The sequence below is a fragment of the Pleurodeles waltl genome, chromosome 10 (genome assembly GCF_031143425.1).
Source record: "Pleurodeles waltl isolate 20211129_DDA chromosome 10, aPleWal1.hap1.20221129, whole genome shotgun sequence".
NCBI classification, from domain to species: Eukaryota; Metazoa; Chordata; class Amphibia; order Caudata; family Salamandridae; genus Pleurodeles; species Pleurodeles waltl.
The window spans coordinates 543807813-544096170 of record NC_090449.1 but is presented as its reverse complement, the minus strand read 5'-3'; positions in this window follow the sequence as shown (position 1 = coordinate 544096170).

Below are 288358 nucleotides of genomic sequence, written 5' to 3'. Positions count from 1 at the left end.
CCTAGTAAAGTGCACTAGAGGTGCCCAGGGCCTGTAAATCAAATGTTACTAGTGGGCCTGCAGCACTGGTTGGGCCACCCACACAAGTAACCCTGTAATCATGTCTCAGACCTGCCACTGCTGTGTCTGTGTGTTTAAATGTGCACTGTAAATTCGACTTGGCAAGTGTACCCACTTGCCAGGACTAAACCTTCCCTTTTCTTACATGTAAGGCACCCCTAAGGTAGTCCCTTGGGCTTCCCCAAGGGCAGGGTGCAGTGTATGGTTAAGGTAGGACATATATGGAGTCATTCTGACCCTGGCGGTCCAACACGAATGACGGAAGCACCGCCAACAGGCTGGCGGCGCTTCAAATGCCATTCTGACCGCGGCGGTAAAGCCGCGGTCGGCCCGCCGGGGCCGGTGGTTTTCCGCCGTTTTTGCCCCGGCTGGGAGAATCTGCCAGGGCAGCGCTGCCCTGGGGATTCTGACCCCCGTACCGCCAGCCTGTTTCTGGCGGTTTTCACCGCCAGGAAGAGGCTGGCGGTAAGGGGTGTCCTGGGGCCCCTGGGGACCCCTGCACAGCCCATGCCACTGGCATGGGCAGTGCAGGGGCCCCCTAACAGGGCCCCGGCCAGCTTTTCACTGTCTGCCTAGCAGACAGTGAAAAGCACGACGGGTGCAACTGCACCCGTCGCACGGCCGCAACACCGCCGGCTCCATTCGGAGCCGGCTCCTGTGTTGTGGCCCTCATTCCCGCTGGGCCGGCGGGCGCTCACTTGGTTAGCGCCCGCCGGCCCAGCGGGAATGTCAGAATGGGGGCCGCGGAATTTTGGCCGCATGGTGGCCAAATGGCGGTTTCCGCCTGGCGGGCGGCAGACTACAAGACCACAGAGTAAATTTATACATAATGAAGTGTCAGTAAAAACAAGAAAAACAGACAACATGTGGTCTTTTTGTAGGCAAAAGAATGCTGTGACCTTGCTTGTGGGTTAGCCTGATGGGCTGAACTTGAAGTGTGAGACAGAGCTAAACCTAACATGGCTTGGGGAGGTTTGTTTACAGAGCTGGCGTAGGTGTCAGTGGGAAAGCCTTGGTGCAGAGCTGAAATAGTAATGCGAAGGAGGGGCAACCACTTTGTGAATTAGAGGGGAGCACATGAGCAAGCAGCTTGGTCTAGGACATGAATAGATACCTTAGTGGGATTCAGATAATATCGGAGAGAATTGGAACTTAAGCATGATATCTATGTGGTACCTACATATGGATATATATTGTTTCTCAACAAGTACCCCTTCCAAGACAGCTGAAGCCTACATAAATGTAATTGTGAAATCAAACACACCAGCTGCCATATCACTGGAGCAAATTGCCACTGCCACGAGTCAAGATAGTGACATGTTAAAACTGAAAGGCATTATCACACATCAGTCTTGGAACCAGTGCACTGAAGTTCTTGCCAGTGACAGTGAATACCAGAAATCTACAAATGCCAAAGATGAACTGTCCATAACTCAAGGAGGCTTTATCCTGAGGGGTTGGAGAATTGTTGTACCGGAGAGTCTGTGACACCAAATAATTGAAGTGAAGTGGTCTATGAAGAATATTGCGGAATCCTTGCCATAAAACAAACTCTCCAAGATCGAGTCTGGTTTTCTCATGAGGATGAAAGAGTTGGAAGAGAGTTGGGGGCCTGTCTTAAGTGTGTCAGTGTTGCCCAAGTAGGTATGAGAAAGAATTACTTTTGCCTTTGTTGGTCCTCTTGAAAATGAACATGATGATGATGATTGTTGATGAATACTCCTGTTTTCCATTGATAGATCTCTCATCTATCACTCAACAGAGAGCCATCAAGAGATTAGACAGCATATTTGTGACATGGGGTATTCCTGCTATTTTAGATCTGACAACGGCCCATCTTTCAACAGTCGAGAATTTAGAGACTTCTCAGTCATCTTAATGTGAACCATCAAAAGAGCACACCATCAGAAGAGCACTCCTCTTTGGCCAGGTGGAACATTTTATGAGTAAGTACTTTGAAGAAAGCTGTTCAGCCTGCTGTGTTGGAAAAGCTTGAGCTTAAAACTATCTACCCTGTGAGATTACCGTTTGACCCCTCACTCGACCACAGGTGAAAGCCCTGCAACTTTGATGTTCAGGAGAGCCACAAAGATCAAGTACTGAGGAAGAAACCCTTACCAAAGACTTAGATCATAAAAGTAAAATGAAGGCCTATGCAGACAAGTGACAACTTGCAACATACATTGTTTTCCCTTGAGGAGATCGAGTGGTTCTCTGCCAGTCAAGAAAACGTAAGTCTGATGCTCGATTCAATGGTGAGCCATTCCATGTCGTAACCAGAAAAGGGCACATGGTGACTGCCCAATGTCCTGGGAAGTCCATTACGCAAGATTCCTCACATTTACGACATGTAGCTCACCACTCATCAGATAGCGCTGTCAACGCAGAGGCTGGTTCTGAAAGGACAATTGAAAAAAAAACCTGACTGCAGTAACTGCTGCACTGCCAACGCAGAACATTGACACTTCCATTGCCAGTTTCCCGGTTTCCGAAGACACAATCAGGACGAGTAATCAAAGTACCAAGAAGGCTCATAGAAGACCTATGATCATGTATATATTTTTAAAAAAAATTGTTTTTTATTTAATGGAGAGGGAGATGTAGTGTTGTGTGATTCATTAACGACAGAACCCTCTTGCCTCCTCATAGACTCCTTAGAACTGTGATGTAAGTGTTAGAGCATGTTGAAGTGAATGCAAATTTAGAATGTTGAGTTTGTAGTTACACTCAGTTGAATAAAGACATGCAATTCCCAGCTCCATGTGTGGCATAGTCATTGACGGGTACCCAGGCTGATCATCATAAAAATCATAAAAATATTATATGAATACTATACATATCACACCTCATTCAGATTCTCTGCAGCCCTTACAAATGTATTTGGCAGCCAAACAATCATCTTTTACGTGTAAGACAATGGCACCCTTCTCAATCAGCATAATTAAAAGTATTGGATTCCGGGTTGCTAAAGGTGTACAGGAATGGAACAATGAATTCTGTAGTCTTTTTGTGTTTCCATTCAGTGAGGCCTTCAAGAGAGATCATATTGATTGTACCTCAGCAATTGTGAGCCCCAGTTGGGCAAGCAAAGATACTTCCTAGAACTGACTACTGTAACTTTTCCTAGGTGTCCTGCACAAACTGATCAAAAACTTTCAGGCCACCGGGACCCCGGCAGTTAGGCTGGCATACACTGTGTGTTTGATGACATTCCTGAGGCTTGTCAAATCCTGCACAGGCTATTGATGGCTCAGCAAATCCATTTTAATGTACCATATTATATCTGTAAATATTCCTATGACATGGATACAGACCCATCCTTGCTATATGCCGTACCCAGCTATTTACACTACAATTGTTGAGGCGATTTTATAAAATCAGTTAAATAATGGCAACCATATTTAATTGTATTAGGCCTAAATAATTAAAGCAACCTCGCATAACAAGCTGACGTGACTAGGGGGCAGAAGTTTAAACAAGGGCAGGAGTCCACGCTCAATTTTTTACAAATGTTTGCTGAGTTTTGTGGCTCCTCTGCAAATTTGCGACAGTAATTTAAAAAAAATACTTTTGGGCCCCATTGGGCTTGATGAATCAGATATGTTAATTACAATTACTAATGAGGGTTTATGTAGTTTGAACAACAAAATAATAATGTAGAATCAATATAACATAGAGAATTAATGTGCACATTTGAAAATGTATCCACGGAGAATGGACACCAAGATTCACAAATAATATTGAGTGACTAAAAATATGTGAAATGTTGAAAATGCTTATCAGTGAAGTAGTTATATGTCATACTGAGATATATAACATATGTTTTGCATTATATTGTAGAGCTAACTTAGCCAAAGTTGTGGCCTAGTTCTGCCAGGCCTCATGCAGAAGCTGAATAGTAATGCAATGATGAGAAGCTAATGTGTTGAAATGACCATGAACTGCTAGTTGTTCAATAAAGTCTGCTTAGTTAGGATTTTTCGTCAGGAACTGACGGACAGGGGATGATGGATAGGGAGAGGGGAGCAGATTTTATTGAATTTGCAGTGGCGACTCAAGATTCTGTCATTGGGCTCGACTCTCTGTCTGAGAGCCTGATGTGATGCTGATTGAATTATGACCTGAGGACGAAGGCTGACTCTGTTGCTGACCCAAACCGAGGATAGGTAGATATGACAATGTGACTATATGCATTGCTTTTTCTTATCTAGGTACCAACTGCGCTGTCTAAATAGCCTACTTAGTGAGATGTTTTCTTCAAATTTGTGTTCTAAATAGTTTTCGCATGACGCCCCACATGCTAATGCTGATCTGGTTTAGTTAAGGTTACTCCACATGACGGTACTTGACATGACTTTTTTGACAATTGATTGACAGACGAATACCGCTGATCTTATGCCTTTGACTGGGTTGTTGGGATTGATGTTCATGCTGATTTGTGCTAATGCTATAGAATGTATCTTCTTGCAAGCGTTGATTAGATTATGGCCCTCATTACAACCCTGGTTAAAACGGTGATAATACCGTCAACAGGCCGGCGGTAAAAAAATGGAATCACAACCATGGCGGAAACCGCCAACACAGACAGCCACTTTAACACTCCGACCGCCACAGCGGTAGAAACGGCAGGAACCGCCAACAGACAGGCGGAGGACAAAGTACCGCACACCCTATCACAACAGGCCTATCCGCCACCTTTTCCGGGACAGAACCAACGCTCTAAAAAGCATGGCGGAAACAGTACACAGAAGGGAAACCACTCACCTCTCGACACCCAACGAGGAACCAGGACGCCATGGAGCCCGAACTACACGTCCTGCCTATGCTGCTCTTCCTCCTGCTCTATCAGGAGCAGGACTGACTTCGTCGATGACCACGGTGAGTATTGCACCTACAACACAGGGGATGGGGGAGGGAAAAGAGAGTGACACACACATGCAACATGCAATACCCCCACCCTCACCCACAACAACATAAACACAAATACATGCAGCAACATTACATATACACCCCCCCACGCCCCCAGAAGAACGCAAGGACAAAATGAAATGATTGTAACAATTGTAATCATGAAAAATCTGATAGTCAAAGTTCAAAATTCGGTATATACAAATATGTACACCAACTACACAAGTCTGGATAGTGTACCAATCATTGTCCGTGGACCACTGGTCCCAAAATGCGTGGGCAAAGCCCACACAAGATACCTGACTGGCAAAGCCACAGCCTCTCAAGCCTGTCCAGTGGGTGGTTTGCCCAATGCTTTATCCTGAGGAGTGTAAAGCCACCGTCTCTCAAGTGGATAACAGTCTCCACTGGTTCTGGAGGGGGCCTGGTGCCCAGAGTACTTCATCCTGCCAAGGACTGAGGTAGTGGGTGTCATTCTCCACTGGTTCTGGAGGGGGCCTGGTGCCCAGAGTGCTTCATCCTGCCAAGGACTGAGGTAGTGGATGTCCTTCTCCACTGGTTCTGGAGGGGGCATGGTGCCCAGAGTGCTCCACGTGCAGTGTGGCCGGTACTATTCCCTCACCTGGGTGTGTGTGCCATGAGATTGTTGAGGAACAGGTAGCATGATACCCCATGGAGGCAGCGACATACCCCACCCTGCCGCGGCTTCGCCTGCAGGTGCAAAACAGTGATGTAAGTCATGCCTCATGGAAGCTGGCCAGGGTCCAGGAAGTCTTCTCTAGCCTTGGACGACTGACCACTGGGATGGTAGACCTGTCAGCGGTGGTGCCACTGTCCGAGCACGTCACGGGGCTGTTGGCGGTGCTTGCGGCAGTGTCTGTGGTGGCGGTGCTGGCGGTGGTGCATGGGTCAGCACCTGTTGAGGGACACAGCAGGATGTCTCCTGCAGCCTCGGATGGCTGCCCACTGGGGAAGATGCTGGGGACTGTCGCTGAGGCTGCAGACGTGCCGGTGGCTGTGCAGGTGGCGGTGCAGGTGGCAGTTCAGGTGGCGGTGTATGTGGCGGTGCTGGTGCAGCTTGCGGTGTTCGCCGCCGTTCAGGTTGTTTTTGTCGGGGACAGAAGGGGTGACACTGGTCCCTCAGTCAGTGCCACCGTGCCCTGTCCTGACCTGCTCTTCTGCTTTTGTCCCTTCCCCACCTTTGATGGTGCCACTATCCCCTTTTGTTTTTGCGGAGCCCTTGATGGCTGGTAGATGCGGCTTCTCCCTCCGGGATGTGGGCACCTTCTTCACCTTGGCAGGTGGCGGAATGTCCTTGCCCTCGCTACGTGGCACACTGGCAGCCCTGATGGGTGGCACACTCGATGACCCTGCAGTTGCTGGCACCACCGTGCCTGGGGATTTGGTGGCTGAGGTGCTGGACTGGGACCTGGAAAGCCTGGCCCTAGGGGAAGGACGGTGGGGGAGGGAAAGGGAAGAGGTCAAGGTTTGCCAGGAAAAGTTTTTTAGGCACACTGGGACGGGAAGATGGAGGTGGTTTGGGAGTGGAGGGAGAGGTAGTGGTTGTAGGAGGTGTACATTTGCTGAATTTGGGTGAAGGTGCATGGGCCGGAGGCTGTTGTGAGGTGGATGGCTGTTGGGTGTGTGTGTGCCTGCGTTTGTGTACTTTGGGAGGAGGGTTCACAGACACACTGGGAGAGGACACAGGAGATGTGTGCATGGTAGTGGTGAGTGCACATGAGCGGTGTGTGGTGATGGGAGTGCTGGTGATGGAGGCAGTGGATGAAGATGTAGTGCATGCAGGTGTGAGTGGAGACGAGTGGAGGCAGTGGATGTTGGTGTGTCTGCATGGGGATGGTGCTTGTGTGAGTGCTTGAGGGATGTGTGGTGCTTATGTTTGCCATGCCAACTCTTGTGTGTTGATGAGTGTGCATGCTAGTATGATGGTGTGCTTGGGATAGGCTGAGGTACAGGTGATTGGGTCTGGGTGGAGGAAGTTGGAGGGGGGAGGCTGGACACAGGGATAATGGCTGCCATCAGTGCTGAGGCCAGAGCCTGAAATGCTCTCTGTTGGGCCGCCTGCCCAGAATGAATGACCTCCAGGTATGCATTTGTTTGTTGCAAATGCCTCTCAACCCCCTGGATGGCATTCAAAATGGTAGATTGCCCAACAGAGAGGGATCTCAGGAGGTCAATAGCCTCCTCACTGAGGGCAGCAGGGCTGACTGGGGAAGAGTCTGAGATGCCTGGGGCGAAGGAGATGCCCACCCTCCTGGGTGAGTGGGCACGGGGAACACGCTGAGGGGCTGCGGGGAGGGCGGTGCTGGTAGGTGGGGTGGCGGCTGTACCTGTTGATGCAGTGGGCACAGAGGTGCCCGCCACCGCAAGGAAGCTCCCATCAGAGGAGGAGTCACTGTCACTGGTGTATGCTCCTGTCCCTGTCTTGGAGCTCCCCTCGCCCTCCGTCCCACTGGTGGCTTCAGACTCCGTTGCTTCACCCTCCAGGGACAAGTGGGTTGCAACTCCCTCCTGCTCCGGTGCCACTGCTCCTCCGCCTGATGACGCTATTGCACACAAGAACAGGGAGACAACAAAAAGGGGGGGAAGACAGAAGAAAAACATGTTCAGTGCATGCAACACCACTACCGTTGGCGGACACAACACACAGGGAGCAGCCCTCAGCACTACGCCACGCACTAACAGTTCCTAGAAAATTCACATGTCCACAGGGTATGAGGCCTAAGCCCAATTGCTGCACACCTGGAAGTCACAGGAGCCTGACTAGGTGTAGATGGCTCTTACCACTAGTGGGTTTGGGGTGCCACAGAGCCTACCTCACAAGGGACCTTGCCTACCAAGTTTGACCAGGCCTAGGGGAACCCACTGCCCACATCCCCCACCCATGTACCTCGTAATGCGCGCAGAGTCAGCTGAATTAGAGTGTACTCACCCCCTTGTGGCTGCTGTGATGCCCTCAAGCACCCATACCACTCCGGATAGGCCACCGCCAGGATCCGGTACATCAGGGGGGTCAGGGAGCGACGGGCACCCCTTCCACGTTGGGAGGCCATCCCCAGCTGGGCCTCTGCCGTCTTCTTGCTCCAGCAGCGCAGGTCCTCCCATCTTTTACGGCAGTGGGTGCTCCGTCTGTCGTAGACCCCCAGGGTCTAGACGTCCTTGGCGATGGCACACCAAATACCCTTCTTCTGGTGGGCACTGACCTAGAGGAATGGTACTGGGGGAAAGGAAATTACTCAACCGTCTGGACCGTCATAGTCATTTCCCACCAGTTCCCACCCATGCCCTGACGCACATACAGTCACCATCTGCACATGCAGGCCTTAGCCCCCCCATGTACCTTCCATCCACACCACTCAAAACAGGCACTGCCCACTCAGCATGCTCACAGTGTACTCACCTGTTTGTCTGGCGGACCTTACAGTTGCGTGTACGGAGGAAGGACCCGAACCACTAGTTTCTCCAACTCCTCCGATGTGAAGGCAGGGCCCTTTCCCCAGACACTGTACCCATCATCGCTTCCAGACACAGGTCACAGCAGCACTTGCAGTGTAGGTCCTCGCCTGTTGAAGGTCAGGTATCAAGTGAGTGAACAGACAGAAAATGGCGGTCATGTCCGCAGTGGTGCATACCGTCACCGCCGGCGTACATCGTCATTGGCTCCTGGGACCCATAGGGCCCAATGTTAACCAATGCAGAATTGCGCCGTGGTCTTCGACCACCCACTGCGACGGTGTACAACGCCAGTGCAGTTACCTCATTTCCCCTTGTCCCACCTTACAGGTCAGGCAGCCGCCATTTCAGGGGGCCACATGGGATGGATTAAAAACTGCGTCACACCTATCTAGGCTGGGAATACAGACAGATAGCGGCACATTGCGAATTACAAACGTTTCTGCAAATAACACATTGTGATACCTCAGTGTAGGATGACTCTCTGCTCGCTGTTCTCCTCCATAGGGCACGTCTGCTGGGGCAGGTGATGAGATGGCGACATCCTCCGGTGTACAGACCCCTGGTGGACCTGTCGACAATGGAAGAGAGACACATCATAATCACATACAGGCTTGATCATGTAACAATCCTGGAACTGTGTTCCCAGTTGGAGCCAGACCTGATGTCAGCTATCCGCCATCCCATAGGAATCCCCCCTCTAGTGCAGGTCCTGTCTGTACTCCATTTACTGGCCAGTGGGTCTTTTCAAACTACAGTGGCCATGGCATCAGGGATGTCCCAGACAATGTTCTCTAACGTGTTGTCCAGAGTGTTATCTGCCCTGCTGAAACACATGCGCAGCTACATCATTTTCCCTCAAGTGGAGGATTTGCCGACAGTGAAAGGTGACTTCTGTGCCCTGGGACATATCCCCAACATCACTGGTGCCATTGATGGAACACATGTGGCATTTGTACCCCCCCCCGCAGGAGTGAACAGGTGTACAAAACCACAAAAGCTACCATTCGATGAATGTGCAGATGGTGTGTTTGGCAGACCAGTACATCTCCCATGTCAATGCCAAGTATCCTGGCTCTGTGCATGATACTTACATTTTGAGGAATAGCAGCATCCCTTATGTGATGGGACAACCCCAGAGGCACTGTGTGTCGCTAATAGGTGAGGTCAAGGTCCCAATACAGTTGACGTAGGTGTCTGGGTCTGGGGTTGTCCCTAAGGGTTGGTGAGTGTCTAACAGTTGTCCCTCGACATTTGCAGGTGACTCTGGTTAACCCAACCTGTCATGGCTTCTGACCCCAGTGAGGAATCCCAGGACAAGGGCAGAGGAACGCTACAATGAGGCACATGGGCGAACTAGGAGGATTATAGAACGCACCTTCGGCCTCCTGAAGGCCAGATTCCGGGGCCTCCATCTGACAGGTGGATCCCTATGCTACTCACCGAAGAATGTGTGCCAGATAATCGTGGCCTGCTGTATGCTGCACAACCTGGCTTTGCAATGGCAGGTGCCTTTTCTGGAGGAGGATGGACCAGATGGTGGTCTTGTGGCAGCTGTGGAGGCTGTGGACAGTGAAGAACAGGAGGCAGAAGAAGAGGATGTCGACAACCGAAACAACATCATCATGCAATACTTCCAGTGAGACACAGGTAAAAAAATGTAACTGCTTCCCACATCTCATACTATTGTTGGAGCTAGCATAAGTCTGTCATTTTCACTAAGTGTATGGACACTGACTTGTCACTTTGACTTTCCATTTCACAGATCTGGGTCCCACTTTGTGCCCTCTACTATGCTTACTGCTGGCCTACAGCTGTGTTATATGGTATGTTAACAAGTACATTGACATTGCTATATTCCATAGATATTTCAATTACACATTTGTGAAAGCACAGACTGACTCCAGATTTTTTTGTGGATGAAGTGTGTTTATTTATGTGCAAATAAGTGGAGGGGGTTGTAAAATGGGCTGGGGTGATGGTGGAGGAATGTCCATGGCAGAGTCCAGTCTATTTGTTTCACAGGTGCATTGTCCAAAGGGGCATAGGAAGCGGAGCAGTGGCAGTTTAAGATGGACAGGGTGACAAAGTGGGACAAAAGGGTGACATTCAGGGTCTTATTTCCTGGTGGGGGTATTGGCAATGTTCTCTGTCTTGTTCCTGGATCTCAGGGACCGTTTGAAGGGTGGTTCTCCATCTGCAGGGGGTGAGGTGCTGGTGGCCAGTTGGTCCTGTGGCGGTGCCTCCTGTCCACTAGCACCAGCAGAGGTGGAGGGCTGTTCATCGTCCAGGCCAGTGTCAGGGGCCCGTTGGTGTGCCACTGTGTCCCTCCTAGTGTTGAGAAGGTCTGCCAGCACCCCTGCAATGGTGACCAGGGTGGTGTTGATGGACTTCAAGTCCTCCCTGATCCCCAGGTAGTGTTCCTCCTGCAGCCTCTGGGTCTCCTGAAACTTGGCCAGTACTGTGCCCATGGGCTCCTGGGAATGGTGGGAAGCTCACATGATGTTGGAGAGTGCCTCGTGGAGTGTCGGTTCCCTGGGCCTGTCCTCACCCTGTCGCACAGCAGTCCTCTCAGTTTCCCTGTTATCCTGTGCCTCTGTCTCCTGAACCGTGTGCCCACTGCCACTGTCCCCAGGTCCTTTATCGTCCTGTGTTAGTGGGGTTGCCTGGGTTCCCTGTAGTGGTGAACACACTGCTGATTGACATGTCCTGGGGACAGAGGGATGGGCCTGTTGGGTGGTGCTGTGGTGGTGTTTCCTGAGGGGGGAGGTTCAGTGGTGGTTTGTGACTGTGTCAGGGGAACCGACTGTCCCGAGGTCCCTGATGGGCCGGGCTGGTCATCTTTATCCAGGCGTGCAGAGCTGCTGCCGTCATTGTGGGCCTCTTCTGTGGGGGGACTGGATATGTCTGGCACCTCCTGTCTGGTGACGTTGGGTAGGCGTCCTGTTGGGGTGTAAATGCATAGTTATTGTATCTGTGTGTGCCATCTTGTGCAATGGGTGAGTGACCCTCTACTCCTGTGCTTGCATTATTGCCGTGGCCCTTGTGTGATTTGTGATTTTGGGACATGAGTGAGTATCTCTACTGGACATGCTTTGGTGATGGATGTCCTTGCATTGTTGTTACATGCAAGGCTTGGTTTTGGGATGTGTGGGTTGTGTTAGTGGGGTATCTGTGGGTTGTTGGGGTGATGGGTGAGAGGGTAAGGGTGGCGGTATGCGATGGCATGCAGGTGGGGTGGGGGGGATAAAGTAGTTAAGGTATGACTTACCAGAGTCTAGTCCTCCTGCTTCTCCTGCGAGGCCCTCAGGATGCATGATCGCCAAGACTTGCTCCTCCCATGTTGTTAGTTGTGGGGGAGGAGGTGGGGGCCCACCGCCAGTCCTCTGTACAGCAATCTGGTGTCTGGATACCACAAAACATCCCTCCCCCGTAGGTCGTTCCACCTCTTTCTGATGTCATCTCATGTTCTTGGATTCTGTCCAACTGCGTTAACCCTGTTGACAATTCTGCGCCATAGCTCCATCTTCCTTGCAATGGATGTTTGCTGCACCTGTGATCCGGATAGCTGTGGCTCTACCCGGATGATTTCCTCCACCATGACCCTGAGCTCCTCCTCAGAGAACCTGGGGTGTCTTTTAGGTGCCATGATGTGGTGTGGGTGATGTGTGAGGTGCTGTCTGTTGTGATGTGTGAGGGGATGTGTTGGTGTGTGTTGTTTGAGGTGCGTGGATGTTGTATAAGCGATGGTGTTGTGTGTCTGTGTCTGCTTCTTCCCAAAAAAATTGTTGTAAGGGGTTGTGGGTAATGTGGGTGTGTGTTTTATAGTGGTGTGAGTGTGTGGGTGTGGTGTGTGTATGTGTATAAGGTGTGTGTATTTGGAATTGTCCAATGTGGTTGTGTTTTGTAAGTGTGTGTGTATTTTGAGCGTGGTGGTGTGTACTGCCAATGGTTTACCACGGTTGAAAGACCGCTGCGTTGATTCGTGGGTCGTGATAGTGTGGGCGTATTCCTGTTGGCGTGATGGTGTAGGTTGTGGCATCGGCAGTTTATCACTGACCTTTGGTGTGGCAGACTTGTGTGGGTGTCTGTATTGTGGTGAATTCCGAGATGTGGGTCGTAATACCTGTAGCGGAATTCTGCACCCACAGCGGTATGTTGGCGGTCTTCTGCACGGCGGAAAGCGGGATTTACCACCAGTGTTGTAATGAGGGCCTATGTTCATAGCATCTTTTGATTGATTAAGTTGTGTTTTATTAAGTTGAAAAAAAAGTTTTAATTAACCTCATGCGTTAGTAATGTAATCAAAGGGCAATAAAACTACCAAACGAATATTTGAGGTGTGGTTATTCATGACTACAAGGTCAGGGTACGTCAATTAATTGGTCTTCTTGATTAAATTGCTAATGTTTTGACTAATGATATTGAACTGTGCATTAATATTTGTGTACACTTGTCACTGTATGGCTAGGATAATCCATGCGAATCAAAAGGTCCATCGACCTATACGCGTCACCTTGTAAGTTTCCTTAAGGACCGACACACTAACAGGTTCCCTGGGTGACCCTACCACCAGGCCTAGGGGTTCAGAGTATTCCTACCGTGCCCCTCCTCTTTTTTTTAAAACTTTTTTTTCAGGACTCAGGTGAGTTTGGTGTAATTCGATTCAGTGGTGCAGGCTGTAGTCATGTTCAAAATCCTTATGGAAAATTGCATCTGGAAAGCAAGATTTGAGACCCCCGTTTTTCTCTGCCCCTGCCTGACAAATCACTCCAAAACTTTCAATACAGCAGCCTAAGCGAGTGGGAACTATTGTTGGAAATTTGTGAAGATTCATCAAACGGCGCAACATATATTGGCAAAACAAAAAATGCTTCTTCTCTAGGTATTAGGTCCTAACTATCACTACCTACTGGTGATTGCAAGTAGGATATATATATAAATATACACAGACACATATACACATATACACACACATACACATATATATGGGCCTGATGTATACTTACCTTGTGTTGTGAAGGTATATTTATGGAAAAGGCTTTCTTTGTAAAGGTAATACATGGTAAAGGCATTGTGTGGTAACAGATGCATGGAAAAGGCATGTGTGATAAATGCATGCGTTGGTAAGTCATACAACACTCAGAGAATGTTTGAAGTAGGTTGGATGGAAGGGGTATAGCAGATGATTGGAGAGAGGGTAAATCAAGAGATAGCTACAATTAATTGTCAAAGATAAGGATCAAGATTGTATAGGAAGAACTGAGAAAACTCAAGACAGCTGGTCTAAGGGAGCAAGGGATGGTGGTGATAATGAGAGAGGTGGAGTTGGGGGGGAAATGAGAAATTGTAGGTGAACGTGACATATGGAGAGAGAAATAGGAGCAAATTACTGTGATGAAGTTGGAAGTAACAGACAAACTCTGAGCCCAAATTAGAGTGAAAGGTGTGCAGAGAAAGGAGAGAGAAGAGAGAGAGAGCCTGTCTAGTACAGAGGTTAAATAACAGTTAAATAGATAAACAGTTAAAACAATCTAGCCTGACAAGCTGACATGACTGGAAAATGCAAAATGTATATGAAATGTGTATTTCCTGACCTTCCCATCGACTAATTTTTCATAATAGTGGTAGCTGCATAACTGTTTTCATTTAACTCAGCAAATGTTTTTCTATAAAGTAAGAACACTGTTAACTAATGAATAGAGACTTGTCATTTAGGGGGGTAATGGAGAAGTTCAAACATACAGATGCAACATTTTGAAAGGCAATGAATGGTGTGAAATGTTAAGGAAAATAACACTGTAGTTGATAACGAAGGTTTAATTTAAAATTGCTGTCTGTGGACTATTGTATTCTCAGACGAGGAGTGATCCTGTTCCAATGAAGGCATTGAAAGATGTTTGGCTGGCTGGAGAAAGGTGTAACAATGAACCACTACATTGAAAGAGTGTGTTGTTTATCATAGAGTGTGTTCCAAGAGTAGGTTACCATTCTTACCACTTTGGGCCTCTTTCCTGCATAGGGCACACTGCTTTTGCAGAGATTCTACTAGGTTTCTTGAACATCTCTTTAAGGGACGTTCTGCTTTGATTGATTAATGAATTATTGAGCTGATATTCTGATGCTAAAGTTGTATGCTTATGATTTCACTCTCTCAAGCTTGAAACTCTTTATAAGTTTCTAACTGACACCTTCTCATCCTCATTCCTAGAATAGGGATTCTTTCCATCATGGAAAATGCTTAATATATTTACTTGATTTATCGATTATTGGCAAAACTAATGATTGATTGATGAACATATATACTGATTCTAATAAAGATAAATTACTAAAGATTTGAATAATAAAACTTTTGAGCTCATACTTAACTGTCATTATTGACTAAAAGTAGAAAATAAATTGTGATGTCATTTTAATGTGAAGTACAGCTCCTGATTAATCTCACTCAACGTCAAAGATCCAGAGACCTGCTGGAGAATAAGCAAGGATTTGATGGGGTAGTAAGCTTGCTCATAAACTGATAATTTAACTGAGATCCCTACTACAGCATTACACTCAGATGAACACCCTTATTTGTTGTCTTGTGAGTTAAACAATGTCACCTCGGAGGCAAGGCCTTGTCATTGGTGGTGCAGCCACTATTGAATCACCTGCCAGGAGCACTGCATCACATTGGTAACCATGCCCATCTTCAATAAGCAATATAGTCTCTTCTTTTCTGTTCATAAGGACTCAAAATTAGGATTCTGGTCCCTGGCTTATTATCATTATTATTGTGGAAGACTCTAATGATCTCAAAGCATTCTTAAATATCTCAACCTTTATCTAAAAATAACTGCTCAGGGATCCAAGATGGCAGCAGTGTGATCACCAAAGTACTCCTCTCTCCACTGCATCAGACTACAAGCACCTTATCTCTGTTTTAGGATGGCTTCATATTTTCTATAATCAATTCTGGTGGTGTAAGGAACTCTGGCATGTCAACACTGCGGCATCTCCTGTTCAGATACACACTTCAGCGGTCCTCCTTCACTTGGTTTAGTGTTTGGAGATGGGACACTGGTATGCCACCCAAACGGCCCAGGCAGCCCAAGCTGGCCAACCAACCCAATCTTCCCAAGCATCACTGTGTAGGTAGCGGCTCAACATGACCAATGATTGGGGATAATACAGTGGTCAACACAACAGATTCATTAGATGGAAAGGTGATAACTTCATGGGCTAAATGTGAGGATTTGAAGGAGACCACTGTGAAGTCTAAGGTAGCCCCGATTACCAACTTTTTCACTGGGCCTGCAGGTACTATGCGGAAGGGTGCCTTTGCAGAAAGTACTGCTGAATGGGTAATGATTGAGTCAGGGAGCAATGCTAAATAGGCTGTATGTGTTGAAGCTGCTTTTCACAGAACAAATGATTCTACTGCTACACCAGATAATGTTGCAAGTTCACCCTGCCCTTCCAGGCTAGGGGCTGGGTTGGGCAAGGAATGAATTGATTTGGGTGCTAGGGTTCAATAAGTACTGATTGTGCAATTAAAAAGGTGATCTCTGAAGGTAGCAAGCAGATTATGGGCATAGCTCTAACTGATCAATCTCCACAGGCACAAAGTGATATATCACAGGTGCCCCTACCACCAAGGTCTCCAAAATTATTATGAGAGGGGAGAGCAGACAGTTCCAATCCAAGATTGAAGAATCTACACTGTGACACTCCAGTTCTGACTTGGCTGTATCAAGAAGGCTACAGGTCAGATACGCTTCAAGCTGAAGGTAAAGTCAGGCTGGAAGCGGGTCCGCAAGGTAAAAATGCAGAACGTTGAAGGGGGACTGTCACTCACTGTTTGCGTACGGTGGTAACAGAACAGGTTTTTGATGAGTAATTCGGTTCCCTTCCTGATTTCCCTACAGACCAGTCCGACTGTAATACAAATGCACACAGCAATATAGATATGTCAGATGTAGAGGGATGGGCCTCTAGTTGACATCATGGGCAGGTAATGGTGGGGCTCTGCAGACGGTTAAAAAATCAGTCTCTAGTACAGGCCGTAGAAGGGAACTGGCCAGTGCTTTGATGTGGGATTAAACCTGTCCTCAAGCACTGACAAATGACACTGCTGCTATAGCACCCAGTTATCTTCAGGTGGGGCTTGTGGTGGGAGATGTCCAACTATAGAGACATCAGGCATCATGGCTCACAGAGGAGTGACTAAAATAGACAGTATTAAAGCTCACACAGCAACAAGGAAACTTGAAAGTTCAGTTTGAAAGTTAGTGCCCTGGCTCCCCACTCACCTAGACTGATCTTCCAACCAGTCAAAAACTTTTCGGACCCAGCTACAAGCCGTTTATCTCCCTCTGAAATTTCTGTCTGTTGTTGTTTGCCCTGGTGCGTCCTGTATCCTCTTTTGTCACTTTTTAACTTTCGCACTTTGCATGCACTTTGCTTTTCTACATCCTATCTACCTTTTGTCTTTCCTTTCCTTTTCTTTCACTCTTTGTCACACTCCCACTTACCATTTGTTTTGCCTTTTTGCCATTTTCTCCTTCACACTCTCACTTGTCACTTCTTTTGCGTTTTTGCTATTTTCTCTTTGCTCGCACTCTTACCTGCCATTTCTTTGCCTTTTTGTTGTTTTCTCATTGCAGCCACTCTCACTTGCCATATCTTTTGCCTTTTTGCCATTTTGTGCTTACTCTCTTTCTGCTGCCCTTTTACCTCAGCCTCCCCAGCACCTTTCTCCCTTCCCCCATCCCATCTCACCCACTCCTTACCTGCTCACTTGTGTGCTTCTTCTGCTCCTCTTTCCTACCTCGGCTCACCCCACCCAACTCACTTGCTGCACCCCTCCCACCACCAAGGACCAAGTTAATGGTGGCCACAGCTCGATTGCACAGCAGGCACGCCAAAGGCATGTCAAAGGCAAGCCCATCTACACCCATCTGTAACTGGACCGCGTCCAGCACCCAAGACACTGGCTCTGCTCCCTCCCACAGCTACTCCGCCACTAAACTCAGCGTTTTAAACAGGCAGGACACCAGCACTTTGCCCCTGTGCTTCCCCATGCTTCAAAGAATGCCCTTTCTCCTGCACTCACTGCAAATTCACATGCCTCAGCACAGCCACCAGCCCACTGGACCATGGAGAGATCTCACCATAGCAGCACAGCACTATTTTTTATTTGTCACTTTGAATTACATGAATTAATCAACAAGACAAGTAACAAGAACATTGATTAAAAGGAAAGTATATAAAACTGCAAGACTGATAAAAGAAAAAAAATAGCAAAACACATTACCAAAACATTTTATCAGAAGCAATTCTTCCTTCAATTCATAACAAACATCAATTTCCAAATTTGGAATACGTTGACCAATAAGGGCAATGGATAAAAACTATACATCAGATAAAGTGACTGTGCAAATAATAAAAGTGATCAGGAACAATAAATATTTAAATAATTCAACTATTCCCTAGATCCGGTCAATAGATTGCGTCTGCATCATTGTGCAAGATTCATAGCAATTTGGATACAATAGGAACTTAGCAGATTGCATAGTACAAAAACAAAAATTACATTACTTTTTCCAATACATTTTGATCTTATGATTTACGCAGCAATGAAGAATCTGGAGAAAAGGAGCACAATCATTGGATTTGTATCAGATTTACAAATTCTCAAGGCCTCCCAAAAGGATCTAGTCCCCAGGTTTAAGCAGAGTGATTTAAACCATTTAGTTTGAGGATTCTTGTACGGAGAGCAGAAAAAGAGAACATACTCAGCGTTTTCGCATTTGAGGTTACACACAGAAAATGTGCCATTATTTAGCACATGGTTAGACCAGGTGCTTGTAAAAGACGTCAATGGAAGAGTGCCCATTTTTAGCTGGATATAAAGCTTCCTTGAGAGTGGGGCTTTAAAAAGATCTATAAATTCCTCAAAACAGTAGTCTACTTTAAGATTTAAAAATAAGTCTGTTAGACTCCCAAGGGAAGATGCACCTCTGCTTATCTTATGTGTAACTTGCCACAAAGTATTTTTGACTGTCAAGACTGCGCTCTAGGTGATTGTTGTTGTTTCGGATTTGAAATTATCCAGTCCACAACTGAATAGCGACCCCCTGATATATTGTAGCCAGGGGATATTTAGAACCTGAGATCTACTTATCATGTCGCTTGGAGCTGCTCTATGAAGAGACAGCTCTTTGGTCAACCAGAGCCTAATCTAATATAGGATTGGTTTTAGTTGAATGCAATCACTTTTCTTGCGCAGGGCTAAGTCCAGGCTCAAGAGTAAAAGCTGGGAGCTCTGTGGTTGTTTCAGCAGGGTTCTTATAAAGGAATTCTTGGGTAGAAGTAGATCATTAACTTCACAAGGACCCCGCAATCCAACTCCATGGAGTGCCGCACTGATGGCCTGTGCTTTGTAGACCTGTACAGCAGGAGAAATGGTGAAGTTATTGAAGCCCCTAAAAAACTTGATGGAACTTGCTAAATGTTTTAGACAAACCTTGCACCAGTTGCTTTCTGGCAGTTTGATACCTAGATAATCAAACTCTTTAACTCTCTCCAGGGGATTAGAATCTATAGTGATCACACATCTATTTGACCTCTTAACGCTGAAAATCATAAATTTCGTTTTGGTTGCATTAATTTCAAATCCATTGTTTTTGAGAACTGGCTGAATTTATCAATCAGAGTGTGTAGGCCTTTGAGTGTTTAGGAAAGCAGGAGAGTGTTGTCTCCAAAAAGTAATGTTGGAAATTTCTTTCCTGCCATGGTGGGGGAGTCAATATAAGAGTTAAGTATAGATTCTACACACCCGTTAGTGAACAGAAGGAATAATGTGGAAGCCAACACACACTGATGAATCCATCTATTTATTTCAATTTTGCCCTTAAGCTCACTTCCCAGGCCACAGCAGGCTCTAGCATAATTATTTGTTCATAAACGTGTAATGATGAATAGCACATCAGAGGGAATGCCCATTTCAGATAGAGTTTGCCAAAGCTTGGCCCTCAGGAACAGATTGAACCCAGCTTGTAAATCCACAAAAATGACATAAAGGCTGCCCTTGCCCAGGTCCACTGTTTGCCACCTGATTAGCTGGAATGTGAAAAATTGAGTGCTAGAATATAATTTTCGGACATCCAGGCCATGATTCTGTAAAAAATGTGTTTGGTGATTATTCTATGCAAGTTATCTAAAAAGCTGCTGGGTTGGTAGTTACCTTGGTCATTACATGATCCCTTCTTGTGGATGTGAACCAACTCGGCCCCCTTCCACGTATCTAGGATTGGGCCTCCATGAAGGATTGCATTAACCAATAAGTTATTATGTGGCAGTCATTAATCAATGTTAGAGCAATAGAGGCTGGCTGGTATTTTGTTACAGCGGGAAAGCCAGAATGGCCGCCGCGGTCTTGTGACCGCGGTGCGGTCATTTGGCGGTAACCGCATGGCGGGCGGCGACCGCCGCCCGCCGCGGTTAGAATCACCGCCTCTGTGTCTTCAAACATTTTTTGTGTCTTGCGTAACTTGGGAACATTTATTATGAAAATAATACTGCTATCCCAAATAGGAGTGGAAGAAGGTGGCACCCTACATCCTACATGGCTCACAATGAAATTGCCTAGAGAAGTGAGGCAATATACTATAATTATCAGAGATTTCGCTAACATAACTCTATCACTGGAGCCTATCATGCCTCTTGAAGCACTCATGAGTGAAAATATCTTTTGGGCATGTTGAAGTGAGAAATGGAAAAGTTAGGATAATGTGAAGGAGGTGCAAGGGATAGCGGACTGACAGATATTCTAGTACTATCATCAGGGAGAAAACTTGGCTTGGGATGAGTGCAAATAGATCTACATGGGGTGTGATAATCCCCTGCGTTTAGGTAGCACCTGATAAGTAGTGCAACTTGCCATCACTTAAGCACATCACCACATCCAGTAATTTGGTAACCACAGTCTTAAGTTCATTTATCTTTGCCTGCAATTGGTGCAATGAGGCATCCTTGGAGCCTAAAGTAGGAGCAAAGTCAAGATAAACTACAGGCTCAGTTTCTGATTGCAAGTCTCTCAGGTGAGGTGTGACTGTGGGACACGGCAGATGATCTATTGATTCAAGTGGTGCATATCTGCTGCTACATCGGACCTGTGGAAATATTGGCAGGATTTGTCTGGTAGCATTGGCAGAATTAGAGTTGTCACAAACAAAGTTGATAGTGAGATTATTTCCTCAGTGGACTGGCTGTGTTGTTTTCTTTCTTTAAAAATATTAGCTTTTTCTCTCTGGCCGACAGTGCTCCTTCAGAGTGGAGGATGGTCTGTCCCCCAACAATAATACCACCTCCTCTGTCAGGTTATCTGTGTCAGCTACAACACAGTTCTGCGCTGAGTGTTTTGCTGCACTCATATATGCCTTTGCCCCTCGTTGAATAAGTGCGACTTTTCACTTTCCCATTCAGCTGTAAATAAGTTGTGGAAGCTCTTTCATATGCTAGAGAAGTTCCAACACCCTTTGAACAATACAGGGGACCACAGTAAAGTCACCAAAATTGCAAGTGCAGCTAGGTATTCATCAAAGGTTTCATAGCATGTAGAAAGGTCAAGGCTCTTACCTGCTCTAAGATAAAATAGATCACTGGATCACAGAGTAGTTCATGGGGGAGGCAAAACCAATGGGCCAAAAGGGGTGGCCCATCCCAGCCTCTTTCGGCTGATGACTGACTGAGATTGCCCAGGCACATTCTCAGGGGCATCCCATGCACGTCCCTTACTGCAGGGAGCTCAAAATCCTTATATGTGCCTGCCTGGCACAGATGTAGAACATCTGCAGCCTCCCTGCTCCACTTCCTTCAGAGCAATGTATTCACTCGGCCCCCACAGGCTGGAAGAACATCCCCCAACCACAGCACTCACCTGCCCAATGCCATCACAGCACCCCACCAGCAGCTCACATGCATCCCCTCAACATACTCTTGCAGTGCAAACATACCACCAAGATATGGGACCATATGCAGCCTAGCATCCAAGGTAGCCTTCCTCACCAAAACATGGCTCAAACCTTTATCCACACCAACATTGTCACAGCAGTACTGGAATGATACAAACTCATCCACAGGGACCACACCAACAACATTGGAGGAGGTGTTGCCATCTTCCACAAAGAAACCATCCAATGCTTCACCATCACAGATGTTCTCACCCCGACCATGGACCACTTAAATTACAGACTCCAGCCCAATGACAAATTGACCATCAGAGGCTCCCTCACCAACCAGCCTGGGATCCACACCTCAGCTTCTGCAATCGCATATATCATTGCTCTCCTTGCCATTGACTCCAACAACTACATCTTCCTCGAGGATCTCATTTTCTACCTCGAAGATGACATCAACCCCAATACCACCAACCTCTTCAACTGCCTGTGCAGCTTAGGACTCATCCAACTTGTCGACGTCCCCACACACACCACAGGACATACAGTGGACCCCATATTCACACCCAACAACTGAGTCATGTTCAGCCACACAACTAAAATCACCTGGACCGACCATTTCATCATCCATTTCAACATCACCAGCACACTGACCACAGCCCACATCCACGCGAGTGGCCCCCACCACAGAAGGGGTAATATAATCAAAATACAATGGACCAATGCTATAAAATGCTCAAATCCTGACCTCACTACCTTCCTCAACAAGTGAGTCAAGAACTTCTATGCATGGATCACATACTGTGCATGCAACGTTGCACCCATCAAAAGGAAGCACCACAGAAGATCCAGTTGATACTATGAAGAACTTAGGACAGCCAAACATGCTTGCAAACAGCAGGAAAGAAGATGGCGCACATCTAAGGACACAACCAACAGAGCTGCCTGGAAGAACTCACGTAACCTCTATCGTTGGCTTCTAAGAAAAAAGAAGTGAGAGGCAATAATACTCCATATTGACTCCAGCTCCAAACACACCAACTCTTCCTCATGATTAGGGAGTTCTCCATCCCTGTGGCCAGGAACAACAGCATCATACCCTCACAGGAGCGCTGCAACAACCTCACAGCCTATTTCCACGATAAGAGCGCCACCATCTACAAGAAGTGTGAACCCCAACCTGTGCCCACCAACATCCTCAAGTCGTATAGCCCCATCAACACCACCACAGAACCTCGATTAACCACTTGGAGCACACTCACCACCCAGGAAACTGCCACCCTCATGGACTCCCTCCACTCTGGGTCACCAAATGACCCATGCCGGTGCCACATCTTCAACCTTGGAAAAGACAAAATCAGGCAAGGACTCCCCTCTCTGCTCAACCCCTCCATAACCACGATCTCATTACCAGAAGACTGGAATTACACTGAGATCAAACCCTTACTCAAGAAACCATCAGCTGACTCCATTGAACTCAAGAACTACTGACCCATGTCTCTGCTCCCCTTACCGGCCAAAGTACTGGAAAAAGCAATCAACGAACAGCTCACCACCCATCTCGAGCTACACCACCTACTCAACTCCTCCCAGTCTGGATGCCACAGTGACCACAACACTGACTCCTCTCTCATTGCAACTACAGGTGACTTCCAAACCCTCCTCGATCAAGTAGAAATATCGTCCCTGAACTCTCTGCAGTGTTCAACACAGTTTCCCACTACACTTTGACATCAGACTTCACATTATCAGGATCCTCAGATGGATCGCATCTTTCCTTCCTGGAACAACCCAGCATGTCCACCTACTGCCTCACACCTCCAAACCTAAGGACAACAGTTGTGGGGTTTCCCAGGGCTTATCCCTCAGCCCTACCCTCTTCAACACCTACATGACACCCCTGGCCAACATGATCTCAACATCATCTCTAATGCAGATGATAGATTCAACAGCTGCATTACAAGTGTTGCCGACTGGACGAGAGAGAACTGCCTAAAGCGTAGCACCAATGAAACAGAAGTCTTGATCTTCTGCAAAAATTAAACTCCTTGGAATGTCTCCTGGTGGTGTATGGAAAAAGACCTGCACCCTCCCTGTACAATCATCCCTCGGCATTATCCTCAACAGCAAGCTGACTATGAGAGCCTAGGTCAGTGCAGTTTCCTCAGCCTGCTTCTTCACGTTGTGCATACTTCAGAAGATCTTCAAGTGGCTCTCCACCAGCATCAGACCTACCATCACTCGAGCCCTTATAACAAGCAGACTTGACTATGGCAGCACCCTCTACCACAGTATCTTTACACATCTCCTCAGCAGACTACAGGCCATTCAGAACACTGCAGCGAGACTCATCCTCAACTCTCCACGTTAGACTCACATCTCCCCCACCTCAACGAACACCACTAGCTCCCTGTGAAGAAGCTACTGACACACCATACATAAAGCACTCCACAACCAGAGCCCAGCCTACATCAACAATCACCTGAATTTTCACCAACCTGCCAGACAGCCCCACTAAGCCTCCCTATCAACTGCCCACACCCCTGCATTTACAGAAGCACCAGCATAGGACGCTCCTTGTCTTACCTCGTAACAAAGGCACTGAACTTCCCCCCTCTAAAGCTCCATACCACCCTGTCTCTACCGGAGTTCTGGAAAGCATTTAAGAACTGGCTTTTCGACTGAGCCTACTGCACACTGCAAGTGCATGGATACCCTCCCAGGTAATTAGCAGCACTGTATAAATCGACTCACTGAGTGATTGAAAGCCTGCAATGATATATTGGAACACTTGACTGTAATTGAGAAGCAGACTGCATCTGAAGAGTTAGTCAGTGCTGGTATGGAAGCTCAGGTTTAGGGCCACCACTCTTAACTGGTTGGCGAACAGTGGAAACTTAAAGATGTAGCAACTCATCATTGTCGTAATAACTTATGTGTGCTTGGTATTAGGAAAGGTTCAAAAGAAAATGATGTACAAGGTTTAATTACACAACTTTTAAAGTGGGCTTTCCCTGATGTTGGTGAATGCAACTGGGAGGCACAAATTCAAAGAGCACACATAGTTCCATTATCCATGAAAAATTCATCAGTCCAGAGACCAGGCCCGAAAAGTTTTTTTTATGGAAACGTATTAGTGAAACGGAAAATATATGAGAAGGCACAACCCAACTTTAAAAAGAGAATCTAAGAGCCATACCTGTTTTTACCACACCGGCTTTTTGCCATGCACAGTCAAAAGGAGGTAAAGACTTCATCAAATGATTAATCCCTTTCAGGAGAAGGATTGAGTCATGCTAGATTGAAAGTTATCAAAGATGAGAAAGTTTGCTTCTTTGAGTCAGAGATCAAGGCAAAATAATTTTTAGAGACAGTTCAATGATGTCATATGAGTAGCTCAGATGAGACTTGATGTAAATGTGTTATGAATTTCTCAGTTTCTGGTTGGTTTCTGATCAGATTTCTGTTTAGGAGCACTTGGAGAGTCTAAAGGGGGGGCTAAATGTGACTGACTGTCCTAAGGATTTGAGGATTTGTGTGCACATGAATACATGGCCTGCTGGGCAGGGAGGTGAGAATGCTTATCGCAGACACAACCAAGAATGGCTTGTCAGAATAGGATTCCCAATATGAAGGGGATAGGGGCATAGAGGTGGGTGGGCAGAGCAGGGAGGAGCCAGAATAAGCAAGGAGGGACAGAAAGTCAGGATGTCAAGGGGGAGGAGAGTGGTGATGAAGGTTGGGTGTGGGCTTTGGGGGGGTGGAGTTCGAGGGAGTGATGTAAAGTCTGGAGGAGGGGGTGAGAATAAAAGAGTAGCTCCTAAAGAAAGAGGTCAAGGCACCACTTTTATTTGTGACCGGGTCCTGTTACAGAATGGTAACATCAAAAGTGATGGTTAGGTTCAAGTGTCAAGGAATAATTGTGGAAGGGCAGCTGGCTTCTTATTTTTAATTCTTTTACAATGGGTGTTGGTCAAAGTTTCAAGTGGTAACTATGAATGGAACAGGACTGAATAGTGCAAAAAATAGAGGTGTTGTAGGAGAGGAATTATGATATTTCAATGCTGACCTGATCTTTATCCAGGAAACTCATATTCAGCAAATCAAGAAACATTTACTTATTCATGGGATAAAGACCTGTTAGTCAGTACCACGCAAGAATCCTTTACGAGAGGTGTGGCCACATTAGCCAAAAGAAACATGTGTAAAGCGTAAGTCCTCAGAAAACTTTGAGTGGTGTGCAAGGGCTATTGTTGAGGTGCAGGTTGCAAAAACTGCGGGGTTTCATTTGAAGGCCCAGCACAACTGGAGCATCACTCTCAGCGACGCTCCGGTGGCGCTGTGCCCTTTTCCACATTTACAAGGTGGCACTAAGCCACCTTTTAAATATGAGTGCCCCAATGCAGATTTCTGCAGCATAGGGGGGTGCAATGGGTGTTGCTGTGAGTATTTCTAACACAACACCTATTGCTTTTGACACTGCCCCATATTTATGAGAAATCATAAACCTGAGGCAGTGCCAAAAACGAACGCCACCCAGGGTGACAAGTTATTCTCAGGATCACAAGTATACAGGAGCGTGTTATTTGTGTATGCAGATATGATCAAATTGTAGTGCAGGAACCTGGGTCCCCTACGCTTGTGGTACTCTTGAAGCATGCAAGTCAGTGGTTCAGCAACTAGAGAGTAGATACAGCAACAGTGACAGAGGGCATCCCTGTCTGGTGTCCCTGGAGTCAGCAATGGCATCTGTGACTATCCTGTTAATTCAGATGCGTGCCGTTGGCTGCATGTACAGCACCTTGAACAATTGTAAGAAGGCATCCCATACAGCGATGCATTGCAATACCATAAGCATAAACCCCATTCCACACAGTCAAATGCTTTTTCAGAGTCTGAAAATGCCGCTGCAGCCCAAACCTCAGGATCAATGTGCATGACTGCACCAAACAGTGTTCTGAGATTGTATGAGAGGGACTGGCCTGGCATGAATCCAGCTTCCTCTGGGCCCATTACACCCGGTAGTAACAGAGCCAACCGGTTGGCAAAGATTTCTACTAATAATTTTTGTCCACATTGAACAGGGACAGAGGTATGTAGGATGGACAGCTATTGGCCAGGTAACCTGCTTCAACAGGGTAACTAGAATGGCTTCCGCATCAAGGGCAACATGCAGCCCTCCATCATCATGTCCTCATAGAGAGTGACCAGATGGGGAACAAGTAGATCCTGGTAGGCCTTATAAAAGGCTACCTTTAACCCATCAGTGCTAGGTGATTTACCGCAAGACATGACCTCAGTGCACAAGTATTTCTGCCGGGTGTAGCGGGGCCATAAGATGTTCCCTATGCTCTTCAGTGAGTCATGTCATGGCTATATGTGCTAGGTAGTCTAATGTGGCATGATTGTCCTGGCAAAGGCATGACACATATAAATCTGCATAATATCAGAGAAACCATTCCAAGACCTGCTCTGCGGAACACAATAGCAGCCCTTAATTCATTACGCTCCTCTAGAATGGTATCCTTTTCTCCTCTAGAACACAAGAGGGCATTCAGATGCTTTCCCTCTCCTTATGTCTGCGCAGTTGCATATTTACTTAAGTGGTTGTCCTCTCTCTGTGCCATCTTTTGATACTCCTCAAATGTCAAATCTGAGTTGAAACTCTCTCATCGAGCTCTGCTGTCTCCTATGCTTCTGTTCTAGATCTGTGATGTCTGCTTCCAGCTGCACCAGCCTACCGAGCAGTTATCAGAGCACTTCAGCACGTTTGCAAATCATGAACCCCTGGATATAGAACTTAAAGGCCTCCCAGAATGTTGCAAAAGTTGCGACCAGGCCGGTATTAATGTGAAAAAAGTATTCTATAGCTTACAAAATATCCTCCTTGAATTCAGCGTCTGAAAGAGAGTAAATGCGGGAGGTCACAGACTGTGCAGTTCCAGCACCATTAAAACCGATGAGTGGTCTGAGTAGGTTCGAGGCAATGGATCACAGTCTCACCCACAACACTAGGCTACGTGACAGTAACCAATGATCAACGCACATGTGCATGTCATGTACAGTGGAATAGTAGGTATATCCCGCTCTCAGGGAGAAGTTATGGTGCTAGACATCTATTAAGCCACGCTGTGTTGCAATCTCATTGCGGGCACGGGCTGTGGCCAAGGGCACCCAGGGAGGACCTCTAGAGTGATCTTGATTAGGACACTACACAATTTAAGTGTCCAACCTATCTGGGGCATATCCCTTTAAGGGGCCAGATGGGTGCGCAATACGTAATAAAATTGCAGGTCATCGTAGTTAGCCCGTAAACCCCCAACAGTAGGACCACCATATCATCTTTGAAACAGTGTGCCACCACATACTCGTCACCTGGATCCACACACACCTCCTGCTGTTTAACACCTGAGCCTCTCCGTGCCAGGATCAGCCTGCCCCCAGTGTGGGAGATAATGCATGCAAAGCAGCAGCGGCCCTGCCTAAGATGCTGTGTCAGCACACAGCTATCAAGCATGATGTGCATCTCCTATATAATATCGCTCTCTACATGATAGTGCTGTTATTATGTAACCATCTTGCATTTCTTCTGGTAGTCATTTCGCCCCCAGGTATTCCAGGTTAAGAATTTTAACAGTGGGCGGCTCCAGGTTGCAGTTGCAGTCCTCAATTCTAGTCCTCGTAGTTTTAATCAGGGTCACCCAAAGCCACCCTGGAGCTGCACTTTAGCAGCCACCACATGCCTGAACTCTAGCATGTGCACCAGCCTTCTCTGACAGCAGTGGGTCAGGTGACCAGCACCAGACTTCCCACGATTCCCATACTTGCCTCCAATGTCCAAACCCAGGCACGCTCACACGACTAACGGGGCCATTTTGACTCCATGGGCCCCAAAGGTTCTCTGCCAACACACTCCAATGTTTTTCCTCACCCCTGCAGGCCAGGCGGGGCTACACAGGAACAACTAAATGTATGGGCCGGCAGAGGCCCCCGAAGTGCAGTTTTCAGCATACATTCTTGCTTCAGCAAATATGGATAGCAAGCAACCAAACGTTTCTCAGAGTAGCAGGATGATGAAGGACTTTTGCAGGGCCGAAGGAGCTTGCCTAGATGGTGCCCATCTTTAGGCCCAGCAAGCTGTAGACCCACAAAGGGGGATTTGTTAAATGGACAAGATGAAATCATTTGGGTGTTTCAAGAGTATTTTTAAGCTCGTATTTGGAGGATAATAATGCTACAGTAGGTTTGGTTGGCAGTTTTCTGGATGAGGTATACCTTGAGCGATTGTCTAACAGAGAAATAACAGATTTGGAAGTGCGTTTGATTCTCCCAGAAATTACAGCGGGTATTAAAAATCTACCTGCCTGGAAAGCTGTAGGGTCAGACGGAATACCATTAGAACTTTACTCATGCTACAATCCTTTAGTTCTGCCCATGACCCTTGAGTTATTTAATGCAGTGCAGCAGAGCCAAGTACCACCAGTGTCATGATCCATATTAGACATTGTGGGTTTTCTCAAGAAAGTTAAACCTTCAAGTAGCACTGGGTCATAAAGGCCCATCATTTTGATAAACAATGCTGATAAAATGTACTCTAAAATTATGGCCACACATATGAGCAGGCTTATTGAGGGATTAGTATTGCCATGCCTTCATGGACTTGTTCCCAGGGGAGGTACAGTGAACCACAGTAGCTGCTGTATTGCTCTTTTCAATGTTGCAGAATTGCATGGTACCCCACTAGCAATAATCCTGCTCAACACAGGAAAAGCCTTTGATACAGTGTCCTAGGATTATCTATGGACACTCATGGTCAGAATGGGATTTGGTCCAAGGCTTGTCAGTTCTATCCAGATTCTTTATAGGAACCCCAGAGCTCGGCTGCAGCTAATGAGGCAAGAGTCAAAAGAAATTATGATTTCACAAGGTATGTGGCAGGGATTTCCATGTCCTACCCTTTTATTTTGTTCTGTATATCAAGCCTTGCTTGCAGAACTATTAAAATCAAACTCCCTACATTGGCCGGATACTCATTTAAAGCACTGGCATATGCAGACGATGTTGCAGTCGTTTGCACAGATGTACCAATTAATGAGTCTGAGAAAGCAGCGACACAGTTTGGGATAGTATCAGGCAATCGGTTGGACTGTTGTAAAACACAGATAATTTACAATAACAGCTCACAGACTACTGATGAGCGACAGTCTGCGGTCGCTACTTATCTTAGCATCAAAATTACGGCTAATGTGGTTCAAGTCCTTTCTCAGAATTATGTGATACTGAATAAGATAGCGATAGACTTGAAACACTAAGACAATCTTAAACTTACGATCTTTGAGTGTTGTAATGCTATCAAGGGGTCTATATGTGCTATATTTGTTCAGAGCCATACCATTAGAAGAAGCTAGACTTTGTCTGTGATAGGACAGAGACGGATTAGCCTTTCCTAACTTTAGGTATCACTATGTGGCCACAATAACTGAACACATACGGTATTTAGTAGTAGGACCTTATATTAAGGAAGATAATACTGATGCTGCCATTGATGTATGTGTATAGTCTAGGGTAAAATGCACCTGGCTTTTTATTAAAGTTCACAGAGCAGAGTCATTATAAAAAAGTCAAATTTAAGGCATTTATGACAGCTTTCACAATGTGGCAGAAAGTAGCCTCCATGATGAATGTCACAAAATACAACTGTGACAACCCTTTAGGTAACTTTAGCTGTTTCCATCAGTATTTCATTATTTTAGCTGTAAGGGATGGAAATAAGCTTGTATCAAACAAAGTTTGGGACACAGTCAAAGATGACTACTTTTGTTCATTCCAAACCCTTCAAGACAATTTCAGTATAGGGAGACAGGATTTTTGAAAAATACCTTCAGTTTAGACACTTCTTGCAGACGATCAACAAGGAAGAGTTAAATGGGGTTGAAGTTCCCAAGGAGCATGTAATGTTATCGAATAAGTGATCTACTTCTAGAAATTATACTCTCAAATCTCTGAACTCGAGATAGATGATGTGAAGCACAGATAATAACGTGGGCAGGTAAAGTAAATAACAGCGATAAGGTAGCCAATTTCTAAGAGTCCTTAAATATGGGCCAAACGTCTACCAGGCTAAAAACACAACATTTAAAAAACAATATGTGAGCTATATTTTACCGGAGCAAATGGACAGATCGCTCTAGCTTTGAGAGGTCTAAGGTGTGACAACCTTGAGGTAGACGATATACATACGTTCGTTGTCTGCACCGGGCTGACACTATTCTGGACAAAGATTGTGGAATTCATATCTGCTATCACAGGCACATGAATGAGGCAGACCCTCTTGTTAGTATTACTAGGTCTGGATAGCCAGACAGCTTCAAATTCGGCTATAAGCTTCCCACGTTTATGGCAACGGTTATTGTTAGAAACTGTAGAGCAAGGGAAAGGGTAAATCCAGATCCTCCACTTTTTAATCAATGGGTGGCACAATATCGTGCATGCTATCACACCGAAATACGTCTGTTCGAGTAAAAATGTAGAAAGGTTAGGATGTAGGGCTTTAAAATTTAGGGGCATATTTATACTCCGTTTGCGCCGAAATTGCGTCGTTTTTTTGACGCAATTTCGACGCAAAACTAACTCCATATTTATACTTTGGCGTTAGACGCGTCTAGCGCCAAAGTCCATGGAGTTAGCGTCATTTTTTAGCGTGGACACCTACTTTGCGTTAATTATATGCAAGGTAGGCGTTCCTGTCTAAAAAATCGACTCCGAGGCATGTGTGTGGGATTTATACTCCCGGGCAAAAATCACGCTCGGGAGTGGGCGGGTCAAAAAAAATGACGTACGGCCGCTTTTGCGCCGTTTTTTAGCGCCTGCAAAAGGCAGGCGTTAAGGGACCTGTGGGCTCTGAAGGAGCCCACAGGTGCCCCCCCATGCCCCCAGGGACACCCCCTGTCACCCATGCCCACCCCAGGAGGACACCCAAGGCTGGAGGGACCCATCCCAGGGACATTAAGGTAAGTTCAGGTAAGTGTTTTTTTATTATTTTTTTTGTGGCATGGGGGGCCTGATTTGTGCCCCCCTACATGCCACTATGCCCAATGACCATGCCCAGGGGACAGAAGTCCCCTGGGCATGGCCATTGGGCAAGGGGGCATGACTCCTGTCTTTGCTAAGACAGGAGTCATTTCTATGGGGGTTGGGAGTGAAAAAAAATGGTGCAAATCGGATTGAGGCGAAAAAATTGCCTCAACCTGACTTGCCCCATTTCTTGACGCCCAAGCTCCATATCCCCCTACGCCGGCGCTGCCTGGTGTACGTTGTTTTTTTTAACGCACACCAGACGGCGACGGCGGCTAACGCCGGCTAACGTCATTCAATAAATACGGGGCCGCATAGCGCTTCAGAATGGCGTTAGCCGGCGCAAATTTGTTAGGCGCAAAACTGCGTTGGCGCAGTTATTCCGTCAAAAAGTATAAATATGGGCCTTAGAATCTCTTCTTGCAAACTGGTTCGTGAAAAAAGGGGCAGATAATCCAAGTTAACTTCTCGTTTAAAAAGGTGTCAGAGGTTACATTATTTGGATCGAATGATAATGATTTTACGTAGTTTTCGCTGAATTTGAAGGCTGGCGGAGCAAACAATTTATTTTCTCTGCTATGATTGTTCGAAATTTTTTAATTAATGATAAAACTTTTGGTTGGCTGTGATGTAGTTGTTTTACCTCCTTCGGGTAAATAAAAGTAAAAAATTGAAATAACTGCTCACATCATGCCTAAAAGAAGTTACTCTACTTTTTAGTAGACACGCAGAGGTGTGAAATCAAACCCCTGCGTTTTGTGCAAAAAGCTTAGCATTCCTTGTCTCCATGATGTTTGTATAAGCTGATGCATCCATCTGACACCATTAACTGTCTACAGTGAATCTCTACTCTAAGAGGGTCATTCTGACCCTGGCGGCCGGTGGCCGCCAGGGCCACCGACCACGGGAGCACCGCCAACAGGCTGGCGGTGCTCCAATGAGCATTCTGACCGCGGCGGTTCAGCCGCGGTTAGAAGCGGAAAGTCAGCGGTCTCCCGCTGACTTTCCGCTGCTCTTTGGAATCCTCCATGGCTGCGGAGCGCGCTCCGCAGCCATGAGGATTCTGACCCCCCCTACCGCCATCCAGTTCATGGCGGGAAAGCCGCCATGAACAGGATGGCGGTAGGGGGGGTCGCGGGGCCCCTGGGGGCCCCTGCCGTGCCCATGCCAATGGCATGGGCACGGCAGGGGCCCCCGTAAGAGGGCCCCGAAAAGTATTTCAGTGTCTGCCTTGCAGACACTGAAATACGCGACGGGTGCCACTGCACCCGTCGCACCTTCCCACTCCGCCGGCTCGATTACGAGCCGGCATCCTCGTGGGAAGGTCGTTTTCCCCTGGGCTGGCGGGCGGTTTTACTGGAACCGCCCGCCAGCCCAGGGGAAAACTCGTAATACCCGCCGCGGTCTTTTGACCGCGGCGCGGTAATTTGGAGGGCGGGATCCTGGCGGGCGGCCTCCGCCGCCCGCCAGGGTCATACTGAGGCCCATACTGTCTCTGGCTAACTCATATGGGAAGCAAAATTTTGGGAGAACCCCGAATTCGAAGGGTGTAAAAAAATGGAAATTCTAGGCATATTTACAAGAAACTGATGCATCAGTGCAGATGCGCCCGTTTTCTTGCGTCACCCCTTCCCCACATAATGACACCATGTGTGCACCGTATTTACAATACCGCGCACCATTGTGGTCGTTAGGCCACCAGAGTCTACATTTTTTATGCTTTTGTGGCGCTTTGCTGCACTAGCATCAACAACTTTGATGCTAGTGCAGAAAAGTGCAAGGAGGCCCATAGGTTTCTAAAGTTGTGTCATTTGAACGCCTGCTTTGAGCAGGTGTTAAAAATGATGCCAAAAATGGAACAGTGAAATCTTGTAAATTTCACTGTGCCATTTTTGCAGAACTCCTGGTGCTGGAACGCCCCCTTGCATAAATTATGCCTGACACAAGCATAATGTGCCTCAAGGGAGTGCAAAGTGCTGCAATGAGAGCATTGTGCCACTTTGTAAATATGAAGTGGCAAAAAGCCTTCTAGCTCCACATTAGCATTAAAAAAAATGACGCTAATGTGATGCAGGAAGGCACTGGGGCTTTCAAATAGGCCCCTTACTCCCTAAACCTTTACTTTAAAATAAACTTCAACAGGTCTTTTAAAAGCATGCAAAGTCATCGGTAGCCATCCAATGGACAAAGCATGTGGCTAAGACTTTGCTTCAAAGCTCGTGGCTCTCTTTCTCATGCTTTCATTATGCCCAGCTGAAATGTAATTTGTACATGTGTAGCTCGCATCACTTTGGGAATTACGCATTTTGCATCTTCTACAAAATTAACTAAACTACGTCATTGCTCCACTTCACGTAATTACTCACTATTCTCTGTAAAATGTACCTTGAACGCCGCCATTTGTGGTAAAAAATTACCTCGAACACACAGAAACAATAGAACGTGATCGGCTGTTGATTGCGGCGCTTTTGTTTTAATGCATCCTTGTCCTAAAAATGGTAATCAGGACACATTTCACACTATAATGAAGCATGAAATAAAGGGTGTTCATTTTGCTTGATTTTGCATAATTTCTCTGTAATCTACCGCATTTACGCAAAACAAAATGAAGCAAATTTCGAACACTTGCAACCTACCCAAACTTTCCTAATGCAATTAGAGAAAATTGAAATCACAGTACCGGAACAAAACCACTCCAACTGACATGTCTGTGAAGTTTTTCAAATGTGATGTTCAGAAGTCTAGTTCCAAATGATTTAGGAAATTTAAATTGGAGTAAGTTCAATATAAACACCATAAAAGTTTCCAGGTACTAGGCCATGCACTATGCATGACAAATTGCCAAAACTTGGAAACCTTTCTGATAAAACAAGATAAATGTATTTCAGCGGAAAAATTCTTAATATCTTTGATGCGGAAATAGCATGAGATTGATAACCATACAACAAAGAAGACTAGCTGTGTTAGCTAACTACTAAATATAGTTATAGCTTCTAATGAAGATTATTTATGAAGAAAAATTACATTAGAGACAGGGACTTTTATCGCTATCACTAATGCTGCTTGCATTTTTGACACAAATGAGTGCAATTTATCCTTATTTCAGAAGGAAATCACTATAGATTACATTAAATAGCATTTGAAAGCACTGGGGAATCCTTCTTGTGATAAGTGATTATTTATTTTCCAATTAATCATAGTCTAGTCATCTTTTCTGTCTGCTGATTTTTTCCTTGACACCCATACTTAGCACGCTCTGGGCTATATTACCAACCCCTCCCTTAAAAAGTCAGACATTTACTCCCTTTGGTTTCGTCCAGTGATTGGAGCTGATGCCAGACTTTTTAGAGATCCCGAAATATTTTCAGTGTTAGGCTTACATAACTATGACAGTCAATGATTTTGTGACCAATACTCATACAAATATTTACAGCAGGTCACTTGATGGAAAAGCTGCACCAGTTAGTCTTTTATCATCTTATTTTTCACCACAGGCAATATATTTTGTATTGTGAAATGTAGGTTCTTTCTCCCCCGTCCAGGGTTAGGAAAACACTGAATCCAACCTTTTGTTAGTAGAAAACAAACACCTGTTTCAAGGGTGGGAAGCACTCTATAAAATGCTACAGAAGACCACAACGATATGAGTTCTTTGCATGGCCACCTTCATGACACTCCTCTTATTTGCTTCTAACCATAATCTTGCAACATGGAAAACATGCCAGACTGTCAGAATTCTTTTATACACAAATTGGCCTTTTTATTCATAGATTCCACTCTTTATATTTAAAAATGAGTTTCATTTTTAGTCCAAGAGTGTTGTACTGGGACGCAGAATTAGCATCAAACTTAGTGAATATCTTCATGGACAAGAATGAACACACACATATACACTGATTCCAATCCTTCAAAGGTCCCGATGAAGACCTCTTGTTGATACATTATTGACAGAGTTATTTAGCAGGTTGAAACATTGATGACATTTCCTGCCTGTATCCTTGTGACATTTTGTTGGGTATTGATTTGGTGAACATTATATCACTGAATGGGTTCTGGGTAAACTCTGACAGTGTCTACTCCAACAAAATCACCCACTGACCAATGCATTATAGTTTATCAGAAACATCGCTGTTGTTTTTCCTTGCAAGGAGATGGAAAAGCCCCTCTGTGTGTTGTTTGAAGGCTTGGGTCACTGGTTATGGGCTTGCAATGAGGATCACATTATGCTCTCAGGGAAATGTCTAAGATTGAGTATGCCCTACAAATTATTTATGTTTGTGGAGTAGTGGGAACTGAAGGCCTGACTAAGAAGTAAATGTCCATGATTAGGTCCTTCGTACTCACTGAATGCCTAATTATCCAGTGAGGGCAAGATGGGGGGGCAAGATAGAGGGCTGAGCGGGCGGAGTGTGTGCTGATGGCTTATACCTGGTCAAAGCATATACACCAATGGCCCAGACCTGATGGCCAGAACATATATTGAGGGTAGTACCTGGAGGGCAGAATGTGCATTGAGGCATAGGTCCCAAATTGGAGTTTGGCAGTCAGACTCCCAGACCGCCAATACAGCTGTCGGGAGGATGCTGCCAAGCCGGCGGCCTCCCGACTGCTCTATTATGAAACTACTGCTGAGCTGGAGGTAGTGTCTGTGGCAGTGTCACTGCGCTGGCATGCTTCAGCTCAGAAACTGAGCCTGAAGCACATGCTGCCACATTGCAGCACAAGATGAACCGTGGGCGCACTGTTGCTATGCACATTGCTGGGCATGGCAACAGTGTGCACCAACAGTGCAGGCATCGGGGGCACAACATGTGCCCCCAACCACAATGCCCAATGGGCAAAATTGCCCTGGGGCCTGTTTGGAGACCCTTCCCTACCTTTCTGCTGAGCTTTTCATGGCGGGGTCTCCGCCATGAAATGCTCGGCTGAAAGGCAGGTTGTGATCAGCACCACTCCGATTGACCATGGCTTTCCCTACCACTCCACCACAGGATCGAAGCAGTTTTGGCAGTCTTGTGGTGTCCAATCCTCGTAATCAGGTGGTCAGACCGTCACCACGGGTACGGCGGTCCTAGGGCCATAGTGCCTATGAGGTCTTTGGCTGGAATGTTCACTGAGCCGTAGATCCTGAAGGTGTAGGGTTTTAGTCAGGAGGCCATTATGTGCAGTGATGACCTTAGCCTAAATGTGGAATGTTCAATGAGGGTGGTTTTCAGCTTTCATGTTAAGCATCAAATAGCCCTTGCCTTTGGACAAGTTGTACAATGGGGCATGGTCAGTGTGAGGATTTGGGTGTTTTGTATGATATGGCTGGGAGGTCTTATTTTGCAGAACACTCGCAAGTACTGTATTGGGTCCAGTCAGGTATGTTTACTTAACCTTAAACTCAATCCTGGGTAGCTGTGGCTGCAAGCAGCAAGGTTCAGCGAAGTAACACTGTGTAAAGCATTTAACAGCACCAAACAACAGAATAAGAAAGTTGCATTACAGGAAAGAAACAAGACACCAATATAAATTAGATTTCTATATAGTTTTAGAGACCTTAATCCTCAAAATCCACCTGAAGGTTCCATAGATACAGATTTAGAAGTGATAACTAATTTTTATATAAATCGCAAACAAGCATTGACCAACAAAAAGTTTGGAAACTTTTGGAAAGTTTGTAAAAGTTAGTTCGACAACTCTTGCCCGAGTTGGCAATCAAGTCCCACAGGACAGAGGTCTAGGGAGCCAGAAAGGATACTTTGGAGAGTAAATTGGCCACAAGAGCATTTTTAAGGCAAGACCTAAACTTTACAGGATGACTGCCATAGATATCAATGGAGTGGTCCTCATGCTTAGAGATGTACGCAAAAATGTGCTCAGAGGGTGCCCCTGTTGTGGTGCAGTTGATGGGGTGCCTTTGAAGTGATTCCTTGGTCCATGGGTGAAGTGGAGCAAACTTAGGCACAGAAGTTGGGGTCCCCCGAAGATCTCTACTTTGCAGTAACCAGCCAGCTAATGCGGGGCTACTGGACAGTCTGCACTGTAGTTGGAGTAAAATCCATTGGTGGGGGCTAGTGTCCCTTTAGTATCACAAATCTGGTCCTAGATAGCACTTCCAAGCTCAGCAGATACGGCTCCAGGTGAACGTCTGTGGTGGCACCCAACTTTGCAACTTGGGCAACTTCAGCTCTTGTGTCCTTGGAGCTGGATCCAAGAGATAAGCCGGCTGATCCTTGTATTCACTGCTGTTATTTGATGTTGGAAATCAACTTTTCCCCGAGCCAGGAGATGTAGATACAGTGTCCAATCTTTGCTAGGCCAAAGTGTAGCAGGTGCATTCCTCCCCAGCATGCAGCCTCCCTTTGTGCTGATCCAAGGGCAGTTGAGCAGCCCTTCTTCTGTCTTCTCTGCGATTATAGCATGATCAGAGGTTCTGGGTGCATGGGGTGCCATATTGATCCCAGGAAGGAAAGTGCTTTGAGGGGACAACACAATTAATAGTCTATGGGCTACTGGGTCCCCCTCCTACCTAGTGATGAAGTTCCTGTGATGTGTGGCATCTGGCTGTCCCAGAATGCCACATGTTTGACCCATTCTAGATGGCACAACCCATCCTCAGGTCGTCAGAAACTTGGTAGCTCACCCTAGAGGTGTAGCTATTTGAGAGCTATGTGCCCTCGTTAAAACCGGTTGAGGGGCAAGTTTCCCCACTCTGGCACTGTCTCCATCCTGTCTATGGGAACAAAAGGCATCCTGCTGATGGGTGTTGGGCTGGGCGGACCATCAAAGACAGCTTCCCTTTTGAAGCTCCCTCTAGGCTAAACACCAAGTGGCTATCCAGGCAGAAAAACTGACACCTTACGGCTGTGGCACTGCCTTTATTCCTGAGCCTGGGAGTCATTCACACGTCTCCTCAGATGGTCTGTATGCGTGTGCCTTTGTGAGGCTACTAGAAGAGCAGAACACAGAGTGGCAACATTCTAAAAGTTGCCTACCTTTAACAGTGACATTAATTTCAACCTGACCATTAGGTTGCATTTAATACCACAATTATTTTGATACCTTACATGACCTAGTTTGGTAGTCCGAGTCAAAATATAGCCAGGCGGGGATGTCACCTGCTAACCATGTGTTAGCCAATGGGGCTATCAACTTTCCCCACAGCAAAACAACAATTTGGAATTCCAATTCAACAGGTACTTTGTATGGGGTTAAAACAATGGCACTGAGGTCTGGTTAGCAGGTCTCAGTGCACTCTCAGAGTCGAAAAACCAGCAGCATCAGTCCAAAATTGTTGGGGTGAACAGGCAAAAAGAGTAATTATCTTAGACACTGTGACAAGGGCTTGAAGTGTGGCATGGGGGTAAGATATAAGTGAAGTCAGGAGTTTTGAACATTCCTGCTCTTACAGATCCAAATGACTGAATGGTGTAAAGAAATGTGAGGGACATCTCAGGGAAGACATACTGTCATTACTCATGGTGCCTTTCATTGAGTCCATTTTTTTCTAACAGTGATTCTGCACTTTTCTCTCCTTGCCACTACTTCCTAACTCAGAGCACAACTTAGATCCTGGAGGTGTGACTGTTAAGCTGCATCAACGGCGGACCCGAGAAGACAATCAAGTCGACGGTGTTCCGCCCGCCGTATTAAGATGATACAGCTCTGCAAGCAGAGGACTGATGATGGATTGGTCCTGGAGGGAGAAGCTGGCGGGCCCCATTTAACCTCCTACAATGGCAGGGGCTACAGAATAGAGGTAAGGGCCACACATACAATGTCCCTCATCCATATATGTTCCCCGTGCAATACATAATACGCAACACACCACGTACACACCATCATCCATTACAATTCCAACACATCACAACCTGTACATGCCGAAACACACGTTGATATACATCCATGACACATGCACCCAATATGACACAACCACGCACATCAAGACAGTGCCCGCCACACAACAGCAACACTCACCTGAATGTGTCACACAACAACACAACATACACAACAACATTGGTTTCACATGCAAGTGACACCCACAAGACACAACCACATCATCCACTCCAGCTCCATTCACCTCAACCAGCCAACCCACACACACACACACACATACTGACTCATATACACAACAGATGGCACAAACCTACCAGTACAAGTCCCCTTGCAATGCACACACATGGACACCACTGTCCAGAGTGAGTGCACCGTCATTGTGGTGCCAGCATTCGCTTTGCAATAAATGATGACACCACAATGATGTATGATGTAATAATGTTTATGATGTATGTGTACAATATGCTTGTTGTGCCAGTGTGTCCCCAGCCATGTTTAACACAATTGTGTATCTCACACATGAATGACACAGTAATTTAAAAAAATGACTGTTACATGTATATGCCTACAGTGGTCCCGACCTCCCTTGCAGTGCCCACCCAACTTACCTTGGCAATGCCGTGTCCCTACTTTCGAGTCTGGTGACTGGGGGTGTTTTCTCCATGGGTCGGTGGCAGCAGTGATGGCAGGTGATGTCCAGTCGTGTCGAGTCAAAGACAGGAGTGGAATGGGCAAAAATGGTGAGTTTTCACCCCCCAATCCATCCAACACAGATATGGAAGTTGGACCTTTGTTTTTTGCTTGGTGGTAAGGCACATCCAAATCTGCACATCTAGGAAAGTAGCTGGGGTCCCACCAGCATCCACTTTTCCCTCTCCCGCCATCAACATGGGTGGTATATCTTGGCAGAGATGGTGGCTCAATTGTGGACTTTCATCTATGGGACTGACAACATTTAAATAAGTTGGGCAGACCATCACAGTGCTGGATGGGTTTTCCGTTGAAAAGCAGACGGCTGGACCGATATTGCCAAGATCTTAAATCAGGCCCTTACTCTTTATTCTCCTGCATTCTCATTGCTTCACTCACACACTCCAATTCTGATTTACTCCAGTTCACTCTTGTTGCTTCTCTCCTCACACAGCAGACTCTTTATTCTTACACTGTCCTTCCTGAGGCACGCTCACTTCCCTGTCTCACACACTGCACTTACCCACTCTTCACTTGCCCCACATCCTATTCACTCAAAGTACATGGTCACGCCTTCTTCATCACCTCCCCGTCTGTCTCCTCTTACTCACTTTCCTCCCTGCCATCATACACTTCCACTTGCACTCTTTTCACTGCCCAGTCATTCGGACCCATGTTGTTGTTTATACTTCACCTGTTTCCTCTTGTCACCTTCTCACTTGTATTCTTTCCTGAGCCTCATGGTTAACACATTGCGGTTACTCTTTTGTCTGACACCTCCTAAGAACAATGGGGTTTTGAATTTTCTGACCCTTCCACCTCCCGCCAAATGTGTCTCCTTTCCCCTTCTGTTTAACACAAGGTGCATGTGAATATTCTGCTCAGTATGGGAAGAGGTAATGAATTAGCTGGATGAATAAGTAAATGATTACATTATTTTTCAAAATTAGGCAAAGAACAGAATAAAATGGAAAATTATAGTTAATCATGAGCTTTGGGAAGGAAAGTCACAATAGCTGCCAAAAAGTTTAGCTGTGCTGAGAAAGCAAGAGAAGTGCATGAGAGAGAGCATAGCGTCATAGCTGCTGACAACACTGCAAAGATTCACAGGTATAAGGAGAGTGAGCATCAAAAGTGGGTTGCTGGAGGGGGCGCAACTTCAGAGAAGAGGACTGTTATGTCACAGATGGAAATAGCAGTTTGAGAGGAGTATAAGAGTGATACTATCCATTCAGGAGTGCAGAGGATAATGACAATATTCAGCGGGTACAGGAGAGGGCACAGATTCAGGGGTGCAGGACAGGCAGGACAGATCTTCTTGTTGGCACAACTTGTGATAACTCCTGTCCATGTTTGATCATCTCCCATGGCGACCCATGCCAGAGTTAGTACTCCATCCACTGCCATATTATTTCTATTCTTAATTCCCATACTTGTGTGTGTCCTCTCCTGTTGGCCATCTACAGATATACTTCCTACTGATAGCCCTGGTTAGATACTCTCATCCTGATACACCTACTTGAGTATGCCCCTCGTGATGCCCTTGCCCCTTCTAATACATTAACCACACAGATATCCACTCCACAGGTTTACTCTGCTCTGTATGCTACTTCACAAGATGAGAGACAAAGCTAAAAATGAAAACACTTAAACACACCATGTTCCCAAGCTCTCACTTAATCAGATCACTTGCAGGCAGGGGTATCAATAGCATTGATGCAGCGGGCAGTGCCATCCACAGCAATGTGGGTGCCTACCATTCCAGTGGGTGGAGGTCACCAAGTAATGTTTACTTACCTGTAGAAAGTAAGCACTGATCTGATCCCTTGGCCATGCAACACAATGGAAAGAAACTTTAGAGGCTTTGTCAAACCTGAATAACAGCACTGTTTGATCACAGGGCTTGCAAGCGTTAGGCAAGAACAGTATTTTCTTACAAATGATTGAAAATACTGAAAAACAACATTCTTGGACAATTAGTTTATTCTATGACAAATTGCTGTAACATTCTAGAACACGTCTGGCATAGGAGTGGGATATCCTGAGTCACTTTAGCAACAGCTGCATTATTTGAAGTATTGTCTTTCTACAATTGCCTCACAAATGAATGCCCACATATACCCAAATACTGCACCCTGGAGTATAATCACTGTGGCATGGGTCACCCTCTGATTAAGTAGATGTCATATTCTATTTTAATGACTGAATATCCAGACACAGTTATGCCAGAAGAAGTGAACATTCTAATGCTATAAATCAGTTTTCTTAACCCGGTGCACGCCCACTTAGGGAGTCCATGATTGTTTACAAAATGACATAACCCCATCAGAAAATTAATTTTTATATACATAAAAAAGCAAAGTGTAAAATTAAAAATTAAAAAAAATTACATTGCTTTATAAATGTGAAGGAATTTGAAACTGGGCTAACATTAAGTTGATATCGTGCACTTGATTTGTGGGATCAGCTGAAGTACAGAAACTAGCACCATGGATGATCGGTGATCTCAATTGAAACACTGGCATGCACCAACAGAGACCATACAGTAGCACCAAAAAAGATGAAGTGGTATGCTACATGCCAGCTTATAAGTTTATCTTTTGGAAATAAAACAGAGGGGCATCTTTACAAGTCCCTAACTTAACTTTGCCCCACCATAGCGTCATATCTTATATTGCTGAGCCGGCCGTAAGGTGACTTTTCCACCGCGCCGTATTTGCAAAGTGGCACAATGCTTGCATTGCGCCACTTTGCAACCCCTTTTGCCGCATTATGCCTGCGTCAGTCATAACTTATGCAAAGGGGGCCTTCTGACGCATGGAGGCCCGACAAAATGGCGCAGTGAAATTTACAACATTTCAGTGCACCGTTTTTTCCAGTCATTTTTAATGCCTGCTCGGAGCAGGCATTAAAATGATACAACCATTTTAATCAATGGGCCTCGATGTGCTTTGCTGCACTAGTGTCAACAATTTTGATGCTAGTGCAGCAAAATGCCACAATAATGTTAAAAATGTTGATATTATTGTCCTAATTAAAGCCATGGTGCGCCTTATTGTAAATACAGCACAACCATGGTGTTGTTAGGTCGGGCAGGGGCAACGCAAGAAAAGTGGCGCATTGGGATTGATGCACCACTTTCTTGTAAATATGCCCTCAAATTTGAAAAAGCTCCAACAGACCCATATTTAATAATTTGATTATTTGTTTAATGTAGACTTGTTTCCGTAGATTTGTTTATTGTTTTGACATTTAAATTATCCTGCTTTGCCCAGGCCAGGCCCCAGACACACACCAGGGGGTTGGAGACTGCATTGTGTGAGGGCAGGCACAGCCCTTTCAGGTGTGAGTGACCACTCCTCCCTCCCAGCACAGATGGCTCATCAGGCTATGCAGGCTACACCCCAGGTCCCTGTCACTGTCTAGAGAAGAGGTGCAAACAGTCCAACTGTCAAACTGACCCAGAAAGAGAATCCATAAACAGGCAGAGTCACATAATGGTTTAAGCAAGAAAATGCCCACTTTCTAAAAGTGGCATTTTCAAACTTACAATCTGAAAACCAACTTTACCAAACGGTGTATTTTGAAATTGTAAGTTCAGAGGCCCCAAACTCCAAATCTCTATCTGCTCCCAATGGGAGATTACTCTTACAAGATATTTAAAAGCAATACTCATGTTACCCATTGGGAGAGATAGGCCTTGCAATAGGGAAACCCGAATTTGGCAGTATTTCACTATCAGGACATGTAAAAAACATCAGTTCTTCAACCCAAAGGGCATGATCCATAACTGGTCGTGCCCTTCTGACATTGAGAATGCAGACCTCTCTTTCGCCCCCTTGGTTAAGGCAATCTGCTAGCACCCAGACATCAGATCAGGAGCCTGATTTATGAAACATTTGATATAATTATGTTTTGTAAGTTTGCACCGCTTTTTCGTCAAACAATGACACAAAGACGGCATTAACTTTTCATAAATAGGCCCCAAATGTGCTGAGGGACTTGGCAGCTCCCAACCGGCCAATGAGCTCATCAGCTCTGGGGATGGGGTGTGCGTCAGTCCTGGTGATGCCATTGATTCCCCATTAGTCAACACAGAACCTGAGTACAGGTGTGACCTCGGGTGGGGCAGCCCTTGGGACCAGAACCACCTGGGTTGACCAAGGACTGGTGCTCATCCACCCCTAACTCCACCATCTTAGAGACTTCCTCCTTGATGCTGTTTCTCACCTTGTCAGTCAACCTGTAACATTTGTGCTTAACCGACAGGCTGTCCCCAGTATCAATGTCATGGGTGCACCATTGGGTGACCCCAGGGGTATGTGAGAATAGGGAGGCAAACTGTCCCAGCAACTGGTGACAGTCCCTCTGCTGATCTTGGGTCAGAGTAGGGGAGAGGTTCACACCCTCCACTGACTCATATGCCTTGAGGGCTTGCAATTGTTCCTATTTGTAAATGTAGTTACAATGAACATTCTACTCTACCGGCCGAACTTTCATTGCAAATAAAGCTATTTACAGGTGAACATTCACTCTTTATAAATCACTTATGTGATTGTGCGTTCCTAAATAATGGTACTTGTGCACCTATCACAACTGCAACTTACACACTACATTGTGGAATGGCTTTAATTTCACCTCCGAGTAGATACTAATACCGTTGCAACTGTTCTTTCCCCAAGACAAAACTCCAGTGGGATTTCAAATTTTAACAGTTTAATGGGGAATAGCAATAATATTCAGTGATTGACTTTGACATTTTTCACCCACTCAGGGATTTTTCCTTGAACACATTTTGGTAAATTTCACCAAACCGAAATGTGTGTTGGTGAATAACAAATAGGAATCTAGGGCCAGATGTAGCAAACGTTTGCGACTCGCAAACGGGCCGAATCGCAATTTGCGACAGTGCAAAATCGGAAATGGGATGCAAAAAAACCATTTCCGACTCGCAAAAAGTGATGGGACCCGTTTGCGAGTCGCATCCGTTGCGACCCCCTTTTGCGACCCGCAATCTGCGAGTCGCAATTTGCGAGTCGCAACCCATATGCAATTGCAACTCGCAAATTGCGACTAGTCGCAAAAAAAACAGTTTGCAAGTCGCATTTACCACTAACTCAGAGCAGGTGGTAACCATTACCAAAGTATAAAAGGAGACCCAGAAGGCATCTGGGTTACTCAAGATGGCGGACATATACCTGAGAGCAGTGAGGAGGAGAGTCTACGCAGCCCAGCAGAGGAGGAGGAGGGGCCACAGACAGGAGAAGATATATAGAACAAGGCAGACCCTTTTCCAGCAAACTGAAGAGGTGAGCTATGATAAATACCGCCTTAGCAGCGCTGCCATTCTAGAATTGATAGAATTACTAAAACCACATCTAGAACACAAGACTCTGCGTGGCTGCGCCATCCCTACGCATGTGCAAGTACTATGCGCACTGCACCTCTTGGCCTCAGGGAGCTATCAGGGGGTCATTGCCGTGGCAGGTGGGGTATCCCAAAGTGCAGTGTCAAGGTTCCTCAGGGCATTCCTAGATGCCTTAGTCACGCACATGTCTCACTTCATATACTTACCAAGGAATGAGGCAGAAATTAACAGCACCAAGCTGGACTTTTACCGCATTGCCCACTTTCCTCATGTCATAGGGTGTGTAGATGGGACACACATTCAAATATGCCCCCCTGCTAATCTGGAACACATTTTCCGCAACAGGAAGTGTACCCACTCACTCAACATACAGGTTGTTTGTGATGCCCATTATGTCATCACGGACATCGTAGCTAAGTTTCCTGGCAGTACCCATGACTCATACATTTTTAGGCATAGTGGGATACATCAACGCCTGGAACGTGGGGAATTTGGAGACGGTTACCTCCTAGGTAGAGCCACAGACACTTGCAGACATACACACAGGTCACTGTGCACGACTATCTGGACTTCCTAACAGTGTACTTTTGTGCCCAACAGGTGACAGTGCATATGCTCTCAGGCCTTGGATCATGACTCCGTTTTTAACACCCAGAACTGAATCAGAGAGGCAATACAACAGTGCGCATAAGAGGACCAGGAACCTGATCGAGCGCACCTTCGGACTGCTGAAGGCAAGATTCAGATGCCTCCACCGCAGTGGAGGCGCCCTCCAATACACCCCCATTACCGCTTTCAAAATTGTAGTCGCATGCGCCATCCTCCACAACATAGCCACCTGACGTGGGCTACCTCTCACCCCTGCAGACCCAGATCCTGATGATGAAGAGCAAGAACAACCACATCGCCATCATGGGGATAGGAGTCTAGCTAATCAAGGCAGACTGAGACGGGACCACATTGCAACGCAATATTTTGGACGGTACGTGTCAACTCCCACCATACTCACCTATTAACCATTTGTTAAGTAGAACAAAAATAACTGTTTTATTAATGTCATGAAGAAACTATATACAAGTTGAAATTGTCCATGGGCAGGAAAATGCCAACCAGTCATGTGGCACATTAACGCCATGTGCCACATTAATCTGTCCTGGCTGTTATCTATGATCTCCTGCCCCTCCTGCCAGCCTGGCTGGTCCCTGCTGCGTCCATGGTGCTGTGCCTACCACTCCACAGCACCCTACTGTGAGTGGCAGAGACACTGCTCACTGTTGAGCCCTCCTCCCAGGTGTATTTGTTAACTTCCTGGCTGTGATGCCATCATCATGTGCCAGGAAGTGTTTCCAGAGGGTTCTGGTATGCTTTCTGGAGTGTTCTGCTGCATCTGCAAGCAATTTTGAAGGTATTCGCAATTTGCGACACCCACTCGCTAATTGCGAGTTCGTTTTTGCACACTCGCAAACAGCGACCTCGCAAACTGCGGACTCGCACACAGCGTTGCGAGTCCGGCTGCGAGTCGCAAAATCGGATCGCTTTTTTTTCTGCCATTCCAATTTGCGACTCGCATTTTGCGAGTCGCATCAACTCGCAAAATGCGAGTCGCAATTTTTATTTTTGCTACATCTGGCCCCCGGTGTTACCAAACCAGTCCACCTGGGACGAACAGGCCTGTAGGACAATCTGACATTACCCAAAGGACTGGTCTCACAGATCAGTATATTGGATATTTTTGGGCTGTTTGTGGGCTTGTTTTCTGGTTGGTGAGCCAGTTTTTACTGATGATTGCTGTGATAATACCACAAACATTGCCTTCAGCAAGCACAAATGCATGCAGTCCCAAGCACAAATGCATGCAATTTCCCCAAATGTGCAAACCATGCATACAGGTTGTTTATACAAGTTTAAAACGAAGTAGAACTATTTTTGTGATAAAAATAATTGCAGCTCAAAATCTGCTTTTTTTAATCGGATCCAAGGGTTCCATATTGGGCAAACATAATATGCAATTAAAAGTTGTAAGGGTTAACTCATTTATTGTAAATGAGTACATCTAGGCCCAGAATATCAAACTTTCATGCAACACAGCACGGCATCGTACTTAACATTATATGGCTCATTTCTGTCTTCTCCTTGCGCTGGCGCACACCCTTGTGCTGCCTTGCACCCATGCAAAAACCTTCGCTACTTGGTGCAAAAGGGCCTGCATTGTAGGCAGGATTGTTTTTGTGCAGGAAGGGACATCTTTCCACACAAAGCAACCCTCCGGGGCTTTTTCTTCTTTCTATGTCTGCTGCAAAATGCAGCAGACATAGAAAGGGGGGAAAACGAGCTGAAATTAACATTTTGTTACACCTCCACTGGGAATGCATAGCATTTTGAAGCACTTCCAGGTGTATCGCTTATGCTACATCTGGGAATGCGCCAAAATCCCTAGTTGGATGGGTGGGAACAGCCATGCTTCATCCATGGAACACCTCCCTGAGCAAAGTAACCCAAGGCAGTGACTTGCACTTTCTTCCATTACTCCAGATTTGGCAAGCACCACAAGATCATGCAAGGTGGTTGTGCATTGCTTGGTAAATCTAACTTTAGTGTTGCATTGCCCTTGCTTTACTTTGCATGATGCAAGGGCAACACAACACTATGAAAAATCTGCCCCTTAATCTTTAAATACACCTTCCCTTTCTGTACGTAAATAGCTTGGGAAAAGTTCAGGGAATTTCCTGCCAGATATTTTCATCTCTCAATTAATTAATGTCTTGCTATTGGGATCTCAATTTGTTCTGAAGATATGAACCTCTGCAGGGCAGACGCAAACTTTCATCCTTTGGAGTTCGCTTAAATGAACACCCCTTAGTATTAAGCAAGCACAATTTGATTGTGAAACGTTTTCTATATAATGTTTTCCTGATAACAAGGTGTATAAATCACAGCTTTTAATTTTTGGCCTTATTCCAGTACCTTTTTGCGTTTTCCCCTTCTACATTTCACATGAATGTCATGCTACTGGAAAAAAAAGAATTAATTGGAGTGGCTGAATTCAAGCGATATATTCAAGCATCTGGTCTGGTGCCCTTATATTTTGAGGCAAGCATAGCAGTGCGCAAGCGCTGCTTTTCCGACATATTAGTATCTATCTGAACTTTTAACCACACTCATCACTTTCACACATGTGTGGGGTTGCCTTGTCAAAAATTATTTGTTATCATTGGTAACTGCTTTACGTTTGTCCCTCCTTGGGGCAGTTTTGTTACCGCCTTGGCCATCGACCTTTTTACATGGATAATTGCACTTTTGCCGATACATTTGACGGCGAGCGAACTTCTGTTTCCTTTTGTGTCTCTCCTTCACACTCATGGCAGCCATAGTGTTTGGAATCGGCTCACTTATATATACTGTTTTACTTTACATTTTCAATTTAAAAATCCAGTTAGGAACTTACAACGATAATAGCTCTAACTCGAGCAAACGTGACACCCATTGTATTGCAAATGCTTGTTGATTACTCTGATGAACTATGTTGCATTTAAGCTATCCTGTGAAAGCAAATGAAGCTTAAATATGTACTCCGTCATCAGACAGTATCGCTCTCAGATGAAACCAAAAATCGAAACACATAGGAGCAGTGTTGTATGTTTAGGCGACACCTCAGACGTCTGCTAGATTCCCACAGGAGCGTATCTTCCCAGTGGTGCAGCAGGTGCAATGGCACCGGTGCTAGGTGCTTGAGGTGCCCATCAAATCCTGATTGCTACCGTATTTTACCATTTAAACAGTAGCCAATCGATCCAATTGCTTCCTTACACTATGATCCAGGGCACACTGGCTACGCTGCGGAATACCCACACACGCACGAATCTATGGGGTCCCTTTTAAGCTACCAGACATGCGGCCGCTGCCAAGCTTGCTCTTTCCTATTAACACGGGACTATTATTACCCACTTACAGAACGCTTCCTGTTGCCGTTCAGCCAGGAAAAAGCTCCTGTAGTCCAAGATAACAGCCGCCCAGAACAAAGTTTGGATTAGGCCGGGTCTGAGAGCCAGTCTCTTTCTTGAAGAGGGTGTGTGCTTGGAAGTACTTTGAAGTTTCCGTTCCCTTCTAAAGGGTGTGGTTAGAAGGGCGACTCTGCTCTGCCTGCTATCAGCTGAAGCGACATCGCCGAGCATGTGTCATATTAAGCACGTGAAGACTCCTCTGCGTGCCTGAGGTATATTTTGAGCCATTTGCTGGGAACTCTCAGAACTGGAGCTGACTCTAATTTGAATGCTTGGGTAAACGGACCTTTGTTGGAGCGCAGGTCGAGCCCAACATTCACGCAACAATATATTTTAGTTATAAATTAAGTAACAGCGAAATGAGATTCACTTCCCAATAACTGTTTAATTTAAAGGAGCATTCACTGTCCACGATATGGTGAACCGGCTGTATATCTTTGAAGCGTTTCATACGTTCAGATTATTTTGTCGCTCTGACATTTTATATGGAATTACACTTTCCTTATTTTTAAGTTATTTGCACTATGCTGTTCCACGACTAATTATTTTCGTTATTGTGTAACTCCCCAATAGTCTTGATTTTAAATGAAATAAATATACATATATGCTTAAATATGCCTATTGATTTTACACTTCTATATATATGGTATTGGTATTTGAGAACCTCTAAATATATTACATACATGGCATATTATTCATGTTGCAGCAATTAATCAGAAGCCATTGGGATGAATGCAGCTAACATTAGGCATTTAGGGGCCAGATGCACAAAGAAATCTGTTTGCAATTTACTAATTGCAAATTTTTGCGATTTGCAATTAGGAAATCGCAAACAGTGAAGCACTAATGTGTCTCAGGCACATTTAGAAAATTCCCAGTGGTTCGCAAATGAACCTACCTCATTAACATTCATAAGATAGGTTACAATTTTCGACCCATTGGGAACAGCCAAAACTTACAGGGATGGTGGCCTGCTGGGGTCAGCAGACCACCATGTTTGTGATTTTTTTTAAATAAAGCAATTTTTCTTAATGCATCCTATTTTCCTTAAAGGCAACCAGGATGCGTTTCAAAAAGAAGACTGGAAATTTTTCTTTTCATTTTCAGGAATTGGCAGTGGGCCATACCCCCTCACCACAAGGTTTTGTAGGGCCCTCTGCATTGCAGTATAATAAGGCACTAAAGCCCTCCACCGGTCATGTCTTCTATCCTAACCCTGAGGGAAAAAAAGACAAAGAATGCAAATACACAATTATGCAATCAATTTTTCAATATTATTAATGGTGCAGTTATTTTGAAAACCTTTTGAAATTGTTTGTCACCAAGATCCAATTGTGATATTGCACTGACCAGGGCAATCAGGTACTTTACTCCCCACCACCACCTGCCATGAGAGACACAGCAAAGGTAGAGGAAAGAGGCAGTAAATAAGTCAGTGTCCACACTGATAACTGAACTCCATCTTGATACAACATTTCATCATCCTTGATCAATGTATGTGGCACATACCTAAGACAAACCTAACCAGCAGCCAATTTTCACCATCTCTGTATTAAAGCATCTAACAATAGCATCATTACTCCTTTGGGATATTCATACCCAATTTTGTTTTCAGGCTCATATGTGGCTAGAGTATGATTGTATCTGGGAAGATTTTAGCTATCAAAGAGAATTTAGTAAGAATGCATTCACACAATCCTTTCTAGTACAGTGACGCCAAATAATTGCTACCAACAAGGAGGATGAAAAACTATGGGGCCGGAGCCCCATCTGACCTCCTGCCTTGATATTCTTCTCTGGAAGTGGGGTACAACACAACCTTCCATGCCAAACATATATCAAACAAGACAGGGTTGATGACTTCATACTCCTGCAGTGTCGGATCTTAGGTGCCACCCACCTGTTAAATGAGTGCCTTACTATTGACACACTCTTGGACACCGAAAAACCATAAAAAAATGGTATGAGCAAAAGCAAAGTCAGACAATTAAAAACAGCTATGGCTTGATGTAATGTTTATTACATCTTGGTGATGAACATTCTAATTTCTTCACTTGATCTGGACTAAAATTTGCACCCGCTGTAGCCATCACTAAGCTGATTTGGAAGGAGTCCAAATTTTAATTTCTTCAACTAATAATGTGGTGAAAAAACCTCAGAAAGCTAGGACCACGATACAGCAGACCTATCCTTGTGCATCAGTAAGCAGTCAATAATGAAGGTGGAGGGAAAAATTTACTTTTTTTAGATAATCAACTTTTATTGATTTTTGCGCACACCGACAACCAAACCCAACCAAGACCACAGTCTACCTTTGCACAACACAGTACATTATAAGGCACAATCGAGTCTTAGACACTCCCTGTAGGGGATAGGCCCACCATATCTTCTCATGTTTCCAGGGGCAGCCCTGGGCTTCATAGTTAGGCTGTTCTTGTTGAGCACACCAATCCACCCCATTCGCCATTCTGCCAAACAGGTTGGAATTGCCGATCTCCATTTGTGGACAATATCCTACTTGGCAACCAGCTTTGCAACCCAATAAAGATACATTCAGTTCTCCACCTGCCCACTTCCTCCAGCAGCTCCAGCAAAGCTATCCAGGGAGTAATGTACAAGTGTCAGCTCAACAGTGATGTGAACTCTCTAGCTGTCCTATCCCAGTACAGCCCCAGACTCAGGCAGGACCCGACCACGAGGACATAATCTGCATCTAGGCAAGAGCACAGAAAATAGTCAACCTGAGGGATCTTACCATCTCAGTGAAGCCGTAAGCTGGTCATATAAGTAATGTGTAGTTAATTTAGTTGGACCAGCCAAAGGCGTATGGAGATAGTTATCTCCTGGGGGCACTTCTAGTCTCATGCCACTCGGCATCCTCGGGCTTCCCCATCCAAGCCTCCCACCTCTGTCTCAGCCTAGGGAAATGGTCTGGGGCATTGACAACTAAGGATCGATACAGCTGTGAAATGGCTACATCTCTGCAGCTTTCCCATCAACAGTTTAGCCTCAAAGGGACTGAACTACAGGACCTTAGTGTGGTGGGGAAAATTAGTAGACAGTGCATGTGGCAACTGCAGGTATTTGTGGAACCGAGTAGGAGAAAGTTGAAACTGCTCCTGCAGGTCCCCAAAGGCCAGTACATGAGTAACCGACCAAACATCTTGAAGGTAAGTTATGTGTATTGTATCCCACTTTACAAAGTCCTCATCCCTGCAGTGTAATGCAACCATGTGCCTTGCCAGTGGGGAGTCATCCCCCCAAGCCAATGATCACAAACCACAAAGCGGAGCGCCCCACCGTCAGCAAAACAGCACTACCCAAGTGGCCTCTGGAAGGGATCTACGAATCGGGCCCCATAGAGCAGGTCCAGAAGCCCACTAAAGCCAAGCAAAGTCCATTTCACACAGTAGATCAGATGTCCCACCCACCATTAAACCAAACATTAGTCACCATATCTGCAAGGTGAGTTTTGCCAGCAGTAAACAAAGGCCACGTGGGGGAAACCATGCACCCAAAAGGAAAGTACAGATTATAGAAGTGAGGGATTGAAACCAGCACTCGGGGATTGAGTAGGGGAAGTTCCCAAAGACATGAAGACAATGGAGAAAAATTAGCATTTAAAAAAAAGCCATCCTCCCGAAGACATGGAGTAGGAGGAGCCTCCACTTCTGAAGTTCTCTCCTCATTCTTGTGACCAGAGTGGTCAAGTTAAGGCTCCACACCAGGTCCGATAGGCATGAGATATAGGTACCCAGGTATTGAAAGGATAAATGGTGGACACGAATTGTAGAGAGCCAAGCACAGACGAATCACCTGAATGGGTTACAGGTATTTTAATGTATTCAGTTGGAGACTTCCAGATTCTCTAAGAAAAGCAAAATGTCATCCTCTTACAGTGCAATGTGCTCCTCAGGGCCATTGTCCTACCCCTGCACACAAGCATCACACCAAATGAGGCGTGTCAAGGGCTCAATGGCCAGTGCAAATAAAAGATGGGGAAGGGGAGATCCTTGCTGGGTGCCTCTGGAGATAGGGAAGGGGGAGGAGAGAACTCTGTTGAGCCGAACATTGGCAATTGAGAGGGCATACAGAAAGCCAACAATTGTAAACGGACCCCCAACCCAGCCTTCTCCAGAAGAGCGCTCAAGAAAGACCAATAAACCACATCAAAGGCTTTCTCAAAATCCACTAGGGTAGAGCTGAAGGGCACCGAAGACACTGTGCCTGGGATGGGGCCACATGGACCCTCCATATGCAATGCCAAGTACGGTGGACTGTCATAAAGCCACATTGATCCGGATGGATCAAATAGGGCAAAGAGCAGTGTAGCCAAGTAGCCAATACCTTGGCAAATACATTAACTTCCGAGTTAATAAGAAAAATTGCCAATAAGAGGTGCCGCAATCCAACATCTGGGATCACCACACTCATGGATAAATCAAACCTGAGGAGACAACCACTAACACCATAAACCTCATTGTACTTTGCCAACAGATGGGGGGGAGGTATGAGAATCCAGAATTTCTGATAATATTTCAGGGGGAATCCATCAGGGACTGGAGTCTTGCCCAGGGACATATCTAATTGTGCATCCCCATCTCCTAGATGGGAAGCAGTTGCTCAAGACCTTTGGCCAATGACATGTGAGCAGGGGGAGTGGAATGTGCCTCAATGCATGGTGAGCAACCTCACAGGGAGGCCTCGGTCAACGGTCATATAGGGTGAGGAATAGTCCAGAAAGACTTGTGCAAGGTCAAGGGCCCACTCAAACACGTGCCCCATTAGGCCCATATTAAAACTTTTTTAGTGCAGCATTTGTGCCACTTTTTGACACAAAAGTGGCACAAACTTACAAAATACAATTGTACAATTGTACAATTGTATTTTGTAAGTTTGTGCCGCTTCTGCATGAAAAAGCGGCGCAAATGTGGCGCTAAAAAAGTATAAATATCGGCCTTAGTTTCCCTGATCAAGGGACCACCATGGAGGCAACCTCCTTGGTGGCCAGCCAATAAAGCAGTTTTTCCAACCTGTCCTAATACTCATAAACCCTCTGGGTTGTTGCCTTTCAACACTGTTGGGCTTCATTCAAAATGATTTGCCACATGCAAGTTCACGCTAACATCAACCGACAATCATGTTTGGCAGAGGGCTGCTGCCACTTCCACCATTCTAGAGTGAGGGTCTGAGCCCCACAGTGTCATAATCTGCTTCAGTTTCTATTTCTCCCTGCCCTGAATATAACCCTTAACCAAACTCCTAAGCATAGGTTTGCTGGCCGCCTTAGGGTGCAATCAGATTCCACACTGCCCCAATTGATCTCAAAATAGAAGTGCATCTCTGAATAAGTGTAATCACAACAACTAAGATCAGTGACATGCCAAGCATTGACACGCCACATAGGACGTGTGGCAGTGATTGGACTGCTAATGTGGAGTAGAAAAGGAGAATGTTTCGAAATCACTCTGCGCAAGGTCTCAATCCCTTACACACAGAAGACTTCACAGCCACCAGTCAAAGCAGGTCAATCTTATTCCTAGTTTTATAAGCCACTGAAGTGTGATTATAGGCACCTGGATGCCCCTTTTTCGATGCATCACACAGACCTAAGGAATTCACCTGAGCTGACAGCTGATGGGAGCGTGCCTGCCGCCCTGGTCACTGTGAACCAGAGGCATCTATCTCTTGACTAGGGACAGTATTGAAATACCCTCCCACCACAATGACGCTCTGGGGAAGACCCAACAGAAGGGACTCAAGGGAGCTGACATAACTGGGACATAAACCAACAGAAAGTTGCAAAACTTACCCTCCAGCTGACCCTCAAACCTTACATAACTCCTCTAGGAGTCCATGTAGGAGGCAGTTCTACAAACGGAAACCCCTTATGAAGTAAAGTAGCCACCCCAGAGACCCCTCGGGTAAACACTGCACAGTAGACTCTGTAATAACCATAAAGACAAGGAAAAGGCAGTTAGTGCCAAGTAAAGTTGTTCCCTGGAACATAAGGACTGCCTGCTGTAATTGCAGGACATGGCAAAGAACATCAGATTGTGATTCAGCAAGCTGTTCATGTTTCAAGATAATAGCATAACTGCTACCATAGAGAGGGAGGCAGGTGGCCATGAGCCAGGTACTGGGTCTGGCTTAAGTACCCAATGAACAGGACAGGAGTATTCCACTTGAAAGGAGTGTGTTTGGGAGTGACTAACAGTATCAGTGAGCTGCATGGTCAACCCAACATAAAAAAGCAGAGTACATCTCAGCCTGCCAACAATTCCCACCCCATACTTCTACACCAGAATCATCTGTCACCCTAATCCTAAACATAACATTAGCTAACAATGCCCAAGGCTGACAGACCCAAGGACTCCCTATCATGTGTTGTCTGACAGTTTTGTGCATGCTAAATTAGTGCAATAGGAGCAACAGCAAGAACAATCTCATTACAACCAAAACTCCAAACAAAACAGAAACACAATCCAACCCCATGCATCAATCAGCAGATCACCAAATTGGACCTGCAGGCCAGCAGAGGTCCTCATGGGGGGCCATGGGGTGCCAGGGACTTCACCCTGGGTTTCAAAAATATCCAGCATGTCCGTGTTAACATGTCATCCTGATCAGCCCCACCAACCACTATGCTACCCCCATCTGAATCAAAGGAACCCTGGCAGCCACAGTGGCAGGAAAGAGTCTTATGGAAGCAAGCTCGCTTTTGCTGGGGTGGCTTGAGGGGGAGATGGGGGCACCGCCCCACTGCCTGGAGTCCTGGTTCCCCAACCCATCTGTCCGTTGGGGCACCCTCATCTCCACCGCCCATTCTTAAGCCTGTCTGTGATGTCAAACAAATCGTTGTCAGAGTTGAAGTTCACTTTATACAAACATCTACACTGCTGGACCGCTCGTGTATAGTCCAGAATAATCATAATATTCGAATTCTGAAAAGTACCATCCTGGTGAGCCCTGGCCTGCCTAAGACTAGCATCTCTGTTTCGTTGGTTGAGAAGCTGCACAACCATCAAATGAGCTGGGGCCCTAGGAGCAGGATGGCGGGCCAAGGACCACTGCACCTGCTCCTGCACAAACCATGGAAACAGCTTGCCAGCAGTAACCCAGGGCCTCAGCCACTCCTCCAGAAAATGCTCCACGTCAGAGTATCCTACAAACTGGATGATGTTCCTAAGGGACCTGTTTTTAGCATCTTTGGATCGCTCCTCGAGCAGTGTTGTTGTCAAGAGTAATTTGGAAACCTGAAGTTTGAGTGTGGCAAACTTGTCCTCCACCAAGACATCTGGATCTCCACCTCAGTCACCTATCACGAGAAATTCAGGAGGTCCTGGAGCAGCAAGGAGACATTCTTATGAACCTCACTCACCCCAGTCTCTACCACTTCTCTCAAGTCCTGTATCACCTTGAGTATAGTGGCAAGGTTGCAATGTGCGGGAGGCCTCTGTGTTATCATGGAGTACCACTGGCACCTGTGGCACTCGAGGCCAGCATGGTTAACTGGTCCATCATAGTTAGAGAGTGCATAAGTAGCTGCAGAAGTTTTCTTCATATACATTTGTGTAAATGGTAAGGATGTTAAATAGCTTTTGAAAATCAAGCGGTTTGCTGGAACCTTGCTTCTTCCCCACCAGCCTTGTCCACCCAGCTAGAGCTTTTCTCACGAGAAAACTTGCTAATTAAGCTACCAACCAGACAGGTGAGCGAAAAACCTTTGCCCATGGAGCTCTTCATTAAATAAGACCACTCATTCTAGGGAGAGTAATGTCACCCCGTTCCTTCATGAGCAAACATGTCTTCTATTCTGAGAAGGTCCTCCGGTAACTGCTGCACATTTTAAATGATAATGACACAGTGATTCACACTACCATTGGTGGGGCTACAGGCTTCTATTGCTTGCCCAGGAAGTCATTCACAAACTGTGCCTCATGTGGATATTGTCTACTGAATTCCTACGTTTTACAATGAGATAAAGCTTCTGCAGTATTACTCTACAAGTGGGAATAATTTAAATAATATATAACACCACAAGCACCATTCACCCTGCAAAAAACCCATAAAAGTAAAGCGCTAAGATTTCCCAGAAGAACTGAGCTTTTCAAAGTACATGTGGTAACACACACTTTTGGTCATACCATCATTTGTTATAGAAGTAACATAATAATGTAATGGACAATACATATATTGTGTGCATTAATGTTACTAATGTAAAGTGGAGCATCAAAATTGTATTACTGAAGGTGCATTCACAGTAGTGAATTAGAGGTTCATATATATGTGTGTTCTAATGTTTGATTTTACCATGCTGAAATGTAGTACGCATGCACATTTATATTTGTGTACTCTGATTATGATATCATGATGCAACCACATTTATAATCATATTTCATTTATAATCCTGTCTTGTTTTTATAATTACAAGACACACTTATACTCAGGTATTTCAAATGTGCATCAAATGCCATATTAAGTTAGCATAACATAAGGCCTGAAACCTTGTGTCTAACCTTCAATGTGAAGTTTTGCATGTGTTGCAATATTCCTACTTTGCCAGTGTCTGTGCGAGTCTACTGATAATGAAAGGCATATTGCGTATTGAGGATAGTAGGGTATGAGAGGACACTTTGGCAAGGACATAGGGACAATAATGAACTGATAAGAAAAGACTCCCGTTTGTGAACCAGATACTAAAATGTCTTCAAGGTTGTCTTGATGTTAGATTTGTGGAATGAGAAACCTGAGGGAAGTTGGCAACTTCAACTGTGCAAGGAAAATGGAAAACTGCTGGCGTGGGTGACAGCTTTCTCAAAGGTTCTGTAGGTGTAATTGGTATTCAATTAGTTAGACGAAGGCAGATTTGGATATTGCTTAAGTAATGACAACACACCCCCTACTCAAGGACATGCTTTTGTTGGTTCTTCATCTTTATTTTTTGACTCTGTAGAACACCTTGTCTCTGGATGGGATGCAAGACAACAGAAAGGAAAACAGAGTTTAAGCTTGCTAGTACCTGGAGGCCCACTACATGTTTTCTGTTACATTTCCAACATGTGCCTTTTATGCCCCACTCCCCTCAGTGATACAACAAAAAGAATGTTGCCTGCAGGAGGAATTCCTACCAGATACCAAATCCAGTCAAAATGTGAACTCAGTATGATCTCAAGAGATATCCCTAATATCCACTTTTGCCATTCTACAATCATGAACATAATTAAGCCATGATATGCCTTCCAAGCCCAATATGCTTTTAATATCTTTTTCCCATAATATACTAGTTCAGTTGCTATTCTGGCCAGAGACAGCTCCTCCGTTAAGTCAGAGAAGCATTGCTCCACTCACTAAATTGCCCCCAGAGATGAAAAGTAAAATGGTAATAAAGTTAATGTACTACCATTTTATTTTTCCATAACTCCGTCCTGAGATGAGTGTCAGGACAGGGGTGGAGCCGCTGCTGACTGGGAGCAGCAGAGAGTAGTAATGGGTAGGGCCCTTTAAGTTTAAAGTTAGCATGTCTGTTTGGCTGACTGTCTTGCAACAGCCAGCCAGACATGTGCATTTTAAACCTCTCTAATTTAGCTGTCTTAGACAGCTGGATTAGAAAAAGCAAGGCCCTAGTTCTCTCAGGAGTGCTGAGAGAGGCCACTCTATCCAATCCTGACGATGTTCTCATGCTTGTTAGCAGCATGAGAGCAGAACCCAGATTGGTTAAGGGAGTTGGCTAGAGCCGAGAGGAGAGAAGAGGAGAGGAGAAGAGGACTGGAGCAGGAGGATGTGTCATCCTGCAGGCTGCAGCAAGCAAGGTAAGTTACTTTTTATTTTATTTCCTAGGTGCCTTGCATCAAGCGCTTGTGAATGTTCCCACCCCTCACTCATTTGCCCGCCCCACCTCTCTCAGAGTTCCCAGCCGCCACTGACTCAGGTGCATTTTCAAGAAAGACCAGAAAAGGCAACAGTGCTGAACAAGTCCAAAACTGTGCACGATACTGATGGCGTAGCAGGAGCAAGGGGGCATAAGGATAAGAGCAAAGGAGCACAAGAGACGTCTGGTTGAAGTTCCACAGCTCATCTTATCAAATAAAGCCTTACACTGGCCTCTTGCAGTCTCTTACGAGTAATCACTTTTTGTACTAAACAGAGCATATGACTACTATTACTTTATGATATTACATCAATTTGAGTTGCTTGAAGGTTATTCTTTCAAGTGGGTTTCACATGAATGGTAACAGTCTACAGAAATTGAAAACATTTCAAGAGTCCCTCTAGCAACAGGTGCATTATATTATCAGCTCAAGATATTAATGGTGCAATATCTTTATCTTGCTAGAGCCACAGGAGTAGAATCATTGTGATACCGGTCCTGTTCATACACAGTAGTTAAAGCTCCACTTTAACTGGTAATTGGGGGGTTTCACAACTAGGTATTACATATGTATAATTCACTGTCTTGGACTGCATCAGTCCTTTCATTCCAGCGCAGACAAAATCCATGTAGCAATGCTTGGGGTAATGGGTAGAAGCACTGGCCAATACTGCCCAGGACCAGAGCAGGATGGGAGTAGGGGTCAGCACCTGCGGCAAGCCATGATTTTGTTGAGGCTGTTGAAGATGCGAGTTGTTTTTGTCCTGCCAACAATTAAGCCCTTGGTAAAATCATGCATTAATTGTTGCGTGACTTGTGGAAGTCAAGTAAGTTTAGCCTGAAAAATAGTTAATGTGTTCTGTGTTATTGGTGCTAACTGTATGCTCAAGATTGGTTCCCAAAGTGCAATAAAAATGAAAAGTCCCTCCACAGAGAGGAATGATTTACTATATCAGTGCAAACCTCCTGACCGGCATAACGTCTGCCACCCACAATGAAGACTGCTACTGCTGTGGACACAATCACTTCATCAGCATTGTTCCCAGGAATATGACTTATAAACAGCACACTCCTTTGACTGTTAGCAAGTCTTTCTCCACCTTTTGGATATCCACAGTATATTTATTTTGCTGGCTAGATTCACAGAGCTGATTTCCCCTCACTGCTTATCAACCCACATCCTCCTGTCCTATTCATGATTCCTCCACCATAGTGGATGACCCATGTAAATGTTTATTTTGCTATACATATTCAGAGGCTGGCTACTCTGGCTCTTCCTAGGTAGAATAAAAACACTGCTAGAAGTGATGCCAGAAGGCCATGGGCAATTTACCACAAGGCACTCAGTCTTACTGTCTGAACTCAATTCAGTCCCTTCTTCCTCATACAATGCATCTCCAAGGTTTGCAAAAACTAGCCCTAGCAACTGTGTAATGTTGGAGATGGATCCTATCCTCTTGCGATGCCTCTTAGCCATGAGAAGTTAAATAAATTCAACATTATGTGACTTAAATTTTAAAGCACCAGAATTCACACAAAAAATAAGAACATTAAGTAACAAATAAACAAGTATTTTACTATGAGATAATTTGTAATGCAATATTTCTAATCAATGTCTTTAAAAACATGCCCAGGTGGATGCTTCAAAAAATCCTTCAACTGAACCTCTTTATTTGGACAACAGATTGTCACCCCACTTAAAGTTCCCATTCACCTCCACACAATTCTTCTGTTGAAATTGTGCCACATTCAAGCCATACAATCAAGGGGAAGTGGTAGATTACTTGGTCTGCCTGGTCTGCCCTTCTCTATCATTGGCTGCATAAGAATTTTGACAGAAGCAAGGTGCGGAAAAGAAGCCCACTCAAGCCATACATCCAAGTGAGAGGGGCAGCGGAATTTCCCTGGATGCTCCCCATCCCAGCAGCTCTACCACATAATCAAATGTGGCATCAAGGAGCAATGGTAGGTCACGCTGTAGAGAAGTGAGGTATGCCAACAGAGAAGTGATCAGTTGACCAAACAACAACAGGAGGTTGTCCATGTCTCAGTTGTGTTAGGTTCAGGTTGGACTGCAGGAGAAAAAGAAGTCTGAGGTCAAGTCTTCTCAACCTTAGATATATGTATTCTTCAGCTACATCCCTGCCATGGCATCACCAAGCACTGGAAGAACGTTTGCACCCAGGCTGTCTTCATGTAAGCCAAGTGGCCACCAAAGTAGAGCCAGAGCCATCCATTAACCTTCAGGAAGGGGTGGATGTAAGACCCATGCCCCCCTTGGGTCTCTTAGGTAGTAAAGAGGGAAATAATCACCAGTCTAAGCTTGTGGCTACTCCCCAAGTTGGGGAGTACATCCTCCTTGTTGCACATTCTCAATATTGCCTACCATCAACAGTAATCAACAATTGTTTCTGTTGTTTTTTGGCATTTGCTTGTGTGAGAATAGTAGAGTTTGTGTAGGTTAGTATAACTGGAAAATGAGTTGGATATTAGATAATATTAGTAGTATTCTATTAGTATGAATAGGCATAAAAAAGGTATTTCATTTTTTGTGGATTTGGCTGTTGATTGCCCACTTTTTAGACAGAGTGAATAGATTTCCATACATGCTTGGAAAACAATGTAGGTGATAAAGATGGAATGTTGTGTACATGACTGTGTGGTATTTATGCTGGTTTTATTGGAGTGGTTCAAGAGTTTACATTGTTATGGTGTGACATGCTCTTGGTAGTAGGAGAGTGTAATGGTTCTGTCTAGTGCAAGCTGTTTGAGGAAGATCATTGAAAGGTTTGCCGGGAGCAAGGTTGTGGTGATATTGCTGAGTACAGATGTTTGATGAATTTCTAACAAGTTTTAGAATACAACACCGAACATCAACAATGTGTTTGGTACTTGTAAGCAAGATGAATAATGATTGATAAAGTAGATGTGTGTTGTTCTTGGTTTTGAGTCATATGTGCACCCAAAAATAGCTGTCCTCTGCACCAGGGAGGCTGTATGAGCGTGTGTGATGTTTGGCACAGGCTCTTGAAGAGCGAATAGTTAGTACTGCAGAAGAGAAGCAAAGTAACCGTGACAGATGAACTCAGTGCAACTTTGCAGTTTTTGAACCATTGCAAACATGCTTGAATAGACACAGCAACCATCATCAATAGAACCTGATTAAGAAATAACAATGCATTATCTAATGAGTAAAGTTGATGTGACATGAACACTATGACCTTCTGGGAGTAGGCCTGTTCTGTTAGAGGAAAGCACAAGTAGAGACACTGGAAGCCAAAAAGTTATAGTTAAACAGGTCAAACAACTACCATCTGGATAGGCTGAAAATAAGAATGAAACCTGAAAAATTGATTGCAAATCCTGGCAATGGTTGGCCTCCATCTGACCATGGTGTTTGTGCAGTAAGGAAGTTCAACATGCAGAACCAACTTGCAAGATAGTGGTGCCCAAGGCCCTGCTCTCCAGAACAATTGCTCCTCTGCTGCTCATGGTCTCATTCATAGCTTGCATGGCATCGCTGAGTGTTCAGTAAGACTGGTAGTCAAAGATCCAAAACAAAATTCTGCATGCAAGAAGTGTGGCGAATTGGGTTCCTGGTATGTCAAAGGTCCAAAAGGGCGTGACAGAAGTGGCAATAGGTTGTCACACATTTCCAGAAACCTGGGAGCGGAGATTCCTACCAAGCTGAGATAGCTGATGTTCATTATATATAGTCTGAATGCACAGTCAATTGTTAGGTAGGATCAAGGCACAGTGGGAGCAAGAATCAAAGTGGGGGTAGAAGGAATGAAATAGCAGAGACGAGGTAGCAATTCCTGGAGGTAAGCATTAGACCAGACTATCTATGTCTTTAAAAGACAGTCTAAGTAATGGAACAAGGTCACAGATGCCCTACCACATCGACAGATGGGCAACACTCTCTGCTAGCAAACCAGGCTACACCCCTCCACAGCCAGGCTGAGCACTACAATGTTGTGTCCCTACATTGCCCATCACATCCATCAAATATAACAGAAAAAAGAAGGAAGAATTGTTGTTAGAAAGTATTCTCTTCTTGCAGTTAACTGAGTTTAACCTTTTAAGTGCTCATTTGATCAATTACAATATCCTTTATTCTAGGTACTATTGCTGCTCTGTGTAAATCATCAGTTTTTTTAAATTTGGGTACTTTTCTTTCCACCCTTTTACAAGTAATGTATTTTCACATGAAACATTTGAATATGTGTACTACACTTAAGAACAATAGGTCGATCCTGAGCAGGAGTGTGAACAATGATTCCTATTCATCCAGTGCAAATGCTTCCAAGTTCACACGGTCTGTCTGGGAATGCAAAATCCACTAGATGTTATGAATCCCTTAAAGTTGATGGGTGAGTTTAGAGATTTGTAATTCTATTCTTATAAACCTTCACAGATCTCAGTGCAATGAATTGGCACCAATAAAATTATCTTAATTCTTTCTCGAGTCAGATTAACACCCGGACAAAAAATTACATTTTAAAGAGAATAATCTTTATTGGGCCAAGGAGGATTGATTATTACTCTTCTTCTATTCATCAAGACTAAAATGAGTCCCACACATGCATGAAAGTGATCCAATATCTGTCTCTGAGTGGAATGACTAGCCCAAGAAAAACGATTTTTAACCACTGCAAACAACTATTCTCTTAAGCCTACAGTATTAATAGTACAGTAATACCAATGAGGAAATTTTGTGCCTCGAATTACTGCTACCACAGCTATTGATCATTCCACGGTGCAGGATTTGCATGGAATTACAAGTAGTCCCAGGTGTGACCAAAATGGAATGGGGAATAAAGAACAAATTGGTGTTAATATGACCATTTTTACCTGTCAATACTGGAATCGAGCCATTTTAGCATAGACAATTACTTCAAGTGTATACTGTAGAATTTGTCTCCACTGTTGGTAATTTTCTGTGTGTTAATAGCAGTTATTAATATTACTCCATACGTTGTAATGCAAATTGGAATGGGCACTCAGATTTCCATTCACATTGGTATTAAGATGCCACTACTTACCAGGAACCGGGGTCTAAGACATTGTAAGAGATTGGCTTCTGTGCCTTTGATTTTGCTTCTGAAAACTCCTGCCCCCACAAACGCAAGTGATCAAAGGAATGTCTTGGCATAATGTTTTAAACTCTGGTTCCTATGCTAAAGTATTATCTTAAATTATTTTCCCTGATTGATCTCTAGGTACAGTGGCTGGAGACATCTTGATTTTTATAGAAAGAGAAGCAACTAACTATCTAACTATACCAAGGCTGAGCGAAAACACCTTGCGGATTAAACATTGTTGTGAGAAATTTAAGTATATCACTTTTTATTCAATTTGCACCTAGGCTGATGTACTATTCTTGCCTTAATTGAAAATTTGGATACATTCCCTTGAATTATATATAGAAATCACACTTAATAATCTTCTGATGTAAGTACCTGTGAATCACAAAAACAAAGATGATTTTGAAAGCAGAGAGTGTTAAATTTCTTGACAGTGAACTTTAACATGAGGAGAAGCAAAGCAAATTAAACGAGCACTGACAAAGTCAATAATTTTGGCATTTGCATAACGAAAGGCTTTTGGTTATGGTCCATTGATGCTTTATGGGAGGCCGTGAACAGTACAATGAATTATCACTTATGGATAGTTTAAGGAATGGCATTGTCTAGCAATAAGAGATATGGTTATGCAATGTGAGACGAATGGAACTGGTAATCAGTGTAAGAAGTGATGATTATGGCTGCTAGGCATTGGTACTGGTACGCACCACCAGCAGTAGCTAGTATTGTGAGTCAGAATAGGGCATGGGCCCTTTTGGGCAATGTGACAAGGAGGCATTGGGGTGTTCCGGTCAAGAGATCAATGTCATCAGCATAGAGTAACAATAACATTGTTATAACACCCATTGTGAAACATCAATCGCTATGCCTTGCAAAAGAGCCAACGGACAACGTGTATATCTAAGTTAAAAATGAAAGAAGCATCACTAAGCCCTGTAAATCATGACATACTACCTCAATGGTCTATATGAAATTATCTAACTTCCCACACCAGGCCCTCACTCTATGAGCCATGTATAGACATCCAAGTGCTGACACTAGGTGTGGGTCTACCCTCAGTGGTGCTACACATTCCCTGTGCATGGTCTGCCTATTTAAACATAGGCCTCCTTAGGGTCTGTAAGCACAATGATTCAGGGTACTCCCACAATGTATGTTGTTCTTATTACATCAAGTATGATGCATACCATAATTGTGTCTACTCTTTCTTGGAACTATGCATCTTCATCCTCAAAAATGGCCCTCACAATCATTTACTTTTGGAAATTATTCCCAAGGGCTGCCTAGGAGGAATATACAAAATACCAACTGCAAACTACACCCAGTCATGTGGCCCAGAAGCAGGCTTCAAGCACTAAATAGCTAAGGCAGGATAATGCCAACTTTATATAAGTGGCATTTCCAAAATTGTAATTGGAAATCCAACTTTACCATAAAAATCATTTTTCATTACAATTCGAAAGACACCAAACATGAACTGTTTACCTGGTCTAACCTGGAAGTTATCCTTATTAAATGTAATAAGGTAATCCAATGTTATCCTATAGGAGAGGTTGGTCTTGCAATAGTGAAAAACTAATAAGAGTTTTTCAATATCAGGTTATGCAAAACTTAAAAGTACATATCCTACTTTTTAAATACATTGCTCCCTGCCCTATGCGCTGTTTATGCCTACTCTAGGGGTGACATATGTATTTAAAAGGACGATCAACATGGCAGTTCAAAACAGCACACACAGCTTGCAATGGCAGGCCTGGGCATGTTTAATTTGTTACCTAAGCAGGTGGCACAATCAGTGCTGCAGGCCCACTTGTAGCATTTAATTTACATGCCCTGGACACAGGTAGTTTCACTTTAAGAGGGACTTACAAGTAAACCAAATATGAAATTCGGGAAAAACAATATAACTGTGTTTTAAGAAGTGAGCACACATGTTTTATCATTGGTTAGCAGTGGTAAAGTGCACAGAGTCCTAAGGCCAACAAAAACAAGATCAGGAAAAACTATGGCGGAGTAAGCCACAACGTTTGGGGGGAATCATCCTTAGGCTGACTGGTCTAACAATGCTTGGATATTGATTCTGCTACTTATTGCCCAGAATAGTTTACTAATTTCTGCACCATCTTTACTTTTAAGAGAGGGCAGAGAAGCCTCTATCCTCTATCCTCTTATCTGCTATGAAGACCCGTTACTGTTGCTTCAATTTGGAGGTCCTCCTTCCGAACCGTCTAGGGAGATTCTTTAGCTACTTATCCAGCATCTTCTTCCTCACCTTTACCTCTTGGCCAATTCACATTTTAGCCTTCAGGGAACCTTTGGTGAGAACTTCCAGCACAGCAGACAGCACAAGGGTTTGTGGCCTAACTGTATAATCTCTATGGCATTTACAGCAGTTATTTTTAATATTCTACTGGATATGCCATAAAAACCTCCTGTGATCACAAGAGAGCTAGATATGTGTTGACGCTAGGTAATAACTCTGAATTTTCACATAAAATATGTTGCTCTAGCCCTTACTCAGTAATGTGGACATTTCTCAACCATAGCGATGCTCGGCTTGGTCATTTCAACTAGGCACAAATATATTTCTGTCACTAGTAATTACCACCTTAAACGTTCCACCCTACTAGTGGAATTTAATCACCTTGGGACTGCTCCCTCATGCTCTTCATTGTCTCACATCCCATTTCATTATAAGTGAATGATGTGCAGATATTATGTCAAAATAAATGAATACCCATGAAATTGTGTCACAAGTTATCAAATTAACTCATTGGGTGACCTTTTTGGAATATTTGCAGGTCGTGTGGACATCATCAATTATTGGTTTAAAGTTGAGGAAGAAGATAGAGTAGTGATATGACACAATCACCAGCTAAGTAATACCAGTGCACTCAATTCATAAGCATGAGCATCTGCCCCATTGGATTGGGGAAAATGACAAAATTCAGGAAATGAACCATCTTAGAATAGGAGCGTCTAATCCTATCAAAGATATGCTTTATGCATGACAGTACTATGCTTCACAGTGTTATAAGCATGTTCTCCATTTCAAACACTTTTGGAACTGACCTATGGCGGCACCTCTATCAATTGACATAATATTGTTCCTATGACTACCCTTCAGCATTTTGGCCCATAGCTATACTTTTTTTGCACCACCCTTGCATCATTTTTTACGCTAAAGCGGCGCAAACTTAGAAAATACAATTATATTTACTTAATTTGTGGTGCTTAAAAAAAAAAAAAAAATACACAAATGCAGTGCAAACAAAGTATAAATATGGGCCTTTATCTTCCTAAACCAATAAAGAGAGTCCTGTTTGTGGGTCTGCAATAGCCTCTCCCATTTCTGGCTTACATTTTCTAAGTATGAGTTATTAAGTCCAATGCCTGGAGTGGAAGTTTCAACTGATAGGTAGCGGAAACAGCACTACCAGATATTGGCTACATCCTGCAAACCTCTCCTCTGGAAGGATGTGCCCCAGTGACAGGAGCCAAGAGGGGGTTAAAATTTGGCCCAGGTTGTTATATAATGGCGTGGGGTCCAGATAAATTAAACATTACAGACATTGGTTGTTCCACATTTTCACCAACATCGTTAAATTTAACATCTTCGAATTTCTGGAGTTCTTATACCAGAGTGTTTGTTCACTATACCAGAGGAGAACTACCTTAACTAAAGATGCAACTGCCTCCATGATCAACCTAGGAATGTCCTCTAATTGGCCCTACCAGAGGCAAAGTCCCCTGATCTGTATTCTCCTGGGTATATTTTATATAATGAAGAATGGAGTTTTCTTATGCACATTTGCATTTCCAGAGAGAACATTGCAATGTAAGTCACACATTCTTGTAGGATTCTCGTTGCATAGCTGATGAAAAGGAGTGAATGACATTTGTTGAAATACATTGATGCATTGACTTGGTCTTTTAATCAGACAAATTCATTTAGGTATCTTCCGAGGAAATATGCGTCTTTAATATCAGATAAAACTGCAACTACACCTAGCAGGAAAATCACAACCACCGAATAAAACGTGAGGCTCAGGCTAGAGCGTTTTGTACCTTTTTTAAGGATATAAATAATCTGGAATGTCTGCACTATCAGTAAAAATGAATATTTAAGGAGAAAATAATTGCCGGTACAGTCCAAGTTAAAACACATGAATGTTAAATATGTTGCTAGAGTGTACTTGGTATAATAGGATGAACCCATAAAAAAAGCAAAAACAACTGCAATGGCCTCAAGTAATTTCTATTCCCAATCTGAGGATACTGTTCGAGGTATCTCATCACACCGGTGGCCACTGGAAGCTTCCTTATATGCTTGCACGAAGAAACCTGGTTCTCTCAGAGATGACATGGTTGAGTCTTCGCTGATAGGCATGGTATGCTGGAATCTTCACTAATTGGCAGGTTATGCCTGGCAGTTCCGGCCAGACTGTTCCCATGGGGAACAGGGTCAAGACTCATTTGCAGATGGCTGGGTCCAAACTGGGGTGGCATGGTGAGCAAAAGAACAATGGATTAAACACAGATCCGTGACTGGGAGTGAGTGTTTGCATTGTTTAGCACTCCGTCCATCATCCTTTTGTGTTGCTAAAGTTGCCCTAAGTGGGAAGGGTATGCCCAGACGTGAGTCCCTTGCTCACTGTGCCACTGGATTCAAGCTAGCCTGGCTGATGAAGGGTGATACCCTGAAACTGGTCTCAGGATGCTTGTTTCCAGTCCATGGAAGACCTGGCCTGGCAGTTCGCGCTGGACTGTTCCCATGGGGAACAGGGTCAAGACTGATTTGCAAATGGCTGGGTCCAAACTGGGGTGGCATGGTGAGCAAAAGAATGATGGATTAAACCCAGATATGTGACTTGCGGTGAGTGTTTGCATTGTTCAGCACTCTGTCCATCATTCTTTTGTGTTGCTAAAGTTGCCCTAAGTGGGAAGGATATGCCCAGACTTGCCCTAAGTAGGAAGGGCCTGCCCAGATGTGGGTCCCTTGCTCACTGTGCCACTGGATTCAAGCTAGCCTGGCTGATGAAGGGTGATACCCTGAAACCGGTCCCAGGATGCTTGTTTCTGGTCCAGGGAGGACCTGGCAGTTCGGGCTCGCCTGTTCCCATGGGGAACAGGGTCAAGACAAATTTGCATATGGCTGGGTCCAAACTGGGGTGGCATGGTGAGCAAAGGAACAATGGATTAATCCCCGATTTGTGTTGCTCAAATCTTCACTGATAGGCAGGATAAGCTTGGCTCTCTTTTGTAAAAAAAGGAATCCTTCAGCGGATTTAGCACATCCCTCATTAAAAAGCAACAATATAGATGGACTGGCTGAAGCCCGAGTTTTGCTGGAAGAACATCTGAATGTGTAATGCCCAGCAACGTTTTAATGTATGGGCCTTCGGGACTGAACCCAGTGCTGAAATAAATGGCTTCCATGAGTTAACCTGTCAGGCTCTCTACAGTATATCACGCGTTCAGATGTTTTGTTGACAGCGTTGTAACATTCTTCTGTGTTTTCCTATGTTCAACAGACCGTACAATCCTCATTAATGCAACTGGGACCCTTCAAGTTATTCAGCAACTCAGCACTGCTGTGGACTGTACGTGAAACACGATAACATATTCCCTGTGGTTCAGGCTGTTGTGGCTATTAACACGTAACAGCATTCTATAAATCTACAGGGCATTTCCGCCGTTCGTCCATCTTATGCTAATTTAGCAAATAAACACCTTCATTTAATATAGCACGTGAACTCGGACAGCACAAAGGGCTGTGTCTTTTACCTTCTCTCTCCAAAGTCACCAGATCCCTCTCCTTGGATGCAGAATGAGTTATAGCTTCAACTACTTATGAGCTAATGTAGTAAAACCCCCATCTCCCATGGCCCCTAAAAATGCTTGATCTCTCTGAAAGCTCATGGGGGAGCAGTTGCTAAACGGCAGGCATTTCTGTTTTTTCCTGCTCTTTTAGTTTATAATTTTGCCTCTCCTTGCTTCCCTTCCAGTTTTTTTTCCAATTTTATTTCCTCTGCCGTCTCCTTTTACTTTCATATCTCCACCAAGTCTTTAAGGTTCTTCCCCTCTAGAACTTTCAAATGTTTGCTACCTACCTTTCATATTTTGTGATCTATATTAGTATTGAGACCAGCCAATCCCAAAAAGTCACATTTATATTTTCGAAAAGCACTTACAAGGGCAGGGATTACACACATGAATGCATATTTTGTTATTATCAAAGAAAGACACCATAAAGTAAATAGTGGGTGACATCCAGTCTGCACAGTAGAGATCACACATCAACAGGTTACAGAAAAGATGTAAAAAATCTTTTAAATTTTCTTAAATGACAGACGTTTGGAAAGTTTAAAAGGTAAGCAAATGGCAGAAACCGTCTTCCACGAACTAAAGGGAAAAACTTTACAAACTGCATAGAGTGAAGAGTGGCTACTTTGGCCAACGGTTGAAAAAAAAAAAGAAGCTAACGGACGTGGAGACAGAATCCATCTCAAAATCAATCTTTCTAATTCCTAGACTTTCTTATACATCTCACTCCTCACCACATCTAACTAAGGTTGGTCATCTTTAGCACCTACCCTGTGCGGCGTTCAACACTCCTGATTGCAGTCCATGAGCACTGCAAGCTATGGCCCATATTTATAAATTTTTTGCGCTGCATTTGCATAATTTTTTTTTTACACAAAGGTGGCGCAAACTTAACTCCACATTTATATTTTGACATTAGACACATCTAACGTCAAAAAATTGGAGTTTGCACCATTTTTTTCAATACCAAAAAAATCCCTGTTGTCTAGTGGCTACCTGCAGCACGATGTAATGCACAGAAAGACATGAAAAGGAAAGGAAAAGCCTTTCCTTGCCTTTTCATGCTTCTCTGACTCCCCTGCCCCCTGTACCGAGGAGAAACTAATACGTTTCTCCTCGGTCGCGCTGGAAGCATGGCTTCCAGCGTGATGGGAGTTGACCTCTGATGAGGTCAGCACGCGTTGGCGCGCTGACATCATCAGACGTCACTGGAGGGTTGGGGGGAGGCCCTCGGGGGGAGCGCCAGCGCTTCCCATGAGGGCCTCTACCAGGATGTGATGGTTACGTGAGTGGCGTCTCAGCGCCGCTCCACCGGGCATAACCATTACGTCCGTGGCGGGGAAGGGGTTAGAAGGAAGCACACCATTGTTTACAATGGGCCTCAATGGGCTTTGCAGGATTAGCATAATTTTTTATGCTAATCCTGCAAAGCTCCGAACTAGCATCAAAAAAGTTCACGCTAGTTCCCTAACTACCACCATGGTGCACCATATCTTAGATACGGTGCACACATGGTGGCATTAGGGGCCACAAAGGGGGTGCAAGAAAAATGGCATTGGACTGGCTGCATCGCCACTTTTCTTAAATCTGGCCCTTTATGTCATCAAATAGGAAATGGGAAATAGTGTGAAATACAGCAAAATGCTAATCTAGTTCATCTACCAACTCCATTGTCTATAATCAGGATCGATGGGTTGCAGGGGTGGACTTTGAAGGGCCTCGTCCATTTATTTTATTATTGTATTTGCTTGCTTACTTTCATGCATTTCTAAGTTAGTGGAGTAACTGCACAGCCCAGTAGGAAACAAGCATCGGCAAAGCTAATAGGTTTGATAGGTCTGCCCTTAGCACGCTGGCTCAATGTTTACTTTTAAAAAAAAGAAAATTCAATCAAAAGCCCCAAAATAAAAAAGGTAGGATGACCATGCAACCACTTAAATCTGGTTACCATAAGCTTGCAGTGAAACATTTATATTTAAGAAACTTTCACTGATGTGGATGTTTTACGATTAATTATTTTTAAAAAGCAAAACTTTCAGTTGTGGCATGCATTTTACTATTATTTTTTTGTACAGATGACAAGGATAAATAATAACCCAACCAAGGCTGGTACAATGCCTTGCAAACACTTTATAGCACCAGTTTTTAAAATAAGACAGGGTGTTAATCACCAGGAAACTATGTACCTGAAGCACAGGCAAAGTGACATTGAAGGGTAAAGAAATATTATTAAGTGAAACTGGACAAGGTGCACAATCTTTGCAAAGTCACTCACAGTGAAGGGTGCCAATGGTTAAGTAGATTGGTCCATTGCTGCATGTTCTTCTCGTTGTTGTATGAAAGTAAAATGTGTATGCAGTTCAACAGACCAATGGATGAAGCCTGCTGACCAACACCCCCTTTAGTTGTGTATATAATGTATTATTTTGTTGGAAAACTTAAGTCTAGTCAGACAGCCAAAGCTGTCACAACAACCAGACTTAAAAACATAATTGCAAAATGGAAGTGTCTACCTTTCAGTCTATGTTGAAATGTAAGCTTGAAAACAAAAACTAGACAATAAAGACTTAAAAACGTTGTAATATTAAAGAACATTTGTTATCTGATACAATTGGCTGAGGACCGATAATAGTCAATGTCTGTCTATTTGGCATTGCTCAGTCTCTGTTTCTCACAACGTCAGACTTCTGTCAAAATTGTCGGTTTTAAAAGCTACATATAAAGATATCTGTTTAAAAGGTCATATGCAGAGTAAATAAACAGCTCGAATGAGATGCGTGTGTTACACATCCTGTGTAAGGTTTTACCCCAGTCTCTGTCATTTGTATTGATGTCTGACTGGTGGGCTGTATAGTATGATTGCAAATTCCTCAAAAGAAATTGAATTCAATTTGCTTTTTACTGCAGCTGGTAGATTGCTTTTATTGCTGATTGAAGGTGTGGGTCAAATCAACACCTCATGCTGCACTTCCTGTCCTCTGCCATTCAACGAGTTGCTAAGGTCCATGTATAACACATTACAATAGTTAAACCATGCCATGGCCAGTGTTCTGACTAGTTCCACACAATGTTCTGGTTCAAACAATGGAACGACTTGCTTTGTTGGATAATTCATTATTGCCTTATGTTACGATTGAAGTTATTTGAAGGATCATGTGCAGATTGGGGAAACTATTACACTTTGATTTTAAGTCATTGTACATTGTATCTGTGATAGATGAGAAATAAATGCATTTTAAACAGATTATTTTGTTATTTGTGCCTTCCAAGGCCAGAATTTGAGTTTTGGTATCATACGACATAGAAACGTTTTCTTCTTCCAGTAATACATATCGTTCAGGCATTGTGTGACTCAAGGCTTTACCAACCATATAGATGTGAATTGGATGTTTTCTGCACCATTTTAAAATGTTATGTGTGGTGTTCAATAACTTGATTTCATGGTTTCATGTGCATGCAAAAATGTAGCGGTGGTAGGACTTGCTTCTGGTTAGCAAAAAGCCATTAAAGGGGTATCGAGTGAACAATGTCATACAAAGGCCTTCATTACTAGTTGGCTGTTAAATTTTGATATGTGTTGTAACTTCTGGCACTTGTTGGGCCTACGAGTGCTGTGTTAAAATTGCATCATTTGGATAAATGTTGGCCAGTCAAATTAGAAAAAAGTTATTGGAGAAAATACCTAGTATACAGCAGGACATGTGGAATTTGGAGCAACAGGCATCAAAATCTGTTGGTTACTCCCCATTATTGGGTGAGCACTTTTAAATGGGTGGTATTTATCACAACAAATACATTCTATCTCAACAGAGTTGGATTTTATTGGGTGCAATAAATATCACATCAATTACCGGCCAACCTATAATGAGGACCTATGTTGATGATTGCTATTAATGTAGGACTGAGTAAAGAGAACCGAGTCTTTTTTTCTGTACATTTGATGACTCATTTAAATTTAACCAACATTTGTTAAACAACTCATTCATTTAAAAGAATACAACAATTATCTAATTTGTTTTCCATGTGTGTGTGTGTAAAAATACGTAGGGATCTGTTAAACATCTTTGCCAATTTTGTATTCTTCATGCTTCCATTTTACCATGAGTTTCTTGGCCTACAAATTAAGTTTTGGAGCATTGTTTCTTCTGCTGAACAGTCAAAAGAAGTGACTGAAAGAATCATCACTAGGTCGCTGGGCGACATGCAAAAGATCAGAGCACATTGAATATTGTGGTAGCCACATAATATCTATTTCTGATCGCTATTTGGTATAAATAGCCAAGTTGCAAAATAGCTTAGGACGTAAACCTACAATATAAAAGTACTCTGTCATCATTTATGGGCTTTGTTTTAATCACAAATTGACTTCTTGGTTGAAGTTCCATCCTGATGATTACTCCAAGCTTGTACTCCCTCCATCACAGGATGACCAAACCCAATTTGATTGGCTATCCATCATGAAAATGTAATGTTTGAACTCAGACTCCCGGTGCACTCTAGGAGACTAGTGGACAACTCACCTGGGTGCCAACCAATGACCACACTATACACAGTACACACAGATCTGTCAATAACAGGTCTTTATTCTTCTGCATGTATCACTGCTATGGAGTTCATTTGGAACCAAAAAGATTCCTTCATAAAACTTGCAAGACACTACATCTCCCACTCTGTTAAATACAAATTTTAAAGATTTTACAAAATAAGTAGACATACACAAATAGAATACAAACATGTACAATCATTTCTCTTCAATCAATCTTCTTGGTGCTTTTATCATTTGACCCAATCTAATTACTGGAAGCTGTACAATGTAATCTTCAGTGTCAGAGATTGCTAGAGAAGTTGAGGAGGTAGCAGCAGTTATTGAGTTTTCAGGGTTAGTCTTTCTCTCACTATTTGAGTGAAAGACTGATGAATTGCAGGGCTAAAGTTAGAAAAGTCCCTGGTAACATTCTTCCCAGTGTGCTGCACAGTTTTCATGTGCGCCTTGGTAGACACCATTTGGAAAAGTTCAGCATCATATGGAGCACCAGATTTTCTTTTGACCATCTGTCGCGCAATCACCAAATTACCTCTTGTGAACGTGATGTCTTATGCATGTCACCTCTTGTCTACGTCAGCTTTCACTTTCTGCTTGTTAACCAAGTCCCTTGTCCAAATCATGTTCTCGTCTTTGTCTCTGTTGGTGATACATTGAGGTATATTTTTGTCATTTCTCTGCTAAACATTAAAGTCATAGAACCTTTGTGTTCTAGTGGGGTGTTGAATGATGAGCTCTCAGAGTAGACTTTAGTAGTTTTCAAACTGAGCTTCTTAAGAGTTTCATGTGTTATTGCTTTCCTAAGCATAGTCATAAAACTCTCAAGAAGTCCGCTGGCCTGCAGCCACAAAGGTGTTTGGTATGACAGCACCTATTGCGCTTTTCAGTGCCTGTAAATCAGGCATTGAAAAGTGCGACGGGGCTGCCCATGGGGCTCCCTGTACTCTGTCTCTTCCAGCCTTTGCATGGCAGTGGAACCGCCATGCAAAAGCTGGCAAACACGGAGGTCGTAATCCCCAGCAGCGCTGCTCTGCCAGATTCAGACCGTCGGCACTGCCAAGATGTCAGCTGGTGCAAATGTGCCAGTGCCAGTGCCATGGCACTTTCACCACAGTCGTAATGTGGAGGCCAGACCACCACATTGGCAGCGGTCCGACCACCACCGCGAGTCTGGTGGTCATAGGACCACCAGACTCGGAATGAGGGCCTCAGTCTCAGAAAGGTCTTTTTGTGGCACTGATACCACAATGTCCTTCATAAGCCACTTCAATTACTTTTTCTCCCAGACACTCTAAATTAGCATTCAAGACCCTCGCAGGATAACTCCTTCCTGAGTTATGGACAACTCATCTTTGACATTTTTGTACTTTTGATATTGACTCTCATTGGTGAGAAGTTGAATGTGTTGAATTCATGAAGGATGTCTAATTTTGTCTTTTAACTTCAGCATGTCACTAACATGACTTGTGGCAGTGCAGTGGTAATCTGGGCTAACAAGATAGCAGCTTATGTATTTGACTTGAGAATTAAATTAATGTAGGCTTCAGCCATTGTGGGTGGAGTACAGTGACTTTGTATAGGCACTTTCGAAAAGTAGTCAGAAGGATTCTAATCCTTTCCTGGGCAATCCACAATTGTATATTCGTATTCTTGCAATGGAAGTACCCATCTTCAATGCTAGGTGGCATCTTGGCTTTTGGATTGTCAAAGATGGTCACTAAAGCTTGATGATCAGTTACCAGTGTAAAAGGCTTTCCGTACAGGAATTAATGGAAATTTTCACAAGCCCATACCACAGGTAAACTTCCTTTCTCAGGTAGTGAGTAAGCATGCTCTGTTTAGGACAAACTTCTACTAGGATAGGCCACAACATGCCATTGAGCATTTTGACATCCACTGTGTTGTGCAAGAATAGTGCCTAACTAATCGGGCTAAGGTCAACAACAACCTATGTATGAAGTTTTGGATTGAGGTATGCCATTTCAGTAGCATTTGCAGTTGCGTGTTTGATTCTCTTGAAACTATTCTTACATTCTTGTGACCATAGAAAGGAAACATTTTTCTTCATCAATTCTTGTAATGGAGCACTAACAGTGGCAAAGTCTTGTATGTACCTTGAACAGTAGCCGGCCATGCCCAGAAAGGAATTTAAAATTGAAACATCTTCTAGGAATCAGCATTTGAGAAAGTTTGTACTTTTGCAGGTTTCACACTCCCATCAGAAAAGATATGGCTAAATGATTTTATTTTTGTCTTTCTTAACTCACACTTGTCATTCAAAGTCAAACCTGCATCACTGATTAAACAACATACTTGCGTGTGGGCTCTATTGTGCTCCTTTTGTGTAGCTCTGAAAACTAACATGCCATTGCATAGAATTGAAACCATTAACAACATGGCTGTATATTACATCAAATCACATCTTGGAAATGTCTTCTCTGTAGAAATAAACCAATATGTGCGGAAAAGGTTGTAATGTACCTGCAACATTCTTCGAGTTCCAACTGATGATAACCTTTATTTAAATAAAGGAGTGGCAAGACCTTTGCACCATTCAATTGCATTATCATGCCAGGAATGTGTGGACCTGGATGTTGATTTCCCTAAAATTGCCTTGTTTACCTGATGCATGTCAACACAGATGCATACAGTTCCTTCACTGTCTATTTTTGGGCACTTCTACTATGGAAGAAACCCAAGATTTTGGACATGTGAAACGCTCAATAATGTCATGCTTAAATAACAATTCCATTTCTTTTCAATAGTCTCTTGAATAAAAAGCAATTCATCTACATTTCTGAGCAACAGGATGGACATCCTCATTAATATGCAGTTTTACTTTCAAAGTTATAAGCTTTCTTAAACCACAAAACAACAATGGGAATTTATTTACTGTTTCATGATGAGCATTCATGTTGTAATTCACAGAGATCAGTCCAATATAATCAGCTTTATTGAAGCCGAGTAAACAGGCACTTGATGCTGTACCTGAAGCACACGGATTGGTGGTTGTACCTTCAATTTTTTGTGTTTCACTCTTGCTACAAATGAACCTTGATTCTTTATGGGCGTCGATAAAGCCAATGTAAAAACTTTGGTTTTTGATGGTGTAAGCCGCAGTAATTAAGATAATTCATTGTATTTCTATTCAGGCATTATGTTTATCGATGACCCGCTGTTGATAATGAAAGGTATCAAACAGCCATTTATTTTCAATGTAATCTTTGGACAGTGTTTGTATGATTTTGTTGCTTTGGCATGTCGATTTTTCTTTGACTGACATTTTTCTTCAGATGTGTCCAGCCCAACATGTGCACATTTCTGTGAGGTAAACATTGACATGGCACAACCACTTTCTTCACTTGATCCTGAGACAGAGGAACTGTTTGACAATGACTGAGATGAAAGTCAGCTTTGTTTAGTATCAATTTGCCCCAACCTGATGTTGCTTGGCCTTGTTGGCATATGCTGAGCATTGCTTCTTGTACATTCTGGTGGCCATTTTGTTTTTGTGCAGTGACACACTTACTTTTTTCTTCGCTTTACACATCATCACAAAATGGTTCTGGTTCTCCCCAGTCTGGGTACCCACCAATGACTATGCTACACAGGGAGCTGTGAATCGCACAGCTTTATACTTCTCTGTATATCTGTGAACTCCAACATTCTAAACCAACATTTCACCCCATACTATTCTAGGAACTATGTCACACTGCTACAGAGTCCGTTTTGAACCAAAAAGGTTCCTTCATAAAACTTGCAAGACACTGCAATACAGATAACAGCAATGGTAGTGGGGGAAGGAATGCCCATGAATAGCTGCGTGAGTACAGATCTCAAAATTAAGAATAGGTTTAATTTTTAGAAATTACGTTGACCTTCTTTTCTTTTTATGTGGCTAACAGTTCTGTTTCTTGGAAATTATCATCATTGCCTTACAAACTAAAATATATGCTTTGTTAATCAGTCAACATCCTTTTCCCTCAAAATGTGATCTCAATTTGAAAGGCACATAAAGAAATGAATCAATGTCAAATTTGGGTTCTATAGAATTAATTCTACAATGACTTAATCAAAATCAAATGATTGTCTGTTTTCCTTAACTAGAAATACAATATCATTATCATATACACGTGTTCTCAGAACCAACTGGGCAAGGCTAATACAATATATTTTGATGTTTTAATATTAGTTTTGTAAAATGGGAAAGCTAACTGTGTTTTGGTTCAATTATCTATCACCAGGTCATTTTTCTGAGAGCCCAGGGCATGGTTTTGGTTCAATTGCGATGTGGGCCTCTAAATATTTGGGCTTCATCAATCAATATTATGTTTCTGAATATTTGGAAACACATTCTGTAATAATTATTATATTGTTGGCAGACTGATCATTATTGTAATGTGCTTAGAAAGGGTTCATGATTTGTGTATGTGTAGCGCTGGTGTTGGACAAAAGTGCTGGTGTTTTTTCTTTGAAAGAATTGATCCCATTTGTTTGTCCCCCATATTACCTTCTTATGTTACACTGCACTATGGGGTCTGAGCAACATGATCACTAATTTCTTCTCACCTTAGTATTTAACCTAAAAGATGGCTTGCCCAGATCCAAAGGATAAGTGAATTACGTAAGTATCCATAATGACAGAACCACTGCAACATTTGTTCATCTGACCCATCTGGACAATCATGACTGATGGTAACTTTTGAAAAAAATGTTTTTGCAGAACATCTGCCTTTGGCTATTTATATAAATATGGAAAGAAGACAAGGGCTGAAGAATACAATTCTTTTCACGTTTAGCCCTGTTATCAGAAAGGACAAACATCTAGACTTATTTGTTTCAATACCATGTGCATCAAGACCAATGCCCAGATTCTCAAAGGTGTCATGGAAAGCAGTGCAGCACCCAAAGATGCTGCGCTGCATTGCATGACAGGGAGAGAACAGGAGACCGCCATATTCACAAAGATATGGCTCTCTCCTCCCCTCTTCCTAGCGCTGGTGCTGATTTCTGCTGCCAAGCACCACGCACACACCTTAGCCCCATAGTGCTAGGGTGTGTGCGTGAGTCCAGCATAGGTTTTGTGCAGGAAGGTGTTGTGGTTTGCACAAGATCACTTGGCTGGAATGCGGTGACAATCACTTTGAGGTCACAGCATTCCAGGCAGTGTGAAGCTTCTGGGGGAGATTTGAATGTGGTCAGTTAAGATCTGTTCGCTGCTTGAGGAGCTTGGATAACCATGCTACGGACCTTATAAAGGTTTATGAAGAACCTTTGAAGTGAAAAACATATTAGCATAGAGAAGTTTAAAAGCTGTTCCTACATTGTGTGTGCTGTTCAGTGCATTACACATTCAATGTCAGAAAAGGCATGGCATGGCAAGGCCTATTCTCCATTTAATAGGGACGAGACCGATGAACAGCTGACAGGACTGCAGGGTATACACACGCCTTAGACTTAAGACATAAAATAGTTCTCTTCATATATAAACGGAATATAGGACCTGACATTATGGCATCCACAAATTCAGCAAGAAGCCATGAAAAAGCCTCTACCTCACAGGCATTGTCTGCGGTGAAACATGTGTTGGCTCATGTATGTTCAGAACCTCAAGAACAGTAACCAGGAATTCATGTTCCATAAATATGTGATTTATGGAATGGCTAACTCTTGATGCTCATATTTGTTCAAAATATTTCAAGAACTAAAGTCTTGAAATTCATAATCTACAAAGATGTGTTTTGTGGAAACCACATGGAATGACTCACCATTAAATATAAAGGGAATTATAACTCTGGAACTCACAATATACAAAGACAGTATTTGTGGAAACCTTTGTGAAACCAAAAGAATAAATATAATAATTTAAACCATGTTCACGATATGCACACTATATAAGCCACAGCATTTTTCTCTTCAGAAGAAACTCTGTGCCTATGGATCTTCCCAAGAATAGATATTGGTACCTTTCTTCCTAGGTCAAAGCCTCATGGTTTCTTTTGTAGAACAGGACACCCATCACCATCTCTTCGTTATGGAATTGACTGTGGGACTGGGCTCTCTAAACCAGTGCTTAATTTGTAAAAAGATAAGTGCCAGGGCCCTTGTCAGGGTGCTGCTGCAGCTTGCACCACCCATTGCCCCTGCTAACCCTGCTAATGACAGTACCAAAATAACTAATAACCATCATACTCCTACAAGTATAACAATTCAGACTTTTAACATGCATTGAAAAGGACTAATACCTTCCACCCAAGCTATTCTTATATCATAGGGAAGCAGTGTTAGTCATTGTAATGTATATAGAATTTTTAAGTAACTGTTATTGTGCTCATCACAAAATTATCCAAACAATACCACCATGTGCCAGCCACTCAGAAGTTCCAGTGTTGACAATAAAGTGCCGGTGGTGAGCGCTGGAAACCACAAGTTCAAATTAAGCACTGCTCTAAACATGAACCATAGGCAGGTGGATGGATTACTAGATTTTGTGAAAGGCATCAACACCCTTTTGGTGCTCAATCCCTGCAGCCCTAGATTGTGAAGTGAAAATGTGGCTTTGGGAGGTTGGAGGACTCACTGATTCACCGAAATAGTCTGTCTGTGACCCATGTTCCATCCACATTTCCCATGGAGTTGCCAAGTATCCCAAGTCCTGGACGCCAAGAAAAATTACTTGGTGATTGTTGATAGAAAAGCTATGTGTAGTTAAGTAAAGATTTAGATTCCTCATCTAGTTTTCAGCTAGAGTTGCTACCTTTGGATTTGAGGGCCCACGTTCAAATCCTGGCTTTGGCACTTGACTCAACATTTTGTGATTCTGGGCAAATCACCTGTTAGAAATGGGGTCTTTGGTTGACAGTCAGGTTACCCCCTGTTCAAGCAAGGACCCTCACTCTAGTCAGGGTAAAAGAGAATCACCCTCAGCTAACACCTGCTTACCCCATTGGTAGCTTGGCAGAGCAGTAGGCTTAACTTCAGAGTGCTAGGTGTAAAGTATTTGTACCAACACACACAGTAACTTAATGAAAACACTACAAAATGACACAACACCAGTTTAGAAAAATAGGAAATATTTATCTAAACAAAACAAGACCAAAACGACAAACATCCGACACACACAAGTCAAATTATGAATTTTTAAAGATTAAACTCAAAAATAGCGCTTAGAAACAAAAATGCTTCGATGAGATGTTAACACAGCGTCGAGACGGAGTCGTTCCCAACAAGCTGACACCAGCGGCGCCGGACACGGAGTCGTGTAGACCCCCAAGTACAGTACCTTTGGTGAAGAGTGAAAACAAGCCGATGCGCGAAGTCGGGAATCGCGGCGTCTGTGCGAAACGTTGAATCCGTGCACTTCGAGCGTCGTCGGTCCCGACGTAGTGCGGCGACTTCCACGGAGTCGCGGACTTCAGCGGGGCTGCTGCGGCGTCGGGCCTGCGAAGAGCGTCGTGTTCCAGCGAAGGTCATGGCGTCAGGTGCAGGCGGCTTTACCGGATTCAGCAGCGGCGTCGGTCCGAAGTCGTCCGAAGTCGATTTCCTTGGATTCCACCAGCTTTCCTTTCAAGGGCCCAGGGACTGGATAGGGCACCACTTGTTGGGGCAGGAGTCTCTCCAGAGACTCCAGGTGCTGGCAGAGAGAAGTCTTTGCTGTCCCTGAGACTTCAAACAACAGGAGGCAAGCTCTAACTCAAGCCCTTGGAGATTTCTTCACAAGATGGAAGGCACACAAAGTCCAGTCTTTGCCCTCTTACTCTGGCAGAAGCAGCACTGCAGGAAAGCTCCACAAAGCACAGTCACAGGCAGGGCAGCACTTCTTCCTCAGCTCTTCTCCAGGCAGAGGTTCCTCTTGGTTCCAAAAGGGTTTCTAAAGTCTGTAGATTTGGGTGCCCTTCTTATACCCATTTTAGTCTTTGAAGTCACCTTTCTTCAAAGGGGACTCACACCTACTTATGAAATCCTGCCTTGCCCAGGCAAGGCATCAGACACACAGCAGGGGGTTGGAGCCGGCATTGTCAGAGGCAGGCACAGTCCTTTCAGATGAGAGTGACCACTCCACCCCTCCCTCCTAGCAGAGATGGCTAATCAGGAAATGCAGGTTACACCCCAGCCCCCTTTGTGTCACTGTCTAGTGCAAGGTGAAAAACAACCCAACTGTCAAACTGACCCAGACAGGGAATCCACAAACAAGGCAGAGTCACACAATGGTTTAAGCAAGAAAATGCTCACTTTCTAAAAGTGGCATTTTCAAACGCACGATCTTAAAATCAACTTTACTAAAAGATGTATTTTTAAATTGTAAGTTCAGGGACCCCAAACTCCACATGTCCATCTACTCTCTAGGGGGATCTACACTTTAATCATATTTAAAGGTAGCCCCCATGTTATCCTATGAGAGAGACAGGCCTTGCAACAGTGAAAAACGAAATTGGCAGTATTTCATTGTCAGGACATGTAAACCACATTACTATGGCCCTCATTCTGACCTTGGCGGGCGGCGGAGGCCGCCCGCCAAAGTCCCGCCATCAGGTTACCGTTCCGCGGTCGAAAGACCGGGGCGGTAATTCTGACTTTCCCGCTGGGCTGGCGGGAGGTCGCCTTCAGACCGCCAGCCAGCCCAGCGGGAAAGAGGCTTCCACGATGAAGCCGGCTCGGAATCGAGCCGGCGGAGTGGAAGCTGTGCGACGGGTGCAGTTGCACCCGTCGCGTATTTCACTGTCTGCGCAGCAGACAGTGAAATACATGTAGGGGCCCTCTTACGGGGGCCCCTGCAATGCCCATGCCAGTGGCATGGGCACTGCAGGGGCCCCCAGGGGCCCCGCGACCCCCCCTACCGCCATCCGGATCTCAGCGGTCCGACCGCCGGGATCTGGATGGCGGTAGGGGGGGTCAGAATCCCCGCGGCGGTGCAGCAAGCTGCGCCGCCGCGGAGGATTCAATGGGGCCGCGGTACACTGGCGGGACCCCGCCAGTGGTGCCGGTCCGACCGCGGCTTTACCGCCGTGGTCGGAATCCCCATTGGAGCACCGCCGGCCTGTCGGCGGTGCTCCCGCGGTCCTCCGCCCTGGCGGTCAAAGACCGCCAGGGTCAGAATGACCCCCTATATGTCCCACCTTATCCATACACTGCACCCTGCCCTTGGGGCTACCTAGGGCCTACTTTAGGGGTGCCTTACATGTAAGAAAAGGGAAGGTTTAGGCCTGACAAGTGGGTACACTTGCCAAGTCGAATTTACAGTGTAAAAATACACTTACAGACACTGCAGTGGCAGGTCTGAGACACGATTACAGGGTTACTTGTGTGGGTGGCACAACCAGTGCTGCAGGCCTACTAGTAACATTTGATTTACAGGCCCAGGGCACCTCTAGTGCACTTTACTAGGGACTTAACAGTAAAACAAATATGCCAATCATGGAGAACCAATTGCGTACACATTTTACACAGAGAGCATAGGCACTTTACCACTGGTTAGCAGTAGTAAAGTGCTCAGAGTTGAAAAGCTAACAGCAACAGGTCAGAAACAAATAGGAGGCAGGAGGCAAAAAGACTGGGGATGACCCTGCATAAGCAGAAGTCCAACATCACCTAATCTCCCTCTGTCTAAAAAATTTGAAATGTAGTGTTTGTGATATATGTGTGTGTATTCACCACTTGGTATATGATCTTGTGGATCGTGTCCCACACTTTTGCCCCCATTAAATGTACGTTGCTTCATAGTTCGGTATGCACTATGTAAATACCAATACATACGTACATGAGTTCAAATGCAACTTACACCTCCATAGTTGCTGTAGCTGGGCACTTGCTTAAAAGAGGTGTTGCGAGCCTTTCCTACATTTTACCTCCAATAATGGTGGCTGTCTGAAATTCATTAATGGCTCAGTAACAGGAAAGGCAGAGTAGATAATTTTGTTGAATTTCCATAAATATTTTCTGCCAAAAAATCCCAAATAAATAGAAACGTTTAGACTTTCCTTGAAAAAAATGATTCTCTATGCTAGCAGAAGCATACTGAATCGAGACTTCTTTGTGTCTAAAACATACTGTGGAGTTTTCAGCAATTTCAAAGAATTTAACCGAAGTATATATTGCAAGATTCTTTCTGGAACTCCCAGGCTGAGACTAGGTGTAACGCCCAGACTGACAAGAGCATAGTGTCACACCATGTAATACGAATAAAAGTTCAGTGCCGATGAAAAAAAACATGAAAAGGTAAGAAAGTGAAAGGGATAGATTGCAAATGCTAAAACTGTAGTGATAAATAGCCCCTAAAATTTTATTTTTTAATTCTCGAACCTAAATTGCATTTGTATAATTACTCAAAATTCAGCAAAATGTATGTGCAATATTTTAGCTCAGTGCTTTATTTTTGCAATATTTCGCTATATTTGAATGCCATATTTTAGCCCAAAATTCATCTTCGCATTCATTTTGGATGTGAGGATGCATTTCGAAATAGAATATTTCAAAAACCACAAGTATCGCAAAAACACCTGCTCGCATTCTAGTCGGTGGTCTTGTTCCTCTGCTCCCAATCTAAAATGTTTGCGTGACCGTAACATACATACACCTTTTGGCATAATGATGACATTTCAGGCTTTTCTCATAGTGACCATAGGCGAAGCTCCAAAATTTATTTGAGATTATGCTGGCATAAAGAAAATTTGACCCAGACTTAAGAATTATCAATAATTCTCCTGTTCATATGTTCCCGCAGCAGCCACATCTCCGCACACCTGAGACACCTGCATTGGCTCCCAGTCAGCAAAAGGATCACCTTCCGACTTCTCACCCACGCACACAAAGCCCTCCACGACAAGGGACCGAAATACCTCAACAGACGCCTCAACTTCTACGTCCCCACCCGCCCCCTCCGCTCCTCTGGCCTCGCACTCGCCGCCGTCCCTCGCATCCGACGCTCCACGGCGGGTGGGAGATCTTTCTCCTTCCTGGCGGCCAAGACCTGGAACTCCCTCCCCACCAGCCTCAGGACCACCCAGGACCACTCCGCTTTCCGGAGACTCCTAAAGACCTGGCTGTTCGAGCAGCGATAACCACCCCCTTTGTCCCTAGCGCCTTGAGACCCGCACGGGTGAGTAGCGCGCTTTATAAATGCTAATGATTTGATTTGATTTAATGATTTGATATGTAAGTTTAGCAAATTGTGACCACTTTCAGAAAAGGTCAACAACTTATACATGTATTTCTGCAATATTACCCTCAGATGGAAAGTCCACATTCAGTGCAGTTCACCCTCGCGCTATTCAGCACTTCCGGTTTGTTCTTCGGTTTGTGATAAAGTGTAAGCGGGAAAGCATGATCTTGGCACTGTCTTTAGCTCCTATTTTATCTGCGTGCAAAATGCTGTCAAACTCCGCTCTTCACATTGGTTAAAGTTGCTTTGGGAGTTTTCATTCATAAAAATGTCAATTTTTATGTGCTACAAGTAGATCTGGCAAAGGTTGTGCAACAAAATGTACCACTAAAGGATGAATTCGAACAGCCATCCCTCTAATGGGTGTGACATGGTATCCAGAAAATGGCTCAAAAGCTTAAAGACTGGGTTTTAAAGTGAAATCTGGTGCTTGGCATGACTGCGAGTGCACTGTTGAACTTGCTTTTGGGATTTTCTCCAGCAATTGGATACATCCCACATCCACATGTGACCTGCTGCAAGTTAACAGTGAGATCAGAGACATTGGGATATATTTACAAGTCCCTTGAGCTACCTTAGCGCCGCCATAGCGTCATGTTTTTGACGCTAAGGTGGCTTTTCTTCCTTACCACTTTGTGACCCTTTGCACCGCATCATGCCTGCTGCAGGGATAATGGATGCAAGGGGGGGGGGGGTTCCCACACAGAGAGGCCAGAAAATATGGTGCAGTGAAATTTACATTTCACTGTGCCATTTTTTCCATCAATTTTAACGCCTACTCAGAGCAGGCATTTAAATGACGCACCCATTATATTCCTTGGGTCTCCCTGTGCTTTGCTGCACTAGCACCAACATTTTTGGTGCTGGTGTAGCAAAGTGCCACAATAGCACCAAAAATGTTGACAATATTGTGCCAAAGACTGCCATGGTACGCAGTATTATAAATTTGGCGCAACCATGCTGTCGTTAGGTGCTGGTAAGGGACAGGGGTAGTTAACTAGAAACGTTGATGAAGATTTACTTTCACATTTAAAGTTTGTAGTTGATCGAGAATTTAAATTGAAGGAAATCAACAATGCATTGTGAATTCCTTCAAAAAGAGGTAATTTCTTGCAGGATTGATATACTCCACTCTGCATGAGGTGCCATTTGATGAAATTTGTTTTCAAAGCATGAACAAACTGCAAAGGCTTCCTTAGAAACAATGTCTGTCCAAAAGACAACCAGAGCAGCATGTACTCGTACTAATGGTTTTCTATCAAGCAATGTGTCATCAAAAGATGGAGAACTGGGATGTAAGTGGCAAGGTGACAGTATACATTTCAACTGATTGTCCATTTATATCGTTTCAACAATAGTGAACTTGACCTGCATGTGATCATTGTTAGGCTCAAGTAAGATTTTTTTTTCTTGAGCTTATTGTGCCTAAATTCCAAATATTGGGTTTCACGTATTGTGCATATTTTTGTTTATTCATTTCTAACATTTTCAGTTGTTGCAGGGTGGAGACTTTTTTTGAGTGGAAAATATCAGGCAAATGAACGTCCAACACACTGAGGAAGTACTTCATGTGACTCTTGTACACGAACACATACTTTATGTACAATTTACATGCAGACAACTGACCAACTGTAATTCGCATATTTTTTGTGTGGAAAGAATAAGGTACACCAACCTCTAGTCATTATATTCAAGGGCTTTCAGGTCATGTTGCCAAAATGCAAACAATGCTCCAAAGTTCTTAGCAATGGACATTTAACTCTCTTCAACTTCACTTCAACATACTGAGTAAAGTATCAGTAAAAAATAACTGTATCAACTAAAAATAAAATAGCTATATCAGACTAAGGAATGTCACACTTATATTCCAGGTGTTAGACTTGCCATCCTTAGCATTATTTTCCCTAACATTTTGCCATATGACCTCCTGTTGTCGGACTTCATTTTTGCTGTTTTTTTTTAATTCTGGCCCCTTTACCACTGCTGACAAGAGGTAAGGTGCAGGTACTTTGTAATCTAAACATAGTTATATTGGCTTGTGCACAATTGGCATATTTAATTTGCTTGTAAGTCCCTAGTAAAGTGCCATGTAGGTGACCAGGGCTTGTAAATGAAAAATGCTACTAATGGGCCTGCAGCACTGGTTGTGCCACTCACTACAGTAGCATTTCAAACATCTCAGGCCTGCCACTGCAGAGCCTGTGGGGGTCATTCTGACCCTGGCGGTCGGTGATAAAGCGGCGGCCAACCCGCAAACAGGCCGGCGGTCAAAAAAATGGAATTCTAACCCTGGCGGGAACCGCCAACACAGGCTGCCACTTTAACACTCCGACCGCCACGGCGGGACCGACAAACAGCGCGGCGGTCACCGCCAACAGGCAGGTGGCAGACAATGTACCGCCCACCCTATCACAACTCACCAATCCGCCACCTTTTCCGGGGCGGGAGCCCCGCCGCTAAAAACACGGCAGAAACAGACTACGAACGGGAAAACGCTCACCTATACACACTCCACGAGGAAGGAGGACAGCATGGAACCCGAATTACACATCCTACCAGCTATTGTCTACCTGCTCATCTACCAGGAGTACGAACGCCGGCGCAGACGACAACGGTGAGTACTGCACCTACAACACAGGCGAGGGGGGAGGAGGAAAGCTTACGGCCACACACATGCGCCATACAGCCACCCCCCCACCACAAATACCTACACCCCAATGCCGAGCAACAAGTCAGAGTGACACCACACAAACCCCCCGGAATAATGCAAAGACACAATTTAAATGATCTATAAAATATATGTATAAATAGCTCCATTGAAGGAATGGCAAATATGCCATATAAAAGATACAAAAATAAGGAATGAACATAGTCAACAATATATACATAGGCAAAAAGTCCTGCACATTCCGTCAAAGTTCCATAGTCCGTGGGCCAATGTGCACAAACACATGGGCAAAGCCCACACAGGAGACCAGATACCATTGGAGAGAACACTGCAGGGGCATCAGATGATAAAACTACAGGCACCTCAGGGGGAAGGGAAGGGGTGGCACCTCAGCCACATGAGTCCACGACGCCAGATCCACGAGGGGCCTCCATGCCCACTGTCCCATCCTGGGGAGTGCAAAGCCACAGTCTCACAAGTCCCTACAGTGGGTGGCTTGCCCACTGTACCATCCTGGGGAGTGCAAAACCACAGTCTCTCAAGTCTCTACAGTGGGTGGCTTGCCCACTGGACCATCCTGGGAAGTGCCAAGCCACAGTCCATCAGATGGATTACCGACTCCACTGTTATTGGAGGAGGCATGGTGCCCAGAGTGCTTCCTGAAGCCCTGCTCGACACAGAACAGGCACTGTCAATGGGCCAGCGGTGCTTGAGATGAAGGGCCCAGCGGAGCGGTGCTTGAGATAAAGGGCCCAGCGGTGCGGTGCTTGACAGGAAGGGCCCAGCGGAGCGGTGCTTGAGACGGCGGGGCCCAGCGGAGCGGTGCTTGAGATGAAGGGCCCAGCGGAGCGGTGCTTGACAGGAAGGGCCCAGTGGAGCGGTGCTTGAGACGGCGGGGCCCAGTAGAGCGGTGCTTGAGATGAAGGGCCCAGCGGAGCGGTGCTTGACAGGAAGGGCCCAGCGGAGCGGTGCTTGAGACGGCGGGGCCCAGCAGAGCGGTGCTTGAGATGAAGGGCCCAACGGAGCGGTGCTTGACAGGAAGGGCCCAGCGGAGCGGTGCTTGAGACGGCGGGGCCCAGCGGAGCGGTGCTTGAGACGGCGGGGCCCAGCGGAGCGGTGCTTGAGATGAAGGGCCCAGCGGAGCGGTGCTTGACAGGAAGGGCCCAGCGGAGCGGTGGTTGAGACGGTGGGGCCCAGCGGAGCGGTGCTTGAGATGAAGGGCCCAGCGGAGCGGTGCTTGACAGGAAGGGCCCAGCTGAGCGGTGCTTGACAGGAAGGGCCCAGCGGTGCGGTGCTTGACAGGAAGGGCCCAGCGGAGTGGTGCTTGACAGGAAGGGCCCAGCGGAGCGGTGCTTGAGACGGCGGGGCCCAGCGGAGCGGTGCTTGAGATGAAGGGCCCAGCGGAGCGGTGCTTGACAGGAAGGGCCCAGCGGAGCAGTGCTTGAGACGGCGGGGCCCAGCGGAGCGGTGCTTGAGATGAAGGGCCCAGCGGAGCGGTGCTTGAGATGAAGGGCCCAGCGGAGCGGTGCTTGTCCCGGCGGGGCCCTGTTCAGCGGTGCTCCTCCCGGCGGGGCCCGTTCAGCGGTTCTTGTCCCGGCGGGGCCCTGTTCAGCGGTGCTAATCCCGGCGGGCCCTGTTCAGCGGTGCTCCTCACGGCGAGGCCCTGTTCAGCGGTGCTCCTCCCGGCGGGGACCTGTTCAGCGGTGCTCCTCCCGGCGGGGCCCTGTTCAGCGGTGCTCCTCCCGGCGGGGCCCTGTTTAGCGGTTCTTGTCCCGGCGGGGCCCGTCCAGCGGTTCTTGTCCCGGCGGGGCCCGTCCAGCGGTTCTTGTCCCGGCGGGGACCTGTTCAGCGGTGCTCCTCCCGGCAGGGCCCGTTCAGCGGTTCTTGTCCCGGCGGGGCCCTGTTCAGCGATGCTCCTCCCGGCGGGGCCCGTTCAGCGGTGCTTGTCCTGTGTGTCTAGGGAGCCAGACCTGGGCAAGACTTCCCGCTCATTCACCATCCGAACTTGCGGTCGCGGCGCCCTCCTGTGATGGAGTCCTGGGCCCGTGGGTGTTGTCCGTCACACCCGGAATGGGGCTGGTGGGGCCCTCCTGGGCAGCTCACCTGCTGCCTGACTTCTCCGCCCTGCTGCCCCTGCCCTCCTTCGCTGAAGCTCTGTGGCCCTTGCCTCCCTTGGATGATGTGGCAGGTGACGGGGCAAGGCTACTGTCCTTGGTGGCAGCCGTCTCAGGCTTGTCGCGCCGGGCCTTTTTTCTTTTTTGTCCTCCTCCCGGGGGGGGGGCTGGCTGTCCCCTTGCTGCTGGCCGATGTTCCTGCCCTAGGATCTGGTGGACTCCAATAGCCCTGCACTATGGTCACAGTAGATGCAGGGCTGGTGGTGGCTGAGGTGCTTTTTTTACTCTTACCAGATGGAGGGGGTGGGTCAGTGATTGGAACGAGCTCAAGGTTGGAAAGGAAAAGGACTTTGGAAGGACAGGGACGGGTAGGTGTAGTGGGTTTGGGAGTGGAGGAAGAGGATGTGGTTGTAGGAGAGTCAAGTGTGCTGTCTTTGGGTGCAGGTGCTTGTGACGGAGGCTGTTGTGAGGTGGATGGCTGTTGGGTGGGTGGCTGCCTGCGTTTGTGTGCTTTGGAAGAGGGGGTGACAGACACACTGGGAGAGGACACAGGGGACGTGTAAATGGCAGTGGGGGTGGTGACTGCACGTGTGCGGACTGTAATGGAGGGTGTGCTGGTGATGGAAGTACTGGCTGATGGTGGTGTGCATGCAGGTGTGAGTGGAGACGTCACAGGGAGGGAGGAGGGAGATGAGGAGGTGGGGGACACAGAGGTGGTAGTGACTGTTGGCATGTCTGCATCTGGATGTTGCTTGGGTGAATGCTTGTGGGATCTGTGGTGCTTATGTCTGGATGAGCTGCCCTTGGGTGTAGAGGTGTGTGCAGGCTGGTCTGATGGTGTGGATGGGATAGGCAGAGGAACAGGAGACTGGTACTGGGTGGAGGGAGTCAGAAGAGGGAGGCTGGAGACAGGGACAATGGCTGCCATCAGTGCTGAGGCCAGAGCGTTGAACGATCGCTGATGGGCAGCCTGACCCGAATGAATGCCCTCCAGGTATGCATTGCTCCGATGCACCTCCCTTTCTACACCCTGGATGGCATTCAAAAGGGTAGACAGCCCAACAATGAGTGTCCTGAGGAGGCCAATGACCTCCTCACTGAGGGCAGCAGGGGTAACTGGGGCAGGGCCTGAGGTGCCTGGGGCGAAGGAGATGCCCGCCTTCCTGGGCGAGCAGGGATGTAGCGAAGGCTGAGGGGCTGCTGGGAGGGCGGGGCTGGTGCGCTGGGTGGCGGCTGTACCTGTTGTGGCGGTGGGCACGGATGTTGCCGCCACCGCTAGGGAGCTCCCTTCCGAGGACGTGTCGGTGTCGCTGACGTCTCCACGGGTCCCCGTTGTGGAGCTCCACTCGCCCTCCGTCTCACTGGTGTACTCGGAGTCTGTTGTATGGCCCTCCGGGGCCATGTGAGATGCAGCTCCCTCGTGCGCCGATGCCACTTCTCCTCCACCTGATGATGCTAATGCACACATGAACAGGAAGACAAAGAAAATGGGGGGGGGGGAGAGAAATGAAGACAGGTCGAGTGCATGCATTGGCAACACCGTTGTCGGAGAGGACAGACACAGAAGCCCCCTGAACTAGGCCACGCAATGGGGGTACACTACTCAGTTATTGTGACTAGGCCTACGGGTCTATGGACGACAAATGCACACATGGGTGAGGCCGGACCATGGATAGCTGTACTTGGCACCCTACAGAGGTGGGGGACGGGGGCACAGGGCAGTGTCTAACGGAGGGGCCTAGCCTACAGAATGCGCCCTGGCCTGGAGATAGCCACAGCCCTCCTCCCCCACCCAGACACCTTCACTGCGCGCAAAGATAGCAGAATGTGCTGATACTCACCCCCTTGTGTCTGCTGTGATGTCCTCACGCGCCCATCCAAATCGGGGTAGGCCACCGCCAGGATCCGGGACATCAGGGGGGTCAATTGGCGGCTGGCACCCCTCCTACGTTGGGAGGCCATCCCCAGCAGAGACTCGGCGGTCTTTCTGGTCCCACGGCGGATGTCCTCCCACCTCTTTCGGCAGTGGGTGCCCCGTCTGTTGTGGACCCCCAGGGCCCGGACGTCCTTGGCGATGGCACGCCAAATGTCGATCTTCTGATGGGCGCTGACCTATGTGACATGTACAGGGTGGTAAAGGAAATCGCATCAGTTTTCTGCCTGGTCAATGTGAGTGGCCCCCCCCTCCCCAACCTTGCCATGTGGCACATGCTCTCATCTTTCGTGCGTTGCACTCCTCATTCGCTCCCCTCCCCACCATCTTACATACACCCCACTCAACACAGGCATAGCCCATTCAACGTGCACCCTGTGTACTAACCTGTTGGTCTGGAGGACCGTAGAGTAGCGCATACTGGGGGAGGACCCCATCAACAAGTTTCTCCAATTCTTCGGCAGTGAAGGCAGGGGCCCTTTCCCCAGTCGGCGCAGCCATTGTATCTCCCAGACCGAGGTCACAGCAGCACTTGCAGTATAGGTCCTCTCCTGTGGATGATCAGGTCTCGAGTGATTAATCAGATAGAAAATGGCGGCCACACCCGCGGTGGTGCGTACCGCGGCGGTGCGTACCGCAACCGCCGGCGCACATCGTCATTGGCTCCTGAGACCCATAGGGTTCAATGTTAACCAATGCTGCTTTGCGCCGCGGTCTTCGACCGCCTACCGCCACGGTGTGCCACGCCAGCGCAGTGACCTCACATCCCACTGTCACACTTCACAGGTCAGGCAGCCGCCATTTTAAGGGCCCACATGGCATGATTTCTACTGCGTCACACAGGCCTATGCCTTGCATTGCCACTCATACAAGCCGTTCAATGCATAGTGATTCGTGTACTGTGCAAGCTGTGTGAACGAACCTGTGGGTTGCTTGACTCTGTGCTCCATGTTGTCCTTCCTAGGCACCGTCCGCTGGGACTTGCAAGGAGAAGGATGAATCCTCCTGTGTACCGACCGCTGGTGGACCTGTCGACAATGGAAGAACGACATATCATACTTACATACCGGCTTGACAGAGCAACTATACATGAACTATGTGCCCAGCTGGAGCCAGACCTGATGTCCCCCATCCGCCAACCCACAGGGATTCCCCCTCTGGTGCAGGTTCTGTCAGTACTCCATTTTTTGGCAAGTGGGTCTTTTCAGACAACAGTGGCCATATCATCTGGGATGTCTCAGCCTATGTTTTCTAAGGTTTTGTCCAGAGTGTTGTCTGCCCTGATGAAATACATGCGGAGCTACATTATTTTCCCTGAGGTGAGCGAATTGGCTACAGTGAAGGGTGATTTCTATGCCCTTGGACATATCCCCAAGATCATTGGTGCCATTGATGGAACCCATGTGGCTTTGGTTCCCCCCAAAGAAAGTGAGCAGGTGTACAGAAACAGAAAAAGTTATCATTCGATGAATGTCCAGGTGGTCTGTTTGGCTGACCAGTACATCTCCCATGTAAATGCCAAGTTCCCTGGGTCAGTGCATGACGCGTATGTCATGCGAAATAGCAGCACCCCTTATGTGATGGAACAGCTACAGAGACACCGTGTGTGGCTAATTGGTGACTCTGGTTACCCCAACCTGTTGTGGCTACTGACCCCAGTGAGGAATCCCCGGACCAGGGCAGAGGAACGGTAAAATGAGGCACATGGGCGAACTAGGAGGATCATAGAAAGGACCTTCGGGGTCCTGAAGGCCAGGTTTAGGTGCCTGCATATGACAGGGGGATCCCTCATGTACTCACCAAAGAAGGTGTGCCAGATCATCGTGGCCTGCTGTATGCTTCACAATCTTGCATTGCGACGCCAGGTGCCTTTTCTGCAGGAGGATGGTCCAGATGGTGGTGTTGTTGCAGCTGTGGAGCCTGTGGAGAGTGAAGAGGAGGAAGACGACGGGGACGACACGGACAACAGGGATACAGTCATACAACAATACTTTCAGTAGCACACAGGTAAGAATCAGCCACCCCAATTTACATTTACTTAAGGCCTCATGCGTCTCCACTGTCTGTGTTTCCCCCCAGTTCCTGTTAACTGATTTGTGACTTTCCCTTCCCTTTTCAGAGCTGTATGACCCACTGCCAGACTTCAGCTTTGTTTGCCCATGGACTAAAGCTTATTGAAATTGGTATGTTGTCATCACAAAGTAACTGGACATTATTGCACCGTTATGTGTAATACATTTGTTAAGAATACAAGCAGACTCCTGTTTTTTTAAGTGGAATACGTGATTTATTTTAAGTGCTACATATAGGTACATGATTGGGAAGCGGTGATGGGTGGGGGTGGAGTAATGTCCATGGCAGAGTCCAGTTCTCAGTCGCACAGGTGCATTGTCCATATGCCTGGAGAAGGATGGAGCAGGGGCAGTTCAAGGTTGGACAGGGTGACAATGTGGGACAGTGGGATGACATCAGGGGGTATCTTAGGCTGGCGGGGGTCTTGCAATCCTACTCTGTCTTCTTGTGAGATCTCAGGTTCCGCTTGCGGGGTGGTTCTTCTTCTGCAGGAGGTGGGGTTCTGGTGGCCTGTCGTTGTGTGGGGGCCTCCTGTCCACTAGCGCCGGCGGAGGTGGTAGGCTGTTCCTGGCCTGGGCTAGTGACAGGGGCCCTTTGGGGTGCCACATGGTCCCGCAATGTGGTGACGATCTGGGTAAGGGCCACGACGATGGTCCCCATTGCGGAACCGATGTTCCTCAGTTCCTCCCTGAACCCCATGTACTGTTCCTCCTGCAGTTCCTGGATCTCCTGGAACCGGGCCAGTACCGTCGCCATCGTCTCCTGGGAGCGGTGGTATGCTCCCATGATGGAGGAGAGGGCCTCTTGGAGAGTAGGTTCCCCGGGCCTGTCCCCCCCTGTCGCAGAACAGCCCTCCCAGTTCCCCTGTGTTCCTGGGCCTCTGTCCCCTGGACGGTGTGCCCACTACCACTGCCCCCAGGTCCCTGTTGTTGTTGGGGTGGTGGGTCAACCTGGGTGCCCTGTAGTGGTGGACACACCGCTGATTTATGTGTCCTGGAGACAGAGGCATGGGCCCGCTGGGTGGGAGCTGTGCTGGTGTTCCCAGAGGGGGTTGGGTCTGGTGTAGCCTGTGGCTGTCTGTGGGGAACCGACTGTCCAGAGGTCCCCGATGGGCCGGGCTGGTCGTCTGGCTCCAGGGAGACAGAGCTGCTGTCATCGCTGGGGGCCTCTTCTGGGGGTGGGATGGACATCTCTGGACCCTCCGTGGCGGTGTGGTGGCGTTCGGGTCCTGCAGGGGTATAAAGGTATGGTTATTGCTTCTGTGTGTGGCATTTCGTGTGATGGGTGGGTGTCCGTGTACCCATGTGCAGGCATTTCCTTGTGGGGGCTTTTGTGAGGGAGGCTTGTGGGGGTGATGTGTGTGTGCAGTGGGCATGCTTTGGTGATGGGTGTCCATGCTTTGTGGTCGCATGCAGGGCTTGGTGTTGGGATGGGTGGGTTGTGATGGTGAGCCTTTTGCTAGGGGTTGGTGTGATGGGGGAGGGGGTGAGGGTGGGGGTATGATTTGGCATGCAGGTGGGGTGGGGTTGGGAAGCAGTAGTGAAGATTTGCCTTACCAGAGTCCATTCCTCCGCCTACTCCTGCGAGGCCCTCAGGATGCAGGATGTGCAAGACTTCCTCCTCCCACGCTGTAAATTCGGGGGGAGTAGGTGGGGGTCCGCCGCCAGTCTTCTGCACAGCAATGTTGTGCCTTGATACCATGGAACACACCTTCCCCCGTAGGTCGTTCCATCTCTTCCTGATGTCCTCCCGATTGCGTGGATGCTGTCCCACCGCGTTAACCCTGTCCACTATCCTTTGCCATAGCTCCATCTTCCTGGCAATTGTGGTGTGCTGCACCTGTGCCCCGAAGAGCTGGGGCTCTACACGGACTATTTCCTCCACCATGACCCTGAGTTCGGCGTCACTGAACCTGGGGTGTCTTTGGGGTGCCATGGGGTGGTGTGGTTGAGGTGTGGGGTGGCGTTTGTGGTGATGAGTGTGGTGCGTGTGGTGGTGTGTGGTGTTTGGTGCGTGGATTCTGTGTGGGTGATGGTGTTGTGTGCCTCTGTGTTGTGGGATTGTCTATTCTGTGCTCTCTCTCTAGCCTTCGTCAATGATTTCGGGTCGTAGGGGCTTGTGGGTGATGTGGGTGTGTGTTTTATATTGTGTTGGGTGTGTGGGAGTGGTGTTAGTATGTGTATCAGGTGTGTGTATTTCGAACTGACCAATGTGGCTGAGTTTTCTATGTGTGTGTGTATTTTGACCGCGGCGGTGTGTACCGCCAATGGAATACCGCGTTTGAAAGACCGCCGCTTGGATTTGTGGGTCGGAATGGTATGGGCGTATTTCTGTTGGCGTGATGGTGGAGGTTTGGTCAGCGCCATTTTTTCGCTGACCTTTGGTGTGGTGGACTTTTGTGGATGTCGGGTTTTTGGCGGTTTGCCAGTTGCGGGTCAGAATGACCGTGGCGGTTTACCGCGGCCGCGGCGGTGTTATGGCGGTCTTCTGACCGGCGGGAAGCGCCTTTTACCGCCGAAGTCAGAATGACCCCCTGTGTGTGCATTTTAAACAGCTATTTCGACCTGCCAACCAGTCACAAACCTTCCTTTTTTATTACTTGTAAGTCACCCCTAAGGTAGGCCCTAGTTGACCCTTAGGGAAGGGTTCAGTGTATTTAAAAAGTCGGACATGTACTTTTAAGTTCAACATGTCCAGCTAGTGAAAAACTCTTTATTAGAAATGAAATAAAATTTAATAAGCACAAGGTGAGATATCACTTTTGCAAGATGAAAAAGAGTCTTAAATCTTAGAAATCAACAGTTGTCACTTGTTTGCACAAAGTACCTGGTTTGCATAAAAAATAACACGCACGGAGACTGCAGAGGAGGAGAGGTGTGGAAAAATAGGGTGTGCTTCAGAAGTTCTGGCACGGCACAGACGATGCGTTGCTTTTTTCCACACTGCAAGGGCTTTGCATCGATTTCTGCATGCACAATTGGTTCCTCACTGCGATGAAGTGATCTTTTTGATGCCCAGGAACAATGAGTGGAAATCCTAGGTGTGTGGGATGAAGTCACAGGCGTTTCATCCATCCGGTATGGCGATGCATTGAATTTTCTGTCGCACGGCAGACACTACGTCCATTCTTCACTCGGGAAGTCAGGTTGTGTCGTTCCGGTTCGGATGTGTGTCGATCGGATAGAGCTGTGCATTGAATTTCCAGTCGCAAGGCAGGTGCTCTGCCGATTCTTCACTCGGGAAGTCGGGCTGCATTTTTCTAGTTGGCTATGCAGCGATTTTCTCATCACAAGGCAGGCTGCGCATCCATTTTCAGCGCACAAAGAGGTTCTTGAAGAGATGACGTTTGTTTTGCCCTGAGACTTCAGAAAACAGGAAGAAAGCTCAATCTAAGCCCTTGGAAAGCACTTCTCTGCAACATCAGAGGGTAGCAGGGTAGCAGTCCTTCTCAGCAACGAAGACCAGATGAGTCCTTTGGGCACCCAGGCAGTTCCGCTTGACAGGTTGTAGGTTCAGGTCCAGAAGTGTCTGAGTTGGTGGGGTCAGGGAACCAGTTTATAAACCCCAAAATGCCTTTGAAGAGAGGGAGACTTCAAAGATTGGTTTTGGAGTGCACAAATTCCCCTTTCAGTAAAGCTCTGTCTGCCAGGGTCCCAGTAGGGGGTTTGGCAGTCCATGGTGTGAGGGCAGGCCACTAGCATTTGAAATGTAAGTGTCAGGCCCTTCACCCTTCCAGCCCAGGAAGACCCATTCAGTTTGCAGATGAGTGCAGGTGTGACTAAGTGTTCTGTGTTTGTGTTTGTCTGGGTGGAATGCACAAGGGAGCTGTCAACCAGCCCATCCCAGACATGGATTGGAGACAGGCTGTAAGGCACAAATGGATTTTAGGTGCAGAGAAATGCTCACTTTCTAAAAGTGCAATTTCTAAAATAGTAATATCAAATCCAACTTCACCACTAAGCAGGATTTTCTATTACCAATCTAACCATACTAAACATGACCTATTTACCCCTTTCTGATCAGAATATACCACTCAAGCAGTATATGAGGGTAGCCCTAATGCTATTCTATGAAAGGAGCAGGCCTCACAGTAGTTGAAAACCAATTTAGGAGTTTCCTACTACCAGGACTGATAGTACCCACATGTACATGTCCTGCCCTTTACTTGCATAGCACCCTGCCTGATGGGTTACCTGGGCACTACCTTAGGGGTGAATTGTATGTAGAAAAAGGTGAGTTTAAGGCTTGTTAACTATTTTTAGATGCCAAGTCAAAGTGGCAGCGAAACTGCCCACACAGGCCTTGCAATGGCAGGCTTGAGACATGGGTAAGGGGCTACTTATGGGGATGGCACAACCAGTGCTGCAGGCCCACTAGTAGCATTTAATTTACAGGCCCTGGGTATAGAGACACCACTGTACAAGGGACTTGCGCCACCCACTGAAGTAGCCTTTCAAACCTGTCTCAGGCCTGCTAGCGCAGGGCATGTGTGCACAGTTTTCTGCCACAGGGACCTGGCATCTAAATTTACTTGCCAGGCCCAGAACTCCCCTTTTACTACATGTAAGTCATCCCTAAGGTAGGCCCTGGCTAGCCCTTTTTGCAGGGTGCCATGTATGTAGAAGGCAGGACATGTGCCAGGTTGCAAAGCCTGTCCTGGTAGTGACAAACAGCCTAACTTTGTGTCTCACTGCTATGAGTGCTGCCTTCTCATAGGATTGCATTGGAAATGCCCTGCTTTATATGTAGGGGGTATTGTCTGATTTATGAGGGGTAGCGAAAGCATGTTTGGTATGGTTGCAATGGTGATAAGAAATGCTGCTTACTGGTGTAGGTGTATTTTTTTATTACTATTACAGAAATGCCACTTCTAGAAAGTGAGCATTTCTCTGTGCTTATAACTCTGGTGTTTTGCAGCTTGACTCCAATCCACGTCTGGGCAGAGTGACACTTGGGCTTTGTGCATACTTTTCAGACACCCTGTACACAGGGAGGGTGAAGGTGTCACAGAGGTGCATCTGCATACCAAATAGTCTTCCTGGGCTGAGAGAAGGGAGAGGCACGGCACACCTACATTTGTAATGGCTGTATCCTGGCCTCACACAATAGGGTTGTTTACCCCTAACTGATGTTTGGAGCCTGTGCTGGAGGCGAGAGGGGGCACACCCAGAACCAGTTGCAACTGGTTGGAACTTCCTCTCCTCTTCCATTGTAAGACACTGTAGAGACTGAGTATAAGTACAGGGGAGTTTTCCCCACAATTTGGAGACTCTTTGAGACATCTTGGAACTGGACACAGAAATGCTGGAAGGACTCACCAAGGACTGCCATGGACTGCTGCTGCTGTGCTGATCTGTGACCTGTTTGGTCACTGTAAGGACTTGCCACTTGCCTGCATCCTCTTTGTGCTGGCCTGTTGCTGGGCCCCTCCACCTGTGGGTCTTTTTACCTTTGGGCCTTTTTCCCTGAACTCTGCTCCCCAGGGGCAGGGTGCTGTGGCCCCTGACCCCTGCAACCCTGTGAAGCACGAAGAGTGCTTCACATCATGATAAAACTAGCACTTTGGAAAGCGTTTCATCTTTTCATTAAAGTGCTTTGAGAGCGACCCATAGACACCACCGAGACCCGGGCTCCTCAAAAAGAGTAAGGCGCTTTGTGAAGCACTTGTTGTGCCATGAAAAAAATCACAGTCGCAGCCCGAGTTGGCTGTTTATCGCAGGCGCGAGGACGCGCTGCTCTTTGTGCTCCCGGGGCACGAGAAAGCCGAAGATTAAGAACTTGGAGTAAGCGTGCTCCTAGCGGTGCCCCTGGGGTGGGGTTTGTTCTGAGGAGCACCCCTGGGGCACCAGGAGGCCCTTACTTGGGCCTAACACCGCCGCAAGCGGGAGGAGAAACGAGGACACTCGCGCACCAGACTGGGTGCAGGCGGGTGCATACAGGCAGCCCCCGGAGGAAGGAAGACCTCATCGGAGGTCTCCCTTTGAAACCCAGGGCCGCCCTGAAAGCAGGACACAGTGGGCGAGGGAGAATCCCTCTCCTATGCCCTGCGAAAGGACCGTGATTGCTCTGGTGACCCGAAGGAGTTGGTGAGGACCGCGGGCACGGCAGAAGCCTCACCAGAGACCCCCGGGTCGCTGCTCCCATTTCTGTGGCCCCTTGTGGGCCAGTTCCTTTGCGTCGCCCCCCGTTGGAGGGCCAGTGAAGGCCTGGGGGGCCCCTCAGAGATCACGGGCCCCAGACGGCGCCCGCCATTAAAGTGGAGGGGGTGCGTGGTTCCCCTCTCCTTTCTGAATCAATTGCTGACCTTGGCCCCCCTTGTGAGGACCGGTGGAGGCCCAGGGGGGGGGGGCAGCAATAACAGGCCCCAGGAGGGGCCTGTCATTAATACAGAGGGGGTGCGTGCCGCCTCCCTGTACCCCAGAACTTTCAGGAGGCCCCCGTTTAGCGCAGAGGAGTGGCGGCCCCATTTTTCATTCTACAGGCACTGGAGGTGCCTTCATCTCAAACAGGTACTTTCTACAGGATTTACATATGGCATACGTTCTTGTTAGAGACTTTATTGATCTATATGTTGACTACCTGTTTCATGATGTTTTCATAGATGAATGCAAGTGTTCCTTTTATGGGCATAATATGCTAGTATGTTTTTCTGACTTGCCATACATTTTATAATGTTTCTAATATGGGTGTTTATGATATCCTTATGACTTCTTTAGTGTAATAATGTGTTTCCTGACTACCTCTTAGGTTGCAGAATACTGAATAACCTGTGTGTTATATGTGACTACTGTTAGTTTTGCAGAGTAACTAATGTGTAATGTTCTGACTACTGCTAAAGTAGCAGGATACTACTACTTACATGTGATGTTTGGGCTAATAATTATGTTGTGTACAATACAGTATATTTTTATATAACTTGGTGTTGTGTTTCCTTTGTGGTGGGAATAGTGCATCACGTGTGTTGTGGGTGTTGTGCAAACACTTTATACATTGCCTCCCAGTTAGGCCTAACTGCTCGTGCCAAGCTACCAAGGGGGTTATCTTGGACGTGTAACTCCTTTGCCCTGACTAGAGTGGGTGAGTTCTGCCTGCCCTAGCCAACCAGAAACCCCATTTCTAACATTAACCATTCTGTGTCTCTGTCTGTCTCTGAATACATGTCTGAGGTTGTTGACAGCTGGGCTTTGTACATTCCCTGTAAAAATTCACACACAAAGGGAGCTTGGTTGTGACATTTGCATCCTGAAGGCCCATCACCAGGCTGATGGGCCTTCCTGGGCCAGATGGGCGGGAGGAGCTGACACACCTGAATAGGGCTGCACATCTCCTCACACAAAGAGCTGCATAACCCCCTGTCGAATGTCTAAAGCCAGGAAAGGGCAGGGACCTTGTGATCTTCAAAGGTCCGCCCATTTCAAAGGCACATTTGGGTATAACTTCAGGACCCCAAACCCCGGCAGAACAAATGTCTACTGGAACCATGGACACTCTGCTAGGATGTATTGCTACTTTGCAACTGCCTTGCTGTGTTGGTCTACTGCTTGCTGTGCTGTGGGAGGGACTACCACTTTTTTACTTGCCCTGCTGCTTCTTTCTGCAGAGAAAAAGTCTGGAATCGCTCAATACATCTTTGAGCCCAAGAATCTCCAAGGGTTTGTTGGCTTGCCTCCTGCTCTTCTGCAGTCTAATAGACATCAAAGACTGCTTGCAACTGCCCTGGTGGTGCTGGACTCTGCCATCTGTGAGTCATACTCTTGCCTGAGGTGCCTCAATCCTTCCCCGGTCCTCAGAAGAGGGCCCTGCAGCTAAAACCTGCAAAAAGCAATATATCACCCAGAGTGTGGGAGAAAATGTGGTGCATAGCTCATCAACAGCAATGCACCAGCTGCCTGATAACAACAGATTCACAGACTGCGCTGCCCAATGTCGATTCTCTGCACTGCCCAACGACAATGCATTGCATTCACTTCCACGATGCCCCACAATGACCGAGTGCCCTAAGTGCTGTAAAAATATTGACACATTGGTGGTCATTACAACCCTGGCGGATGGTGTTAAAGCTGCGGTAATACCGCAAACAGGCCGGCGGACAAAAAAATGGAATTACGACCCTGGCGGAAACCGCCAACAAAGACAGCCACTTTAACACATCGCCCGCCAGGGCGGTACAGACAAACAGCGCGGCGGTCACCGCCAACAGACAGGCGGAAGACAATGTACCGCCCACACTATCACAACACACCAATCCGCCACCTTTTCCGGGGCAGATTCATCGTGGATAAAAACACGGCGGAAACAGCTTTTGCAATGGGAAAACGCTCACCTCAACACATCCCACGAGGAACGAGGACTCCATGGACCCGGAACTACAAATCTTACCTGCCCTTGCATTCCTGCTCATCTACGACCAACAGCGACGTAGGCGCAGAACATACCGGTGATTACTGCACCTACGACGGGGGAGGGGGGAGGCAAAAGTTACGGGGACACCCACCAAACACCCCCACCCCCACCCTCGCATATTACAACATACACACCAATGCAGTCACAAAAATCACAGTAACAACCCACAACCCCCCTGGAAGAATGCAATGACAAAGCGAATAGCGCCCAAACTTTGTATTTAGCCAATATACAACTCATTCAAAAATATACGGATATATATCACCAAATCTGTCAAAAATAAATATACAAAACAAGAAGTAGTGCAGATATGTACACAACAATGTCCGTGCACCAACAGTCCAAAAATGCATGGGCGACGCCCACAATAGATACCTGACCAAAATCCGAGAGAACACTGCCGGGGCATCAGATAGAAACACTACAGGCACCTCAGGGGGAAGGGAAGGGGGGGCACCTCAGCCACATGAATGCGAAGCCAGATCCACGATGGGGCTCCATGCCCATTGATGTATCCTGGGGAGTGCAAAGCCACAGTCTCTCAAGTCTCTACAGTGGGTGGGTTGCCCACTGTGCCATCCTGGGGAGTGCAAAGCCACAGTCTCTCAAGTCACTACAGTGGGTGGTTTGCCCACTGTGCCATCCTGGGGAGTGCAAAGCCACAGTCTCTCAAGTCTCTACAGTGGGAGGGTTGCCCACTGTGCCATCCTGGGGAGTGCAAAGCCACAGTCTCTCAGGTAGATGCAGGTCTCCACTGGTTCTGGAGGGGGACTGGTGCCCAGACTGGGTGAGTCTCCCCGTGGAAGTACCTGTCCTGTCACTGTCCCAGCTGCACATGGGAGAACGATGCCTGGTGTGCCGGACTATTCATACCCACACGGTCTTTGCCCTGTTCAGAGGTCTTGACTATGGCGGTCTTGGCCTTGTTCAGCGGTGCTTTGCCATGGCTGCCTATGGACTGTTCAGCGGTGCTTTGCCATGGCGGTCTTTGCCCTGTTCAGTGGTCTTCACCATGGCGGTCTTGGCCTTGTTCAGCAGTGCTTTGCCATGGCTGCCTATGGACTGTTCAGCGGTGCTTTGCCATGGCGGTCTTTGCCCTGTTCAGCGGTCTTCACCATGACGGTCTTGGCCTTGTTCAGCAGTGCTTTGCCATGGCTGCCTATGGACTGTTCAGCGGTGCTTTGCCATGGCTGCCTATGGACTGTTCAGCGGTAGTCTAAGATGGCGGTTCAGATACTGACATTGGTGTGTGGCATGACGTTCCATTATTGCCCAGCGGGGCTGTGAGATTCTGGACCCTCCTGGGCTGTGACTCCGGCAGTTGCGGTGGTCTCCTGACCAGTAACGATACTTGAGCCCTCCTGGGCTATGACTCTGGCGGTGGTCTCCTGACCAGTAACGATACTTGAGCCCTCCTGGGCTATGACTCTGGCGGTGGTCTCCTGGCCAGTAATGATACTTGAGCCCTCCTGGGCTATGACTCTGGTGGGCTATGACTCTGGCGGTGGTCTCCTGACCAGTAACGATACTTGAGCCCTCCGGGCTATGACTCTGGCGGTGGTCTCCTGACCAGTAACGATACTTGAGCCCTCCTGGGCTATGACTCTGGCGGTGGTCTCCTGACCAGTAACGATACTTGAGCCCTCCTGGGCTATGACTCTAGCGGTGGTCTCTTGACCAGTAACAATACTTGAGCCCTCCTGGGCTATGACTCTGGCGGTGGTCTCCTGACCAGTAACGATACTTGAGCCCTCCGGGGCTATGACTCTGGCGGTGGTCTCCTGACCAGTAACAATACTTGAGCCCTCCTGGGCTATGACTCTGGCGGTGGTCTCCTGACCAGTAACGACGGTGCTGGCGGTTGTGTCTGGACCGCCGGAAATGATGGCGCACTTCTCCGCCGTGACACTCACAACAGGTTGGGGAGACTTCCTCGGGACCTTCCCCACCTTCTTTTGAGTTACAGATGACTCACCAATCGCCTTGGATCCCATTTCACTGTTTGTACCACCAGGAGTCTTGACACGGTCCGGTCGTCCAATCTCCAATTTCGGAGCCTTCACAGGGGGTGGGCTGACAGTGCCTTGGCTCCGGGTCCTACTGCCTGCCCTGGTGGACGGGGCACTCCAAAAACCTGGAACACGCACCACTGGTATTGGAGGCATTTTGGCTGAGGCGCTACGACGGGACTGATGAATTGGAGGGGGGGTGGGGGCAAAAAGGTCAATTTGACATAGGGACAGTTTCTGACGTACACTGGGATGGGTAGTTGGAGGGGCTCTGGGAGTGGAGGAAGAGGAGGTGGTTGTCGGAGGTGTCACTTTAGGTGTTTTGGGTGTAGGTGCAGGTGCAGGTACTGGAGGCTGTCGTGAGGTGGATGGATGTTGGGTGAGTGATTGCCGGCGTTTGTGTACTTTGGGAGGGGGCGTCACAGACACACTGGGAGAGGACACAGGGGACGTGTATATGGCAGTGGAGGTGGTGACTGCAGGTGAGCGGCTTGTGGTGCTGGGTGTCCTGGTGCGAGTCCTAGTGCCTGTAGATGTGGTGCATGCAGGTGTGTGTGTAGATGAGACTGGGAGGGAGGAGGGAGAAGAGGAGGAGGGGGACACAGTGGAGACAGTGGATGTTGCTGTGTCTGTATGGGTCTGATGCTTGTGTGAGTGCTTGTGGTGAGTGTGGTGCCTATGCTTGAGCTACTTTTGGGTGTTGACTTGTGTGCATGCTGGTCTGTAGGTGTGCTTGGGATGGGCTGGGGTACGGGGGATTGGGTCTGGGTGGAGGAAGTTGGAGGGGGGAGGCTGGACACAGGGACAATGGCTGCCATCAGTGCTGAGGCCAGAGATTGCAGGGTTCGCTGAAGGACAGCCTGACCAGAATGAATGCCTTCCAGGAATGCATTACCGTGTTTCAACTCTCGTTCTACACCCTGGATGGCATTCACAATGGTAGACTGCCCAACAGTGAGTGACCTGAGGAGGTCAATGGCCTCCTCACTGAGGGCAGCAGGGGTGACAGGGGCAGGGCCTGAGGTGTCTGGGGCGAAGGTGATGCCCACCCTCCTGGGTGAGCGGGCACGGGCGAACGCTGAGGGGCTGCTGGGAGGGCGGTGCTGGTAGGGGAGGTGGCGGCTGTACCTGTAGAAGTGGGGCGCACAGATGGTGCCGCCACCACAGGGGAGCCCCCATCGGGGGAAGGAGTCCGTATCGCTGTTTGGTGATCCTGTGGCCGACGTGAAGCTCCCCTCACCCTCCGTCCCACTGGTGAAATCAGAGTCTTTGGTGTGGCCCTCCATGGCCATGTGGGATGCAGCCCCCTCGTGCTCCGGTGCCACTGTACCTCCGCCTGATGATGCTGATGTACAGAAGGACAGGGAGAGCAGAAAAAGGGTAGAGACAGAAGAAAGAGAGTTTTAGTGCATGTCATACCGCTACCGTTGGCGGACAAGACAAACGCAGCAGCCCCCTGCATTACGCCGTGCTCCTGCCCTCTGCACATGCAATTCCTGGGAAATGGCCTACATGGCAATGGTAGACATCTGCCCACATGGATGGCAAAGGGGCAACTATACATCAATTTGCCTTTTTTTTGAGCTGGGGTAGAGTGCCACATGGCCTACATAATGGAGGGGCCTTGCCTACCTAACTCGCCCTGGCCTAGGGACACCCACCACCCCCACCCAGACAGCTCCACAGCACGCAAAGTCCATTGCATGAGGTTGAACTCACCCCCTTGTGTCTGCTGTGATGTCCTTAAGCACCCATCCAACTCCGGGTAGGCCACCGCCAGGATCCGGAACATCAGGGGGGTCATGGTGCGACGGGCACCCCTCCCACGTTGGGAGGTCATCCCCAGCTGAGTCTCCGCCATCTTCTTGCTGCAGCGGCGAATGTCCTCCCATCTCTTACGGCAGTGGGTGCCCCGTCTCTGGTGGGCCCCCAGGGTCCGGACCTCCTTGGCGATGGCATGCCAAATGTCCCTCTTCTGGTGGGCGCTGACCTACATGACATGCACAAGGAAAGAGGAACAGTCATTACCTACTGCACCGTCGTTGTAATTGGTCCCCTCCCAACTCTATCCCTGTGGCCCATTCATCCCCATGCATGACTGTTCTATGTACTCTGCCCCCTTCCCTCATCCACCCAGCCCTCTCCACCCAGGCCTAGCCCATACAACGTGCTCCCTGTGTACTAACCTGTTGGTCTGGAGGACCGTAGAGTAGCGTGTACTGGGGGAGGACCCCATCCACAAGTTTCTCCAACTCCTGTGCAGTGAAGGCAGGGGCCCTTTCCCCAGACGCAGCAGCCATTGTCGCTTCCAGACTGAGGTCACAGCAGCACTAGCAGTGTGGGTCCTCTCCTGTCGAAGGTCAGGTATCTAGTGATTGAACAGATAGAAAATGGTTGTGACGTCCGCGGCGGTGACGTCTGCGGCGGTGCGCATCATCACCGCCAGCGCACCTGTTCATTGGCTCCTGGGACCCATAGGGTCCAATGTTAACCAATGCAGCATTGCGCCGCGCTCTACGACCGCCTACCGCGACGGTGTGCAACGCCAGCGCAGTTACCCCACAATTCCATTGTCCCATTTTAGAGGTCAGGCAGCTGCCATTTCAGGGTCCCAAATGGCTTAATTTACTATTGCGTCACACATACCGAGGCCTACACTCAAAACCTTTCCCGGATGGGTTAATTGTCTGGTGTAGTCTTGTGTATGACTGTGGGTACATACTGGGAGGAATGCTGACAGTTTTTTCGCTGTTGTCCTTCTCAGGCACCGTCAGTTGGGACATATTGGAAGATGGCGGAATCCGCTGGTGTACCGACCGCTGGTGGACCTGTTGACAATGGAAGAGCGACATGCCATCGTGACCTACCGGTTTGACCGTGCCACAATCCGGGAACTATGTACCCAGTTGGAGTCTGACCTGATGGCACCAATCCGCCATCCGACTGGAATCCCCCCTGACGCGCAGGTGCTGTCAGTGCTCCATTTCTTAGCAAGTGGGTCTTTTCAGACAACAGTGGCAATGGCATCAGGGATGTCCCAGCCTATGTTTTCCAACGTCTTGTCCAGAGTGTTGGCTGCCCTGCTGAAACACGTAAGGAGATACATCATTTTCCCTGAGGTGGCGGATTTGCCTACAGTGAAAGGTGACTTCTATGCCCTTGGACATATCCCCAACGTCATAGGTGCCATTGATGGGACCCATGTAGCTCTGGTCCCCCCGCAGGAATGAACAGGTGTACAGGAACCGGAAGAGTTATCATTCGATGAATGTCCAGATGGTCTGTTTGTCAGACCAGTACATCTCCCAGGTAAATGCTATGTTCCCTGGCTCAGTGCATGACGCCTACATCCTGCGGAATAGCAGCATCCTTGATATGATGGGGGAACTCCAGAGGCACCGTATATGGCTATTAGGGGACTCTGGTTACCCCAACCTGTCCTGGCTACTGACCCCAGTGAGGAATCCCAGGACCAGGGCAGAGGAACGCTACAATGAGGCCCATGGGCGGACTAGGAGGGTAATCGAGCGGACCTTCGGCCTCCTGAAGGCCAGGTTCAGGTGCCTCCATATGACAGGTGGGTCCCTATTGTACTCACTGAAGAAGGTGTGCAACATCATCATCGCCTGCTCCATGCTCCATAACTTGGCATTGCGACGCCAGGTGCCTTTTCTGCAGGAGGATGATCCAGATGACGGTGTTGTTGCAGCGGGGGAGCCTGGGGAGCCTGTGGACAGTGATGAGGATGAAGCTGATGAAGATGAAAACGACAACAGGGAGTCAGTCATACAGCAATATTTTCAATGAGACACAGGTGAGTACAATTTCATGTTTCACATTATATTACATCTCACACGTCTACCTCTATCCTGTACCTACATTTCACTCCCTATTTGTTAACTGAGTTGTCCCCTTCCATTTCAGTTTCACTAATGTGTTGACCTACGTGTCAACAGCTTGCACCCTTTGAAAGGCTTGTGATGTGTGACATAGGTATGTTGACCTTCCAATGGCTAACCTTTTTTAACACTGTAATTGACAATACAAAGTTCACAATCATTGACTAACTCCAATATTATTGAGGTTTCAATGGTGTTTATTGAAGTGCATAAAAATGTAGGGGGGTTGTGAAATGGGGAGAGGTCATGGTGGAATAATTTCCATGGCAGAGTCCAGTCTATTAGTCTCACAGGTACATTGCACATCTGGCCATTGGAAGTGGAGCTGGGGCAGTTCCAATCTGGACAGGGTAACAAAGTGGGACAGTGGGGGGACAATCAAGGTAGTCTTATTTCCTGGCGGGGGTCTTGCCATCTTGCTCTGTCCTGTTCCTGGATCTCAGGGCCCGCTTGCGTGGTGGTTGTCCGTCTGCAGGGGGTGGGGTGCTGGTGTGGTGGTCCAGTGACCGGGCCTCCTGTCCACTAGCGCCGGCGGAGGTGGTGGGCAGTTCGTCGTCCTGGCTAGTGTCAGGGGCCCCTTGGAGTGCCACGGTGTCCCTCAAAGTCTTTTGAATGTCTGTCAGCACCCCTACAATGGTGCCCAGGGCGGAGCCGATGGTCCTGAGCTCCTCCCTGAACCCCAAATATTGCTCCTCCTGCAGGCGCAGGTTCTCCTGCAACTTGTCCAGGACCGTTGCCATCGTCTCCTGGGAGTGGTGCTATGCTCCCATGATGGAGGATAGGGCTTCGTGGAGAGTGGGTTCCCTTGGCCTGTCCTTCCTCTGTCACACATCAGCCCTCCCAGTTCCCCTGTGTTCCTGTGCCTCCGTCCCCTGGACTGTGTGCCCACTACCACTGCCCCCAGGTCCCTGTTGTTGTTGGGGTGGTGGGTTAGCCTGGGTGCCCTGTAGTGGTGGACACACCGCTGATTGACCTGTCCTGGGTAGGGAGGTATGGGTCCGCTGGGTGGGTGCTGTGCTGATGTTCCCAGAGGGTGGCAGTTCGGTGTTGGCCTGTGGCTTTGCAAGGGGAACCGACTGTCCTGAGGCCCATGATGGTCCGGGCTGGTCATCAAGATCCAGTAGGGCAGAGCTGCTGTCGTCACTGTGGGCCCCTTCTGGGGGTGGAGTGGTGTTGTCTGGACCCTCTGGTGTGGTGACGGTCCTTCGGGTTCCTGCAGGGGTATGAGAACATGATTATTGCATGTGTGTGTTTCATGGTGTGCTATGGATGGGTGTGTGTGAACTCCAGTGCAGGCATTCCTGTGTGGGGGCTTGTGTGGTGATGGTTGGGGGGTGTTGTGGGTCTGTGCAGTGGGCATGCTTTAGTGATCGGTGTCCATGCTTAGTTGTGTCATGCAGGTCTTGGGGTTGGGATGGGTGGTTGGTGTTATGGGTAGATTAGTGAGGAGTTAGGGTGATAGGGGAGGGTGTGAGGGTTGGGGTGTGTGATAGCATGCAGGTAGGGTGGGGGAGATGATAGTGAAGATCAGACTTACCAGTGTCCGTTCCTCCGACGACTCCTCCGAGGCCCTAAGGATGCAAGATGGACAAGACTTGCTCCTCCCATGTAGTTAGTTGTGGGGGAGGAGGTGGGGGTCCGCCGCCAGTCCGCTGTACCGCGATGTGGTGCCTGGATACCGTTGAACGCACCTTCCCCCGTAGGTCGTTCCACCTCTTCCTGATGTCCTCCCTATTTCTTGGGTGCTGTCCCACAGCGTTGACCCTGTCGACTATTCTTTGCCATAGCTCCATCTTCCTCGCTATGGATGTGTACTGTACCTGTGCGCCAAATAGCTGTGGCTCTACCCTGATGATTTCCTCCACCATGACCCTGAGCTCCTCCTCGGAGAAGCGGGGGTGTCTTTGGCGTGACATGGGGTGGTGTGTGTGATGTGTGGGGTGGTGTATGTGTTGATGAGTGTGGTGGGTGTAGTGGTATGTGGTGTTTTGTGCATGGATGTTGTGTGGGTGATGGTGTAGTGTGCCTCTGTGTGATGGTGTTATCTATTCTGTGCTGTCTCTCTCTGGCCTTCGTCTCTAATTTGAGGTCGTAGGGGTTTGTGGGTGATGTGAGTGTGTGTTTTATATTGTATTGGATGTGTGGGAGTGGTGTTTGTATGTGTATCAGGTGTGTGTATTTTGAATTGTCCTATGTGGCGGTGTTTTGGAGAGGTGTGTGTATTTTGAGCGCGGCGGTGTGTACCGCCAATGGAATACCGCGGTTGAAAGACCGCCGCGTGGCTTCGTGGGTCGTAATAGCAAGGGCGTGTTTCTGTTGGCGTGGAGGTGGAGGATTTGTTTCCGCATATTTATCGCTGACCTTTGGTGTGGCGGACCTGTGTGGGTGTCTGAATTTCGGCGGATTCTGTGATGTGTGTCATAATAGCTGTGGCGGTCTCCCGCGGCGGCGGCGGTGTATTGGCGGTCTTCGGCACGGCGGTAAGCTCCTTTTACTGCCAATGTTGTAATGAGGGCCAATGTGTCTTCGCTGTCAACCCATTGCTCCATCAAAGGTCCTGTTTCACAAGACCCTGCATTCGTACTGTAGCTAGCCTACTCTCCATCACAGTCAGCCTGGATTTTACATTTGTATCTGTCCCTCGTGACTTCAAGTAACCTTTTGACCGCTATTGACTTCTAAGTACTGTTTTTACATTTAATCTTTAAAAATTCATATCCGTACTTCTATTGATTGAATTTTTGACATTTTGGTCTTGTTTTACTCAGGTAAATATTCGCTATTTGTCTAAACTGGTGCAGAATCATTTTGTGGTGTTTCCATTGAGTTACTGTGTTTTAAGTGTGTTGCACAAATGATTTACACGTTTCCTCTTAAGTTAAGCCTGCCTGCTCTGTGCCAAGCTACCAGAGGGTGAGCGCAGGTTAATGTAGGGAGTGTATCTGACTTACCATGACTAGGATTGTGGTCCCTACTTGGAAAGAGTGAATACCTCTGCCATCTAGAGACCCACTTTTTAACACAGGTTTACAGTAATTATGCAACAGGGTTGACTATATTATGCAGCAAGAAAAGACAAATTATACAACCTAACGCAACACATTTCTTGATGGTATTCATACTTTTGCCATTTTTTCATATGTTAACACTGTCTGGTAAAGGTTACACCCCATTAGTACCTGTTTAAAATCTAAAAACACTAAAAAGCAATTGAGAGGTGACCAGTCACCTTTTACACAGTGCCTTTCTTTGTGAGGCAACACCAGTTGCCCCAATTTTAGTACTCTTCAATCCATTTGAGCTAGCAACCTTTTTTTTTCAAATCTGCAGGTTATGCAGTAGATGATGGCTAATGTAGAAAATGTAGCATTTCCATAATTATGGAGAAAATGCTGTGGCATCAAAATTTCATAATTGCATAATTGTAGTGGCCCTGTCTATTGGAGAAGGGATAAATGACGAAGCACAATGTCTGGGGTATCTGGCTGTCTATTAGCAGGTCATTTCAGGATTGTAAGAAAATGTTGTTCCAGGAAAGCAGTGGTTACATTAAGTTGAGCCACTGGGAAAGGTCATAAAAAATGTACCTACATTTACCTCATCCATAAATGCATTCACTCACACATACTAACACTCATGCATACACGCATTCACTCACACATACTGACGCACATTCAGGCACGCATCCACACAAACATACTCACATGCATACTCACACACATACACACTGACATGCAGACAGGCACTCACTGCAACATTCATACATGCATTCACTCACACGCATACACCACAACACTCACACACAACACCTCCCACCCCCTCCCCTGATAGACGCCCTACTTACCTTGACCAGCGAGGAGGTCGCCCAGCAGGGAACGGGAAGGGGCGCTGCTGCTGCCGGCAGTGCCCCACCAACAGTACACCGCCAGGCTGTATTAATGGTCTTAATACAGCTGGCGGCATTCTTCTGGCAGGGCGGTGTAGATGGAAGCACTGCCAAGGCACCTCCAACCGCAAGCATGGATAGTGCCGGATTTCCGCCCACAAAGTGGCGGAAATCTGTCAGTACCCATTTTTATATGGCGGGTGGAAGACACTGGCGGTCTCCTGGTGCCCGTGGCTTCATGGCCTTAAGAAAAGGGGGCCTTAGTCTTTATTAGGAAAAACGTGTTGATTAGAATATTTGCATAAATATAAACTTCAGGCAAGAATTGGTGAATATGTGCTGAAAACTACTTTTAGAAATGGGGGTTCTGATTGGCTACGGTATGCACCTCAGCCAGGCAGAACCTACCCACTCTAGTCAGGGCTTGGGAGTTACACGTCCAAGATAACCCCTGCTCACCCCCTCGGTAGCTTGCACGAGTAGTCATGCTTAACCTGGAAGCAATGTGTAAAGCGTTTGCACAACACACAACACACAACACACGTGACGCAAAATGTACACCACAAAGTAAGCACAACACTGACCTATGTAAAAATAATCTGTATTGCACAAAAACATAATTAGACCAACATTACACGTAAGTAATACCCTGCTACCTTAGCAGTTGTCAGAGGGTTACACAAGTTACTAATACTCTGCAAGAATATGCAGTTGTCACATTAGAACACGTAAGTACTCAGGATTCTGCAACATAAGCAGTAGTCAGGAATTAGAGTAAAAGATATATGCACTTGTAATGAACAATTCCTAAATACCCATCAAAGGAACATTAGAGGATCTACCACAAGTCATATAAATACATATCAGCTAGACATGCCCAGGAAGGAACATTAGCACATATATGTAGGTACAGTCAACAGGTAGGAAATCTAAACAACCAAAAGTCTGTACTAGGCTCCTAGAGCCTAGATTCCCTAGAAAGTACCTGTTTTCTGGCTGAAGAGGAACTTCCAGTGCCTAAAGGTGAGTGTAGGGGGCCCCCGGCGCTCTGGCATGCAAAACAGGGGCCACGCGATGTTTTGGGGGGAGAGGGGCGGTCTGCAACCTCTCTACCGTGAACGGGCCCCTCCGGGGGCCTCCGTTCTGGGTGGCGGCAGGCCTCGGCCTCCTCACACCCTGTCCGTGGGGTGGGGGCCGGGCGTGGCAAAACAAACAATGCTGGAGAAAAAGGTGGGAAGGGACCTCCGTCGAGGTCTCCCTTCCCGATTTCAGCTAGGTCCAAAGATGCCCAATAACAGGAGCGTCCCGCTCTTTATGCAGCGACCAGGGAAGGGGGGGCGCTCCCCGCGCCTTCCCCAAGTCCTTCCTCAATGGGGAAAGAAAGCTCGGACCCCTCCGGGGGACCGAGGGAAAAACAATTGACCGCACCCAATGTGGTGCGCGAGTGAAGGAAGCTGCTCCCGAGCCACCGGGAGGCTTCCTGTTGACCGAAGGCGGCTGGTGCCCCGGGGGCGCTCCCAGAAATGGGAGGTGCCTCGGGGGCACCGAGAGGAGCCCGCTGGCTCCAGTTCCTTTGTTGCAGTGCCCCGGGGGCACTGAGAGGAGCACGATCTCCGCGCTCCGAGTGAATTAACCAACCCTGCTGCGGCGGTGATCCGGGCTCTCACTAAAGCGCTTTACACAGCGCTATGTCAAATCTGCAGCCTGGGCTGTGGTGGTGATTTTTCTTTGGCAACAAAGAGAGCGCCCTTTGGAAAGCGCTGTGGGCAAGGTTTGTAGAAAGGTTTGCAGAGGTGAGGGGCCACAGCACCCTGCCCCTGGGAGCAACCAAAACAAGAAGGAGCACAGGGCTGGTGGTCCCAGCTACAGGCCAGCACAAGGGGTGCAGATGGTGGCAGTTCCTCCTAGTGACCAGGCAGGTCACAAGTCAGCACAGCAGTAGCAGTCCAAGGGGGTTTCCTGGTGAGTCCATTCATCAGCGTTCTGTGTCCAGTTTCAAGTTCCAAGAATGTTCAAATTGTGGGGAAAATTCCCCTGTACTTATAGTCAGTTCTTACAGTGTTTTTCAATGGTAGGGAGAGGAGGTTCCAGCCAGTTACAACTGGTTCTGGGAGGGCCCCCTCTCTCCTTTCAGCACAGGCTCCAAACATCAGTGGGGGGTTAACGACCCTATTGTGTGAGGCCAGGGCACAGTCTTTACAAATGCAGGTGTGCCCGCCTCTCCCTTCTCTCAGCCCAGGAAGGCTTTACAATATGTAGATGCACCTCTGTGTCACCTCCACCCTCCCTGTGTTCAGGCTGTCTGAGAAGTATGCACAAAGCCCCAACTGTCAGTCTGCCCAGACGGTGATTGGAGACAAGCTGAAAAACACCAAAGTCATAAGCACAGATAAATGCGCACTTTCTAAAAGTAGCATTTATGTGATAGTAATAAAAAATACACCTACACTAGTAAGCAGCATTTCTTACCACTGTCACAACCATACCAAACATGCCTACGCTGCCCCTCATAAATCAGACAATACCCCTTACACCTAAGGCAGGGCATTTCCAATACAATCCTATGAGAGGGCAGCACTCACAGCAGTGAAACACCAAGTTAGGCTGTTTGTCACTACCAGGACAGGCCACGCAACATGGCACATGTCCTGCCTTCTACATACATGGCACCCTGCCCAAAGGGCTAGCTAGGGCGTAACTTAGGGGTGACTTACATGTAGTAAAAGGGGAGTTCTGGGCCTGGCAACTAAATTTAGATGCCAGGTGTTAGAAATTGGGTTTTTGGTTGGCAGTCAGGTTATCCTCTGTCCAAGCAAGAACCCTCACTCTAGTCAGGGTAAGTCACACACAGTCCAGATTATCCTGTGCCCACCCTCTGTAGCTTGGCACGAGCAGTCAGGCTTAACTTAGAAGGCAATGTGTAAAGTATTTGTGCAATAAATCATTCAATAACACCATATAGCACCACAAAAATACACCACACATTGTTTAGAAAAATATAGAATATTTATCTTGATATTTGTAAATCAACACAATAAAAGATGCAAAAGAATTTGTAGAAATATCACTGAAAAGTGATATAAAGTGTCTTAAGTATTTAAAAAGCAAACAAAGGGGGTCATTCCTACCCTGGCGGTCCGAGACCACCAGGGTAGGGGACGGAGGAAGCACCGCCAACAGGCTGGCGGTGCTTCTGGGGCTATTCTGACTGCCGCGGTCAGAAAAGGGAAGCCGGCGGTTTCCCGCCGGTTTCCCGCTGCCCCTGTGAATCCTCCACGGCGGCGCTGCAAGCAGCGCCGCCATGGGGATTCCGACCCCCTTCCCGCCAGCCTGGTTCTGGCGGTTTTCACCGCCAGAACCAGGCTGGCGGGAACGGGTGTCGTGGGGCCCCTGGGGGCCCCTGCAGTGCCCATGCCACTGGCCACTGGCATGGGCACTGCAGGGGCCCCCTAACAGGGCCCCACATTGATTTTCAGTGTCTGCTTGGCAGACACTGAAAATATCGACGGGTGCAACTGCACCCGTCGCACACCAGCAACTCGGCCGGCTCCATTCGGAGCCGGCTTCCTCGTTGCTGGTGCTTTCCCGCTGGGCGGGCGGGCGGCCTTTTGGCGGTCGCCCGCCAGCCCAGCGGGAAAGTCAGAATGACCGCCACGGTCTTTTGACCGCGGTACGGTCTTCTGGCGGTTCCCGCTTGGCGGGCAGCGACCGCCGCTCGCCAAATGTAGGAATGAGGGCCAAAGTCTCTTTCAAGCACAAAGTACCTGGTTTGGAGTGGAAAATCTGCGCAGAGGGCCGCAGAGGAGGAGATGCGTGGAAAAATGGTGTGTGCGTCGGTTTCGCCCCTTCACACACGGACTTGCGTCGTTATTTTTCACACGCGGAGACGTGCGTCATTCTGCGGGAAGAAAAATGGTGTGTGCATCGGTTTCGCCCGTTCACACACAGACTTGCGTAGTTATTTTTCACTCGGGGAAGACGTGCGTCATTTTCCGGCACGCGGGCCGACTCCTCCTATGGTTCGCGGGATTACCAGATGTCCCAGGGTCTGTGCGTGGATTCCTTGGCTTGTTATCCGGCTGCGCGTCGTTCCGGGAGGCTGTGCATGGAATTTTCTTTCTCACGGCAGGCGTTGCAACAATGTCCTCTCTGGAAGTCGGGCAGCGTTGTCCATGGGAGGCCGTACGTCGAAGTTCCGGTCGCCCCATAGGCGTTGCGTCGAGCAGCGTTGGCATGCGGCGATTTTCTCACCGCAAAGCAAGCTGGGCGTCGAATTTTTCGGCGCACGAGGAGTCCAAATGAAAAAGAAAAGTCTTTTTGATCTTGAGACTGCAGGGAACAGGAGGCAAGTTCTATCCAAGCCCTTGGAGAGCACTTTTGCAGCCAGACAAGAGTTCAGCAAGGCAGCAGGCCAACAGCAAGGCAGCAGTCCTTTGTAGAAAGCAGACAGGTGAGTCCTTTGATCAGCCAGGCGGTTCTTCTTGGCAGGATGCAGGTTCTGGTTCAGGTTTCTTCTCCAGCAACTGTCTGAGGTGGTAGGGCAGAGGCCCTGTTTTATACCCAAATGTGCCTTTGAAGTGGGGGAGACTTCAAAGATTGGCTTAGAAGTGCACCAGGTCCCCTTTCAGTTCAATCCTGTCTGCCAGGGTCCCAGTAGGGGGTGTGGCAGTCCTTTGTGTCAGAGCAGGCCCTCCACCCTCCCAGCCCAGGAAGACCCATTCAAAATGCAGATGTATGCAAGTGAGGCTGAGTACCCTGTGTTTGGAGTGTGTCTGAGTGAATGCACAAGGAGCTGTCAACTAAACCTAGCCAGACGTGGATTGTAAGGCACAGAAAGATTTAAGTGAAGAGAAATGCTCACTTTCTAAAATAGTAATATTAAATCCAACTTCACCAGTCAGCAGGATTTTGTATTACCATTCTGGCCATACTAAATATGACCTTCCTACTCCATTCAGATCAGCAGCTGCCACTTCAACAATGTGTGAGGGCAGCCCCAATGTTAGCCTATGAAGGGAGCAGGCCTCACAGTAGTGTAAAAACAAATTTAGGAGTTTTACCCTACCAGGACATGGAAACTACACAGGTACATGTCCTGCCTTTTACCCACACAGCACCCTGCTCTAGGGGTTACGTAGGGCACACATTAGAGGTGACTTATGTGTAGAAAAAGGGGAGCTTTAGGCTTGGCAAGTACTTTTAAATGCCAAGTCGAAGTGGCAGTGAAACTGCCCACACAGGCCTTGCAATGGCAGGCCTGGGACAAGGTAAAGGGGCTACTTGAGTGGGTGGCACAACCAGTGCTGCAGGCCCACTAGTAGCATTTAATTTACAGGCCCTAGGCACATACAGTGCACATTACTAGGGACTTATAAGTATATTGAATAGTCCAATTGGGTATGATCCAAAGTTACCATGTTTAAAGAGAGAGAGCATATGCACTTTAGTACTGGTTAGCAGTTGTAAAGTGCGCAGAGTCTAAAAGCCAGCAAAAACTTCGTCCAAAAAGTGGAGGGAGGCAGGCAAAAAGTTAGGGGTGACAACCCTGAGGCATGTCAGGTCTAACATGTGTCCCCCCCAGCTGAAAGTGGGGAGAGATACCCGACCTCCTGGGAGCTCTCATCGCTAAGACGGAAGTATCTGGAGAGACCATCAGCGTTGGCGTGGTCAACCCCTGGGTGATGCTCCACCGTAAAGTCCATCCCCTGTAGGGAAATGGACCACCTCAAGAGTTTTGGATTCTCACCCCTCATCTGCATGAGCCATCTGAGGGGCCTGCGGTCTGTCTGAACCCGGAAGTAAGTCCCAAACAGGTAGGGTCTTAGCTTCTTCAGTGCCCAGACCACAGCAAATGCTTCTCTCTCAATAGCACTCCACCTTTGTTCCAGTGGTAATAGTCTTCTGCTAATAAAGACTACCGGTTGGTCTGAGCCCTCCTCATTTAGCTGTGCTAGAACAGCCCCTATGCCATGCTCTGAAGCGTCTGTCTGCACAATAAATTCCTGGGAGTAGTCAGGGGCCTTGAGCACAGGGGCCGTGCACATGGCTTCCTTCAGAGAATCAAAGGCTTTCTGACAAGCCTCTGTCCAATTCACCAACTTAGGTTGTTTCTTGGAAGTGAGTTCTGTCAAGGGGGATACAATGGTACCATAGCCCTTGACGAATCTGCGGTAGTATCCAGTGAGGCCCAAAAAGGCTCTCACCTCAGTCTGTGTTCTAGGTGGTTGCCAGGCCTTGATAGTCTCAATCTTGGCCTGGAGTGGCTGCACCTTGCCACCACCTACTAGGTGTCCCAAGTACACCACGGAACACTGCCCAAGCTGGTACTTACTAGCCTTGATGGTCAGGCCTGCCTGTTGCAGAGCCTGAAGCACCTCCTTGAGGTGGAGCAGGTGTTCCTCCCAGCTGGAACTGTAGACAGCTATGTCGTCCAGGTAAGCTGCACAGTAGGCATCTTTACCAGCTAGGACCCCGTTAACCAACCGTTGGAAGGTAGCGGGGCATTTTTCAGCCCAAATGGCATCACCCGGAATTGGTAATGGCCATCAGGGGTGGAAAATGCTGATCTTTCTTTAGCCTCCTCAGTCAGGCCGATCTGCCAGTACCCTGAAGTAAGATTGAACGTACTCAGGAACTTGGCAGCGCCTAGTCTGTCCACGAGCTCATCAGCTCGGGGGATGGGGTGAGCATCAGTCGGGGTGACTGAGTTGAGACTCCGGTAGTCCACACAGAACCGGAGTTCTGGCTTCGCACCTGGGGCAGTAGCATTAGGAACCAATAGCACAGGGCTGGCCCAGGCACTACTGGATTTCCCAATAACCCCTAAAGTCAACATCTTGGAGACCTCCTCCTTGATGGGGGCCTTCACCTTATCCAACAACCTGTAAATTTTGTTCTTCACAGGGGGACTGTCACCTGTGTCAATGTCATGAACACAGAGGTGGGTTAGTCCAGGAGTAAGGGAGAGCAGGGGGAGAACTGCTCTAACAGCTCATAGCAGTCTCCTCTCTGGGTTAGAGTCAGGGAGTCAGAGAGAATGACACCCCCCACTGACCCATCCCCTTCTTTGACCGCGAGGAGGTCGGGGAGAGGTTCACTCTCCTCTTCCATGCCCTCATCTGTGACCAGGAGCATACTGACCTCAGACCTCTCAAAGTGAGGTTTGATCTGGTTGTGATGGAGGACCCTTAGGGGGTGCCTAGGGGTCTTGAGGTCCACTAGGTAAGTGGCCTCCCCTTTAAGCTCCTTGATCTCAAAGGGGCCAGTCCAGCAGTCCTGGAGAGCCCTGGGCTCTACTGGCTCCATCACCCAAACTTTGTCTCCAGGTGAGAACTCAACCAGAGTGGCCTTCTGGTCATACCACTCCTTCATCACCTCTTGAATGGCCTCGAGGTTACTCTGGGCCTGCTTCCAGAAGTGTTGGGTTTGGTTGTGGAGGGCCAGCATGTAGCTGACCACATCCTGGGAGGTGACTTGGGAGCTTTCTCCCAGCGCTCCTTAACAATGCTTAGGGGTCCCCTGACAGGGTGACCATAGAGAGGCTCAAAGGGGCTGAACCCCACCCCTTTCTGGGGCACCTCTCGGTAAGCAAACAACAGGCAGGGTAAGAGGACGTCCCACTTATGCCTCATGGCATCAGTCAGGCCACCAATCATGCCTTTCAGGGTCTGGTTGAATCTCTCAACAAGCCCATTGGATTGAGGATGATAAGGGGTGGTAAACTGGTAGGTCACCCCACACTCATCCCACATGGACTTTATGTATGCAGACATGAAGTTTGTGCCCCTGTCAGACACGACCTCCTTAGGGAATCCCACACGGGTAAATATTCCCAACAGGGCTCTGGTCACCACCAGTGCAGCCACTGTTCTCAGAGGATTGCCTCTGGATAGCGGGTGGCATGGTCCACCAAAACCAGGATAAACCTGTTGCCCAAGGCAGTTTTGGGGTCCAAGGGACCAACAATGTCGATGCCCACCCTTTCAAAGGGGGTGCCAACGAGTGGGAGCAGGGGAGCTTTAAGCCGTTTCCCTGCCTTCCCACTAGCCTGGCAGGTGGGGCAAGCTCTGCAGAAGTTATCTGAGGCTGTCCTCATTCTGGGCCAATAGAAGTGGGTGTCAAGCCTGTTAAAGGTCTTGTCTTGGCCCAGGTGTCCTGCCAGGGGGATGTCGTGAGCCAGGCCCAGTAGGAGGTTCCGGTAACACTGGGGGACCACCAGCACACGGGGTGCCCCAGGACCTGGAACCATACGCTCACTGTAAGGGAGATCATTCTCCCAGTAAATATGGTGAGTGCCAGAGGAGTCACCTGCTGCTTGGGCTGTGGCCTGTTGCCTCAGACCCACAAGGGCGAGGCACTCCTTCTGCGCCTTGCAGAATGCTGTCCTGGTTGGCCCCCCCTCTACTTGCCAGCCAGCAAGTTCAGGTAGGTTACCCAGGTCAGCTATGTCCTCCCCAGTTGGCTCAGGGGCCTCCTCCTCCTCAGGGGCCATAGACTGTGTGGTCATGCAGACCCACTCAGGTAACCCTAACATCTCAAGGTGAGATCTGAGCTCTACTTCTTTCCAAGCAGTATGCTCAAGATCTTTGCCTAACAGACAATCTACAGGCATGGCAGGACTCACAACTACTTTCAGAGTACCAGAGACCCCTCCCCCACTCAAAGGGAACCAGAGCCACAGGTAGGAGACTCTCACGATTGTCAGCGACTATGACCTGGTGGAATGTATTAGGGATTATCTGCTCTGTTGACACCAGCTGACTCTTGATAGTAGTCATACTGGCTCCTGTGTCACGCAGAGCCTCCACCTTTTGCCCATCAGTGGTGACCCACTGCCTGTAATTGGAAGTATTTTGGGGCATGTGGGCTTTGGGCACCATTTCTCTTTCTCCCAGGGAAACTAGGGAAATCTCTACCTGCTCCCGAAAGCTATCTGGGTCCATCTCCCCCGAGCGCTACACTAGTCAACCCAGGTGTCTGTCCGGTAGTGGACGGTGCCCTCTTGGAGCACTGGGGGTCGCCTTTATAGTGACCATACTGGTAGCACTCCAGGCATTTGGGGTTGGATTTCCCTGATTTATCAGACGACTCTGGCTTTTTCCCAAATCTGGAAAAGGAATGGTTGCTACCCCCTCCCTGGGAATTCTTTTGGGGGCCTTTTGAGAGTTCCTTATCTGTAAGTTTATCTCCCCCCTCTTTCTTCTGTTGGGAACCCTGACCACCTTTGAAGGGTGTCCCCCCCAGGTACCTTTTTGGACACTCTGGTGCTAACCCAGAGGTCCGCCTCCTCAGCAAGCTTCCTGGGATTAGTCAGCTTACTATCTACCAAGTGCTGGCGCAACCCTGTAAAAGTAGTATTGAGCATATGCTCTCTCAGAATCAAGTCATATAACCCTTTATAATCATCTACTTTGGTGCCCCGCACCCATCCATTCAGTGCCTTACTGGAAAAGTCAAAGAAATCTACCCATGTTTGTGTGGATTGTTGGGTGCTGTCCCTGAACCTCTGACGGTATCCCTCAGGGGTCAGCCCAAACTTGGCAAGTAAAGTGGCTTTCTGAAGTGGGTATGTGTTTTGATCAGGTTGATCCAATGTGAGAAGTGTGTCCCTCCCCAATGGTGGCACATAACCCCGCATAACTGTACCCCATTGCCCTTCAGGAATCTCATGAGCCCTTAGTGCAACTTCATAAGCAGCTAACCATTTATCTATGTCATCTCCCACCACAAAACTGGGCACCACATTTTTGGGTATACAAACCTTCTTTTCTCCAGCAGATCCTGTCTGCATGCTGCCACCATTACTGCTGGATTCAGACTGTCTCGCCTTTATCTCCAGCTCCTTGAGACTCAGTTTGTGAGCCAACAATAGTTTCTTTTCAGCCAAAGCTCTCTCAGCTGCAGCCTCAGCTCTCTCAGCTTCTTCCTGTTGGGCCTCAATTTTCAGTTTTGCCATTTGCAATTGGAACTCCCTTTCTTCTCTCCTTTCCTCTGCGGTCAGGCTTTGCTCAGAGACACTGCTCCGTGGTCTGGAAGGGGGCATAATTGCAGTGGTAACATTACCCACTGATGGCAATAAATCCTCTGAGAGGCCATTTTCTGGCTCCTCTTCCTCATCATCCTCCTCTAAATGGGCTTCTGCCCAGGCCCTCAGCGCCACTTGAAAGCCCTCCTTTTTGGAGGCCCCTTGGGTGGGTTCTCTCATCACCCTGCAGAACCCTTTTAGCTGTTTGACAGTATATGTCTCCAACAGGGCTAGTTCCAAATCTACTTGAGACCCAGCCAGAGACATATTGAGTGAGGATTTAGTTTTTGAAAATTGTCAGGAAAAACGAATTTGCAAAAAGAGATAAACATCAAGTTGACCTTCAACTGTGGGTAGATAGTGAAATACTTAGCTACTGTATGTCACTGCACAAACACAAGTCCTATCCTCACCGCTGATCACCAATGTTAGAAATGGGGTTTTTGGTTTGCAGTCAGGTTACCCTCTGTCCAAGCAAGAACCCTCACTCTAGTCAGAGTAAGTCACACACAGTCCAAATGATCCTGTGCCCACCCTCTGGTAGCTTGGCACGAGCAGTCAGGCTTAACTTAGAAGGCAATGTGTAAAGTATTTGTGCAATAAATCATACAAGAACACCATATAGCACCACAAAAATACACCACACAGTGTTTAGAAAAATAGAGAATATTTATCTGGATATTGATATTTGTAGATCAACACAATAAAAGATGCAATAAGAATTTGTAGAAATATCACTGAAAAGTGATATAAAGGGCGCTGCCCGCCAAAGTTACCCCATCGGAAGACCGCTCCGCGGTCAAAAGACCGCGGGGGTCATTTCGACTTTCCCGCTGGGCCGGCGGGCGACCGCCAAGAGATCGCCCGCCGGCCCAGCTGGAAAGGCCCTGCAACAATGAAGCCGGCTCCGAATGGAGCAGGCGGAGTTGCAGGGGTGCGACGGGTGCAGTTGTACCCGTCGCGATTTTCACTGTCTGCAATGCAGGCAGTGAAAATCCTTGTGGGGCCCTGTAAGGGGGCCCCTGCACTGGGCCCCCAGGGGCCCCACGACACCCGTTCCCGCCATCCTGTTCCTGGCGGTAAAACCCGCCAGAAACAGGATGGCGGGAAGGGGGTCGGAATCTCCATGGCGGGGCTGCAAGCAGTGCCGCCATGGAGATTCAGCCCAGCCAGGGGTATTCCGGCGCGAAACCGCCGGATCCCCTTTTCTGACCGCGGATTTACCGCCGCGGTCAGAATGGGCTCTGAAGCACCGCCAGCCTGTTGGCGGTGCTTCCGCGTCCCTCCACCCTGGCGGTCGTAGACCGCCAGGGTTGGAATGAGGCCCAAAGTGTCTTAAGTCTTTAAAAAGCAAACAAAGTCTCTTTCAAGCACAAAGTACCTGTTTTGGAGTGGAAAATCTCCGCAGAGGGCCGCAGAGGAGGAGATGCGTGGAAAAATGGTGTGTGCGTCAGTTTCGCCCCTTCACACACTGACTTGCGTCATTATTTTTCACGCGGGGAGACGTGCGTAGTTCTGCGGGAAGAAAAATGGTGTGTGCGTCGGTTTCGCCCCTTCACACACGGACTTGCGTAGTTATTTTTCACTCGGGGAAGACGTGCATCGTTTTCCGGCATGCGGGCCAACTCCTCCTATGGTTCGCGGGATTACCAGATGTCCCAGGGTCTGTGCGTGGATTCCTCGGCTTGTTATCCGGCTGCGCGTTGTTCCGGGAGGCTGTGCATGGAATTTTCTTTCTCACGCCAGGCGTCGCGTCGATTTCCTCTCTGGAAGTTGGGCGGCGTTGTCCATGCGAGGCCGTGCGTCGAAGTTCTAGTCGCCCCGTAGGCGTCGCGTCGAGCAGTGTAGGCGTGCAGCGATTTTCTCACCGCGGAGCAAGCTGTGCATCTAATTTTTCGGCGCACAAGGGGTCCAAATGAAAAAGAGAAGTCTTTTTGGTCCTGAGACTTCAGGGAACAGGAGGCAAGCTCTATCCAAGCCCTTGGAGAGCACTTTTGCAGCCTGACAAGAGTTGAGAAAGGCAGCAGGCCAACAGCAAGGCAGCAGTCCTTTGTAGAAAGCAGACAGGTGAGTCCTTTGAGCAGCCAGGCAGTTCTTCTTGGCAGGATGCAGGTTCTGGTTCAGGTTTCTTCTCCAGCAAGTGTCTGAGGTGGTAGGGCAGAGGCCCTGTTTTATACCCAAATGTGCCTTTGAAGTGGGGGAGACTTCAAAGAGTAGCTTACAAGTGCACCAGGTCCCCTTTCAGTTCAATCCTGTCTGCCAGGGTCCCAGTTGGGGGTGTGGCAGTCCTTTGTGTCAGAGCAGGCCCTCCCACCTCCCAGCCCAGGAAGACCCATTCAAAATGCAGATGCATGCAAGTGAGGCTGAGTACCCTGTGTTTGGGGTGTGTCTGAGTGAATGCACAAGTAGCTGTCAACTAAACCTAGCCAGACGTGGATTGTAAGGCACAGAAAGATTTAAGTGCAGAGAAATGCTCACTTTCTAAAAGTGGCATTTCTAAAATAGTAATGATGAAGCAGAAAATGAAGGTTTCGAGTTATTAACGCATAAACGTAGTGTGAAATAATCACGTGTGACTTTAACCGAACTAATAAAGAATGTACGGGGACAAAATGTGCCCTTAGAGTAGTTTGCCAACATTTATACGCGTGCTTTATATAACGTGGTGTATTAGAATTGCACTAATCCGACATAATCATAAACGTGTGCTACGATTTGCTTGTTTGAAATGCTTTAGCTTAGCATTACTTTAGCGGAGGCTTTGGCCTAGTGGCCTGGTCTCACGGTTTAGATGCTCGTATTTTTCCAATGTGCTATTAAACGTGTATTTCTGCTTGAAGCTGTACTTTTCCACAAAAACTGTTCACATGCTTATCTTAAAGTTTCGTGCCAGCCTGGCATATTTTCCCTTTACTTCAAGGTCGACTTGCAGGTGCGGACAATGGAGGCTCTGAAAGTGAGCTAATTGGTAGACAATGTTGCAACTTGCGTACCCATCTCCAAGGATAATGTATGCTTAAGTAAAAGCTTGAGAACTGTCGTTTTTGATTGGACAATTTGAAGCTAACCTATGAACCCTCCAATGGAGACCCTACTGGATTCGAACTGTTGTCTATAAAACCCAGGTGCACGAGAGATCAGGGCGGCCATTACCCGGACACTACGCCATTTTGTAGACTTCGTAGCTATTATGGCCCACTATGCTGCGATGCCATTTTGAGAGACTTTGATGCTTTCTCTAATCGAGAGAAAGAGACTTTAAATGATTCTGGCCCTAGAGACTTTAACTTTGATTTGTCCCTTTGCATGAAGTAGTAGTTTTACTTTGCCGCCGTGAGGAAATTGCCCCGTCCACCCTGCCCCTTTGTCCCGTCCCATGCTGATCGAGAAACGGTACCTGTGAGACGAAGACTTCCTTGATTGCTGATCGTAATTGGTAAATATGAAAGGAAATTGTAAAATTGCATTGTGTTTCTTTTAGGTAACCAACTGCTGATTTTGATAAGAGCCCTAGCTAGGAGTTTTCTAAATTTATGTTGATAAATTGTTTTTGCATGAAGTCCCACATGCCGATGCTAATTTGAGGTTAGATGAGGATTCCATATGTCGCACGATGCAATTTGAGATCTTGTTATGCTGACTAAATGTATGCAATTAATTCATTACAGATTATCGTATTAGTGCTTTGCATTGCCATTATCGAATGCCTTGTGATTCAAATGCTACATAGATTACACTTGTTTCGCCGTTATGGACAGCTATTAATGTTCATTTATGTTTATCATTTGGTGTTGAGACACATATACATTGTGCTAGCTTTGTTAATATAGGGAAATAAATTCACTAACTTTGCAATAAACTGGTGTGGTTATTCCTGACTGAAAGGTCAGGGTTCGCCGAAATGTATTCTGGACTAATTGTTAAGTGTTATGTTGATCAAGGTATTGCTTATGTTCGTTATTGATTATTGAAAGAGGAAATTGATTGATTAAGAGTACAGAGAGTTCCCACTTAGTCAAAAGATTCATCGGCCTAAAGAGCGTCCGAACACAGGTAAATTATTACTACGGACCGCTCTATCAGTAGATGGAAGCAGAATATGTTGAGACAATGGATGCGAAAGATTGTTATGTGTGTACCCAGATACCAACATCAGTGAAGGAAGGGGTGACATATCACCACATGCCTCTTACATACGGGATTACATGTAGTATAGTAATGTCTAGATTTTATGGTCAAACTAACATACAGTATTTTTACTCAAATTATGATGTTACCTTTGCTTATGTTCCTATAATAGCGCAGCTAAGCCAGACTGCAAAAGATTGGGATGCAAAAATTATGAGGGAATTTTTCGAGCCAATGCAACCTTTTGAAACGGCTCACGCTCATAGGGAAAATCTTACCTGCTCGCTCTCTGCAGTAGAAATAAGCTTTTTAGATCGCACAGATGATAGAAGGGCTCAAATGAAGGCGAAATTAGAAAAGGAGTTACATAAGAGGACTTCAGTAGATAATTATGATTTTGCTGCAATAAAGACACAAGGGAAAATTGCTTTAGATGCTTGGCATGTAGGGAAGTTTTGTATATATCGAGGTGAATCTTATTATGACAACATTTTTGTAGGAGCGAGTGAGTGTAAACACACGTTTATCTTTAAGGCCAAATGGACATTCATGATGGACGGACTTGACCCTGTCATTCCAGGTGTATATTACATTTGTGGGTATAATGCCTATTATCGTCTTCCAAAGGGATGGTGGGGAAGATGTTATTTGGGTATAGTGTTCCCAAAGGTTTATCAGCTGGATGACCTATCGATGATTCAAAAGACATCTGGATCCCATCGTATCCAGAAAAGAGAGACCGCAGCTGCTGTGGTAGGTGATATATTTGGAGCCATGATTCCTTCATTGGGAGTTGTGCTGAATTCCATCAAAATAAGAAAGTTGTCTACTATAGTGGATAACATGCTGACAAAGTTTTCAGGTGCTATAATCCTGATAGATGCTGAACTTGCAGCGGAAAGAGCTATGACTCTTCAAAATAGGCTTGCTTTAGACATTCTTTTAGCAAAGGATGGTGGTGTTTGCAAAATGCTTGGTGCACGACACTGTTGTACCTATATACCTGACAATAGTGTGAAAATTAAAACTATGCTTGCTAATCTAACAAAAGAAAGTGCAGATTTGAAGGAACTGAAAGAACCAGGAGTGTGGGAGAAGGTTGGAAAAGGACTTGCTTCAGTGGGACATTGGATTGGGGGAATTTGGAATGGAATATTGTTAAAAATAATAGAGGGAATTTTATTAGTGATAATTTGTGTATTTGGAATTTGGGGAATAAAAAGGGGAATAATAATGATTATGGAAAGAATTAAAAGAAGAAAGGAGGAGAAAATTATGAAAAGAATGGCAGAAGAATACAAAGCGCAAACTAGGGGAACTAAAAGGAAAAGAGAACTGACAGAATTTTAATGGAATAAAATTTGTGGGGTTAATTTGTGTGATGACAAGTAGTCATCAGAGGAGGGATTGATGAAGCAGAAAATGAAGGTTTCGAGTTATTAACGCATAAACGTAGTGTGAAATAATCACGTGTGACTTTAACCTAACCGAACTAATAAAGAATGTACGGGGACAAAATGTGCCCTTAGAGTAGTTTGCCAACATTTATACGCGTGCTTTATATAACGTGGTGTATTAGAATTGCACTAATCCGACATAATCATAAACGTGTGCTACGATTTGCTTGTTTGAAATGCTTTAGCTTAGCATTACTTTAGCGGAGGCTTTGGCCTAGTGGCCTGGTCTCACGGTTTAGATGCTCGTATTTTTCCAATGTGCTATTAAACGTGTATTTCTGCTTGAAGCTGTACTTTTCCACAGAAACTGTTCACATGCTTATCTTAAAGTTTCGTGCCAGCCTGGCATATTTTCCCTTTACTTCAAGGTCGACTTGCAGGTGCGGACAATGGAGGCTCTGAAAGTGAGCTAATTGGTAGACAATGTTGCAACTTGCGTACCCATCTCCAAGGATAATGTATGCTTAAGTAAAAGCTTGAGAACTGTCGTTTTTGATTGGACAATTTGAAGCTAACCTATGAACCCTCCAATGGAGACCCTACTGGATTCGAACTGTTGTCTATAAAACCCAGGTGCACGAGAGATCAGGGCGGCCATTACCCGGACATTACGCCATTTTGTAGACTTCGTAGCTATTATGGCCCACTATGCTGCGACGCCATTTTGAGAGACTTTGATGCTTTCTCTAATCGAGAGAAAGAGACTTTAAATGATTCTGGCCCTAGAGACTTTAACTTTGATTTGTCCCTTTGCATGAAGTAGTAGTTTTACTTTGCCGCCGTGAGGAAATTGCCCCGTCCACCCTGCCCCTTTGTCCCGTCCCATGCTGATCGAGAAACGGTACCTGTGAGACGAAGACTTCCTTGATTGCTGATCGTAATTGGTAAATATGAAAGGAAATTGTAAAATTGCATTGTGTTTCTTTTAGGTAACCAACTGCTGATTTTGATAAGAGCCCTAGCTAGGAGTTTTCTAAATTTATGTTGATAAATTGTTTTTGCATGAAGTCCCACATGCCGATGCTAATTTGAGGTTAGATGAGGATTCCATATGTCGCACGATGCAATTTGAGATCTTGTTATGCTGACTAAATGTATGCAATTAGTTCATTACAGATTATCGTATTAGTGCTTTGCATTGCCATTATCGAATGCCTTGTGATTCAAATGCTACATAGATTACACTTGTTTCGCCGTTATGGACAGCTATTAATGTTCATTTATGTTTATCATTTGGTGTTGAGACACATATACATTGTGCTAGCTTTGTTAATATAGGGAAATAAATTCACTAACTTTGCAATAAACTGGTGTGGTTATTCCTGACTGAAAGGTCAGGGTTCGCCGAAATGTATTCTGGACTAATTGTTAAGTGTTATGTTGATCAAGGTATTGCTTATGTTCGTTATTGATTATTGAAAGAGGAAATTGATTGATTAAGAGTACAGAGAGTTCCCACTTAGTCAAAAGATTCATCGGCCTAAAGAGCGTCCGAACACAGGTAAATTATTACTACGGACCGCTCTATCAGTAATATTAGATCCAATTTCACCAGTCAGCAGGATTTTGTATTACCATTCTGGCCATGCTACATATGACCTTCCTACTCCATTCAGATCAGCAGCTGCCACTTCAACAATGTGTGAGAGCAGCCCCAATGTTAGCCTATTAAGGGAGCAGGCCTCACAGTAGTGTAAAAACGAATTTAGGAGTTTTACCCTACCATGACATGGAAACTACACAGGTACATGTCCTGCCTTTTACCCACACAGCACCCTGCTCTAGGGGTTACCTAGGGCACACATTAGAGGTGACTTATGTGTAGAAAAAGGGGAGCTTTAGGCTTGGCAAGTACTTTTAAATGCCAAGTCGAAGTGGCAGTGAAACTGCACACACAGGCCTTGCAATGGCAGGCCTGGGACAAGGTAAAGGGGCTACTTGAGTGGGTGGCACAACCAGTGCTGCAGGCCCACTAGTAGCATTTAATCTACAGGCCCTAGGCACATACAGTGCACATTACTAGGGACTTATAAGTATATTAAATAGTCCAATTGGGTATGATCCAAAGTTACCATGTTTAAAGGGAGAGAGCATATGCACTTTAGCACTGGTTAGCAGTGGTAAAGTGCGCAGAGTCTAAAAGCCAGTAAAAACAGAGTCCAAAAAGTGGAGGGAGGAATGCAAAAAGTTAGGGGTGACCACTCTAAGTCATGTCAGGTCTAACACCAGGTCCCTGTGGCAGAAAACTGCGCACACAGGCTCTGCGCTAGCAGGCCTTAGATAGGTTTGACAGGCTACTTCAGTGGGTGGCGCAAGCAGCGCTGCAGGCCCACTAGTAGCATTTAATTTACAGGCCCTGGGTATAGGGGTACCACTTTACAAGGGACTCATAGGTAAATTAAAAATGCCAATTAGGTATAATCCAATCATACCAAATTTGTTAGAGAGAGCACATGCACTTTAGCACTGGTTAGCAGTGAAAAGGTGCTCAGAGTCAAAACGTCAGCCAACAAAGGTCAGAAAAATAAGGAGGCAAAAGCAAAAAGTCTGGGGAATGACCCTGTAAAAGGGCCAGGTCCAACAACTACCATAAGACATTTGCTGCTTCTGATTAAGGTATGTCAAATTCCATGTCATCGCAACTCTAGTGTGGAAAGTTGAACAAAAACGCTGAGGCATATGAATGTGTACACATTTATCAATACATTGTTTTAAACACCCACATTTGCATTACCTTAAAAAAAATGTATAAAGCAAGTGTTAAACTGCAAAACAATTATATACCCTTTAATGAAGAATTCCAGTTTATTTTTAGTCTAGAAATCAGTTCCATAGCTTTGGCTATCATGCACGTTTTAAGTTATTTTATTGAAAAACAACATTTTATGAGTCATGGCCTTTTATTTTATGATGAATTTAACACACTTTTATTGTAGATCTGTGATCAACTGGTCTTTTTAGTTTTTGTGTTTGAGGGCAAATCACCAGACTTCAAGATCTGTAGAATCAGTAGGTATTTTGTGTAATAATTATGACAAATCACACAATAAATCTTGAACTGAGCACTCACGACTTCTTTATTCAGAAGAATGATTTTAGTCACGATTATCTAACCAACACATAAGACGGCCGTATTCATGTCTGGTGCTTACCAAAAATGAGAAACTTCCATGCAATTAATTTCAGTTGGACTGACTGACAAACATTTCTTGACCTAAAAATCTGGCCATTCTGGACCAGTACCAAACACCCTTGATCTTGTCCACTCACCACATTTTGCACCTGCTAACCAACGAGATATAAAGCCCTCCCTGGTTCAATAATAGAGTCATTTGCCCAGAAATGTGTATTTAGAGCAAAGTAAATACATGTTTCAATTATTTCCAAAATGTAGAAATTTCAAGTAAATATATTTCCTTAAGGTGCCCATCTGCTGCAAAACTGGGGGATCAATAAACATAACGATTTTATAAAAAATATATCCCTTTTCTCTCTAAATTAGAGGAGGAAACTCTCACACACGAAAGCATTAGCCACTGAAAACCCGTCTTTGTATGCAGCGGGCAACAGCAAATTGTGGGCCCACGACGATAGGCTGTGTGAAGAGTATAAAAGTTTGAAAAAATAGATGAGGTGAATTGCATTCTAAAAAAAAAAAAAAACAAGTGCAAAACACAAAAGTGGGAAAATAACCTCATTAGAAGCAGGAAAGAAGAACTGCATTCTTAATATAGTGAGTACCTTCACTTACGGATGTCTTGCTGTTTCCGACCCCTAACAGTACATTTGCGACCCTTGGCCTGAAAGTGCACAAAGACAGCGGCAGGAGCTGAAAGAATACAGGCTCGTATGAGTACTTTTTACCTTTTTTTTGCTCATGCAATACCATGGACATCAATTAGGGGTCGCCAAGGGTCATAGTCGCAACCCCTAACTTGCTTCTTGTGACTCCTGGTACTGCCGTGGCCTCAGAAGTCGCAAATTCAGTGCCAAAAACACAGGGACTGCTCCACATTTCTTAATTTCAGCACGTTTTCCTTCAAACTAATAATGAATAAAATTAGTTGATAGTCTATTATTCACTATCAGTCTAATAGAAAATGGAGCATGCTTATCTGGAACGGGACCTTTGGTGGCACTTATGGTAAGTAAAAATGTTTTTAAATGTATGTTGTGTGTTCTTGCGGGTGAGGGAGTGTTTACACGAGATAAGTCTGTATGTATAAGCATGTGTGTATGAGCAAAAATGAGGGAGAGTCATTGGCAGGTAGTGAGTGGGATTGTGTAAGGCTGAGACCCAAATTCACTATTCTTTGATGGAAGGCAACACTGCACCAGAGATGCTGTGCTGACTTGCTTCAAATGGAAAGAGAAAAAACGGACCATATTTGGTAGCCACACACCACCGCACACACAGTTGCACCATAGTGCAAGGGTTTGCATGTTTTCTGAAGCATAGCTTTTATAATGGAAGGAGAACCTTCCGGTACAACAACTATTCCTTAAGGCTTTTCCAACTTTGCTGTATATGTGCTGTACAATACAGCACACATGCAAAGTTGGAAAAACGAGGAGAAATGACAAATGTTTCCCTCGTTATATCTGCCTCGAGGACTCTAAATATTTTGGTGCACATTCTTCTCTACCAATGTTTTTAGATATGGATTTTGTCAAAACCTATGAGTGGTTGCACTGGAACACCCATGGAATGCCCGCTTGTGGCAAAGTAACGTGTAGCAGTGTACAGCACAATTTGGTATTACTTTGGAATACTATCCAACGTGACTCAGTATTTTCATTGGATAATAAATCCCACCCTAATATTTTGCACCAGGTTTGTGTCACAAAAGTGATGCAAACACTTAGCAAAGCATTAGTAAAACTGGGTCTGAGTGGCAGTAAGTTTACATGAGTTTAAGTGAGATTAAGTGTTAATGCAAGTGTGTCAGTGTGATTAAACAAGAATGAGTGTAAGGAGGTGTAAGAGAGTAGGAGTGGGATGTCAGTATCATGTGACATGCCTTCTTGGAACAAATCTGGGTCAACGGCCATATGATGACATTAAGGTCAAAGGGTATGTGATGTCACTTCCGCCACCCCTGGCATTTTGGTGAATCGAAACCCATGTTCAAAACATGGATGTTTTAATTCATTTCTTTGTATCCTTAGTGTTTCTAGGAGAGATTTTTAAGGGGCACACAAGAAGACATGGATAATAACTGGCAGGACCACCTGCATAATGTAATCATGAGGATCGTGTGCACATGTGTGTTATACACTTGTATTATATATATGTGTGTGTGTGTTACAAAATAGATTTTTATCTGGTTTACTTTGCATTATTCTTGCCCTTAATGTTTAATCTTTCATTTATTGTTGCTTCTGCTGGGCCATTACCTAAATGTCGTTATGTCAAAGGTCATGTGGCAACACTTTTTCTAACACCATCGGAGTTAAAAAGTAAAGTGATGTAACTTCCTGTGATATCAATAGCAGCTGAATGTTTGAATGATGTCACTTCCGCAACCCCTATCATTTTGGTGAATCAACACCAATGCCTTTACAACAAGATATACAACACTATTTAGAAATCTTAACCTGGGTCATTTATTTTCTTTAGTCAAATTGGACATTTAAAGTAAAACATAAAAATATTGAAAAATCGAATTCTAAATGTATGATACCTAAACGGATTACATAATCTCTTATACTGTTTAACAGAATTGTATTTGTTCAATTAGGTAGGAATAACCTTTTGAGTTATTGGCACACACATGTGATGAATACCAAGGTCAGCTTGTTAATGGCTACATTCTTTGCAAGGTTCCCATCATTTAATTGTGGGTGTGTGAAGGTTTTCAGACAAAGGCCCACATACAAATACGTTCATGAAAGGTTGCCTTTTGCGTTTTTTTCAATTAATGTGTCTTTTCATCGTCCTTTATACTTGTAATTGCTACTCACTTTCTACCATGGTTTTGTGAACCTATCTTGACTTACTTGAAAGATATTTTAAACGAACAGATCTTCAGAACATAAGACACAAGCTGGTTCCTGAGAGCCTGACGATTGATAATCCACTTGATTACCTCAAAGAGGTGTCCCCCAACAGAACTGCATGAGATTTAAAAAGTATGCACTTTTTGTTGATGTTACATTTTGTGAACTTTGCACAACTTCCGACGTCATTGATGATTTCAGCCAAATAATCTAGTAGTTTTTTTCAGGGTTTTTTTTAGAATGTATTACCTCACCAGATTTTCATATACATTGTTCACAAACTTTGCAAAACGTGAATAAAATACTTGTGAGCTCTAGATGGAAAGTCACACAAATACACATACTCCAACGCATAATTAGCCACAACATTACGATTTTTCTGGAAGGAAATCTTGCATTTAATATAGATAAACTTGGGTTTGAATTTTATTAGAACACAGCATAGTCAAAACTATTGAAGACACCCCCAAAACTGATTTAAATTTTTGAGTAAATGAATGAATAAAGTAGCATTCTTTCCATCTCGTCTGTCTTTCGGCAAGCCCTCCCATACGTCTGGTCTACTCCCTCCATATTATGCATTGTCATAGTTCATACTTCATCTTTTATCGATGTGTGTCCACCACAGCCGATGCCTATTACCTCCTTTGTTAATGCTATTAATTAATTTTAATGCCTTTCGGCTACTTTGGCACTATTTAATTATGGTTACATTACAATTGAAAAAATAAGGATTAGTGGCTTTATTTATACTTTTTGGTGCAAAACTGCACTAAAGCAGTTTTGCACCAAAAAGTTTTGCACCGGCCTGCACCATTTTTAGTTCCAGCTGGGCACCATATTTATGGAATGGTGCAAGCCGGTGCAAAGGGTAGGCTAGCGTAAAAAAAAAATGACGTTAGGCAGGTTAAAGTCAAAATGAATGACTCTAACCAGATTAGCATCATTTTTTGACACTAAGGGGGATATTTATACTCTGTTTGCACTGAATTAGCGTCTTTTTTTTACTCTAAATCGGTGCAAAACTAACTCCATATTTATACTTTGGTGCTAGACCCGTCTAGCACCAAATTTATGGAGTTAAAGTCATTTTATGGAAGTGAAACTTACCTTGCCTTAATGAGATGCAAGGTAGGCGTTCCCGTGCAAAAAATGACTGAATGGCCTTAACGCCATATTTATACTCCCATGCAAAAATGGTTCAAGGGAGGGAGGAGGGGTCAAAAAATGGTGCAAAGCTTGCTTTGCACCATTTTTTAAAGCCTGGGTCAGAGCAGGCGTTAGGGGACCTGTGGGCCTATTTCCATGGTGGAACACCATGGAAAAAGCCCACAGGTGCCCTCCCCAGGCCCCAGGGGCACCCCCACCCACACCAGAGGGACTGCGGAGGATGGGGGACTCCATCCCAGGTAAGTACAGGTAAGATTGCATTTTATTTTCGAAAGTGCCATGGGGGCCCTAAAATGGGCCCTCATACATGGCACAGGGTGCAATGGCTATGCCTAAGGGACCCTTGTCCTCTGTGCTGGCCATTGGGGTGGTGGGCATGACTCCTGCCTTTTCTAAGGCAGGAGTCATGTGATATTGTAGGTTTATCTCCATAAAATGACACTAATCTGGTTAGTCATTTTTTTTTCTCTTATCTGCCTAAAGGCATTTTTTGGTGCTAAACCCTCTTCTTCTATACCACCAGCCCCACCCGACTAAAGTCTTTTTTTTTTACTCTAGCCTACCCTTTGCACCGGCTTGCACCATTCCATAAATATGGTGCCCGGCTGGTGAACAGAAATGGTGCAAGCCGGTGCTAAACGTTTTGGTGCAAAACTGAGTTAGTGCAGTTTTTCAGCAAAAAGTATAAATAAGGGCCAATATTTTGTAAGTTTGCGCCACTTTTGCGTCAAAAAATGATGTTAATGAAGATCAAAAAAATTATAAATCAGGGCCTTGGTGCTAGACCGGTCTAGCACCAAAGTATAAATATGGAGTTAGTTTTGCACCAAATTAGAGTAAAAAATGATGCTAATTCGGTGCAAACAGAGTATAAATATGCCCCACAGTATAAATATACCTCTAAATATGGCGTTAAGGCCATAGAGTCATTTTATGCACGGGAACGCCTACCATGCATCTCATTAAGGCAAGGTAGGTCTCCACTTCTAAAAAATGACTTTAACTCCATAAATTTGGCTCTAGACGTGTCTAGCACCAAAGTATAAATATGGACTTAGTTTTGCACCGAATTAGAGTAAAAATAAAATTATGCTAATTCAGTGTAAACAGAGTATAAATATGCCCTGAGGTGTATTTAAAATTAGTAAAAGAATATGAAGTTTTGGATTTCTTCTTCTGAAGGAGAGGTTGTTCGCCTCAGTATGGATGCTCACCAGGGAAATATTTAGAGTACATTAGGACGGATTATATATGGCATAAAGCCCTGCCATACATTGCAAGAATATTGCAAGTCACCAAGGAGTTCCTTGACCACATAAAGGAACGAGAACGAATGCTGAGTTTCTTCATAAAGGTCATAGAATTTCAAGGTGACTTACAATGTCCTTATAATATGCATCATTGGCAGTTTTTTCCTTATAAAACATGGTCACTATAACCACCCTTCTCACAAACAACTTAAAACCTTGGTGTGTTTCTCGTTCATATGAAAAAGAGGATGCCTGTAAACATGAACAATAACATAACTGTAAACACACTCAAAAGTAATTGTATATTTGTTATAAAAGCATATTAGAATCAGTTTAATAAAGGACAGATTTATTGGAGCCGTGGATATGAGAGTTTGTTAGTTAGACTGACTGGAGTAATGGAGGGGTGGAGGAGGAAATAATCCAGAAATGTTAATTGGGAGTTTATGGTAATAAGATTTAGGCTTGGGATGAGTAAAGGGAGGATAGAGGAGGGAAGAGTCTTTGGAAGGGGATAGGGAGATCATAGTAGCAGGGTGAGATAAATGAGGGAGAATATGGTAGGGTTGTTTGGGAGATCATGGTAGTAAAGTGAGGTTTGGGTGAGTTAGATGTGGAACCAGAGGGAAGAGCTAAGGCAGAGTTATTTAGGAGATTAAAGTAGTAGAATGGATTTGGGATAAGTATATGTACATACATATACATATTTAAACCATGAGTAAATATACTTAGTTAAACAGGTTTAAAGAGTGTGTGTGTAGTTTATTGTTATGACATAGTAGCGATACAAATTTTCTAACGAACTATATATAACTAGAATATACACAATCAGAAAAAATATTTATCAACATAGGCATATGCAGTCCATAGTTGTTTGAATATGGTGGTTATGAAGGAAAGAGCCAACTCTTGAGTAGTTTTCTGAAGATAAGATAGTTTTCTGTGGCTCTTATAGTTGGTGGTAATGAATTCCATAATTTGGCTGCTTGAACGGAGAAGGACGTACCACCTATAGTCTTTTTCTTGTATTGTGGTGTTCTAAGGCGGGGTGCCAATCTTGAGCAGAGGTTTCTTTGTTGAATGTATTTGGTTATTTTGTTTCTGATAAAAAGCAGTCCTGTTCCATGTATAGCTTTGTGGGTGATACAAAGCAGCTTGAAAGTGCATCTTCTGGCAATGGGTAACCAGTGTAGTGCTCTCAAGGCAGGGGAGATGTGGGCTTGTGGCTTTACATGTAATAGTAGCCTGGCTGCGGAGTTCTGAATCCATTGTAGTTTTTTCATAATAGATAGAGATGATCCATGGTAGAGGTCATTGGCATAATCCAGTTTGGATAGTACAAGCGAGATAGTAGCTTGCACCTTGTGTGGAAATCCGAGGTGGGGGAAGATGCGTCGTGGAGTCTTTAAGGTGATGAAGCTTGTTTGTGCTAATTTGTCCACTTGGGCATTCATAGTTAACTTGGAGTCCACGGTGATTCCAAGTTTTTTAACTTCCTTGGATAATTGAGGAGGTGGTCCGAGATCGTCAGGCCAGGTGCACAGTGGGTCATAACGTTTCCAGTCACCACATATGAGTATTTCTGTTTTGGAGGCATTTAGTTCCAGTTTGGAAGTCTGAAAGTATAGAATTGTCTTCAATGAAATGGGTCATCTGGATGAATGCTGCTCTTTCTATCAGTTTGCCCAGGAAAGGTCCATTTGTGATTGGTCTGTAGTTGTTGGGGTCCTGCGGGTCTAGGTTTGTTTTCTTTAACAACGGTCGTATGTATGCCTTTTTCAGGTCTACAGGAAACGTTCCTGTAGTTAAGGAGTTGTTGATGATTCTTCTTACAGGTGTGGCAGCAGACATAGATAAAAGAATGTTCCTGAAGATTTATGGTGGACAAGGGTCAGAAGGACAACCAGAAGGTCTGCTTGCTTTGACCAAATCCATAAATTCACCTCAGGATATTTGTTTGAAGGGCTTTAGGGGCTGGGTTGGTTTATTTTTAGAGGGTATTTTAGGAAAGTGGTTTGTGCTGATGGTTTTCTTCTGTTTTAAATAAGAGTCCAATGTGTCTGCCTTGGTTGTGTAATGAGTTGCCAGTTTGTTTGTGAAATCTTGAGTATTGGGATGACTTCCTTCCATGCATGTAGGTTTTCAAAATTCATTGAGAATTTTATAAAATTCTTTGGTTGTAGATTTAGCATTTTGAATTCTGTCTGAGTAGTACCTTATTTTAGCTTTTTTGATTGATGATTTGTATTTTCTGTTAAGTTTGTGTAGCTGCAATTTGTCTTGACTGTTGTTTGTTTTGAGCCAGGTCCGCTGCAACTTTCTGATTTGTTGCTTTATCTTTTTAAGTTCTGTGTTTCTCCAAGGTGTTGGTTTTCTTTTGTCGTGTTTAGTTTTTCTGAGTGGTATTAGGATATCGAAAGCTCCTTGTAGCCACTCATAAAGTTTTGGAACAGAATTAATTGTATCTAGATCTGTGTTGGCTGTTAGTTGTGTTTCTAAGTCATCAAAATTTAGTTTGCTCCAAGGTCGATAGGTGCATGTATGAAAGTAGTTGTGGGGTGTGTTGATTTGTGGAGTTTTATGTCGGAAAGTTATCAAATGGTGGTCTGACCATGTGATTGGCGTGATGCCATGAACGGTAACTAGTTCAGGCTTAGCAAAAATGACATCTGGGATATGTCCAGCGATGTGTGTGGGATTGTGTACAATCTGATGTAGGTTCAATGCGACTAGACCAGTGGTGATAGCTTTTGGATGGGGCATATTGGGTTTGTCAAACCAAATGTTTAGGTCCCCAAGAATGCATAGGTTTGAGTATAATATAACAAGGTTTGAGACTGTATCTAGAAAAGCATCTGGGAATGTTGAGTTGTTAGGTGGAGGTCTGTAAAGGAGGAGAAAGTTACAGGAGGAAGTTGGGGTAGGTTGGCATCTGGTGAGGAGGGCTTCACAACCTTGTATGGAAATGTTGTCTGTTTTACTGAGATTTATTGCATGTTTGAATATAATAGCTAGTCCACCTCCTCTCTTGCCTATACAGTTTTGTGTGATGGTTTGATAGCCCGAAGGAAGGGCTTCGTGCAACACTGGGGCAATGTCATCTCCCAACCATGATTCTGTTATGAATAGTAGGTCAGGTTGTGTGTCTGTGAGCAGGTCGTAGTTGTGGTGCTTGTTTTTTTGAGAGTGGCCGAGCATTTATGTGCTGGCAGTTTAGAAAAGGTGTGTTAGTGGCAGTGTTGTTTTGTTTAGGAGAAGCGTAAGCAGTATAATTTGAGCTTGAAGCAGGTGTGTTGTTAGTTGTGATAACTGTGTGAGGGTCACAATAGTCTTGTTTTTCAATATAGTGTTCCTCTTCCAGCAGGTTTAGGAGGCAGTTTGTTGGGTCTATATGTGTGGGTGTTTGACTTGGTGGCTGAGAGAGACATGAAGAGTGTACTGTTTTTTTAGGGTAGCCTTATTATGTAATAGACAAGGGGATGCGAAGTTGTTAAGAGTGGCATGTTGTTTATTTTGTTTGAGTCTGTTTAGTGTGGCTAGAGTATGGGTTAGGGGTGGTGGAGGAGCATGTGGATCATGATGTAAGGCTCTAAATTGTGCAATGGAGGAGAGGCGAGTGAAAGAAAGTTGCTGCGTTGGGGTGCTTGTGGTAGGTGTTTGTGAAGAGTGAGAATGTAGGGGTAAAGATAGGACGGGACTTGTATTCTTTGTGTAGTCATGAGGGTAGGAGTGGGTGTGATGATAAGTATAATGAAAGTTTGTGTTGATTTGACGTGCTGATGTGTGTGGTCTGTATTGTTTTTGTGGAATAGTGAGAGGGGATATTGATGTAGTTGTTTTCGGTGAGGGATTTGTAAGTGAGTTAGTGCTGGTGAGTGGAATTAGGATATTACAGGGGGTGTTGATGTGTTTTGGAGATGAATGTATGAGGTGTGTAAGAGGGGATGGATGTGTGTCAGGGGAGTTTGTGTTAGTTGTGATGACTGGAAGAGGTAATATATGTGGTGGAGTGGAGTGTGAGGATTGTATGGTTGTGTGTAATTGGTGAAGAGAGGGGAATTGGTTTTGTAGATGGTGTGTTGGAAGGCTGGGTTTGGGTATTGTTATGATGAAAGGTGGTCTGTGTGGAGCAAACAAAGGATAGTGTTGTTGGTTTGTATGAACAGGGAGTTTGTATCTGGAAGGCTGAAAGTAATGTATAGTGTGGTTTTGTGTTGTGTGGGTGATGGCAGGTTGTGTTAGTGGGAGTGGACAGAGTAGTGTTTGCCGTGAGAATGCAGGGGTTTGACTGTTGTAGTTGTGGAGGATATGTTCATATGTGCTGTATAAGGGGTATTGTGTTGGATGATGGGACATTGCAATCTGTTTGCGGTCAGTTTGTGATGCATGAGTTGGATGTCTTTGCAGATAATGTGTTTGCATGTTGATGGATATGTAGGGAGTAAAGTCCTTTCTGGTCTATAGAGAATTGGGCAGCATTTCTGGCCCTAGGCCCGACCAGTCCTGAACAGGCCCAAACAGGCAACTGCCCTTGTCCTCTTCGCCTTTAGTCATGACGCCTGGGCTGAGACGCCCTGAGTCCTATGCTTGAATAGCCCTACTGTCCAATAGAGACCCAGGCCCTCATTACAACCCTGGCGGATGGTGTTAAATCGGCGGTAAGACCGCCAACAGGCCGGCTGTAAAAAAATTGCAATTACGACCACGGCGGAACCCGCCAACAAAGACAGCCACTTTAACACTCCAACCGCCACGGCGGTACAGACAGCGCGGCGGTCACCGCCAACAGACAGGCGGGAGACAATGTACCGCCCACACTATTATGACAGGCCAATCCGCCACCTTTTCTGGGGCGGATTCACCGCGGATAAAAACACGGCGGAAACTGGAATTTTGAAGGGAAAACGCTCACCTCTACACACTCCACGAGGAACGAGGACACCATGGAATCGGAACTCCAAATTGTCCCTGCAATAGTCTTCCTGCTCGTCTACCAGGAGCACCAGCGCCGGCGGCGAAGACCACGGTGAGTACTGCACCTATGACACAGGGGAGGGGGAGGGAAAAAACAGGGACACACACACAAACAACACGCAACACCCCCACCCCCACCCTCACCCACTACAACACACACACTAATACATCATGATACATTACAGTTACACCCCCCAACCCACCCCAGAAGAATGCAAAGACCAAAGAAAATGAGTGTAACCATCGGAATATATTAAAAACAAGTAGGCAGACATATATATGTACACAATGTACAAAATAAATACCAGGCATAGTAGTCCAGGTACTGCACAAAGAAAGTCCGGGGAACACTGGGACCACACAGTATGGGCGGAGAGAACACTGCAGGGGCATCAGAGAGCAAGAAAACAGGCCCCTCAGGGGGAGGCAAAGGGGGGGCAACTCAGCCGGTTGAGTGCACGACGCCAAATCCACCAGGGGGCCACATGCCCACTGTTCAATCCTGGGGAGTGCAAAGCCACAGTCTCTCAAGTCTCTACAGTGAGTGGTTTGCCCACTGTTCAATCCTGGGGAGTGCAAAGCCACAGTCTCTCAAGTCTCTACAGTGGGTGGGTTGCCCACTGTTCAATCCTGTGGAGTGCAAAACCACAGTCTCACAAGTCTCTACAGTGGGTGGGTTGCCCACTGTTCAATCCTGGGGAGTGCAAAGCCACAGTCTCTCAAGTCTCTACAGTGGGTGGTTTGCCCACTGTTCAATCCTGGGGAGTGCAAAGCCACCGTCTCACAAGTGGATGACAGTCTCCACTAGTTCTGGAGGGGGCATGGTGCCCAGAGTGCTTCCTCCTGTTAAGGACAGAGGTAGTGGATGGATCTCTCCACTGGTTCTGGAGGGGGACTGGTGCCCAGAGTGCATCATTCAATCCGTGACGGACCCAGTTGCGTCAGTGCCCCTGCCGCTTATGGGCTAGCGGTGCTTCAGATGGCGGTGCCCTGTTCTGCGGTGCTTCAGATGGGGTGCCCTGTTCAGCGGTGCTTCAGATGGCGGTGCCCTGTTCAGCGGTGCTTCAGATGGCAATGCCCTGTTCGCGGTGCTTCAGATGGCGGTGCCCTGTTCAGCGGTGCTTCAGCTGGCGGTGCCCTGTTCAGCGGTGCTTCAGATGGCGGTCTACATTGCAGGGTCTCAGCTGCTGGCGGTCCTTCATGGCCCAGCAGGGCTGGGCTGGCGGTGGCCTCCTGGGCAGCTAGGCTGGCGGTGGCCTCCTGGGCAGCTGGGCTGGGGCTGGCGGTGGCCTCCTGGGCAGCTGGGCTGGGGCTGGCGGTGGCCTCCTGGGCAGCTGGGCTGAGGCTGGCGGTGGCCTCCTGGCCAGCTGGGATAGGGCTGGCGGTGGCCTCCTGGGCAGCGGGGATGATGGCGGTCTTCTCCGCCGTGCTGCTCTTCCCACACTTGCCGGGTTTCTTGTGGCCCTTCCCCACCTTGGAAGGTGTCACAGCTGACTCCACACTCCCAACAGGACCCCTGGGAGCGGCTTTGGTGGCTGGAGTCTTCCCCCTCTCCCGCCGGGCACTGGCCAACTTCTGATGCTTCACAGGTGGGGGACTGTCTGTGCTGTGGCTCTGTGCCACACTGGCTGTCCTGGTGGCCGGTACACTCCACATTCCGGTGACTACAGGCACCACTGGTCCCGGAGATGTTGTGGCTGAGGTGCTACTTCGGGACCTATGAGATGGACGGGGTGGGGGAGGTGTGGGAAAGAGGTCAAGGGTGGACAGGAAAAGTTTTTTGGACACACTGGGAAGGGTAGCTGGAGGGGGTTTGGGAGTGGAGGAAGAGGTGGTGGCTGTAGGAGGTGTACGTTTGGTGACTTTGGGTGAAGGTGCTGGAGGCTGTCGTGAGGTGGATGGCTGTTGGGTGGGTGTGTGCCTGTGGTTGTGTATCTTTGGAGGGGGGCGTCACAGACACACTGGGAGAGGACACAGGAGACGTGTGAATGGTAGTGGGGGTGGTGACTGTACGTGAGCGGGGTGTGGTGGTGGGTGTGCTGGAGAGGGACGTAAATGTAGTGCATGCAGGTGTGAGTGTAGACGAGACTGGGAGGGAGGAGGGAGACGAGGAGGAGGGGGACACAGTGGAGGCAGTGGATGTTGGTGTGTCTGCATGTGTGTGATGCTTGCGTGAGTGCCAGTGGGATGTGTGGTGCTTATGTTTGCCAGAGCTTCCCTTGTGTGTTGACGTGTTTGCAGGCTGGTCTGTAGGTGTGCTTGGGATAGGCAGAGGTGCAGGGGTGGTGACTGTACGTGAGCGGGGTGTGGTGGTGGGTGTGCTGGAGAGGGACGTAGTGGCTGTAGATGTAGTGCATGCAGGTGTGAGTGTAGACGAGACTGGGAGGGAGGAGGGAGATGAGGAGGAGGGGGACACAGTGGAGGCAGTGGATGTTGGTATGTCTGCATGTGTGTGATGCTTGCGTGAGTGTCTGTGGGATGTGTGGTGCTTATGTTTGCCTGAGCTTCCCTTGTGTGTTGATGTGTGTGCAGGCTGGTCTGTAGGTGTGCTTGGGATAGGCAGAGGTACAGGGGATTGGGTCGGGGTGGAGGAAGTTGGAGGGGGATGCTAGAGACGGGACAATGGCTGCCATCAGTGCTGAGGCCAGAGTCTGAAAAGCTTGGTGAAGGGCCGCCTGACCAGAATGAATGCCCTCCAGGAATGCATTTGTTTGTTGCAACTGCCTCTTTACACCCTGGATGGCATTCAAAATGGTAGACTGCCCAACAGTGAGGGACCTCCTCACTGAGGGCAGCAGGGGTGACTGAGGAAGGGCCTGAGGGGCCTGGGGCGAAGGTGATGCCCACCCTCCTGGGTGAGCGGGCACGGGCATAGGCTGAGGGGCTGCTGGGAGGGCGGTGCTGGTAGGGGGGGTGGTAGGGGGGGTACCTGTAGATGCGGGGGGCACAGATGTTGCCGCCACCACAAGGGAGCTTGCATCAGAGGATGAGTCCATGTCGCTGGTCTCAGCTCCTGTCCCCGCCGTGGAGCTCCCCTCGCCCTCCGTCCCACTGGTGAATTCTGACTCCATAGTGTCGCCCTCCAGGGCTATATGGGATGCAGCTCCCTCGTGCTCCAGTGCCACTGCTCCTCCGCCTGATGATGCTAATGCACACAAGAACAGGGAGACCAAAAAAAGGGGGGGGGAGACAGAAGAAAGACATGTTGAGTGCATTACCGCTACCATTGGCGGACACGACAGACATAGAAGCCCCCTGCACTACGCCGCGCTCTTGGGCTCCACTGTTCAATTCCTGGGAAATGGCCTACAAGGCTATGGACGACATCTGTACACATAGATGACACAGGGGCATAAATAGCTGTACTTGGCACTCTACAGAGGCGGGGGGGTGCCACATGGCCTGCCTTACGGAGGGGCCTTGCCTACGGAACTCGCCCTGGCCTAGGGAAACCCACAGCCCACATCCCCCACCCAGACACCTCGTAATGCGCGCAAAGTCAGCTGAATGAGAGTGTACTCACCCCCTTGTGTCTGCTGTAATGCTCTCAAGCGCCCATCCAACTCCGGGTAGGCCACCGCCAGGATCCTGAACATCAGGGGGGTCATGGTGCGACGGGCACCCCTCCCACGTTGGGAGGCCATCCCCAGCTGAGCCTCCGTCGTCTTCTTGCTCCAACGGCGAATGTCCTCCCATCTTTTACGGCATTGGGTGCTCCGTCTGTGGTAGACCCCCAGGGTCCGGACGTCCTTTGCGATGGCACGCCAAATATCTTTCTTCTGGTGGGCGCTGACCTACATGAAATGTACAGGGGAAAAAGAGAAGTTATTACCTACTGCACGGTCTAACTGATTGGCCCCCATCCCTACCCTTGCCATGTGGCACATGCATTCACCGTCTTTCATGCACGCAGCACTCTGCCCCCTTCCTTCTTACATCCAGCCCTCTCCACACAGGCATAGCCCATACAACATGCTCCCTGTGTACTTACCTGTTTGTCTGGAGGACCGTAGAGTAGCTTGTACTGGGGGAGGACCCCATCAACGAGTTTCTCCAACTCCTCCGATGTGAAGGCAGGGGCCCTTTCCCTAGACACTCGAGCCATTGTCTCTTCCAGACTGAGGTCACAGCAGCACTTGCAGTGTAGGTACTCTCCTGTCGAAGATCAGGTATCGAGTGATTGAACAGATAGAAAATGGCAGTCACATCCGCGGCGGTGCGTACCGTCACCACCGGCGTACATCGCCATTGGCTCCTGGGACCCATAGGGTACAATGTTAACCAATGCAGCATAGCGCCGCGGTCTTCGACCGCTACCGCGACGGTGTACAACGCCAGTGCAGTTACCTCACATCCCATTGTCCCACTTTAGAGGTCAGGCAGCCGCCATTTCAGGGGCCCACATGGCTTCATTTCCAACTGCGTCACACAGACCTAGGCCTAGACTCAACACACATACAGGCCACCTTTTGTGTATGAATGGTGTTCTGTGTAAACTGTGGGTACGTGCCTCTGAGTTGTTTGACTCTGTGCTCGCTGTTGTCCTTCATAGGCACTGTCCGCTGGGACATGTGAGGAGATGGCGGAATCCTCCGGTGTACCAACCGTTGGTGGACCTGTCGACAATGGAGGAACGACATTTGATTATCACATAGAGGCTTGACCGTGCCACAATCCAGGAACTGTGTACCCAGTTGGAGCCAGACCTGATGTCAGCAATCCGCCATCCCACAGGAATCCCCCCTCAAGTGCAGGTGCTGTCAGTGCTCCATTTCCTTGCAAGTGGGTCTTTTCAAACAGTGGCCATAGCATCAGCGATGTCCCAGCCTCTGTTTTCCAACCTATTGTCCAGAGTGTTGTCTGCCCTTCTGAAACACATGCGGAGCTACATCGTTTTCCCTCAGGTGGAGGATTTGCCTACAGTGAAAGGGGATTTCTATGCCCTGGGACACATCCCCAACATCATAGGTGCAATTGATGGGACCGATGTGGCTTTGGTCCCCCCCCACAGGAGTGAACAGGTGTACAGAAACCGGAAAAGTTATCATTCTATGAATGTACAGATGTTATGTTTGGCAGACCAGTACATCTCCCATGTGAATGTCAAGTTCCCTGGCTCAGTGCATTATGCCTACATCCTGCGGAATAGCAGCATCCCTTCTGTGATGGGTCAACTCCAGAGGCACCGTGTGTAGCTATTAGGTGAGCACCTGGAGGCAAGTAATTGGGAATGATTGTCTGGGTCTGGTGATATCCCTCCAGGTTAGTGCGTGTCTAACAGTTGTCCCTCACCATTTGCAGGTGACTCTGGTTACCCCAACCTGTCATGGCTACTGACCCCAGTGAGGAATCCCAGGACAAGGGCAGAGGAACGCTACAATGAGGCCCATGGGCGAACTAGGAGGTGATCGAGCGGACCTTCGGGTTCCTGAAGGCCAGGTTCAGGTGCCTCCATATGACAGGTGGAACCCTATTCTACTCACCAAAGAAGGTGTGCCAGATCATCGTGGCCTGCTGTATGCTTCACAACTTGGCTTTGCAACGACAGGTGCCTTTTCTGCAGGAGGAGGGTCCAGATGGCAGTGTTGTGGCAGCTGTGGAGCCTGTGGACAGTGAAGACGAGGAAACAGAGGAAGAAGACATGCACAACAGGGACTCAGTGATCCTGCAATATTTCCAGTGAGACACAGGTAAGAATACAAACCTGCCTACTACATGTACTTTAACACTACTACCTCTCTACTGTCTGTCATTTTCACCCAGTGTATGGTCACTGAGTTGTCACTTTCCCTTACGATTTCACAGACGTGGGTCCCACTGTGTGACATCTGCTTAGATTCCTCATGGACTAGAGCTGTGTGACATAGGTATGTTGACATTACTATTTAAAAAGCATTTTGTCACAGTAATTGCCAATACACTATTTCAAAATCACAGACAGACTCCAGATCGTTTTGTGCTTTAGGTGTGTTTATTTAAGTGCTCAATATTGGAGGGGGTAGTGAAATGGTGAGGGGTGATGGTGGAGGAATGTCCATGGCAGAGTCCAGTCTATTAGTCTCGCAGGTGCATTGCCCATATGGGCATAGGAAGTGGAGCTGGGGCAGTTAAAGTATGGACAGGGTGACAAAGTGGGACAGTAGGATGACAATCAGGGTGGTCTCATTTCTTGGCGGGGGTATTGGCATCGTGCTCTGTCTTTGTCCTGGATCTCAGGGACTGTTTGCGGGGTGGTTCTCCCTCTGCAGGGGGTGGGGTGCTGGTGTGGTGGTCCTGTTGCGGGGTGTCCTGTCCACTAGCGCCGGCAGAGGTGGTGGGCAGTTCATCGTCCATGCTAGTGTCAGGGGCCCCTTGTAGTGCCACAGTGTCCCTCCTGGTGTTCACAAGTTCCTTCAGCACCCCTACAATGGTGCCCAGGGTGGAGCTGATGGTTCTGAGTTCCTCCCTGAAGCCCATATACTGTTCCTCCTGCAGGCGCTGGGTCTCCTGAAACTTGGCCAGTACCGTTGCCATCGTCTCCTGGGAGTGGTGATAGGCTCCCATGATGGAGGAGAGGGCCTAGTGGAGAGTGGGTTCCCTTGGCCTGTCCGCCCCCTGTCGCACAGCAGCCCTCCCAGTTCCCCTGTGTTCCTGGGCCTCCGTCCCCTGGACCGTGTGCCCACTACCACTGCCCCTAGGTCCCTGTTGTTGGTGGGGTGGTGGGTTATCCTGGGTTCCCTGTAGTGGTGGACACACAGCTGATTGACATGTCCTGGGGACGGAGGTATGGGCCCGCTGGGTGGGTGCTATGCTGGTGTTTCCAGAGGGTGGAAGGTCTGTAGTGGCCTGTGCCTGTGTGATGGGAACCGACTACCCCGAGGTCCCCGTTGGGCCGGGCTGGTCATCTAGATCCAGTTGGACAGAGGTGCTGTCATCACTGTGGGCCTCTTCTGTTGGTGGTGTGGACATGTGTGGACCCTCCTGTCCGGTGACATTGGGTAGGGGCCCTGCAGGGGTATAAAAGGATGGTTATTACATCTGTGTGTGTAATGGTGTGCAATGGGTGGGTGACCGTGTACCCCAGTGCTTGCATTCCTGTGTGGGAGCTTGTGTGATGATGGTTTAGGGGGTTGTATGGGTATGTGCAGTGGGCATGCTTTAGTGATGGGTGTCCATGCTTTGTTGTTGCCTGCAGGGCTTGGTGTTGGGATGGGTGGTTTGTGATGTTGGGACATATGTGAGGAGTTGGGGTGCTGGGGGTGAGGGTGGGGGTATGTGATAGCATGCAGGTAGGGTGGGGTGTAATACTTGAGATTTGACTTACCAGAGTCCATTCCTCCAGCTACTCCTGCGAGGCCCTCAGGATGCAGAATCGCCAAGATCTGCTCCTCCCATGTTGTTAGTTGTGGGGGAGGAGGTGGGGGTCCGCCGCCAGTCCACTGAACCGCCTGGTGGTGTCTTGAGACCACGGAACGCACCTTCCCCCGTAGGTCGTTCCATCTCTTCCTGATGTCCTCCCGATTTCTTGGGTGCTGTCCCACTGCGTTAACCCTGTCCACTATTCTTTGCCATAGCTCCATCTTCCTTGCAATGGAGGTGTGCTGCACCTGTGATCCGAATAGCTGTGGCTCTACCCGGACGATTTACTCCACCATGACCCTGAGCTCCTCCTCCGAGAACCTGGGGTGTCTTTGCCTTGCCATGGGGTGGTGTAGGTGATGTGTGGGGTGGAGTGTGTGGTGATAAGTGTGGTGATATGTAGTGGTGTGTTGTGTGAGGTGCGTTGAAGTTGTGTGGGTGATGGTGTTGTGTGCCTGTGGATGCTAGTTTGTTGATGGTGGTGTCTCTCTCTGGCCTTCTCTCGGTGATTCTGATTGTGGGGGTTTGTGGGTGATGTGGGTGTGTGTTTTATATTGTATTGGGTGTGTGGGAGTGGTGTGTGTATGTGTATCAGGTGTGTGTATTTGGAATTGTCCAATGTGGTGGTGTTTTGTATATGTGTGTGTATTTTGAGCACGGCGGTGTGTACCGCCAATGGAATACCACGGTTGAAAGACCGCCCCGTGGATTCGTGTGTCGTGATAGTGTGGGCATATTTCTGTTGGCGTGACGGTGGAGGATTTGTTTTCGCCAGTTTATCAATGACCTTTGGTGTGGCGGACTTGTGTGGGTGTCTGAATTTTGGCGGATTCCGAAATGTGGGTCATAAAAGCTGTGGCGGAATTCCGCGGCCGCGGCGGTGTGTTGGCGGTCTTCTGAACGGCGGTAATGTTGTAATGACCACCCTAGTCCTAACCCTAACCAATCAGATTTGTAACCCTGATTCAAACAACCAATGGGAGACCCAGCCCTAATCACCAATCATATCCCTTAACCTGACAACCTATGACAACACCAGCCTTAGAACCAGGAACCAATCAGAAACTCAGCCCTATCCACCAATCACAACCTCTGCCCTAGAACCAGGAACCAATCAGATTCTCAGCCCTATCCACCAATCACAACCACAGCCCTAGAGCCAGGAACTAATCAGATTCTCAGCCCTATCCACCAATCACAACCCCAGCCCTAGAACCAGGAACCAAACAGATTCTCAGCCCTATCCACCAACCACAACCCCAATCCTAGAACCAGGAACCAATCAGATTCTCAGCCCTATCCACTAATCACAACCCCAGCCCAAGAAGCAGAAACAAATAGAAAAACCAGCCCGAACAACCTATCACAACACCATATGCAACAACCAATAGGAACTTATATAAGAGGCAAGTTAACTGAAGTCCAGTCCCTGTGGGCAGGGAGGAGGCAGCTGCTGCTCTATTCAGAATCTCCTTGGATACAGACAGGCTGAATCCACACTTCAAATCTAGCAGAGTGTACTTTCCAGGTAAGGGAGAGATTCTTTAAAAACAACACTGAAATACCGCTTGTCGCGCACTCTGAAATGTGGCTTTTTTAAGGCAAAAAACAGGGGATGCAGACAGTTTTTAAACACAAGTTAACTCACAGAAACAGATTAAGCAGTCTCCTAAACACACTCTGCAAGATGTATGTAGCCTTTTTACTTAGAAAAGGAGGGGTGGGGGTGTAAGGGGGCTTTTATGCAGTCTTGTGCCACAAACTAGAAGGGAAATTCACACAGTCATGGCTAACAAAACACCACTTTAAAAGGTCAAGCTGCCTGAAACACAGAGAGTCTACAGTAAAACAGGAACGGGTAGCAGTAAAAACACTTTCTAAGCAAATAATACTATTTCCCAGTAAACTCTGGGGCTCCTTACCTAGGTCTTTTAGGAATCCTTGAACGCTGGGCTGTATTATGGCACAGGGAAAATGCTGGGCTCACAAAATGGAGGTGGTGCTGTGATACACAGGTCTCTTATTCATTTGTGTGAATGTAGGCTTGCTGCATTCTGACAATGTATTATTACAGAAAATCCTAGATCCTTCATAATAGACATGATAGCAATTATAATGCCGGAAGCCATTATCTTTTGTAACTTATGATTTCCACTCGTACCTTTCTGTCCTTTGGTATTTTGAGTATACATTTTAAGATAATTTCAGAGCAGTTTTAATAAGATATTGCTTGTAAAGTGATTACAATTCTGTAACTAAAATCAGATCAAGAAGTGCAGTTTTGAGGATTTTTCGGGAAGGAAACCACATATGTCCAAGCATACGTCTTGGAAGGAACTTCAAGGGAGGCCTTGCATTTCTAGAAGAAGTGTTGCATTATTCTACCATTCCACCTCTTCTTCCACTGATGCTTTCCAGGGATAGAGCAGAATTCCAGTTTCCTCCTCCGTTTCGATGATTGTGTTGTTTTGAAGCCTGCAGCTATAGGGTGCCTACAATGCCTAGAGTCCTAAACTTGTTAATGGACAACAGTTAGGAGGCTATGGGTACCAACAGCAATTCTTGACATTGACTCCGAACCCTGGTCTCAGGGTGATCACGTAGGAAGCAGCAGGAAATCAAAGTGTAAGGGCCCGCTTTGCTTTTCATAAATTCCCCTTATTGTCTTTTCCATAGTTCTTCTGCAGTAAATAGAATGCTGTTGAAAGACCAAGAGGGAGAAAAAGTGAGTGGTTGCCTCCTTCGCCTCAGGTATTTTGGCCAATTGATATCAATAATGTTGCCTTCACTGCTACAGGATATAGGCTGACTGTTCAGGGCCATTTCCCACTGCTGGAGAATTTATGTTGGGGCCATCAAGTCTGGATGGCATTGGGCTTGAGTGGCCCTCCGTTTGCTAAATTTGAAAGCAGGGCCAGAAGGCCCATAAACAGATGATACTAGTACCATTTCAGAGATTTAGTGCAGGAGCTAGAGGGGCAATACGGCTCTAATGTGGCTAGCCACACCTGCACCCCAGCATACCACAGATAGCAAGACCATGCAGAACCCTACAAGACACAGTCATGTGGGACTTATTTACTGGTCTGAGTTGAGTTTTCTGCCTGCAACAGGGTTTGCTGCTGCTTTTCAGATAAAGGCTGAGCTGGGCTGTGCAGATATTGACAACTGGAATCAGGCAGGTCCAGTTAAATCCAAGCTACACAGTTATTGTATAGGCCTATCCATGAACATCTATATTCTCTTGACACATAGATTAAATAAGCCTATCATGCTAACTCTTATTACAAGAGGCTACCTCAGTTGAAGAAAACTGGGAAAGCAGCACTGGAGAGCTGCTGAAATCTCAGTGGTGTAAGAGCACCATCTGGACATCATTATCAATAATGCTGCTAGGCCTTAGCCCTAGACAGCATTGAAGTTCATTTTCCAGACAGGCATTGGACCAGCATTCGTGAACTGGTTGTGCAGAGTACACTCCCAGTAGTATTATTGCAAAAAATGGCCCTGCGAGCTTTTGTACATTGTTGGAAGCCTGGGCAAAATTAGCAAGGATCACACATTTTGCAAAATGAACATTTATTAAATTTCCCAAAATATTGCATTGTATAATTTAATTACATTTTTGCCAACCAGGAGACTGGTTTGCACTAAAAATGTCTCCCTTCAGAACATTTTCTATTCGATCTAAGCTTCAAGTTGGCATCTCTTGTGACTTTTTCACAAGAGGTATGTCCTCACTTAAAACAAAATCATACGAAGCACCACCATGCCACAGTTCTTGCTACATGAGTAATTTCAATTTTTTTGATACATTTTACAAACAAATATTACACGATTTCACACAACCCTAATATACCTGTCTAACCCATCTTCCTTGTAGCATGTGCAGCAATTCACTATTTTTGTTTCTTTGAGATGTATTTTATTTGACAGAAACGTTTTTAGTTAAGTTGCCCTACCTTATTTGTAAACTTGTGATATGCTATGTTGTTCTAAGTATGATAACCAGGCATTTTCTTCTCCTTTACCGATTTTCTCCCCAAATGTCTTCCAGTTTGCTGATGGAGCACACTTTTCCAATCCAATAAGTCACATCTTAGGATGGCGATACCTAAACACAAGAAGCGGCGTAGAAAGGGAGCCAAGGCATTGGGTGCAAGCAAGTAAAATGTGCCATTTTACCTGCTGCACTGTTGATAGCTACGCCTCTGCATTCAAAGTCCTTTAATGGCATCTTTACCTTTCACATCTTACCCCAGGCCCACAAACTCACGTTACCTAAACTTCTCTTAGCAAGCCGCCCCATGACGTATTGTGAATGTGATTTCTGTCACAGCAGAAACATCAATTACCTGCTGCCAAGCATCTTCCTCTAGGCATTACTTAATCACTAAATTAATCACAACTTAATTTGCCTTAAGATGAGCAGAATGAAAATACAGTCAACTCTAACCAGAATTAAATCGTTTTTGGAGACGAGGTATGTTCTGAAAAATATTGTAACTCTTTTCTGTGATTTCTACTTCAATCTCAAAATATACCCAACGCGCAGATATAACTTACTTTCCTTTGTACGGTGAGACAACATATGCAAATATTCATGTTTTGCATCAGTGGGCAAACAAAGAAAATGAAGTATGAGGAGAGGCAACACCCACTTTTGACGATAGAGGAGGAGAAGCAATGGATAATGTAAACAACTTAAATTCTACATGGTATATACTGTGTAAGAAGGACCATCTCCGGAAGAGTCATTACACACTCATGTAAATAATGTATGGAAGGCCTTTTCATACTTGGGGTGTATAACTGTGGAAGATAAACGCATTACTTATGGCGCATCTAGAGGCAGATTCCATACTTAACTGGTGTTTTTATTAAAACCTGATATATTTTAAGGGTATATATTGAGTATCTAAATTCTCCATATTGAAAAAGAAAGTGGACCCACTTCTCTCTTTTTTTATAATGTAAACGGAAGATCAGTTTTCCACATGCCATCCATTATGAAACCATTCCAATTTAGTAGGTACTGTAGCTTTTCTCAGCTTAGCCACTTATTCTTTTCTGAAAACTATCACCGTTCCAGGAATCAGCGTGGTGATGAGGAAGGCTGAGTCCCACCATATTGTCACAATAGTGTATTTTATATCCCTACCTAAACTACTAAGTTCCTACATGACAGCAAATAGCAGCAGTAGCCCTAATTCGCCCATCTAGCCCCGGGAAGGGAGCAAAATCCCCTTACCTGTGTTCAGAGTTAAAGAAGAGGTCTGTTAGTCTGCTGGGAGTCCACCCACGTGGATGAAGAGGAAGTGCAGAGTTTCAGAAGAAACTGGAACGATGTGCAGCATGAGACGACAGGCTGGCTGGAATGTCCCCCCTATGTTGGTGGGGGCAGCATGTCGTTCTATAATAAACATCTTGTTTTTCTGAGAACTGTCCTGACGTGACAACACATTTTTGTGTGTGTAGGGTAGACATTGTACTCTCTGGACCGGCAATATCCGGTAAACTATTGTGTGCAGCCTTGGAGTGAGCACAGGCTGAAATGTTGTGCAAAGCAATGGCAAACAGATTCTTCATGGAAGGGCAATTGATAAAATTAATTATACATTGCTACTAAAATGAAACTTTGCTAAAATATTAGGAGGAATAAAATGACAAGTGACTAGGAGAGAGGGCGCAGGCCTCTGACCTACGCTAAAATAAATGTGCTACATTAATGCTAAAATAACGTGACCACATCCTCCTCATTGTCGGTTCAAGAGTGCTAAGGGTTATACATATATGTATAACCTACTGCTGACATCACTATGTCTACAACAATTCTTAATTAAAACAAGCTACAAATGAACCAGAACGGAGGTAAAAATGTCCATGTTGACAAGCAGGTCAGACAAAAATCGAGCCAAATTTAAAAGGTCAGTTTAAAACTTTTATAAAAACATTCCATCAAATTAAGGCCAAATGATAACAATAATCATGATTCTTTAAAAAAAAAATGCCAATATCATCAATTGGTATTGAATTCAGGAAAGATTCCACTTCGACAAGTGACAAATCAATCAGGTTGTTGACAAGGAAAGCAAGGGAGCACTCATGTTCTGTGGCCTCAGCCATAACTCTGGCCGAGACAACAGAATCCAGTGCAGTGCCAGGTGTTGTAGCACCAGGAGCCACTTGATCCACAAAGGGTGGCTCATAGGAAGCTTCTCATAGCAACCGTAATCTCAGTGTGCAAGTCTGGTAATGAGCACTCATCGAGAATATCAATAGACCAGCGTCCAAAGAAGGTATGTGCTGCATAGCAAGACACATTTCCAGTGCATGTTCGAATGGGCACCATAAATGTTTAAAGGTGAGCTGCACGCAATTCAGAACCAGTCTGAATGACAAAGACCATTTGGGCTCCAGTTCTTTCAGGAGTGGTGCTCCGAGGTACTGCATCATGTGTTCACAACACAGTTGGACTGGTGGAAGCATTATCAGTCCTCCGTGTTGAGATGGGGCAGCCATTGTGAAGACAAAATAACAGCTGTAAGATACCACCAATTAATGCCAAAGTTATAGGAAATGCCCCAAAAACACTTGAGAAATATTGAGTCTATGGCTGAAGGTATTTTGCTAAATATAGATTGGAAAGTGCTGACAAAACCAGAATCTACAGCCTTAAAGAATTTAAAATCCCAGCAGTGTTAGATACCCTGAAAATGCAACATATTAATTCACTGAACTGTTATGGAAAGTTGGTGTTTAAAAGGAACTGTATCTCTGCATTTGACCTTGCTACCAGGAGATCATAGGTCTCTTCCATGCAGATGTAAGCGCTGCATGTGTTTGAAACAAAAAATCTCTCAGTCGGCTCAGCTTGTGAAAATTTACATTCGAAGTAGCAATATGAGGCCACATTTCTGCTACTTTTATCTCTTGTGAGGGGGGGAGAAAGCAAATTTCTGCATCAAGTCACAATTTGGGAGACCAAAACTACGTAGGCAATTCTGTCTCCCATTTCACAACAGCTTTCTCCATTCAGCATCTAATAACTCCCATTCAAGAGCACCTGGAACACTGGAAGAATCAAAGGGACCTGAACACCCTTCAGATAACAAGCTAAATTTGAGATGAAGCATTACATGCTCCGTATAAAGACATCTGTTTACAAATCATTAAGGGGGTCATTCTGACCCTGGCGGCCGGTGACCGCCAGGGTCACCGACCACGGGAGCACCGCCAACAGGCTGGCGGTGCTCCCGAGGGCATTCTGACCGCGGCGGTTCAGCCGCTGCCAGAAAGGGTAAACCGGCGGTCTCCCGCCGGTTTACCACTGCCCTTGTGAATCCTCCATGGCTGCGGAGCGCGCTCCGCAGCCATGGAGATTCTGACACCCCCTACCGCCATCCTGTTCCTGGCGGGTCTCCCGCCAGGAACAGGATGGCGGTAGGGGGTGCCGCCGGGCCCCGGGGGGCCCCTGCAGTGCCCATGCCCATGGCATGGGCACTGCAGGGGCCCCCGTAAGAGGGCCCCGCAAAGTATTTCAGCGTCTGCTAAGCAGACACTGAAATACGCGACGGGTGCAACTGCACCCGTCGCACCCCTGCAACTACGCCGGCTCAATTCTGAGCCGGCGTCCTCGTTGCAGGGGCATTTCCTCTGGGCCGGCGGGCGCTCTTTTGGAGAGCGCCCGCCGGCCCAGAGGAAATGTCTGAATGGCCGCCGCGGTCTTTTGACCGCGGTGCGGTCATTCAGCGGCGGTACCTTGGCGGACGGCCTCTGCCGTCCGCCAAGGTCAGAATGACCCCCTAAATGTCTTACAAAAGTCTCACATTGGCTTCCGCTGAGAAGGACCTCTTTTATGCCACTGAAACATTTCTATGTAAAAGGCAGCTCCCACACCTCATTAATGAAACTATCTCCTAGTTTTTCAAATCTTCCTACAGGAATGTGCTTCTAATCTGTGGTGAACTGAAGTGTTGAAATGGGCAGAACAATAAGCCTGTGTTTTAACCAAAACTTTTTTTTGTTAGCCTTTATTTGTTGCTTTTGCATCAAGTTAAATGCAGAAAACAGGTCCCTGGAGCTGACATGTTGCCAGGGTACGTGACCACTCTTCAGAACTTGTAACCTCCAACTTAACTGCATAGTGGACCGAAGTTGACTCTGTCCATGGTGTAAAAATGACATATCATTTTGTATGATATCAATTGCAGATGAAACAATATTGTTTAGGGTATAATTTGGTTGGACAAAGTGTTCATATCATTATCTACAACAGCTAAAGCTTTCTGGAGGCTTTTCTGATCTATTTGCCTCAACCGGGCGGCAGCTTCTTTTTGTGAAAGTCTCCACATTTCGTTATATATTGCATGTAAGATGCACTTTTTGCGTGGTTTTCTAGGACCTAACAAGAAGACTTTTAAGTTTGTGTGTTTGGACAGGAGACTAAGGTGTACATTAACAGCTGCTAGTGTGAAAGATTTCAACCACTGCTGACATACTTTGCCCACGCTGTATATAATAATGATACCAGAGCATTGTTGTGAGATATAACGAGGGTCAAGCCTACTCACTCTAAACCCCACTGTGGAGTTTATAAAATGCAAATGACAACCATTTGTGTCTACTGGCCACAATAAGCGTTGAGCTGTTCTTCAGTGACGTTTAAAATTGTTTGCCATTTGTCAAGTTTAGCTGGTGACAGGACACTGGGCGCATTTAATTTGTTAATCTTTGCCTAACCTAAACAACTTGTTTGTTATATTGTTTTATTTAAAAAGATAATTTTCAACAGAATAAGACGTGCTCTAAACAAAGTTTCCCATCCCTGTATTTGCCAGTTTCTTGTTCCCGACACGCTCTTTAAGTCAATCAACTTAAACCAAAACTCATAGCCAACTTGGAAACAAAAGAATCATAATAAATTAATTTGGTGTCTTCAATTTCATAGGAGGCTGTTTAAAATAGTAAGGCTCAGCATTTTAAACATCATGTTTAGTAAAATATACAAACTTTTCTACATATGTTTCAGAACTCCCCACTGGTGGAGTTGGACAATGTTTCCATTGTGCATAATTGTAAACAGTTCTTGGGGTGCTGACTTTATGTATAAAATGATGTCTGAAATGATGGTAACAGAGCATTTCCCCATAATTTGCTGCTGTTTGGTACACATCTTTACTTTCAAACACAGTATAGTATACAAGCTCAGAAAGCAAAGAATCCACTGATTTTACATCCCAATCATCAGAAACCACCCCAGGTGTTATTATATCATTCATTGACCCTTTAAATATATAAGGATGTTGAATCATATCAAAAGGAACTTTATCCAAAACAATCCCACCAGGAATTGGAGTAGCTGAAATGTTTGCTAGGGACAAGTCTTTTCAGACCTTATGTGAAGATAAGTAAGGTTTCAAATCCTCATTCACCAGTTCAACAGCAGAGCATTCAGGAAGATAGTGTCCATGTATCAGCAGAAAGAAAACAATGATAAATCCAATTCAAAGAAAGAAGGCAAGCAGTGTTAACAGGGCCTATTGATAACTCCATGGACAAACCAGATAATGAGTTTTAAGCCAATTGAATAGGTTACATGCTCTTGATACAGATGCAGCTCAAGTGTTCTAAAAAGAATTATAGATGTAGTCAAAATATACAGAAGCAGTTCAAGTAAACCCTGGAGCCAGGGTCAGAGAGAGAGAACCGGTAGATGTATCCCTTGGTGGTGGGTAGTAAACATTTCCATACTTTTTTGTAGAATTCGAGAAAAATAACTCAGAACTTTGGACATCTCTTGTCAATGTTGTAGAAACAGGCCCTATTGAAAGTTAAATTTCCATCCTCTCCAAGCTCAGGGTAGTCTCATCATTGTTGGGTAAATTTTGAAGAAGTACATTCTGACTGGCAGAGTGGTTCAGGAACTACCCAGGAGTCCCTGTGGGATACTGTGTAGGACTGGCAACATGATGTAATGTGACATTGTTAATTAATACAAAGCAGTTTTCTTAGGAACTAGGCAGCAGTGGTAGAATGACAATTCTGATATGGTACATTCCCAGGACTGGAACTGGTGCTCGATACGCAGGGCTAAATTCCTTTTTTACAGCAATCCTTTCACACACTAGATACCCAAATTCTGGAATCCAGCTGGTGGATGTTGTTAGTGAATCCCTAACTCCTAAGGTGGCAACACATGCAGGTGAGTTCTCATCATGGAACTGTTGTAATTCCTGCAAGAAAGTGACACATTCATTTATGTCAAATGATGTGTCTACCACTACTGTGCCAGGGCTATCAAGATCTGGGACATACATAGGTATGCCGAACAGAACCTCTTAAGGGGTACGCCCTCCCAAGGACCTTCTGGTCAGATTATTTAGTGCTCTCCTTATGGTGGTTAAGCCAACTACAATCCGTAGCTAGTACCCTTGCAGTTAAGGATCACTGTAAGTCTCAGTTTTTCTGTCCCACCACTGCATTTCCTTCCGAATGATAGGGAGACATGGTGCTCCCACTGCATGGGGGAAACTGCTGAAACCATTTGTGTTAGAACTCCAGGCACTAGCCTGCTCTGGGTCAGCCTGCTCAAATCGTCCTACATCAGTGCCTGGAGGCTCTTTTTAGATTTAAAGTTTTCAGTGCTCCCGCTGCACAAAATAAATTGCTGACGCCGCTTGTGTGAGAATTCCAGACACCAGTCTACTCTGGGGCAGCCCGCCAACATTGTCCTACATCAGGCGCCTGGAGGTGCTTTTAGAATTTAAAGGTTGTGACACTCCTGCTGCACGGGGGAAATTGCTGACACCACTTGTGCGAGGACTCCAGGTACCAGCCTGCTCTGGGCACCCCGCCCACATTGTCCTACATCATGCACCTGGAGGTGCTTTTAGGATATAAAAGTTGCAGCGTTCCCACTGCATGGGGGAAATTGCTGATGACACTTGTGCAAGGGCTCCAGGCACCAGCATGCTCTGGGTCAGATCTTCCAACGTCACGCACCTGGAGGTGCTTTTTGAATGTAAAGGTTGCTTGCTCCCTCTGTGCCAGGAGAAACTTCAGACACTACTTGTGCAAGGACTTCAGGCACCAGCCCACTCTCAGGGCAGCCTTTCCACATCGTACTACATCAGGCACCTGGAGGTGCTTTCTGGATTTAAAGGTCATGGTGCTGCCATTGCGTGGGGGAAATTGCTGACACCTCATGTGTGAGGAATCCAGGCACCAGCCTGCTCTGAGGCAGCCTGTCCACATCATCACGGGCCTGGGGTGCTTTTGGGATTTTAAGGTCACAACGCCCCGCTGCACGGGATGTGCCCGGGTGCATGCCCAGGCGAAGACCGTCTGCTTCTGTCTGCAGCCAGATGAGGCCGGGTTGAGCCCTCTCTCTTTCCTTTCCCATCCTACTTGTCCTTGTCTGTGCATGGGGGAAAGAACCTTAACTGGTGAATGGTTACCTGGCCTTATTGTTCTCTGCTGTTAGTATGGGAAAGAGGAAGGTTGTAGGTCAAAATGTGGCCTTGGCTGTTGATACAGTGACACACCTAAAAACTACTATAGATAATTGCTACTAAAATTGCATTAGCAGAAAAAAGGTATTCACTCAGCAAGGACATAAGACCTGACTGTGAAGCTGAGGAATATGCTAATTTGATCATTAGCTCTGTGAGCCCACAGTCATTTTGTGACTGCAATAAGGCGGCTGGTGCTTTGTAATTATGTGTATCACATGAGCTAACTTCTGGGCCTGAGAGTGTGAACCCGACTGTGGGCAGTGCATCTGAGCCTGATTTGCGTAGTACTCCTTTTTTGCAGCTATCTGCCCGGGCTCAGTCTGGTCCAGCTACAAAAAGGAAGAAAATTGCGAGAAAAAAGGTCCATCCAGTGACATTAACAAAGTCATCAATCAATTGTCCCTTCCTCAGTAAATTTCTAAGGTACCGTGGACATCAGCGCGATCCTCAGGGGTGGCTACACCGGAATCTCAAATTGCTTTGTGCCAGGATGTTTCTTTGCAAGCTCCTTTAAGTTATGATGATATGCGGAAGCAGCTGTGCCTTGTTATAGACAAGAACTACAGCCACTGTCATATTGCGAGCCAGTTAACAAGCGTTTGCTCTGCAGCTCAAATTAATACCAATGGCCATGGTATAGAAATTGTAGGCTCAAACATTGAGAACTCTTTGAATCTTGAGAATTGGTCTAACCCTGGTGTAACTGTGGTGAATAATAACCCCACTATAGTCCGAACGGTCTAAACAGAGTGTTCTTTACCTTCCATCGGACCTGGTCCACTTATTCCCCAACAGACAGAAGTTAATGCCCCTCCCCAGGTTCTAAAACGTTGAATGCAGTTGCTTTATTAAGGCCTACCAGTATGCGAATTATGGCTCCAGCACACAATAGCGAACCCTAATAAGGATGTTTTGAATCTACCACCAGCAGCATCCCCCTGGGAGCAGTTGCATAATAAAATCAGGCACTGGTTTAGCCGGAACTACTGTAACTTAAACAGCCATACCAACATCATTAGTGCCCGAAGGGTCAAATGGGTGGGGCTCTCTGAGAAGAGTTGCGAGGAGACTGTTTTGTGGTTAACTTTCAAAACCACCACCTGCTGTGCAGGATACTGGCCATTAAGGAGCTGAGTGGCTTTTATCGCTCAAACATTTCCATTCTCCCACTTGGGTATTTTTATAAGCCATCTTATATGTGCTACCAGTGCCCACATAAGCCTATAACAGGTGATCGTTCAACCATAGTCCCCTTTGAGAATTGGTTTAACGTCTTTAGTAATTTGGAAGGCGTGGAAGGACTAGCCATTAAGTCAGCTGTCTCTACTATGTTATATGTTGACTATCAGGCACCACCCTCAACAACAGGCGCTTCTCCTATTGCCTGCATTACACAATTACCTTGTGGACAATTGCTGAAACTATTAAACTGGAATATAGCAGGGCTACGCTCCAAATTACATCTTCCAGAATGGTTGTAATTCATCAAGAATTATGATATCACTATGTTTCAAGAGACTTGGAATGTGTCCCTTCCTTCCTTAAATGGCTACCAGTGTTTTCACACTCCTGCAGTTCCTTCCCGTAATGGTTGTGCATCGGGGTGCTTAGTGATTTGGATTAATGTATTTAATGGAGGCCATGTCTGTTTTTTTGAATCGCCCCACTGTGACTTCCAATTTGTTCTAGTGAAGACACACATTTATTTATATATACTTTGTAAATTTTTATGATAATGACTTTGTAAATGTTCCTAATTTTAAACTGGTTACATTGTTTATGCATATCAATAATTTAATTGAGAGGGAAGTATTTTCTGAACTAATTATTTATTTGTGCCTGGTGAGTGATTTTAGTATTAAGCTGTCACTGCTGAGTGAGGTTCTTCCTGATAGTGTTCCCAAACTATGCCAACTTGAGTGGGGGATGGATCCTGTTCTTGTTCATTTCCAGGCCTATCTACATATCGATATGAAGGTGAGAGTATGGATCAGTAATCAGGGGGAGGTTTCTGGGGACAAGTGTGTTGCTCGTGGTGTCCGGCAGGGATGTTTACTAGCGCCCTTGTGTTTTGTGCTGTATATTAATGGGCTTCATCCACACTTGATTAGTGTTACGCAGGACGTACCCACGACTAAAGCAACGTTGCTACCTTCTCTTCTGTACGCGGACAATGCTGTGCTTATGCGCAGGCTCCTTGTGCATCGCGTCTCCTGGTGAACGGGTTGGTGGAGTTTCTAGCCACTTGAGATTTGTGCACTAATTTCTCCAAACTTTTATTACGGCATGGTTAGCCCAAAGACAGGCAGTCTACCGGCCTTTCGATAAGGTCTGTTAAGTTATTAAGCACTAATACCTTCTCATATTTAGGGGTTATGTTCTCATAGACTGGGTCCTGGGTCCCCAGCATTGTGCATCGTAAAGCTAAACTTTCGAATTACATAGGCTTCCTGTGTAGTCTTCCCCAAAGGGGGTGAGTGGTGTGCTGGTACCTTTTATTTAAATGTATAAATCCCAATGTATCCGGATTGCCTGTATGGGGCGGAAATATGGGGTATAGCAGACTGTGAGATCAAACAGCGGGAGGAAAATTGGTTTTGTAGATGGGTACTGGCTGCACCTAATACTTCCTCTAGTTACATTTGTCAGAAGGAGCTTGGTCTGAAATTCTCGGAGGATCTCATTAGTGTGCAACAAGCTCTGGTGTGGCTATTTACATGGAAGAAAAATCATGCAAGTCTGACCCGTGATAATATTACTGACTGCTTAGCCTGTGAGAAAGGTATGCTTATCCCGTGGCTGATGTCAAATCATTCTTTGATAAGATTGATATGCCAAAAGGCTTTTCTGGAGCTGGATCATTGTGTCACTGCTAGCAAGAAGAAGGTTAGTTGTGCATTCTCTTTTAATGTCTGCCAGCAGCGAACCTCTAGGAAAGCCAATAAGACTCGTGTGAAGAGGTACTTAAGATACGCCCCCTCTCTGATGAGTTTAACTATTTGCAGTACGCACAAGGGTGCTGGGAGCAATCCCTGCTGTTTCGTTTCAGGGCTTACACGGTAACGTGATGTGTTTTTCCTTAGGGTTTTCGTTTCACTTGGGTGATGTTCATTGTCCGTGTGATGACACGTCGTGACAGACAACCTTGCACTTCGTTTTTTTTGTACTTTTTATAATACATACATTTTATAATAAATCCCACTTTGGAGGAAGAGAGATGTGGAAATGTGGCAATGCTAAACAGGTGGAGCTTGCACATACAGTTTTATTGCAGCTTTCAGATAGTGAAACTGTGCTGCATGTGGGCATGTTTTTCGGAACCTCAGTGAAAGTGCATAGAACAATGGTAAACTGATGGAAGTAAACTGGTGCTTTTTTAGCATATTTTTATATATACACGCATACATTTTAAATATTTAATGAGTTTTACTGTCTATATGCATTGTTTACTTTTATGATTACTTTTTGCTACCAAATAAAGTTTATAATGATGATGAATGATGATAGGGAGACAAGAAATGGAGTTGGGCACAGCATCGCCATGCTGTCCCTGAATGCCGTTGAGGCAAAAGCAGGGCCTTGGTCCGAATGGAATGCCACAACTGCATATGTCCCGATGAAGACTTACAAATCTTTAATAACAGTTTGAGCATCAGCTGATCTTTGTGGTCATACATATAGGAATCAGGAGCAAGAATCAACAGTGACTACGGTGTATTTGTATTTGTGCCTTCTTTAATCACTGCACTGAGCGCAGTCCTTGTGCCTGTTTGGTTGTTAAAGCACACTGATCCTTTGAAGTAATGTCAGGGGAACTCAAGATGGCTGTTTAGAGATAAAAAGCCCCCTCCAACCATGTACTTGGGAGACACTGACTGCTGCATGCCCGCCCCACGAGTGCCAGTGAATGTAGTGTGAGCCATTTGGGACACCACACAAAGGATTATGTATAATTAATAAGATGCAAAGTAGTTTTATGTGTCCAGTAGATGTGTAAACATAGAGCCCTGATGAAGACATCCGTAAACATGTGGTTCTCAATATGGTAGAGGTTGAAATACGTCAGCAGCAACAGACTGATGTGAGAGAGGGGGAGGGCCCCCTATCGTCCACTTTAATAAACTTGAGCCTTAATATAACAGTCCTGAGGTAAACAATGGGCATTTAATCAAAAGGAAAGAGGTCCCTGCATAACAATGACTGGCCTCACATTGATTTGGGACATCAACCCTAAGATCGTTATGAGGGTAGCATTGTTTCTTTGCTTGATGCATTAGGCACCCTTTTATTTTAAATGTGTGTGTATGTATTTTTGTTTTTTTGTGATTTTGTTGTGAATATCATAATGCTATGATATATTTGAATTGATTGTTGATGTTTGTTGGAATTATGCTTTCTGTACCCTGTGGTCGTTTTTTGCATATTAACTATTACAATTTGAAGAAAATAATCTTTAATACAGATGATAGCACACACAGGATTCATGTGCTGCTTTGTGTATGTGTATATAAAACAATAGGTAATTGATAGAGAGTGGGGATCTCTGTAATATAATATAAGATGCATTTGCCTGCACCATCATGTGTTATATGACAACAGTGGTCCAGGTACACACATTGTAGTGGTTTGTTGGAAATCAGGAGGGGTGTCTGCAGTAGGTGTTTTGCTGTGGACGATCACCCATCCCAGGTATGGTTACGAATGCAATGGTTTGAACGCCTACATGGTAGGAATATTTGAGGGGGATACCCCTTTGACAAGAGCTTGCTATCAGCTGAAGCTTTTACAGCAGCCAGTGTTGCATTATATAGCCTCATCATAGAATGAGTAATCACAGTAACAGAAGCTGTTGCTGCTGACTTGGCTGCTTCATCAGCCAAAGTGTTTCCTGCAATATGTACTCCAACACGTTAATTGCCCGTTTTATGAACTACATGTGTATTTGGTAGCTTCTCCCTTAGATCAGCTACCTTTCCCCACAAAAGTCTGTGTTTGATGGTGTTCCCTTTTGAATATCTGAACCCTTTCTTGCGCTAGTAATACAGGTATTCGTTAAAGAACTGGACACAATAATACAAATCACACAAAGTGAGTGTTAGAAATTCACGATCCATATGTTCCAGTGCTAATAATAGGGACTTAAGCTTTGTCAATTGTGCAGTTCAGTCCCCTAAGCTCTGCATGTATGTGTTCTGGGGGTGGAACTTGCCATCTCTCATGAATCTGCTCACAGCAGCGTGAGCGGCAGAGTATTGTTGTTTAGTGCCTACTGCTGATTGTGCTGAACCATCAGTGTAAATAATTATTTGATATTGATCAAGAGGCAAAACATTTGTAGGTGTTGGGTATTCAAGTTCATATTGAAGGAATTCTTGGGTCTGACGTTTTCGATCAAAAACATAATCAACATCAGTGGCAGTCAGTGAGGTTGCCCATTGGATCCAACAGGGATGTCATGCTTTTGTGTTTGGAACGCTGGCTTTTGACACAGCCTGAAAGGCTGGTATTGGGGTCATTACAACAATGCTTTTCCCCTGGCCCATTGGTCTCTCTCTTATGACAGCCATCTGAACCGCAGTTACAATTTCCTCAATGAGGGCAAAGCATTGTTCAGCTGTTGAATACAAATGTGATTTGTATGCTTTGAGGTTGGTATCACCTTGTTTGAATGTTACATAGGTGAACCCAATGGCACCAGATATTACTCTGATGATCAAGTGCGTTTTGTTATCTTGTGTATGAAGATGATTTGCTTCAAGCTTGTCCTGCTGTAATACAACATGTCTGTTCAATAGTCCCACATGTACATGAAAAGTCTGGACAAATCAAGGCATAAAGTGTTTTTTTGTGCTGTGCATAATGTGGGATGTATGTCCTGCCAAAATTGAAAAAGCCCACAATGATTATAGCTTTTTGATAGCATTCGGTGGTTGTAATTGTTTTTGTTTTCTTGAAATTAAATTTGTAGCCTATTTTAGTGAAACCCACCACAATGCCGTCCACCCTTCTTAGGTGAGTAACCAGGTTGTCACCTATCAGGTGGATGTGATCTACATAGGACAACGCCCCAGGGTCAATGTCTATAGTATGGATGTTACACATGCTGAGAACAGTCCAGGACTGTTTATATACCCTTGTGGGAGTCTGCAATATTTTCTTTGTAAGCCTAGTGCACTGAAGCCAGTCAGATCCCTGCTTTCAGGTGCTATATTTTGGCAGAAAATAATGTTGGAAATATCCAAGGTTGCTTTGTATATTTTGCCCACTAAGTTGTTGATAGGTGCTGTGCTGTGTGCATTTTGTATGGCAAATGTGCACGTGTGACTGTTTAAATGTCTATAATCTAGGACTATTCTATATGAATGGTCTAGCTTAGTTACAGGGAACAAAGGGTTGGTCATTGGTGATATGCAGGGTTCTATTAAACCCTGGTACTCGAGTTGTGTGAGTATTTCTCTTACTGGAGTTTTCGCTTCATGTTAATTGGGGTACTAGGGTTGTGGTAGTGGTGTAAATTTTGCCGGTATTATGTGGTAGGGGGAGTCTTTGTCCCATCATACATGGTTGTGATACAGAGCAGGGGTATGTGTCATTGCACGATCCACTGTGTAAACAAGGACCTATAAAGATGGCAAAATGGCATTTTCCCCAAGTGGGAGTTTATGGACAAATTCTGGTGACCAATCTTTTTCTGCTAATAGGATGACATAACATAATGTTAGTTTTTCCCAGAATATAGGTTTAGTCATGTGCCCTATTGTCTCCCTCAATTTGTATTTTCACTTTGTAAACTCTATCTGGGGGAAGACTCGCATTTCCGCATTTTCGACTTCTAAACAATTCATTAGTTGCTGTCACATCCAGATGCTCTTGAAGATTCCAGCAAACCATTGTGGCCTCTGCCACTCTGTCTAGCAGAGACAGTGCCCATGTCCTGTTCTTCAGTAAAGTTCTCATTATGTGTTACATTTCTAGCTGAAATTGCTGCCACTTTTTTCTGTTTAAATTGTGCTTTCTGTCGGGAGGTTTCTCTTCCTTTTTCATGGAAGGTTCAGATGAGCGTCATGAATCTTTTCTTGGTTTCAAATACTTGCTTGGATGTTCATAACGCCCGCCTCTCTCACTGTGTTTATCCAGTGAGTCTTGAAAGAAAAGAGGTCGGCGTCTATCAATATATTGATGTCTATCAGGCGTCTTTACAGTATTTCTATTTCTAAGATTGTAATGTTCCTATGAGGTCTCCGACCACCAAGATTCTTCTCTTTGTTTTTCATTATCTTTAATTTGTTTTTGTTTATCCCAGTGTTTTGTTAGAACCCTCAGCTGCTTGCTTGTAGAATCCTTATTGAATTTACCTTGTAATTGGGGTTTACCTGGTCTGGCTCCCAGACTATCCCGATCTATACTGCCATAAGTCTTGGTGATATCTTTGACAGCTCATGTTCTTGATGCTGTGCAGGAACATCCCAGAGCCACTGGCTTATTGCCATTGCTTCCCCTTTAAAGTTACTTAATATTATCAAAGATACCTTTGCAAAGTCGCCTATTCATTGCATCCCCAGATCGAGAGCCGGGGCAGCCCCATATTCACCCTGGATTTGTTTGAACACTTCTGGAAGATTCACAAGTATTGGTGTAGTACAGAAAACACTGCACCCTAGGTGGCGCAGTTGTCCACTGAGGGAACCATCCCAAATGGCAAGCATATTGTGAGAATTATGTGTTTATACTGAGTCCCATATAGGAAAACATTTCTTCCAAAGTGCTAATTTTTGTGCTAATCATAATGGAATCTCTTCACTTTTGGTGAGTACCTTACCCATGGTTGAGTGCACTGTTGTGGGATTGACACCTGCAGTGGCCACATATGGTTGGAGCCACCCTTGCTGGGGCGGTGTTCAAAGTCTGCATCACAAATTGTATTAATCATCTATAAATTTCCTACTAAATTAGTGAATAGGCAACATAGTCTGCTACCGTCTGTTACCGCCTTTGTACCCATATTAGGGTGCAGTGTATAGGTAGCCAATTCTGGCCATGTAGATTTGTCATTACTTGAAGGACCTAGTCTAACATTCTGTGAAACGTGTGATAGGGCGCCATCTAGCCAATTTTGGTGTTCTTGATAAGATAGTAGTATTTTTAAATAAGCGTATGGTATATATTTTGCGGGCGCATTTGCTGGAGTGTAATGATAAAATGTATGTGTGTTCCCATCTGCTGCTGGAAAAGTGACCCAAGAGTAAATAAATTGTGTTCTGTGTGTGTTGTGAGCCTCAACAACTAATGTAATCTCTCCTCTCTCTTCTGTGAGCCTGTTATTTCGTAAATGTGTTGTGAGGGGGGAGTCTCATGTTTGCTGCAATTGTGACCCGGTTTTGGTCCAACATTTTTTAAAATAGAATTGAATTGTTTAGAGATAGAAACACCAATTGGAGAGATGATTTTAAACACATCTCAAGATGGGAGTACCTATACCCAAGTAGTGGCGTAAAAAGGGGGCCAAGACACTTGGTGCAAGCAATTAAAATGTGCCATTGTACCTGCTGCAAAGTTAATAGCTAAGCCTCTGCATTCAAAGTCCCTCAATGACATCTTTACCTTTCAAATCTTATCCCAGGTCCCCAAACTCAAGTTACTTAAACTTTTCTTGGCCAGTCGCCCCATTGAGCATTGTGAAAGCAATTTCTATCACAGCGGATATAATAAATACCTGCTGCAAAGCATCTTCCTCTAGGCATTACTTAATCACTGAACTAATCACCATTTCATTTGTATAAAGGTGACCAGACTGTGAACACAGACAAACTCTAATCCGATTGAAATCGTTTTTTAAGAGGACAGATGTTCGTAAAAATAGTGTAACTCTTTTCTGTGATTTATACTTAAATCTCAAATTATACCCAAATCACATATTTTCTTACATTCTTTTGTACATGGAGAAAACATTTGCAAATATTCATGTATTGCATCAGTGAGCAAAGAAAGGAAAGGAAGTATGAGAAGAGGAAACACCCACTTTTGCCAATAGAGGAAGAAAAGCAATGAATAATGTAATCCCTTTAAATGTTACATGATATATACTGTGTAAAAAGGGCTAACTTGGAAAGAGTAATTACATACTCATGTAAAGAATGTATAGAATGCCTTTTCATACTTGGGTGTATATATGTGGGAGATAAAAACATTACTTATGGTGCATCTAGAGGCATATTCCATACTTCACTAATGCTTTTAAAAAAACAAACTCATATTTTAAGGATATATATTGAGTATCTAATTTCCCCATATTGAAAAAGAAAGTGGAGCCACCTCACAAAAACATCTCTCTCTTTTCGTAACGTAAATGGAAGATCAGTTTTCCACGTGTCATCCTTTATGTAACCATTCCATTATATTGTCTACTACAGCTTTTCTCACCTTAGCCACTTATTCTTTTCTGAAAACTATGACCATTCAGGAATCAGAGTGGTGCTAAGAAGGCTGATGTTTGGGGCCCATTAGGAGTGGGCCTGAAAACTGACGGATAACCCCTCTGACCCCCAAACCCTCCAAAAAGGTACTGATAACTGTGACCAGTGGTAACTTTGGCAGCAGAATTACATCTCATTATAATTTTTTAGGGTATACCATGCAGGTAAGAGTGTTTCAGCATCATTTCCTGCAGGGGCCTGGGTGAAAAACGCCATAACTGCAGTGTTGCTGCAGGTATTGTATTCCTGATGGGCCTGTAACTCTCATTACCAGCTTTCTTAAAAATGTGGCCCTATGGTTAGCCAATTCCAAATTATCCCACAATATTTCCAAATTAGGCTGGGGTGAATTTCTTACTGCGATGGCATAAATTTGTGAAATATCATGTTATACTTATCATGAGAAATTCTTGAAATTATGCAGTCATAAAACTCCTGTTGAAGTATTAAGAGTGCTGGATTTTGGGCAGCAGCTGTGTGCAGCTAGCATTCACCTCACCAGTACCAAAGGTAAAAGTGTTTTGTGGCAGCCTATCACATGACACTTTAAGACCCCGCAGGGAAGTTGTGATAGAGCAGATCGTACCCCTTTCTCTCAGTTATACACATCTCATACATGCAAAAACAAATAGAAGCATGTTTTTGGTTCTATAGGTTTTATTAAAACAACTGATTTCTAGGTAAAAAGGCAAGATTTGCGATTATGAGGATAATGAAACACAAAACTATTCCAGCAGTGACCAGGAAAGTGAAACACAGGAATAGTCCCACCATATTATCATTATAGTGTATCTAATATCCCTACCTACACTACCAAGGGCCAGATGTATCAAGTTCCTGGTTTGCATTTCTTAAATAGCGAATTTTAAGAAATCGCTATTTTAGAAATGCAAAATGGGATGCATCAAAATTGCGAGTCGGTATTTGCGTTTTCTTAAAATTCGCAAATGCAATTTGCGATTAGCAAATACCGAATCGCAAAGCATTTGTGATTTGGTATCTGAAAATCGCAAATTGTGAAAACGGCAACCCGGAACAGCCTGATGACATCACAACCAGGAAGTGAGTCAGCCCATGCTGTTTCCAGAAGCCACACCCACAGGAGCAGGTGGGGAAACACAGCCCAGCACCAGGGAGCCAGCTGTGTGAACCAGCCAGGACCAAATTGCAATATGGCCACTGATGGGAAGGTGAAGGACAAGGGAGACAGGAAGCGCAAGCTCAAATTCAGTGAGCAGGAATTGGAGGTGCTCACTGAGGAGGTTTATCAGGAACCATGACAAACTCTTTGGGAAGAACTCACTACAGGTCCCTGAAAGTGAGAAAATGAAACTCTGGTTGGAAATCCAGACAAAAATCTGTGCAGTGCGTGTTGCGCAGCGCTCTGTGGAGGAAATTCGCAAGAGATGGTATGACCTGCGTTTCTGTGCCAAAGAAAGGGTAGCCACCAAGCTAAAGGAGGCAAGGAGCACCAGAGGAGGACCACCCATCCAGACACGGTCCGCACCAATGGAAGACATAGTGGAGCCCACACTGCTTCCGGAAGCCTTCAGTTGTGTCACTGACATTGACACCTCAGGGACACCCCGCACCAGCAAAGGTAAGGCCAGCAATGATACGTATCCCCATATGTGCATGTACAAATGTCCCCTAGAAATAGCTATTAGCTTGATGCAGTGTGATAAGTAGTCCATGCCACATCTTACATACAACACAACAATGCCTTATGGGAGTGATAGGCCACAATCCTAAGGTCAATAAACCACATTAAAAACAACTTGGTTTTTAGCCACATAGAGAAACAACACACACAAGTCACAGTGATATAATGTCAGAGCAGAAAATGTACTACTGTGCTACTTATTGTGAGATATAAAGAAATGACATGCTGCACATTGTCGTTGCAGATGTCCCGGGCCCTGCTGCAGAAGAAAGTGGAAATGTGGGGATGTTGAAACACAGCCACAGTCTGACTCCAACAGAAGTGAGTCTCTCAGTATTGCACCAACCAGACGCAGGGCAAGAGTGTTACCTCTCCCAGAGTACAACCTGGACTCAGATGAGATGCCGGATGAACTCCCCACACCACCCCAACAGGATAGATCCACAGGAACACAGCAGTCCCTGCTCCAGCGTTAGTCAACTCCCCCAGGAGGCGTCACAATGCAGGCAGACAGTGCACAGAGGAAAGAGAGGGCCCATCAATCTTTGGCAGACTTGAAGCTTCCATGCTGAAAGTGCAGCACCTGCAATGCAAACACATGAGGTCAATGCACAGGCAGTTGGTGTCATTCAAACATGGGTGCAATGAACAAGTATTTGGAGTCACTGCATGAGGGACAGCAAACAGCAGCCAAAAACACAAAGGGGTTGACAAATGCCATTAGGGACCTCTGCACTGAGATTCAGCAGGAGCTTGTCAGCCACCGTAGGTGCCATCACTAATTTATGAGAAGGTTTGATGGGTTCTGCAGATTGGTCAATCGGCTTTCTAGCTCAACTGCCATGATTTCACGACGTGCTGAGGGCATACAGGTGGAGATGGCACACTGCAGTCCGGACGTTGCACGGGGCTTGGTGCAAATAACCAATGTCCTGGATGCAATGCAGACAGCCCGAAGTGCTACAAACAGCAAACTGGGTGGTAGAGATAGTGAGGAGTTCTCTAGCCTCAGCAGTCTTACTGCCCCTTTGATGGATCCTAGGCGTCGCAGTACCAGACACAGTACTACCAGTGAACCCGCTACAAGAGGTGCCAGTGAGGCCAATGAGCACTCAAGTGGAGTGCGTGGATGTAGGAAGTAATGTTAAAGCCTACAGGGGACTACCATAACATGTAGCTGTACAGATATACTACGATGCTAATAGTGTGACACTGTTATTTGCACATCGTAACCTATGGTTCATGGCTATGTCCTATTGACACATACGTTACCTGAAGTCAAGGTAATAAAGTTGCTAACTACAAAAGACATAAAATTGCAGTGGTGTTGTCATTACTTATATTAGAAATGGTTGCGCGTGATGTCAGCACATCTTTGCCTGCCCTCTGCTGCACTGGTCCAGTCTACTGGATGATACGGAAGTAAGGGATCCCCATCTTCTTCTGAGTCCGGCTCCATTGGTTCAACACGTATGCCCCTTCTCATTGCTATGCTGTGCAACATTGCACATGCGGCCACTATTTTACATGTCATCTCTGGGCTGTACTGTAGTGCCCCCCCACTCTTATGGATGCACCTGAAGCGGCTCTTCAGGAGACCGAAAGTCTGCTCCACCATACTGCGGGTTGCCCTGTGTGCAGCATTGTACCTCCTCTCTGCAGGCGTTGCAGGGTTCAGGTAGGGCATCAGAATGTAGGTGCGCACTGCGTATGCACTGTCTCCTGGAATGAGCAGAGGGCAAAATGAGTACTGTTGGAATCTGACGTCACTATAACTTCAATGCAACATAGTCATCTATTACTTTACCCAGTAGGTATCCTTCTCCAAACTCCCCAGCTACAAGTCTTGTATGAATCCCGCTGTGGCGAAAGATGTAGGAGTCATGTGTGCTACCTGGGTATCTGGCCACAAGATCTGTGATGATGTTAGAGGCATTGCTAATTACCTGTATGTTCATGGAATTATGTTTTTTACAGTTCCGATAAATAATACTCAGTGGCCAATGGTGGACAGATAGCTACATGTGTCCCATCGATGGCACCTATGACATGAGGGAATTGTGCAATCTGATAAAAAATTATTTTCGTTTGTTGTCTTTCTTGTGGGGTGCTAAGAATCTTATGTGCTCTTGTATTTTTGTTAGGGTTTGTACACAGCAAAGAGCATGTCCCCTCTCACTGCACTAGTGGGTTCTGTAATAGCTCCCTTTTAAACTTACTATTGAAAGCCTTTCTTGTTATCTCACCTTCCCCCCCCCTAGGCTTCTGTGTATGTTGTTTAATGTGCTGTTTTGTTTACACATTGGGCCTTGCTTTTACCAAGGCTTCTTTAAAACACTCCTCCCTAGGCCATGTGTTAATCCAACTCATTTGCATAATAACTGAAACTCTGCACACCTTTCAAGAACATGTGCAGCATGTGAGGACCACACCCAGCTCTTCAAACCACACCCAGCTCTGCACACCTTCCAAGAACATGTGCAGCATGTGAGGACCACACCCAGCCCTTCAAACCACACCCAGCCCTGTCTATAAAAGGCATCCCCCGAGCCTCACCCAGTGCTTGTGCTCGTCTACCTCCCGCTTACCTGAGAACAGATCCCTCGGCGCTGGCACTCCTGCTCTTTACAGACTTTCATTGACTTCAATGGGCGCAGCTTCTGGCTCTTCCTTCTTCCGGTTTCCGGTTCCTCCTTGCTTCAGCCTCTCTCCTATGAGTAACCTGCAAAAGAGAAAGAAGACAAGGTTAGACTGATCAGTATCTCTTGCCAGCAACAAGTAAGTGCAAAACCTTTTATTACCTGAAAGAACTTTGACAACAATTTCTGGATTCGTGTATAGACAATTTGAAACGAAATACCTTCCACGAACATTGTGATTCAAACTCTTTGTTACAAGAATATTTTGCAGAACTTTGTGAAGCAAACATTGTTTTTTCTCATGGAACTTTTAAGAATCGAACAGTGGAAACCATTAACAGCAAGGCAAACAGTAAATCAAGGACTTGCACAAATTACATGCTGTATTTTGATGTAAAAGTACAGTATTTGTTTTATAAAAGATTCTGGAAATATGGGAAAAAAGTTTTACAGTAATAGAAAACACATCCCAGAGCAGTAACACATTCCAAACCTGGAAACTAGAGACCAGGATCCAAGAGGTACTTTTAGAAGAGAATTTCTAATAAATAAAGGGATAGTCAGGAACCCATTTAGGAATAGGTTGCACTTATCTGTTCTTTGTTTATGTTTCATTAGGCACCAGTTTCTACAGAAGTCAGAAAGGGCCGCAGATTTGTGCAGCACTTCAACAGTGGAAACGCAAGAACGGTGTTGTCTCTCTTTTTTTTATTTTATCCACTTCCCCCCTTCCCTTGAGCTTCTGTTCTTAGTGCACTGTTTTAAAAACTAGTGTGCCCATCTTTTCACCTCTACTTTTAATTGAGCCAGTGGCGGAGGAAGTTCGCTCAGCAGAGGTCTTCTATTTGTGTTGTAATTTTAATGATGAGATATGTTATATCTCGTTTTGTCCAAAGGAAAGGTGTCAAAGCTGCCAGAACCTCCATTTCAGCTTTGGGCAGTCAGATTCAGCATGTAAGATTTAGTCAGGGTGATTTTGGAGCCCGTGACATCTTCAAAGAGACACAATGCCTCTTGAAGTAAGGCAAGTGAGGGGCCCGGATCAGACAGTGTCAGAAGCACATCGTCTGCGATTAAGGAAATCTTATGTTCCATTGAGCCTAATGGATTCCAATGAATGGTGGCTGAGGATTCAATCCTTGCAGCTAGGGGCTCTATACTGAGTGCAAATAGAAGGGGAGATGGGGCAACCCTGTTGCCGCCCTCATGCTAATCAGAAGGGATTTGAGTTTACCTTGTTTACTAATATCCTAGACATGGTGCGGCATGATCAGATCTGTGTCACGGTGATGAAGTGGTCACAAAATCCATCACACTTGAGGGTGTGACATAAGTAGGACCAGTCCAATCGGCTGAACACCTTTTCGTCATCTGAGCTTAACAGATTAGTAGGTATCTTTTTTGTTGGCTTTCTCAATGAGGTGCACTACCCTTCCTAAATTATCATGCAGCAGTCGACCTTTGATAAAGCCTGATTTGCCAGGATAGATCAAATCAGTCATTAAGTCATCCAACCTGACAGCTAGTATCTCTGAGTAAAGCTTTGTGTCTAGGTTTAGGAGCTCTCTAGGTCTATAGTAGCCACAGGCTTGCAGACCTTTCACTGTTTCGGGGATAATGGTGATTAGTGCCTCACTGGTGGATGGGGTGACCGCCCCTGAGGTGCCAACATGATTAGAGAGGTCAGGTGTGGAACCAGGTCAGAGCTGAACGTTTTGTAAAACTAGGCTGTAGGGCATCTGGGCCCAGTACTTTGTGTGCTAGCTACACCTCCTCTTCATCAATGTGTTCACTTAGGAATTAATTCTGGGTGAGAGTCACCCTGGGAGATCAACACCCTCCAAAAAGTCAAGTTGGGATTGAATTGCTGTGTGTTCCACTGTAATTAATTCCAGATAGAACTCCACAACTATTTTCGCTTTCTCTGTGTCTGAATCAGTGAGTTCAGTTGGAGGTTGTCTTATATCTTCTATGTACTACTCCCATTTACCTCTGAGGTGCCTCGCCAAATGGGTGTCCATTTTGTTCCCCTGTTCGAAAGATGTACATTTTAGGTGCAGTAGGATGAGTTCTGCCCAGTTGGTGTATATGGCATTTAGGTAGCCTGTCAACACTTTAACCTTATATTGTAGAGACATGTGGGGTGTTCCATGTGTGTCCGTTCTAATGCCTGCAGCACCACTCCAGGGCTAGGCGATCTTTCACCCTTTGTTTATTCAGTGCTGCCATCAGGGAGATGCATTTCCTCTAGTAACACCGTTTTGAACGTGTTCCAATTGATATAAGGATTAGTGTCAGTCGAGATGTTGAGTTGAAAGTATTCCCCAATAGTTTGTCGCAGTTCATCTCAGGAGAGTCGATCGCTAAAAAGGGAGTGTGGGAAAAACCAATGGGGGTGTCTCGGCGCAGCATTCCCCAATTGCAGTGTAACAGCCACCAGGACATGATCAGAAAAAGTTATCTTGGACATTTGACTGGATAAGAAAGACATAATCGAGTCTAGAGTACCTATGATGGGAATGAGAGCAGAAAGTATGGTCTCTGAGATCTGGAAGAAGTGATCTCCAGGCATTGACTAGGTCCAACTCTTTTATCGCATGTTTCACTGTTTCGGAAAAGTTGCCTGTGGGTGATCGGTGAGGGTGTGTGCTGTAAGTACCAGCGTGCCAAGTAAGATTGATGTCTCCCATCAGGAGAATTTCTCCTTCCGCAAATTCCCCCAGCAGTGTTAGGAAAGAATGTAAAAACTGTTCCTGGTTGGTGTTGTGGGCATAGATAGACGCAGAAGTGGTGGGTCGACCCCAAATAAGTCCTTTAACTATAATGACCCTTCCGTCTTTGTTTGTTTTGTGCCCCGTTGGTTGAAATTTCAGTAATCAGTTAAACATAAGCATCACTACATTGTGTTTAGAGTTGGTGGAGGTTTTAAAAAGTAGTGGGCATGTTTTGTATTCCAGTCTATGGTCTACCTCATGCTTAAGGTGTGTCTCTTGTAATGCTACCACATCATAATGTCAATCCAGTAGGTAATTCCAAATTTTGTGATGTTTAGCAGGGGAGTTTACACCCTTAACATTCCAGGTAATTGTTGTTACTACCATGTCTGAAGATTAAGGGTCAGATGTATCAAGCTCCTGGTTTGCATTTCGTAAATAGCAAATTTTAAGAAATCGCTATTTTAGAAATGCAAAATGGAATGTATGAAAATTGCGAGTCGGTTATAGCGATTTCTTAAAATTCGCAATCGCAATTTGCGAGTTGCAAATACATAATCGCAAAAAATAGCGATTCAGTATTTGCAAATCGCAAATTGCGAAAACGGCAACCTGGACCAGCCTGATGACATCACAACCAGGAAGTGAATCAGTCCATGCTGTTTCCAGAAGCCACACCCACAGGAGCAGGCAGAGAGACCCTCCAAACACCAGGGAGGCAGTCTTGAGAGCCAGCCAGAACTATAACAGGATTATGGCTACTGATGGGAATGTGAAGGAGAAAGGAGACAGGAAGCGCAAACTCAAATTCAGTGAGCAGGAATCGCAGGTGCTCATCGAGGTCAGGAACCATGACAAACTTTTTGGAAAAAACCCACTTCAGGTACCTGAAAGTGAGAAGAGGAAACTGATGTCAGACATCCAGACCAAAATATGCGCAGTGGGTGTTGCACAGTGCTCCGGTGAGGAGATACGCAAGTGCTGGTGCGACTTGCGTTCACGTGCCAAAGAGAGGGTAGCAAGCAGGCTGAAGGAGGCAAGGAGCACCGGAGGAGGACCACCCACCCAGACATCGTCGACACCAATGGAAGACATGGTGGAGTCGGCACTGCTTCCTCAAGCTGTCAGTGGTGTCACTGACATTGACACATCAGGCACACCCAGCACCAACAAAGGTAAGGGCAGTAATGATGTGTTTTCCCATATGTGCATGTACAAATGCCCCTTAGAAAATAGCAATGGCACTATGCAGTGTGATAAGTAGCCCATGCCACATCTTACATAGAACACAACAATGCCTTATGGGAGTGGTAGTCCACACTCCTAAAGTGCAAGTACCACATAAATAGCAAGATAGTGTAAAACCAAACAGAGAAACAACAGAAAAGGTTCTCAGTGATACTATGCCAGTGTAAATTTAATACTATTACGCAACTATTTGAGTACTAAAGCAAGAATGACATGCTGCACATTGTTGTTGCAGATGTTCCAGGCCCTGACGCAGCAGAAGGTGGAAATGTGGGGAATAGCGAAACTCAGCCACAGTCCAACTCAAACACCAGTGAGTACTTCATACAAGTACCAACTAGACGCAGAGAAAGAGTGCTACCTCTCCCTGAGTATAACCTGGACTCTGATGAAATGGCATAAGAAGTACCCACACCACTCACAGAGGCTAAAAGCACTGACAGACAGCAGTCACTGCCCCAGATTCAGTCCACTCCCCTCAGGAGATGTTGAGAAGTAGGCAGACAGTGCACAGAGGAAGGTGAGGGCACATCGCTGTTTGGTGGCCTTGAGGCTTCCATGCTAAAAGTGCAGCGCCTTCAGTGTAAACACATGAGGTCAATGCACAGGCAGTTGGTGTCAATCGATCATAACATGGGTGCAATGCACAGACAGTTTGAGTCTCACAATGACAACATGAGATCAATGCACAAGCAGGTGGATGTACTCAATAAAAACGTGGGATCAATACACAAGCAGTTCGAGTCTCTCAATGAAAACATGGGATCAATGCACAAGCAGTTTGAGTCTCTCAATGAAAACATGTGCAAGCTGAATGAGGGACAGCAAAAAGCAGCAGAAAATGCAAAGGAGATGACAAACGCCATTAGGGAACTCTGCACTGTGATGCAGCAGAAGCATGTCAGCCACCGTAGGCTCTAGGACTAATTGACGGGCTGTTTGGATGGGTTCTGAAGATCTGTCAATCGGCTAATGACCACAACTGCTCTGGTATCACGACCTGCTGTGGGCATACAAGTGGATATGGCACATTGCAGTCGGGAATGTTGCACAAGGATCAGTGCAAATCACCAATTTTTTGGAGACATTGCAGACAGCACGGAGTGCTACAAACAGCGCACTGGGTGGTGGGGATAGTGAGGAGCTCTCTAGTCTCAGCAGTCTCACAGTCCCTGGATCCTACGCGTCACAGTACCAAACACAGTACTGTCTTGGAACCCGCAACAAGAGGTGCCACCGAGACCACTGAGCACTCAAGTGGAGTGCGTGGAAGTAGAAAGTAATGTTGAGAGGTACAGGGGACTTGCATATCATGTAGCAAAGCAGTGATACTATGATGCTAATAGTGTGACACTGTAACTAGCACCTGTTTGTGTATAGTGCATACCTATGTCCTAATTACACATATATTGCCTGAAGTCAAGGCAATAAAGATGCTACCTACAGCAATACATTAAATTAGATGTGGTGGTGTAATTACTTACACCAGAAATAGTTGTGCGTGATCTCAGCATGTCTATGTCTGCCCTCTGCTGCACTGCTTCTGTCTGCTGGCTGAAGGGGTGGCAAGGGATCGTCATCCTCATCTGAGTCAGGCTCGATGGGTTCCACTGGTATGGCCCTCGTTGTTGCAATGTTGTGCAACATGGCACAAGTAGCCACGATTTTGCAAGTGCTTACAGGGCTGTATTGTAGTGCACCACCACTCTTGTGTAGGCATCTGAAACGGCTCTTCAGCAGGCCAAAGGTCCTCTCTACAGCTCTGCGTGTCATCCTGTGAACAGCATTATACCTCCTTTCGGCTGGTGTGGCAGGATTCAGCTAGGGTGTCAGTATGAATGACCTCATGGCATAGGCACTGTCTCCTAGAATGACAGGAGAGTAATATGAGTATTTGTCGTCCGTAACATCACATATACATCAAGGTGACATTGTCAACTATAACATTACCAAGTAGGTATCTTTCGCCAAACTCCCCAGCAAGTAGTCTTGTATATATTCCACTGTGCTGGAAGATGTAGGAGTCATGTGTGCTACCTGGATATCTGGCCACGAGATCCATTATAATGTTGGAGACATTGTTTATTACTTGTATGTTCATAGAATGTGTACTTTTTTGGTTCTGATAAACATACTTTGTGGGCGATGGTGGACAGATAGCTACATGTGTCCCGTCGATGGAGCCTATTACATGTGGGAATTGGGCAATCTGGTAGAAATTGAATTTTGATTGTAGTAATTCCTGTGGGGTGTTGGGGAATCTTATGTGTTGTTGAATATTGCTAAGCATGGTATTTAGAAATGCATTGAAGAAGCATGAAAGAGCACTCTGTAAGACCCCTTCAGCTGCTGCTATGACCCCTTGATAGCTCCATGAGATAATAGGTGCAGGGAGCATAATACCTGCACATTGGTGAGTATGCTATTGGTCCTGTGTGTGTTGCGCTGCAGTAGCGGTTGAAGATCAGCTATCAGGTCTAGTATCATGGCTGACTTTAACAAATACTTATCATATATCTCCTCCTCTGTCTGGCCAAAAAGGCTAATGCGCACTCTGAAAATGCGCTCCTGTCTCCTACTCCCTCTCCTCAAACCTGCCAGGATCCTTATTCTCCTCGCCATCACGTAGAGTACAGCCATTGTGGAAAAGAGGCTGAGTCATTCTGGCCCTCTTTATATAGGTTGCACCTATTTACCACCTGATTTCACTTCATGGTAATTTGCACGTGCGAAAAGCCATTCTGAGAGTAATCTCAAATTGTGACTTTTTGATGCATTGCATTGCAATACGGAATTTGCGAATTGAAGATTGTGATTCGCAAATTTATGTCGCTATTTGCGATTCGCATACTGCGATTCGCAAATTCACATCTGTATTTTTGAATTGCAGTAAGTGATTCTCATTTACTTGTCGCAGTTGCAAGGAATCGCCATTTAGCAATTCCTTATAATTGAACAGCGAATTCCTTTCATACATTGTGAAAGGCGATTTTGCATTCGTAAACTGCGGAATTTACCGATTCGCACCGTTTGCGACTTCAAAATCCTTTGATACATCTGGCCCTAATTGTATAACTGCTCAAGACCTATCCCAGAGAGGTGTTTATGACCCTCTCCCCCACTGTGGAATGTGAACAACTCATCTCTCATGCCAGTGCCCAGGGCTCCCCTTGCCCTGTCCCGCCCACCCACAATTGAAGGTAATATATTTCACAAAGGCCCTTTTATCTCCCCTAACAAGGAAAAAAGGAGGGACAATAGGTCACAATCTTAGTATAGGAACTATTAGTGTGTGCATCCCATTGGGTTGTGGCCTGATACTGCTAAAGTGTCTTTTTGTGAAGCTTGTATAGTTAGGAAATTGAGAACAACTGAATCACAAAACAAATGAAAAAAGAGGGAATCTATGCTTGCCAAGACACCAATCGGTCATGCTGATAGATAGCATGTCCGTGGAGTTTCTTCTCACTGCAGTGGTCATTTCCCCCAGGGAGAGAGTCAATGCCATCTCTTGGCAACCTTACCCTTGAGGCTACAAGTTTGGTACCTCAGAATTAGACTGACTCATTCTAGGATTCGAGAGACTCCCCGTCTGGATCAGCATTTTTTATGATGGCATAGATGACATTGGAAAGCCAGGCCCCCGTGGTTGGGGGATGGATCACGCTCTTTCATGGGGACTCAGCACTCCTTTCTCTGTGTGAGCTTCTGGGACAGGGAGGCTAAATAGTGTCATTGCTTCTGGCAGTTCAGTCACATTATGGGTCTTATTTTGCAGGTCAAAGGCAGGACCAAATGGAAATGTCCACTGGTACCTGATGTGATCGTGTTTTAGTTTGTTTGTCGCTGGCCTCAATTGTTGGCACCTGGCTAATGTGTCTGGGGCGATGCCCTGAAACAGTGTGTCTATGATTCTCCCTGGAAGGTGATCGTCTCAGATTTATGAGCCAATTGGAGGATGGCCTCCTTGGTTTTAACAGAGTGTAGCTTCACCAATACATCATGTGGTAGTCTCGTGTCACCTGAGAATCTTAAGCCAACTCTATGAACTATGTCTAGTTTCACCTTGAGGTTTGATCCCCGAAGGAGCTCTGAAAACAGACCCACCACAAGTGCCTCTAGGTCGGGACCTTCTGCCACCCCTCCACCAGGTCCCGGATTCTTATATTGTCATGTCAAGATCTATTCTCTAGGTCTTCTTATTTGGGTAGTGATGCCATAGTAACTGTGTCAAATCTTCTAAGTGGTTCCTGCAATTATCTAATTCAGAGGATTTCACCTCCAGCTCTAACACCCTGTCCCTACTGAGTCCACGTCTTGTTGCAATGTGGCTAGTTTAACATTGATATCTGCCTAAGTGTGTCTAGTGAGGAGTCCAGATCCACTTTCAAATCTTCACGTCGCTCCTTTTTGAAGAGGGACGAAAGCAAGTCATCCCATGTGAGTGACAAGCTGGTGTCTCCAAGTGGTGCTGGCGATGCTATCCTTGCTTCTATGGAGGTGAAATAGCTGGAGACCCTGTTAGTTTGTTGTTTTTTGGGTGACATGTGGCAGAGTGGTCCCCACCGGAAGGAAAATGCTGATACTTTCCTTGTTCCTTAGTTTACGGTACTTCACCAGCCACGTCCCCGCACAGTAAGAAAGTCTCAGTGGTACTGACTGCTCATGAATGTCACAGTCTCATCACCTGCCATGGGAGTTACCCGGGATACTCCCAGTCCTCCTCATCACCATCTTGACTCCACAATCAGCCTCTCGAAGTTTGCTGTAGTCAGTTTTCCTAACTGGTGCAGAATGACAGGTTCTGTGCTCTGATCTGGGTTCACTTATGATGGTGGGCTGGACCTGTAGGGGGACATCAGCCTAATGCACCACCATTCAAAGTTTCTCCCCCTGGGACCGTTTACCCAGCCAAGATCCCCACAGTTCATAAATGTCTCCATTCAGATCCTCCGTGCATGGTTTTCCCCAGTGTCCCCGTCAGCGGAAATAGGCCTGGGGTTATACTTGCCGTACCTGGATGTTGTTCTTGGATGCTTCCCAAATAACTCACTCCTTCATCAGGGGGTCTAGCATTGAACGAGGTTTGCTTTGGAAGTCTTGCCAGAAGGTGATCCTCTCCTCAGAGCCTTCTCCCCCTTCACTGCAGCAGCAGGTGGGCGCTAAGGCCATAACGGCAGCATATAGGGGTAATTCCCTCCCCAGTCTCCACAGCGTAACTTATTTTCTCCAGGGACTCCTCACACACTCCTGTCGATTGTAACAAGTCTCCTATGGCAATCACACAGATCACAGCGCAGACCACATGCCATCTTAAAGCCAGACATTCAGCAGTAACAGTATCAGTGCTGGGGGGTGGCTATACAGTTTCTCCAGCTGTCCCAAGGGTGGTCAATGGCACCTGGGGTTGCCTGGTGTCAACCTTCACCTTGACAATTCCACTGTAGCTGGGTAAGTCCTCTGTCTCCTCGGCCCGTCATGGGAGGCCCCTGCCGCTCAGGGGGTGCCCACGGGTCACGCACACGTCCCAGCCCCGAGGCCACCACACTCATCGGTGAGTTCCCTGGTGACAGACGGTCACCACTGTTGCTGCGTTCAGTCTGGTCAGAGCTGCTGTGTCATGCGGCCGGCAGAGCACCCCAAGCAAGCCGCAGGCAGGTCTGCACCTCTGAAGCCCCAGCATGAGCCTCCAAATCACTCACCATAAACTGTCGAAGCCTCTCACAAATGGCTTATCGGGGCACCACCGTCATCCTCTTAGTTCAGGGGTATGGAGAGGGTGGGCTTGTGCATATCGCCATGGTCGTTACCCTAACTTTACTACTGAAGACAGCTGAGGCAAAACAGATCACGTCCTTTCGTCCATCTTAGCAGGGTACACCCCTGAGGTTGTACATTTTTGTCCTTTATTTTTCTCAACATATTTGATTCTTTGGGCCTTGTTTAGAGTTTGGCAGACAGTATATTCCAACACAAATGTTGCAGAGAGCCCTGGCTGCGAAGCTGATGGTTGCCCGCTATATTTATAGTCTGTCAGACTTTCATATTTTTCCCACCAGCAGTGTGCCCGCTGGCTCCGCTAGCAGAAACCTTACACCTACAGCCAATTGGACTTGGAACCTTCTGTGTAAGTACATCAGACTGTCCACCATATTTAAAGCAGATATTCTTATGTTCTCTTTTTATTGTTGTGGATTGTCAGGAAAAGCCTAGATTTCCAGAACAGAAAAGAAATGACTGCCACACCATGGGAAAAAACTCCCAGGGTGTCAGGGTCATTTGTTTCTTGTTTCAAATTCAAACATTTAGAGTTTTTGTAAAACAAAAACATCTCCTGAATAGTCGCTCAAAACATATTTAAGTAAAGTTCTCATTAGCCAATGGAAATTAAATTTTCTTTGCCATTCAAAAAGTTTACCTTGCTTCTCTCAGAGCTACACATCATGCTGTAGCAGGTCCCATTTACGAAAGAGACAACTCTCTTCTAATGCTCCATAAAAGCAGCCCTGCACGCTGTGTATTCTGAAGGAATGGCTCTTCCCAAATCAGTGACCAGAACTCTGTAGAATTGATTAAGAACACTGCGCTTATAAGCACATCTGTGCATTTTAGTTATTTAGTTATTTTAACACACTGTAGCCTTTCTCACCGTTTTTATTCTCTGCGTTTGATTTGCTCACTGCCTGCCTGTGTTTAGAGACATTTGCAGTTAGCCATTTCTACTCTGCTACATCAGCACTTTGGCGGCCGCCATTTTGGGTGGGAGATCTAGTTGTCAGGGGCTCTTCTAATGCTCCATGAAAGCAGCCCTGCGCACCACTGGTGCGCCAAAGGCAAGCCTGTCTGCACCCATCCGCGCCTGGCAGAGACCAGAGATCAGTCCCACAATGGGCCTCAAGGTTAAAAAGTTAGTCTACTCCCGTCAGAAGCTGATGGCTTATAATTCACCCCCATGACACCAAAACATTCTACCTAATATTTCCCCCCCCTGGGGAGTGGCCCTTGCCCAAGGGGCCGCTCCCCTTATGCGCAAGTATATAAAAAAAAAATCCGTGGAGTCAAGTGGTTTTTTGGCCTAATCAAAATAGGCTGATCTGCCCGAAATGGCCTAAATACAATTTGCCTCCCAGGGTAGCGACCCTTGCCTAAGGGGTCGGTCCCCATTCATAAAAACATAAAGTAAATTAAAAATAAATATATCCCTGGTGTCTAGAGGCTTCTGCCCCCCCGGGGGCAGATCGGCCTAATTATAATATACCGATCTGCCCCCAAGGGGGGCAGAAATGTCCTAAAATAAATTTGTCCCCAGGGGAATGACCCTTGCCTAAGGGGTCGCTTCCCTTGCATGAAATTGATGCAAAAAAATACAAATCTCTGCTGTCTAGTGGTTTCTGCCTAGATTTGCCTAACAAAGATAGGCCGATCTGCCTCCGAGGGGGGCAGAAATGGCCTAAATACAATTTTCCCCCCAGGGGAGCAACCCTTGCCTAAGGGGTCGCTCCCCATACATAAAAACATAAAGTAAATTAAAAAAATATATATCCCTGGTGTCTAGAGGTTTCTGCCTTCCTGGGGGCAGATCGGCCTAATTATAATAGGCCGATCTGGCCCAGGGCGGCAGAAAAGGCCTAAAAATATTTTGTCCCCCTGGGGAGCGGCCCTTCCCTAAGGGGCCACTCCCTTTATGCGTAAGTATAAAAAAAAACAATTCCCTGGTGTCTAGTGGTTTCTGCCACCCCTGGACGCAGATATGGCCTAAAAATAATTTCACATCCCCCCACCCGGGAAGCGACCCTTGTCTAAGGGATTGCTCCCCACATATATAAAAAAAAGAAACAAAAAAAAATGTATTCCTGGTGACTAGGGGTTTTCCCCGGGGGGGCAGAAATGGCCTAAAAATATCTCCCCACCTCCCCTGGGGAGCAGCCCTTCCCTAAGGGGCTGCTCCCCTTATGCGTAAGTATATTAAAAAAAAAAAACCCTGGTGTCTTGTGGTTTCTGCCTTATTAGGCCGATCTGACCCCAGCGGGAAAAGTGATTCCCCTTCCAGCCCTGCCATGGGGGAGTGGTGGGTTGGCCCTCGGGGGAGCACTAGCGCTTCCTCCAAGGGCCGGTACCAGGTCATAATGGTTACGTCCTTGGCGCCTCAGTGCTGCAGCCACAGTCGTAACCATTACATTCATGGCGGGGAAGGGGTTAAAGAAGATGCTTGGACAACAGTAACTCAAAGAGCCACTACTCTGGCAAAGCATAAGGTCCCAGAGCAAGTGCTGAACCAAAGGTCTGCTACTTCTGCCATTACCACAGGAAAAAAAGGCAGAAAACAATAGGCACTGACCTTATAAGTCTCTAAAGTCAAGAAGCATATAGAGCTCTCACAGCCCAATGACCCCAGCAAGCTTCAATAGAATGGGGACACCAATATGAGGTTCAGTATTACAGACAGTTCTGGGGCTATGGTGGTGGATGTTTGAGGTGTGTGGGCTTTGGGTCAGTTGTGCCCTTGGTCCTGGGAACCAAACTATCACTGGGGGCCTTGGAGATCATGGGGTTTAGAGTGTAACTAGTGATTAGACCCACAAAAGCCATGACACCAAGAACCTGGAGATCTCAAGAGGATATTTGTTGTCTTCACAACTCTGGCATTCTTTTACTTGAAACACTTGTATTTAATAAAATACATATTTTGAACCAGGCAATATTTGGCTGGACCTTGTACCTCCATCATTATATCTTTATCTTCATTCATAAAAGACAAAAAACAGTTTCCTAAGTTGTCACGCCCTTCCCTTTTTCCTCTACCACCTTGTGTTCTGCTTTAAGACTTGGAATTTAGCATTTAATAGGTGATGTTTCAAGGTCCTTATTGGAGTGCACATGTATTTTTACCACTGTATTGCACAATGTGATTTACATACCTTTAGTACTATTTAGGTTCCCGGTTTTGTATGGGCCTGGCCTTCTTTGTTTACACAATTTTAGACTTGCACTGTAGATATTTGTACTTAGACTTTGGACCTCCATGTAGTTTACATCATTCCTTATGTACCCCTATACCTTTTAAAGCAATCTCTGTAAACCTCTTTGAGGCTCTTGTGACTTATATGCACTTTATAAAAAAACTAAAATAACAATTAAATGCTAAGTTGCAATGAGCTTAGTCACGTTTGGAGATTTGTGGTGTCATTCAGTAGCTGGCACAACATTCTGGAGGCATTCTACTGATTATGAACCCACCTTAAATAAGATGGCAGTGGTTGTGTAACAATTACAGCATTTGCTGCCCTTACCATCATAATTGGAAGATAGTTATTACTTTTGAGGACACACTGTACCAGTGATGTTATTGGACTCAGTTGGGCTTCTTGACTCTTGCAAACTCTTTCTTCCAGGAAACGTTTTAATCTTACTAGAGGGATGTAGACATATAAAGCAGTACAGCATATAATATTGGCCTTTAGTAATACTGGTATGTTCCACATGTTCCTCAGCCGAATAACAGATTTAAAATGCATTTTGCCAGCTTCCACTGTTTAAACACACAAATGTCTGTCAATGAATTTATGGGAGAAGATACTCTTGTGTTTAATATAAGTTATTGCAGGCCACCCAGGATTTGCGTAACCATTTAGAGAAACAAGGCTGAATGCCGATTTCTTACATAAAGTCATGGAACTCTGAGGTGACTTTCAAAATCCTTATAGTGTTTAGCAGGTGGTACTTTAATCCCTAATATACATGGTAATACCATAACCTTTCCACAAACCACTTAAATCCTTAGTGCCGTGCTCTTTATGTGCAAGAGATATGAAATTTGTCAACATGAACAAAAAAATTAGAATATCTAGTACTAAATTAAAAAAAACTGTTAATAGTTGTAGGAAAATGAAATTTGAATCAGTACAACACAAGTCAGAGAAACATGACCAGAACGGGTAGAAACATGCAGAGATTCTATTCTTCCTGTAATTAAAGTGATTAAAAAATAAACATGTTGCCTTAAATCTTGCCTTAACATGTTGCTTGTTTCTTCATCTAGAAAAGAAAAGACAGAGCAGAAGGGCAAGCCACATTTCCTTTTCGTTTATGAAACTTTGACCTGCGTTTTTCGTTGCTGCTCTTGCAGCAAGCATCGTGGTGTCAGAACTCAACTGTAATAAGTCAGTACAATTGACTGGCTACGTCATTTCTTTAACAGGCGACTATGGACATCACAGGAGGACTGAAACAAGGAAATGAAAGACGACTTCTATAAAGGGAATGCTCTCTCGTGAATTATATCTTTATTATGATCTAGGCTGCAGTTCAAGTGGGGATAGCAATGGAAGAAAGAAGCCAAGCTGAACAAGTATGACATATTATGGATGTGTCTTCATTCTCAGAAAGATCACTTTATGATAAAACGTTAAAGCCAAGACATACTTGAGCAAAAACACATTTTGCACCGGTTGGAAATGTGTTGTCATGGTAACACTCGTCATCAGAAATGAAGCATGCGTGATGAACTTGAAAACAAATCATGGATTCTTGTTTGACAAACCTGGCGAATGGGGTAAAATCAAACGAAGCAGATGAGAAACAAGTACATCAACTCAGAAAACCTAGCCATCTGACCTAAAGTGTATCCTCAGCTTTTGTTTTTCTAAATCAGTCCATTTGGCCCCCAAAGAGAAACGAAAACAATGGCACTGCAAAGACGAAAATCACAGCACGTTCTAATATCTTCTTTATTGCACAAATGGCAATGAAAAGTTACTTCAGCTGAGGATCAAACCTGTCAAATTCGTAGTTTTTCTAAAGATTTCTGTAGTTTTACCACAATTCAGAGATACTGTGTGAGAAAACAAACCTAATTTTAAGCAGTCAAAATGTACATAGGATTAAAATAAACGAGAGGAGCCGGCACGTTCTATGTGCAAGACGTTAAGGTTAGGTTTCAGGCATCTTGGCTGCAGTACCTACCTAAACAACTCTATGCAATGCTCTGCAGACATTTTATGTCAAGACCCGAGGCTCCTATTATGCGTTTCTTTTCTTACTTTAATCAATAGCAGCAGTCAAGAACAGACTACAAATCCCATGAGGCCAACCAAGAACAGCCAATGGGATTAAAAACGTAGTTCCAAATAATGAACCAATAGGGATACACATATAGTATTATGACATCACTTGACTGCGAACAGCCCTCTTTTCTTGCTGCTCGCAGTCAAGTTAAGAACATATTTACCGTTTTTCCTCACATTTTAATACTTACTGTTTATAACATTGCTGTAATACTGTTATATTGCTAGTTTGATACTTATATTTATTTCCTATTGTATTTCATCCTTCGTTACGCACCTGTTTCCTAGTCGGCAAGTTGCCGCACATCAACTGCGAGCGCTTTCCCTCGCGCTCCTAATCTCTTTGAGCGTTTTCGTTGCCTCAGGCAGCAACCGCCATTTTTGCTGTGCCTGAGAAAACGAGAGACGCGTGTTATCTCTCTTCCAGACCGCCATTTCTCCAGCTTTTTTTCCCAAACCTACCTTCTTTACCTTCATTGACGCGGCTGTCTCTCCTCTGCCTGTTTTTCCTCCCAGCCAGTATCTGCGCGTCGTTCACAGCGGTAACTCCGCCCACGGGCGGAGTTTTTCGTTCTCAAGCCTGTCCTTCTCCTGTTAACCCCTTTTTCTCCTGTTTTTTTAATCAAAGCTTTCCCAGCTTCGCTCCTTTTATTCCAGTGATGCAGGCAGATGGTTCCTCATTGGGAAAGGACATCCCTAACGATTTAGATGAAATTACAAGTTCTGTGCATCAAGCTGTGTCTTCTTCAATTAAAAAATTATCAAAAAACGTGGAAACATTTTTTTCTCATTTGATGTCCAAAACTATTTCGGTCCAAACTGCGGGGGAATGCAGTCAGCGCCTCTCTCCTAAAAAATCCCAATATTTGGCGCAAATAGACAGTGAGTTTGCCTTACATATGACAGAGGACGTTGTTCCTCAAAAGGCTCCTACAAAGGAGAATAAAAATATGGAATCTATTAAACCATCTTTAAAACGCAAATCAAAGTAAAAAAATATAATTCCTCCTATTGCGATTTCTCCCACCCCTGATAAGGATGATAACATGCCTGATATTGACACAGATACATATTTGTCTGACAAGGATGATGATGGTTTACTACCCTCCCCTCCTTTAAAGAAACCCACGATTTCCTCTTTTATTTCCCCCCTTTTTGATGCAGGGGGCTTTCCTATGTTTGACCCTTGTCACATCCTTCACCCTAATTCCACCGAATAGGCTCCCGCAGACCATATGGGTGAATATGTGGCTGAAATTTTTTTTTCCCCGTTGGACAAACAAACACAAGCTAAGTTGAAATCCGAATGTCCTCGTCCTTCCCTACCTCATAAATCTTCTATTACGCCCTCCATCGATCAACCTTTACTTACCTTTTTCTCAAAGCTTGGTAAAGACCCTCGCAAAGGGGTTGATGAGGCATGGTCGTCCTGCCAGGACAAATTATTAGATGTAATCGGGCCACTTACGCAAATTTTTGACTAAGCTAAGTCGGCTATATTGGATGGTACGTTCATCGATCCGGAAGAACTCTCTTTGTGGGTTCAACGCTGTTTTTGCCTCCTTTGTGACGTTAACTCTACTTTTATCCATGAGAGGAGGAAAGGACTTCTTCTCAAGCTGGACCCGAAATTGGTAAACTTAGCAACTGTTCATCCCCACATTAAAACAGAAGGGCTACTTTTTGGAGATTCTTTTATTAAAGAATTGAGTAAATACGTGGCTACCTTTACTTTACTTGACAAGGCTCAGTAGTCCCTAAAGAAAATGCTCAACCAACATGTTTTTGCCAGGGCCGGTAGAGGAAGGAACTCTAGAGGATACTCTACTCAAGGTTCCCGTGGATACTACAACGCTTCCTACCAGGAATTCAGGACACAATTCTATCCCCAGGAATTCAGGCCTCAACACAGTTCAAGTTTATATGATAGATCTTTACTCAACTCCTATCCAAGAAGAGTTCCCTCCTTCTCCTTGTTTTTTCCTCAGAAATGACCGATCTCATTTCTCTGGAAGTACAATCTCTCATTAAAAAACAAGCAGTCTCTCTTACCCATCCACATCCGTCAGGATTTACCAGCCCCATTTTCTTAGTGCAAAAGAAAAACAAAAAGATGAGACCGGTGATCAATCTCAAACATTTCAATAGTTTTGTGGTCTATCGCAATTTCAAAATGGAGACCATCCTTCACCTCAGAGATACCCTTCTTCAAGGAGATTGGATGGTCCGTTTAGACCTCCATGATGCATATTTAGTGGTTCCAATTCACCCGAATTTCAGAAAATATCTTCAATTTCGGTGGCTAGACCAAATATTTCACTTCACCGGTCTATCGTCAGCTCCTTGGTGCTTTACCAAGCTTATGAAACCTGTAGTAGCATATCTGAGAGCGCAAGGGGTAAGACTCTTAATTTATCTAAACGACATTCTCATATTAAGTCAGTCTTCCCAGACTCTTCTTGCGCATTTAACTCTGACCTGTGCTCTCTTAACAGATTTAGGTTTCATCATCAACAAAGAGAAATCCCTTCTCATCCCGACTCAACTCATAGAATTTTTAGGATTCCAAATCAATTCTCTTTCGGCTACCCTTCTCCCAGCTGCAAAAATAAAATCCATAAAATCTGAAATTCCTCAGATTTTACGCAGCTCTCTCATCTCTCTCAGATCTCAAGCTCGAATAGTAGGCCTTCCTCTAGCCAAGCAATATTTCCAGGTCCTCTGCATTATCGTTCTCTTCAAAGACTGAAGATCCAACATTTGGGAAAGGGACTGTTATATTCAGATACTATCCCTCTAGATCTCGACTCTCGTACAGAGCTTCAATGGTGCATAGACCATTTAGACGCTTGGAACGGAAGAAGTATCTTTGCATCAGCCCCAGATCTTGTGTTAGAATCAGATGCAAGCCGCTTAGGCTGGGGGGGCCCTCTGTGGTCCAATCTCTACTGGAGGTACTTGGTCATCAGAGGAGTCCAAATTGCATATCAATTGTTTAGAGATGCTTGCCGGCTCCTTTGCAATCAGAAGCCTGGCAAAGAACAAGGTCCATTGCGCTATCCTTCTAGGGTGGACAATATTACAGCGGTTCGATATATAAATCACCTCGGGGGCACAAAATCCAAACCCCTGGCGGAATTGGCTAAGAGCTTCTGGGAATTTTGCCATTCAAACTATCTTTCGGTTCATGCAGAGTATCTTCCAGGTTCTCTCAACTCAGTAGCGGATTGGCATTCCTGTCATCTTCGAGACTCCAGCGATTGGAAACTTCATCCTTCAATTTTTCAGAAAATTCAGACCTTATTGGGTCCTTTCTCTATAGATCTGTTTGCCTCCCAACTAAATACTCAACTTCCTCAATTCTTCAGCTGGCGCCCAGATACCTTAGCCTTGGCATCAGATGCCTTTTTACAGGATTGTTCTCTTTCCCTCAATTATGCTTTCCCTCCTTTTATCATTATCAGCAGGGTTCTAGCACAGCTCAGGTGTCAACAAGCAACCTTGATTCTTATAGACCCCTTTTGGCAGTCTCAAATCTGGTTCCCTACCCTCTTAGAACTTTCTGTGGACTTTCCCTCACTCCTTCCGTCTTTCCCAGATCTGTTGTTAGATCCTCTTCACCTTCCCCATCCCCTTATTATGGACAATCTCCTGACCCTATCGGCTTGGAAAATCCCAGCACTTCCCAACCTTTCCCTGTCATTTCGTCAAAAGCTTCACAATACATTTCACATTCCTGGGCCCCAGGCACCAAGAAAGCTTACAAATCAGCCTGGTCTTTATGGCATAGTTGGTGTTTGGGAAAACATATCGATTCCTTTTCAGCAGATGTGATCATTATAGTCAATTTCCTTGCCGCGGAAGCCAGCAAAGGCAAAGCCGTTCACACCATTAACCTTTACAGGTCAGCTATATCCTCCAACCACACCCATGTGAATGGAAAACCAGTGGGAGAACATCCGTTAGTCTTCCGTCTTTTGAAGGGAGTAAAGTTTTCAAAGCCTCCTACGCCCCAATTACAGTCATTTGTGGGATGTTAATGTTGTTTTTAAATTCCTTTTGTCATTACCTGATAATTCAGTGCTTTCCTTGAAAATGTTATCCGCTAAATTAACAATGTTATAATCTCTGATTTCTATCAAACGGCTGTCTGATGTCAAAGCTTTGGACATTTCCAATCACCAATTCACCCCTTCAGAGGTGTTATTTACAGTAGTACGTCGAACCAAAACTAATCTAACGTCAGTTTTCTATCCTTATTTTCCGTAGCACCCAAAATTATGTGTTGGACAATGTTTGAAAATTTATGAAAAAAAGACTGCAGATTTGAGAACACCCTCTGTTTCCCAACTCCTTATTTCTTTCAGGAAACCCTACAACCCTGTTTCCGCCGCCACGTTGGCTCGTTGGGTCAAATGGATTATGTCCCTGGCGGGTATAGATATTTCCATGTTTGGGGTTCATTCCTTTAGGGGAGCAATGGCTTCCAAAGCCTTTTGGGCTGGTTCCCATCTTGAGGATATTCTGAAATCTGCAGAGTGGTCGAATGATGATGTATTTAAAGTTTTTTATTGCAAACCTGTTGACAATGTTTCAATCAATGTAATTAATATGCTTTCAACTCGCATAATAGGAGCCTCCGGTCTTGACATAAAATGTAGATTTTCCTAGTCTATGATGGAAAGTCTTAATTTTATTAAAGACACGCAGGCGAGTATTATCCCACCTCTTGTTTAATATTCTCTCCTTCCCTTTTATTCCAGCACCAGTTTCGACCAATCAATCTTCATCCTAACCCTTCGGTCTTCTCCAAGGCTACACTTCAACATGCATCTTCTGCCTCTACAGTGTCTTGGTCCACAGCATCTGGATTTCCGGATCCTCCATATCTCAATAGATTTTTGGACTTTTGTTCTGATGTGTAAGCCTTTATTTTGGCTCTTCTTATTCTTTGTTCCATATTTCCCCTATTTAGTTCTACTTGATTCGTTTCGCAAGAAAAGAGGGCTGTTCCCAGTCAAGTGATCTCATAATACTACATGTGTATCCCTATTGATTCATTGTTTGGAACTACATTTTTAATCCCATTGGCTGTTCGTGGTTGTCCTCATGGGATTTGTAGTCTGTTCTTGACTGCTGCTATTGATTGAAGTAAGAAAAGAAACTCATAATACTCACCTCTGTGTCTTTAATAAAATTATGGGGCATATTTAACCTCCATCTGCGCCGAATGTGCGTCAAAAATTTTGACGCACATTCAGCACAAACGTTGCCCCGTATTTAAACTTTGACGCCCGAGCCCGCGGACATCAAAATTCCGCCGTGTGCATAATTTTTGGGATGCGGCAACCCGCCTTGCATTAATGATATGCAAGGTAGGCGTTCCCATCCCAAAAATGACATAAACGGCCGTGCGTCGTATTTATGCTGTCGGGCAAAAATGACGCACGCCGGGAGGCGGAGCCAGAAAATGACGCACGGCCCGATTTGCGTCAAAATTTAACACCTGGGTCAGGGCAGGCGTTAAAATGGGGCAAACACACCTGTATTTAATCAGAACACACAGAAGCAACAGCAGAGCAGCAGAGCAGCAAAAGGGAGACATGGAGGTGATTCTTATCCAGCCTGCACACAGACGCAGAGCCCAGCAGCTACAACAGCAGCTACAACAACACCAGCAGCGACCCCAAAGGGAGCGCAGAAGGCAGGAGAGGATATTCCACCCCAGAACAACCCTTCATGGCCTCAGGGAACACAACATCATCCAGAGGTACAGGTTGAACTGGCAGGCCATTCAGCAGCTGCTGTGAAACATTGAACCGCAGTTGGCACCCACTTTGCTGACACCCTGCACCATCCCAACAGAAACCAAGCTGCTTGCCGTACTTCACATGCTGGCAAGTGGCTCTTTTCAAACAACTGGTGCCCTGGTTGCCGGAATGTCACAGCCGTCATTCTCTGCCTTTTTGCCCAAAGTACTGGATGCCATCATTGAACTTACACCCCGCCACATCTGCTTCCCTAACACACTGCAGAAGCAGCAAGAAACAAAACAGGGGTTCTACCTCATTAGTGGCTTCCCACACGTCCTTGGTGCAATCGACTGCACACATGTACGCCTTGTGCCACCTGCTGCAACTGAACACCTCTACAGCAACAGGAAGCACACACATTCCATCAATGTGCAGGCCATAGTCGATCACCAAGGATTGATCACCAACATCGTGGCTAAATATCCTGGGAGTGTCTATGAATCCTTCATCTTCCGTCACTGCACCATCAATGAACACTTCCAGGATGGATGGTATGGCAATGGACTACTTGTTGGTAAGTACAAAAACCTACTTATATACACACTGCACAGCAACCCTCCAGGACACACAACACACACACCACAACAGCAACATGTGGACAGAAACACACTGAGGTTGTCACACCACTAGCCATGTTTCTTAGGTCACCACTGAACCTGTCACACATCTGAAATTACTGTACAGCCTAATGTTAAGACGTCAATGATCACAACGTGTGGAGTGGGTTGCCCAAATGTCACCTTGCCAATTATGAGTGTCCCAATGACGTTTACATTAATCCATTGCATAAGTCTAAAGGTATGGGATGTCCAGGGTACATTGAACGTGCTAACAACACTGTCAAAATGATTCTGTGTATGGAACTATCATCTCACCCCCAGTGAAGACACACGGACACCTGTATCACAAGTCATAATGCTAGGGAGGGCACACTGTACTGCAAATCCCAAAACATACTGCGGACAAACGGTCAGCAGGCAAACACTCGTTCAGCCAAGGAAACAATACGATCCAGATGGTACATCCTACAAGCCTAGGATGCAACATTATAACACAAAAGAGTCACAGACAACACAAGACAACTACTGCCATGAAAGGTCATTTCAATGGGGCTAGCTGCATCAACATGATCCCATTCATTTTCTCTTGCAGCTGATCAGGGGTATGGCATCCAGCCATAGATAATGACACCTATTGGCAACCTGAGTACTGCAGCAGAGCGTGCCTACAACGATGCACATAGGAGGACACGCACCATAGTTTAGAGGACCTTCGGCATCCTCAAGTCAAGGTTCCGGTGCCTCGACATCACTGGTGGTAGCCTCCTATATTCCCCGTAGATGGTCTGTAAGATCATCCTAACATGTGCAATATTGCACAACATTTGCATCAAAAGGAACATTCCCCTCCTGGAACCAGAGCCACACTAGCCTGAAGAGGAGGAAGAGGAGGATGCTGGCCTGCAACATGAGGGGGAACTACAGAACACGGCCGCTGGTATACGCAGGCGGCAACATATCGTGAACAATTTCTTTTAAATATAATCACTATCACCACTTTATTGAACTAATTGAAATAAACACCTATACTAATCACCATATCATGGTCTGTCTAATCATTTTTGCACACCTTCATCTCTAACAATCAGAATAAGAGTGTTGCCTCATGGTGCATTGCTGATATACTGATTAGAACACTGAAAATCCCAGAGCTAATGTGATGCGTAACATACAATGGTCACATACACACACACTGTAAATGACATATATCATGTACATTTCTCCTTTGAAGGCCAATAGCAGAGGACCACACCTATTTCACACATACATGTTGAAATCAAGGTCCAACGCAGTATAATGGTGTATGGTTTCTCACTTCATCAGATATGTCCCTCAGGATGGGCAGAGTATGATGCAATCATGGGCGCTGTGCAGATTTCTCTGACTACATAATATCAGGACAGTTGTACTGACAGGCTACGTAATTTGACAGTAGGCACATTTCAGTTATCTACTGCACAGTTGATATGTCATATTACCCAGAGACAGATTTGTTGTGTAAGTGCTATTTATTGAAAAGTGCTGTAGTGCTATCTGTACATTGTCCATGATTGTGAGTCCATTAGAGTGACATCTTACATTGTGATCCTACACAAGGGGTTACGGAAATGCTTTTGACATGCTGGGGTGATGTTTCAGACAGTGCAGAGGGACAGGATTTGCCAATGAGTAGGAGAGAGACAATCACTGGGCAGGCTGACAAGATGTAAGGTGGTAGGCAGAACAGTCATTAAGTAGAGTTGTTGCAAGACTGGCATGTTACAAAGCGCAGGACCTTGGTAATAGTTGGCCATGTGGCAGGGACTAGTGCTTCCGGGTACTTTTCCTTGTGAATGTGATCTGTTCCATGTCTTCTTCTTCTGATGTGTGTGTTGCCTCCTCTGTTATTGGTGGTGGTGGTTGTGAAGGGGCAACACACACCTCAGTGTTAGAAGACGTGGAATCAGACATCCCAGTCGCTGGTCCCTGTGAAGGTCTTAAGGGCAGTACTGCCGAAAGGAGGATCTGCTGGTTCTTGAGAATAGCAGCCACATCACGATGGTAGGCAGCCAGGTCGGCCCTGAGGGGTTCAATGTTGCATTTGTGCACGCGTTGACAGGATTGCTGTTGTAGGTTTTGGGTCAACTGTATTACAGCTGTGCTGATTTCCTGCTGGTGTTTTTGCTGTTCCTGCAAGATAGATGTTAGGGCTTGCATAGCTGCTGCCTGATCTGCAGATGACATCATGCACGAACGCATCCCCTCTAGGCTGGCTGCCATAGTTTGCATCCCCACCCGCACCTCCTTGGCCAGCTCCCGCTGTACCCCAACTACAGTTCTCTCAAAGCTGGTGCCTGTGTCGTCTGAGTCATCAGCTGTATTGGAGCTGGCAGGTCTTACAATTGGGGTGGTGGGTGGATCCTCTGCGATGGCTGCTTGTTCTGTGCTCCTCCTTGTGACTGAAGGTGGGGTCTGGAGGGTTTCAAGGACCTTTTGGATAGTCTCCTGGGGAATGTTTATCAGCTCGTCATCCATATCATCAGGGTAATCTGGGACAGGCATATCCGCAGGAGATCCATCTTCCTCTTCAATGAAACAGGGTACAATTAGTGTGTCTGTGTTGTGGCATGAGTGATGTGACATGCCTGCCTTGTGATAAATTCACATTGTGATCTTGTTTCGTGTTCATTGCTCCAGTCTTTCAAATGGGTATTCTCCCAGGCCTATGGCCCACCTGCATGTCACATGTATGTTATTAAGTTATTAGACTTGTCGGCATCATCTCTTCTAGGTGTTGGTTTTGGCCAAATAGAGAATTGCCACCTTCTTGTCCTACTCAACCCTCCGTCTACATCCATTCTCATGGTGAGACATTTCACTGGCTGTGGGTGTTCTGATGGCACTGGCAGCACACTTAACAATCTGGACCTACCCCAATCTCTGATCTTTCACATCCACTTAAATGTATTTGACATGTGGCATATCCTATGCATAGCAATGTTATGACACAATATGGATGTTGGCATTGGTAATGTGTACTGCAGATGTTGGGGAATGTGTGGTACATTGGATTGCCCTGATTGTCGTAGCAGTGTCCTATTTCCTCCTCTGACTGTGCAGGTGTATGTCAGTGACCAGTTACATGTGCCCCTCCCTCAATGCTGTTGTCTGAGCAGTATGACATTTGGGATGTTACATTGTGACCCAGGCACAGGATGGACCCTGACATATGCAGCATGGGTGTGTCCTTAGTGCTGTGTAGCTCCTATTGTTGTTGAAATTGGCTGCTGTTTTCAACAACTATGGGCATTGACATTTGACAGTACTGGGGCCTTTGTCTTTTTTTAGGGGATTGTTGAAGTTGTCATCCTCAACCCCCTAATTTAGGTGTGTATGATCCATGGGGAGGTTACTGCCATTGGCTACTTGAGCTGCACACAGAGCGGAAGTGGTAGTGGCAACTGTTGTCGCAGTTACATTCCAGTTGTCTGTATGGCTAGAGGAAGTTAAGAGGGCCCTAGTTAATGTGGGGGGTATGGTGGCTGACGTGTGCCGGGATGTCAGTTTGACGTTGTGGCCTTCCCTCCTGGCGTGGATTTCCCTTTGCTCCATTGTTGGCATGACAGCATGCCCTCATGGGACTGTTGTTGGTGTAGTGTAATGGTGTGCCCCAGCTTCTGTCTGTGCAGGCCATGCCCCCATGCCATGCCCCTTTACCCATGCCACTCCATGTATATGATGACTTCCATGCATTTTGTGGTCAGTATCCCCCCTGCTTACAGTTAACATTCGTGCATTTTAATTCCCCATGCGACTTACCCTGCATGTGCGTTGTCTCCTGGTAGTCTGCGCTGTCCTGTTCCTGAATCCCTGTGACAATCTCCTCAGGGATGACGGCTGTGACCATCTCCTCCATGTGGTCCAGGACCTCCTGGTGTGCTGGACTCCCACCTCCAGTCTGCAGTGCTGCCTTCCTGTTCCTGGCCATCTTTTCCTTGGTCCTGCGCTTGCAGTCATGCCAGCGTTTCTTGCACTCGATGACTGTTCTGCATACTTCTGCCACACTGTTAATCTTGTCAACAATTTGTTGCCATATAGCCTCTCTCCTACTGATTGGCAACTTTGAGGTGACAAACAGCTGGTGCTGGTGTTCCGTCACCTCTTTAACCAGAATTTCCTGTTCCTCTGCCCTGAAGCGACACTTTATTTTCTTCTTATAAGTGTCCTGGTTCTTGTGTGGGTCCTCCTGGCTGGTTCCTGGTCTGTTGTCATCTTCCTGGGGTCTGTAGTGGCATCTGGGATCCATTTTTGCTCTCCTCTGGTGAAATGGCAGTGTTCGCGTGTTTTTTTGACGCTATTGCGCATATCCGGTTTGCGGGGTCGTAAACGACCCACAGTCATTTCCGCCGCGTTAACGTCGTTTTGCTTTACGACTTGACGCTGCGGTGTGCGTCAAACAAAATGACTCCCACCTGTGGTTTGCGCCGCCGTGCCTCAAAGTATAAATTTGATGCCCGCACGGCGCACCAAAATGGCGTTAGCCGGCGGTAATATTTTTGACGCAAAACTGCGCCGGCGCAGTTTTGCGTCAAAAAGTATAAATATGGCCCAATGTCTTCTGTCATTTGAGAACACATGTAGTTATGTTATGCTTTAGAATGCAATATTAAGTTATACACATCAAGGTATGCTTTAAGTTAGGATACATCATGTTATGTCATCTTATTTCTAGCTGTGTTATCAAAATTTTGGGATTGTTACAATTTATAATATCATTCTATATACTACATCTCGTGTTATGTTAACATGCCATACCATATCGTACCTAACGTTCATTTTTTTGTAGTAATTTATAAATCATCCTGATGCAGACATCTTTTGGGGATTTCAAAGTGTTAGGGTACTGGTTGCATAACAGATGAGACAATACACCATTTCCTGGTAGTAGTGGGTCAAACTAGACCTTACTAGACCTTAGCATGACTAGCTCAACTGTAAGATTTTGTGACATATCCAAGCTTAAGAGTCCCTAGCAATAACAACACCCCACAGCATTCAAACTTATCATCTTTAGATTTCAGAGCATTCATTGACTACATCGACAGCATAGCATTTAAAGACCTTTTGACAACAGTAAATGATATGTGCCTGATAATGCAGAAAGAAAAGCCAGTTGCATGAGGAAATGTGAATGCCTGCCCCTGCAAAGTACATGGAGACCCACTCTTCTCCAACCCACCACCTCTCACTTTGCTCGTGTGTGTTGTGCTGACAGGGCCCCGTGGAGCTGAGGAGACCCCCAGCACACTGGTGGCTAATGTTACTCCACTGAAAAAAGCCTGATATATGCCAGAAAAGTGAACTGTCTAATGACATAAAGCAGGAAAAGCATTAAAAAATGTAAGTAGAGTGAGTGGCCACACAGAAATCAGAAGGCAAAAGTCACATTTCAAATAGGTAGACTTAGGCCCTGATTTATACTTTTTGTCGCAAAACTGCGCTAACGCAGTTTTGCGTCAAAAGGTTAGCACTGACTAGGGCCTTTGTTTAACACCACCCAGGTGTCATATTTATACTATGACCCTGGGTGGCGCTAAAAATTAGTTACAGTCATTTTTCCCAAAGTTAACCAACGGCAGAAAACGGAAATGCAGCATTTTTGCCCACAATTGCGTCAAATACAGACGCAAATGGAGAAAACAGTGCGAAGGAGAGACAAAATGGACCCAGGAAGCCAGGAGAGGCCCCAGGGACACCCCATTCAACCAAGGAACCAGCCAGGATGACACAGACAAGACCCAGGGAAGGGAGAAGAAAAAAAGAAAGTGTTGTTTCAGCACAGAGGAGCACAAAATACTGGTGAGAGAGGTGACGGAGCATCCAAATCAACTCTTCGTCACCTCCAAAATGCCAATTGGAAGGAGAGAGGCTATCTGGCAGCAGATAGTGAATAGGATAAACAGTGTGGCAGAGGTCAGGAGAACTGTAACTGAGTGCAAGATACACTGGCATGACTGCAAACAAAGGAGAAAGCAAAAAATGGCAAGTAACAGGAAGGCAGCACTGCAAACTGGAGGTGGGAGTCCAGCACCACAAGATGATTTGGACGAGATGGAGGAGATGGTTGCAGCGGTCATCTCGGAGGAAATCATCACAGGAATTGCAGGACAGCACAGACTACCAGGAAACACCACAAATGCAGGGTAAGTTGCATGGGGGAAATTTATGCTAAAATGTTAAGTGCAAGAAGGGGGACGCACATAGGACTCACACAATGCATGTCAAAGGAGCGCAAAGGAACACAATGCACATTAAGCAAGTTGCACCATGCCGATGTAAGCTACACATGTAACTACGCCTTGGTAGTGCCATGCACCATGACACATACACAACCTGGCCATACGTTGAACACCAGGCCCAAATACCTACATGGACATACGCAGCACATGGGATGGATGGCATGTATAATGGCTGTGGTACTGGTTGTGTCATCACAACATACCTGGCATATAGTCATATCAACACCACCAACATGACCAAGACCTCCGAGACAAGGTAGTCAGTCAATACCATTCCTGGGGTTACGTCATAGTGGTGTCCCTTGCAGTAACACTTTACAACTACATTGCTTCATTGCCCAAATACATGTGTGCTGCATCTCACAGAACAGAAGTCATTGTAACCGTCCCAACAGTACCCAGACATGTGCCGGTACCACCACCACACCACACTTTGACAACACATCCACATGAGAGAGCCACCACTCCATCAATCAGTCAGGGTGACCCCTGGGTGCATGGAACAATGAACCGAACAGGCGCTGGGGGAATAGCAGGCTGGACCTGTATCATTGGTAACATGCCACTACCCAGACCAATGAAACTGAAGTAGTGTTGAACAACACATCTTGATGCTGAACTGAAATGTGCCAATACAGAGAATATGTACCACAGATAGCAAACAGAAGATCACAACAGTCACAGGCTGAGCCCACAACTACTCTGACACAACCATGTCAGACACACGGGAATGGGGAAATAAACACACACATACATCACAAAGGGTATGACTGTGAACATAATGACATATGATTCCACTACAACTGGCAGGGGATGGTGCATGGGCAAGTCCGGTGTAAGACTGCCAGTGCAGTGTACCTAGGTACATGGGCTGTGCAGGGGCACCCAGGGGCACACCACATCACCAACATTTTGTCAGGATTTGGAACCAGCACGGTTGCAAACGTGGTTGCACAATTTGGAGCGGTTCCAGCAATGCCCCCCCATGCAGATCTCCTGAAAAAGGTTTGCTTATGTGGTGCCATCTCTTATCACAGATCGCGCTCTACTAATCATCTATGTGGTAAGTCTCATCTGCCTGGAGGCAGTACTCGATGGTGGTTGCATTGCCCCCATTTAAAAGCACTGTCATTTACTGGGACTTCAATTCCCAGAAGCCTCCAGCGATAGCCATTTCTAGGGTGTGGCTTCTCTATATATACCAGCCACACCCAGGTTCCGGTGCTTACTATTTTGGAACCTTCCTGTTCGGTAAGATCATCGTTGGGTTCCTGTGTTAGCGAGTTGGACTAACTCGTTCCCGGTGAGTTTGTTCCGACGGGGCTTCCCCCGCCGGCCTTTTCAAGTTCTTTGTTGTCTAAAGATACTTTGTTTCCGCTTCTACTGTGATCGGCTGAGGCGAGCAGCTTGTTGATACTTAGGGCCAGATGTAGGTAGTGTTTTGCATGGGGCAAACTGCGAAAATCGCAGTTTGCGCCATGCAAAACGCGCATCGCGATGCTCATTCCCATTTCGCGAATAGGAAGGGATGTCCCCTTCCTATTTGTGACTGGCACCGCAATGCTAAATTGCTTTGTGACCGCGAACGCGGTCGCAAAGCAATTACCAGTTACCACCAGTGTCACACAAGTGGTAACCCATTCGCAAAAAGGGAAGGGGTCCCCATGGGACCCCTTCCCCCTTGTGAATGTTGCCATAAATGTTTTTTCAGGGCAGGCAGTGGCCCAATGGACCACTGCCTACTCTGAAAAAACGAAACCAAATGGTTTCGTTATTTTTTTGTATTGCAACTCGTTTTCCTTTAAGGAAAACTGGCTGCAATAAAAAATAAAATAAAAAACTGCTTTATTTAAAAAGCAGTCACAGACATGGAGGTCTGCTGTCTCCAGCAGGCCACCATCCCTGTGAGTGCAGGGAATCGCAATGAGGTCGCAAAATGCGACCCACCTCATTAATATTAATGAGGTGGGTCTTTGCGACCCCATTGCGATTCGCAGACGGTGTCTGAGACACCGTTCTGCATCCGATTTTGCGATTCGGAAATTGCAAGTCGCACTGACTCGCAATTTCCAAATTGCAAAATCGGAAATTGCTACATCTGGCCCCTGGTTACGCTTCTCCTGTGATTCAGGAGATTAGCGGTTTCATTGGAGACAATAAGTATCGAGGATACTTTAATTTTGTTTCATGAATATTCCGCTGCATTTACTTGGTGATAACTTTCATTATTACGGTTGTGAGGTTAACTATTTATTATCGGACTCAGAAGTTGAGAATGCGTGTGTGCGAGTGTGTACTTTTGAAGAAATCACGGGACATTGTTGAATGTTTGTTTTAAATGATATTTTGCACATTGAGAAGATCGCGAATTACTTTCTGAAATAAAAAAACGAATGTTATTTTATGTCTAAGTTGCTAATTTGGTTTCGCTAAAGGAAGGAGTGCTTTATTCCTTTTGATCTTCTGGCATACGCTCTTGACAACAATGTTTGGTGATTATAATTTACAATAATGGTTTTGGTCTGGAGTGCCGTTATTTGGTGAGAATGTGCTCCACTGGAAGACGTATATATATATATATATATATATATATATATATATATATATAAGAATTGTTATTGAACTTTGTTTTCTTTGCAAATAACAATCTTCCTTTTCAGATCTCCCTCCTCGCTGTTCCCTTCCTAATCTCCCTTCCCCCCGCCTGGCCACTCCAATCATCAGCGCTATAACGGCATCTGAGTTGGTGTTGCCGGGAGGTGGGCCCTTGATCAGCGACGTACAGATCCCGAGGAATTGGGCCGTGACACATTTGCATGGGAGTTTCACTGCCATGCAAAGGCTGGTGGAAATGCGGAAACAGACCTGGAGGGTAGTGTTGAACATATTACTGGTCTGGTGTCACAGGACAGATGGCATTGCCAGTCCATAAGCTGCTGGAAACCTACCAGTGCCAGCCCATTGGCCCATGGGGCATTCCACATTGACAACAGTTGCCACTACCTCCTGTGCTGTTGGGGATGGTCAAATACACAATAGTGGTCAGGTGCCCTTAAGACTGACGCACTTGAAATGAGGGACCAGTATGACTACCTGCAGAATCACCTCTAACTAGCTTCAGGCCCTGACCTAAGTACAACTCCTGTTAACTAGCTATGTCCATAGACTCATTTACATCAAGCACTGTCACATATAGAATGATGTACACAGCAGAAGTTTTATACCCATGCTGCCCATCCCTGGGTCTAATTCTGTGCTTGTGTCAAATGAGCTGTACTGTCACCATGCTGCACTCATGTATCATAGTTCAAGGAGGGCTGCATTGAGGGGGAGGACATAGGTGTGTGGGATGGTAAACAGACCTACTCAGACAGAAAATGAAACTGAAATCTGTCAGGTCCCTGAGTGCCATGCAATGTAGCCCACATACACAAACAACAACATGAGGAGCCATCAATGGTAACAAGAGCATGGTGTCCTGGCAATGCCATCCCTGGGGTGGTGCAAGGTCTCAGCACTGCATAGGTGTGAAACATGTAAGACTGTGACAGGTACACAATTGCCATGTTTGGTGCTGTGGCATGAGCACAGCAACATCCATTACAAGGCCTCACCATGCAGATGGATGCATAGGGAGGGTAGACAACAAAAAGATGGTGTCAAGCCACAAAAAGGATAAACATCCCACCTAGAAGATATGATGCAGCCAATTGTGCCAAATGGGCTTCCCTTCATGTGAAATGCAGGTGGGACATAGGGCTGTAGACTGCAACCATGATGTACAGGAACAATGCTTTGGAACTAAGGGGCACATTATAGACCCTTAGGCCCATATTTATACTTTTTTAGCGCCGCATTTGTGTCATTTTGTTACGCAAAAACGGCGCAAACCTACAAAATACACTTGTATTTTGTAGGTTTGCATCACTTTTGTGTCAAAAAAGTATAAATATGGGACTTAGCGCCACAGGAGCATCACTAAAAGTGACTAGCAGGGTGCAAAGAGGAGGAATACTTTTATTCCTCCTTGTTGTTTGCTTTTCCAATGTGTGCTGCATTCTGGAGCATGCACAGGAAGAGCAAAATGCCAGAAATGATTGTTTATGTGTGTGTGAAGATGTCCATCCGGCACAGAAACAATCATTTGAAAATGACGCTTTGGCACTTCTGTGTGTGTTGCATCCTACAGCTCACACAGAAGTGCCAAAGTGCCATTAGTGATTGTAAATGTGCAGGAAGAGACACCTTCACACACATAAACAATCACCCCCCCTCAACGCATACATCCTTGCACGATGGTGTAAGGATGCCTGCGTTGGCGCTGGCAGCTGAATTTTGCACCAGCGCGGGGGATAACACAGGGGTGCACCATATTCACTTACACATGGCGCATCCCTGCATTTCTAAAGTGATGCAGCACAGCACTGACAACGTTTTGTGCAGCACTGCGCTGCACCACTCTTCCATAAATCTGGCCCTAAGATGACAATGAGCCTCAAATATCATGTCAGTGACATGACATATTAACTACCACAACACAGATAGACTGATATTTCACCATCTCGTTGTAGAGGAAGATGGCTCTCATGCGGATCTGCCTGTCCTGGAGTTCCCTGATGACCTGGATGACCAGCTGGCAACCATCAGCCAAGAGACCCCCCAAGAATTCCTTGTAAACCTCCAGACACCACCTCCAGTCGCAAGGAGGAGTATTGATCTAGCAGACATCCCACAGGCCCCACTTAGCACCCCAATAGTATGACCTGCCAGCACCTACACAGCTGAAGAATCCGAGGACCCAGGGACCAGCTTTGAGAGGACAGTGGTAGGAGTTCAGCGGGAGCTGGCCAAGGAGGTGCGGGTGGGGATGCAAACTATGGCAGCCAGCCTGGTAGGGATACGCATGTGCATGGTTACGGCTACTGAACAGACTGCAGCCAAACAACGCACACACTCCCCAACACATGGAGTCCAGGAGTGTCTGAGGGACATAACTGCTGCCTTGAGGGAGAGTCCACAACAACTGCCCTCATAAACTAACATGAGCGAGCTTGAGGACAAGATGGACTCTGTGAACCAGTAAATGGTCTCCCTCTGGGCAAACATGGCTGCCTACCACAGGGATGTTGCTGCTGTACTCAAACATCAGCAGCTCCTCCGTTCTGCAGTGATGCCATATGTAGTTCCAAAGATAGCAGCTGCCGGAAATTGGGAGTCCAGATCTCCAACCACTGAAGTGTGTGTGGCCCCATCTAGCTCCGTACTACCACCATTAAGGGCAGACGAGATGCCACACACATAAGAGGATGAAGATGTAGAACAGATCATCTTCACCCGTAGGAGTTCCCGGTAGCACGAGCCAATGCCACATGGGCAGTGTTTTCCTTTGTCCTGTGCTTGACATCATGCCAGTGTTAGCACTGTTGCAGATATGCACTCTTCACCGACAAACTGTTGACCTTTCTGCTATGGACTACAATTGTCTCTAACTTATCAATTGGCAATATATGTTCCCCTGCACTGAAAGACACTTTACCCAAGCATGTCCCATGACATGTCCCTCAATCCTGGACCTGTGTTGTGTCACAATTGGATGGATTCCACTAATGGGTTCACAGATCTGCACATTGTAAATATTGCACTACGACACCTGTAATTAAACACCACCTGCACAACTAGCATTTCTTTGTGTGTTGTGACACATCTACTACGCTTAGGAATTGTATGTGTGTAGCATGTCTTTAGTCAAAGAGTGTCAGTACAAGAGTGCAGGGATATGGGGGCACTTATCTATGTACATTGTACCTACATGATGAACGTCAATGCTGGTCTCATCCCCTACAAGCATTCAGTGAGTATGTAAAAAATGTTGAACACATGTATGCCTCACCCACTGCATGTGGGAGGAATGGCTGTGAAACAGTTCTCGGGCACTATCGTCAGTGGGTAGTACCAGTAGAGCACATTTGTGTGAAACAGAGGTACTTAACCTCATCTGTAATTGCCACTGGTCACTTTAGCAGGATAGATGTGAAATATAGGCGGTTGTCAGATGTCCCACAGTAAGCAACATTCCAACACAGGACCCAAACAATGACAGCTGAATTACCATACCTACCTGTCCAAAACATAGTCAACCATCCATCACCAGTAAGTTGAATCTGTTATTGGGAGTACCGGATGCAGTTGGTAACCATAAGGGGTCAGTGTTTATACATGTGAAAGCCTGATCAAAATGACTGTCACCTACACTTTGAGCATCACATTTACCTACAAATTTGTGGTCCCTCACCCCCTGTCTCTCAGGGTGGATGGTCATGCAATCCATCAACTCAACTGTGCAGGTCATCCACCAAGGCATGCCCACTCAAACATGGAGTCAGGGAGTGGACCATATGTTAGGAGGGCTGACAACTAGGAAACTGGTATCCATAGGTCTTTCACATCTACATTCATATGTACAGGTGTAGATCCCCATCAATACATGATCAGCCAATAGCATTCCTTACACACCCATATCCGTGTCAGCACAAGTTTGAACTTGACCTGCATGCACTCCTATTGCATTCCAAATAAGTGTCACGTAAGTGGAGTACAAAATATGTGGCACCATGCTGGGGGACAATTGCCCACCCAGTCCTACATGTACATTACATTACAGGGATGAACCAATTTGTGTACAAAATGGTGTATCACTGCGTTGTGAGAATGACGGTGTGTCCCAGTGCCAATAGTCTCACAGCGGTGCACTTCTAAGTCACATATGGGCCTACATGTGGCTTGTCATCACCTTGTTTACATGATGCTGCACATTGAGCACCACAAGCCTCACAAGATATGACTCTCTGCTTGTGCATGGGGAACCCTTAAATGGGACACAATGTCACCACCCAGCTTTTGACAGCTCATCACGTCTAGCATTGCGTGCAACACACATGACTCACTCGCACAAAAGCCTTAGTCACAACACAGGACAGACATTATCACACCTACCTGATACATCTGGGTCCTTAAATCTTGCCACTTCGCCTATGGTGTAGGAGGGAGGTCCACCTGTAGGATATGGATGGAAAACCATGGTTAATATCATATCACTGTCACTACTAGTGGACAACATATTACAGTGTGTACTATTTTAGAGGAATGATCTAATTATCCAGGTTGAAGACAGTGCAACAGACACACAACTGCAAACTCACAATGACACTGACACTCAGGTGAGTGAGAGCCACACATCTGCACACTTACACTGGGCCTGAGACTCATATAGTGCTACACCTTGCAACAACCAAATGTGGCCAATCTATAGAAGATGGGACTCTAAGGTACGAGGGGGAGTTGGGTGACAGATACATGGCACTACCCTGGTGCTCTGCAAGACAACTGATTCAGGTATTCTGGCTTGTCCTGCAATGAACACAGAGGCACTTTGTGATGGACAAGTTGTTTCATTTTTAGTCTGCAATGATCATGCATTGAGTAATCCATGACTGATGTGTCAAAATTGTCTGATGGTATCAAATGCCTCACTGGCAATGCCTCGTTGCCAGTGCCCCCTAAGGCGGGTATGCCCCCTTTGCTAACATAATGGCAGGGATAATGTGTGTGAAAATATTACAAGGTAGTGCTATACATGGATTGCCCTACTTTGTTATCACAATCCAGTTGCATATGATATGCTGGCGGTGTCCAGGCTGATCATAATTTTTTTGTTTAATCTGTTTATTAAACGAGGTGCAAAAACAGCAGTATATTTCACTTATTTAAGAAAGAGAATAAGAATTTTCCCTTCTTATATTCATTCACAAGTATTTGTTAACTTTGTACTATACGGTTACAATTTAACATACTGACATGCAACTTGAAACTGTGCAACTTGTAACCATGGTCACTTTGATTATTACATTTATATATATATGTATTGGCGTTACAAATAATAAGGGTAACATTCAGACTTGAGAGACAAGAGAGGCACATCTACTGTGTGTGTGTATGATGAAGGCAAGAACAGGGCCGAAACAGGTCTAACGTGCTCGTGGTATCCAATCTTATTACCTGGGGTCACACTTGGAGGGAGCTCTATTAGTCGCTTAATTTTGTGTTACAATTGGATATGATGGTTTCATACTGGAGTAATAGGAAGGGTGTGAGGGATCGTGTGATGTGGGTGTTGGGTAGGGGGTCTGCTGTCACGTGTCTGATAATTCAGGGGGGGCACATATCGTCTCTGGTTTCTATTTTTACTACAAAGTTGCCCCAGATTTCAGCTCCCTCTTGTATCTGGCCCTTATATTGAAGATGTCTTAATGTGTGAGCCTCTGCTTGTGTGCGGTTATATAGGTCATGGAGCCAGGCGGAATAAGAAGGGGTGTGAGGGGCCTTCCAGTGTGTAGCGATCAAGCGCTTGTATACCACAAATGCGAGGTCTATAAACCTAGGAAGGTGCTTATCTCCCTTAGCGCGGCGTCGTATGCCGAACAAGCACGATTCCGGAGTGGGTGTGAGCGCGTGGGAGACAATCTCTGCTGTGGTTTCCGTGATTGGCTGCCAGCTTGTGTTTACTGGATGGCAGTCCCAGACCATGTGATAAAAATGAGCTGCAGGGGTGGCACATCTAGGGCACTCTGGTTTAGAATTCGGGTATATTTTGTTAATACAGGCCGGGGATAAATAGGACTGATGGATGTAGTTGAACTGAGTGTACCTTAGTCTGGTATTGCGGGAAACGGACTTAATCGTGGTGAGGGCCCCTTCCCAGGTTTTCTGGGAGATTGGTGCATTGAGGACGGTTTCCCAGCAGGATTTAGCCTGAGCTAAGTCTGTATGGGCGCCTGTTAAAAGTATTTTGTATAATTTAATAATAGTGCCTTTTACGTTGCCCATAGTGAGGAGTGTGGTAAGTAGAGGAGATTCGCTGGGTTTGGAATGGCTACGTCCCCAGAGACTGTGTAGAAGTTTTGTAATGGCGCTCTATGTCAAGAATGCCCCGGGTTGCATGGTCCCAGCGGACACCAATATAGGTCCCCCATATTTAATGATTTAGTAACACGTATATCATGATAAGATAAAAGGTCCTGAACTCCCGGTATTTGAGACAGCGGTAGTGAAGGGGAGTAAGGGGGGGAAGGGGCTCTGCCCTGGACATATCTTCGCCAGCAGAATCTGGCTACATCTAATAAAGGAGACTTATTCAGTGGGTAGGGGGGTCCAGCCAATAATGTTGTTAATATTGTTTGTGGTGCCGTGTATGCGTTTATTCCTGTGTACTCTGGGGAAGGCGGATCACTGAGCCACATTGCTACCCATTGTAGCAGAGCTGCTGCGTAGTATAATTTGAGATTTGGCATTACCAGTCCGCCCTCCTCTTGCGGATGTTGTGTAATAGATAGTGCCACCCCCGTCTATCCCTGCCCCACAGTAAATCAGTCAGTAGGGAGTATAGTTTATGGAAGAACGAGCGTGGCAACGATATCGGGAGCGCAGTGAAGTAATATGGAAATCTCGGTAGGATTAGCATTTTAGCTATGGCTGTCCGGCCCATAGGGGATAGTGGGAGCGAACTCCAGAATGACAGCAAGCCGCGGGTAGATCTGAGAAGTCTGTCCAAATTGCCTTCTCTTAAGTCTGCCATGGAGTGATATATATGAATGCCTAGATACTTAAAGGTTGAATGAGACCAAGGAAGTTGATATTGGGGTAGTGTCGTGAGCTGTCCATTTGATATAGGGGTGAGAGGGAAAATACTTGATTTAGTCCAGTTAATGTGCAAGCCCGAGGCGAGCGCGAAATTGTCCGGTATTAGCATTACCTCTGCTATGGAAGTAGTATGATTGCGCAGGTATATCAAGGCATCATCTGCGTATAGGGAAACGATGTGATGTGTGTTGAATTCTAGGATGCCCCAGGAGTAAGCGTAGCTACGGAGTTTAATTGCTAGTGGTTCCATTACTATAGCAAATAATAAGGGAGAGAGCGGGCAGCCTTGCCTGGTGCCCCTGCCAATGGGGAATACTTCAGAGATGACTTGTCCCGTTTTGACTCGGGCTGTGGGTTTGGAGTATAATGTCTTGATCCAGCTTAGAAAGCCGTACTGAAAACTGAACGCAATAAGGGTGCAGAAGAGATAGTCCCAGCTAAGCGCATCAAACACATTTTCTATATCCAGGGATATAGCTACTGTTTCTACCTCTGTGACGCTGTGCATGATGCGGATTAATCGCCTAATACTTAAGAAAGTATTTCTCCCTGGAATGAATCCAGATTGATCAGGGTGAATTAAGTTTGGTAAGTAAGGGAGTAGTCTGGTTGCTAGGATCTTCCCTAGGAGTTTACAGTCAGAATTTAGAAGGAAGAGCAGTCTGTATGATTTGACGTCCAAGGGGTCTCGGCCTGATTTTTGGAGCACAACTATCAATGCTTTGCGCATAGAGTCCGGTAGCTGCTTTCTATTGCGAGCTTCATTGAACACCTCCAAAAGGGGTTGCAGGAGATGAGTGGCTTGTGAGTTGAAATATTCCACTGGCAGTCCATCTGAGCCTGGGGTTTTGCTGCGTGCCATGTCAGAGAGAGCTAAGCGTAGCTCTTCTATAGTGATAGGGCTGTCTAGTGAGTCTGCATTGTCCGTAATGTGCGGGTTTTAGGGGATGAGCGTCAGAAGTTCAGTCAATTGTTGTTCAGTAGGGGGGGTGGAAGGTTGATATAAGGAGCGATAGTATGTGTGGAAGGCTGCATTAATTTCAACCTGAGTATTAACAACAAGACCTGTATGCAGTTTAATCGCACCTGTGGGTGAGGATTGCGATGGCTGGCAAACCAGCCATGCTAACAGTTTACCCGATCTATCCCCTTCTGCATGCTGTCACGCCTTAAAGTATCTGTAATCGTGTTTGCCATCCTAATATCAGCCTCCCTCTGACTAGCCCTAAGCGAATTCAATGTTTCTGGTGAGGCTGCGTTAATAGAGACCTCTTTCTTACGTAGTTTGGATTCCAATTCTTGGAGCTCTCTAGTGAGTACTCTCTTAACCCCCACGGTGGCTGCTGGACAGTGGCCACGTATCACAACTTTGTGGGCGTCCCATTCAATAGCGCGTGATGAGGTTATGTTCTTATTTAAGGAAAAATAGTCTGATAAACACTTGGACAGCTCTGCGTGAAAGGGAGGGTCTGTAAGGGCTTCTGGCTGCAGGCGCCAAGTTGGGATACGAGTCCATGTACGGCCCCACAACAATGTAGCGTATAACGGATTACGGTCAGCTGGTGCGAATAACATATCTATTCTAGTGTGTAGTTTATGTACTGGCGAATAATAAGAGTATTCGCGGTGTGTGGGATGTCCATTTCTCCAAATTTCCCTCAGACCATTATTAAAGGCCCAATCTGCTAGGTCAAGTGAAGCTCGTTTAGCTGGGGCAATGGCAAGTGGGGTAAATGAGCGGTCCATATGGATATCTAGCACACAATTAAAATCGCCGCCCCATAGGCTAGCCATCGCGGTATCATTAAGTTTACTAGTATTAAGTGTCCATAAGAACTCACGTTGGCTTGTGTTGGGGGTAAATAATGCACCTAATGCTATGGGGGAGCCATCTCGGACACCCTCCAGGATCACAAATCGCCCATTTGGGTCACATTGTGTGCGGGACATCACAAATGGGACCCCTGGGGCTATCCAGATCGCCACCCCGCAAGCAAATGCCGAGAAGGTAGTGCCGTATAGTTGTCCCTGCCATTTTGCACGTGAGCTCTCCAGAGAGGACTTAGCTAAATGAGTCTCTTGTAGCATAGCAAAATGTATCTGGTCTCTCCTAAGGTATGTATAAATCCGTTGCCGTTTGCGTGAGGATGCCATGCCTCTAGTATTCCATGTGAGTATTTTATATTGTGGGGTGTATTGCTGATTTTGGGAGGTCATAATGTATCTGTAGATTTATTTGAATGCAGTGAGTTTGTGGCCCTTGCTCTGCACGTGCCTATAATGTTCTCAATGTCTTCTACGATCAGCCATTCTGAATCTAGTGTGTACTTATTAATGACACAGTTACGACCCCTATTACTATTATCGTGGACTACATTACATAACATGGGTGAAACCCATTTAGTGAAAGTGAAAGCAGTAACTATATAAAACAATAACTGTGGTTGTGGCACGACTGGAGTTGTGCCAGTGTTTGCCAACTTGGAGAAACAGTCCGTATGGAGCAGGGGGTGCTTCAGGCTGATGGTTTTGAGTCAATGGGATTCCCGGCCTATGTTGCTCTTATTGCTGGTGCTTCTGCCCAGGGCCACCGGCGACTAAGGTGTTGTGGCTGAGAGTAGCAATGAAACGTGATTGCATACAGCCTGGGCCCAGGCTAATGTGCGAGGTGGACTGTATCTTTACAGGAGGGGCACAGCCAAGAGTGCAGTGATGTTTAGGACTTGGGTAACTAACAAATGTAATCTGCCGTGCGTGGCGTGAGAGTGGGGCCTCAGAAGGAGTCTGCGGAATCGGAGTTTACATCTGGTTCAGGGTCTGCTTCAGTTTGGGTAGACAGGGAGGTTGGGGATGTATTGACAAAGCGGGATGTGGCCTGTAGTAGTAAGGAGCGCTCCTCTTTGGACTGCTCAGGTGAAGGTTTAGTGTCTTGTTTTCTGTGAGGCCTGCGTTTATCCTTCGGGGAAGACAATTTTTCCATAGGGTTTCTTGGGTTTACCGGTTCAGCAAGGCCTTTAGCATGCAGCCAAGTCCATGTATCCTCTTGAGAGCTGAAGAAAAGAGTGTGGGTATCGTCTTGTACTCGGAGTTTAGCAGGGAACAGCAAAGCGTACCTGATGTCGTGCTCTCGTAATCGTTCTTTAACCCTGAAAAAGGAGTTAAGTTTCATCTGTACCTCCACGGTGAAGTATGGGTAGGCCGTGATTTCTGCGTTTTCAAACCGTATAGGACCTGTTTTACGGAACAATTGTAAGATAAGGTCTCTGTTGTAATAAGAAAGGAGTCTTGCTATTAGAGGGCGGGGCTGAGCACCAGGTGGCGGGGGTCTTCCAGGGACCCTGTGGGCACGCTCTATATAGAAACATTTTGGGATGTTATTTTGTAGTATTGTTCCTGTGAGCCATTGTTCAATAAATAATTCTGTGCTAGGCCCTTCGGCCCGTTCAGGGAACCCTGCGAAGCGAATGTTGTTGCAGCGTGATCTGCCTTCAGCGTCTTCGGCTCTGCGTTTCAAGGCCTCTACTTCGGTCGATAGAGCCATCATCTGCGATTGGAGGTCCTTTATCGATGATGGAAGGAGCGACAAATCTTTTTCTAGCGCTGTTACCCTTTCAGCCAGGGCTTGTTGGTCTGTGCGCAGTAAATTTACATCTTCGACAACTGATCCTATTTTTGCTTCCAAGGTAGTTTTGGTGTCTAGGATAGCTTGCAATATCTTCTCAAACTGTGTTGTGTGCGTTTGTAGTGTTGCTTCCATCTTCTGTAGTGCCTGGTACGTAACGGAGGGCTCCGCGGGCGGAGGCGATGTGCCTGAGTCCATGTTCCCTGGGGGCACACGTGGGGTCTTCGGTTTGCCCATTGATTATCTGAAATGTCTTAGGGTCACAGTTGGTGAGTTTCCGGTTGAGTACAAAGTAGGGTTAACCCTGTTATTAGTAACTTACGGTAGTATTAGGATTGGTTGCATCGTGCGCGGTGCCAGCAGGCGGGCGTAGGGTGAGCTTGTTGTAGTTATGCAGGCCGCCTGTTTTGTACTTGCTGGGGTAGTTTCCCAGTGCCCTGAGAGCTTGAGCACAGGGTCAGTAGGAATATATTAAGCAGGTAAATCACGGAGTTTTGGTAATTTACTATACAATTGCTCTAATCCTTATCTGTGAGTTTAAGCCATAGTCAGTACTCAGAACTGGCAAAGCTGGGCGGGTGTGGTTGAGGGAGAGTCACTCCAACTGAATGGTGTATGCAACGAGAAAAAAAAAAAAAGAGTTTTTTGGATTTTTAAGTAGCCGGCACTTATAAGATGAAGAAAGTCACAGACTGCGATGGTACACAGACCAGTTCATAAGAGGCGTCAAGTGATTAAATTGATGTTGCTGTGAACCAATGTGCCCATGTACACTCAGAAGGATCACTGCAGACCATGGAAGCGCTGCGACTCGATCAATGTCGCTGATGGGGCGCGAGGCTGACCACTGTGCTATGTCCTGAAGTCGTTCTGGGGCTAAGCAAATGTTTCATCTGTCGATATCACCGCCGCCTCTCCGGGTCCTGCGTGACTATGGCTGCTCGTTGTTTGGGACACGCAGCTCTTCTGGTGCTCGCAGCAGTCGCGGCTTCCTGCAGAGTCAGACGCGGCATCGGGATGCACGCGAGCGGTTTTTGCTTTTTATTAATCCTCACGCACTAGTGAGGGCAATTGATGCCCTGTGGCCCCAGGGGCCAAACGTCAGGAACCCACAGGCTCGGCCCTTCAATCCCAGCGGCTGAGGTTGCTTCAGTGGGTCGGCGCGCACGAGCAGCCCCTCACCTGTTTTGGGGGCAGCGAGCCCGTCACGCCAGCTGGAACGCTCCAAACCCGCTCGGGTCCCTCTGGTCTGCACTGAGCCCCAGCCCGAGCGGCGAAGGGCAGCTCTGTGGCCCGGAATCATGCCCCATCAGGCCGCGCCCACCAGCACGCGGCTCAGCAGTCCGTCCGGCAGTCTGCGGTCATGGGCTGTCGCAGCTTCCAAACCAGAATAAAGGTCGCCGTGAAGCACTGAGGCCAGCACGGGCGACGTCTTCGGCTGAGAAGGTCGGAGACATCTGATGCAGGATATTTGATGAAGGCCGGGAGTGGAGCTGCAGTTTATGCAGCTGCTCCGGTCGCCATGTTGGCCACGCCCCCGTCTGGGCTGATCATACATGACACTATGCTGGGGCACAGGTGTTGCTATGGCCCCTAAGATATGTGACTTAGTGATGGTTGTGCATTACTCACAAAACATCTGATTTGCACTGGTAAAAGAGTAGGATATGTGAACTCAATGTCTATACTGGTGCAGTTACACTTCATTCTGGTTGCATGCAACCTGTTCACAAGCATTGCATGCAGCACACCAACACATCTGCTACTGTCATTCAAGTGAGGTGAACAGTAAAAAGTTTGCCAATGGGAGACTCACCTACAGGGCCACCGATCACCACACCAAGATGGTCAAGCAGATCCTGCTCCCTGGCCACCAGATCTGCCCAGCAATGCTTCAGCTGGTGCTCGTTGCAGCTGCTGTGGTACACCCTCTTCAGGTGGTGGAGCACCTTGCCCTACCGAAGCCGCCTTGCCTCTGTCCAGTATCCCTGGATCACCCGGTCCCCCATCTCCAACATTAATGGGAGGTAGTGGGTTCCAGCCACACGAACCCTCATAGCTCCTCCTTCCCCATCCTTGTCAGCCTCCCCCTACCAGACATATCTCACAGGTACAGGTTAACAAAAATTATGATTATTAACAAAAATAAAATAAAGGAAACTTAAGGCCCAAAAATAACAATCCCAACTAACCCAACTTAACAACTATCCCACACAGTACAAGTACAATGACAGATACAAAAAACACACAAATGTACTAACACTGGGACAAAGTACAGCCAAATACTATTAAAAAAAACCAACAGGAGGGACACCACAAGATACAATACAGAGCAAGAACACACCATGAACTCTAGGACACAACCAAACAAAAGAGGCACAGACTGTAAAGAGAAAGTGAAATTACACCCACTGTACCATGGCTGTAAACAGAATTTCCTATTACATTACATCTTGCCCGCATGCATCACGTTTTCTGTTATGCATGTATTATTTGACGCATCTGATATCTGCATGAGTATTTCAGACGCATGACCTACATGTGTCTTTTTTTTACACATTACCTTGATGCGTTGATTTAACAGTAAATCAGCATTGAGATGAATGCAAAGGTGGAATTCATGCTCATGGCCCAAGGGTCATATACTTTGCATTTGCAGATGTTTTTGATGCATTTACGTCATATTTGTTTTTACTATTCCTGATTGCATGATTTTGTCCATTGTCTATGGATGCACCCTGTATCACCATACAAATGGAATAGACTGGGCTGCAGTGTTATATTTTGTGTATGGCCACATGTGGTAGTCCATACAACAATGTGATTTGGGTGTGATTGGTCTGTTACACCAATGTGTGTATTACAGAATCGACAGCATGCAAATGTATTCACGTCATGCATATGTATGCAGGTGTGACAACAGCGTATCCACATATATATGGCAGTCAGTACTATGCAACAGTTATGGTATGTGATTGTGAATTGTGTTTACTTATGTGATATGTGTAGTTGTATTACAGAGTATAATATTTTAGACAACATACACACAGCTCAGGCATTGTTGATGATGGCTAATGAATGCTATCTAGAAAATATTACCAGACAACTGTCTCCATATGTTGATCTTGAGTATATAGTGACTTGTGTGTGAACTACACATATGTCTGACGTGTACATATTTGGTAATACTGTGATTGGCACACTGTGCCTACATTCCACCCATATCATATTTTGAACACAATAATCAGATTAACGTCATTACATTTAGCAGTGTTTTTTTGTGTGGTGGACATACAGCCCTAGCTGCATATGTTCTCATCCATTCTGTTGTGTATTCCACAGACGTGTCCCTCCAAAGTGTGAAGTCATGCGTAACCTGTGTCAGGATTGGGTCCCGTGGCAGGACTGATTTCCATGGATGTACTGCGCAGGCTGAACTTCTTCCATTGCATGTCATACCTGGGCTAAGCATGATGACCATTGTCACCAATGATGTCCCAGCCTTGTCACACATGCTCCATGCAGCCATTGCAACTCTCACACTGAGTTGTGTCAGTAGTCTGTTCAAACATTACAGTCTCACCATATTTTGACATCCACTGCCTCATGTGTGGGCCCCCTTGTTTACCTACTATTTGGACATGTTGTAGTTGTGTGTGATGAGCTATTGTTGTTCAAGTTTTCAACGTGGATGTAAATAGTATGTTGTGGTTGCTAGATTGTGTCCTTCAGTTGTCACATTCAAGTGATGAGGCTATTTGCGACATGTGTGATGGCAGCAGTTCAGTCTTACACATCACATGTGAAGTTGCTACTGTACTCTTCAAATCAGTGTTCGTAACATGCTCCCTGAGGTTAGACTCACAATCCTAAGGTATATGTAGTGTATATTGAAGAGACCAAAGCCGGATTGTGTGAATAAGTGAGGTATTTATTGACAAGATGTACAAAATGAGTTACGTGATTATTAAGTGAAGAAGTTCTCAACGATGTGCAGTCTGCACATTTCCCAGCAGCTGTGTTGTGCTGTTCCCCCAGATTTTCTTCTCCACCATTCTCCTCCTTAGGCAGGTCTTCAACCTGCTCATATAAGGGGATGTTCAACCGCACACATATGTTGTGCAGGATAGCACATGTTATAATTATCTTGCAGGCGACTTGTGGGGAATATAGGAGGCTGCCGCCTGTGATGTCCAGGCACCTGTAACTGGACTTCAGGATGACAAATGTCCTCTCCACAATAGTCCGTGTTCTCCGATGTCCCTCATTATATGCACTCTCTGCTGCTGTGCTTGGGTTGAGAAATGGGGTCATTATCCATGGCTGTATGCTATAACCCTGATCTGCTGCAAAAGATTAAAGAAGTAAGGGCCAGATGTAGCAAAGCTTTAGCGAGTCGCAAACGGCGAAAATCGCCGTTTGCGAGTCGCTAAAGCCACTTTGCTATGTAGAAATGCATTTTGCGAGTCGGAACCGACTCGCAAAATGCATTTCCGACTCGCAAATAGGAAGGGGTGTTCCCTTCCTATTTGCGACTCGCAATGGTATGCATTTTCATTTGCGACCACGATTGCGGTCGCAAATGAAAGCGCAGTTACCATCCACTTGAAGTGGATGGTAACCCAGGCGCAAACGGGAAGGGGTCCCCATGGGACCCCTTCCCCTTTGTGTCTGGCAAAACAAATAATTTTTCAGGGCAGGCAGTGGTCCAATGGACCACTACGTGCCCTGAAAAATACCGAAACTAAAGGTTTCGGTTTTTTTTTTCAAAGTGCAGCTCGTTTTCCTTTAAGGAAAACGGGTTGCACTTTGAAAAAAAAGACTGCTTTATTTAAAAGCAGTCACGGACATGGTGGTCTGCTGTTCCCAGCTGGCCACCATCCCCGTGAGTGCCCTGAATCGCTATGGGGTCGCAAATTGCGACCCACCTCATTAATATTAATGAGGTGGGTCTTTGCGACCCCATAGCGACTCGCAGAAGGTGTCTGAGACACCATTCTGCATTCCAAATTGCGAGTTGCAATTTGCGAGTCGCTGGGACTCGCAAATTGCAACTCGCAATTTGGAACCTTGCTACATCTGGCCCTAAGTTGTTGTTAAAGCTTGCAACAGGTATGTCATGTAGTACGGCAGTTGATATTTTGAGCTGGTTATGACTCATATGTATTTGTGGTATGGTGTGAGTTCCTATCTTTGTGTAATGTATCCTCAGCACTGTGTTGTTGGACATGACAATCTTGTGTTTGGCTCAAGGACCTGGGACATATGATTTGGATTCCAAACTGATGGTCCTAATCTATGTCTCATGCGTAGTGTAGTGCACCCTTGTCTCAGTGTGCTATCACTAGAGGCAACATGACACATCCTTACAACACAATGGGGTCAGATGTGGTGGCATCGTGGTAGCACTACAGAGGCTGCACATCCATCCATGTTGACAGGTGTCATTGCAAATGATGTGTGACACTTAGGGCCTTTGAAATTGGTAAATGAGAATGCACAACACGTCTCCAAAATTGGCTGCTCTGTCCGGCAACATTTCGACTATGAAAGAATGCCCCATGTGTGACATGTTACTTGGAAACCCTTTGTTGTCCCTTGTGCCAGTTGCTCATATGCAGCCGTGCACCAACACTACCTACATTGCACCAGGGTACTTGGTTAGCTGCCTTGTGGAGGTGGATGTATCTGTGCAGCAAAGGACACCGCCCTATACATATGCTGTTTTGATGGCCAATTGGGTCTTTCAGTGTGGGCAGCACTATGCGGCATGCATTGGTGGCACAATCATCTAAGTTCAAAGCACAGTCTACTTCCTTTTTGCAACATGCATACATTACCCCTGGGGTGGTGTTTGTTTTTGGCACTTCCCTAGGTTTTAGGTGACAGCTACATCTGAGTCACCATCATCATTCTATGTATTTTGTAGTGAAAGACCTGCAGCGACACACATTGCACACCCCTTCCACACTGCATACAGCATGGGAGGGTGGCCCATTTACAATGTGGCTTCAAGTTATTATGAAATGGTCATCTGCCAAGTTGTACATACAGTGCAGGCCATGACAATGGTACTGTGGGCTTTTACACAGGTCCCTGTGTGATCCTGACTGGCAGCTAATGTTTGGGGCGGCCATGAAGTGTCCAAGGGTGTGTATCCCATTGTTACAGGATGATCAACTTTACTACCAGTGTCTTTCCTATCTTCCAAAACATGAATCAGCATTTATACGGTCAACACATACACAGTGCAGGCTATGGGCTGGAGCTCAGCTACTTAGCAAATGTGTCCCTTGGCACAGTGCATGTGTGGTCAGTGATGTCCTGTTTTCTTCTACTAGGTCTGGTACAGATATGATGGTGTTGTGAGTCAGCGAGTGTTGCATGTGAGGTGGCACTACAGTAGGTATGGTACCACTTATCACACATCTGGCACATGGTATGTGATGGGCATTGATCTTGTATTCTTACGTGGGTGAGCCAATGCGTCAGGCAGATGTGTCTGCACACTACAGGTAAGTCAGGTATGTATTGATGAGATGTAGTTGCTATAGGCACAAGTTGTCTGGTATTTGATGTTTGTTCTGGCAGTAATTTGCACAGCATAACTTGAGGGATCTGTGCCTATATGGAACTTACATGACTTGGGCATGTTGTATACCATTAACATGTATGTGCTATTCTTTGTTTGGTGAACTGTGTGTGAAGAGTACGTAGTAGGCAACCTGTGGGCACTTGTAGTGGTCTGTGTAGTCCTTCTGTTAGCAAAGGGTACATGTTTGCACCTGTCCTTCCCATGGTGTGCCTGCTAAGTTGTGGGTGTTTTGTGTACATGTGGGTGTATGTGTTTGTGGTGTGCACTAATTGTGCTGTACTGCAGCATGGTGCATATGTGTTGTTACCTGCACATCTGTGTTACCCTGGTCACGTGTTAATGTAGTGGGGTATATGTTGTGTGCCCGACAGGGTTGGTGTGTTGTGTATATATTGCTAGATTTGTTGACTTACCCACAAGTAGGCCATTTCCAAATTGTCCATCCTGGAATTGTTCATTGATCTTGCTGTGCCGGAATATGTAGGCATCATGGACACTCCCACTTGGCCAAAATGTTTACGAATAGTCCCCAGTTGTCCACTGTGGCCTGCACATTAATGGAATGCGTGTGCTTGCCATTCCGGTATAAGTGCTCTGTTGCTGCAGGTGGTATGAGCAGCACATCGGTGCAGTCAATTTCACTGAGCACATGCGGGAAGCCATCAATTTGATAGAACCCCTGTTTGTTCTCCTGCTGCCTATTCTCGGTGTTGGGGAAGCTGATGTGGTGGGGTGCCAGGAGATGATAGCGTGTAATACCTTTGGCAGGAATGCAGAGAACGACAGCTGTGAGAGTCCAGCAACCAGGGCACCCATTGTTTGGAAGGAACTACTTGCCAGCAGGGTAGCTGGCAGCTTTGTCACAGGTGGTATGTTGTGTGGGGTATGCAGGCTAGCTGTAATTTGTGGCTCAATGTGGTGCAGCAGGTATAGAATGGCTTGTCGGTTCAGTCTGTAGGTCCTAATAATGTCCAGTCTATGAGACCAAGCAGGGTTGTCCTGGTTCTGAAGACCCTCTCCTGCATTCTGCTTTGCCTTTGTGCGCTGTGCTGTAGTGGTGGTAATTGCTGAAGTTGTTGCTGTCCTCTGCTTGCAAGCTGGATCATTATCACCTCCATCTTCTCCTGTGGTTGGTAGTGTTGCTTCTGTGTGTTCTCCTTAAGTAGTGGTGTGCTTGCCTTAGTTTAACGCCTGCCCTGACCCGGGTGTTAAATTGTGATGCAAATCGATGTTAACGTCATTGTTTGGGTGTGCCCCCCCTGTGCGCCTTTTTTGCCCGGGTGGATACATTTGGCGCTAGGGGGTTTGAGTCATTTTTTGGACGGGAATGCTACCTTGCATCTTATTGACACAAGGAGGTTTCACACCTCCGAAAAATGACGTTAACACCAATATTTTGATGCTAGACGTGTCTAGAGTTAAAATATAAATATGGCATTAAGTTTGCCCTGAATGAGCGTAACAAAAAATGATGCTAATTCAACACAGAGTATAAATATGCCCCTTAGCCTTTTATCAATGAAAAACTATTTATATGTATACAGCAGTATAATGTTAGCACCTATTTTTCCAGCCTGCAGTCAAAAGACAATACCATTTGTGGTACATGTGAACTAATAACAACAACAATAAAAATAATAGTAATAATAATAATAGAAAACACATATGGAAATACAAATCTTTATAGGTGTGAGTAATACCAACAGGCAGTCCCTTCGACTGTGGGAATGGCCAATCTCTATCTGAGGATTTTAGGCTGACACTGAGGGTTGGGACAAACCCTGACCATTTACATGATTCTTTGAGTAGTAAAGTAGGATCATTTTCTCCCACCTCTTCGATTGTCTCATGTGGCCAGCCTACATGCAGAATTTAGTTGTTGGTCTTCCCTCTCATTTAATTCCCAAGTTGAACTGATGGTTGCTATTTATACCAAGTGCCCACAATTTTAGAGGTTTTGCTAGATATATTCCAATTTAAAATGCATTTTGAATACCCTCTTCACAAAACAAGATGTTAGAAATAGGAGACAAAGTAAACGAATGCCTTAATTACATTTACTGGGTTGCAGAGGAGGCCTTTTCTCCGCCTAAGTTCAACTTTCCATACTCAGAGGACACACAATCTCAGTGCTCGGAACTCGCTAGCTCTAAAGTCATACAGGTGTAGGATAGGCTAACTCTGCTACCCTGAAATTAGTCCTGCTTTATGTCTTTGGAAAACACACTAAGCATCAACACCTGAATGCAGACTACATTTCCCATGATTCCACTCAACTATACCAATGCTTTGAAACAGCGGAAGCCTTTTTAAATTTATCATATATTTGTTTCCTCATGGTTAGAGTGTCTTTGCAAGGCAATTGAGATACTTTCCTAGCGAATCGAGGGCAAGGTCGCCAGACCTTGTGAAAATCATGAAGACTGTTTTGGAAGTGTGTTTTGAAGTTAAAGCTAAATTCAGAGAAGTATTCTAAGGAATGTATTTGTACTTTGGAAATTAACTGTAATAGCTCAAAGTACCATTTTAGAGATAAACGTTGAAGGATGAGACGGTATATAAAGTTAAACTTTAAAGACTGGGCTGTGTGAGGAATCGCAAGGACTCTCCTCATCTTAAATGGCTACTGAAATGTTCAGGACGTGCATATTGTATCTATGGCGGTGTTACACATTTAGAAGGAAGACGGTTCATTGATATCAATGCAAAATATATAATACTTATGAATGTTTATTTATAATACAGTGTAAGAAACAACCTTGAGTATATAGTAGAACTAAACGTTGTGTAGTTACCTAATTACAAAAGGGAATGAGAGTATGACAAGTCTTAAATATCTAATTTATTAAATATATAATGCATTAAGATTTCATTTGTGTTACAGTTCCAGAAATGCTAGAATTCACTCAATATATAAGAGAGGCTGAGGTACAGACATATTCAGGAGGTATGTCTTTTGCTACAGCTATGATATAGGATTCCATGCAGAAATATGTACTAAAGTTATCAGTATTGTGTTAAACATCCATTGTGAACCAGCAGGCTTCATTATCTGCAGCATAGGCATCAGCATGCAGCATACTAATTAGTGTGGTGACATTCAGTGTCTCAGTTTCACTCTCTTGTCCTGTTCACCTTTCCACTGACATTCTACTAACCAGCTTATCACTATTATGTATGATTGACTTTGGATACTGACAATTGTGGAAAAGTACATCAATCCCATTAGATCCAGGATTCACAATAGTGCATTCTGACAGTCACATATGCAATCACCATTAGCGATTAGACTCAAAACCCTGGACAAAGTGGCAGGAGCAGGTCTGGGCATCCTATCACCTGTGAGTAACCTGTTCTGCAGTCATCTACCTATATTCAGAGGGAGGTTTAATAGGAACGTCAGCCTCTCCTGTTCTGCGGAAAAAGTTTCTGGAGAGAAACCAGAAGGTGGTGAAGTACCTCAAAGTAGGATACATTAATTATAAGCGGGTGGAGATAGTGTGCAGAAGAGAAAAACTTCCAGTTCAGGAAAATATTAATCATATTGGATTTTGTCTGCAAGTTGACTTGGGGAGATTTTTCTATTTCACAAGTCATTCATTCAGAGATATACAGTATATATATATAAAAAGCACAGTTTCTATTCAATGTGCTCAAAAGAAGCTGTACTGTCTATGAGCAGCCCACTGGAAAAGGTATTCATAGCTCCTGATTGAATCTTTGTCCGCCAAAGCATATTCTGAAAAACTGGAAGGGTTAGTTGCCTTAACATACCTAGCAAACATGTGGAATTTGTGCAACTGGGGGAAAGCTAGTTGTCTGCTAGGGAAGTTGAAGTATGAGAAGTTCATGTCCCAGAGAAATGTTCAAATGTGTGCTTCTAGAAAGTCTGTGGAGATCTATGTGTGTGGGAGGAGGTACCTACAATTGCTCTTAAAAGGACCGTGGTCAGTGGTGACATTCTGTGTCAGATAAAAAGTCTATTCTACCTAAAACAATTTCTCTTGTAGGACAGTTTGCTTCTTTTTTGGTCATATGCTTTATTTTCAAGGGATCAGGGTCAACCAGTAACATACAGTATCTGATCCTGCTACTCTGCTTTGGAGTACTTATAATGGTCTCATGATAGGTGGAGTGGTTTCACCTGGAGCGATAACTCTGGGTGGAATTACATCAGTTGTAATTAGAAGTGTCTTCGGGCACAGAATTATTCAGTCTATAAACACCAGACCCATCAATTCTGGGCCAGGAGGCACTAGACCAGTATTCACTGTAGAAGGACTGCAAGCAGCAGCACAGCTTAGCCCAGCCCCTGTCTGTCCTGTCTATGCTCCCCTAGAGAGGCAGGAGTCCCTGAACCAACGCACTCCCACCATACCCCTTCACCCTCCCAATTACTCATCCATCAATGCTTCAAACCTGTTCAGAGCAGGTAGAAATTTTCAGCATGTATTTTCTTCTCAGAATGGGAAACAATGCACAGTAAAGAGCAGGGATTTCTAAGTCCATGACTTGCTTTCCCATTCTGGAGAGAAAGCTCAGAATAGCTAGAAGTTTGTGTGGATATACTAGCCATAATATTCCAGCACCATACACTGGTCAACTTGTAGGATTATGTGTCTAAGTCTGAAGCTGTAGTCTTTACTGTGACCAACAACTTCATCACTTCCAGCTAGCAGTACTCAGTAGTAGGCCCAATCATCTCTCTTTTACATCCAAAAAGCCAGCATTTATGTTACTTGTCATATTCCACATATTTAGTGGTTGGAGTTGAATGAGTTTTCCACAAGTAATATAGGTAATATCCTGTTTGGTCCTGTTAAAGGCTTCAGTTATTTAAACTTGAGTGCAACCACTGGTAGCTACGGAACAGGGAATACAGGTTTAATTTAAATGAGAAAATGCAAAAAGCAATGCAGACTACCAAAAGGGTTAAAACTCATAAACACAATACAAATTCCACCCTAGTTTAGAAATGCAACATACTAATGATAGTCAAGAGTCCCTGTAGAAAGGAAACTAGGTATGATTTCAAGCTGACTGTAATGAGCCCAGGTCAGATACACAAACAAGGTTCAAACTGGTCGGAGGTTTTGCCTTGGAATTTTCTCTTTTTTTCTGAAAGTCAAAATTCAGCCTGCGTGACCCATCAGGTTGTTTCCAAGGAAGTTAAAGTAAATTTGGATGGTTGTTGGCTGGTACTGCTGAAGCTGTAGGTTTTGGAAAGAAAAGCTGATTGGAAGGAATTCAAGAGCCCGCCTAGGGATGTCCTCTCTCCAGTTAGATACTTTTAGTGCCTTTGTCCAGTCAAGATGTTTACCTTTGGGCTCCTTTTTTTTTAAAGCTTGAAATCATTCAGGGAAACAATGCTATGCCTGTGTTTGATATGGAGTTTCACAAGGCCAGATACCTTCCTGCCTAAGGTCCACTGAATTAGATTTGTTGCTACGGAGAAACTCACACTGGGAGAGCACTGATTTCTTACCCAAGTGATTAAGTTCCTGCATACTCTGCAACTGGTCTTCCTGTCAGACAAATTGAAAACACCTCCCCATACTCTGGGAGCATTTTTCTCACTTAATCAGGGCATTTGTACTCACTGGGCCATTGCTGGTGAGCCAATGTACATTAGCCTCCATGAGCTTCAGGTAGGGAAAAGGTAGCTTTCTAAAAATTACTTCTACTTCACAATTATTAAAAATACAACTTCACCATTGAGTTGGGCTATTCATAAATAATAAACATGGTCAAAATCGTGGCCTAATCATATTTCTAGGTGGTTCCATTCCAGAGGTGGCAGAATTCATATTTAATTTCTCATTGTTTCTTTATAGGCCAGTCATGCTTGCTAGAGCGAAAATTGCTTTTGGGTTCTAGTCACTGTAAGGACATGATAACTTTACATTTCTATGTGTCCTACTTTTAAATACAATTCACCCTGCCTAGTGAGCTGCAAGGCCTACATAGGGGTTGTTCAGACTTAAACGTCCTCTGTATGGTAAGAGACATGTACACCTGTCCTGAGAACTGTACTGTTGTCTGGAGCCCTAATGATGATTGTTTTTTTGTCATATGTAATTAGAGATCATGTATGTGCAGCATGGCATAGGCCTGTTGACCAATTGTGTTCTTGTAGGACCAGAAGAAGGGCCCATAGGGCAATCCTCGTAGTGGTGGAAGACTACAGTCTTTACCAGGAGTTAAGCAGTGTGGTAGTGGCAGTATTCTGTGTAGTCATAAGTACAAAAAAACAAGTCCTTTTTACCTTATGTCACTGGAGTGAGGCCTGTAGGCTCACTCAGCCTTTTTAGAGTACCACTGCTGTGTGCTTAACTCACCTTTGGCCTACATCAGGTGGACGTGGAGTGCTGTGCAGCCCAGAACTACTGACTCTGATGTGGATGTGTGTGTGCCTGGGAAGAGTATGTTACAGAGTTAGAGCAGGACTGTGTAGCATATGTGTTGGTAGTGCATGTACTGAGTTTATGTATGTCTGCAGGAAATACATTACATGAGAAATTTAGTGCTGTGCAGTGCGTGCACAATGGAAGCATATGCTGGGTGTATATGTGCTTGTGAGAAGTACAATATTTGAAGCATGAAGAGTTAAGCAGAGCATACATGGTAAGTGTCTGTCTGCTGGCAGTGTGTGTTTACAAATGGCACAACCCAGTACAATACAGAAAGGCTACAGTACTGATCAGTGCACACAGATTGGATGTTTGTGCTGAACGTATGTGTGTCTGTAATGGACCAATGCATGGTGGTAACAGGAACAGTACTGGGCAGTATGTGTGTTGTGAAAGAATACTCAGAGTAAAGAGTGCCTGCAATGGTACATTACATGGAGGACCCGGGGTTCCATTTTGGGAAGCACAGGCCTGGCTGGTGAAGACATGAGGAGTAGAGGAAGTCCCTAAGACAAATTTGTGTGTAGCTGCATTCCTGTGAGTTGGAAGAAATACATACTGGAGGTCAGGAAAAAGAGATTCTTCCTTTGCATTTTGAAAGGTTGCTCCTTGATTCACTGATTGATACAAAGGCAGGGGTTTGAACACATTTCAGGAAGGAGAGGGGACTGATAAAAGAATCATAAAGAGTAGACTGGGAGCCCAGGATTAACCTTTTGATGCACATGTCACTCTGGGTTACATCCAGGGGTGAACTGCGTTGTGATGGGAAAATCAGCTTGGGAGTCTTGCCTGCTGTGACAGACAGCCTTTCAAGAGGAAAGAAGAAAAAGAAAAAAGTATGCTTCAAAAGAAGTAGAACCCTAACATAAAACTTCAAACTTCAAAGACTTGGATCCTAAATGACATGTAGTGTCTGGAAAAGGACCATAAGAATGGGATGTTTAGACCTCGATGGCTGGCTGTGTGGGAAGGGGAAGCTCTGCAAGACTTTTGCCTGTGACCAGGACTGAGGGCAAATGCCTGATAGTCTCCCTGCTGTGTAAGGGAACATCCCTCAGGGAAACCAAAATCAGCTGCCCCGGAGCACCAGTGCCTGCTTGCTTGCCAAGACCAGTGTGGAAGGGGAGAGCACTGGAGGAAGAGAGGTCTGGTGGGGAACCCTACCAAGAGGGCTCCCTGAGCAAGGTGTGTGGGAATGGCTGTGCCCCAAAAGGGCATTGCCTGTGTGCAGGGTCAACTCGGTGACCCCATATTCCAGGAGAGGGCCACTGAGGACTGAACTGTGTGCTAGGCACTGTGTGGGTCTTGACACATGGTTTGCAGTGACTCCGTATGCCAGAGGAGGCCACAGTTGAAGTTATTGTTGAGAAAGCGCTGAGAATCATAACCATCAAGGTGGAGGTGATTGCACCAGAGGAGTTTGCACTCGATTTTTAAAGTGCCACTGCAAACCCGTATGTCAGGAGGGGCTGCTTGTACAAATGTTGCCAGAAAGTTTGGGCTGTTGCCCAAGAAAAGATTGAGGCTGCGTTTGGAGGGTTTAGCCTGCACAGTAAGAACTGCCCCTGACTGACTCACAAGGACTGTGGAGAATACCACGGACAACCTTGCCCCTTTGCTGGGCTCCATTATGGAGCTGAAGTACCCGATTCCTCCAGTCACGCTCCAGAAGTCAGTCTAAGCCTGAAAAGTGCTTTCGCATGTACCACGAGCAGCCCGGCTGCCCACTACAGCATAAGAACTCTCAGGTGTCCAAAGTCAATGCACTCGCTGCAACACTGAATGCTTCTATGCTGCCGGCGCGGGTAAGACTTGAACTTGGCGTATTGGAACTGAAGGTGCTGCGGTACCATAGACACATTTGATTAAGTTGGTAGAGTCAAAGTTGAACAAACTCATGTGTACGGCCTAGCAGTAAGCATTCTCCACATGTGGCCACCAGTGAATGGGGAATAACCCAGAGGGTTGGACAGCTATTTGGCTGACAAATTCCCTGACCTCAAGGGGATTGTGTTATTATTGAGGAATGTCATAATTCTCTGCATGTGTAGTGTTACAAATAAAATACTTCTATTTCATATAATAGCAATTATTTGACTGAACATTCATTTGTTGACAATATTTTGTGCACTTTGAGTTGCGAGTTGTGTTCACTAAACTGTATCTACACTTTACCCCTGAGGGTGCCTTTGACTGCTTGTCTAAAGCTGCCACTGACAGTAAGGTGTAGAAGAGGTACTGGCCCAGTTGCTCAGGATCAATAGTAGGTCAGCCTCAGGAAATTAAGAGTAGGGGTGGGCAGTGAGCTCTCTCCGCTGGTGGAGCTAACAGAGTTTTTGGCACTCCACTTGGAGCATGGAGTTCACCCAAAAACTCTGCTAGCCCCGACAGCAGACCGAAGCTCACTGCATGCGCACTGCAGCCCAGTTACACAGTGCAAACTGTCTGCGCTTGCGCTGTGTGGGCCATCACTGGGCTGCAGTGTGCCGTCTCATCCACCAGAGGATTCCCGACATCCCTCCACCAGCACCCTGGGCAAGGCCTGGGAGCAGGGGGCAGCAGGAGGAAGAGCTCCAGGCCACTGGCAACGAGGACTCAGGTGAGTCCTCATTTTTAAAAAACTTTTCATTTGTGCACACTGGTGCACAAGAGGGCTGAAATGACAGATTTTGTTGCCTACGCCCCTCTTCTGAATGGACCCGATCTTGGAAGTGCTAAGGCCTGACCTTGCTTAGTGCTTCCAAGATTGGGCGCATGCAGGAGAGGTTGCCACTCTGCGGCTCATGGAATCCCACCTCTGGAACTCTGTGAGCTCCGCCCAGGCCTAATTAGGAGTAAGAACCCTCAAACATTATGGTTGGGCCCAGTAGCCCTTGGTTCCCCGTGGCCCTGCGAAAGGGGTTCTGACAGGTGACTTATTAATATTTAAAAGGACATTTTCTCCTGTCAAAAGGGGCTATTTTGACAAATTTGGTTGCAGGTTTAAAACTGTAGCAGTCAGAGTACAGAGATAGGCCTAGAAGCATGTTTGCCTGGTCACATTTATGGATTGCTGTAACATTAAATTTTCTAAGCCATGGGTGTATTTTAGGCCCCATATACTATTGCCTCATGGGAAAGTTGATCATGCCAATTAGGTTAGCCATTTTAAACATGTTTTAGGGGTCGGAGCACATGCACTAGGACCTAGTTAGAAAAGTAAAAAAAACAGCAGCACCAGTTTACCAGAATTGGAGGTGACCACTCAAAAAGCAAAGGCCCTTTCTCACATCCTGCTTGTCCATAGCCTTAGGGTGGTCCTACTTGAAATTAGTATAAAATACTGTACAATAGTGTTTTGTAGGATCATTCGTACAGGACTTTTTCACCAACTAGACCCTACATTGCTTCTTAGTAGTCAATAACCATACAACTGTTTGTAGTGCTTTTTTGGTGGAGGCAGTGCATCAATTATTATAGCAGCCTAACATTGAGTTGGGAGTTCCCCTAATTATCTAATTAAAGTGATATAAATGTGGGACAACTGCAGTGGCATTATTTTATTAATCTAGCAAACAGAAACATAAGCATCTATAAATAGTACTGGTCTTTGGACCACAAGTGGGTGTCTAGGAATATTCCATGGATTGTTATTCTCAAATTTGTGGAGGCATTTAAAGATTAGGATACGTTTGCAGTCAAATTGACTTATTTATATTCTACTTTGTCTGAAATAATTGGTTCAAGTATATCCAATATTTGGATCCACTAAAGTGTATTTATAAAGTGCATGTTCACATTTAGGTCTCTTATCGTTGAAATTGTGGATGTTTTTTGTTGCCCAGATCAATGGAACACCCTTCATCAACCTCAGAAGAGTGAGTGGAGCCGATGGGATTTTAAACTTTGACCATGAGGTAAAAAACAGATTCCTGGCGTGTATACATTAGTCCACTGGGACACTGACCAAAATGCATTAATCCACTGAGCTACCCACATATAGATGCTTATAGATTTAAAAGAACACCAATCAATAGGCACCATCAACAGGGTTCGCATGTCAAATTTGTTGTTATTGATATTGTTATTGAGTGTATCACCTTGTGTGTAAAGGAAAGGTATATAATAAACCCAATACTCAAGAGAAGGATCCATGTCCATAGCAGCTCTTCCTGGTAAAGACCCAATTGGCCATCCCTTATTATTTGACCCAGGCGAGTATTATTTGGCCATGTCGAGTAAGATAGTCAATGACCCGTTCTAGGTTCATACTTGCCATCTATGAGGACAATACGAGGCGGGAGATGTACAGAGATATTCCTATTGTCTACCATTTGTAATACTTTTTCACTGCAATCTATAATTTCCATTTGTTTTTTGTGGCCACAGCGAAAGGCCAATCTACTGGTGTGGCAAATATTCATGAGTCTCCAAGAAGTAATGACATTGGAAAACCACAGATGTTTACATGTCATGAGTGTCATATTGTTAATAACTCTAAAGTTTTGTCGTAATTGGTGATTTAACACTGGTTTATTCAAAAGCATTGTCAATAAGACTTGCTTGAATCTCTCAAGGGTTAAGTTGAAAAGACACAAAACTGTATGATTGCATTTTCTGAACCCATCAGAGAACAGGGTCCCTAATACAACTTGTATGCTTGCAGAAGTGCAGAAGATTCCGGAAAAGCTCAATTTATAAAGTTCAGTATTGTTTTTCAAAGAATACATAATTGGCACTAAGAGAGGAAAGACCCTACTGTGCGACAGATCATAATGAACAGTCACGTTTATCCCCTGCATTGAGGTACTTAATTAATTGAAAAGTGAGTCTGTATTGCTTGCTATGCAATGTGAAGACCAAGCTTTGGCCTATTCAGCCCTCTGGGTTACTTGTAATTCTTCTTTGTCAAGAAAATAACAAATACGGCCCAGGCACCAGATTGCAACTCTATAGATTCCAAAGGCAACTTACACATTTTCAAAATTGAACATATAGGCCCTCATTATGACATTGGCGGTAAATGCTGCTTACCGCCACGCTGACGGCCATCAACATACCTCCTCAATGGCGGATATCCGTTTTACATATTATGACACACACACACCAATCCAACAGAATACAGCCAAACACACAAATCCGCCAGCCCAAAGGTCAATGCTAAAGTGGTGTACCAACACCCAAACCGTTACGCCAACAAATCAACGTCCACCACATTATGACCTATGAATCACCACGGCGGACATTCAATGGTGGTAAACCATTGGTGGTGCATACCACCGTGCTCAGAATGGACACTGACATACCAAACAACACTACATTGGCCAATACTAAAAACACACACCTGACATTCATACACACACCACACCCACCCCACTATAAAACACACACCCATTTAATCCACAACCCTTGCCAACACCCAAAGACTGCAAGAGTTAGCCACTGACATCACAGAGACAGCTACACACACACCACTTACACCCATACATCCCTCATGCACCCCACATCACACACCCCACCACATTACTCAACACACTCTCACCAACACACAACATACAACACCCATGGCACCACAAAGGCACCTGTGTTTCACTGAGGAGGAGTTAAGGGTCATGGTGGAGGAAATTGTCAGTGTAGAGCCACAGCTGTTTGTAGCACAGGTACAACAGATTTCCATTGCAAGGAAGATGGAGCTATGGCGGAGAATCATGGACAGGGTGAATGCTGTGGGACAGCACCCAAGAATAAGGGACGACATCAGGAGGAAGGTACGTTCCATAGCAGTAAGGCACCAGCTTGCCATACAGAGGACTGGCGGTGGACACCTACCTCCTCCCCCACAGCTCACAGCATGAGAGGTGCAAGTACTGGCATTACAGCATCCTGAGGGACTCACTGGCGTAGACGGAGGACTGGACACTGGTAAGTCAATATTTACTACTTATCACCCCCCATACCTGCATGCCATCCCACAACCACACCCTCACTCCCATCACTCCACTACATCCCACGCACTGCACCTACACATATGACTAATCCTAATGCCAACCCCTGCATGCTGTACCAATGCATGGACACCCCTCCCAGCCCTGCATGGACACCCATTACCATAGCATGCACAGCATAGGGAAACTAACAATTCCACAATGCATCACCATACACAAACAAACTGTGGCAGGGCAACAGCAGCCATAGAGGGGATGCCGGGGATGTACAATATGTCATACACATGAAGCATAACACATCATTTACATCCCCACAGGTACCCCAGCCAATGTCAGTGGAGAGGAGGTGCCACTACTATCCAGTCCCCCAACAGAAGATGCCCACAGTGATGACAGTAACTCTGGACTCCAGGATCTGAATGACCAACCTGGCCCATCAGGGACCACTGGACAGCCGGTCACCCAAGCCCACTCACAGACCACCACAGAACTTCCCCCATCAGGATCCAACACCACAGCACCCACCTAGCGCACCCACACCTCTGTCCCCAGGACATGTCAATCAGCAGTGTGCCCACCTGTACAGGGACCCCATTCCACACCTCAGCCCCAAGACAATCAGGGACGTGCGGTCAGTGCCAATGGGCACACTGTTCAGGGGACAGAGGCACAGGTCAACAGGGACACTGGGAGGACTGCTGTTCACCAGGGGTAGGACAGGACCAGGGAACCAACTTTCCAGGAGGCTCTCTCCGAGATCCTGGGAGCCTACCAACATTCCCAGGACACGATGGGCCAGATCCTAGACAATACGCAGGAGAAAAGGCGGCTGCAGGAGGGACAGTATCAGGGGATCAGGGAAGACTTGCAGGACATTAACACCACCCTGATCTCCATAGCAGGGGTGCTGGCAGACATGGCCAACATCATGAGGGAGGGAACAGCACACCAGCGGGCCTCTACCACTAGCCAGTCAACTAAAGAGCCCTCCACTTCCGCTTCCGCTAGTGGCCAGGAGGCCCTGCCACAGGACCCATAGGCCACCAGCATCCCTCCCCCTGCAGAAGGTGAACCACCCCGCAAACGTTCCCTGCGACACAGACAAAAGCCAGAGACACTTGCCAAGACCACCGCCAGGAAATGAGACTCTCCTGATTATCCCCCTTGTGTCCCACCCTGTCATCTTGTCCACTTTGAACTGTCATTGCTCCCATTCCTATGGCCCCTTGGACACTGGACCTGTGCTGCAAACAGACTGGAACAATGCCCTAGACTTTCCTCTATCATAACCCCATTCCATTGCATTTTCCCCTCAATTTCTTTGCACTACAATAAACACCCTTGGACACAACTCGACTATTTGTATGTGATGTGTTGAAAATGTGTATTCATGGAAAACGTTTCATCCATTGCAAATGTTCTGTACATTGTGAAAGCATAGAAATAATGAAGTGTAGCTGGCTGTAGTCAGCACATCAGTACACAGTTGTTATATCACCAACATCTGCAAAATGACAAACCATAGGTGACAGTAAGTAGAGGTAAAAGGAAGTGAATGCCATCATGCCACAGCCGCACAGAATACACCAATAGTCTTAGAAATGTTAAGTTGCACTGTCTCACCTGTGTGTCATTGGAAGTACTGACAGATAACTGATGTTCTGTTGTCCAGATCCTCAGCCTCTTCATCCTCACTGTCATCTGGGTCTACTGCTGCCACAGGGGCATCTCCAGTCTCCTCCTCCTGCAGAAAAGGTGCATGGCGTCGGAGGGCCAGGTTGTGCAACATGCAGCATGCCACTAAAATCTGGCAGACCTTCTCAGGTGAGTAGCACATGGATCCAAATGTCAGATGTAGACACCTGAACCTGGCCTTCAGGAGGCCGAAGGTCCGCTCAATGATCCATCTGGTTTGCCAATATGCCTCATTTAAATGTTCTTCAGCCATTGTCCTGGCATTCCTCAAAGGGGTCAGCAGCCACAATAGGTTTGGGTAGCCAGAGTCACCTGCATGTATTGAGGGACAACATTTAGCCACACACAATCCTATGGGGTTGACACCAGAGGCATACACTAACATACAATGGGTGGGGACCAAGGCTCACCTATTAGCCACGCCCTGTGCCCCTGTAGTTGGGCCATTCCTCAGAACAAAGGCATCATGCACTGACCCAGGATACTTTGCATTGACGTGTGAGAAGTACTGGTCCGCTAGGCACAACATCTGCACATTCAGTTAGTGGAAACTCTTACGATTCCTCAACATTTGTCTAATTTGGTGGGGGTGACAAACGCAATACGTGTTCTGTCAATCGCACCAATAATATTGGGGATATGTCCCATTGCATAGAATCCGGCCTTCACAGTGGCCAAATCTTCTCCTCGGGGAAAGCGATGTAGCTGCACATGGATTTTACCAGGGCAGACAAAACTCTTGCCAGCAAGATTGAAAACATTGGCTGTGACATTCCTGGTGCCAAGCCCACTGTCACTTGGAAAGAACCAGTTGCCAGGAAATGGAGCACTGATAGAACTTGCACAAGAGGGGGGGATCCCAGTGGGATGACGGATAGCTGATATCAGGTCAGGCTCCAACTGGGCACACAGCTCTGTGATTGTGGCCCTGTCCAGTCTATAGGTGAGTATTATACGCCTGTCCTCCAGTGTAGCCAAGTCCACTAGAGGTCTGTACACAAGGTATGTCACCACCTCCTATCCATCTGCAGCGTAGGTATCTAAGGGACACAAGAGTAAGTAGGGTGTCACAATTGAAACAACACATTCACAACTGCAGTCCACATGGTGCACTTTTGTATTGGGACAGTGTAAACGGCGAAGTAAGTGACGCAGTAATTGTGGATAGGCCTGTTCCCCCCTCCCTGAAATGGCGACCGCCTGTCCTGTATGGAGGGACAGGTGGAAGTGAGGTAATTCTGGCAACATTGGGCATCGTGGTGGAAGGCGGTCTTGCATCGCCGTGCAATTCCTCATTGGATAATGTGGGGCCCTATGGAGTACAAAGGCCAATGGGGATCTACGCCGGCGGAGACGATGTACACCGCCACGGTCGTGACCACCATTTTCTATCTGAATCCTCACTTGTTTCCTGACCTTCAACAGGAGAACACCTACACTGCGTGTGCTGCTGTGACCTGTGTCTGGAACCTACCATGGCCTGTGTGACTGGGGGATGGGGTCCTACCCCAGTACAGACAGCTGTATGGGCCTCCAAACCAACAGGTGAGTACATTTTGTGCATGATGCAGGTGGGAAGGATGCATGGAGATGTGTGTGCAAGCATCGTGTAAGGGGGTGGAGGAATGGTGGGAATGTCTAGTGGCGGTGTACATGTTGACCGCTGGGCTATGTGTGTGCCAATGGTGATGGAAACAGGTATGGTGGGCCATTTGTGTGACAGGCTGGACTGTTAGTCTAATGGTGTTCTCCTGTCTGTATTGCCTCTGCAGGTCAGCGCCCATCTAAAGAAGGGAATATGGCGTGCCATCGCCAAGGATGTGCGGACCCTGGGGGTCCATGGCAGGCGGAGCACCCACTGTCGGAAACGGTGGGAGGACCTGAGATGCTGGGCACGGAAGCAATCACAGCAGCCACAAGGGTGTGTGAGTACAGTGGGTATCAATACATATTTTGGCTGGTGGGGTGGTATCCCGGTGTTGGATATGTGTTAGTGGGTGCCCACAAGGCCAGGCCAGACATTGCAGCGTGGGTCAACTGAAGGGTAATGGGTGTATTGCAAATACAGGTAACCTAGCTTGTTAGCAGTCCATTTCAGCCAAGGGCATTGTGGGTCCCAGGAGTGCTGCAGTTGGCGTGTGTGGTCCTCATCTTGCCTTAGTGACTAGCCATATCACTGGTAGTGCAATGCATAGTGCTTAAGCCTGTTCCCTGTGTGTGACGATGATGTGCATGCCAATAGTGGTGTTGGTGCAGTCATTGACCCAGTGTATCCTTTGTCTCCCCCCTCTTTCTTGTTTTGTCATCCTGTCATTGTGTGCATTAGCATCATCTGGCGGAGGAGCAGGGACACTGGTGACAGAGGGAGTTGCATCCCACAGGACCCAGGAGACAGAGTCCACTGATGCCAAGGGAACCAGTGGGAAGGAGGGCGAGGAGAGCACAACAGCAGAGACTGGAGGAGACAAAACAGACTCTGATACCTTCTCCGATTGAAGCTCCCTGGTGGTGGCGGACACCTGTGTGACCACCCCAGCTGCAGGTACAGCCGCCACTCCCCGTACAGCACCACCCTCCCAGTAGCCCCTCAGCGAGTTGCCTGTGCCCACTCACCCAGGAGGGTGGGCATTTTCTTTGCCCCAGGCACCTCAGGCCCTGCCCCAGTGAGCCCTGCTGCCCTGAGTGAGGAAGCTATTGACCTCCTGATGTCCATCTCTGTGGGGCAACCAACCATTGTGAATGCCATCCAGGGGCTGGCATCCCAGATGCAGCAATGCTATATATTCCTGGAGGGCATTCACAGTGGATTGGTGGACCAACAGAGATCGATTCAGGCTCTGGCCTCCTCTCTGATGGCAGATATTGTCCCTGTTCCTACCGTCATACAGACGAGAATGCACACAAGACAACTCCCAAGAGTGGCACAGGCAAACACAAGTACCACCCTTCATCCCACAAGCACTCACGCCAAAAACCAATACAGTTGCAGACACAACAACATCCACTGCCTCCACTGTCTCCCCCTCGTCCTCCTCCCCCACCTCCTTCCCAGTCACGTCCACACTCACACCTGCATGCACTACATCAACCACCAGCATCACCACACCAAGCAGCACACACACCTCACTAGCAGACACCTCCACAACATCCATCCACTTGTCCCCTGTGTCCTCTCCCACCATGTCTGTCCACCCCCTCCTAAAGGACAAAAATGCAAGCACTCAGACACCCTACAGCCATCCACCTCACACATGCACACTGCCCATGCACCTGCACCCAAGTCCAGCAGACATACACCTCCAACAACCACTCCCTCAACCTCCACTCCCATCCCTCCTCCTTCCTCCGGCCCCACTGCCCCTAAGAAGCTTTTCCTTGCCCAACTTCCCTCCCCCTCCCCCCTGTCCTGCCCGTAGAACCAGGGTGCCAACCAGCCAGCCCCGCTCCTCAGCCAAACAGTCCACGGGGACAGTGGAGGTACCTCCTAGTTGTGGAGGCAGGACTGTGAGGGATTCCACTCAAACAGCCAGAAAGTGGAAGGAGCCCACAGCACCAACAGCCAGGAAGGAGAAGGAGCCCAAAACACCTACAGCCAGAAAGGGGAAGGAGCCCACAACACCTACAGCCAGGAAGGGAAAGGTGTCCGCGCCTCCTGCCATGGAGGGACTGAAGCACTCAACTCCATCAGAGGCTGGGAGGGTGAAGCCACCACCGCTACCACCTGTGGTCATGAAGCTCTCACCGCCAGCAGAGGCAGGACAGGAGGCACCATCACCTGTTGCCACAGAGCAGCCCTCACCACCAACTGAGGCAATGCAGCTATCACCACCAGCAGAGGCAGGCCAGGAGGCATCATCACCTGTTGCCACAGAGCAGCCCTCACCACCAACTGAGGCAATGCAGCTATCACCACCAGCAGAGGCAGGCCAGGAGGCATCATCACCTGTTGCCACAGACCAGCCCTCACCACCAGCTGAGGCAGTGCAGCTATCACCAACAGCGGGGGACATGTAGGCCACCCTCCAGGGACTGCTGCACAAGGGGCCCCCTCCAGAACCAATGGGTATGTTCCCCAGCTCTGAGACTGTGACCTTGCACCCCCCAGCAAAGGCAAATGGGCATGGAGCCCCCTCCAGAACCAGTGGGCAGGTTCCCCAGCTCAGAGACTGTGACCTTGCACTGCCCAGCACAGACAAATGAGCAAATGGGCATGGAGCCCCCTCCAGAACCAGTGGGCATGTTCCCCAGCTTAGAGACTGTGACCTTGCACTCCCCAGCAATGGGACATGGGCATGAAGCCCCCTCCAGAACCAGTGGGCAAGTTCCCGTATTTGGCTGAGATGCCTCCCCCATCCCCCTGAGGTGCCTACCCACTTGCAAAATGATGCCCCTGCAGTGTTCTTTCCGGATGATGTCAGGATAAAAGTTGGGTCTTGGACTATGCCCTGTGGCCTTGTGTACCCTTATGACTTTGGACTGGGCATTGGCACTTTGTGAATATTTGTATGTATTTGGTTTGTGTGGTGGGTTTTGCTATGCTAATACATTTTCTGTAAATCCGCACTCTGGTCCTTGTGTTATTCTGCTGTGTGTCGTGTGCCATTGGTTTACGTCTGCAGCTGGTTGTGTGTATGGTGTGTGTGTGTCGGGTGTGTGTTGTGCGTGTGTGTGTCACTCTCGTTTTCCTCCCTCCCTTCCTTATGTGCTAGGCGGCTGTACTCACTGTCGTCGTCTTCTTCGGCGTTGGTGTGGAGCATAACGTAGAAGATCATCGGGAAGACTTGCAGTTCAGGTTCCATGGCGGCGTTGTTCTTCCCTGTGTCTCCAATGGTGAGTCTTTTCTCTTCTGAGCTCTGTTTCCGCCAGGCTTTTGATGGCGTTGGTACCTCCCCGGAAAAGGGGGCGGATTTGTGTGTCTTAATATGGTGGGCGGTACTTTGTCTTCTGTCTGGCTGTTGCCAGCTACCGCTGTGGTGAGTGTTGTTTCCGCCCTGGCTGTTGGTGTGGAACATTGGCTGTCTATTGGAGTTATCACTGCCACTTTATCACTCACCGCCAGGGTCATAATGAGGGCCATAATCTTACTCTCTCATCATCTTCTTAGAACTTTAGGTCCAGGAGTACAAGAAAATCTTTTTATTGATGAATTCTTGTAGGCTCCTGACATCTTTTGCCACTATGGGGGTCATTCTGACCCTGGCGGTCATTGACCTCCATGGCCAACGACCACGGAAGCACCGCCAACAGGCTGGCGGTGCTTCCTGGCCAATTCTGACTGCGGCGGTAAAGCCGCGGTCAGAAAAGGGAAACCGGCGGTTTCCCGCCGGTTTTCCCCTGGCCAAAGGAATACTCCATGGGGATTCCGACCCCCTTCCCGCCAGTCTGTTCCTGGCGGTTTACACCGCCAGGAAGAGGCTGGCTGGAACGGGTGTCGTGGGGCCCCTGGGGGCCTCTGCATTGCCCACGCCACTGGCATGGGCAGTACAGGGGCCCCCTAACAGGGCCCCAGCAAGATTTTCAGTGTCTGCTTGGCAGACACTGAAAATCGCGACGGGTGCCACTGCACCCGTCGCACCCCAGCAACTCCGCCGGCTCCATTCGGAACCGGCTTCATCGTTGCTGGGTCTTTCCCGCTGGGCCGGCGGGCGGCCTTTTGGCGGTCGCCCGCCGGCCCAGCTGGAAAGTCAGAATGACCGCCGCGGTCATTTGACCGCGGTGCGGTCTTCTGGCGGTCTCCGCCCGGCGGGCGGCACCCGCCGCCCGCCGGGGTCGGAATGACCCCCTATGTTCGTTGTTTTTTAAGAACTGTAAATTAAAATTGATCTAGGTTTATTTTTCGTTTTTCATAGTGACATCAATGAGTAATCAATTTTAAGTAAAATTCTGCATCCTCTCTCAAAAACTGATACGGCCTACTTTCAAAAAGAGACGGTTTGAAAGTTCCATATTTTTCCTAACAAATACAGGGGCATATTTATGAAAAACTATGCACAACTGCACTAGCGCATTTTATGAACTCGAGCTAGCGTCATTACTTTGCTCGATCCTTGCGCCATATTTATGAAATGAGGTAGGATGGCATTAAGGAATAAATAACAAAAAAAAGCACCAACAGCTGCGCAATGCCGTAAGGAGGAATAGCATTAAAGCTGCAAAAATGGTGCTACACCGTTTTGCAGCACGTAAACATGTTGCAAAAGGATTTGCACCATTTTAACACCACATTAGCGTCAAAATAAAATGCAAAAGCGCAAGTGTTCCTTTAGCGAGAAAGAGCATGACATCCTGGTCAGAGAGGTGACAGAGCACCAACATCAGCTATTCATCACCTCCAAATTGCCAGTTGGTAGGAGGGACGCAATATGGCAGAAAATAGTGGACAAAGTAGACGGTGTCGCCGAGGTGAAGACAACTGTCACTGAGTGCAAGAAACGCTGGCACGATTGCAAGTGCAGGACTAAGGGGAAACTTGCCAGGAACCATAAGGCAGCACTGCAGACTGGAGGTGGAAGTCCTGCACCACAGTAGGACCTGGATGAGCTGGAGGAGATGGTTGCAGTGGTCATCCCAGAGGAGCTGGTCACTGGAATCGCAGGACAGGACAGCGCACACTACCAGGAACCACCATAAATGCAGGGTAAGTTGCAGGGGGGGATATCTGGAACTCCATTAATGGCTGAAGGGGGAGTCACATAGAACACAATAAATGCATGCTAAAGGGTTGCATCCGGACACATAGGCCATGAATCAAGACGCACCATCCTCACCCAAGCCATACATGTACTGACGCTTTGGTTGTGCTATGCACTTCAACATATACACAATGTCAACATAGAACATTCACTATGGCTAGACTCCACCATGTAAATATGCACCACATTGCCTGGTAGGCACGTGCAAATAGTGTGGCTGTGGATTTGTCATTACAACACCCATTGCATACAGTGAAAGCCTCTGTACCAACACAAAGTAGACATCAGAGACTAGGACGGTAGTCAATACCACCCCAGGGGTGCTATCAGGGTGGAGCATCTTGCAGCACCCATTGAAATGACATCTCCGCAAAAATTGCTTGTACATGTGCAGGAAGGGACACCACCCTGCTCATGAACAAATCATCACTTTGAGGCAGCCACCCTGTCATCATGCTGCAACAATGCTCGTGTTGGTGCAGGAAGCACTAATCTGTGCAGGGGAATTTGCAGGGCTGTACTGTATACAGGTTAATAAGGTACATCACTGCGTATTGAAACTGCTGCAGTGTACTGCAACACATCTTGCGGCTGCCCTGAGCCATGCCAAATGAAGAAAAAATCTGCCAAAATCTTGCAACCTGTGGAACTCAACCCATACAGGCTGAACCCACAACAACTCACACACAACCATATGCGTCATATGGTATTGGCCACAAAATAAAATACTAGTGGGCCTGCAGCGCTGCTTGCGCCACCCACTGAAGTAGACTTTCAAACCTGTCTCAGGCCTGCTAGCGCAGGGCCTATGTGCACAGTTTCTGCCACAGGGACCTGGCATCGAAACTTACTTGCCAGGCCCAGACCTCCCCTTTTACTACATGTAAGTCACCCCTAAGGTACGCCATAGCTAGCCCTATGGGCATGGTGCCATGTATGTAGAAAGGCAGGACATGTGCCATATTGCATGGCCTGTCCTAGTAGTGACAAATAGCCTAACTTGGTGTCTCACTGCTGTGAGTGCTGCCTTCTCATAGGATTGCATTAGAAATGCTCTGCCTTATGTGTAAGGGGTATTGTCTGATTTATGAGGGGTAGCGTAGGCGTGTTTGGTATGGTTGTGATGGTGATAATAAATGCTGCTTACTGGTGTTGGTGTATTTTTTATTACTATCACAGAAATGCCACTTCTAGAAAGTGCGCATTTATCTGTGCTTATGACTCTGGTGTTTTGCAGCTTGACTCCAATCCACGTCTGGGCAGAGTGACAGTTGGGGCTTTGTGCATACTTTTCAGACAGCCTGTACACAGGGAGGGTGGAGGTGTCACAGAGGTGCATCTGCATACTGAATAGTCTTCCTGGGCTGAGAGAAAGGAGAGGCGGGGCACACCTGCATTTGTAAAGACTGTGCCCTGGCCTCACACAATAGGGTCGTTAACCCCCCACTGATGTTTGGAGCCTGTGCTGAAAGGAGAGAGGGGGCACTCCCAGAACCAGTTGTAACTGGCTGGAACCTCCTCTCCCTACCATTGTAAAACACTGTAAGAACTGACTATAAGTACAGGGGAATTTTCCCCACAATTTGGAGACTCTTGGAATCATCTTGGAACTGGACACCAAAGGCTGAAAGGACTCACCAGGAACCGCCATGGAATGCGGCTGCTGTGCTGACCTGTGACCTGCCTGGTCACTGTGAAGGACTTGCCACTTGCTGCCTTTCCCTTGTGCTGGCCTGTAGCTGGTCCCGCCACCTGAGGACCTTGTCTTAAGATTCTGCTCCCCAGGGGCAGAGTGCTGTGGCCCCTGACCCCTGCATCCATTTCTTCACAAGGGGTGCTTCTCCGTGGTTGCGGCTGCCATAGCGCTGATTGCAGCGTGCTTATGGAGCCTTGGGAGCTCGTAGGCTCCTTGCTGCATTGTGCCCCTTTAAATAAGATCACTGCAGCGGCCCGGGAAGCTGGAAGAACACTTGCGCACCGCATCGGGTGCAGGCGAGTATCTGCTCGGGCCCCAGGAGGAGTCTGATCTTCTTGTGGCTTCACGGCAGGACCAGGGGAAGGCACGGGGAGTGCCCCCTTCCCCCTGGACTCTGCGTTAGGAGCAGGAAGCTCCTTTTCTGCTGTTAGGTAAAACGGGCATTATTGTGCCCCCCCAGCTTGGTGGAAGGGCCAGTGGAGGCCCGGGGGGGCCCCCAGAGATCACGGGTCCCGGGAGGGGCCTGTCATTAAACCGGAGGGGGTGCGTGGTGCCCCCCTCCTGCCCTAAGTTGTTTTTGCTGGCTTTGGCCCCCCTTGCGAGGGCCGGTTGAGGCCCTGGGGGGCCCCCAGTAATCACGGTCCCCGGAGGGGCCTGTCTATAAAAGAGAGGAGGTGCATGTCGCCCTCCTCTGACCCCAGAGTATAAGGGAGGCCCCCGTTTTGCGCACAGGAGCACCGGGGGCCCCATTGTTCGCCTTCTAGGCACTGGAGGTGTCTTCATCTCTCACAGGTATTCCCTAAAGGACCAGTATATAGAACCTAAGTTCTTACTATAGACTTTGCGCATTTATATATTGCCTACCTGCGTTTGATGTTTTTACATATGTGTATGCAAATGTTCCTGTTATGGGCATGACATGCTAATATGTTTTTCTAACTTGCCATATGTTTTCTAATGTTCCTGCTATGGGCGTTTTATGATATTCCTATGACAAGTGCTTTAGTGTAATAACGTGTTTACTGACTACTGCTTATGTTACAGAATATTGAGTAACCTGTGTGTTATTTGTGACTACTGCTAGTTTGCAGAGTAACTAATGTGTAACGTTCTGACAACTGCTAAAGTAGCAGGATACTACTGTTATGTGATGTTGGTCTAATAATTACGTTGTGTACAACACAGTATATTTTCATATAATCTGGTGTTGTGTTTCCTTTGTGGTGGGGATATTGTGTCACATGTGTTGTGTGTGTTGTGCAAATGCTTTACACATTGCCTCCGGGTTAAGCCTGACTGCTCGTGCCAAGCTACCAAGGGGGTGAGCAGGGGTTATCTTGGACGTGTAACTCCCTTGCCCTGACTAGAGTAGGTGGGTTCTGCCTGGCTGAGGTGCATACCCTAGCCAACCAGAAACCCAATTTCTAACATTGTGCATGTATGTGAACATCATGTGTGCAGCTAAACAAGTGGCTGTAATCTCACCATTTGACAAGTTAGAGGGCTAGATCAAACAGAAAACGATGGTGTGTGCTGCTGTGCAAAATTAGGCAGCATCACACATTTTAAAAAGGTTGGGATGCACCATATACATTATAATACACTGCTCCCCTGTATACCCCCAAGCACAAGTGGTAATCAGATGTTGTGCACCAGTGCAGCCACCCTTGCATCATAGTGCAAGGATGGCTGTGTTGAGGGGGAGAATGTTTATGTGCAGAAAGGAACACCATCCTGCGCAACAACCTGAAAGTGTGATATGCTCTTACTCTGTGTGCAGCATAATGCAGGACACATAGTAAAAGCAAGAAATGCAGTACAAATGTTTGCCATGCTAAACCCACCCCTGGGCTGGTGTCAGACTTTGGCCCAGCGTCCGAAATACAAATAGTCAAAAATCTGAGGCAGTGTCAAAACGCAATGAGTGTTGCCTTGGTACGCCCAAAGCAACACCCATTGCAAACAACTTACACACAAAGTGTTGGGTGTGAAGGGGCCACATATACTAGGTGGCATCAAGGCACATAAAATGGCTTCATGCAACCAAGTACTTACGGGGCTGGGCATTGTGCATCCTCAGCCTCACCAAAGGTTACACTCAGGTGGCGTTTGGGGCACCTTCTTATGCCCAAAAATACCTAGGGGCACATTCATGAGCCCCAAGCACCACCGGAGCATCACTTTTTGTGATGATCCAGTGGCGAAATGCTCGGGCCGTATTTACAAAGTGGTGTTAGGCCACTTTTTGTGCATTAATGCCACCCTGTAAATAGAGCGCCTTCACACCCATCACTTTGTATGGAAGGGGCGTGCAATGGGTGTTGCTGTGGGCGTGCCACAGCAACACCAATTGCCTTTTGATGCTGCCTCAGATTTACGAGTATCAGTGAACCTGAGGCAGTGCAAAAATCCAAGGTCATCCCAGGGGTGATCTCAGCAAGGCGCAATGCGGAGGTGTACATTTATTACTCTTTGTTTTTTTCGTTTCTATGTTTGCTGTATTCTGCAGCACACACAGAGGAGCAACCTCACCATGAGTGATTGTGTATGTGCAGGAACGGTCACCTTCCCACACATAAACAATCAAACCTTGCAACGCAGACATCCTTGCACGATGGTGCAAGGATGCCTTCATTGGTGCTAGGCAGCTCTATGTAGTGCCAAAGCAGGGAACAACACAGGGGTGCGCAAATGAATACAGCGCAACCCTGCATTGTGAAATTAACGCAGCGGGCGCTGCCACTCTTAGCACAGTGTTGTGCTCCGTCATATTCTATTACTAGTGAGCTTGACCCATGTGTGATGCACAATGCTACATATAATTACAACCACAACCTTGGGTCAGTGACATGTCACTGAGCCTCCAGTGGCACATACATGATGTCCCATGTCAACAGCAGATGCAATCCAATATGGATTTTACACTATCCAATTGCAGAGGATGATGGCTTACCTCCTGCCAACCTGCCTGTCCAGGATTTTCCTGTTGACATGGATGACCAGCTGCCAACCCTCTAAGAACAGACCCTCCAGGATGTCCTAGGACCACTCCATACAACACCCCCACTTGCAGGGAGGACACACAGCATTGCAGAGTCGCCACATGAACCACCCAGCCACCAACACAGTCCACCAGCCAGTACTCACAGAGCCCTGGACTCCGAGGACCCAGAGATCAACTTTCAGAGGACAGTAGGAAGAGTCCAGTAGAAGCTCGCAAAGCCGGTTCAGGTGGTAATGGAGACCATGGCAGGCAGCCTAGAGGGAGTGCAAACGTGCCTCAGTCCAAATAAGGACAACTCAGCTGCCACTAGAGGCACCTACTCCCTGCTATGTGGACTCCAGACGTTTCTGGCAGACATAGCTGCTGTCATGAAGCAGAGACTACAGCAAATGCCCTCCCAAAATGCCAGCAGTATGCAGAATACCCTGGAGTCCATACAGCAGGAAGTGGCCTCCCTCAAGGACAACATGGCTGCCTACCACTGTGATGTTGTTACGTTCTTGAAAAATCAACAGTTCCTCCTTGCAGCAGTGATTCCTTATGAGTTGCCACAAATGGCAGCTCCTGGGATCCTGGGACCTTTGACTCCACATCTCTATCCCCAGAAGTGTGTGTGGCCCCCTCTACCTCTACAGCAGCATCAGCCATGGCAAAGGAGGCACCACATATATCAGAGGATGAAGATGTGAAAGGAATACCATTCACAAGGAAAAGCACCCTGTAGCATCAGTCTGTGCCACATGGACAGTATCTCCTTAGTACTGGGCTTAAAATCATGCCAGTGTTGTGACAGTATGAAATGTTCCCTCTTTACCTAGCCACTGTTGAATTGTCTGCTATGCGCTGTCCTTGTCTTCACAATACCAATAGGCAATTGTATGCACTCCTCACTAATGCACACTACTCCTAACCATGTCTCATGACATGTACCTCAACTCTGGACACCGATTGTGCTACATATGGCAAACATTCACTCATGGGATCCGTGAAATGGATATTGTATAGAAATCACAATAACAATTGCACCTGTAAATAAAGCATCTTGGACATATGTAGCATTTCTGTGTTTACTGTGATCCATCTACTCAGCTAAAAGTTAGCATTATGTAAATCCATGTCAATGTGTACAGAATATCAGTACATGAGTGCATGGCTGTCAGGCACTAAGCCACACACTAGGATCCAAACAAGAGAAAGCTGAATTATGGTATTGTTGGCTACAACCAACTTATTATGTATACTAAGGGCCATATTTATACTTTTTGACGCAAAACTGCGCTATCGCAGTTTTGCGCCAAAAAGATTAGCGCCGGCTAACGCCATTCTGAAGCGCCATGCGGGCGCTGTATTTATTGAATGGCGTTAGCCGGCGCTAGCAGACCGGCGCTGCCTGGTGTGCGTGGAAAAAAACTACGTACACCAGGCAGCGCCGGCGTTGGGGAAAATGGCGTTAGGTTGTCTTAAAATGGGGCAAGTCAGGTTGACGCAAAAAAATCGCCTCCACCCGATTTACGCCATTTTTAACGACGCCCAGGCGCCATTTACATGACTCCTGTCTTAGTAAAGACAGGAGTCATGCCCCCTTGCCCAATGGCCATGCCAAGGGGACTTATGTCCCCTGGGCATGGTCATTGGGCATTGTGGCATGTAGAGGGGCACAAATCAGGTCCCCCTATGCCAAAAATAAAATAAAAAAAAAAAATAATTCTACTTACCTGAACTTACCTGAATGTCCCTGGGATGGGTCCCTCCATCCTTGGGTGTCCTCCTGGGGTGGGCAAGGGTGGCAGGGGGGGTCCCTGGGGGCATGGGAGGGCAGCTGTGGGCTCATTTTGAGCCCACAGGTCCCTTAACGCCTGCCCTGACCCAGGCGTTAAAAAGAGGCGCAAATGCGGGGTTTTTTGCCCCGCCCACTCCCGGGCGTGATTTTTGCCCGGGAGTATAAATACGACGTATTTGCGTCACAGTCATTTTTTTAGACGGGAACGCCTACCTTGCATCTCATTAACGCAAGGAAGGCGTTCACGCAAAAAAATGACGCTCATTCCTCATACTTTGGCGCTAGACGCGTCTAACGCCAAAGTATAAATATAGCGTTAGTTTTGCGCCGAATTTGCGTCGAAAAAAACTACGCAAATTCGGCGCAAACGGAGTATAAATATGCCCCTAAATGCTTTGGAACACATATCCTTTGAAGTAGACATACGGGTGTTAGAAATGGGGTGTTTAGTTGGCAGTCAGGTTACTCACTGTCCAAGCAAGGACCCTCACTCTAGTCAGGATAAAGGAGAATCACCCTCAGTTAAACCCCGCTCACCTCCTTGGTAGCTTGGCACAAGCAGGCAGGTTTAACTCCAGAGTCTAGATGTAAAGGGTTTGTACCAACACACACAGTAACTCAGTAAAAACACTACAAAATGACACGACACAGGTTTAGAAAAATAGGTAATATTTATCTAAACAAAACAAGACCAAAATGACAAAAATCCACCATACACAAGTCAAGTTATGAATTAAAAAGCAAAAAGAGTCTAAAATCCTTAGAAAGCAGTGCTAACGCTGATAGCGTGAAAAAGTACCTGAGTTGCGTCAAAATAACATTACACGGACTAGTGTGCATCGGAAAAGGCTAGCAATGCGTAGATTTCTCACTCGGGTCGGCGTGCATAATTTTTCCTCTCTCCGGGAGAGTGGTGCATCGATCGGGGCAGGCACCTCGGGTCAGGGCAAGCTCTGCATTGTTTTCCGCCCCTAGCGAGGTTTGCATGGAAAATCCTGCCGCACGGTATCAGCAAAACCACGCTATGTGGGTTGCGATGTTATCAGATTCCGTCAGCAGGTGTTGCGCATCATTTCTCCAGCCTCGTGCGTCGATCTTCCAGCCGCGATGCAGGTGAAGCGTAGATTTCAGGCACGAAGCCGGCACAGCGGTCTGTGCGTGGATTTTCATTCTAGGTCTGCCAGTTTCACTCTTCAAGGCCCCAGGAACTGGATAGGGCACCACTTGGCAGTGCAGGAGTCTCAGCAGGGAGTCCAGGTGCTGGCAGGGGAAGTTTGTGATGGCCCTGAGACTTCAACAACAGGAGGCAAGCTCAGGACAAGCCCTTGGAGATTTCTTCACAAGCAGGGATGCACAACAAAGTGCAGTCTTTGTCCCCTTGCACAGGCAGAAGCAGCAACTGCAGGATAACTCCACAAACCACAGTCACAGGAAGGGCAGCACTTCTCCTCAGCTCTTCATCTCTTCTCCAGGCAGAGGTTCCTCTTGATTTCCAGAAGTTATCTAATTTCCAGGGGTTTGGGTGCTCTTCTTATACCCAGTTCTGCCTTTGAAGTAGGCCTACTTAAAAGCAAAGTCTCTCTTGTTTGTGAAATCCTGCCTTGCACAGGCCAGGCGCCAAGCACACACCAGAGGGTTGGAGACTGCATTGTGCCAGGGCAGGGACAGCCCTTTCAGGTGTAAGCGACCACACCCTTCCTCCCTCCCTCCTAGCACAGATGGCTCATCAGGATATGCAGGCTACAGCCCAGCTCCCTTTGTGTCTAGAGAGAGGTGCAAACAGCCCAACTGTCAAACTAACCCAGACAGGGAATCCACAAACAGGCAGAGTCACAGATTGGTTTAAGCAAAAAAAGGCCCACTTTCTAAAAGTGGCATTTTCAAACATACAGTCTCAAAACCAACTTTATTAAAAGATGCATTTTTAAATTGTGAGTTCAGAGACCCCAAACTCCACATGTCTATCTGCTCCCAAAGGGAATCTACGCTTGATTTTAAAGGCATCGCCCATGTTAACCTATGAGAGAGATAGGCCTTGCGACAGTGAAAACTGAATTTGGCAGCATTTTACTGTCAGGACATACAAACCACATTAGTATATGTCCTACATTCAACATACACTTCACCCTTCCCATTGGGCTACCTAGGGCCTACCTTAGGGGTATCTTACATGTAAGAAAAGGGAATGTTTAGGCCTGGCAAGTGGGTACACATGCCAAGTCAAATTGGCAGTTTAAAACTGCACACACAGACAATGCAGTGGCAGGTCTGAGACACGATTACATTGCTAGTCATGCGGGTGGCACAACCAGTGCTGCAGGCCCACCAGTAGCTTTTGATTTACAGGCCCTGGGTCCCTCTAGTGCACTGTACTAGGGACTTACCAGTAAATCAAATATGCCAATCTTGGAAAGCCAATTGCATACATATTTTATATTGGAGCACTTGCACTTTAGCACTGGATGGCAGTGGTAAAGTGCCCAGAGTAACAAAATCAGCAAAAACCGAGCTGTGCACACATCAACAACCTGGGAAACAGAGCCAAACAGTTAGGGGAGACCACGCCAAGGATTCCAAGTCTAACACGTGTCCCCCCCAGTTGAAAGTGGGGAGCAACTACCCAACATCATGGGAGTTCACATAACTAAGGCGGAAGAATCTGGACGAACCATCAGCACTGGCGTATTCTGTGCCAGGGCGGCGTTCCACCGTAAAGTGCATCCCTTGTAGGGAAACGGACCTCCTCAACAATTTTCAATTCTCACCCCTCATTTGCATTAACCATCTGAGTGGCCTGTGGTCGGTCTGAACCCGGAAGTGAGTCCCAAACAAGTAGGGTATTATCTTCTTCAGTGCCCAGACCACAGCAAAAGCTTCACGCTCTATGGCACTTCACCTACGTTCCCTGGGAAGTAACCTCCTGCTAATGAAGGCTGCAGGTTGATCCAGGTCCTCTTCATTAAGCTGTGAGAGTACTGCTCTTATACCATTATCTGAAGGGTCTGTTTGCACAACAATCTCCTTGGAATAGTCAGGTGCCTTCAGCACAGATGCTTTGCACATGGCAGCCTTCAGGACATCAAAAGCTGTCTGGCAAGACTCAGTCCAGATCACATTTCTGGGCTGCTTTTTGGAAGTCAACTCAGTCAAGGGAGCAACAATTGTGCTATACCCCTTGACAAACCTCCTATAGTATCCTGTGAGGCCTAAAAAGGCTCTCACTTCACTCTGGGTCTTGGGAGGATTCCAAGCCAGAATGGTATTAATCTTTGGCTGTAGGGGTGCCACCTGGCCACTCCCCACTTGGTGTCCAAAGTACACCACAGAACCCTGCCCTATTTTTCACTTGCTTGCCTTAACAGTGAGGCCTGCCTTTTGCAGGGCCTCCAACACTTTGCAGAGGTGTTGCAAATGTTCCTCCCATGTGGAACTGAAGACAGCAATGTCATCCAGGTAGGTGGCACTGAACTCATCCAGCCCAGCCAACACCTGGTTGACCAAACTCTGAAAGGTGGCAGGGGCATTTTTCATCCCAAATAGCATCTCCTTAAACTGAAAGTGCCCATCTGGGGTAGAAAATGCAGAACTCTCCTTGGCCCCCTCAGTCAAGGCAATCTGCTAATACCCAGGTCTTAAATAAAACGTGCTGAGGTATTTGGCAGCTCCCAACCAATCTATGAGCTCATCAGCTCAGGGGATGGGGTGCGCGTCAGTTTTAGTGACCGCATTGAGACCCCGGTAGTCTACGCAGAACCGAAGTTCTGGGGTGGCACCAGGAGCAGCAGCTTTTGGGAACAAAACCACAGGGCTGGCCCAAGGACTGATGGAAAGTTCAATAACCCCTAGGGTTAACATCTTGGATACCTCATACATTCCAACACATATTCCTCAAAAATGACTTACTCCTCATCTATGACTATTTCCTACCAGCCATCAACAGTGTCATGTACATGTCACTGGGATGACGGAAATCTATTGTCCATAATCAACATTTGTGCCTCCTAACTTGTGAGGATCACATGCCCCAACAAGTCTGGATTTCTTGTGTCCCTGTGCATAAGGGGGCTGTGCATGCAATCCATCACCTTGACACACCTGGTGAAACATCAAGGCTTACCCAGTCATCATGGAGGCAAGGTGTGGGCCATATGATGGGGGTCAGGTAAATTCCCACCTGCTATTCTAAGGTTTGGTAAAAAAAACATTAATGTGTCCTGTTGTAAGACCTGGCGTGAGCATACATAACAAGGGCCCACATGTACAAGTGACTGAAACTTCCTAGAAAGTTTGGCCTTAAGCCTGAGCTGCACTTCAGAGATGTCAACTCATTACAGAACTTTTGCCCCCTACCCTGTGCTATGTTGTGCTAGATGTGTTAAACGGCACACACATGGTGGCTGTATGGGTGCCCTTAGACCCAGGGGGAGTTTGGCACTGCAGTGGGTGTTGCATCAGTATCCAAAACATTGTACATCATTTGCACATGCATGTCAGACATCATCAAAATACTAGGTACGCACAAAACATTCACATCACATGCATATGTGATGTGACCTACATCACTCACAAATATCATGGTGGCAGGGCCATGCAGTGCAAACTGCTTGAGATCTGGTGTGGGAAGAATCATTGACATTTTACACAACCATCTGGGGCTAGTTGTCTACTAATTGGGTACACTACTGATTGTTGTGCAGCACAATATGGCTCATTGCAGTACTACAGACTTATTATATCTGAAGGGAACTGAGGCACCTGTGGTGTGTGTCTCCTACATAAGCCCCCTAGAGACCTCTGCAGCTATCACCCACATCTGTACGGTCTTGCCAGTAAGTGTAAGCTATGTGTGGCACACTGTGCTGACAATGGTGCTGTGACAAAGTGGTTGTAAACAGGCAAGCTATGTACATAAACAGCTATCCTACAGCAAGAAATAACTGGCGAGCCATAACAATTCCCATTTCACACAATTCCATGCCAGCACACGTTGCCCCTTGAACTACATGCAAGCCATTCTCATTGCACAACATTGCAACATACACAATGTCAGCATATATTCTCCAATGATATCAGACATTGGTCAGGCAAAACCATCTTTCATAGCATTCCACACTTCAGACTGACCCACACCAAACCCTGAATTAGCACCCATGACGCACAAGATTACACTTACCGGATGCATCGGGGTCTTCAAATTGCGCAACCTCTCCTACAGTGTAGGGTGCCGGTCCACCTGCAAGACATGGATGGAAAACATTGCTTAGTGTAATTCGTCCATATCAGTTAATGGATGACATTGTATACTGTTCACTTGTTAGGCTGAGTAAGCACGTCATCCTAGTGGTAGAGCAGAGCAACTAACAAACGTCTATACATAGTCTCAGATAATGTAGACCCACATACCTGCAAACCATTACTGTCCCTGACACTCCTGTGGTGCTTCTCACTGCACTATTAATACATGGCATTGTCATGCAGGTGCCGGTTAGCTCTACACCTCCATGACTATATGGGACTGCTTGACACTGTATATTACATCTGAGGGGCATGAAATGGTTGTTGCAGTGGCTGTCCTATTGTGACACCCATAGCATTTGAGCCTGCCTCAGATTTTGTAGACAAATACCTCATTGTCACAGTAAACTGACTAACTACTTCCCAGAGGTTGTGTGGGTATTCCAAATTGTTGAGGAATGGCATGATACATCCTTCAGTGAAGTAAATAATATGTGTGTGCCATCACAGGGCATGCACATGAGCAATGATGCTATGGGAGTATACTTGTGAAGATAGTTGTACCAGCCTGCACATTGATTGAAATCATGGATGTATACCCAAGTGTGGCCAGCCATTGTTGGGATGACGTACCATTATTTGTCCAGGGAGGGATAAGAACATGGCCTAGAAAATGCCTTAACACAGAAACACTTTCTCTGTGGTCCAAGGATGCGTTTGTTGGTGCAGGCTACTGAGTGATGTCCCAGTGAAGGAGCAGATACAGGGCAGTCCCATACTGTCAGTAAGAAGCCGCAGGCTTGTGGAACTGACTCTGTATGTGTGTGGTAATAGACATAGTATAGAGTGTATGTGACACACAAGAAACTAGAAAAAGGAAGTTTTAGTAGTCTGGATGCAGTGCATGGTCAAGCTCCCTTACATGGCCTTAGCCAATGACATAGAGGGGCCAATAGAACAACAGGGGTGCAACAATAATTGCATGAATACAGTCCTTGTGGCCCTCAGTGCACCCTTACCCCCACCATGTGTGCCCCCAATGAGAATTAAGGCACAGCATGATGCAGGTACAGTCCAACTGCATCTATTTATATGTAGGTAAATGATGTACTCAGCAGGAGCTGCAACAGATCCTCACAACTTCTGCTGTGTACACTGGGGAACCATCTCATACATTTTTATATCCGCATATCGCACCTACTCTCAGCAGCCGTTCAGAGTGTAGGTAAATTTGAACTAAGGGTTTCTCATCTTACTCAGGGGCATGTACATATGCCACCCAACAGGTTTTGAGACCCCGTTCAATACATGATGCATGGGCAGGCATCATTTGGTTCTGCTCATTACCGACTTGCCCTATGCATGTATCACAACACTTTGTAATGGTTGTGCAGGGAAAATGGTACATCTGCCAAGAATCAGCTTCATTATTGTACATCTGACTTGCAGGCCTAAGGTGGTGCTGGGACTCATCATACAGTTAGCATACAACATGTCCACATCCACAAGCATTATATGCAGCACTCACATGTATCAGCAACTATCATGCACATGCAAAAGTAAGGACTTTGTATGGAAATGTGATACTTACTAACTGCTCCACCAATCTCAATACCCAGATGACCCACCCAATCCTGCTCCCTTGTATAGATCTGTCGATCGATGTTTGAGTTGGTGGTCGTTCCTTCCACTGCTAAAGATCAGTGTGAGGTGGTGGAGCACCTTCCCTCACTGCTTCCGCCGTGCCTCCGTTGGGTAGCCAAGGATTACACAGCCACCCAGCTGCAGCATCAAAGGGAGGTAGTGCAGATCAAGCCAGATGAACCCCCCCAGCTCATTGGCAGACATCCGCGACATCCTCCCTTTCCCAGAGATACTGCAAATGCAGTTCACCAAAAACAAATAATAAAGAAAACCTAAAACCTAACCCAACTAGCCCAACTAGCCCAACCACCCCAACAACTATACTACCCCAGACAAACACCCCACAATACAAAGACAAATACAGTACAATTACACGACAAAAGACAAGTTTAAATACAACTAAGGACAACACCTACAGGACACAGCGCAATAAACACAACAACTACTCCCAAAACACCAATCCACCTACAACACCAGCTCCACACACCCTCACACAGTCACAGATAATATGACTGTGAAGTGAAAGTGAACTCATTTTACAATGTTTGCAGGCAAGATGTCCTTTTCCATCACTTCCTGGGCATGTGCTTTACGTTTCCAGTCATGCGTCATTTTTTTGATGAATGACGGTCATGCGTTGTTTTTCTCACCATCAGCATGAAAAGGTCTGTGGAGGTGCAATAGATGCTCGGGGCTAGGCATCTTTTAGCTTAGGGCTATAGCATGGTATATTTTGATGCATGACGGCCATGTGTGGGTTATACACCATGGTGCATTCAAAGGTGTGTGTATGTGTAATTGCCGCTCAGAGCCCAGGCGTAATTTTACTAACTTTACAATGTATAGTTGATGCGTTTGCGTCATTTGTTTGACACATGAAGGAATTGCATGGGGTTTTGCATTGTAGGCCTTGAGTGCACCCTGATTAACTTAACATGTCACATGGGCTGTGGGTCAGTGTTGTATATGTGGTATCGCAACATGTGCATGAATATCCAGTAATGTGATTACGGTGACAATGGTATATTGACACTATAGGTTTGTTTATGAGTCTGCTGCATTCGATTACTCATACCTTGAGCACATGTGCATGTGTAGCTACACTGTGTCAACATACATGTTGGCACATGTGTGCTATGTGTGTAGATATGTGTAGGTGTACTAAATGATATTCTAGATTGTGGGTTGACTACATTGTTATGTCTAAGATACAAATGTACACATACCTACAACAAAATATATATGGTGGCCTATGTCCAACATATGGTAAAGCATGTGACAACCATGACAATTTCTACTCACAGAATTCAGTGGACCTGGACTGCATTGACATCACGAAAAGGCTGGAAATTTGTGTGTGCATGTGTGTCCACTCTGTGGTGTGTTGTCAGATTTTATTTCATGTTGCTCTGCTACACGTGTGCCATTTGGTCCCCCATGCATTTTAGTTGCTGAAGATGTTATGTACACATGTGTTGATGAAGGATGGTATGTGCTGTGTGTGTGTATAGACATGTGTTGTGTAATTTCTGTAACATATGACAACAGTGATGTGTTCATGGGATGTAAAACCTCAAATTACTATCTTCCTGCATGAACACATTGGCATTTGACAAATGCATTGTTTTGTCACATCAGTGCCACCTATGTTTATGTATGTCGTAACACATGTGAAGGTCTTTTCTTACAGTCACTGATTTTGTGATACCTATGCCCTTGTGCTAGGTTGCCTTTTGTTCAGAATCCATACACATTACCATGCCTGAGCCATTACAGTGGTACATGTGTGCTGAGATATGTGGCATATGTGTGCATGCCACCAACTAGGCACTCACATTTGTCCACATCATGTTTGTTATGACTATCACAAACAACGGCATACCACTGTGTAACGGTGTTGCAGTCTGGCATAGATGGCAGCTTACTCATCATCACAACTGTGTGTGTTTGTATGGCAACACAAACCCATGGTTGCACATGAAGGGGCTGGTTAATTGAGCTCCAGTTTACTCAGCCCCATGTGCACGTGCATCAGGCCCCTGACAATGTCATACGTTAATGTAGCGAGAGCAGTTGGTTTTGGGTTTATTGAGCAGGGGCCTGGCCTTTTCATGATTGCTACTCAGCGAACTATGCACACTCCCCAGCAGACAGAGACATGCACAATTGTGGTCATACAGACCAGGATATCACATTTTCCTCTCCGGTACTTGATGTCAGATTTCCCCTCTCATGTACAGAGCTTGGGTGCTTGCACATGTGGGACATGTAACATTATTTGATGTCCTTAGTTGTTTCCATAGGCAGCTTGTTGGGCTTGTTTATCTGTTGTGACTTCAATATTGGAAACATGCCAAGGTACAGATGGTGTTGTCTGTCACAGACTCCTGTCATGGTGGCATGCGATGAGCAAATACCATAGGATGCTAGAGGCAATGACTGGGTTATGTACTGACCTGGCCACCTCCTCTGTACATATGTTAATTGTTGACATGTAGACATTGATGTGTTGTACAGTCAGTGTTGGGCTATGTGTGTCCCTTCTCTATGTATTCCTGCACTACTGTTAAGTCATGTATTGTCACGTACATTGGTCCCATTCTTTATGTTGCTTGCACTTTGTACACATCTTCTACAGCAACATTGTCTGGTCATACATGGGCATGATTCAACATGTGACTTGGTCAATTGGAAGATGTACACATCTCCTTCTACTGGCTACTTGATAGTTATGGTTCCATTGATGGTATTCGTGAGATGTAATGAGTTCCACGCACACATGCCAATACTCCTGCCACAGCACTTGTGTTGTCTTCATTTCACCTCCTGTGTTGTATTTACAAGTATCTGTGGGTGTCTCGAAGCTTCCCATCCACTACCTCCATTGAACATGGGTATGCATTTCTTCCAGCATGCCCCAACTTAGGTAACTCTTACCATGGCAGAATGATATTGAGTTGTGAACTCATCTCAGTGCTGTAGTGTTCATTTGCAAATTGCAACAAATATGGCTACGTGTACTCCCACTCAGTTTGGTGTTGTGTCTCAGATATTTTTCAACAGTGCTGAACATAGTAGCACATCCCACACCTGATTGCAATGTTGGAGGCCAAAACATGCATGGGACACTTTGTATCTGGTGCTGTCATGCACTTGTTCTGTCATGCGAGTGACAATGAGTGGTGTGTATTGCTTTGTGATGTGTGATGCAGTTATACACAGCACACTAGGTATACCTGCTGACACATCAAGAATTGTTGATACTTGCAAACCTGTTGCAGCCTAGGACATACACCCATAGATCAGTCTTCACGTGTTTGCCTGGAGTTGCTCTAGGCATGTGTCAAGGCAGCAGATTTGTGTGACAAGTGTGCACCTCATGTACATAGTGAGTATTAGACAATCTACCTACATTCTACCCAGATAAAAATTTGGTGGTGCATTGTCCCAACAAATTCATGGATCCTGACTATGGGTTATGTGTTTGCATAGTGATTCTGTACCCATAGCTGATTATTTAGCCTGGCAAACCATTGCATACTCCATAGCCAACATGTCTGTGCCATATGTGAGGTGCAGTCCACCATGTGTGAAGATTGTACCTAATGGCAGTGCCAGGACACAATCCCCTGGATACACTGAGCAGGCTCAGCATCGGACATTGGTTACAATCCCTGGACAATTACTGAAGGACCACAGTTACCAATGATTTTCCACCTTTATCACACATGTACCATTGGCCAAGCTACTGTCACCATGAGTTGTGACAATGTTCTGTTCCTACATAACTTGAGATCCATTTGTTGGCAACCCCTACCTTATGTGTGCCCCCTTGCATACATCCTGTTAGGCATGGTGTTGTTGTGGGGAGTGTGCTAGGTATTGGCACCTTGCCCTCTTGACGGAACAATATATGTAGTGATACATGGATCTAGATCTTCAGGAGTCACATGCCAGCAAATTGCATGTCACTGATATGTGAGGTGGTGACAGAAGACCCTCTTTCATCACAAACGATGTTGCTACCATACTTGTCACCTTTGTGTTACTTACCTGCTCACTGAAGTTTGAGTCACATTCCAATGATGTATGTAGTGGAGAATGAGAAGTAATTACTTTGTGCTATTTAAAATGTGATGTTTCTAGTATAGTGACTATGGCCCTCATTACATCCCTGGCGGTTTTTGTTAAAGCAGCGGTAATACCGCCACAGGCCGGCGGACAAAAAATTGGATTCACGACCATGGCGGAAACCGCCAACATAGACAGCCACTTTAACACTCAGACCGCCACGGCGGTAGAAACAAACACTGCGCCGGCCACAGCCAGAAGACAGGCGAACAACAAAGTACCGCCCACTGTATTTCGAGAAGCCTATCCGCCACCTTTTCCGGGGCGGAACCAACGTGATCAAAAGCACGGGGAAACAGTACACAGAAGGGAAAGCACTCACCTCTTGACACCCAACGAGGAACCAGGACGCCATGGAGCCCGAACTACAAGTCCTACCCATGCTGGTGTATCTTCTCATCTACCAGGAGTATGAACGGTGGTGGCGATGACCACGGAGAGTACTGCACCTGCAACACAGGGGAGGGGGGAAAGAGAGTGACACACACATATGCAACATCTCCACCTCCACCCTCACCAACAGCTACATACACACAAATAAATGCAGCAACACTACATATACACCCCCTCACCCCCTGGAAGAACGCAAGGACACAAGGAAATTATTGTAACCAGTGTAATCATGAAAAAGCTGATAGTCAAATATCAAAAATCAGTATATACAAATATGTACACCAACTACACCAGTCCGGATAGTATACCAATCATTGTCCGTGGACCACTGGGCCCAAAATGCATGGGCGAAGCCCACACTAGATACCTGACTCGAAATGGAGAGAACACTGCAGGGGCATCAGTTCGAAAATATACAGGCACCTCAGGGGGAGGGGGAGGGGAGCACCTCAGCCAGATGAACGTACGACGCCACTGCTGCACGAGTGGGTTCCATGCCCATTGCTGTATCCTGGTAAGTGCAAAGCCACAATCTCTCAAGTCTTTACAGTGGGTGGTTTGCCCACTGCTGTATCCTGGAGAGTGCAAAGCCACAGTCTCTCAAGTGGATACCTTTCTCCACTGGTTCTGGAGGGGGCTTTGTGCCCAGAGTGCTTCATCCTGCCAAGGACTGAGGTAGTGGATGTGATTCTCCACTGGTTCTGGAGGGGGCTTTGTGCCCAGAGTGCTCCGCGTGCAGTGTGGCCGGTACAATTCCCTCACCTGGGTGTGTGTGCCATGTGATTGGCGAGGTACAGGTAGCATGATACGCCATGGAGGCAGAGACATACCCCACACTGCTGCGGCTTCGCCTTCCACCTGCAGGTGCAAACAGTGATTGAAGTCATGCCCCATGGAAGCTGCCCAGTGTCCAGGAACTCTCCTCCAGCCTCGGACGACTGACCACTGGGGATGGTAGAGTACGTTGCGGGGCCGGTGGCGGTGCTTGCGGCGGTGTCTGTGGCGGCGGTGCTTGCAGCGGTGTCTATAGTGGCGGTGCTGGCAGCGGTGTATTGGTCCGCAACTGCTGAGGGACACAGCAGGATGTCTCCTGCAGCCTCGGACGGCTGCCAACTGGGGAAGAGGCTGGGGACTGTTGCTGAGGCTGTAGATGTGCCGGTGGCAGTGCATGTGGCGGTGCAGGTGGCGGTTGTGGTGGCGGGGCAACTAGCGGTGTTCTCCGCCGTACTGGTTGGTGTGGTCATGGACAGAAGTTGTGACACTGGTCCCTCAGTTAGTGCCACCATGCCCTCTCCTGACCTGCTCTTCTGCTTTTGGCCCTTCCCCACCTTTGATGGTGCCGCAGTTGTCTTGCCACTATCCCCTTTTATTTTTGCTGAGGCCTTGGTGGCTGGTAGTTTCGGCTTCTCCCTCTGGGATGTGGGCACCTTTTTCACCTTGGCAGGTTGCGGAATGTCCTTGCCCTCTCTACATGGCACACTGGCAGCCCTGATCGGTGGCGCACTCGATGACCCCGCAGTTGCTGGCACCACTGTGTCTGGGGATTTGGTGGCTGAGGTGCTGGGCTGGGACCTGGAAAGCCTGGCCCTAGGGGAAGGACGTGGGGGGGAGGTGAAGGGAAGAGGTCAATGTTAGCCAGGAAAAGCTTTTTAGACACACTGGCACGGGAATATGGAGGGGGTTTGGGAGTGGAGGAAGAGGTAGTGGTTGTCGGAGGTGTACGTCTGCTGAATTTGGGTGAAGGTGCATGGGCTGGAGGCTGTTGTGAGGTGGATGGCTGTTGGGTGGGTGTGTGCCTGCATTTGTGTACTTTGGAAGGAGGGCTCACAGACACACTGGGAGAGGACACAGGGGATGTGTGAATAGTAGTGGGGGTAGTAAGTGCACGTGGGCGGTGTGTGGTGATGGGCGTGCTGGTGATGGAGGTAGTGGCTGAGGATGTAGTGCATGCAGGTGTGAGTGGAGATGAGACATGGAGGGACGATGAGGACATGAAGGAGGGGGACATAGTGGAGGCATGGATGTTGCTGTGTCTGCATGGGTATGGTGCTTGTGTGAGTGCCTGTGGGATGTGTGGTGCTTATGTTTGCCATGTCCACTCTTGTGTGTTGACGAGTGTGCATGCTGGTCTGATGGTGTGCTTGGGATAGGCTGAGGTACAGGGGATTGGGTCTGGGTGGAGGAAGTTGGAGGGGGGAGGCTGGACACAGGGACATTGGCTGCCATCAGTGCTGAGGCCAGAGCCTGAAATGCTCTCTGTTGGGCCGCCTGCCCAGAATGAATGCCCTCCAGGTATGCATTTGTTTGTTGCAAATGCCTTTCAACACCCTGGATGGCATTCACAATGGTAGATTGCCCAACAGTGAGGGATCTCAGGAGGTCAATAGCCTCCTCACTGAGGGCAGCAGGGCTGACTGGGGCAGGGGCTGAGGTGCCTGGGGCAAAGGAGATGCCCACCCTCCTGGGTGAGCGGGCACGGGACACACACTGAGGGGCTGCTGGGAGGGCGGTGCTGGTGGGGGGGTGGTGGTTGTACCTGTTGATGCGGTGGGCACAGAGGTGCCCGCCACCGCAAAGGAGCTCCCATCAGAGGAGGAGTCGCTGTCACTGGTGTATGCTCCTGTCCCCATCGTGGAGCTCCCCTCGCCCTCCGTCCCACTGGTGGCTTCAGGCTCCCTTGCTTCATCCTCCAAGGCCAAGTGGGTTGCAGCTTCCTCCTGCTCTGGTGCCAATGCTCCTCCGCCTGATGATGCTATTGCACACAAGAACAGGGAGACCACAAAAAGGGGGGGGGAATACAGAAGAAAAACATGTTCAGTGCATGCAACACCACTACCATTGGTGGACACAACACACATGGAGCAGCTCTCTGCAGTACGCCATGCACTAACAGTTCCCAGAATTTTCACCTGACCATGGGGTACAAGGCCTAAGTCCAATTGCTGTACACTTGGAAGTCATAGGAGCCTGACTAGGTGTAGATGGCTATTACCCCTAGTGGGGTTGGGGTGCCACATAGCCTGCCTCACAAGGGACCTTAGCTACCAACTTCACCCTGGCCTAGCGGAACCCACTGCCCACCTCCCCCACCCAGACACCTTGTTATGTGCGGAGAGTCAGCTGAATGAGAGTCTATCACCCCCTTGTGGCTGCTGTGATGCTCTCAAGCACCCATCCAACTCCAGATACGCCACCGCCAGGATCCGGTACATTAGGGGGGTCATGGTGCGACGGGCACCCCTTCCACGTTGGGAGGCCAGACCCAGCTGGGCCTCCACCATCTTCTTGCTCCAGCGGCGCAGGTCCTCCCATCTTTTACAGCAGTGGGTGCTCCGTCTGTGGTAGCCCCCCAGGGTCCGGACGTCCTTGGCGATGGCATGGCAAATACCCTTCTTCTGGTGGGTACTGACCTAGAGGAATTGGTACAGGGGGAAAGGGAATTACTCACCTGTCCGGACCGTCATAGTCATTGCCCACCAGTTCCCACCCATGCCCTGACGCACATACACTCACCATCCGCACCTCAGCCCCCCCATGTATCTTCCATTCACACCACTCAAAGCAGGCATTGCCCATGCAGCATGCTCACAGTGTACTCACCTGTTTGTCTAGAGGACCGTACAGTTTCTTTTACTGAGGAGGACCCCATCCACCAGTTTCTCCAACTCCTCTGAAGTGAAGGCAGGGGCCCTTTCCCCAAACACTGTAGTCATCGTCACTTCCTGACACAGGTCACAGCAGCACTTGCTGTGTAGGTCCTCTGCTGATGAAGGTCAGGTATCAAGTGAGGGAACAGACATAAAATGGTGGTCACGTCCGGTGCAGTGCGTTCCGTCACCACCGGCGTACATCGTCATTGGCTCCTGGGACCCATAGGGCCCAATGTTAACGAATGCAGAATTGCGCCGCAGTCTTTGACCGCCCACTGCGACGGTGTACAGCGCAGTTACCTCATATCCCCTTGTCACACCTTACAGGACAGGCAGCTGGCATTTCAGGGGGCCACATGGGATGGATAAAAACTGCGTCACACCTATCTAGGCCATGAATACAGACAGATACTGGCACATTGCGGATTTATATTGTTTCTGCAAATAACACATTGTGATACCTCAGTGTTGGATGACTCTCTGCTCGCTGTTCTCCTCCATAGGGCACGTCCTCTGGGGCAGGTGATGAGATGGCAGCATCCTCCGGTGTACAGACCCCTGGTGGACCTGTCGACAATGGAAGAGAGACATATCATAATCACATACAGACTTGAGCGTGCAACAATCCAGGAACTGCGTGCCCAGTTGGAGCCAGACCTCATGTCAGCTATCCACCATCCCACAGGGATACCCCCTCCAGTGCAGGTCCTGTCTGTACTTCATTTCCTGGCCAGTGGGTCCTTTCAAACAACAGTGGCCATGGCATCAGGGATGTCCCAGCCAATGTTCTCTAACGTGTTGTCCAGAGTGTTGTCTGCCCTGCTGAAACACATGCGCAGCTACATCATTTTCCCTCAAGTGAAGGATTTGCCCACAGTGAAAGGTGACTTCTATGCCCTGGGACATATCCCCAACATCATTGGTGCCATTGATGGTACACATGTGGCATTTGTACCCCCCCGCAGGAATGAACAGGTGTACAGAAACGGGAAGAGCCAAGTATCCTGGCTCTGTGCATGATGCTTACATTTTGAGAAATAGCAGCATCCCTTATGTGATGGGGCAACCCCTGAGGCACTGTGTGTGGCTAATAGATGAGGCCAAGGTCCAAATACAGTTGACATAGGTGCCAGGGTATGGGGCTGTCCCTAAGGATTAGTGTGTGTCTAACAGTTGTCCCTCGACATTTGCAGGTGACTCTGGTTACCCCAACCTGTCATGGCTACTGACCCCAGTGAGGAATCCCAGGACAAGGGCAGAGGAACGCTACAATAAGGCACATTGGTGAAGTAGGAGGATCATTGAACGCACCTTCGGCCACCTGAAGGCCAGATTCCGGTGCCTCCATATGACAGGTGGTTCCCTATTCTACTCACCGAAGAAGGTGTGCCAGATCATCGTGGCCTGCTGCATGCTGCACAACCTGGCTTTGCGATGCCAGGTGCCTTTTCTGCAGGAGGATGGGCCAGATGGTGGTCTTGTGGCAGCTGTGGAGCCTGTGGACAGTGAAGAAGAGGAGGCAGCAGAAGAGGATATCGACAACCGAAACAACATCATCATGCAATATTTCCAGTGAGACACAGGTAAGAAGATGTAACTGCTTCCCACATCTCATACTATTGTTGGAGCTAGCATAAGTCTGTCATTTTCACTCAGTGTATGGACACCGACATGACACTTTCCATTTCACAGATCTGGGTCCCACTTTGTGCCCTCTGCTATGTTTACTCCTGGCCTACAGCTGTGTTACATTGGTACGTGAACAAGTACATTGACATTGCTATATTCCATAGATATTGCAATTACACATTTGTGAAAGCACAGACTGACTCCAGATTATTTTGTGATTAAAGTGTGTTTATTCCTGTGCAAATAAGTGGAGGGGGCTGTAAAATGGGCTGGGATGATGGTGGAGCTATGTCCATGGCAGAGTCCAGTCTATTTGTTTCACAGGTGCATTGTCCAAAGGGGCATAGGAAGTGGAGCAATGGCACTTTAAGGATGCACAGGGTGACATAGTGGGACAGAAGAGTGACATTCAGGGGGTTCTTATTTCCTGGCGGGGGTCTTAGCAATGTTCTCTGTCTTGTTCCTGGATCTCAGGGGTGCTGGTGTCTTGTTGTTCCTGTGGTGGTGCCTCCTGTCCACTAGCACCGGCGGAGGTGGAGGGCTGTTCATCGTCCAGGCTGGTGTCAGGGGCCCGTTGGTGTGCCACTGTGTCCCTCCTGGTGTTGAGAAGGTCTGCCAGCACCACTGCAATGGTGACCAGGGTGGTGTTGATGGACTTCAAGTCCTCCCTGATCCCCAGGTAGTTTTCCTCCTGCAGCCGCTGGGTCTCCTGAAACTTGGCCAGTACCGTGCCCATGGTCTCCTGGGAATGGCGGTAAGCTCCCATGATGTTGGAGAGTGTCTCGTGGAGAGTGGGTTCCCTGGGCCTGTCCTCCCCCTGTCGCACAGCAGTTCTCCCAGCTTCCCTGTTATCCTGTGCCTCTGTCCCCTGAACTGTGTGCCCACTGTCACTGCCCCCAGGTCCCTGATCGTCCTGTGTTAGTGGGGTTGCCTGGGTTCCCTGTAGTGGTGGACACACTGCTGATTGACGTATCCTGGGGACACAGGGATGGGCCCGCTGGGTGGGTGCTGTGGTGGTGTTTCCTGAGGGGGAGGTTCAGTGGTGGTTTGTGACTGTGTCAGGGGAACCAACTGTTCCGAGGTCCCTGATGGGCCGGCTGGTCATCTTGATCCAGGCGTGCAGAGCTGCTGTCATCACTGTGGGCCTCTTCTGTGGGGGGACTGGATATGTCTGGCACCTCCTGTCCGGTGACGTTGGGTATGGGTCCTGTTGGGGTGTAAATGCATAGTTATTGTATCTGTGTGTGCCTTCTTGTGCAATGGGTGAGTGGCCCTCTACTCCCGTGCTTGCATTATTAGCTTGGTCCTTGTGTGATTGGTGATTTTGGGGCATGAGTGAGTCTCTGTACTGGACATGCTTTGGTGATGGGTGTCCATTCATTGGTGTTACATGCAGGGCTTGATTTTGGGATGTGTGGGTTATGTTAGTGGGGTATCTGTGGGTTGTTGGGGTGATGGGTGTGAGGGTAAGGGTGGCGTTATGTGATGGCATGCAGGAGGGATGTCGGGGAGTCCAGTCCTCCTGCTACTCCTGCGAGGCCCTCAGGATGCATAATTGCCAAGGCTTGCTCCTCCCATGTTGTTAGTTGTGGGGGAGGAGGTGGGGATCCACCGCCAGTCCTCTGTATAGCAATCTGGTGTCTGGATACCACGGAACGCACCTTCCCCCGTAGGTTGTTCCACCTCTTTCTGATGTCATCCCGTGTTCTTGGATGCTGTCCCACTCCGTTCACCCTGTCGACAATTCTGCGCCATAGCTCCATCTTCCTTGCAATGGATGTCTGCTGCACCTGTGATCCAAATAGCTGTGGCTCTACCCGGACGATTTCCTCCACCATGACCCTGAGCTCCTCCTCAGAGAACCTGCGGTGTCTTTGAGGTGCCATGATGTGGTGTGGGTGATGTGTGAGGTGGTGTCTGTTGTGATGTGTGAGGGGATGTGGGGCAAAAATTAAAAAATTGCAGGACCACCAAAACCAGCATGCACTGTACTCATTTGAGAGGCCCACTGGGGCGGACTGGTATTTAAAGAGACTAATCAGGTGCCTGCAATTAGACAAGCTGAAGCCATGCCGGTCTTTTCAACAAGAAAGAAATGCCTGGAACACTTCCAGCACTGGCTGCACCTACGAGGGTGAAACACTTCTATATTTTTCTCTGCTGAAGAAAGGATTGACCTAGAAACACATGTCCAGAGATGATTTTATAACCAAAGGCCTGGAATAATGAAACTGCTTAAAGAAATTCACTGTGAGTTGCTGGCTTTGCTTTTTCTTCCCATTTATATAACCTGTTGGGAGTGCGCTTTCACATGAGGACAACTTCGTTTTTTATATATATATATATACATATATACATGTGTCTATATATATGTGTCTATGAGCACAGTCCCCCTACAGTCCCAGGGACCACTGGCTCCCCAGGGCAAATAGTTAGTTCTGTGCTGGGGCCGCGCAGCCTCCTCACAGCCCCGGGGACCACCACTTCCCTGAGGCAATAGTCATTGGAAGCTGGCCGCGCAGCCCCTCTCGAGGAGCCAATGATGGCCCTCGGGAACGCCACCCCTCAGGTCCGGCACCTGCTATGTCCTGAGGTGCCCATCCCTAGGACATAGCTGTTTGCTTTTGCTTGGTGTGAGCTGACAGCTCCCATCAAGCAAAGGAAAGAAAAGTCCACTTTCTGACAATGGGATCTGTCAAACAGCTCCTGCTGGTAGAAAGCTGAGTTTTCATCTGTTTCCCTGTACACAAATATGCATGCAGGGAAATAGTTTGAAACATTGCCCCCACAAACAGGGAGCTGCTATTTAAACCAGCTCCCTGCTTGTGGGAGAAATGCCGGCCCCCGCACGTGGGGAGCCGGATAGGACCACGGGGCCATCAGGCTCCCCCTGTGGTCCTGTCACTCTCTCTCGCTCTCTTTCATCCCGTAATGGGATGGATGAGACAGAGATTGTCATTCCAATGACTTCAAAGAGCAAGACTAGCAGGGCTGGCTTTAGCGCTGATGGCGCCCAGTGCGACAGTCATTTTTGGTGCCCTTTCACCTTAATACCACTGGTCCAAAATGCCCATCTCTTGCATATATTTCATTTGTTACAAAGCACTCGTAAAGGCTGGATTTACTAATAAGGATGTATATCTATGCCAATGAACTCTTTCTGGCAACATTAAGAATATGTAATGAAAGACTGGGAAAAGCATAACATCATAACTTATTTTATTAAGTTGTATGCAATTTTTTGATGAAAGTTCATAAAAGTCGTTTTTCTATTTTATGGTTGTTTCTTATGAACTGTGGTAACAAAAGGTTCTCTGTAACAAAAACAGTAATTCTTTCAGCTATCCACATAATATACAGACTTGTGATCGGCATAATAGGTGTTCTTTATAACAGGCATATTAACACTTTGCGCTACTTTATAGCAAGTCAAAACTGCCACTAGACAAAACTCTGATCTTGCACTCTCTTTAGCAGCAACATTAATCACATGAGTTATCGTGGCATTTTTATTGCTGCCTTAAAGGTGGATGCACAAGAAACTTTGCAGCAGGTGGTTTAAAATGGTTGTCACTAACCAAGAGCCCCCCGAAGGTCAGCACCCCCTCCAAGTCAGCGGCCAGTGTGTCCGTACCTATCACACTGCCCTAAAGTTGGCCTGATGACTAGCAGGATGTTTGGTACAAATGCTGTAGTTATGTTGGGATGCAGAGTGGAACAGAGCCACCTCTGGACTAATGGTCAGGCTCTTGTGCTGTCACTCAGCAGGCTGAAGATTCAAATCCTAGTATGGCTTGGCAGTGTGTGTTTTGACTCTCAAACCTTCCTAGTGATGGAACATTCATGTTTCTTTCCAATCACATGCACGGGTTGACTGACTGCCTATTGTATGTCTGGAAGCACCGCAGTTGAGAATCACCTATGGCTGGCCTTAAGGTTAAGGTAACAGACCCTTGCACTCAAAGTTGAGGGTTCTACTCCAGTGTGTCCATATTAATTTTCATTCTTTAATTTCTTTTACACTTCAAACGTTTAAGATACATACTGAAAGGTGATCTACTCTTTTTAATTGACAAATACATTTTTCTTTTCAATTTCTCCAGAAATTTCTCATTCTAAGTATATCATTCATCAAAGTCTAAAAAAGTGCTCTATCTCTAACTCTCTACCTCTCACTCTCTTTCTCTCTCTCTCAATTTCTCTTTCAATCTCTTTCTCTCACTCACACATACACTCAGAACCTCACATACCCACTCACAGACCCACATAGACATTGACTGACGTGTAAGTGGTTGTATGGAAGTGTGAGTGTGAATGGCTGCACAGGGGAGTGGCTGTGTGTGCTTGGATGGGTGACTGACAGAGTGTGTTTGTGACTGTATCAGTGAGTGAGTTAGTGAGTTGTACCGGTGGGTGAGTGGATGTATCAGTGGGTTTATGCAGAAGTGTGTGGATGTTTCAGTGACGTTGTGGGAGAGTGAGTTGATGTGTGAATAGCTGTATCAGTAAGTCAAAGTGTGTGTCAGTGTCTGCATTGATGAGTGAGAGGGTGTATGATTTGCTGCATGGGTGTGTGAGTGGGTGTGTGAGTGCTTGTACGGATGAGTGAGTGGATGTGTTAGAGACTGTATCAGTGAGGGAGTGGGTGAGTAAGTGACTGTATGGGGGACTGAGTGGTTGTATGAGTGACTGTATACATAAGTGCCAGGCTGTATCAGTGGCTGTATGGAGTAGTAAGTGGATGTGTGAGTAGCTCTATCAGTAAGTGAGTTAGTGTGTTAGTGTCTGCATGGATGAGGGACTGGGTGTGTCAGTGATTTCTCGGGTGAGTGCCTGGGGCTGGTTCCACTTTTATCGACTGGATCACATCCTACCTTCAAAACAGAACAAATGTCATCCATATTCCCCCTTTTTTGTCCGAACCCTACTTCACAAAAACAGGGGTCCCTCAAGGCTCAATCATCCCACCCATTCTTTACAACATCTACATGGTGTAATTACTAGCAATTATCAATTAATTTCAGCTCACATGCTATAAATATGCAGATGATACACAAATACTCCTTAAAATGGAAGGCCCCAAAGACATTGGAAACTCACAAATTTTTAAACTGCATCAGAGTCGTGGATCAGTGGATGACATGGAGCCATCTCAAACTGAATGTTTCCAAAGTAAAAATACTCACATGGCGATAGAAAAGTTATGACCCACTCTGTGCCTGGCCTGACGATCTGGGACCACATCCTAAAGTATCTAAGGAACTTAGAAACCTTGGAATTAACATGGACTCCAAATTAACAATCAATGCCCAAGTGGACTAATTAGCAAGATCATGTTTCATCACCATGAAAACTCTGCGACGCACCTTCCCTACCTCACATTTCCTCACAAGGTGCAGGCTACCATCTCTCTTGTACTATCTAAACTGGATTACACCAATGGCCTCTACCATGGATCATCCCTATCTACTATGAAAAAACGACAACACATTCAGAAATCGGCTGCTAGACTACTTCCTTGTGTAAAGCCACAAGTCCACATCTCCCCTGCCTTGAGGGCCCTACATTGGTTACCAGTTGCCAGAAGATCCACCTTCAAGCTGCTTTGTATCAATCACAAAGCAATACATGGAACATAAGCTTTTCACCAGGAAAATAATTGGCACCCTGCCTCAAAACACTACCATACAAGAAAAAGACAATAGCTGGTACATTTTTCTCTGTTCAACCAAACTATGGAATTCATTATCCCCATATATAAGATCCACGGATAACTATCTTATCTTCAGAAGACTATTCAAAAGTTGTCTCTTTCCTACATAACCACCATAATCAAACAACAATGGACAGCATATCCTTGTGTATGTAAGCATTTAGAATTTGAATATATGTATATATCTAGATATGTGTATTTCTTTGTACAAATATGTATAATAACTATTTTATCTTAAAATATACACATTCTCTTTAGGCCTGTTTAACAAATGCAAATATTACTTACGGTTAAATGTACATGTCCACATTGCGTTTGTGTAAATGTATGTAAGTGTAACAATTCTGGATTCTTCCCTCCTCTAATCCTCCATTATTTTACTCAATTCAACTAACAGACTCACATGTCCTCTGCTCAAATTAACTCATACCTCCCTGTTCTAATGCTAACACTGTACTCATAGTTCCCTTTACTAATCTACCACTAATCCTTTTGGGTTCCGGAGAAGCATGCTACATACCGAAAAGCGATTTGACACCTCGTCAGGAGTAGTAAGTGCTAAATAAATATAATAATAAGTTACTGTGCACTTTATTTGCCACCATGGAAACTCATAGCAGGTTTTACTGCAAGATCAGCCCAACTAAGTCCACTCACTAAATATTCATGCCCTCACCAAGCACACAGTTTCAACTACAGCAATGACGTGACAGTTTTAACAGGTGTATTGGCAAAAGTATTTTAGCACTCAAATTAAAAGGCAAGAGTGGGGTGGAGGAGAAAGGTCAAGATGCAGATTGCAAGTCTGGTGGTTAAAATGCAATTTTGTAGCAGCCTCAACAATATATAATTTAATACAGGTCAATAAGTCCGAACTCTTCACAACTTAAATCCAATATGTAAGACACCTGTTAGATCCTACTGGAAGCACTTTTCTTTCTGCAAATTTGAGAACCATTTTCTTTAAACCTATTTTACTACGTTTTAATAGTGAGCTAACAACATCATTACATCTTGCATTACTTACATCTTTTGTTGAGGTCACACTATTGGACACTTTCTTTCCATGTGCACTTGTAATAAGTATTCTTAGCGCAATATATGAGGATAAGTACAATTGTTGTGGAAGTTAACTTCATATATTAATTAATTTAACACAACAATAATAATCAAGTCAATGACTGAACATTTCCCCACCCCATCCCATAAATATTTGCACCATAGCTACCTGTAATCCTAATGACAGTCATAGTAAATATCTAACACATGTAACAATAAAGATAAAGTGTGTCCAGTATTGGATTTCGTGTGATGTCTAATACTGGTAATGGTGGTCAGGGGATAGCATACATGTCCCTGTGAGATGTAAGAGTTCTGTTCCACAATTATCCAATGTCATCTGTTTGTGCTATGAAATGTTCTAGAAGGGCATCTCAAATCATGGAAATGGGCCTCTTGCGTAGGTCTCTATATTATTTTCTTCAAAGCGTTTATCCCTCAGTGGAGCCCGATCTTTATGGGCGAGCACAAAGTGCTCCGTCCATTCTGTAATCTCTCTTTGGACTTCAAACCACGCCCATGGCACGGAAGTCACTTACATTGGTTCCTGGGCTTGCCTTTTAAAATCGGCTTGTTTTCATTTGTGAGAGGCATGCATACATCAAGCCTTTTCCGGTGTTTAGCCCACCTACACAGCACTGATAAACTACTAAAAACATGCGAGGCTCGATGTTTTCAGCATGGGGTTTGGACTACTTTGTCTGTTTATTTTCCACGCAGCGCGCTGCATTTTACATAGCGCGATCGCGCTGCATTTTACATAGCGTGAACGTGCTGCGTTTTTATTTTCTTTACAATGTTAATAGCTCTACCTCGAGCAAATGTGAGACCCATTGCATTAAAAATGCTTGTTTAACCTATACATGTCATCTCAGGACAAGGGGTGGAGTGGACGATTTCCATCATCTTGTGATTTGTCTTTTGGCTAGTATGAGTGATAAATCAATAAAGCATGTTTCAGTCTTGGATGTTATGGGCCTTGGAGATAATCCCAGCATGCAGTGTTCTGCAGTGTCCCAGTATCGTTTGTTTCTTAGGGCCCTAGAAGAGTCGGTTACTTCTGTCTAATAAGTGGACAGGGACGGGCAAAGCCACAACATGTGTAGTAGGGTTGCCTCCTCTGTTCAGCATCTAGGACTTAAAGACGCAGCTGGTGGGAAAATATGGTGCATTCTAGCTGGCGTGATGTAAGCTCTATGTAATACAGAGAATTGGATAAGCGTAAACCGTGTGTTCAAGGTATCATGCTGGGATATTCTAAAAGGAATTGCCATTCTGCGTTGTCAAATGGGCACTCAATTTCTGTTTCCCACACCTCCTGCAGCATTGTTAGTGGTATCTGCGGATAGGGAGCGCAAACCTTTGTACAGGCATCTCACCAAATGTCGTCCCATGCCCATTTCAAATACTGCCCATACCAAATCATGAGTGGCTGGTTCGTCCCCTGTTGGTGACCAGTACTGACGTATGTAGTGTAATATGGTAGCCTGTATTAGGAACGAGGAATCAGGTAGGTCTGAAGGTGCAAAAAAATAATTAAGGTCCCATTCTCGAACAAGTCTCTCAAGATAGAGACTCCACTTTCTGTCCAGGGCACTAAGGTGTCAATTGTGAGATGCCACACTGTGTAAGGATGCCACAATGGCCGGATTTAGGGAGGTGCGAGTGGTGTGGCTGCACCTGGTGCTGACCTGGATGGGGGCGTTTTGACTTCAGAGGGGTGCTGTGTTTAGCAATAACTTAAAAATTTGCGATTTAAAAGCACTTGCTGAAAAGTTCCTTTTGGATCAAGCATTCAGGAAACAACTAAAATGTCAAGATACCGCATGTGATTAATGTTCCTGCTAGGGAGAGAGATGGGAGTTTTGTCAAGCAGCAGCTTTGACTCGCCATATAGTAGTGAAGAGGGTTAATGTGCCTGCTGCAAAGAACAGATCTATATTTTATTTGGATATCTGAGTGGATTAGTAAAGCCAGCCTTTACAAGCGCTTTAAAACAAATGAACGTATGTGAGAGACGCGGGCTATGGAGAGATGAGGGGCACATTTACGAGTTGGTAGTGAGGGAATCCGAGAAGGTGGTCATGGAGTGGGGGGGGGCAAAAAAGACTGTTGCACATGGCACCACCAAAGCTAAAGTCAGCACTAGATACCGCATAGCAGGATATTAGGGGAATAGGCGAGTCAATAGGGGTACATTTACATGCAGATTTCCACTATTGTAGGGCATTGCCTAATAAAAGGGGTAGTTTTGAGACTTTTGGATACCCAAGAAGTAGCAAGATATGTAGACTCCCTGTATGTAGCATGGATATTGTGTAGCCTATTTTTTGCAGGTGAAACCTTGCTTACCAGTAAGAGAGCTACTCCAGTTAGCTGCTATAAAATAAGAGTGGAAGTCGGTGGCCCTCAAAATGCCCTCTTCTGGTGGCAGATGCATTTTGGAGAGGCTGACCCAGCGATGGCTGGTTCTCCATTTGAGATCAATCAAAAGGGAGTCCAGTGTTCGGGACACTGAGAGTGGGATGACTATTGGTAGGTTCACAAAGTAATATTGCAAATTTGGTAGCATGACCATTTTTGATAGGGCCAGTCTACAGATTACTGAAAGAGGCAGGGTAGACCAGAACTTTACTTGAGCTCTCAGTGCAGTAATGGCCCTAATCAGATTACTGTCTAGGAGATCTGCTGCAGTCTGGTATATCTGGATAACCAAGTACCTAAATGTGGCACAGGCTACTACAACAGTATCCGTTCCCAGGCAGATATCATTGTGGGAGTCAGTGCAATGAAAAAAAGGCAAGAGATTTAGTATAATTTACACGTAGGTCTGAGAGGTTACCAAATTTCTGTAATAATACTGAAACTGGTGTAAGGTCCCTAGTGAGGTCTCGTGTATATATGACCATATCACCTGTGTATAATGATATTGTGTGTGGGATCTTTTGGGTGAAGGGCTCCATTGCTAGTACAAATGATAGAAGGGACAACGGGCATCCCTGGCTCATGGAGCAGCTTATTAAGTATGGTGAGGAAACATGAACATCTGTCTTGGCACAGGCTGTTGGATTTATATAAAGCACTGTAATACGGCGTATAAATGTAGGCAGAATAATACATTTTCATAGTACTGTGAACAAGTTTTCCCAATCTAGGGAATTAAACACTTGTTGTAAATCTAGAGAGATACATCCTGCATTCGGGAATGCACCCTCAGCCTGTTCTATAACTTGGCATTATAGACATATATTTATTGAGGTGTTTCTATGGGTTATAAAGCCACATTGATCTTTATTTATTACATTTGGAAGGAGGGGAGCAGTCTCTGTGCCTACAACTTACTATTTTGTAGTCTGTAGTTAAAAGGGAGATTGGTCTATATGATGATAGATCTTCTGGGGGCCGATGAGATTTGAGTAGAGAGGTAAGCAGAGCTTGACTTGTGGTGGGTGTCAGTGTCCCCACTTCTAGGAACGCATTGTAGAGTGTCTCTAATTGGGGAATCAAGTGCATCACAAATGTGATGTAAAATTCAATAGGCAAACCATCAATGCCTGGTGTTTTGTTCAGTGCCATGTTTTTAATAGCATCATGTAGTTCCTCTGTGGTCAAAGGAGCTTCCAGAACCTTTCGCACCACCTCAGATATGCAAAGGAGTCTACGGTCTTTCAGACAGTCATCACTATCTTTCGGGTGTGGAGTGGGGCTAGCCTCATATAAGTTAGTACAGTATTCACAAAAGGTGTTAATCTCTAATCGTGTAGTGGCAGGCGTCCCGGAGGAAGTGGTAAAAGCAAGAATCAGTGTGGGGGATGTTGGGGGCCTTATCATACAGACAAGGAGTGTCTCTGCTCTGTTTCCTTCCAAATGTAGTTTCTACATATATGTTGTGTGATCAATCAACCTCAGGTGTTCTAAAGCTTCAGGGTAACAGATACTGACCTTTTGTGGAGCATTGGTAGTTCTGTGGTCATGTACAGTCTCCCTCTATAATTTCCCAACTTGGGGCTCAATGTATTTCAATTTGTGAATCACCACATGTCTAGTGCTGATTGTTTTGGCTATGGACCCCCTCGTATTACGACTTTGAATACTTCCCATTCAAGCTGGGGTATCATGGTGGTGCCTTCATTTTCATTAAAATAGTTCTCGATTGCTGTGCCCAAAGTTTCATGGTGTACTGTATCTTATAGGAGGGTTAGCTGCATACGCCAAGTTAGTATCGGGATGGAACCTTGCCCTGGGGCAATGTTGCCTCTAGTGGGTTGTGGTCAGACAGTGTTTTGCCTAAGTAAGGCGCATGTGAGAATTTCCCTAACATGTGTGTCAGGCTAAGGATTTGATGTAGGTGAGTATGTAGGTTATGTGGTGGCGAACAAAAGGAGTACTCACTCATTTTTCACATTGTGTGTTCTCCAAGCATCCATCATAGACCAGTGGGCAAGCCAGTCACACAGTGCCCGTGCATGTGTGGTAGAGTTTCTGCCCAGCAGGAGAGGATGTGAATGATCTAGGTCCATGTCTAGGACCGTTTTAAAATCACCGCCTAAAAGCCATGGTAGGTCTGACCATTCGGACAGTGCTATCAGAAGGTGTTGGAGAAAAGTATCTTGCTTTAAATTATGGACATGTATACTACCCAGAACTACCATTTCACTATCTAACAGGCCTTGGTTAAGGATATATATTTCCTGTGTATTAATTTTTGTATATTGTGCATCAAATGGCACACCCTCTCACTTTTGTATGGAGTTTGGTTACTTCTGGGGAGGAAAGGTGAGTTTCTTGGAGGCACACTATTCGTGCTCCTCATCTGTGTAGTTGTGCCAGCTTATTACTTTATGGTGATGTGATACGGGCGTCATTGCGATGAGACTGTATTTCCCTCTACAAGTGGATGATTATACAAGCAATGCAGGACAATAATAACACAATTACATTTCTGGTGCAATAGAGAACTTTCCCACAATACTGGGTTCAACAGAAAACATCAGTTCAACCAAACTAAAAATAACCAACATAACATGTCAAACAAAACACACATTGTGCATTCCCCTATGGGGGCTGTAGGCACAGCAGAATTGCCTCCCCTTGGCTCTGGAGACCAGTATCACCAGTTACCGGACTGGGTTGGGGAAGCCCAGGAATCGCTGTAGTGAGTGAAGGGAGGAGGGACCGGACAATAGGTATCTAGGGGATATGTCGGGCCTTACATTAAGAGGTCCCAAGTGAGGAGGGGGAGTTTGTGCAGTACTCTGTGGGATAAGAAGGTAACCCCTATATAACCTGTGGCGATTTAATCCCCAACAGAGGAAAGAGGAGAGGGAATCTAGTAATGCAGGGGAGTAGCAAGAATTAGTTTGAGGTGAGTCAGCACAGGTATGCCTTGGTCAAGTGAGGGTGAGAACCTTAATTGACATACTTGGAGGCACATCTACTTGAATGTGTATCATGGGTATGTACAAAGTGAACATCATATCAATGTCAAATAACTGTTTCAGCGGTCTGTGGTGTTACAGTTAGGAAGCGTGTCATACTTGCTATACTTGCATTCAATTCGGAGTCAGAGGTAGCGCTCATCGACAGGCTGGAAAAAGACAACTAATGCCTGCATTCACTGATTCACTGAGGTCATGGTTGCAAACACCGAATGCTGCCCTCCCGGGCCTGCCTCGCTTTTGCTCTTGGTTGTTTGTGAATTCTAGGGTACCACTGAGGTCACCTGCAAATTCGAGAAACATAAAGCACTTTTTTCCTGGATGTACCAAGAACTCTGTTACTCCTCTAAGGAGTTTGGTGCTCCACACCTGAGCCTAGTTAACAAATCAGTACATTCAAACATATGTGAAGCTCATTAGCCTTCACAAAAAGGGCAGATAATGTTTTAGTATCAAACCATGAAGGTTTCTTAAACGTTAATGGTTGACAGAAAGGAAAATCAGGTTAGCAGCAATTTATATTCTGAATGCTTATGCTTCAAATGGTAGGCAATTAGTTAGATCAGATCTCATGAAGCAAAAGACGAACCAGCATCAGGTCGCCTTAAATTGAAGGACAAAGCAAATCTTTTGCTCTGTTCTGCATCAAACTGCTCTAAAGACACACAACACTAACATCTTACCTAAATGCACAAAGTTTTGAAAAGACTGTCCAATCAGATAAAGCCAAAATGTTACAATTCCATACTGGATAGGCCCTAAAGGTGTCTCACAATATAGGCTTCTCCTTGTGTTCATCAAACTCACACTATTTATGACAAGATAAGATACATGGACTAGTTTCCATGAACTTTTCATTAAAACATTCCACGATAATGACAAAGAAAAGAAAACCTTACTTCACACAGGAAAGAAAGAAAAAGAACATTGCACTCAACAATGCCACAACTCCAGCTTGCCTAGAATGAAGATGTTAGTGTGCCAAAAGGATCTTGACTGAAGATTAATATAGTGTTGATGAAAGGAGCAAGGCACAATTCTCCTGAATAGTAGGAAAGAAAAAAGAGCCACACAGCACACGCGGAGACAAAAAAAAATATCCACAAACAAAATGAACCAACCTGGTAGTTGGAAATAAATGAATAGCAGCTAGTGGTTGAGAATGAAGAAACATCAGGAAACTAAATGAGTTGTGATCCACCATGCCATTACAAATGCTCCCTTATATATTCTTTAAACAAGAGCTGACATCACAGAAAGAAACACTGCAATATTTTGGAATATGATGCTCTAATGATTTCTAAAGAAATTAACCACCATTGTTGGAAGGTAATTTAAAAAGGCAAATTCCACCCCTCTATGAAAATTCATGACATTCATTCCATTTCAAAGAAGTCCAAGTTTGCGACACAGTGCAGCAACATTCTGACAACCTGTTGCCACCATCTGGGCTTAATGCCCTCAAACGATCTTAAAGATCACTTCTGGAGCATAACCGTTTGAGCGGCTCCCCCAGTGAGGGAGTTCCACGTCTACAGGACATATGTTCTCTATGCACTGATCTGAAGCACGTATGAGCCTTTTTCCTAGTCCACGCATACTTGAGTGGGGTTTTGGAACTCATAAATGCGACATATAAGTTCGAAGTGACCTCATTTACTTTTCAAACTTTGTCCTCACTGTCTAAAATGCCAATGAGAGCATTACAATGGGACAAAATTCTTATTCATAGGTGTTTCTTTAATTCTGTGTGTTTTACCTTGGCTTCCTTTTGGAGAGGTTATACTGACCAGCAGACATTTATTAATTGCAGTTAACAATATTGTTGGTTGTCAGCTGCAATGGCATCAGCCTTCGTACATCGGTATACTAACTGGCATCAGCCTTCGTACATCTGCATACTAACAGCCCATATGTCTTTTATGCCTCACAGACAGCACTTTTGCTTACTACTTACGCTCTGGGAGTTGGTGAGGAATGGACATGAGGGAGTCATATAAAGGATAAAAGTACATACAGGTAAATATGAACATAGGGGTGTTGGTGTTCAGAGTACCTACGTACATGAGCCGTTTGCTGGAAAACAACACTGCTGTTGAAACTCACCCATGGAACATTGGATATATTCAATAATTTAGTCATACCAGCAATCTACGTGACCTAAGGATGCACAGATTCCACATATAGAAGGAGACGTTATATCTGTCATTTGATGTGTACTCTGTGAACTGCAAGTGCAGAACGTGCAATCCTTTGTTCAGATTAGCAGATCTATGGCCTGGTTGTCAAGGTTAGGAATACAATTACTAGAGTCTAAGGGCCACATGTAGCAACTTTCAGAATTGCGGCCCGCAAATTGCGAGTCAAAGCGACTCACAATTTGCCAGTCGTAAATCCGAATGTTCGGTGTCCCTGACACCATCTGCGATTCGCAAGGGGATTGCAAATGCCCACCTCATGAATAATCATGAGGTGGGTCGCAATTTGCGACCCCCTTGCGAATGGCGGCCCTCACAGGGATGGTGGCCTGCTGCGGACAGCAGACCACCATGTCTGTGACTGCTTTTCAATAAAGCATTTTTTTTTTTTTTTGTAATGCAACCCGTTTTCCTTAAAGGAAAACGAGATGCATTACAAAAAAAAAAATTTAACGTTTTTGTTTCTTTTTTTCAGAGCAGGCAGTGGTCCGTAGTTCCACTGCCTGCTCTGAAAAATGTTTTACAGTGACATTCACAACGGGGAAGGGGTCCCATGGTGACCCCTTCCCTTTTGCAAATGAGTTAGCACCCATTTGAAATGGGTGCAAACTGCGATTGGTTTGCGACCGCATTCGCGGGCACAAAACAATCCTACATTGCACTGTGAGTCGCAGTTAGGAAGGGAACACCCCTTCCTAATTGCGAGTCGCAATCCTGTTTTGCGATTACTGAATCACAAAACGGGGTTTGTGCATTGCGGTGTGCTTTTTGCACGTCGCAAACGGTGAAATTCTCTGTTTGCACGTGCAAACAGCTACCTACATGTGGCCCCAACTTCTTAGCGGAGTACAGCGTAGAGTTTAACAACAAAAAGGAAGATAGTTTTATCAAGAGAACCTCTCACTGGCAATATCGAAGATCAGATTGTAGATGTAGATTGTTTGTTTTCTATTGTGGATGTTGGCAAGTGATAGTGTGTTGAGTGTGATTATGGATTATTTGAAAAAGTGGCTGGTCAAAAGAGAGGTCACTCGTGGTTGCTTTTTGTAAGAAATTCCATTACAATTCTGTGGGTGGGTAACTACCCACCTCAGTAAGTAATTACAGCTCTTGTCAGAGTCAACCACTAAAAATGAACCTGAGTTAAATCCCCTGGCAGATATGACACAGAGCAGACAGGTAATGTTTAAATTATTTATACATTATCAAAACAGTAAAAAAAAGTCAAAATACAAAATAATAAAAACCCCATAACGAATTCGAAGTAGATGCGCTTTCAGGATACCAAGGGCCAGGACAGGCCCAGCATTCCAAGTGGCGGGGAAGAGCTGTCACTGCCAGCAAAAGCTATTTAAATCCTCGCTGCTCCCTGTAGTGTGGGACGTGCTTTCAGGAGACCAGGGGGTCAGGACTTCAAGGCCCATCATTTCAGGGGGTGGTACGGAGCTGTCACCATGGGTAAGCATTATTTAAATCCTTACTGCTCCTTGTGGCACAGGACGCAAGCAGGCATGCCCACGTTGAAGGCCAGGCCAAGACCCGACAATCGGTGACTGTGTGCCTCTGGGCAAGGCTGGGCTGGACCACCCTCATGACCCAAGGATTGTGCGAGATCCCAAAATCACACTGATGGAATAGGATTGACTCTTAATTCTCTTCTTTTGCGGACTAGTCCCTTGTACCCGGTTCATTTAGCAATGTGGGCAAAAAACGTACTCAGTCTAAGAACGGGGGGAACAAGAGTAACTTTTCAGCCCTCTTAATAACATCTTACCTGTCATCGGCCATGGGTGCTATCACTACTGAACTGGAGTTAATAGAGGACCATATAGAAATCACCTAAATAGCAAATCACACATCTCTTTTAAATTCCACAGCCAAAATAAATAATCCCCGCATCAGGTACGAGTCACTGTCGACATCATTGCCATAGGTTCTGACAACCATCAGCCTAGTGAGCATAAACCACCACCGTTGTTTTCGCGTCCGACCTTAATAAGTAAATTTACAAGGGGACGCATATAGGTCAATGAACCTTTTGACTTGCATTGAAGATGTTCCCACCTTATATGCCGTACATTCAGATCAATAATCAATAACCAATCAGTAACATCAATAATCAATGATAATCTAATGAAAGCTTGAACAATTACACATTCTAAGGTTACAAGTTAATAACAAGAACAATCGTGCAAACGATATCACCTACATTTAGATTCAGCAAAGGAAAGGCATCAAAAGTTACTCCATGTAGCGAACTTTCATTAGTGAGGATCCTAATCTAACACCAGATTAGCATTAGCATGTTGGGCTTAATGCAAAACAATTTAGTCAACACAAATTTAGAAAACATCTAACTATGGCTCTATCAAAATAGTTGTACCTAAAAAGAAAAAGCAAATAGGCATAGCAAAACACATGCGTAACAGTATACCTCTCCTCTATTGGATCGGCAAGCTAAGATAGTCTTTTTCATCAGGACATCAGTTGGTCGGCAAAGCATCAGGATTCAGCATCAAAGTTCAGGAAACGCAAAGTCTTTAAGCAATTCGAAAGAATAGAGGTAAACCCTCAAGATGAATGGGGAGAATGGTGCATCTCCTCTTGTGCAGTCCTGCTAAGTTAGATTTCCTAAAACTACTTCCCAAGTCCATATTGGTCAAGGGATCGCATGTTCACACTTTGTCCAATAAAACTAAAGCTTCAAATCTACAGTTTGTACTAGTACATGGTTCACATCTCACTGATTGGCTTCTCTTGTAATGTTCACATCATCCGGCTCGTCAGGTAACAATATTGTTGCAGCTTATACTCCAGTCAGTGCGGTTATTATTCTGCTCCTGAGAAAGTCAGTCTTACACACATTACACTTATAATGTTACATTTTACAAGAACAGTGGAATATCACAGTTTAATTCATTAAGCAAACATTTTATTAATTAATTTAGAATTACAGCTTGACATGAGGACCTGCAACTAGGCCAAGACGACTGCTAAGTTAAGGCCAACAATTAATAAAGCTAGTACATAATGCATAACCCTTAATATGACATATTACTACATTAATTCAAACATAAGCTCCATATTTCATATTAAAAAGCCATTCATGAGTACACTTCGTGAACAGTGGTGCCCACTCGCGTGGACACATTTTAAAATGCATGAATTCTTTTTTGCAATATTACTACATTTTCTACGCACATCCATTACGTAGAATACTTGAATATTCATTCATATTTTTATTGGAACACCTGCTCTAGCACCCTCAAAACAGAAGTGAGGGCACAGAAAAATCCAGAGGGCTAGAACAGTGTGATTGAAAGTCAACAAATCTATAAACATGATCAAGGACTGCAGGAGGTTTGTATGTTTAGCAAGAAACCCTGCCTCGCTGGGGAGGCTCGACTTCTAGGCTCAGCTATTAAACTTTTGTAAATCTTTCCTCAGCAGCATGCAGGCTCAAGAAATAGACTTCATATGCAACATTCTTACATAATTAAATCATTGGGCGATAAAAATTCAGACCCTGTAGGAGACTCAAAATAAATTCCTCCAGTTTCAATCTCAGAACCAACATACATTATATGCCACAAGTGCTCCTCCTCAGCCTGGCAACCTCAGAGTAACCCCCCACTTCCAAGTCTGCCTATAACTAATCCAATAACAATGCATAACAATTCCAACTATATTTGAGTTACTGGTAATTTCCGATCTTCTCATTTCTCCCATAATCAGCTGAATGTATCCATGAGTGATGGCCATCTGCATTATCTATAGCTACCATACAAAGGTATTCCATTTGTCATAGGCCGTCATTATGAACATGGTGGTAATGACCGCCACGCCAGCGGTAACAAAGGGCCTCACTGTTGCATTTCATATGCAATGCCATATGTCTAAATGGATGGGATGTCCAGGCCATGTAGTGCAACCATGTTACCACTAGATCGGAATCTATTGTGTGTGTGTGGAAGTATCATGTCCCCTCTAGTGAAAGCACACTAAAACATGTTGGACACTACACAATGCATGGTACATACATACTGACCAGCAGTTTGGAAACAAAATCATAGATCCCAGGTCAATGAGCCAAACACAAGTTGTCAACTCAAACAACCCACTGCAGAAAAAAACTCACAGAAGCCCATGATCTCACACAATACCACAAACACATATGAGTCACAGACGACACAAGATATCAACTTCTATGTTACATGACATTCCTGTTGCAAGCACTAACAAAATACTCACTCCTATTACCTTTTGCAGCCGATCAGGGTTACAGGATCCAGCCATGGATCATGACCCCATTCCCCAACCCAAGCACAGCTGCAGAGCATGCCTATAATGAGGCACATTGGAGGACATGCACCTTTGTGGAAAGGAGCTTTGGAATCCTGAAGTCCAGACTCAGGTGCCTGGACATCACAGGAGGCAGCCTCCTATATGCCCCACACATTGTGTGCAAAGTTTTACTTACTTTTGCTATCCTGCACAACATGTGTGTGAGGAGGAACATTCCTCTATATGAACCAGAGCAAGAACTGCCTGAGGAGGAGGAGGAGGATAGTGGCAAGGAAAATGAGGGAGGAACAGCAGGACACTGCTGCAGGAATGCACCGCAGACAGCTAATTGTACACAACCTTTTCAACCAATAGTCACTCTACACACCTTGTTAAGATATGTAAATACACACCTTACATTATCACACAATCCTACTCTGGTTCCTTCTTTCTCCATCACATGTTCCTTAGGAATGTGAGTATTAACTCAGGGAGCATGTTACAAAGACAGATCTGACTACTACTGATGCAACATCACATGTGATGTGTATGATTGTACAGCAAACATCACTCACATATAAAAAAATACTCATCTTTTGAATTCCACATATCAAGGGCACAATCAATGGACCACAGCATATGACTCACATCCCCCTTGCTAACATGGTCTACTGTAGCACATGACACACAACTATGACATCTCCAATCATAAGGTAAAAAGGCGCCCCATAACTGGGGCAGTGGATGTGAAATATCAGTGGAAACAGGAATGTATGAAGAGACCCCTGACATTAGTGAGTGTGACATTTGCAGTCTCTGCAAAGAGCTTACGTGACAAAGGTGGCATCATTTGTGAAAATAGATAGCATGAGTGTCCCAGGTATGACAAGCAATGTTCACAACACATGCCCTGCGCAGTCCATCCCTGGAAATAAGACCTGCCACTGCCATGTGTTACGTCTCTGCCCTTCCATCTCTAGGGGGCACTGTAAACTGAAAATTTGTACCCTGGAAATCCTCATTAACACTCACCCAGAGTCCCTTTCTGACTCCTGTTTGCTTCCCTTTTCCATATGGCATGATATAGAAGAACTACATTAGCTTGCATGGACTTCAGGTCCCATAATGCACCGCCTAGTAGTCAGTAAGACCTATAATCTTCTGTCCATTGCTTCCTATGGGAAAAAGTCCAGCTGTCCCTTTATACTGGATTCTCTCCTCCAGGACTTGTGAGAGCCTGAAGCTGCACACACCTGTGACCTCTCTTGTGCAGACCAGCCATGTGACTGTGCCCTGGCCTTGCCGCTGCCTGGAACTGCTTAGAAGCTGCCATTCTCTGAAGCTCCTTGCCATGCATTGGAGTAGGATTCCTTTGTGTTCCAGACCCCTTGTTGGATTGTGTTACAATCTTGATTCAGCCTGAATCTGGTCTCTGTTTACCCAGTCCAGTTCCTGCTTGTTCCAGTCAGAGTCTGCTCCTTGTTTCCCAGCCTTGTTCATGTTTGTTTCTGCCAGAGCCTGCTTTCTGTTTCCCAGACCTGTTCCAGCCTTTGCGTCAGCCTGAGCCAGTTCCCTGTGCCTGGCTTTGCTTCCTAGTTGGTTACTTTGCTCTCTATTTCCTCTTGGGTTATCGTGTCTGGTAAGTGTCCTATCAGTTCTCACGTGTGTAGAATGTTTTCCTTTACACGCGGGCTGGCACCTGGTTTCCAGGAGGCAAATCCATCCCCCATCCTTTGTCTAGTGTTGTATGTAGTCATTAGTGCCTAATAGTGACAGCGTGCTGTGGCTGTATTCCAGGAATTGCCACTGTGTCTCCAGCCAGACCCACAAGGGCTAGTATTGTACATGTAAGTACAATCCTTCTTTTGCCCTAAGGGTCCAGACACATAATTACTTCTGCTGCCTCCTTTCTATGGGGCTTGCGTGGTGACTATCTGTAAGATTAATAGGCACAGAGGCACTGACGTTCCCTGTTGCTGTGGAATGTTCTGAGCCATACCCTGTGTTCAACCTTAGTGATAACCCCAGCATGTTTGTCCATTACTGACCCGTTCCATATTTGTTCACAATAAGGTTGCTTTGCCTTCACATTTCTGTTTTCTCTGCCTTACCATAGTTTGCCTTTCCGCTTGTATGCCTTTAGCTGCTCTTCTGCTTTGGTTCACTACCTTTGTAGTCCTGACTACACCTGCCCGAAACCGTAACACCATGGAGCCAAATCCTGCCACAGGGTACACATGCCCGCACACTTATATGTGAACACATGCAGCCAGGGCAGCAGGTCCACCACAGCAACACAAGTAACATAGGTAATTGTTATGAGTCAAACTGACGTGTAACAAACATTTTATGGGTGAAATTAAGCCACAGTGTCTCAAACACAGTACGTACCAAACATGTAAACATGGCCGACATTTGTGTAGTTCACACAGATCACCATGAAGTTGTAACTAACAATTATTGACATATGAGGGGTAACATATCCTACATAGCACTCATCAGCCATCCTCAGTCATCCCTGAGTTTTGTTTGTCATGTGAAATGTAACGTCCCCAAAGTCAAACAACTACCCACATCACATGAGTCAACACATATTACAAACACATATCATGTCTGTTATAGATCACTGATTGCCATCAGATGTAGATACCCATTTGGAAAACATTCATACATTAGCATTACGTCCAATGTATTGCATGCCATTCCTTCAGAAACACACATATTGTTGTTACAGATCATTCACACCCAAAACTCACAGTTGCATGTTCTACCACATGTAGCCAACCACTATACCACACACTGCAGGCCATACCATCCTATCTTCATGTTGATACACAGTGCATGCATGTTAAATATTTGAAAATCACGCAATCACAGATTGAGTAAAAAAAATGTACGCAAATGCGTTGAAAAATCATGCAAACGCTAACTAACCATACATGGGCTCCGAGCGTGAACTCTACCTGCGAATCCATATGTGGATATCCATTGAAATTGAAGTCTACAGGTAATGTGTGGTATTTTGCCGCACGTGTAGGTTATGCGTTGAAAATATTCACGCAAACATCATATGCGTCAAAAAAATACACGCATGACAGAAAACGGGCCACAAAAGGGACAGGAAGTGATCTAATAGGAAATCCTGTTTACAGGCATAGTACAGTGGGTGTACTTTCACTTTCACTTTAAAGTCTGTGCTTTTCCTTGACTGTGTGGCTGTGTCTCAGTGTTGCTGGTGTCTCAAATGCGTTTCTTGTATCTTGTGGTGTCTCTCTTGTGTCTTTTGTGAATTCTGTTTGTTTATTTTACCTGTGTACGTGTTTTTGTGTAGGTTAGTGTCTTTCTGATTGTATTTGTACTGTCGGGTGTCTGTCTGGAGGTTAGATTAGTTGGGGTTCTTAGGTTTGGGCTGTAAGTTTCTTTTTTTTACATTTATTTTCCTTCTTTTTTACACTTTTTCAGTTTTGATTTGTTGTTCAAGGACATGTTGGGAAGGGCGACCCGTATTGGGGCGGAGGAGTTTGGGAGCTTTGTGTGGCTGGTGTGCCACTTCCTTCACTTGATGCTGGAAATGGGTGGGCATGTGATACAGGGGTATCACACAGTGGCGAGGCGGCTGCGGTGGGGCAAGGTACTCTACCACCTCAAAAGAGTCTACCATACAAGCAGGAATGAGCACCAGCTGAAGCACTGCTGGGCTGACCTGGTGGCCAGATAGCAGGATCTGCTGGACCACCTGGGTGTGGTGATCATTG